Below are 257116 nucleotides of genomic sequence, written 5' to 3'. Positions count from 1 at the left end.
TTCAGGTAAATGGATTGACTCCTGACCTTTGATCATGATTTTAAAATATGGAGATAGAAAGCAACAAAGAATGGAATAGACTCTTAAATAAAACAATGAAGACATGTGTCCCTTGAATGTAGAATTTGGTTTTAATTTTGTAATTTTGCTATCAAACATGACCATTAAAATGTATTAATATATAGAGAGTATAACTTTTTAATTACATTTTTAAATTTTCCTATTCTAAGGTGAAATAATGCATTTAGTATAGTGATTTGAGGGTAGGGTGGGGAAATATCATTAATTGGAGTTGTCAGGTACGAGCCCTTCAGAAGTGAAAATGTTTTCTGTTTTAAAAGAGATATGATTTATAGCTCTTGAAAACCATTGTCACTTAAATTCCCAATGATGTTTAAAATTCTTTTCTTTTAAAATTAGAATTGCCAATGCCTTGACCTTCGAGAAGGGTTTCTTAGAAATAAGTCCTACATTTGAACTTTTTTCCTTAAAATGGTATTGGATGTTAGCTTTTACACAGTTCTGAGCACTGTCAACAATATCTGGAAAGTATTTTGAGAGATCAATGGAAAGTCAAACATCCTGATTTTAACATAAATACACTTCTTTTTGATTGCAGGAAAAAATCAGATTTTTCAAAGTACATTCGAATTTTTTCTTTGTTTTTCCTCTCGATAGTATTTCTCTTTGGTTTCATTTTCTTATTTTTATTCAAATCTTCATTTTTGCTAACACAGGACAGATTGACAACTTTATGCTAGTTGTTAAGCCAAGTTCAGTTCACTGTCAAATTATTTGACAAAAAAGAACTTACCTTTTGGTATGTTCTTTATTTCTGAAATGATTTTAAGTACATAAGAAAAAAATAGAATAAGAGCAAGTCATAGCTAAAGCTCTGTTAGAGACATTTTTCCCTCTAGGAGACTGTTTTGTCTCCTGGAAGATTTAAGGAGGCTTTGTCAGTGTTAGAAATGCTTGAGAGACCTATATGAACATGCCTCTTCTCAAGGACATTTTAGCTCACATCTGCAGACTTTTAGGCATGTTATTTTTAACAAAACAGCTAAAGACAGATGAAAATTTATTAAGCCAACTCTTTCTTACTTTTATACTAGCCTTTGAGGCGTAGATGCAGGTATTTTTGTTTCTCCTTCTCCATGAACTTGAATGCTAGAATCTCATGGCTCCCCTTCGCTGCCAGAATTCCCAGGACGTCCTCTGGTGTCTCATACGCAGTCTCTTCCTGGTCACCTAAATTGTCATGTGACCTCTCTCCCCTTCTAACAGAGGAAGAAAATCTCAGGCCCTGTATTAGGTATCTTTGTGGATACAATGAATGTCTTGGTGCTCTTCACAGTTTTTTTTCCACACACAAACTTTGACTGCAAACTTTGTACAATTGAGTGTGGTGATTACTGCTGATTTTAGAACGGAGGGTACCCAACTAAAAGTGAACCAGAAATTCAAGGATTGATTTTATCTCAATATTTAACATGCTGTCTAACCTTGGACTTGTCCAACGACCCACAGTACATGCGATATTTGTAGGATCACTTTTTTCCTCCAGTTAAAATTTCTTGAACTATCAGAAAATTGAAAATGCTACATCCAAGGTAAGTGGAGGTGGGAGAAGGACCTGGGAAAGTGTTAAGTACTTTCTAAAGGCCAAATTACGGGCTTTTTAACCCCACCATATTGCAGTAACTTTAGCTATAGAATAAAAGTTGAATTAGGATGTAAATAAGGCAGCTCTTAGCATCAGCAGGGAATTGGTTCCAGGACACTACCCACGTGTTGTCCCCCCAAGGGTACCAAAATCCAAGGCCACCAGAGCCCCTTATATAAAACAGCATGGTATTTATGTGTAACCTACGTACATCCTCCTGTGTTCTGTAAATCATTCCTAGATTTTGTCTGATAATATAATATGAAGGCTGTGTAAACAGTTGCTAGGGCATTCAGAAAACTCAAGTTTTGCTTGTTGGATTTTTCTGGATTTTTTTTCCCTGAATATTTTCAATCTGCAATTGATTGAATCCTCAGATGTGGAACCCGTTTTTTAGAGGGCCAAATGTAAGTTCCAGTGATTTTTTTTTTTTTTCACATTAAACTTAACATTTTAAAAGCATCCTTAAGCATCTTGCTTTTCGTTGGTTAAATAAGATACAAAGTTAAGGAAAAAGAAGGTATTATATTTTTGTTTAAGTCATCTTCACTGTAGCAATGACAAAAAAATAAATTTTATACCTACTGTATCTCAATTTTTGTTATGTGCAGATGTAAAATATCTTAACTGGGTAAAGTGAAAGTGTTAGTCACTCAGTCTGACTCTTGGTGACCCCATGGACTGTAGCCTGTGAGGCTCCTCTGTCTATGGAATTCTCAAGGCAAGAGTATAGGAGTGCCATTCAGAAATCTTCCTGACCCAGGGATCAAACCCTGGTCTGCATTGCAGGCAGGTTCTTTACCATCTGAGCCACTAGGGAAGCCCCATCTAACTGTAGGGGGAATCAAATCCTGTTTCTCTTCCCTTGGGCAGAACAGAGTTCCTGGCCTGTCTTTCTCATACCTACACTCAACTCCTCCTACCCAGTAGAGGAAAAGGGAAAGACTAGAAAGGACTCTGCAAATAATTTCCCTTGAAACAGACAAATTAGTATTTTAACAAGGCTTCCATGAACTAGAAAGGTTTGGGATGTGCAGAAACCAATCACAGGATAAGGTACAGTTTTCAAGGCTAAGGTAGACCCCTGAGAACACTGCTTTTTGCCATTAACATCAAGTTGAGCTTTTACCTGTTGAATGCTTTTTTTGTTTTATTTAAGATTAGTAAAAAGGAAACTAGTCAGCTGCTTTGTACTTCCTTGAACAGAGGTTTGAAACAGGGCCCCAACTCTCAAGAGTAAGAACTCCATGCATAAAAAAGTAATCACAAATATTCAAATATAAAGGTATTAATACCAACTAAAGGTTGACATTTTAATTTGATCTTTTTTGTTAAATGAGTACCTTGTACAGGGGTTGTTGGAATTTTTATTATAGGTCTATCCTGCACAAGAAAATTTCCTGTCTATGGGAAGTAAAATCAAAGGATTTCCTGAGTGAGAATTAGTTCTATTAACTTTTTATGTTTTCATATTTCATGCCATCTTAGTGTTTGAAGTGTAAGAAATTTGGGCCTTCATTTGTAGCTATGTGGATATCATATAATATCACTTATATGTAGAATATTTTTTTAAAAAGATACAAGTGAACTTATTTACAAAACAGAAACAGACTCACAGACTCTGAGGACAGCTTAGGGTTATAGGGGATGGGGGGAAGTGGGAGCAGGCAGGATAGATTGAGAATTTGAGATTGACATGTGCATACTGCTATGTTTAAAATAATCAATGAGAACCTACTGGATTGCACAGGGACGGCTGCTCAATATTCTGTATTAACCTAAATGGGAAAGGAATTTGAAATAGATAAGCTGTATATGTATAACTGAGTTGCTTTGCTGTATGTCTGAAACTAGTACAACATTGTTAATCAATTATACTCCAATATAAAATAAAAATTAAAAAAAATTTGGGCCTTAACTGAGGTTCAAATATTGAAAATAAGTTGATAATACACATTTGACCCCTTAATATGAAATCTTCGATATACCTCCAAGTGTGTGTGTGTTTGTATATGTTTTCTTAGATCTATCTACATGTGAAAGCATCTGGCATTAGTTAAATATAATAACTATTGACAAGGAATATAGGTTTAGAACCTAAAACTATTGTCTAGGTACAATTCAAAGGATCTTAACCAGTTAGGGAAGCCGTTTTGCTTGTTTCTACGTAGCAGCTTTAATGTTTAAGTGTCCTGTAGAAAATTAAGTAGCTAGGGTGTATTTACCTAAAATTTTTAAAAACTCAAATTATTTGCCCCTCGATATCTTTCTGAAGTCAGAATCACATGGAGTATTTAAAAGTGCAGATTTCTGGGCCCCACTCTGACATACTAAATTTGACTCTGGGGTTTGAGTATTTGCTTGTTTCCCAGCTGTACTGGTGGTTCTGAGCCCTGCCAAAGCTCTCGCTCCCCTGCTGTAGGATATTAACAGGATATTTAACTCCCCAGGGCCCACACCTGCATGCCCTTGTCCTGCTCTTCTGAAAAATTCTAGCGCTTTCCACAAACAGGTTCAGAAGTGAACAAGCCCTAGAAACCAACTGTCCTCCACCCCACTGCCCCAAACATATCCTCAATTTAGGTGGTGATAGTATGTTTCGCTCAAAATGCAAATATTTATGGGCCGGTTAAAGCGCATATACACATTTGTGAGAGTTAAAAGGGAGTCCGGTAACTCAAACAGATGCCTAATGAAGATTAGCAGCTCTTTGTGGTTTAAGTGGAGGGAAGGTCTGTAAGTTTGGCCTGAGTCCACTGGGGAAAACAGGCAGGCTCCTGAGAAGTGAAGAAGTCACGAGGGCAAGCTTGCTTTCCTAGGGCCCAGGTAGACAGATGTGACTTGGGTGCTGGAAGTGGTCAAATATCCAGTGCTTATTCCAAAATTACTGTTTTTAGAGATGTTTTCTCCTTAGCTTCTGACTTGCGTGGTTCCCAGCTCCCTGAACTCAAGTTAGTACAGCAGCTCGATGGATTGAAATGATTTGCAGTCGAGTCAAGGAGCCCACCTACCACAGACTTAGTTTTACTTTGAAGAAGAAATCTGTTTCAAGTTCCATGTAACTAACATACAAGGGAAGGTGGAGGCAATGTGGAGACCAGCTACACAGTCCATGGAATTCTCTAGGCCAGAATACTGGAGTGGGGAGCCTATCCCTTCTCCAGGGGATCTTCCCACCCCAGGAATCGAACCTGGGTCTCCTGTATTGCAGGCTGATTCTTCACCACCTGAGCTACCCGGGGAAGCCCTATATATAGTTGTTTCAGGTTTTGATTTTCTTTTTTTTCAAATATAAGCTCAGTTCGTTACATAATTAGGAAGTTTGTGAAATTTTAATATGTTAATTGACAGCTACTAGAAAGAGAAACAAAAACTTACTCTTGCATTTGCTCTTTTTGGTGAGAACAGTTTTAGCCAGAGATTTGAATGGAGAGGAGACAGGAGGCCGTGTAGCTATTCTCTATCAGAATTAAGTAACCAGCTACAGGTGAGTTACCATGTGCCAGAGAAACAGGTAACCAGCTGTAGGTGAGTAGGTGGTTAGTTTTCAACTCAGGAACCTTCTCTAAGGAGTTTGGTGGAGCCTCTGGGTGAGTAGGAAGTGACTTTTATCTTCTGAACCTAATTCTTATGTAGCCCATACTGGTAAGTTTTAGCCTTTTCTGTGGATGGAGAGTGTGTGGTTGATGCTGGATGCATTTTCTTGTTTGCCTGCGTATCTCATTCCTACTGTTTTCACCATGATAGTTTCTCTTAAATTTTCCATTTCACCCAAGAGCATACAGCAAATATCGTTCAACCTTTTAAGCACCATGTCTGATAGTACTGCAGCTGCTGCTAAGTCACGTCAGTCGTGTCCGATTCTTTGCAACCCCGTAGACGGCAGCCCACCAGGCTCCGCCGTCCCTGGTAATGACTGCTATCAGTACATTTTCTTGGGACGTAAAAACTGATTGCAAAATTACAAGGTTCCCCAAAGCAGAGTGCTTGCTGTTCACAATGTGGATTTGCTATTTGCCTTTTCTTGAACACAAGTGGAGGCGGTGCTTGGAAAACAGTCTTATGACTTTATGCTACTATTCTTTTAAAATGGTGTGACAATTTCATGGTTGTCTTTTTAAGTTTTGAATAAGTCTATTCTCAAAAAGTTGGCTGAAAATTATCTTTCTTTTCCATTTTATATATGTAGCATCCTTAGACCTTAAACATGTTTCTGTTCATCCCATTCAAAAGAAGCCAAGATTTGTGGTGTCAGCCAATGGAACTCTGCAAGGTCTTTTTAAAAAAATAAAGTCTTCCTTGAGCATTCTAAATGAAAGTTCTGTTTTGTTGCATTTGTGGGTCTTTTGAACAAATATATGACAGGAAAGATTTATGTAATGAAATTCCCATGTGTTTAGAGTCTAGAGAGGCTTAGATTTATGGCCCTCCCACCCCCATGTCGGCCGTCAAATCGTTGAGACTGGAAATTTTTTGAATACGGTCCCAATCACAAAAAAACCTTTGCTGTTCCCACATTCTGTGAAGTGACACCTTAAACTCTTAGAACTCAAGCTTTATTAACTGCCAAACGAAACTAAATGCTGCTTCACTAGCTGATTTTATTCAAAAGCTGGGGCATTTCCCCACTCAATTTTAGTACAGTAATTACTTCCAAGAATATATCCTGTTTTCTTCAGGCTCGCAGCTTGTCTGTCTGCTGGAACAATTAGTTGTGAAGCAGACAGGGAAAGAGTTACATCTGCAGAAGGTAGGACAGGGTTAGGAGACGAAGAGGAGATAAGCCCCTCGTTTTAACTCACAGCTGCCCACCCTGCAAGGAGAGGGCTGGCCAAGAACATCCATGATGATTTACAAGGAGAAATGAGGAAACCTGTTACCCAGATCTCCTGGATTTGTGACAGTGTCTGTGTAAAATGATTCCATTCAGACCAAGAGAGAATTCCAAGTCTCCGAGGTGTTCCCTTCCCCTCCTAGCCTTTCTGGCGACATTCAGGCTGGTGCTTCTCAAACTTTTGGGTGCCTGAGAACCTCCTGGGGAGCTAATGATGGTGCAGATACCTGGCCCTCCTTGCAGAAACTGAGGTCACCCTCTCAGAAGGGCACATTTGCACTTGGAAAAACATGAATCAGAAACCTTGGAAGTTTTGTCCAGAATTAAGCTACACCCTCAATGATAAAAATCTGGGCATTTTTTTCCCCCAAAGCTTTCATTTAATTGGGAGTTTTCTAACAATGAAGATAAGGGCTGTCCAGTCTAGAACTTCACCAACAGGGACTTTTGGATTCCTGATTAATTTCTGTCTTTCTCCCCCCTACTATATGCCTAGAGAAACTCGGCTTCCTTTATTATTACACCTTAATTTTACTTACAAAAGAAAGTGTTGCCAGTCTCATCTGTTTCAAGTGCCATTTGTTTGAAATCCCTTTTGGAAAAGGATCATGGTTTGAGGCCTTTCAGAGAACAAGAATACCTCTTTTAAATTTGGGGGCCACACTGTGCGGAATGCAGGATTTTAGTTCCCCTACCAGGGATTGGACCTCTGCCTCCTGCATTGGAAGCATGGAGTCTTAGCCACTCGACCACCAGGGAAGTCTCTAAGAATGTATCTTGCCTAAGTGTCGTTTGAACTTTTAAAGTTCTTTGGCTTTCTGTGAGCTGAGCCAACAGGGGTCTTCAGGCCCTGCATTCATTAATAGAGTCACACAGGAAGCATTAGCAACAAGGATGAAGTGGCGACACAAAACTGTAATGGTCATCACCCATCATCCTTTCCTGAGCGCACACTAGGAACCAGGTGCGGTCCCTCGGGTTCTTTCAGCATTCTCTTGTAATTTAAGTCAGATTTATTACCTTCACTTTGTAGATAGGAAAACAGATAACAGATAAAGTCACCGGAACAGGAGCTCAGAGCTAGGAAACTCAGAGGTAGAGGTGAACCCAAGCATCTATCTGACTGCACGACCTTGGCTTCACCACCACCCTGCAGCAGTTCCATGTGATGGTCATCAAGTCTGTCTGTCTCTCCAAGCCTTGATGACCCCACCCCTCAGAGACCTTGGGAAAAAGCACTTGTCTCTTGTGTGCCTTTATTTAACCCAGGCCGATGAGTAAAGTGCCCCAGCCCGGACGGAGTGGTTGACATCCCAAGTGCCATTTAAAAAGCGCTTTGATATGAAGTGCTCCGTAAGAACTTGTTCTTCTGTTTATAGCAAACCATTCCCATGAAGAAAATTAAGTGGCTACTGGGAGTGAACAAGTGAGTGAGTGGTCGGCTGGGCAAAGGCATTTAGATCCAGAGGGGCTTGTCACACACACTTTGAGGATTTATCAAGCTCAAACTTTTTTGTGGGGTGTGGGAAGGGGGGTAGTCTTTGCCTAGCAGGTGTTCATTCTGGCCCTGAATTTAGATCAGAACTTGACAAATTCATCCATGGAGTTTTCAAAATTTCCACTCCCAACAGGAAGGCAAGAAATGGAAAGAATGTCAGTCATTATGGTTAGCAGTGGCCCCTGGAATCCAAATGGCCCTTGAAAAGAACACTTGGGGAGGGGAAACATTCAAATCACTTAAATCTGCTGAGAACTTGCCCTGTGTGGAATGCTCGGGAGCGTGGCGAGTGCGTGAGCAAGCTCTCAGAGTGACTGTCATCCATGGGGGAACGACCATGGGAGGCCAGCCGTCTGTGGAGGCTAAACCATAGAAGAGATGTTGCCTTCTGGAGACCGTGACCCTGCTCCCATTCAGGGCTGCTGTGTTGCTCCCTGCATTCAAGGATGTCTCCCAGAGATCTCTGCAGGACTGTTTAAGATGGCCATTGCTGTTTTCATCCCCCTTTGGCCAGGAGCAGAGGGAGGAGTCTGGCTCTCCGTGGCTGCTGCAGGAGGGCGTGATTAGTGGTTCGCCTATCTCTAAAAGCCCTGGGGAGCCAGGGGTAGGAAGGAAGGAAGGAAGTTGTGTAGGATAAACAAAACAAAGCAAAACCAAAAAAAGCTGCAGGCAGAGTATTTCAGATGTGCAAGGATCTGTAGTTCACATACTCATGGGACAGTTGAGGGTTAGGACCTGGGTTAAATGTTTTCATATGAAATGGAAATACCAGGAAAAAAGCAATGGAGAGGGTGGAGGGCCTGGCTTGGTTTAAAGAGATCCTGGAAACAGATTCCTCTTATACTTCTGAATCTTTAGATGCATCAAGTACTAGACAAAAATTGTTTACAAGTGTATCTAGCAGGTTTTACCACAAGGCCATTTATATTGCCAGTCTGCCTTCAGTTTTCCATGACAGGATGAAATATACATTATTTGATTTAGTTGAAAATAACTGATCACTTAAAAAAAAAAACCTATGGTTTAAAATGAGTGAATATATGAATAAAAAGTATGAAATGATCTCTCAAGTGCTCATCAAAACCCATTCCAAATGAAGCAGTCTCCAGCAGAAACTTAGAGGAAGGGGACTGTTGCCTGGTGACCTTTACAGTTCAGTACTTTTCTAATCAAAGATTCTTCCGGATTGATGCTGTGGGCAACGCGTCAGAGATGGGTTTTTTTTTGACATCTTAACATCGAAAGATTTGGGTAGAACCAAATAAACACCTTTAAAAAGTAGGAGTGGTGGGCATTTTCATAGGCTACTAAATTATCTCAATATAAAGGGTGCCAAGGATTATTAAGCCAAATGGTATGTTGCAATTGCAAATATCAGCCTAGTGCAGCTGTTCTGGTGAGAGGCTTGAGGGCCAGCTCGCATGGGAGCCAAAGTTTTTGCAAGTTCTGTACTTGTATATGTGTTGAATTAATTTGAAGATCTGTCAAGTTGATAGTGAACCAAAACAAGAAAACAACCAAAATCAACTCCTGACAATGTTTGTTTCAGTTTGTGCAACGTATGCACATTTGAAAGTTCCGATGTACTGACTTTGTAGGAAACATCTTTCTTCCTCACTGGATAGCATTCTTTTACCCTGTGTTAGTTACAGTCATTTAATCGTAAAGTTTGCATGTAAGGTTAGGAGTCTCATTGTTGAAAACCCTCGAGCAGCATTTCCTACATCAAACAGTGGAGGACATAAAGAAACTTCCCAAGGCATTCAAGAGAACTTGAAAGGAACTACGTGTCTGCAGGTGTCATCCTTTCTTCCCTTTTTAAGTAGCCCTCAAAACAGGTCTGAAGAGCCAGTGACATTTAAATTCACTTGTATTTGCATGAAACTCGCTGAGTTTTGAATTGGAAGAAGTCAAGTGTTCTGCAAGGGCTCTAACCTGGGTGAGAGACAGCATAGGGTATTTCCCTAAGAGTATTTGGTGAAACCCAAGTCCCCACAGGATACCTTACGGGCCAGGTGTTATGTGTGGTCCAGCAAGTTAGGGCAGCACTGCCTGAGCCTCCTTTGCAGCATATTAGAGTCTCAGGGAAGTCTCACAGGAAGGAAATGGGGGCGGACTTTTATCTACCCAGTGCAAAGTGCCTCTCGTAATCATTGCCTCCTTCCTCTTACCTCCTCTCTCTGGCCCCCCATCAATTAATGCAATGCAAGGCGCAGTCTGGAAAACCCTGGTCATGGCCAGTAGCAGCAATAGTTTAGTCACTCAGTCGTCTCCTACTCTTTGTGAGCCCAAGGACTGTGGCCTGCCGGGCTCCTCTGTCCATGAAATTCTCCAGGCGAGAATACTGGAGTGGGTTGCCGTTTCCTTCTCCGGAGGCTCTTCCTGACCCAAGGATCAAACCTGTGTCTCGGGCATTGTGGGCAGATTCTTTACCGACTGAGCTACTGGGGAAGCAGCACAGACACAGTAGTTGTGGCCAAACCCCGCCTTTCTGGGCCCCTTCTTCTCATCTGGAAGCAACAGATTTCCAGGTGCTTGAAACAGTTATTATTTCCAGTCTCCTCAAAAAGTTCACTTTAAGATTTGAGGAGTTTCCAGATTTTATTGTTCATATTCAAAATAAGCCTTGGAAGGCCAGAACAAGAGAGAGAAGGCAGTGCGTGCAGAAGCAGGCACAGTAGACTCGTGCGCGTGAAGAAAACCTAGCAGCTGGGCACTTTCCCTGGGTTGACTGTTGCCTCTTTGGTGCTGTATCCGGGGATGTTGGTCATGATGCTTGTGGCCATCAAGCATCTTAGGAACTCTCTTCCCATATTTAGTGGCTTTTCTACATTGTAAGTGCTGCCTGCTTGAGACAGAGGTCACTAATGCCTCCCAGCCTTTCTTGCAGGGAGGGTCTGTCTTTCAGACACTCCTTAGTAAGCAGACCCCAGAGGAATAGTTTTTTGCCCAGGGGGTTGGATGCAGCACAGGACTGCACCAGAGCAACTCAAGGCACCTGGTATCTAGGGCCCAGGGTCATAGATGTGGGCAGCAGAGGCTGTGTTTGGAAGGGGAGGTGGCAGAGGTCCCCTTAGTAATTGAGTGAACTCCCAAGTATCCCTTAGTAATTTCTTTTCTGCTTAAACCATCCAGGGCAGGTTATGTTGTTTGCAGTTAAGACCCTAACTAATATACGTATATACAGGCGTGCTTAGTTGTTCAGTCATGTCTTACTCTTTATGACCCCAGGGACTGTAGCCCACCAGGCTTCTCTGTCCATGGAATTTTCCAAGCAAAGGATAGCGGAGTGGGTTGCCATTTCCTCCTCCAGGGAGTCTTCTGGACCCAGGGATTGAACCCACGTCTCCTGCATTGGCAGGTGGATTCCTTACCACTGAGCCACTTGAGAAGCCCGTAGTATAGGTACTCCCTGCCCCAGTGGCCAGGATGCAATTCTGTCTTATACTTTGCACTGAAGGACATGGAGGTATTTCCGAAACAGTTCAGTAGAATAGAATGTGTTTAGTTTTTCAAATGTCCTTTGCAAGAGCTCTGTATACCATGCAGAATAGAGGCTGGCTCAGAATTTGTCAAACTAAAGATGGCTTTCTTTTTCAAGTGAGAGCCTCCACTCAGTCCTCTTCCATCTGGTAGAGTGAGCATCCTACTTAAGATTCTCATAGGAACGGAAGGTCAGAAGGAGAGCAGAGAGTGTACTCAGCTACGTCCTGCTGAGTTTGTATTTTTCACCCTACTAATATGATGAGAGTAATAAAATCCCAAATAAATTTCCAGGAAATGTGGAGGAATTTATAAATGAATGTAAAGTAAGACAAGTTCATAGTAGGGTTTTCCCCCTTTCCTAGAAAATCTGTGAGTGGAGTAAGGAGGCAGATGGTGAAGGATCAGAATTTTATTTGTGTCTCCTCTGAAATTAAGCAGAAGTATTAGAAACTAAGAATGCCACACTGCAAAATATTTTCCTTGATGTCAGGGGACTGTAGAATTATTTAATCAAATAAAACCAAAGATTCAAAATTCGTTCTCTACTATATAGGCTTAGCTCTCTGCTGGCTACCATAAGAAATATTGTTGTTCAGTCACTAAGTTGAGTCTAACTCTTTGTGACCTCCATGGACTGTAGACACCAGGCTCCTCTGTCCTCTATCTCTGGGGAGTTTGCTAAAATTCATGTCCTTTGAGTGCTATCTAACCATCTCATCCTCTGCCGCTCCCTTCTCTTTTTGCCTTCAATCTTTCCCAGCATCAGGGTCTTTTCCAATGAGTCAGCTCTTCACATCAGGTGGCCAAAGTATTGGAGCTTCCACATCAGCCCTTCCTTGAATATTCAGGGTTGATTTCCTTTAGGATTGACTGGTTAGATCTTGCAATACAAGGAACCCTCAAGAGTCTTCTTTAGCACCACAACCAAAAGCACTGTGGCAATATTTACTTTTTTCTGAACGATTTGAGAGGCATCATGCCCTTTATCTCTTAATCTCTCAGTGTGTATTTCCTAAGAACAGGATATTCTCTTACAGAGCCACTGTACGGCAATCAAACTCAAGAAATCTAACACTGTTATAGTAATTTTTTTCTCTTCTACACTCCATATTTCAGTTTTGTCAACCCACCCAACAAACTTTCAGAGCATGTCCCCCACCCCAGCGCAGAATCAAATCCCGCACCACCCACAGCATTTAGATGTCTGTCTCTCGTTTCTTTACTCTGGAACCGTTCCTCAGCTTTGACATGGACACTGAAATGTCTGAAGAACAGAAGCCAGTGATTTTCTACAATGTTCCTCAATTCGGGTTCATCAGATGTTTCCTTGTGACTAGGTTCAAGTTGTGTAACCTTGGCCAAGTGACATAAGTCATTTTGGGTGATGCCCATCTGCTACGGCTCCTTTTGTTCACCTGATCAATGCGTGGGCAGGCTTCTCTATTGCAGAGTGACCATTTTTGCCTTTTAAGCAATAAGCAGTCTGTGGGGCGATATACTTTGTCTTCTAAGGGACTGGGACACGGCACTGATGGAGGAGGCTGCAGAGGGCAATTTTGAGAAGTGGCTTAAATTCTGACTGCCATTCACTAGCCGTGTGACCTTGGGCAAATCACCTAACCTTTCAGGTCCACCCTTCCTCATCTGTAGAATGGAGTAAAACTATTTCCCTTCCAGCGTCATTAAGATAAATATGTACAGTGCTTGGCGCTCAGGAGACCTTGCACAAACTTTAGTGTGCTTCTCATTTCCTACCTCCACCTTTTAAAGATTACTGTAGAGCAGGTGGTTTGTTGATCCCACTCTTGTTTCCAGTGCTATGAAGGGGCATCAAGGACCAGCAAGTCATACAGTGCGATGCCTATGAAGAGGCAGGAAACACCTTGCTATAGAGGCCCAATGGGAAATGTTGGCGATGTCTTTGGAAATGCCAGGAGCAGGGAGTGGAAGGGAAAGGAAAATGAAGTTGCTCAGTCATGTCTGACTCTTTGCAGCTCCATGGACTGTAGCCTACCAGGCTCCTCCGTCAATGGACTTTTCTAGGCAAGAGTACTGGCGTGGGTTGCCATTCCTTTCTCCAGGGGATCTTCCCAACCCAGGGATTGAACCCAGGTCTCTAGCACTGCAGGCAGATGCTTTACCCTCTGAGTCATCAGGGAAGCCTCTGAAGCTAATATTGGTTCCCAAGTGAAGTGAAAGTCACTCAGTCATGTCCGACTCTTTGTGACCCCATGGACTGTATAGTCTATGGAATTCTCCAGGCCAGAATACTGGAGTGAGTAGTCTTTCCCTTCTCCAGGGGATCTTCTCAACCCAGGGATCCACTGCAGGGGGTGGAGGCAGCAACGAAGCTGCTGTCTTGAGCTTGCGGTCACACTTGGCTGGAGGGGTGGCTGTCAGGGAAAGGGCCAATGGGTCTCAGGTTATGGGACTGACTTGGGCTCTAGGACTGCAACTCTGCAACCTCAAGGACCAAGGGTTCACTGCACACCCAGACCAGAATCTGTGCTGCCCCTACCCCAGCTCCATCCCCAGGAAAACCAACTGTCTCCTCTCAGCCTTCATCTCCTTATCTGTAGGATGAGGGGTTTGACCAGATCTGTTGCTCTCTGTCCAGGTTGGATATTAGAACCAGGAGGGAAATGTTAAGAAAATGCCAGTTCCTGGGCCTATTCCTAGACCAATGAAATCAGAACCCAGACACATTGGACTTTTTCAAAAGTTCCCAGGTGATTCCACTGTAAGCCAAATCTGAGAATCACAGGCCTCAATAATCTCACATGTTCTTCCTTGCCTTCAGCATCTAGGAGTCGTGAATAGAATATTCAGAGGAAATGAATTTTCTGGTGAACTTAAAATTCATCACCTAAAATTCATTTCTTGTTTCTATTCCTTCTTTTGCAAATATTTCTAAAGTGGATAAGTCTAAGTAATTGTGAAGATCCTTCTTACCTTGATGAGTCTATGGCTACATGAGAAGGATATTCTGAAAAACTGGAGTTTTCTGGTTAACTTAGAATTGCACCAAAAATTTCTATTCATTTTTTAAACCCTTTCGAAGTGTACAGTTTCCTGCCTAGGGAAGCAGGGACAATAACTTCCTGACATGGGGCTACTGCCTGCCCTTTCCCTAGCCAAGGCAGACATTACTAATTGATGATACCTCCAATGTGCCTTAAAGGTCCTTCTCAAACTTAGGCAGCCACAAACAATCAATTTGCTAACTTGAGATGACACTTGTCTGCCATTCTGGATATGGTGAATTTAGCTCAACATTTCTTTCATAATGGGGTATCTTTCAGGGCTGCAAAGGTCACTTTCCAAATAGTCCTTCTTCCATTCCAATTCTTCCAAGTACATACGACTATTGAACAGGTAATGTAGGGGGCTGTGCTGAGGGTATACTGTGCCCACTCAAAAAACTTTGGGTATAAACACATACAAATTTTTATAAAAGTATGCTTTGCTGCTATTTACTTCTCTTTTTCTCTTTTTAAATTGAAATGTAGTTGATTTATAATGTTGTATTACTTTCTGACATACAGCAAATTGAATAAGATATATTCTTTTTCAGATTCTTTTCCGTTATGGTTTATTACAGGATATTGAATATAGTTCTTTGTGCTATACAGTAGGACCTTGTTGTTTTTCTGTTTTATAAATTTGCATTTGCTTATTTCAAGCTTCTAATTTATCCCACCGACACCAATTTCCCCTTTGGTAAATATAAGTTAGATTTCTATGTCGGTGCATTTGTTTCTATTTTGTAAATAATTTCATTTGTATCATATTTTAGATTCTACATATAAGTGGTATCACGTGATATTTGTCTTTCTTGGTCTGACTTACTTTACTTAGCATGATAATCTATGGGTTCATCCATGTTGCTGCAAATGGCATGATTTCATTCTCTCTTATGGCTGAGTAATATTGCATTATATATCATCAATATATGGAATATATCGTATTCCATTATATATCATCTTCTTTATGTACTACATGTCTGGACATTTATGTTGCTTTCATGTCTTGGCTATTGTGAATAGTGCTGCAATGAACATTGTGGTGTTTCTTTTAGAATTACAGTTTTTGTCTTTTCTAGATATCCAAGAGTGGGGTTGCTGGATCATCTGGTAACTCAATTTTTAGTTTTTTAAGGAACCTCCATACTGTTCTTAATAGTGGCTACAACAATTTACATTCCTACCAACAGTGAAAGAGGATTCTCTTTTCTCCATACCTTCTCCAGCATTTATTATTTGTACACTTTTTAATGAAGGCTATTCTTGATTGGTGTGAGGTGATATCTCTCTATAGTTTTGATTTGCATTTGGTGGTGAAGTTGCTCAGTCATGCCCCACTCTTTGCGACCCCATGGACTGTAGCCTATCAGGCTCCTCCGTCCATGGGATTTTCCAGGCCAGAATACTGGAGTGGGTTGCCATTGCCTTCTCCAGGGCATCTTCCCAACCCAGGAATCGAACCCCGTCTCCCACATTGTAGGTAGATGCTTTTACCATCTGAGCCACCAGGGAAGATTTGCATTTATCTAATAAAAGACGCTTACTCCTTGGAAGGAAAGTTATGACCAACTTAGATAGCATATTAAAAAGCAGAGACATTACTTTGCCAACAAAGGTCTGTCTAGCTATGGTTTTTCCCGTAGTCATGTATGGGTGTGAGAGTTGGACTGTGAAGAAAGGTGAGCACTGAAGAATTGATGCTTTTGAATTGTGATGTTGGAGAAGACTCTTGAGAGTCCCTTGGACTGCAAGGAGATCCAACCAGTCCATTCTAAAGGAGATCAGTCCTGGGTGTTCTTTGGAAGGAATGATGCTAAAGCTGAAACTCCAGTACTTTGGCCACCTCATGCGAAGAGTTGACTCATTGGAAAAGACTCTGATGCTGGGAGGGATTGAGGGCAGGAGGAGAAGGGGACGACAGAGAATGAGATGGCTGGATGGCATCACTGACTCGACGGACGTGAGTTGTTGATGGACAGGGAGGCCTGGCGTGCTGCAGTTCATGGGGTCGCAAAGAGTCGGACATGACTGAGTGACTGAAATGAACTGAACTGAATTGAACTGAATAATTAACAATGTTGAGCACTTTTTCAAGTGGCTATTTGCCATCCATATGTCTTCTTTGGAGAAATGTCTATTTAGATCTGCTACCCTTTTTATAATTGGGTTGTTTGGTTTATTTTGTTATTGAGTTGTATGATCTATTTGTACATTTTGGGAATTAAGCCCTTGTTGGTTGCATTATTTGCAAATATTTTCCTTCAGTCTGTAGGTTGTCTTTTCATTCTGTTTATGGTTTCCTTTGCTGTGCAAAAAGCTTATACGTGTGATTAGGTCTCATGGTTGGGAAGATTCCCTGGAGAAGGAAGTGGCAACCCACTCCAGTACTCTTGCCTAGAAAATCCCATGGTCAGAGGGGCCTGGTAGGCTACATTGCATGAGGTTGCAAAGAGTCAGACATCACTGAGCAACTTCACTTTCTTTCTTTCTTGTTTATTTTTGCTCTTATTTCTATTGCTTTGGGCAACTGACCTAAGAAAACATTGGTATGATTTACGTTAATGTTTTTGCCTATGTCTCTTCTGGTAACTTTATGGTGTCGTGTCTTATATTTAAGTCTTCAAGACATTTTGAGTTTATTTTTGTGTATGGTGTTAGAGTGTGTTCTAACTTCACTGATTTACATGCAGCTGTCCAGCTTTCCCAAAAGCACTTGCCAAAGAGACTGTCTTTTCTCCACTGTGTATTCTTGCCTCCTTTTTTGAAGATGAATTGACCATAGGTATAAGTTTGCCATTTTACTTAAATTGAATACAGAGAACACAGTTCTGGGGAAATGGTATAACAAATAGAGTAAGAGCCAGGGTTCAAATTCTCATTCTGCCACTCGTTAGTCAGGTCACTTTGGCCCAGTTACCAAACCTCTCCTCTATAAGATGTGGCTAATAACAGGGTTCACCTCAATAGGGCTATTGTGAAGCTTGAATGAAGTAGCAAAACTAACACATCCAGGGTCTGACATACAGGGAACACTCAACAAATGTTACCCATTTACCTTTGTTAGTACCATTCATGGAGGGTTTCAATGAGTGAGTCATGATTAATAAAAATTGTATAGAAGTATTATAGGTAGTAAAGATATTAGCAGTGGAGATAATAGAAGTACCCATGTTACGCCCCCAACACTAGCTGGTGGGAAGGACGTGTGAATCTGTGTCCATGAAGTGGATGCTTGTCGGTGAGGTCTTGGGTGGCAGCGATCCACATCTGGGATGTGGTTTCATAAGCCTGGGATAATCAGCAGAAGCTGTGTTGCTCCAAAGGTGGCATTTTTGGAAACTGGTGGATGTAGTCTTTGGCTGACTGCCCATTGGCATCTGGGGATGAGGAGGAAGCTGGGTGTCCTGCAGTATTTGGGAGAGTCTCATACAAGAAGAATTGTTTCACGTCCTACGTGACTTTTGAATATTTTCCCATATTAAACACTGCAAAGGTAAATCAGCAATACATAGAACATGATAATTCTGAAAATAAGTTCTAAAAAGTTACTGAAAAGCCCAGTAATTTAGAAGACCATTCCACAGAGAGAAACTCAAATGGAAGCAAGACCTTGTCTGGCAATGATGGTGCAACTTACGCTGTACAGGTTGCTGACTCCATGCACTAAGCTTTTCTCTTTTTTTTTTTAGATTTTCAGTATTTTTTAAATTGGTTAATTTTTGGCTGTGTTGGGTCAGGGTCCCTTGGACTGCAAGGAGATCCAACCAGTCCATTCTGAAGGAGATAAACCCTGGGATTTCTTTGGAAGGAATGATGCTAAGGCTGAAGCTCCAGTACTTTGGCCACCTCATGCGAAGAGTTGACTCATTGGAGAAGACTCTGATGCTGGGAGGGATTAGGGGCAGGAGGAGAAGGGGACGACAGAGGGTGAGATGGCTGGATGGCATCAGGGACTCGATGGACGTGAGTCTGAGTGAACTCCGGGAGTTGGTGATGGACAGGGAGGCCTGGCGTGCTGCGATTCATGGGGTCGCAAAGAGTCGGACACGACTGAGCGACTGAACTGAACTGAATTGGGTCTTCATTGCTTTTCTCTAGTTGCGGTGGGTGGGGGCTACTCTTTGGCTGCGATGCACAGGCTTCTCACTGCGGTGCCTTCTTCTGTTGCTGGGCACAGGCTCTAGGGCACAAGGGCTCCAGCAGTGGTGGCCTGTGGGCCCAGTAGTTGCAGCTCCCGGACTCTAGAGTGTGGGCTTAATAGTTACAGTGCCCAGGCTTTGTTGCTCGATGGCATGTGGGGTTTTCCCTGACCAGGGCTTGACCCTGGGACTGCTGCATTTGCAGGCAAATTCTTTACCACTGAGCCACCAGGGAAGGTCTCTTTTTTCTTCTAATTTAATTTAAAAAATTTAAAAATAAGTTGGTATTTATTTGGCTGCCTTGTATCTTCATTGTATCATGTGAGGTCTTCTATTGTGGCATGCAAACTCTCTAGTTACGATGTGTGGGCTTAGTTGCTCTGTGGCATGAGATCTCGGTTTCCCAACTAGCGATCAAACCTACGTCCCTTGCATTGCAAGGCTAATTCTTAATCCTTGGACCACCAGGGAAGGCCCCGCATTAAGCGTTTTTAACTACAATTTTTCTGAAGAGGGTTTCAATGCAGTAAGGCAGTACTGTGCAGTGAAATGAACTGAAACATGTAACAGTGATTTGAGATTTCTTTGAAAAGACCTCGAACCAGATAGAAATTAGCAGACTCGTGAAATGAAGCTCATGAATTTCATTGTTGTTTTGAAAATATTGTTATAATATTGCCATATATATATACACGTATGTATACACACACACACATAGGTACACGATAAGAAATCTAGGTTGTAAGAATTTCACTTTCAAATTACTTTTCAGTTGGTCTATTCTTCGTCAACATCATTCTGATTCCTTCCCCAGAGGTCTTCCTATCACTTGGCCTTTTTTCAGTCCATCCTCTCATGGGATACAACCCCAAGTTCTTGTTAAATACTAGAGATTCCATCACTATAGTGATATCCCTAGTCATGAGGTAGGGAACCACTCTGATGCTGTACTGATAAAATAAGTCCCAGCTCATTTATGACTGAGTCTATAGCTGATCTTAGTATACTGTCTCCATTTTTAATTATAGTTATTTTATTCTTCCACTTATATACAGTTAAGTGTTCTCTATTATTACATAGCCTAACAATCATTTTCCTTCTAATGTCCATTGATACCACTACCATTACATTTTCCTATTTTTCTTACAGAAAGAACTTATGATCTTCTTCAGTTCAGCTCAGTTCAGTCGCTCAGTCGTGTCCGACTCTTTGCGACCCCATGAATCGCAACACGCCAGGCCTCCCTGTCCATCACCATCTCCCGGAGTTCACTCAGACTCACGTCCATCGAGTCAGTGATGCCATCCAGCCATCTCATCCTCTGTCGTCCCCTTCTCCTCCTGCCCCTAATCCCTCCCAGCATCAGACTCTTTTCCAATGAGTCAACTCTTACTTCTCTTAAATCCAAACCCCTTCACTATCACTAGGTACGAGAAAATGGCTGCTTTATTGTGTGCCCCAGTATAGCCATACTTGAGCATGTATATCTTGAAATATGTATTACTTGATTATACATTATCACCTGTTTATCTTTTATATCTTTTATATCTTGATGGAAGATGACTTTCCCCTCAGGGGACACTTGGCAATATCTGGAGAGTTTTTGGTTGTCATGATTGGGGGTAGAAGGCTGGGATGCTGCTGAACAGCTACAAGTGTGCATGATAGTACTTCAAGAGTTACATGACCCCGTGTCAGTAATTCTCACATTAAAAACTGTGTTAAAGTTAGGGTATTGCATTAATATTTTTTTAATGTGTATAGTTGGCTTATGGACTTTACTGGTGGCTCAGTGGTAAAGAACCTGCCTGCTAATGCAGAAGATGTGGGTTCGATCCCTGGGTTGGGAAGATACCCTGGAGAAAGGAATGGCCACCTGCTCCAGTATTCTTGCCTGGGAGACCCCACGGACAGAGGAACCTGGCAGGCTGCAGTCCATGGGGTTGCAAAAGAGTTGGATATGACTTAGAGACTAAAGAACAACAACAGTTGGCTTATATAATCCATGAATTTCATTTGGGATACTAAAAGGAATTTACAAAATATTTGTTAAACAAGCACTAAGCCACTGACCTAAATAAAAAAAGTAGTAATCTAGGTAGACTTTGGATTTCCCATGTCCACCATTGCCCTTGAATTAGTTATGTAAATAATAAATGACTTTGAAAAGTTTTCTGTCCCTTAATCACATGTGGAAGCCAGAGGTCAAATGTGAAACTCTAGTGTGTCTAAATGGCTGAGCACCCACCCCCTAGCTGTGTTCCTCAAGTGACTGTCACCAAGCACCTGGCCATTTCCTCATGTCAGGAAACGTTAGTTCAGTACTTGGTGGATCTCGTCTTCTCCCCTCCAATCTGACAACGAGTTTTGAGAGAACAATGAGGAGGGTCCAAGTCACACACAGGGTTTGGTAGAAATACTTCAGTCAGCATCCAGCTCCGGCTCACTATCAGAGTCCCTAACCCAGAGCAACACAGCTGCCAGGAGGCAATAACGGCTTCCGCCCTGTGCCACAAATATCCTGAGAAGAATGTTTCAGAATTACTTAAAGGCATGGCATTTCATGTGGCTAAGATGTGGGAGAAGCCAGTTTGTATATAGTACCATTAGCACATTCCTTCCCAAGATGCATTGAGACGTTTTTGCTACAAATGGCGTAAAACAAATGGCATGGAAAATTCCAGAGTCTGCAAAACAAAATAAGGGTGAGCAGACTTCAGTGGAGTAACTCAGCAGCACTTAGTCCCCGTGCCACTACTTACCGTGCTGTGTATCTTTGGACCCAGTCTATTCGTCTGCACCCTGATGGATGCCCTCCCTATGCAAGGGATGTGGAATACCTAGCAGATGTCTGGCACACAGACAGTTCAGGGCTGGACAGCACAGGAGGAAGATGGGGCCCCCAGTGTCAATACTGAATCTTGCTGTAAATGAGTTACATCCACAGCAGCTTGGATAGCCCTGGGCGGGGGGCTCCTAGGCAGTAAGCCAGCCCTGAATGCTAAGCCACCTAGAGGCTACTTTCTCATTTAGGACTAGCTTTGGACCCTCAAACCATCTTTTTTTTTTTTTTTTTTTTTTGGTGTAGACCATTTTTAAAATTTTTATTGAATTTGTTACAATATTGTATTATTGCTTCTGTTTAATGTTTTGGTTTTCTGGCTGTGAGGCATGTGGGATCTTAGCTCCCCAACCAGGGATGCAACCTACAACCCTTGCATTGGAAGGCAAAGTCTAAAGGACCACCAGGGAAGTCTCTCAAACCATTTTAAGAGATACCACTTGATCATTATAAGCACTTGCTGTGTGCTAGATTATACATCCATGCTGCTGCTGCTGCTAAGTCACTTCAGTCGTGTCTGACTCTGTGCGACCCCATAGATGGCAGCCTACCAGGCTCCCCCATCCCTGGGATTCTCCAGGCAAGAACTCATTTAATTCTCATGATAATCCAAAACATAGGTGTTATTGTCCCTTTTCACAGATGGGGAAACTGAGGCCCAAGCAGTAATAGAAATTGTCCTGGCTCACAGTGGTGGGGACCACAGGATGAGGCAGAGCTGAGTCCAGGCATGACTCTTACCTGCTGCCTTTGCACCTGGTCATGGCCTCATTCCTTCTTTCTGGGGAAATCACTGCCAAAAGCCAACTCTCACACCTCCTGGGAGGGGAATCTGTGGAGCTGGCCAGCCCTTCCCTGGGACTCCCAACTCACAGGGCCTCAGTCCATCACTCCAGCCTTGGCTCCCGGCGACCACATCTGCTTGGTGGAGAAACGGGTGGAGCCCAGAGAGCAGATTTATTGCGTCTCCTGCGCCTTGGGCTCCATCCCAGCCGCACAGAATTGGAGAGGTGACAAGGATAAATGTGTTTGGCTCCGGGCTCCGTCACTGAGGATTTATTTAGCACCTGCAGTAATAAAAAGTCACAACGCTGCAGCATGCAAGGCATTGCACAGGCCTGCAGGAGGACACTGAGGTGGGACACAGAGGAGCTTGCTTGCTTTCCAGCTGCTTGCAATCTAGTGACAGAACAGAGGTGGTTCCCGGAGAACCTCAGAGAGGGAGCGAGGTGGGGCGTCTCTGAGATGAGGAACACGAGAGGCTGCGTGCTCTGAGGTCACACAGTGACTGAGGAACGGGATGACAGCTGTAGAGTCTATAACACTTATTTGAGCTTTTTTCCCCTTTAAAACACACATGGAAAAATTTAAGAATACAGCTAACCTAAAAAGGAGGGAAAAACCACCCCAGAGCCCACTGCCCAGAGATAACTACCATCACCCTTGTGAAGAACAGACATCTCCCAGTCTCTTCTCTCTCTGTGTAGATAGATGTGAACTTGCCAGCAATGTGTCCGTATTTTATATACTATTCAGGAACCTGTTTGTCTCCTTTAAGAGGCTCACCAGCTATTCTAGTGCTTCCCTGCAAGGTGGCTACCTGCAGGGCATGGCAGAGGGGTGCTTCCAGGAGTCTCTCCCAGCTGGGCCTCAGGAGATAGGTGGGAGGCAGGTGGTGAAGGTGATGCTTGGAAGAGGGAAAGATGAGCCTGGTGAGACATGCGGAGAGCACAGAGATGCTGAAAGGAACTGGTTCAGGTCTAGGGGACCTTGAAGGAGGCAGAAAGAATGTAGGAAGCAGTGTGCTTTGGGGTTCCTCCAAGAGATGGAGAATGCTGGCGAGCCTGGCTTTGTGGCTCACCACAAAGAAAAGTCCCATCTCTGGGTAAGCAAAGCAACCGGCAGTCCTACAGCCTCTCACATACCTTCAGATGGCACTTTGGGAGGAAGAAATCATGAGACCACTGTTTTCCAAGTTGTGTTCCAGAGTACACAAATCCCACAAAAACAGTTCTCCAGAAAAGGGTTAAAAAAAGTTTGAGAAAAGAATCTAAAGTCACCCCACCTGGGAAAATCACAAGGCACAGATGCTTACCTAGGCCCTGGGAAGGAAAGAAACTGGCCGTGGCCAGGATTTCCCAAATGTATTTTCTCGAAACGGCGCTCACCATCTATGAGATTTCCCTCTTGCTCTGAGCCTAGTGATGGTGGAGAAGACACCCCACAGAGCCCTGGGCTGGGAATCTCTCTTCATCAAGGTGGCTTCCTTACCATCAGCGGAAAGTTCCAGGCCTCATGCAGGTCTTGGGTGTCCACGCTCCGGCCCCTGCAGGACTCTACAAGGGCAGAAACTGACCATCTCAGAAGATCTCCTCTGGCTCTGATATTCTGTTTCTGAAATTTATACCAATCGAACCTCACTTGGAGAGAATCCATAGGAGGTATGGTAGCCTAGGCCATCAAATTTGTTGGTTAACTTCACTCATTTAATCAACAAATACTTCTTGAGTTTTTGCTATGTGCCAGGAACTGTTCTAAGCATTGGAGATTCAGGAGGGAATCAGATAAGATCTTTTCCTTTATTGCTCTCATGAGGAAACAGTCTACAAATAAATAACAGCATCATATCTATATCTCTATCTATCTATATAATCTAAATGTTATGAAGATAAAGTAGTGTAAGCATTGAATGTGAGACGGGGAGATGGAGAGGGGCCACTGTGTTAGATAAAGTGACCTGGGAAAGCTATTCTAAAGCGTAAGTATAGAGCGGAGACCTACAGGAAGTCAAGGATGAAGCCAGGCATAGATCTCAAGGCAGAGCATTTCAGGCAGATGGAATAGCAAGTGCAAAGGTCCTGAGGCAGGAGCATGTTTGGGGAACAACAAGGAGGCCAGTGTGGCTTAAGGGAGTAAAAGAGGGGAAGGGTGGTAGGGGATGAGGTCAGAGAGACAGTGCGGGCAAGACCTTGTAGGACTGTGAAGGTCACAGTGAGAACTCTGATTTTCTTCAGAGTGAGAGGGGAAGCCATGGGAGGGATGGAGCAGGGGAGTCGTATGTGATACAAGGAAGAATTTCTATTCTCTCCTGGGAGTGAACAATTTTCTAAATGGTGAGAGCCTATTCTCTACTTCTGAAAATAGTAGAAGTTATGAAAAGGAAATGAATTTTCATCTGATGACTGAAGATCTAACAAGGATTGGTTATTCATGCATTGTACGTCTACTGTGTGCGAAGACATCTGCTGGGCCCCAGGGATACAAATGTAGTTGATATGACTTTTAGTTCCTGACTATTGATACAGAGCCATCATAATTACTTTGTCCTCCTTATTAAGTAGAACTCTGAGCTTCCACTGGCTATGGCAGCGAGGCGTTCACATTCAGTCCTAGTTCAGGAGGCAAATGTTCTCCGTTTCCTCCACGGTTCCGTATGAATCCAGTAGCTCACAGCTGCTCCGGAGGGGAAGGGCCTCTGGTCTCTACTCTGTTGTGGATGATGCCAAGATGCTCACGGTCCAAGCCCAGTGGTCTTTTCAAACGCAAGCAGCCTATCCCTCGGTGCCAACCAGGGCTTCCAAGAGCATTCCCTTGGTTCCAGGATTGCAGCTTGTAAAAACACAGTCTCCCTGGGATGCACTTCCTACTTTCAGCAATCAGGTCATGAATGGATGCTTGATGGGTGTGTAAGGCACAGTTCCTTTCCGCAAGCCTCTTATAACCTTTGGTACAATAGACAAGCAAAGCAGTTGTGGCCGGCTGTCGAGCAGTAGGATAGACTAGAGCTATTTTGCTTACAAAAAGAGTAAGACAAAGTAGACTATACAACCCATGTTCTTAAGTTATTGCTTTTTTCATTTAGTGTAATCTTCAGTTTTTAATGTGACTGATATACAAATGGGCTTCCCTGGTGGCTCAGATGGTAAAGAATCTGCCTGCAATGCGGGAGATCTGGGTTCGATTCCTGGGTCAGGAAGATCCCCTGGAGAAGGGATTGGCAACCCACTCCATTATTCTTGCTTGGAGAATCCCATGGACAGAGAAGCCTGGCAGGCTATAGTCCATGGGGTTGGAAAGAGTCAGACACGACTGAGCTACTAGCACTTCCACTTTCAATACAAAAATTACTCACTTATAGTTTTGTGCAGCAAAGGAAGGCGTACAACAGGCTGCTTCTGTTCCTGGAAAAGGTGCTGAGTTTCTTAAGACTGCAGAACAGAAACAGAAGTTTATCTTTTGGTTTTATATTCTTAATTTATTTATTTATAAATAAATAATATTTATTATTTAAAATAGAAGTAATTTTTAGTTTGTTTTTTATTTTTAAAAACGCTTATGCACTGGGTCTTCATTGCAGCATGCAGGATCTTTAGTTGGGGCAGGTGGCATCTAGTTCCCTGACCAGAGATTGAACCCGGGCATCCTGTGTTAGGAGCATGGAGTCTTAGCCACTGGACCACCAGGCAAGTCCCCCAGAAACAGAAGTTTATATTTTTACTTTTTCGTGGAGGAAGGACTTTCAGGGCTCATCTCAATCAGATGAGAAAACTGGGTTTGTCACTTGACTTTGTCAAATTACTTGACCTCTCTAAGCCTCAGTTTCCTCCTCTTTTGGTTTTATTCCAGAGAGTATTTACCACAAATCACAGTCAGTCTTTTACTAGAAATGATAATCAGCTGAATTTCCTCTGTGTCTTCATGTATGTTCTGCTTTTGCTTCTTTCCCTAATTATTTAGGGAACATTTCTCTCTCTAATTCTCCTTTGTCTTCATTCTTTGACCCTCCTTTTTTCTTTCTTTACCCTCTCTTAATTTGTTTACCAGTTTATCATGAAGGATACAGATGAACCACCACGGTGCAGTCTGAAAGGGTCCCAAAGGCAGGAGCTTCTGTGCCTGGGAACTGGGGTGGCCCACCCTCCCCGCGTGGAGATGTGTTCACCTACCTGGGAGCGCCAAGGCTGTTTCTAAGATCGCTTGAAACTCAGTGTTGGGAAGCAGGCTGGGGTAGGGTTGTACCGGGACCCCCAACCTCACGTGGGCCCTCCTCTCAGCCTGGGAGGTCCCTTTTGTTCACGAGGTAGAAATGCTGCAGTGACCTGTCGCAATGGAGTTTATCCTCTGTGGTGTAGGACTTTCAGAGAAGAGTGGATGGGGCAGCACTGCAGCGCTAATGAAGTTGAGGGAGTGCTGAGCTGCACAGGCCACGGACGGGGTAATTGAATTGGTGTCAGACACATAATGGCTTCAAGAGTCTTTTCTCTCTAATTGGTAAGAAGAGCCCTTCCACTCACATCCTCTGTAAAAGCTCAAGGAGAAAAGGATGTCCACCCAGCTATACATCAACCCTGTCTATTGAGTAGGAGTTTTAGGAAACCATATGGAGAAACACACTTTTAAAGCAGGCTTTGGAGACTGCTAACAGCAGTCTGGGCAGGGCACAGGAAGGGGCAAATGAGTGTTTTCCAGAAGATGCTGCCAGGTGATAAAATATTAAAACCAATACCAACACTTGCTCTTCAAGGAATGGTCTTAATGATTCTGTCAGATATCTGGGCCCTGTGGTCAAATGGACATTGAGCTTTGTGCTTGATCAAAAATAGCTTTAATGGGTGTTATGAATGGATGCCAAGAATGCTTAATGGGTGCCAGGCTCTGGGCTAAACAACTCTTAGGCATGATCTCATTTAATCCTCACAACAATCCAGTGAGGGAGGCACTACTGTTATCCCCATTTTACAGATGAGGAAACTGAGGTTTGCCTGAGATCACCAGCTATGATGACATGACGCTTGGCTTGAAATCTAGGATTGCAATCCAAAGCCAGTGTTTCCTTTCTTCTTTGACAAAAAACTATAAGGAAAACCAAATATATCTATACATGGTAAAAGCTGGGCTTCCCTGGTGGCTCAGATGATAAAGAATCTGCCTGCAATGTAGGAGACCTGGGTTTGATCCCTGAGCTGGGAAGATCCCCTAGAGAAGGGAATGGCAACCCACTCCAGTATTCTTCCTTGGAGAATCCCATGGACAGAGGAGCCTGGCGGGCTACAGTCCATGGGGTCGCAAAGAGTCGGACATGACTGAGTGACTAGCACTTTCGCTTTCACATGGTAAAAGATGGGATGAAAGAGTTTACAGTTAAAATTAATTCTGTCTCATCAGATCCCAGTCCACTGCAGCCACCACTGCTGATTGGTTGTGTTGCCTTCCAGCTGTATAGAATACACACAAAGACGTGTACATGCTTGTGTGTCTAAATGCGCGCGTGTACAATGGCTGTGTGCTTTCCTTACTGCATGCACTGGGCTTTCTTTCATTCAATGCAGTGTTGGACGGCTTTATCGCTAGTATGGAGACAGCTGCCTGGCCTTTAAATGGTTGCACAGTAGTTCATAACATGGATATATCAAAATTTAACCAGTCTGCTCTTTAGAGACATTTAGGGCTTTCTAGATTTTTCTTGGTCTTTCTCAGGTAAAAGCCCCTGCTTGTGTGTGAGAGCAACGTTCTGCTTTTGATCACAAGAGCAAGATAACATGCTGGCATAGTTGGGGTCATTTTCAGATCACTGATGCGGCAAGTGCACTTATCTCTAGGGTGTTGCGGATGGCACCCAGGGGACACACAGGCTTTTGGCTTTGGGACATCCCCTCTGTACTGCCCTCTCGGTTTGATAGTAACAGACTTCAGCACTGCCAGGTGCCCCAGGGACATTTCTGCATGAGAACAGGAATGCTGAGTGCAGGGGTTCCTCTCTCCAGCCAACATCTCATCCCATCACCCATAGGCAGCAGAGGCCATCTGTTCTGCTGCCACCCCAGGCTGGTGGGGGCCTGTCATACCTAACAGGGTGGAGGCTGAAGTATAGAGAGGTGGAGCAGCTTGCCCAAGAGGGCCAGAGCCGAGTCTTCAACTCCTCATCCACTGCCCCCTCCACCGCCTCCTCATGAATCAAGAAAGGCTGCTCAACAGAGTTTTGCCTCTTCTCTAGGCCGTAGTGAGGCTTGAAAAGCCCCTGAATCCCCTCTGGAGACCAGAGGAGGATGTGCAAGAGCCATTAGAAAGGAGAGGGGTCATCCTCTGGTCACCTTTTGCCTTCCTTTCACTTGAGTGAAGCTGACTTTTTGTCTCATTTGAAAATTTCTCATAGAAATTGCAGCTGTCTTTGTATCAGTCAGGACAGTCTTAGGTGGTTAAAAAAAAAAAATCCAAAATCATATTGGCCAAATACCAAGATTTATTTTTTCTTATTCATCCAGTTTCTGACTCAGCCTGTTCCCCATGTCAGCTGTTCATTTTGTAGTGACTCAGTGACCCAATCTGCTTTCCCCTCATGGTTCTTCACCTTAGTGGGTGGCTTCTATGATTGCCCTGAATGAGGGCTGTGCAGTGCTGTGGGTGTGTGGAGAGAACACAGGAAGGTCCCACTAACAGCTGACTCTTAAATGTCTCTCTAGGTCATTTCCACTCATTGCCCATTGGCCAGATATAGGCAGGTGGCCACACCTAAGTGCAAGGTGAGGCAGTGGGGGGAGGGTGTTACATGGGTCACCCTGACCAGTACATGTGTCTGTCAAGCCACAGCCTAGTGGGGCCAGGTGAATGTGGGTTGCATGAATAGGCTTGTGGTAACTATTGTTAATAACAGTACAGTTGGTTAAGAATCTGCCTGCGATGCAGGAGACCTTGGTTCAGTTTCTGGGTTGGGAAGATCCGCTGGAAAAGGGATAGGCTACCAACTCCAGTATTCTTGGGCTTCCCTTGTGGCCCAGCTGGTAAAGAACCTGCCTGCAATGCAGGAGACCTGGGTTCAATCCCTGGGTTGGGAAGATCCCCTGGAGAAGGGAAAGGCCACCCACTTCAGTATTCTGGCCTGGAGAATTCTATGGACTGTATAGTCCATGAGGTCTCAAAGAGTCGGACACAACTCAGCCACTTTCATTTCACTTGGGAACCAATATTAGCTTTTAGGGGCTACTCAATTGCTAGTTCTTCTGCAGCAGACTTTTTTTTTTTTTTCCTTAACTATCTTATTACCAAATAAAATACACATACAGAAAACCCCACACAACAAATGAACCTGAGAATATTATTATAAGGCAAATATTTTTTTCTATATAAATTGAAATTTAGTGTCAATTTTATGCCTTCAATATGGGTATTTCTTTTAAAAACGTTTTTTATCAGGGTATTTTTTTCGGCTGTACTGAGTCTTCATTGCTGCTCGGGGGCATTCTCTAGTTGCTCTGAGCAGCGGCTACTCTTGCAGCGTGCAGGCTTCTCACTGCAGTGGCTTCTCGTCGCAGAGCATCGGTTCTAGAGCCTGTTGGCTTCGGTAGCTGTGGCTCGCGGGTCTAGGGCACAGGCTCAGAAGTTGTGGTGCACAGACTTGGTTGCTCGGTGGCATGTGGGATCTTCTTGGATCAAGGATCAAACCTGTGTCCCTTGCATTGGCAGGCAGATTCTTAACCTTTGGACCACTGGGAAAATCCTCAGATTGTGTTTATTTTCAATTGTGGTACACTAGCACATTTTCAAGGCTTAATACAATGTCAGGCTGTGTTTTATATGTTAAGAGAAGCAAAGATAATATCATATTTTATGACACAAATACAATTTTAATCTTAAGTCTTAATTGAAGTTAATTAAATAATGTTGATTATAATGTACTAATTTCTGCTGTACAGCAAAGTGACTCAGTTATATACGTACATACATTCTTTTTTAAATATTCTTTTTCACTATGGTTTATCCCAGGAGACTGGATATAGTTCCCTATGCTATATGGTAGGACGTTTTTTATCCATTCTAAACGTAATAGTTTGCATCTGCTAACCCCAAATTCCTAGTTCATCCTCCTCTCCCCCTCTCCCTCTTAGTAACCACAAGTCTGATCTCTATGTCTGTGAGTCTGTTTCTGGTTTGTAGCTAAGTTCATTTATACCATATCTTAGATTTTACATATAAGTGATATGGTATTTGTCTTTTTTCTGACTTACTTCACTTAGTATGATAATCCCTAGTTGCATCCATGTTTCTGCAAGTGGCATTATTTTATTTTTATAGCTGAATAGTATTCCATTGTGGGCTTCCCAGGTGGCACTAGTGGTAAAGAACTTGTCGCCAGTGCAGGAGACATAAGAGATGTGGGTTTGATCCCTGGGTCAGGAAGACCCCCTGGAGGAGGACATGGCAACCCACTCCAGTATTCTTGCCTGGAGAATCCCACAGACAGAGGAGTCTCTGTCCATGGTGGTCTACAGTCCATGGGGTCTCAAAGAGTTGGACACGACTGAAGTGACTGGGCACAAACACTCACAGTGTTCCATTGTATCTATGTACCACATCTTTACCCATTCATCTGTTGATGGACATTTAGTTTGTTTCCATGTTTTGGCTACTGTGGGGATAGTGCTGCTATGAACATTGGGGTGCATGTATCTTTTTGAATTATAGCTTTGTCCAGGTATATGCTCAGGAGGGGGATTGCTGGGTCATAGGATACTTCTATTTTTAGTTTTCTGAGGAACCTCCATATTGTTTTCCATGATGGTTTCATGAGCTTACATTTCCACCAACAGTGTAGGTATACCCTTTTTTTCCACACCCTCTCTAGTATTTATTTGTAGACTTTTTAATGATGGCCATTCTGACTGGTGTGAAGTGGTACCTCACTGTAGTTTTTATTTGCATTTGTCTAAAAATAAGTGAGGTTGAACATCTTTTCATGTGCCTACTGGTCATCTGTATATCTCCTTTGGAGAAATGTCTATTATTGAGATTTTCTGATAAAGCAAATACGCTTGAAACTGCCTCTCAAGGTAAGAAATAAAAATGATAGAGTTAATTATTTTAACGTTTGGACTCAGCTCTCTGTTTTGTCCAACTTGAGTCTAACGCAGATTTGGAAAAGTGAAGTTCTGAATTTCTGAAGTATGAGGCTCCGAGGGCTGCCTAATCTTGGCAGTGAACTTGCAGTGTGCCTGTGACAGAGGCGGTGAAGAGGTCCTCCCCCCTCACAGTAAATGTGAGGGCAGGCCTGTGGGGTGCCTGGGCCTGCTGCTGCCAGACTCTCCCTCAGTGCCCTAACTGTGCCCTTGGTCCCAGGGTCAGCCTGCTTCTTGTGGCCCCAGTGGTCCCAGGCCGTGCATCTGTCCAGAGAGGCCACCCCAACCATCCACTGTTCAGCCCTTCCTCCTCTGGGCCAAATTGTAGCCTGAAGGTCAGTCTGACCCTGGGGACTCCCAGTTCTGGGCAGAAGCCCCATCACCCCTGCCAAAGTATGTGTCAGCCTCAGTGCAGCACACCATGGTTTGGTGACTTTGCAAAGGCCGAATCCTAGAAAGACTGCATCTTCCTGGTCGCCGGCTGCCCCGCCTTGGTGATGCTCGGCCGCCTCCCGGGAGCCCGAAGCACCTGCTGGGAGGCAGCAAGGGCAGGGCGCTCCCATCTCACACTGTCAACACGTACTTCGAGGCTCAAGCCAGACCAGGAAAGCCTGGCTTTCTCCTATCCCCACACCCCGGCCCCCTGCACCCATGGAGCAGCTGACCCAGTTTTTGATAGGAAGATGAGAATATTTGTAGTTGGAAGAGAGGGGCAGAAGCAAAGCCTCACTGCCCTAACCTAGCCCAGACACGGCCCTCCTTCTGAGGAAGGGGCGAGGAACCTCTTCTCCCTGTCTTTCCGGAGCATTTGGAACAAACTCCCGAAATACCATGGGGCTGAGTGCGAACCTTGTTTGCTATCATCAGGAGGAGAGATGAATCATGCAAAACATGCAGTTTCTCTCGTCCAAAATACAGCACACACACTTACATTCAGTGTCATTTTACATGTGCAGGGTGTTTTTTTTTAAAAAATTCTCCTCTCTCTCTCTCTTTTTTGCCTCAAACCAAAAACACCAGCTGTAAAACCCACTGCTTCCTTCCCTGCCAAGTCTGCAGTGGTAGGAGGTGGCGGCAGCAGACAGCCAGGCCCCCTGTGCTCTGAGTCAGGCCTCCCTCTCAGTGGCTCACTGCCTGCAAAACAAACTTAAAAGCTGATGAATGGCACTTAGGGGCCCGCAAGCATGCAGGGAGGCCTAAAATATTTGCAGAGGCGCACACTGTTCGTAGAATGAAAGCCCACTATGTAAATACCTGGGCCCCATCGAGTTGAGGCATCTTCAAAGTGGCTCCTGCTCCTTGCATCAAACCAGCAAAGAAGCAAAGACATTCATTCAAAAGCAGGATGCAGCAACCACACCACAACCTGGCCCCAGAGGGGAGAGTCAGAAAGGGACCGTAGCCGTGGGTCCCGTGTTTCTCCTCCACTGCACACTGCACAGGATGGTTTTGTGATGGCCTACAATGTCAGCTTTCAGGCTGAGCAGACATGATCAGTTTTCTCCCTTTTGGCAAGGAAAGGCTCTTTTGGAAGATGCTCAAAAGGCAACCACAGTTACTAATGGAGCATGGTGAACAAGAGACAGAGGTAGCTGTTACCCAGGCTTGACAAAAGAAGACAAGAACATAGAAGGGTTTTGCATCAAGCCACAAATATAACCCCCAAAGACACCCAGGTGAGTGCAGAAGCAGACCAGACACACCTGATACCCCACACAGCATCCCCTAAGATTCCCAGAAAGTCCCACACAAATATGAAACCTGGCAATGGCCCTATGACCGAAGAGGAGGCTGGGAGCCAAACTCCAGGCAGATTTTTCACTAACCACATCGTCCGCTGGGATGCATTTAGAACATTCTTGGATTTCATACCACTTGGGTTGCCCCCTCTGAGCCAGAATGGGACTGACAGCCCCCATGCAGGAAGGAAACAGTTCTGTTTTACTCAAATTGTTTGTTAGTGGTGATCTTTTACCTGGGTAGGCAGGAATTATCTTCAAGGTCAAAGCCTAGTTTCATCCTCCTTTACTGCCTCTCTCTAAATGGCAAGGCAGCAGCACAGTGAGAGAGAAGGATGGCTGAAGGCATGCGTCATCTTCAGAGGTTTAATCGCTAGAGGAAGTAACATCCACAGTGGTGAAACAAACACACAAAGCCAGGAAGGGTGCTAGGAATGGTTGCTCAAAGATCTGCAAGCTGCATTTGATTCTCCAGCCCAACCTGATCAGAGATCCTGAGAGCTGAGCAGAGGAATAGCCCTAGTGTGGCGCAGAGGCACCCCAGACAAGTCCCGCCAGCATGAGTGTTTGTCAAGCAGGCTTCGATTCCCGAGAGAAAACTGCCAGCACCCAAATGGGAGGCTGAGGACACTGCATTTACCTCGTCGGATGGCCAAGACTGAATCTGAATAAAGGGCTCTCTAAGGTGATAGAAAAATTCCAGCAAGGGACCAATGGAAAGACATAGAGCCTGGAGGAGAGAAAAACTGTCCTCAAGACCCGAAGGCAGCAGACCTTTGTGAACATGACTGTTTTTGACTTTTCTACAAGAAACAGATGCTGATCTTAGATAAGGGCTGCAGTGTGTCCTCTGAGAGATGCAGGAAGATATGGTCTCAATGGAAATGGCCGAAGAAGGAAGCAGAAGGAACAAAACAGTCTGAGATATAAGAAGAGATACAATGAGAGCTGGCAAAAATAAGAAGATAATACAGAGTCCCCCAAAGAACCAGAGTCAAAACTGCATTTGAAGAGGAAAAGGGCAGAATTAAGAAATAGCCTGTTAACCAAAGAGAGGAAGAGGCCACAACTTTTTGTTCTCAGGATCCCATTACAAAAATTATTGAAGACTTCAAAAAGCTTCAGCTTGACTAGGGTATAGTTATTGATATGATTACATTAGAAACTGAAATTGAGAAATTAAAAGTATTTATTAAAACTTTATTTTAGAAATAAACCCTTTGCATGTTGACATAAATAACATTTTTAAAGAAAAATGACTACTTTCCAAATTAAAATATTTTAGTGAGAAGAGAGTCACTGGCTTACATTTGCAAGTCTTTTTAACGTCTGTCTTAATGGATGAAACCTATATTCTCATAGTTTTTTAAAAAATTGAGCTATAATTGACATATAACATTGTACTAGTTTCAGATGTACAAGATGTGATTAAGTATTTGTATATATTGTGAAAGGATCAATACAATAAGTCCATCACCACAAGTAGTTAATTTTTTTTTCTTGTGATGATAACTGTTATAGTTTATTTTCTTAGCAACATTCAAATATACAGTATAGATTATTAACTAGAGTTACCATACTAAACATTATTCCCAGGACTTATTTCATTATTGGAAGTTTGTACCTTTTGACTCCCTTCACCCGTTGGGACCTCTACACACTCCCTCCCTCTAGAAACCACCAATATGTCCTGTGTATTTACGAGATCATTTTTTTTCTTCCTTTCAGAATCCACATAGAAGTGAAATTATATATGCTTATCTTTCTGTGACTTATTTCACTTAGCATAATGCCCTCAAGATACATCCATGTTGTCACAAATGGCAAGCTTTCTGGCTTTTAAATAATAGAGTGATATTCTAGTGTGTGTGTGTGTATGTGTGTGTGTGGTTGGCTACCGTAAATACTGTTCATAGAATGAACACTGGGGTGCATATATCTTTCTGAGTCAGTGTTTTTACTTCCCTTGGACAAACACCCAGAAGTGGAATTATATTGGATCTTATATTCTATTTTTAAGTTTTTGAGGAACCTCCATACTGTTTTCCATAGCAACTGCATCAATTTACATTTCCATGGTGCACAAGGGTTCCCTTTTCTCCACATCCCTTGCCAACACTTGTTATTTTTCATCTGATTCATACCCCATTCTGTGATAGCCATTCTAACCAGGGTGAGGTGATATCTCATTGTAGTTTTGATTTGCAATTCCCTGATGATTAATGTACTATTAATATAATAAGCTCTGTTTCATGCACCTGTTGGCCATCTGTATGTCTTCTTTGGAAATATGTCTATTTATTTCCTTTGTCCATTTTCAATAAATCAGATTGTTTGTGATTTTACTATTGATTTGCTTAAGTTCGTCATATATTTTGGATATTAACCCCTTATCAGATATATGATCTGTAAGTATTTCTCCCATTCCATAGGTTTCCTGTTCACTTTGTTGATGGTTTCCTTTGTTGTGCAAAAGCTTTTTAGCTTGAGGTAGTCCCACTTATTTTTGCTGCCTTTGCTTTTGGTGTCAAATCCAAAAAATTAGCACCAAGACCAGTGTCAAAGAACTTTTCACCCACATTTTCTTCTAGAAGTTTTTTGGTTTCATGTCTTACATTCAAGTTTTTAGTCTATTTTTACTTAATGTTTGTGTGTGGTATAATCTAGTGGTCCAGCTTTACTCTTATCCATCTGGTTATCCAGTTTTCCCACCACCATTTGTTAAAGGGACAATTCTTTCCCCATTTTACATTCTTGGCTCCTTTTCTGTAAATAGATTGACCATGTAAGTGTAGGATTATTTTGGGGTTCTCTATTATATTCCATTGATCCGTTTCTGACTTTATGCTGATGCCATGATGTTTTTATTACTATAACATTGTAATACAGTTTGAAATCAGAGAGCCTCCAGTTTTGTTCTTCTTTCTCAAAACTGCTTTAGCTATTCAGGGCCTTTTGTGGTTCTACACAAAATTTATGATTTCTTGTTCCATATCTATGAAAAAAAGCCATTGGAATTTTGATAGGGATTTATTGGGTCTTTAGATTGCTCTGGGTATTATGGACATTTTAACAATGTTAATTCTTCCAACCTGTGAGCACAGAATATCTTTCCGTTTATTTGCATCTTCTCCAATTTTTTTCCTCAATGTCTTACAGTTTCCAGTGTATAGGTCTTTTGCCGCCTCGGATAAATTTTATTCCTAGGCAGTTTATTCCTTGTAAGTAGGATTATTTTCTTAATTTGTCTTCCTGATAATTCATTATGAATGTCTAGAAATGCAGCCGTCATGTGTATACTGATTTTGTAGGGAATTTTTGCATCTATGTTTATCAGGCTTATTGTCCTGGAATTGTCTTGTGGTGTCCTTGTCTGGTTTCAGCATTAGAGCACTGCTGATCTTATAAAATGAGTTTGTGTTTCCTCCTCTTTTATTTATAATTTTATTTAGGTTGTGCTGGGTCTCTGTTGCTGTGCAAGCTTTCTCTAGTTGTGGTGAGTAGGGGCCACTCTCTAGCTGAGGGCTATGAGCTTCTCGTCACTCTGGTCCCTCTTGTGCAGAGCGCAAGTTCTAGGTGTGCGGATTCGGTCGTTGCGGTGCATGGGCTCAGTTGCTCCACTGCATGTAAGATACTCCTGGACCAGGGATGAAACCCAAGCCTCCTGCATTGCCCAGGCAGATTCTTTACCACAGAGCCAACAGGGAAGCCTTATTTTTTATTTTTTAGGGGAAGTATTAGAGAAGGATTAGCATTAATTTTTCTTTCTCCTCCTTCCTTCCTTGCTGTGTAGTACAGCTTGTGGGATCTTTGTTCCTTGAGCAGGGATTGAACCCAGGCCACAGCACTGAAAGCGCCAAGTCCTAATTACTGGGCCACTAATGAATTCCCAATTCCATCTTGATAGGTTGCATGCTTCTAGAAATTTAGATCTTTTTTTCTAGGTTATACAATGTGTTGGTGTATAATTATCCATAGTAGTTGCTTAAGACCCTTTGTGTTTCTGTGCTATTAGTTGTAAAGTCTCCTCTTTCATTTCTGATTTTACTTACTTCAGTCCACTCTTTCTCTTGATGAATGTACCTAAAGGTTTGGCAGCTTCATCATTTTAAAGAATTTTAAAGTTTTTAGCATTCTTAATCTTTTCTATTGCCTTTTAAGTCTTTGTTTTATTTATTTCCATTCTGATCTTTATTATGTCCTTCCTTCTGCCAACTTTGGGCCTCATTTGCTCTTCTTTTTGTAGTTTCTTGTTTTTATTTTTATTTATTTTATTTATGGCTTCACTGGGCCTTTGTTGCTGTGTGTGGGCTCTTTAGTTGCGATGGGCAGGGGCTACTCTGCTATGGTGCTCTGACTTCTCATTGCTGTGGCTTCTCTTGTTGCAGAGCACAGGCTCTAGGTGAACAGGCTTCAGTAGTTGCAGTGCTCAGGTTTAGTTGCCCCATGGCAGGTGGGATCTTCCTGGACCAGGGATTGAACCTGTGTCTCCTGCATTGGCAGGCGGATTCTTTACCACTGAGCCACCAGGGAAGCCCTTGTAGTTCCTTGAAGTATAAATTAAGGTTGTCTATTTCTTGTTTCTTGAGGTAGGCATTTATTGCCATAAACTTCCCTCTTAGAACGGCTCTTGCTGCACCCCATACATTTTGGTTGGAGAAGGAAATGGCAACCCACTCCAGTATTCTTGCCTGGAGAATTCCAGAGACAGGGGACCCTGGTGGGATTGCAAAGCCTGGTTGGACTGCAAAGTTGGACATGGCTGAGCACATGGTACTCATACATTTTGGTATGTTGTATTTCCATATTCACTTGTCTCGAGGTATTTTCTGATTTCTCGTTTGATTTCTTCTTTGGTCATTGGTTGTTTGGTAGTACAATCTCCACATATTTGTGAATTTTCCAGCTTTATTACTGCAATTCATTCTTAGTTCATACCCTTATGGTTGAAAAAAAATGTTTGCTATGATTTCAATCTTCTTAAATTTATTAAGACTTGTTTTATGACCTAACATGATCTATACTGGGGAAAAAAATCCACATGTGCTTCAGAAGAACATGTATCCTGTTACTTTCGGATGGCATGTTCTATATTTTTCTGTTATGTTCACATGATCTGACATGTTGATTAAGGCTGTTTTCTTGCTCATTTTCTGTCTGGATGATCTATTCATTGAAGAAAGTGGAATATTAAAGTCCCCTATTGTTATTGCGTTGCTGTCTCTTTCACACTTTAGGTCTTTTAATATTTGTTTTCTTTTTTTTAAATTTTTTTTTTAATATTTGTTTTCTATATTTAGGCGTTCCTCCCAGGTGGCACTAGTGGTAACAAACCCGCCTGCCAGTGCAGGAGACACAAGAGACGTGGATTCGATCCCTGGGTCGGGAAGATCCCCTGGAGGAGGGCGTGGCAACCCACGCCAGTATTCTTGCCTGGAGAATCCTATGGACAGAGGAGCCTGGCGGACTATAGTCCACAGGGTTGCAAAAATCTGGACACGAATGAAGCGATTTAGCATGCATGAACCCTGGTGGTTCAGCTGGTAAAGAACCCATCTGTCATTGCAGGAGACACAAGAGACATGGGTTTGATCCTTAGGTCAGGAAGATCACCTGGAGAAGGAAATGGCAACCCATTCCAGTATTCTTGCCTGGGAAATTCCATGTAAGAAGGAGCCTGGTGGGCTACCATCCAAGGGGTTGCAAAGGGTCAGACAGGACTGAGCATGCATGTGCGCACACACACACACACACACACACACACACATTTGATGCAAAAATATTTACAAATGTTATATCATCTTATAGGATCGATCCCTTTGTCATTATATAATGCTCTTCTTTGTTTATTGCTACAGTCTTTGTTTTATTTATTTATTGAGCTACATTGGGCCTTAGTTGCGGCACGCAGGATCTTTGCTGCATCATATTGTGGTGGCGGGCTCAGTAGTTGTATTTCATGGGCTCTCCAGTTGTGGCACATGGGCTCCAGAATGTGCAGGCTCAGGAGGTGCAGCTCATGGGCTTTGTTGCTTCATGGCGTGCGGGATCTCAGTTCCTTGATCAGGGATCGAAGGCGTGTCCCCTGCACTGCAAGGTGGATTCTTAACCACTGAGCCACCAGGGAAGTCCTCTACAGTCTTTGTTTTAAAGTCTATTTTATCTGATATAAGAATAGATTATCCTAGCCTTTGATTTCCATATCATGGAATATACCCTTTTCCATTATTTCACTTTCAGTCTCTGTGTGTCCTTCTATAGGAAGCGAATTTCTTATAGGCAGCACATAAGATGGGTCTACAGAGACACATTATAATTAAAATGTCAAAAGTTGAAGACAAGAAGAGAATCTTAAAAGCAGCAAGAGGAAAACAACTATTACACACAAGGAACTTCTTCACAACTATCAGCTGATTTTCAGCAGAAACTGTGTGGCCAAGAAGGTGGTGGCAATGATATATTCAAAGTGCTTAAAGAAAAAATTTCCAACGAAGAATACTCTATGCCCAGAAACGGTGTCCTTCAGATTTGACGGAGGGATAAAGATTTTCAGACAAGCAAAAGTTAAAGGAGTTCATTGTCATTAAACTAGCACTATCAGAAATGTTAAAGAATGTTAAAGAAAAACATATGAAACTATAAATCTCACTGGTAAAGATATCTATATAGTAAACTTTAGAATAATGGAATGCTGTAAAGATAGTGGATTAATCACTTATAAAGCTAGTATGAAGGTTAAAAGACAAAAGTAGTAAAAAAAATAACCACAATTATAATAATTAGTTAAGGGATATGCAAAATAAGGAGGAAAATATGACAGCAAAAACAGAAAACATAGTGTGGGGAGATTAAAAATGTGGACTTTCAGAATATGTTCAAACTTAAATTGTAATCACCTTAAGATAGACTGTTGTAAGTGGTTATATGTAAGTGTCATGGGAACCACAAAGCAAAAACCCATAGCAGACACACAAAAGATAAAGTAATCTAACCATACCATTAAAGATAATTATCAAGTCACAAAGGAAGAGAGCCAGAGATGAAAAAAGGGACAGAGAAACGACAAAACAGTCAGAAAACAACAAAATGGCCATAGACATATCAAACAATTACGAGATGGAAATGGACTAAATTCTCCAATCAGAAGGCACAGAATGACTTTTGAGCAGTGTAGGTAGATGCACAGCTGTATTCTTGTTCCTCTCCAAAGAGAGATATGTGTGCACATACTACACATCTGTGTACAAATTCACAGAAAAATCTAGAAGGATGCACAGAGCTTATATTGGGTGGGACAGAGGAGTGTTATGGGTTGAATTGTGTCTCTTCCAAATTCATATGGAGACCTGATCTCTTTCCTCAGAAACTGAGCTTATTTGGGGATAGGTCTTTACAGATACATAATAAAGTTAAAATTAGGCCACAGAGTGGACCTTGATCCATTAATAACTGATACTCTTGGACGCGCATGCGTGCTAAGTCACTTTAGTTGTATCTGACTCTTTGCTAACCTATGGACTGTAGCCCACCAGGCGCATCTGTCTATGGGATTCTCCAGGTAAGACTACTGGAGTGGATTGCCATGCCCTCTTCCAGGGGATCTTCCCATCCCAGGGATTGAACCTGCATCTCTTAAGTTTCCTGCATTGGCAGGTGTGTTCTTTACCACTAGCGCCACCTGGGAAGCCTCGATATCCTTATAAACAGGGGAAATTTGGACACAGATACACAGACAGAGAAGATGACGTGAACAGGCCCACAGGAGATGCTCATTTTTATACTTCTGTGGCCTATGACATTTTTATAACATACTTCTGTGGCCTATGACATTTTTATAACTATGTGTATTATTTACTTTTATAATAATCAGAGCCCTCCCCCAAAACTAGGGGGAATAAAAAGACACAGTGAGAAGAAAAGCATATGAAGTGTGACTGTCACATAACTGGCTTGATTCCTCTTTATAAATTTACAGAGCATGTTACCTATTCTCCACCCTCCAATCCCAGCTGAACCCTGGTTCCAACACTGCCAAGGGGTCAGCTTGCCTGGAAGGAACCGCTAACACTAGTGGCTTCTTTAGCTGAGGACATGGCAAGGCTCTGATTTGCAAGATCACCTTGTATCTGGTGGTGCAAGATGTCACCAGGGTCCTCTCCTTTCATTCCACCCATCTGGTTTGCGCCTGAAGAGGTGGCTCAGACAGTAAAGGATCGCCTGCGATGCAGGAGATCTGGGTTTGAACCCTGAGTTGGGGAGATGCCCTGGAGAAGGGAATGGCAACCCACTCCAGGACTATTGCCTGGAAAATCCCATGGACAAGAGGAGCCTGGTAGACTACAGTGTTCTTGCCTGGAGAATTTCATAGATAGAGGAGCCTGGTGGGCTGCAGTCCACGCGGTTGCAGAGTTGGGACACGACTGACTGACTAACACACACACACAGTGTGATATTTCTAACCAGCTAACCCCACAAATCAGAAAGCCCAGTGGGCCTGCAGTCAGAATGCCTGCAGGCAGTTGCATACTTCTATAAGCTCTGGCCACTCTTTCACAAGGATGCACTCGAAAGCTGTGCTCAAATAACAAAACACCTCTAGTCCCTGGGCATCAGAATTCTTCACAAACACTCTTCCCTGGGAAGGTCTGATTTTCTGGGAGGTGCCCACCATGAAAAGTGAGTGGTAACTAGCAATGGGAGAGCAGTAGGAGAAACAGAGGCCCAGAAGATGAGGCCACTGACTCACATCCCAAATGCCACAGAAGGGGCCGAGGGTTCAGGAGGCAGTCGCAAAGGCAAGTTGTGTGCTCTGGCTCCTGAGGAATCAGCCAGGTCAGCGCCCTTCTGCAGCCATCATGAGGGCTGTGAAGGGGTCTGGGAGGGCCAGCAAGGAATCGAAACCTAGTTTAGTATTGCAGAGAGACTGAGAAAAGGAAATCGCAGCACACATATTTTGTAGGTCTAAATACTCACAAAATTCCATAATGGCTTCAGCCTCCTGTGCTTCAAAAGACGGCGTCCTCTCCAGTTCTTGGGGTTTCCCAGAGTTCCAGAACAGAGGAGAAGCTGAGAAAGGAAGGTGTACCCTGTATGCTGCGCTGTAATGACAGGTGAACTGCAATCACTGAGTCTCACGACGTGCTTTCGGTGTGTATTATCTCACTTGCTACACCCATGGAGATCAAGGCTCGGAAGGGTGACATCACTTGCCCAAAGGCTAATGGCTGGTAACGGCAGAAAGACTGTCCAGGGACCGGGTTCACGTGGTTTCTCTATCCCTGCATTCTCACCTGTGAAGTAGAGACTGCTCCACAGAGGGTTGAAGCAGATGACGGATAAAGTGTGCCCAGCTCCTGGGTGAGCACGTAGGGCACCAGACTAATCCTGTACCAGCCTGATGGGCCCCAGGGAACAGGGAGGAGCAGGCAAGGCTCTTGCCTGGTGCCCACTTTCTAAGCCCACAAACGGGGAGGGGGTGAGCAGAGCCATCAGTGAGGCCTGGCAAGGACCTAGGCTCTGCAGTCAGTCAACCCAACCTGGTTGGGTCACTGCCTCTTATGACTAGAGGTGAAGTGAAGGGAAGTCGCTCAGTTGTGTCCGACTCTTTGTGACCCCATGGACTGCAGTCTACCAAGCTCCTCTTGTCTGTGGGATTTTCCAGGCAATAGTCCTGGAGTGGATTGCCATTTCCTTCTCCAGGGGATCTTCCCAACCCAGGGATCGAACCTGGGTCTCCCGCATTGTAAACCGACGCTTTACTGTCTGAGCCACCAGGGAAGTGACTACAGGTTACTTTAGTTCCTTACCCTTTTTTTCTTTTCTTTGTTAAAAGAAAGTAGCCATTTTATTTCTCAGCTTCACTGTGGGACATGTAGGATCTTAGTTCCCCAACCAGGGATCAAACCCATGCCCCCTGCTTTGGGAGCACAGAGTCTTAACCACTGGACCGCCAGGGAGGTCCCAGTTACTTACCCTTTCTAAACCTCCGTTCCTCAGCTCCAAACAGAGACACCGGGAGGGACATGCCTTGTGGGGTGGCATGAGGGCCAGGTGATCTTGAGCCCCCTGCAACCCTGGATGTGTCTTCCAAGTTCTCTTTTTATATCAGAGCAATGTATTCAGATGGTTATGGGTAAATGTATACATATTGTCTCAGCAGATATTATTTTTCTTCTTGTCCTTCAGAGCATTCCCACTATTCCTTTACCATCAAACTTCTTGGAAACATGTTTTACATTTGACGTCCATGTTTACATGCCCTTCACGTTGACTTTTCACCCCTTATAATCTGGTTTGTGTGCCTCCTAATTTATGTACGAACTCTCAGGAAGTTCTCTAATGATCTCTTAATTACCAATCTTCATGGCTTCTTTCTCTCCCCTCACTTTCTAATTTCCAGCATCTCCTGTTGCTTTTCATCTTTGCCAGCAGTTTGGAAATGTCACTCCTTTTGGGAAGAGTTGAGACTAGGATGAAGGGGCCCCTCTACACATCTCTTTTTAAGGCCCCTACTCGGCTTTCCAGAGAATAAGCTGAAACGTTCTTCTGTGACCCTTAAAAGACCCCACATTTCATTTTCTCCAAGGTATTGTCACTGCATGTAACGTTTGAGCATCCAAAGAGCCCATTTGGAACTGAAAGTGGGCCAAATATCACTAAAATCAAACCACTCTGAGGAGACTAAGGATCTTGTAGTTTTAACAATTGAGTTCTGTGAGAAACTGTGTTCCAAACTTCACACACATACACTCTAAAGGTTCAGCAGGAACCAGTTGAAAACAACTCAGAGGAAGTACAGCTGTTCCCTCTGAGGAGCACGCGTGGGGGAAGCCAGGCGAGGAGGAGGGGGTGTTCCCCGGGTGGTGACATACAGCATTCTTTTCACTTGAGGCATCCGAGCCCGAGGAGCTGCTGTCTCCCCTGGGGAATATGACATAACCAGAGGCGGGAAGGGCCTCACAAAAACAGACCGGTGTCCACACATCCTTCTCCAAAGGAAGCCCCTTCCCATCCTGTGTGCGAGAGCTCCCACGTCCGCAGAGACTCAAATGCCACCATGTCTCCAGCCAGAGAAACAGCCCAAAGCCAGCGATCTGATAGGATGTGTTTATATTTACATGGTACATTTTAAAGCAATGGCTACATTGGTCATACATATTAGAAACCATAAAAAAAAGTTAAGAACTAAAATGTACATCATACACTTGTATATATATTTTTTTACACAGAGGTAAAAAGGCTTATTATAAAAAAATCAATACAACGGGGTTTTTAGTATACAGGTAAAGAATGAATTATGCTTCAGGCACTTTAATTTGTTAATGTGAGCAAATAGCTTCGTAGTTGGGGTCAGGGGAAGCTTCCAAACAGAAAATCTTTTGGTTAATGTTTTGTTACCACAGATACAAAAATAAAATCTGAATAATTTCTCTCAGATGATTGACATTAAGTATGGCAAAGCTGACTGGGAAAATACTACACACTGTTTGGCTGCAGTGTGGCAACTCGAGAGACGTATTTACATAAAATGTCCCCACGGCTGTCCTTGTGCCCTTAACCGCTGCCTTCTTCACAAACCAAAAAGGATACCCGGCCTAAGATTCACCAGCATTAACTCTTCAAAGGGGTGGAAAAGGACGAGGGGTGAAGGAAGATAGAAACAGATGATGGCTAGACAGACATGGCAAACAAGAAGCGGCCGGAATAGGTGTGTTCTTATTGAAATAAATAGGGACACATGAACTGAGGTCTAACAGAACATACATTAGTGTTGTGCTTCATAGAGAGGAGACCTTGAGAAGACCCTGAGGAGATGCCTCAGGATGGGGGTTGGGGTGGGGAAGAAGATGGTCTCTCAACAGCATTTGGAGGCTGGCTGAAGGTTTTCTAGATGCTCTCCAGGTTGGGAAGTGGTTCTTGTCTTGCACCACCAGATTAATAGACCTCTGCTCCTTTCCCAGACCGGAAGACCCAAATCAGTCACTCCAACAAACAAAAACACCTACCAAACAAACTCATAAGCACACTGGGTATTTACAGGGATGATCTAAGGAAGAAATGCAAAGCACTCTCAGGTAAGCTGAGAACATTCCCATGAAGGTAAGCGTGGCCAGCACTTTCCCAGTATGACTGGCAGACTGGGAAAAAAGTCCCTTTCCTTGGAGACTGATGTCCTGTGTGCTGTAGAGGAGGGATGGTTGAGGGGGCGGGGAGTGGGGAGAGAGAAACGAGGCTGTGCACTCAGCTGGCAGCAGCCACAGGAAGGTCACAGCGGGAAGGACAGCCGGTGCAGACAAGCCTGTCCCCTGTGCTCTCCACGGTGTTCTGATTGTACAATGCGAGGTATAGGTAACCATTCTTCACTTTTTTTTTTTCCCTTTCTGCAGTAAGATTTGGCTATTCCTTGCAATATATTAGAAAAATACTCTTTTCCAGCTAATTAGAAGCCTCCTACGTGGCAAGGCGACAGGTGGACCCAGACTGCTGAACTAACCATCCGTGCACTCAAAGTGGCAAGTCTGGGTTTGGGGTTGCAGGAGAAAGACACTTAGGCATTGGAAGGGTTTTTTATATATGGCCTTGTTTTTTTCCAAGTATAAATGAAGAATTTAGTGATGTGAAATGTTTTTTTTGAGTCCAAAATGAAAACAAAATGACAAACCCATGAACAGAATGCAACCCACCACTCTTCAAATTGATGACATTTAAAATCTCCCCCAGTTAATAGAAAATAGCCACTGGGGGGAAAGAAAGCTCCTTTAAAGTTTTACTTACCACAACCTTAGTGTTTCTTAACCAGACAATGTTCGGGAGAACACTGGTTTGTTTGAAAGAGACTATTTGGTTTGCAAAACAATGAGCAAAATTTCTTACTTCATTAGCGTTTTCTTCTGGTATTGCTAAATTTTTACAAGTGGTGGTGACATAATTTTAAAAAGATCTACTTTAGGGTCAGTGGGGAGGCTCAGAGAAACCTGAAATCCCCTTTCTAGCCCTGGTCTGAGAGGATACAATGCAGTTTAAAGGATTTTCCTGATTCTCACAAGTTAATCTGAAGTTAAGGCTCAATTCTCAGTCATTTTAGGAGTGAATGTTTTGCATCAGTGAGTAACTGACAGATTTTGGGGGTGTTGGTCGAGAGAGACAAGATGATGGGCTCTAGACAGAAACCGCAGCTTACATGGGAAGTTTGGCTTTAGAGACGTTAAAGCGATCTGGTTTTGTGGTAGAATTTTGTTAACTAGATCACCTCCTATACATAGTAACTGACTGCAGGTTCAAAAATACATCTGGTAGGGTTTCACCATTCTGACAATCCATTACCACAGGAACCTGAGGAAGCAAGCTCGTTAGCAATAGGCAAGCTAGAACCAAGAGGAAGATGGCCTTTGGAGCTCTTGGAAAAAAAAAAACGACAAACCCCACCAAAAAAATCAGCAGTTCCTGCTGCAGGCGCCTTGAAACTGGACGAGGTGGGCAGGAAGGACATGAAATCAACACCTGTATGAGATAGTTAGCTTGATTACAGATTGTTAATAATACAGGAGCATCTAGGCAGAGGGTCCTTTCCTCAGAACACTGTGCGCGCGTGCCTGGGTGTGGCTGATGCAGAGTGGGCGGCGGGGGTGCAGAGTCCACCAGGCAGGCTCCCCAGGCTGGAAAGGCGCCTTGGGTACCCGCGAGCGGGGGGGAGAGATGAGAGGATGTAGAAGACGAGTCCCCTTGGGGCTGTGGACGGGAGGGGGTTGGGAGGGAAACCGAGTCACACGGCTGCTTTGTGCTTCCCTCCGCAGCACCTGCACATCACTCCGCAGTGGTAGCAGGCTCGCAGAGGCAGGTAACAGCACATACAGGGGGCCAGGAAAGACAAGGCAATAAGAGCCATCCACCGGAGGCAAAACTTCTCGTCGCTGGTATCGCACGAGCACGGGTCTGTATAGTCCCCCTCGGGGTCCGACATACAGTGATAGAGCATGCTGTCTGCACACCACATACAGCTCACCCGGCGGATGCAAGTTCTCACGGAGTCAGGGGCGTCCTGACAGTGGCCCCTCCGGTTCTCCTCGTGGTTGAACATGTCCCGGCAGTACTCGCACCGGGAGCGCTCCCCGTCCTCTTTCCGCCTCCGGGACTTGCCCCGGGAGGGCTGGGTCTTGATCACGCTGCCCCCACGCCCTTTGGGGTCCTCGCCGAGGCCAAAGTCTGACGAGTCCACGTAAGGGTAGTTGTAATCGTGCTTGGGCACCTCCCCCTTGGCGAAGCGCACGTAGGAGTCCGCGTCCTCCGTGTGGTCCAGGTATTTGCCCCTCACAGGGGCGTGCCGGTAATCCTCGTAGCCGGTCATCCAGATCTTCTCCCGGGGGTTGATGCGCACAATCTCCTCGTCGTCGTCCGGGAAGCTCACCTGGCGGAAGGGCCTTGGCATCGGCTGCCCCAGGAAAAAGGAGACGTTACTTTATCGCAGCAAGCTAAACAAACCAATCTTCAAATAATGCATCCTTCACCTTGGCAAAGGGCATTTCTTGAAGAAACAGACCCATCCTGTACCTAACAGCTTGCGGGTCAAAGATGTATTTCAAATTGTCTCAATCCCTTCCTGGGTCAGGAAATCATGTTAATGGGTCGAGACCGGCATTTCCCCCCTTTCTGTTGCAGTTTTGCTATAGATGTGGGTAGGTATACACACTGTGAGAATAAAGTTTGAAATTCCAGAAGCTGAACATGCCCAGATCAAAAGCAGACCTGAGATGTCCCTAGAATATCTTTATCTCCCTTCTGTGACCTCCCACCACTAAGGTGATGGTGACTGCTGCTGCTGCTAAGTCACGTCAGTTGTGTCCAACTCTGTGTGACCCCATGGACGGCAGCCCACCGGGCTCCCCCGTCCCTGGGATTCTCCAGGCAAGAACACTGGCAGCATGATTTCTAACAGCTTAGATTAGTTTCACCTGTTTTTGTAGGCCATCCTCTCGCAAGACTTTTGTTTTTTCCCAGAGAGGTGGAACTCTGCAGTGCATTGACCATTACAAGGTAAGCACATCTGTTATCTGTGTGTACTCAACAAGTGCATACTAGTCCATGATATAGAATGTGTGTCTCACTGTGGGTCATGTTCAAAAAAGCCAAAGTGGATACCAGGGACAATGAAGGCTCACAGGTACCTTGTAATCTGGTTGGGGAGATAAGATGCTCAGATACACAGAGTGTGAGACTACAAGTTCCAGAGGCCGATGGTGTTTGAATCCTGCCAGGATCTCACAGGTGGTGAGCAACAGAGTGGAATCTGCACCTGGGCTGGCTGGACCCAGAGCCACACTGTCTAGATTTCAAACCTAACCCGCATTCTCCCTTATGATGAAAGTGTTATCCCTGTGGTGGGCCTCCTACAGTTTGCATCAGTGCCTTGTCCACAGTGGCAGGTGCTGAATACAGTTATTGAGTGGATCCAGTAAGCCTGCCTTGCACAGGGCATCCCAGTTGTGGCAGACAATGACATTTCCCACCTTAGAAGCCCTTTGAGCATGAAGGCTTTTTAAAGAGTGAGAAGCATGGCTTCAGACTACAGAATTTACTAGCAAGTTGCTAAGCCTCGGACTTTGCTTCCCTGATGATCAAACTGCATAGGGCTATTGTGAGAACAAAGAGAAAGAATCTAAACCGTGTAAGCACAGGCTGTGTCACACAGGATGCACATGATGACTGTTGCCAATATTGTCATTATAATATTATCCTAGAATTTAGCACACACTAACTAAATTTACCCATCACTTCCCACCAGACTGTGAGCTCCTTGAGGGCAAGGGCCATGTCTCACAGGCTTTGTCCTAATTCCTGCCAGATTCTTGACGTCAGAGTGTCCCCAACTTTGGAAAAAATACAATCCTGCAGTATTTCAAAACAAAGTTTGGGAGCTGACACAGTCTTTGCTATTATTTCGAAAGAGAGTCAAAAAGTCAATTCCCATCTATTGCTACCATACTGTGATTTTAAAAAGAACATTTTCATGCCAAAATATTAGGAAGCACACACCCAATAAAACAATTTTGAAAAAAAGTCATATAGATCTAGCTTTATGTTACAAAACCTCAGTGCCTCGTGCTTTTTCTCTTTTCAAAGCAGGCTGGTGGCCACATCACCCACATGGGCGCCAGTCCACCCCCCACAGTTTGCGAACTTCCTCCAAAAAACAGCCGCTGGGTAAATATTTGTTGTATTACTGAATTCCAGCTACAGCTCCCCAAGGAAGCTGGGGCCTGCAGCCCACGATGCCAGGCCTTCGGCCCAAACATACAGTATTCTGTGGTACCAATCATGGTTCTGTGCTTTCACACCCTTTGGACAGAGGAATGCAGGAGGCAGGGTAGCATTCTGGGTGAGCAGAGTCTGCCATCTAATCTTGTTCCACCAGGGACCCTCTCCCTAAGCCTCAGCCTCCTCATCTATCAACTGGGGATGCAGAAGACCTACTTCTGGGTAATCTGTGAGGATTAAAGGAGATAAATCACATGAAGGGTTTAGCAAGGTGCCTGGCACACAGAAAACCCTTGAGTGAGGGTGAGTTGCCTGTACCACCTCCAGTATGGAATGGGGGAACAGAGTAGAACAGAAGAGGCCTAGGCTCGGGCATGCGGCTGAAGGGAGGGCAAGGCAGCTGTTTCAGATCAGGAGGTCACCCCTGTGACTGCCAAGGAACAGGATCCCAGCTCACCTGCTCGAGGTGATAGTGGTCCGTGGGGTATGGGTCGTGGAGGTGACCCAGGGTATAAACCTTCCGGTGCTCACAGGATGTGGGGGAGGAGATTGTGCGAGTAGGTTGTTCCCTCTTCTGAGACGAATTAGAAGAACTGTCTGTAGCTGTCTGTGTAGAAGGAGGTAACCACGAGTTAATTAAAAACAAAAACCAAGTCCGCCCCCAAACTAACACACCGTCTACCCCCACTTGTGGCGTCTTGCTGGACTTCCCGAAATCTTGAGTTTATCCTGGCCGTGGGAGGCAGGAGGACCCCTGAAGGGCCAGGTTGTCTTAATACGACGGGCAGAGAAACCCAGCCCCCAGCCCCTGGAAAGCTGGGTTTGTTTTCTCAACTGTGGGAGCAGCGACCGGCTCTGGGGCAGGGCTTGCCACACCAGGCCACTCGCGGGTGTGCTCCAGTTTGATCAAGAATGGCCACTGTTTGTGGCCCTGGTTGAGGTCCTTGGTCAAGCAGAGGAAATGCTAACAAGCAAAAAATCAAACCTATATGTTTCTTTGTGGGGTTAAGCCCAGCCTGGGAAAGTCTCAAAGATAAGGATACCTCAGGGGTATCATGGGTATTGGCTTTCCAGGAAAAAATTTTGTAATCTTTGGCTTGGAGGCAAGCCTGAGGGTCACTGTCTCTGGAGGGTGAGAACAGAGCTGTTTTCCCAGTAGAGGTGATGAGTTCAGATTGGAGCCTCCATGAAGGTCTTAGGAAGGTGATCAGGTATCAGAATAGACTGTGGCTGTGGGCAGAGCCCAGGCCCCATTGTGTCTCAGAACACCTCGGGTGCTTTACACCCCCAGGTGATCCCAGGTTTATGGTCGCTTTCCACAACCTTGGGGCCCAGCAGCCACACGCTCATAAAAGGCTTTGTCAAATGCAGCTGGGGCAATTGCCTTGAAAACCAGGGCCCATGCGAATCCTATCCTCATTCCACTCTACCTTCTTCCTTAGAGTAATGGACCCTTCTTCTTTTATTTTCTTTTTTTTCCCACAAATGAAAAGATTTTCCTTGATATTGAGGTGTCCTATTTCTGGTAGATATCTAGAAACTCCTTAGTTGTTGCTTGCTTCTCATTCTTATATCCCCCTTACCCCATATGCCTATTTATATCCTTTTATTTTACTGTTTTTTGTTAGTGTCATCAATCTTTTCCAGGGCAAGGCAAGGTTAAAACAAATAGACTTATGAGAGTTATTCTCCGCCCCTCCACTACGTTCACTTATAAAGTAATAAATGCTCAGGAAAATAGGAGTACAAGTATTCAGGAAAAAGAAAAAACACTCAGGGACTTCTCTGGTGGTTCAGTGGTTAAGACTCTGTGCTTCTGCTGCAGGGGGTGTGGGTTTGATCCCTGGTTGGGGAACTAAGATCCCACATGCTGTACAGTGTGGCCAAAAAAGAAAAGACACCCGTATTTCCTCTATGCAGCACAACTGACATTAATTTTTAAAGCTTGGTGGACATGTGCAGCATGCTTTTGGAAACCCAGCCCTCCTGGATTTTTAATTCTATTTGGTTTGTGTGATGCGGGGGTGATGCCTGTTTCCAATCCCACAATCTCGTGGCTAATTCAGATACGGACACACACTTCTCCCTGAGGCAATCCTGAGAGACTTCTGATGGACAGGTCAGAGAAGATGCTTGTCTCTTATCTAGTTAAGAGCTAAGGGTCCTGTAAGCCTGGAATCCTGGTGAAGGTGCAGGGAAAGAAAGAACCTGAGGATGGAGTGAAGCAAAAAACCAAGGGAAGAAGGATCCCACAGATACCACTTGAACTTCTGGATCCAGCCAAGCCTGAATCCTGATCCACCCTAGGATGTCCCATAGAGAGGGGCCAATTCCCTTTGGTGATTTAACCCAGAATGATGGGGCTCATCCGTTGGGTGCACTTTCTTTTTTGCCACTGCCGATTCCTTCTCTGTGGCAGCCTTCCACCTGCACCACATTCCTGGCCTCTCTCTCGTCCCTTTCAATCCTCTCCACAGCAGGTAGAGTGGAACAGGGTGTTCAGAGCCTGCTACTTCTCTCCTCTGCCTCTTGGGAGCCACCCAACTGGCAAATAGCATGTGCTGGCAACCTTTCTTGGGATTGTGTGGTCTACTTGGAAGGTTGAGGGCCCACCCACTGTGGGGAGGGTATGGAGACCCAGCGCACGTGCGCCTGGTAGGGCAGGTCTGTCTAATCTCAGGGTCCAGTCCTGGGATGTCCACTTCCTGCAGATGTAAGCTGGGACTCACATCATTAGTAATAAAGGGTCTCTTCACTTTTTTTTCTCAATTGGTTTAGAACCGTGATAGGAAAGAGTTGCTACTTACCCCTCAAATCCCAGAAACTGAAAGAGACCAAACTGAGACACACAGAATTTTTACTTCCGTTCAAATTCAGGTCCGTCCTCTAACTCTCACCCACCCTCTTTCCTTATGTCTTTGGAGGTACTGCCGCCCTCTTTAACACATGCGTGGTTGCAAATTGACAGTACAACAAAGCATACAATCCTTCACAGTCTCATACTATGTGAAGGCTTATGATGTGCCAGGCACTGTACACGTGAATCCACCAGTGCAGGCAAAATATCGTCTCCACGTCATACACAGGAACACAGACACCTGAAGAAATTCAGGATCCTGCCAACTATGGCAAGCCACCATTGGCAGAGCGGGACTGAAACGCACGCCCTGTCCGCCAAGCCCAGTGGGATCTCCTTGCAGCACACTGCGGCTTATCAAGCCCAGAAGAGCCACCTGCTCTGTGTTCATCTTGGTGAGATTAACACAAGTACAACTCTACCAAGTAAGACGATGTGCCCTGATTTATACAGACCCAGGTGGGAAGGGGTGGTGTCCAGAATACAAAGGTTTCTACAGATCTCAGTAAATACTTTCTGAATGAGTAGATAAGGGCCCTTCTGTATGATTCAAATCCAAGGGTTAAACTCTTATCCAGTACCCATGTGACAGTCACATCTTAGGTTAGAAGCTACTTCAGCATTAAACACTGTAATATGCACTTGGCATTTAGTTCTCAGAAACCCAGTTCACACATCACAGTCACCTCGGTGTTAGTCATCTGTTTACCCCAATCCACCCTGTTTTCTGTGACCTGTGTCCAGGTTAACAATGTATAGAAAGTCATTCTGAGAAATGAGGCACACCCGGTACTTCCTAGTCATCCTCAGCCAATCAGACGCCCCCTTCTGACGCTCCCAGCCTTCCTCCCCAGCCTGGACCAGCCTCTCCCCATTGCAGAGTCAAGTGCAAAGTTTCCTGGACCATTTTCTGACAATTCAGAGAACGTGAGACTGAGAAAGGCCTTTCGACATCTCCTAATCTGATGACAAACCTCTACAGAGGAGCAGGGAGGCCAGAAGGCTGAGGCGGGCTATCAGTGCACTGCCTCCCTTGCCCGACTGCTCTGGGCTAAAGCATGCAGAAGAGGCTCCGGCGGAAGCTGAGGCTTACTGCATATCTGTGATATCAGATAAATCTTGTCAAGAGGCAAGTGTCTACCAGCAAAAGGAATGTATTATTAGGGTATTTCCAAGAAGAGGCAAGAGGGAAAACCTTTCACCATACACACCTCTGGATGAATGCCCCCGTTCTCTGCTTGTGGAAAAAAGCAGTCACTGGACTGTACACATATGCACCTCAACAAACAAGATTCTAGAACATGCCTGCCACTTGTGCGCACAAGCTCATGACACCCACCCACCTACTAATCCGAGAGCTTCACCTTCAACCTGGAAATACTGGCTGCCGTTTTCAACTCGCCTTCTTGGTGGGGCGGGGGAAATCTCTGAAGTGCTGTAGGTGTGAGCTCAAGAAGAACAAAAGCAGAGGTCCTCTGTGCTTGGGGACCTCAGATTGCTTAGTGCGCTGGCTTCGGTGCAGGCTTCCTGAGTCAGAGAGAGCAGTCAGAGACAGCCTTTGATGTCACCCACTGTGAACAAGGCCAGACACTGCCATGGGGTGCCGCCTACTTGTGGGAGGTCCCGTGCGACATGAAAGTGTGAGCACAACCACTGTTACCTCCATGTATGCTGCCAGAAAACCTTGCCTCTGGGTCTGGGTGTGACTCCAGCTCACTGTCAATGCCTGCTATTAAAGAGATGTCCGATTAAGAGGCCTGTAACCTAATACGAAGCACCCAACAACAGAAATGCAAGGCAATGTCATAATGCTAAATATCACGGTCTCAATCCAGGCAGACTAGATTTGAATCAATTCTCTGCTAATTGTAAGTTGTCTGATTTTGGACAAGGTGACCTCTAACTCCAGTTTTCACATCTGTAAAATGGAGCTAAAACTGTCCTCAGGGTAACTATAAAAACAAAATGAGATTAATCATTTTCATTTCGAAACAGTTACTATTGATTTTATAAAAAAGTTACTGATCCTGTGATCCGGTCCCCTTGCTTAACTCCTTATAAAGTTCAAGTGTTTTATCCAGTGATTCTCTGGGTTTTTCTAGGCAAATTCCTATCACCCACAAAAGACAGTCTGGTTTTCTTTCCATTATTTGTAACTTCTTGTTTATTGTATCTTTGCCAAGGTTTCCAGCATGATGTGGAAAAACAGAATGGCTCTTGCTGTCTTGAACTTGACTTTGATGGGACAACTTCTAACAATTCTCTGTCGTATATAACCTTTCCAGATAACTGGAGTGGCTATAAAGTTCCAAAGTCTCTTTGTATTCTAGATTACAAAGTGTGTGTGCTCAGCTGTGTCCAACTCTTTGTGACCCCACGGACTGTAGCCCACCAGACCCCTCTGTCCATGGAATTCTCTTTTCAACCCAGGGACCGAACCTGTGTCTCCCTGCACTGGCAGGTGGATTCTTTATCGTTGAGCCACTGGGGAAGACCAGATTGCTATGGATTGTCACCGAAAAATACTGGAGGTAACCAGATGTTTCTTCTGTGTCTATTGAGATGATTACGGTCTTTCACCTTTGTTTCATTAATGTATGAATCAAACAGTTAAGCTTTTTAAATATTAACCATCTTTGCATGCCTGGGATATCTACTTTACTGGTCTTTCATTAAATTTGTTTTACAAATATTTGATGTGATTTGGTAACATTTTGCTTTACAACTTTACATCTACATTCATAAGTGAGTTTGACTCCGGTTTTTCTCTACTTGAATTCTTGCCCATTTTTACAGCAGGGTATGCTAGTCCTGCAAACTGAGCTAGGCAGTGTTCCACCGTTTTCTATACTTTGGGGAGTTGTTTCTTTTTTAAAAATAATTGAAGTATAGTTGAATTACAATATTGTGTTAGTTTTAGGTGTACAGCAAAGTGATTCAGACACATATATATTTTGTCAGATTATTTTCCATTATAGGTTATCAAAAAATACTGAATATGGTTCCTTGTGCTACAAAGTACATCCTTCTTGCTTATCTATTTTATGTATGGGAGTTATGTTTTTTAACCACCTAAATTTAGTCCTCCTTTCAAGGGGTATACCTTTGACTACATTTTCAAATTTTTCTATGGTTATAGAAAAACATGTATTTTGAGTAATATGCTTTGCGTGGCCTGGTTCTGAAGCCCTCTAACAAGGCAGTAAGACAAGACTTTAATAAGGAAACACAGGAGGCTGAGAAAAGAAAGGGAAGGGAGGTGGAAGCAAGAGTCAGAGGGTACAGACATGAAACACTGGGTGCCGGGAACCTCCAAATAATAAAGAGAGATGTGACCAGCCTGACCAAGTCCACACTGGTAGCAGAAACACTGGAAGGCTGGCAACGATTCATTTTCTTCTCCCTCTTGGGGATGGAGACGAATGGGAGGAATGCTACCCCCAGAGAGGCAAGCACACAAGTCCAGCCTCCTCATCCTCCCTGTGTCCTCAGGAGCATGTGAGCTGTTGCGAACACACAGCAGGCAGAGCCGAGCCTGCTCCGAGCAGCTGCTTCTGGAGGGTGACAGGCCTATGTGTTTTGAATAAGGCACAGAAAATAAAGTTGAAGACACTGCTTAAGGAGCCAATCTGCATCATCCAGGAATCAAACAGAAACGTTAAGCAAAAATAGCTCTTCTCGGAGAGAACTGGGAAACCTTGACTCCAGGCCAGGTGAGGACTATGTCTCGGGATAGTTGTTGAAGCTCTGGGGGCCTCTGTCCTCGGGTGTAAAGTAAGGAGTTGCCCTGGATGATCTCTAAGGTTTCTTTGAGCTCTGAAAATTGTATGTGTGATCCTTCTGCCTTCCTCTTCAGAACGTTACAGGAGAGTCTGGCTAAGACTGTTGCTTAGTTGATGAAGAGCCACAGGCTGTGTGTCAACTACACCTCAGTGAAAAAATAAGAAGTCATCGCCACAGGGGAAAGAAAAGCTGCAGGACTGATTCAGATTAATAAAAGTAGGACTCTGCCCTGTCTTATAGATGATTTATTTATTTATTTTTTTGGCCTCCTGGCTTGAGGGATCTTAGTTCCCTGACCAGGGACTGAACCTGGGCCCTCTGCAATGTAAGCGCAGAATCCTAACCACTGGATCGCCAGGGAATTCCAGATATTTTGAATTTTTAAAGATGGCTAACTTGTAGTTATGACCACAATTTGTGTTATTTTTATTGCAGCTTACCACCAAAATATAGTTCAGCCACTGATGCCACCAAAGCAATATTCAGTATTCTTCCTATTGCAAGGGTTTCCATTTTATTTATACACATAAGCATTTGAAAGTGAAAGTGTGAAAGTGTTAGTAGCTCAGTCGTGAACGAACCTTTGCAACCCCTCATAGACTCTAGCCTGCCAGGCTCTTCTGTCCCTGGAATTCTCCAGGTAAGAATATTGGAGTGGGTAGCCATTCCCTTCTCCAGAGGGTCTTCCCAACCCAGGGACTGAACCCTGATCTCCTGCATTGCTGGCAGATTCTTCACTGTCTCCACCTTGGACGGGGAGGCGGCACTGATCACATGGAACTCTGGGCAGTTATTGCCTCTCAGGAGACAGTGAAGTGGATGGGTGCGGGTGTCAGGAGGCTGCTAGCTCAGGTGATCTGGGGTTGAACAAAGCAAGCCTTTCCACTCAGTAGCTAGAATGGCAGGCCTATCTATGGTCAATCCTTTTCCCCTCTGGTAAACAGAACGTCCCCCATTCTGTCAACAGGTCTTTGGGAACAGGTAGCACTGGCTCACCTGTCCTCAGGGCTTACACTGGTCCCAGGTGTTCTCTTTCGAAGAGGCAAGTAGAGCAGGAAACCGGGCTAGCTAGCAGGCAGTGTGGGTCTGAGAGGGGCAGCTGGCTGGGGGAGAGGAGATGACCCTGTCCTAGACTCTAAGACGTTATCCCATCCAGGATCCAGAGGAAGAAGTGGGCATTTGTCAATTGTGAAACAAAAACAACAAAACCCAAACTCCCACACATTGAAAAAGAAGTTTTATGTTTCTAAATTTTGAAGTTAGGTAAAATATTGACATGAAAGGAAAGGACTCTCAAACCCACAGCTTAGTTTCACTGGCAGGGCTGTGAGCAGGAAGTGGGTTTTGGGTAACCTTGAGCATGTACTCTGCATCAATTAATAAAATGGAAATAGTAGTATATTACCATCCACAGCTTAAACAGATGAGATGGTACATGTGTAAACAAAGAAAGACACAAGCTGGTGGACTAGCAAAATGCCTCTGCCCTGCCTGAAATTGAGAGCATTTCAAAGCTTTTGAGCCTTAGACATTTAAATGCTTTAATTTAGCCACTTTAGGTATTACATGTTGAATAAAAGATCCTCATCTTACTATGCAATGTGAGCTTGATAATTATTGGCATTCAGAAGATAAAGCAGCTCTTATCTGTCTTCTGAGAATTTCCATGCCACCCTATGCAGGGCTGGGTCTCAGCCAGCAGCATTTATGGGACGCTGTTCCCTGCTGTCAGTCACAAAGCATAGCTGTTTTTCCCCCCAAAACATTTTTGCTTTTCTTAAGACACCACCATAGATTAGTTTTACTAGTTAAACTTTGTAGAATTAATTTACATTTGCAACCTATTTTCTCTTTTACTTATTCTCTCCCTACCCCACTCTATCCTAGCCCCTTAATCCCAAGGGTAGCAACAACACTTTTGATCAACTGATCTTCTAAAATGAGACTGGGGCTCCCAGGAGGGCATAGCAGAACCCTGAATCACACTGAACAGTCAGCTGAGGTTTGGCGCCAACGCACTAGTTGAAAAGTCCATCATTTAGATGGCTTTTTGGCAATGATGAGAATATGGTATATTTCATATATGTGAAATCTACTGAAACTTATTGAGTAAATATTTCCCTTTCTCAACATTCTCTGAAAGGTAGCAAGGAGATCTGGAGTTTGCATTCTAGGTGAACAAAAGATGGAGCTGGGTACAAGAAGTGAACAAGAAATTCACTTCTTCAAGTCTTGGTGACTTTATCTGCAGAAATGAAGTGCCAAAAATGTTTAGAACCCCAGCCTCTGAACTCTGCCTAAGCAGGAATCACATATACCCTTTCTGGACTTTCCTGGTGGTACGGTGGATAGGAATCTGCCTGCCAATGCAGGAGACACAGGTTCTATCCCTGGTCTGGGAAGATTCCACGTGCGGAGCAGCTAAGCCCATGCGCCGCAACTACTGAACCCTTGAGCTGCAACTACCGAAGCCTGTGCACCTAGAGCCCGTGCTCTGCAACAAGAGAAGCCACTGCAATGAGAAGCTGGAGCGCTACAAGGAAAAGGAGTCCCCTAGTTGCAACTAGAGAAAGCCCAAGTGCAGCAATGAAGACCCAGTGCAAAGAAAAAACTTAGAAGTTAAATAACTAACCCCCTCAAAATCCCCTTAGAAAAACAGAAAACAAACCCCATTTATTAAAAATTGGTAGATTTGCCTTTGGATTTCATGTGTGCTGGGGATGGATTAGGTGGAAAACAAACTTGAGAAAAGGAAAGTTCTGTGGCATTCTGCACTCTCCTGCTTCTGTTAAGTAAAAGCTTGACATTTACTAAATTCCACAAATTTATTTTTTCTACTTAATCAAGAATGAAAATAACCACAATTTGCAGACTCCAAAGCTCACCTAGGACAAACAAACAAACAAACAAACAAAAAACCCCCTGCCGCTTCACATTTTGGTTTCAACTACTTGTTCTAGTCATGCTTTAGAAACACCTGGGGTGGGCAGGAGGGGTTGGAGATGTCATTAGGAGCAAGTGCTCTGAATAGCCAGAAAGTAATCAGATGTAGCTGGTGATAAACAGGATGTGACCAGTTCAAGCATAGGGCACAAGGAAGAACTACATTTTCCAGTCTCGGCAAACACATGGCTAAAAGCTGATGATGCTGTAAAAGACATTTTTCCTACACGAAGGAGGACTGCCTACCTGAGAAATTAAAGGACAATGAGACACTACAAATATAACCAGCCTGTCTTAACTGGATTCTAGGAGAGAATTCCAACCCAAACTAGATGCTGTGAATGACTCTTCCCAATGATGCAAAGGACCGTACACAGTTAGTGCTATTCCAGCTGCAGAGAAGAGAAGGTAATTCATTACAGAGGACAGATGCTGTGAAGCGTGAGGAATCCCTGTGGAGAAGGGCTGCCCCAATCCAGCAGCTGTACTGAGGTGGGAGAATAAACCTAAACCTGTTTTAGGGTATGCCTTCCTATCGCTGTTCTGGGGACTTTGGGGCTGTAACACCAGCTCAGGCTTCAAGTCTGTCATCTGGATGTGCCACACGGGGCACCGGTCACATATTTATTCTCTCATCTCTTCTCCCCTTTCCAACTCAGGTCCAAGAGAACCCTAAAACTTAACTCTTGTATAAGGATGATGTATAAAGAAATAGGACAGCTGAAAAACCATGAATATAATTATTCAACAGAGGAAGAGAAAAATGGTAGTGATGAATGGGAACGCTGAGGAGCTGGTGCTCACTGCTCCTCTGCTGTGAACTACCTGCGGCATCTCAGGCAAGCCCTCCATCTGACACGGAGCGGCTTCCACGACTGTGTCTATAAAACGAGGCCAATCTTACTCTGTCTGCCAGAAGGAAGGAGGCTGACTTGTCTGATGTGAACTCAAGATCCCTTTCAATTCCAAGACCTAGAATTCTGAGGAGCTGGCATGTCTACAGCTGTTCTTGCCTCCCCGCAAGTCAAACGTTTCCAGCTAACTCGCATCAGTTCTCCTACTTTTCACATGTCATTAGGACACACTGCTTCCTAACACAAGGCAGAAAAAACAGTTGGGAGGAGCGGAACACTGAGAGCACAGAACTCAACCTCTGCTGTGTATCTTCAGTTCCTTTAGCCCCCAGAGGGGAAATCAGGGCTTCTGTAGCTAATCAGGATTACTGGATTCCCCCTTCTCCCTTGACTACATGCCCCCCCACCCCCTTTTCTGAGAAAACTCCCTCTCATTTTCCTTTTTAAAAAAGTCTCAGAATGGTCATCATCAAAAAACCTACAAACAATAAATGCTGGAGAGGGTGTGGAGAAAAGTGGACCTTTTTGTACCATCGATGGGAATGTGAATTGATACAGCTACTATGGCAATTCCTTAAAAAACTAATAATAAAACTACCATATGACCCAGGAATCCCACCTCTCAGCATACACCCTGAGAAAACAATAACTGAGAAAGACACATGTACCCCAGTGTTCACTGCAGCACTGTTTACAATAGCTAGGACACAGAAGCAACCTACATGTCCATCGACAGACGAATGGGTGAAGAGGCTGTAGTACGTATAGACGATGGAACATTACTCAGCCATAAACAGGAACACATTTGAGTCAGTTAAAGTGAGGTGGATGAACCTAGAGCCTGTTATATAGAGTGAAGTAAGTCAGAAAGAGAATAACAACTATTGTATATTAACGCATATATATGGAATCTAGATATATGGTACTGATGAACCTATTTAAAAAGCAGGAGAACATACAGAGACAGAGAACAGACTTGTGGGCACAGCGGGGAGAGGAGAGGGTGGGATGAATTCAGAGAGTAGCATTGAAACATACATCACCATATGTGAAACAGAGAGTGAGGGGGAAGTTGCTGTGTAACTAACACAGGGGCTCAAGCCAATGCCCAGTGACAGCCCAGAGGGGTGGGAGGGAGGTTCAGGAGGGAAGGGACATATGTATACTTTTGGCTGATTCATGATGTTATAAAGCAATTATCCTCCAATTAAAGATAAATTTTAAAAAATCAGTACATGTGTATCATTTAATATCTCAAATAGCAATTTTGCCCCTCTCCAAGTGAGGCAAGTGAGATAGCTTCTCACGCCCCAGAGAAATAAACCCAGTTCTTGTGGTTGGTTCTTCTTGCATTTCTCTCCATCTTTTCAATGCCATCTTATTCTCATTCTTGATTTGAAGATTTAGATATTATTTAAGACCTTCTTATTATGGAAGATGAGGACTTAGCTATTTCATACACCCCCAAGCATCTTTCTATAAAGCAAATATTTCCCTAATCCCCCAGCTTTAGAGCCAGAATCCAGCCACTCAGCACAATGACAGCTGAAGCACTGACAGCACTTAACCACAGATTCTCAGTGAGCCTGCTCTGGAAGTCCGTGTACCCTGCAGCTGCATTCTCCCAAGATCGTATTAAAATTCTCCTTGTCTAGCTATGAAGATGCTAATAACATTCAGAAGTGATTTTAGAGCTCTGTGGCAGTAAATAAACCACCAGGTTTCAATGGACCAAAGCCTACAAAATAGGAATTTAGAAAATTGTTTATTAAATGACCACAAAACCCAGAGCCTCTCTAGTTCTATACAGTCCATTTTTTTCTACTCATTCTCTCCCCATCTCTGTTGAGCCCCTTCCCCAAGGGCTCCAAACCCTCTGGCCCCAGAGGCTTCAACTGAAGGGATCTGGGTAATCAGCCCCAGGCGGGGAGCAAATCAGCGTGGCCCCTCCAAGGCACCATACTGCTCATCTCTCGAGATCATGGGGGCCTTCTCCACAAGATACTCTAGAGCACGTCTCCCTCACAAGACAAAAGCAATGAGAGGGAACAGAACTGAGGGTCTTTCCATGCTGTCCCTCTCAAGGATCCCTGGCTCTGAAGAGAGAAAGCCGTCTGCCAGGGGCATGGATAGGAGTATGCTGACTCTCGGCGATGCCTCCAAATGCCCACTGCAGACTGCTAGCCTTTGTTGCCACTGCTTTATATTCTTTGCATGACTCATAAATCTGCATCATGTGACTCAGGCATTGGAATCCATGCCCCACCCCCTCAATCCATTTAATGCCTGGCCAGCTAGGTATTTCTGTTCACCTGGATGGATCACAGTAACTGAGGTCTGTCAGGGAGGAGAGATGACGGGGCTGGATGGGAGGTGACAAGGAGCATTAACAGCCAAAGGGTGAGACTGGGTGATGATGCTCAAGAACCTCACCTCCTAGCTGTGGACACAACAGAAAACGCGGCAAGAAAAATATGACATAAAGCTACTGAGAATCCCTCAAAACCACCACTTGAAATGGCAACCCACTCCAGTATTGCCTGGGAAATGCTATGGACAGAGGAGCCTGGCAGGCTATAGTCCATGGGGTTGCAATGAGTTGGACACGACTGAAATGACTAACTATGCAGGATAACAAGCCAATGAACACTTTGGCCACCGGATGCAAAGAGCCAACTCATTGGAACACACAGATGCATGTTGTATGTTGGAGGATGATATGGAGGAGGGGGCAACCCCAAACCCCCCTGGTGGAGAAGTTGTTGGGCTTGGGTTCTCAAAAAGCACAGGCTGATGCTTTTTGAAAGCCGACTCTTTCCTTGATATTGGGAAAGACTGAAGGCAAGAGGAGAAGGGGTTGGCAGAGGATGAAATGGTTAGATAGTATTACTGACTCAATGGACATGAGTTTGAGCAAACTCTTGGAGACAGTGAAGTCAGAGAAGTCTGATGTGCTGCAGTCCATGTGGTTGCAAAGTGCTGGACATGACTTAGCGACTGAATAACAACAATGAATAAAATATGAAACCCTGTGATTGTATACAGTATATTGGGGTTCAGATCACCCATTTATCGAGCACCTATACAGCCAAGCTTTATAGGGTTGCAGGACTATAATGATGAATAACCTGCTTTGAGCGAAGTAAAGTCACTTGTTCAGCAGATAAAATGTGAAAGTCTAAAAAGAAGCAGGCTTTTAAGTAGCAAGAGAGGGATAAACAAGAATGCTATAGGATTTGAAAGAAGAGAAAACAATTGGTTGAGGGTGAAACAGTAAGACACATGGATGGATAAACAGTCCAAGACCCAGAAAACCAGAGCAGTCGCTAATCTGGAGTCTCTGGTGGTGGCTCCGTCGGCAAAGATGTGGACACACACCAGGCTGGTGGCAGGAGGGGCGTGGGAGGACTGTAAAGGCAACTAGCAACGCATGGGTAGTTACGTGTGGGTCTGCACGCATGTGCACACATGCTGAGCTGGATGCTAATTTCAAGTGGAGGACTTGCAACATGGTTCTACCATCCTGAGAAGACAGGCTGGTTTAGGGGCTGGGAGTCAGGAAACTGTGAGCAGAGACAGCCCATGCTTTTTGAGCATCCAAGCCCAACAACTTCTCCACCGGAGGGATTTGGGGTTACCCTCTCCTCCACGTCATCCTCCAACATATAACATGCATCCATGTGTTGTTCAGTGTCCTATTTTCCTTCTGGTCCCAAGGAATGCCTTGAAATAGAGGGAACCCTTGGCTCCAGCAGCACAAACAGATCTCCTCCTGGTTCCTAAGTTATGCCTCTGAAGGTTTTCTCCTATACACACTATTCCCTTAGAAATTCTCCTTCCGGCTCATCATAAGTTGTTAGAGGGTCTATCACCATTTATACTCTTTCTAAATGAGTTCAAAGTCCTAATCATCTGTCTTACCGATATCAGTTTTAGAATGCAACAAACCTTGGGAAGCCGTAGACTCTATAGGAGTTAACCTGGCTGCTCACTTCCACGGCTGCAGCTTTTAGAGACATCGCTGACTTCTTAGGACAAAAAGTCTCATGACAGGGAACTTGTGAACAAACAGGAAACCTGGTGCGTCAGCCCCTGACGACCCTCCCATCCTTTCATGGGATGTTGCTAATGGTCACTGGCCTCATGGCTGGGCTTGTCTTGGGGAAGTGAGGTACTGTTATTAAGAGGCCCCTGTGTATAAACAAGTGGAATGAAGGTAAGGACTGTGTACGGTAGGGCCCACAGGGAATACAATGAAGCCGTGCTTCTCCCGCTGTGAGTTTCCAAGTGCCTGGAAACAGCAGGGCAGTTCCTACACATCCTTCCAGGCGTTCAGCATTACCCAGAACAGCACATCGATTCCCTGTGGATTAAAGGACAAAGCCAGCAGGGATGCCGGCTTCTATGGCCCCAGTCCCTCTCGCCCGCTCCCGCTTCCATAAATCATGCTGGCAGGTAGCTGGGAAGCAGCTGTGGATGACAGCGTTGCTCTGGAGCACAGGAAGCCACCTTTTAACCCGCCTGCTGTTGTTTGTCTCTCAAACGTGACAAAGGAACAGATGTAAGCAACATGCCAACTGTTGAGAGGATCTGCTTGGAGCACTATAGGAAGCCTGCTCAGAGTGCATCACATCAGCCGCTCCACGGAGGCACAACTGAGTTCACTTCCTGACACTCACCCCCAAACTGCCACCGACAAGCACTCTCTGCTCATGTCAGGGGCTCAGGGGGGTGTGCAATGCTTAGGCAACTCACCACGTTGTCGCCTTCACCCTCTGCCCCGAAGCCCCTTTCCAAACCCTGTTCCAACACCGCCAAAGTCCAGCCTCAGCTCCCAGGGGTCTTCTCTGACCCCCAGGCCCCATCCTGGGCCAGAGGATTTAACAGTCTGTGCCAGTTTCTAAGCCTCTCACAGGGCCATATCCTCCCTGTCCAAACCATCCGGTTACCTCCATGAGGGATGGAGCCGGGTTCACCCACCTCTGTCTTCCCAGAGTTGCATTTTTCAAATCACTAGTTGCAGGATGAATGGGTCAGGAATCACATTTACAGGGTTGCAACTAATATTTAAAATACTAAATTAAAAAAAAAACAGCTTATAAAAGACAACTAAAGAATTATTGGGGAACTATTAGAGGATATTATGAAATTCCTGTTAGTTTTCTTAGGTCCAGTAATGATGTTGTGTAGGAGAATATCTTATTTTTTAAGAGATGTATGCTCAAGTATTTAGAGGCAACTTCCTTTCAATTGGATCAACAGAAAAAATACCTGTGTGCAAGCTGACACATGCAGAGATAAGGCAAACAGGGTAAAATGTTATCACTGCTGACTCTAGATACGGAGTATACAGGCTTTCGCTGTACTAGTCTTTAAATTTTCCTGTGTGCTTGAAAAGTTTAATAATGAAACAGAAGAAAATAAAAAAGAAGAGGGAAAAATCAGAATGCAGGGCATGAAATATGATCTGGTTTGGGGGTATCTACTGGATGTGTATCCTAGGTTACAATTTTAATGTATTTCCTCCTTTGTGTCAAGGCCCAGACTCTGAAATAAATGCTGCCCTGCAGTTCCTCACTGCACCAAGCACATGGCAGGTGCACTCTGAACTGTCTAACTTCTAGAAGCGTAGAATTTTAGGGAAGGGGCAAGCTGAGAAATCATTTAGTCTCCAGTTACATTCCATTAATGCCAGCTATGTCAAAATATCCAAGCCATTTCCTGCCTCAGTACATTTGGCCCTAACCTCAACTCAGCCTTCAGGACTCTTATCAGATGTTTAATCACTCATCAGGAAGGCTGCTCCCCTGCCCCCTCCATGCCAGGGAGGTGGTTAGTGGAAGACTCCAAGAGTAGGGTGCCAGTTGTCCCAGCGTGCCGGGGATTGAAGTATGTCTTTTGTGGGACTAAGAACTTTCAGCGCTAAAATTAGGACAGTCCCAGGCAAACCAGGATGGCTGTTCACCCTAAATGTGAAGGAAGACTGGGAGAGTGCCTTGGACAGCTCCAGGAGAGCGGATACCATATGTCTTGTAGCATCATGGGAACATGAGGGGCTAGAGCAAATCCAGGGCAGCGAAATTATGATAAGACAGAGATCTCCCTGACAACATCCCAACAGCAACAGCAAATGCCAAATTGCCAAGTGTCTCTCATGCCCTTAAACAGAACCTCTGATTATTCACCAATTCATGTGGAAAGCAAAAGACCATGGGAACTTACTGTAAAAACGTCATCATCACCAAGCTCAGCCTCATTGTGGATGGTGGAAGATGATGTTGTTGAGCCTAAAAAAGACACAAAAACCACAAAAAAAAGTTTCCAAAGAGGATAAGTCAAAGTCAATCATTTAAAGAAACCACATCCTACTCCTTTCATATGTGGATCACCAGCAGAAATGTTACTTGGGAATTAAATGCTTTAATTTTTAAATATAATTTATTTATTCATTTATGGCTGCACTGGGTCTTTTTTACATGTGGACTTTCTCTAGCTGCAGCGAGCAGGGGCTTTTTCTTTGTTGCGATGCACGGGCTTCTCACTGTGGTGGCTCTTCCTGCGCGGCAGACTCTAGGTGCGTGGGCTTCAGCAGTTGTGGTGCTTGGGCTCAGATGCTCCACGGCATGGGGATCTTCCTGGACCCGAGATCGAACCTGTGTCCCTTGCATTATCGGGCACATTCTCAACCACTGTATCACTAGGGAAGTCCTTTTAACTTGCTCTTCTTTCATTGATTCAAGCCAGCATGTTCCCTAAATGAACTTTGCTTACTGTTGTTCCCAAATCAATCCCTCAAACGTCCTCACTGATCAGTAGAGAACAAGCACGCAGAGAGGCGCCGAGGAGGTGGTGCTCAGAGAGCCTACCCGCGGCTCCCAAGGACCCCCCGGCCACTAGGCACTGGACGGAGGACCCCAGGTTAGACCTGCCACCATCGCACTGTGACAGTGGACTTAGAGCTCTGGGCTCTTCATTTACCCACAAAGGGATTCACGTGAACTAAAGAGCTAGTATGGTCGCCTCCTCTTCTGAAATTTAGACACTATAAACCCCAGACTGTGGGAGAAGCCACCTTCTAAACTGGTACCTGGGCATAAAGGCTTTTTTCTTGCAATACTGGCAGTGAGTTTTGCAGGTCAACATTTAGGATAATGTCAAAAAGAAAACAAACAAACAAACACACACACACACACAGTTTATTCTATCAGGGAATGAAATGGTTATTTACAGTTCAACTCATTTATTTGTTCATTTCTTTCTTCATCCCAGTAGGCAAATCATGTAACTTCTTCCTTTCCCTTCTAATAGCACCCCATTTATGTGGATTAAAGTCACTAACCCTGTTAATGGCCAAAAAGCGAAAACATACTTAAATTTGCATAAGTGACAGAGTCCCAAAAGAGAAATTCAGTCTGTATCATCTCCTTTTTCTTGGACTGTTGCCTACCATGCTCCTCCGTCTATGGGATTTTCCAGGCAAGAATACTGGAGTGGGTTGCCGTTGCCATTGCCTTCTCCAGGGGATCTTCCCAACCCAGGGATCAAACCCGGGTCTCCTGCTTTGTAGGCAGACGCTTTACGGTCTGAGCCACCACAGAAGTCCTTTTCTTGGTTAGGCCTTATGAAATGCACATTTAGAAAGTATTTTGCTATTACATAAAATTGAACTCAAAAGACTTGCTCAGAATGGGATGAGAAATATTTAAATTCCCAGTGAAGGCTCACAGGATGAAAAACAAGTCCCATAATACCACGTGTGCAGTTCCTATTGCTCTCTGAGACTCTTAGATCCCTACTGTTTGAGTCACTCTAGTCCGTCAATGTTTAAAGCAAGTTTGATAGAACAGAGCTGGTAGAATGTATGAGAAAAAATTAAGAGAACCAAATTTTGTGAGTGGCTTCAGTGATTAAGCACATGGACATAGTACAAACTTCTCTCAGTAATACAGGAGTGGGCTTCCCTGATGGCCCAGTGGCTAAGACTGAGTGCTCCCAGTGCAGGGGGGCCAGGTTCGATCCCTGGCAAGGGAACTAGATCCCACATGCTGCAACCAAAGATTTCACATGCTCCAACTAAGATACAACATAGCCAAATAAATACATTAATTGAAAGAAAATAATACAGGAGCTAGTTTCTCATCTAACATTTTTTTTCCATCTAAACATTTAAAAGCTATGTTTAATAATAAAATTTTAAATATTATCTAATCGTGTCAGACGTAGGGTGTAAACACTGGTTTCTACTCATTTTGTCCACCCCAGATAGAATTGTCTCCCTCATGATTTTAAGAGATTTTTTTTTTCTTTTGAGATCTGCTTTTCTCTTCTCCCCTAAATGAAGAAAATGACTTTAGAATCTAAACATTTCTCTCTTATACACATGAAATATATATTCTTTTGTGATTAATCTAACCAAATTCTGAATATGACTTTACTGTGCCTTGCTTGATATTTCTTTGTTCACAGGTTGTCTATGACACCTTGAAACCTCTGATTTGATAACTGAATGTGTCGAAATGGAGAATTTGTGTGTTTGCATCAGTGGACACTAGAAAAGCCCCTGAGAACTGACTGCCCAAGAGCCTTTCAGGCCATGATTAAATGCCACACAGTGTCCACCAGCTGCTCACTCACAGACTAAGGAGTCACAGATTCCTTCTCTTTTCCAGTGGCAGCCGTACCCCTGGGCCCTCATTATATAACAGTGGGAAGGCCTAGAGCCTCTTCTGGGCCCATTAGAATCCATTCTTCACCTCTGGACCAAGACAGGTTTGCGCCCAAGTTATTTTCTCAGGAAAAGGTGAAATACATCAAAAAGTCATTTACATGGATGTCAGAACTTGTCTTTCCAGAGCAGTCTAAAACACCAGTTGGAATCACCCATTATTCTGAAATCCATCTCCTTCTCCACTGCACTGTCACTTAGAATATTTTTCTCCTTGGATGTTCCTAAAGTTTTGGCCTCTACCAACCTGGCGCCCAACCCTCCTGCAAATAATCCACAAATATGTGATAGCAGACAATTGGGATTAAAAAGAGCCCCACAGCCCCACTGAGAATGCAGTGATAAATTCGATACCTTCTATTAGGTCTTCGATTGCTTTCCTCACTCCCCTGTCAAAGGCTCGAGCATCAGCAGGGCTTTGGAAAGTCAGTCCAAACCTCCTATTGTCGACCTTCCAGTGATGAAAGGTTGGGTTGGCTTTGGTGTAGACCAAGTCCTTTCTCACATAGCATTCCAATACCACCTGGAGGATTGAAATACACAGGTGGGTTACTTTTTAAATAGTCACGATGGTGTCTGGTTACAAAAATCTAACTAGGAATGACTGTTTTTGATGGCAACTGATGAACTGCCCCCTCGCCTCAGCCTTCATGCATCTGTGAAGCCTTCTTAGAGGAAGGCTTTGCCTGCCTCTGTTGAGCATCCACTCCTTGCTGCTCCCCACATCCCCACCTTGGTGGTCCTTGCTGTATTGCTCTGCTCCTTAACCATGCTCTACATTTTATTCATTTTCCTTCCTCCAGCCCCTAGCTGGGGGTGGAGGGGTGGAGTGGGGTAGAGAGGGGCTCTAAACTGAGGCCCAGTCTTGGGGCTTTGCCCTATTCTAGGTTGACTGCTTTTCCCTCAGGGCCTTTGTATTCACGACTCTCAATCCTCCTTCTCCCGTCCTAATGCTGTTTCTCAGTGACCTCAAATTCAACAAGCTGAGAAAATACCTAACTTGCTCTGAGATCGCTGCCCTTAGTTTCCTATGCCAGCTTCTTATCTAGCAAGGCCAACCTCTGTTAATTTTCTCTGGCTTGAATCTCCATGGTTTCCTTTTGCCTCTTCTGCTTGCTCTATGCCCTGTTTATGTTAAACACCAAGTACATTTCATTTTCCCTTCAGTATATATTGTATCAACACTGGTTCAATTGATACCACCCTGATCTACGGTCTCTAATAAACCTTTTATCTGGATTATTAGAACATTTTCCAAATTTCTAGCAATTTAGTCTCAGAACTGCCTTTTTACTAGGCTATGACTTGGAGGAGATTGTCTCAGACCTTTGATCTTTTTATCTCCAAAGCGGAAATAACACCAACATTATCACTGAGAACATATACACGAACACGCTCTGAAAACACTGAACAGTGAGAAACCTAAAGGGTTGTACATACTTACCAGGATATTGCATCATGTTTTTTTACTCTTTTACTTCAGTTTTTATCACCTTCACAACTTAGTACTTGATTTCATATTATTTTCTAAGAGTTTCATGTGCTTTAGCCTTGTTCCTTTAACTAGACTGTAAAAAGATCAAGATGTCTTATAAAATGACTCCCTCTATGTACAGAGTGCTACTGCCGGCAAAGATATCCGAGTTCAGTATTATAGAATAAAAGAGGCATTGAAATCATGTCAATGTAAACTCCATTCTTTATTCATAGATAGCTCCAAAATATCAACAATATTTATTTTTATAGTTTCATTAGTGTATATGTCAAATGATCTCGCTAAGTTTTACCAGCTTTGATCTTGTTCAGCAAAGTTCTACATTTAATGAAATGAGACACTATTAGTTATAGACTAAGTGAAAGAGTGAAATTAATAAAAATTAGAGAATATCTTTAAATGAATAAAATTTCAAGAATACATCTAAGCAAACAGAAATTAAGTATTACCTAATAAATGTTCTCTAACTTAATAGATGAGAATAATAGTCAAACTGGCCTATCCAAGCATTGCAAGCAGTTAACTTTATTCCATTGTGTTGAAGGAAGACAATGGTCCCCTCAACACAGTTCTATTTATGATTAAATTGCTTATTATGGCCATTTTCCCCTAAGAATAGCGCAATGATTAAATGTCAGCCCAGCCCCATTCCAAATTGGGGAAATCCAAATAACCAAGGCTTTAGCTAACAAATGTTATCTATTTTAGAATTTAATAGTCTCAATGCAAAATCTCAAAATAAACTTTTTTGTAAAAACAAACATTTCCAGTTTCTCCATATTTTTATGGCAAAAAAATTAGTCTTTCGTTGACATTTTCTGAGTTTAAGATTATTCCAAAGGTACATTTTCCTAGAGAAGTGTAATAAATTCTTAGAAAAGTAAAGTTTAGCCACCTAAACTATGTGGGAGGAGGGATGGGGAGGAGACCAGATACCATCTCTTTATCCTCTTAAATCTCTTTATCCTCTTCAACAAAATTATATCATTATATATCTATGTAATTTTAATGGAAAAAATGATAACATTCAAATGCTGTAATCTTCATAACAGGTATAACCCCTTAGTGAAGTTTTGGCATAATAGGTATTAATCCTCTAAAACGAAGTTTGGGAATTTGACTAAAACTTGAGAAAGGCTTTTAAAAATGGCTTTTTCAATGAGAGGCATGGGGAGAAAAATAAGTGATTATATATTCTTGTTGAAGGTATTTCACCCCTCATCTGAAGGTATTAACATTCTCAGACTGGTACATACTATTGTCTTCTGAACTGTATCTGTTGCATTTGACAATAAAAAATTACATTAATCTTCACCTGAGTTCATAGAGTTGGCTTTATTTTAGAGCACCTGCTTTCATTAAAGTCTAACCACATGCAATAAAACGCAAATACAGTTCCTAATAAGCACTCTTGGATGGGAGAGAGGTTTTTAACAGAATTTCTTTGTCTTGTCCTTTCCAGCAAATACTATTTTGCTGTTTCACAATCTGTGATGAAAGTAAATAACATTCTAGGTGATGAACCAAAGAATACATTTTATGAAACTTGTGGTCATTTAGTTGGATTAAAATGCAATAGTCACTGGTGTTCCTTTATTTTTTTCTTCCATTTTTTAAAACCTTACCAGCCTGTGAAGTGGAGAAGGAAATGGCAACCCACTCCAGTACTTTTGCCTAGACAATCCTGTGGACAGAGGAGCCTGGTGGGCTGCCGTCTAAGGGGTCACACAGAATCGGACACGACTGAAGCGACTTAGCATGCATGCACGCACTGGAGAAGGAAATAGCAACCAACTCTAGTGTTCTTGCCTGGAGAATCCCAGGGACAGGGGAGCCTGGTGGGCTACTGTCTGTGGGGGTCACACAGAGTCAGACACGACTGAAACGACTTAGCAGCAGCAGCCTGTGAAGGGGCCTTCCCAGGCTAGTGGTAAAGAACCTGCCTGCCAGTGCAGGCGACACAGGAATCACGGGTTCAGTCCCTGGGTCAGGAAGATCCCCTGGAGAAGGGCATAGCAACCCACTCCAGTATTCTTGCCTAGAGAATCCCCATGGACAGAGGAGCCTGGAGGGCTACACTCTATAGGGCCTCAAAAAGAAATCCGTACTGCAGAAGGTTCAATATACCGGAGTCCACGAAGGTTCCATTCTTGCTCAGCTCTCTGTCTGTCCCCTCGACACCTCTCTACCTCCAGAGCTGCCCACTGACAGTATGGGCACTACCTTAGTTCCCTTCCTGCAGCTTCCTTATGTACTCACATAAGTTTGTGTGTGTGAGTCTGTTTAAATGTAGCCACATCTATACACTGGTCTTCAGTTTGCCTTTTCCTCATGTCTCAGAAATACAGGAAGGTAAAAAAGGACTCTGTTTAGTGGCTGCGTAATATTCCTCAGAACGATATATGAGAATTATTCTGCCATTCTCCATACTAATGGGCATTCAAGGTTATTTCTAAGTGGTCACTTTTAAAGACAATGCTGAAATGAACATTCTTGAACATGTTCTCAAAGTTTGGTATTTGGGCTCTTGGGAGCCTTCCCTCTACAACCCCAGGTCCTTTCAGGGGGTTCAGGAGGGCAGAACTATTTTCATATATTAATGCATTTTTGCTTTTCCATTGTGCTGCCAGCCCTGCTAATGCTGCAAAAGTAACAGTGGGTAACATCGCTGTGCTGAGGCTCAATCAAGGTCCAGCAGTGGCACCAAACAGTACCAAAACCACTGGATTCACCACTGGCACACACAGTAGGAAAAAAGCCTGTTTTATGTAGGGTTGTCCTTGATGAAGCAGTTAAAAATGAATGAAATCGTGACCCATGAATACACACCTTTCATTTTGTGTGATGAAATGGATGTACATGTAACTGGATTCGCCTATCTGTGTCCACACTTGATCTGCTGTAATGTGTTGCTCTGGTTGAAGTAGAAGAAACTCGGGCTTTGCACAAATGCACAGTTGGAAAGGGAAGAGTATCTCTCAGAGCCTTTTTACTTCCGCTTCATATGGAAGAGTGATGACTGTCTTGAGGAAAACGTGCATAACTGCTGCCGTTGTGAGCTGAACTGACTGCTTTTCTCATGAATCATCGGGTTTACTTGAAAGAACAACCTACAGATGAACTATGGTTATTCAGACTCGGGTACTTTTTTTGAAGATGAACACAGTGAGCCTGTCACCTCAAGCAAAACAAGGAGATATTTTTTGACAATAATAAAATTTGAACTTTCAAGTGAAAAATTAGAATTTTGGACAGCTTGTCAATACTTAAAAAGACTTTTTAAATGATATTAGTGGTGATATTAAGAAATATGATTTTTTTTTTTGAGACTGTAGAGTTAAGCGTATCAACATTTGGAAGATCTGTGTAACTCAGTAAACCATTATTTTCCAAATGACCAAGGCATGATGTTACAAAATCAGGAATGAGTAAAAGATTGATGCGAAGAGAAAGGTGAATCAGTGGATTTTAATGTAATAAGAGTCTGAAAAGGTTTCAGAGTCCACATTTAAGAAACTACTAGGAACTGAGTTTTGGTTTAGATCGAAGTGTTAATATATCAATGATGATCTGAAAAGGCTATTAAAATAGTTCTACATTTTCCATCTGCATATCTGTGTGAGGCTGGAGTTTCTTCATATACTTCAGTCAAAACAACATATTACAACAGGCTGAAAGCAAGAGTAGATATTAGAATCCAGCTATCTTCTACTAGGTTAGATATTAAAGAGCTCTGTAGAAATGCAAAGCAATGCTATTTTTCTAATCATTTTTTTTCCTGGAAAATAGCTATATAGTTATTTGCCAGAAACAATGTCAATTATGCTAACCTTACTGTTTAAGATTTTTAACAATTTCAGTTTTAATTGCTAGTGTGGTAAATAGTAGTAGCTTATAGCCTATCAGACAAAAGCATTTTAGGGTCCTCAATAAATTTTTAGAGAGTAAAAGGATTCTGAGGCCAAAAATGTCTGAGAACTGCAGCTATCTATAAAGCTCGGTAAGTCTATTTCCATAGGATAGGGTTTAGATGCAGAACTGCCAAGTGAAAAGGAATACACATTTAAAATTAATATCCTGCCAAATTGCCTTTCAAATAGTTTTGCCAGCTGGAACTCCCACTAAATGTGTGTGGGAGTGCTCACAGAGCTGCACTGGAACGATCAACCTTTTAGATTCTGTGATTAATCTTCATAAGGTAGTTTCTCATAGGATTCATTTAAGAAGTAAAAGCATCTAATCCATCAAAATAAGATTCAACTCAGCAATTTTTAATTTGCATATAACTTCTCAGGAAAACTTGACTGTCTCCAACTTAGAAAAAGGAACAACTTTGTGAATGAATACTTGGAACACAGACTTCCCCCATAGAAACAATGGCATCAACACAAGTTCACAGGTGTCAACACAAAATTCAAGTAACAATAACAAAAACCAATGTGCTGAATTCAGGAACTGCACTACCTTGGAAAATCTACTGAAAACACGGTTTCTACCTGAGAAAGTACTTCATGTTCTGGTTGGAATACTGGGAACTCTGATACTATCCGTTCTCTGTATTCCAAAAATGATCTCCACCTTCTCGTTGCCTTTCTACTACCGAGGGCGGGGTGGGGGTGGGGGTGGGGGTGGGGGGGGGTGTCCTTCAACAACCTGTCCTGTTTGCACAGCTTCCTGGAGTATTCATACCCTCCAGTGGGCAGAAGTGCTGCACTATGGAAGCCTGGAGGCCAAAGGAGGAGTCATCATTTGACCCAAAGTGTGTGTGTGTGTGTTTTAGGAGTCCAGAATTTACCAGCACGTGAAACTGGGAAAGTGAGGGATGGGAAGATGAAGGAGCACACCTAGGTGTACAGGGCTCTGACTTACAGATCCCTTTATTATGGGTGATATAATTTATAAAAGTCCCAAAGCGCAGAGTCACAGCACGTAAAGGGGACAAGAGGAGGGAGGAAGTGATGGAGAGACACGACAGGAGGGGATGAAGCACACAATCCTTGTGCAACAGCCAACACGCAACAGAAGCTGGTCCACAGCCAGGACTGCCCTCTTCCCATGCCGAGCTGGAATGGAGGGACCAAGGTTTAGCTTCATAATGAAATGATCCAAGAGCTGTCTCTAACGATTACGTGCCTAAGACTGGGGAAGTGGATTCTTTCTTGGAGCACTGAGTTTCCCCACTACAAACTGGAAATAACTGTATCCTCCTCCTTTAGAACGTGGCAGGAATGTAACTGAGATTATTTACATAAAGGGCCTCAAACGAAATTGTAGAAATTTACAATTATTATGTTCAAGCCAGTGATAAGAAACAAGTTTATAAATGTATCTATAAAATGAAGGGGCTGAATTATTAATAGACAATCTAAAGGCTATTTCAGGTTGACATATTCTAATAACAAACCACAGAAATACCAGGAAAAACAGACCTAAAAATATATAACTGTTCAGGTAAGATAATCTGCTAACATAAAAGTAGTTAACAATAAAAATAAAAAGGAAAAAGTGAAAAAATTTTATCAAAATTTTTGTAGGAAAACAACACCAACTAAAATAAAAAAGGCAAGCAACAGATTATAAAAATATCTGCAGTAAAAATGGTAGATGAAGACGACTATCTTTGTTATACTTGGAGGGCATACATATCAAGGAGAATAGTCAGGCCCCAAAAAGTAAATATGCAAAGGACATTGACAGATAATTCACAGTGTTTAACAGAAAAACATTTGATCTTATTGCTGATCAAATATAAGATACCACAATTATCCTAATCAAATTGGTAAAGATTTAAAATATCTGAGCCTCAATGTGTTAAAGAAAATTCTCGTATATGGTGGTAGCAAATCTTTGTGTAAGTATCAAAAGCCATAAAAATTTGACCTCCCCCCAAATTATTCCAAGTAGACAGCAAGTGTGGAAAATGCAGATAGATAATACAGGGGTAAGGGGGAGAGAGACAATCTTAATATTTGACACTAAGGAGATCATCAAATAAACAACAGAACATCAACCTGATACCAGCAACATGGAAAATTTCTTATGAGATATATAAAACTGTTTATGAGCTCTGATTACAGCTAGGTAAAAGTAAAAATATGCACACAGGGGACTTTGGCTGTGTTTGGGTTCAGGGTATTAGTCACTCAGTCGTGTCCACATCTGTGAACCCATGGACTGTAGCCCGCCAGGCCCCTCTGTCCATGGAATTCTCCAGGCAAGAACACTGGAGTGGGTAGCCATTTCCTTCTCCAGAGGATCTTCCCAACTGAGGGATCAAACCTGGGGTCAGGGTGAGAGGGAATCAAATACCCATTTCAGGTCCCCTAATGGGACCTAGAACAAGCAGTCTTTCTGAATCTTAGTTTCTTCAGATGTAACTATACAGGCTGCTGTATACAATGATGTACCTTAACTGAAGGGCTAGCATTGTCCTTAGCCCCTAGGGAAATGCTGGATAAAGGGTATTTTACTTTTTTTTGGTTAGTGTATAATGCCTTTATTGTGAATATCTAATAAACGAGAATGTTTTAACTATTTGACTATTATGTAAGGAATTTCTTAATGGCCACATTTCTTAAAATATTCTCCCTTTAAATTTTTGTTTCATTTTCAGAAATGAATCAAGTGTGAAAACACCATTTCTATTAATCCATATATAATGTTTAGAAATTGTTCTGCCTTATCTATTTTGAAACCTTTATAAACCCTAAGAAGTGGTGGCAAAAGAAGATTAAATTTGTATACCTAGCACATAAAACTCAACAGATGCCACTGTTAAGAGTCTCAAATGTACCAGATATATTCCTGTGGTGTCTTTGTATTTTCTCTGTTGGGGTCCTGCACATTTTGAATCAATGGTTGGCTGTGGAGTATACATTCCAGGATCAAATACACAGAGGACCATGTTCTTCCAGGTCCAAGGCCACCAATTAAAAATAGACACTCAATTTCCCTTCATATCATAGATTCCTTCACAACAGAACTGGACATTCAATTCCTTCATGAAAATGTATGTTATAAACTATCAGTGCCCCCATCCTTGTGAAATCATGAGTACTCTCCAAAGTGCATATTTTTAAGCATACAGAATTATCACAGAAGTGTAATGCCACTGCTTTCCATTACTTTCTTTCCCCAAATGTTTTATTCATTAGCTGATGAAATAGAAGCTGCAGTATCTTTAAGATAAACATTAATTTAGAAGTAACAAAATTATCAGGACGACACTTCCTCTTTGCCTTCTACCTCTCACCAGCCCGACCTTGATGGCATGCTCCATGAATAAACCCAACCGTTTAAAAAAACTCTGACTTCACAGGTCACTACAATGTGATTCATAATAAAGAACATACTTCTGTTTCAAACATCTTGTTACAGTGAAAGACAGCTTAATTAATCAAAGACGCAAATAAGACTGCCTAATGCACCACTTCTAAGCATCTGAGTTATATGGTGTGTAGTAGAAAGTGACTACACTGGAAAGCCTGGGTTAGGTTTTCCAATTTGCTGCCAGCTCTGGGAGTTCTATCTTTGGAAGCTCTTGCAAGATTTCGAAGTCAGAGAAAGAAGGGGAAAAATACCTACAGGAAAAGGGCTATGATTTAACATCAAGAAATCAGTCGTTACTATTTAACCCACGCGTTGATGTCTGCCATTACCAGTTTGTCTTTCTGCCGTTCACCATGGATGAGAAAGCCGCTTCGTCCATTGCCTTCGGGGTGCATGACCTTACAGACCCCCACGCGACTGATCCCGCCTCCTTCCTGTGGGAACCATCCCCCGCTGGAGTCATCTCTGGTCATAACCACAGCCTTGACACGCACAATATAGCTGTCACTAAAACGACAACAACAAGAAGAATGGGGCATGACAATGGTCTGGAGCTGAAGGATGTGTTTCACAGAGCAAGGTGACCACAGCCAGCATTTCTGGGACTCATCAAAAGAAAATCTATGCCTGGCAGCAACCTTAAAAGGTAACCCATGTCAATGTTCAAGTTTGGAAAAACCCAAACTCTTAAACTCAGTATAATATTTAAGTTAAAAAAGAAAGATGCCCAGTTGTTAAAAAATATTTGTGAGTCTTTGAGAGTGTATGCAAGCGTAACATTCTCCAGTTTCCAGATGGAAGTATTAACAATAAAATGAAAGAACTGCTATCTACAGTTTAGTATCTCTAAGTTAGGAAAGACAAATCTATTAACATAAGAGGACATTATGGTTTCAAACCTTAAAACTTGGTTTATAATGAATGACCATGGTTTAATATTTTATAAAGCTAATAATCTGATTTAGCATAAGAGGAGAATAACCCACTCCCAAATCACAAATTCACCATGGGATCATTTATACAGGCGGGAAAGTATTTCAATTCCAATATCCTTTACACATGTGAAGCCTTCTGTTTATGACTTTATTTTTCACAGTCTAAACTTCAATTTCGCAATAAGTTCTCCTGCACATTGGCCAAAAATCCTCTTTCTCCTCTAGAGACCAACTCTAGCTTCTTTTCATTCTCTATCACTTTTGGGGACATTTACAAGGCCATTAAATTCTCTCCTGCTGTTTTCTTTCTTGTTATAACATTCCTTTTTTTAAAATCCTTCAGACATATATTCCCAACATCTATATGCGAGGTGGGTACCAGGTTCTAAGGAAATAAAAATGCAGAGTAACACAGAGCCCTCTCTGTCTACCCCCCAGACCCAGTGCTCAGAGCCTGACCAAGCGCCCTGCAATCTGCCGGAGACCAGTCAGACCACCCCTCCGCCCCACGTTCCTCACCTCACTCACCGCTACAGGCAAAGCCACCCAGGTTCCCCACCACCCCCTGCAGCTCATCCACTACTGTGACCCAACTCCCCTCCCATGGTGCCCCTGGGACTCCAGAGCGAACATCCCTTTTGCTTCCTCAGTCCTCCCTTTCACACTTGCTTTTATTGTGGTAAAACACATGTAACGGAATGTTTGCCATTTGGGCCATTTTAAGTGTATCACTTCGCGGCACTGAGCACATTCACACTGCTCTGTGGCCATCCACAGAACATCAACCATCCATTTCCGTAACTTTTTCATGGAGACTCAGACTGTGCCCATTCGACAGTACCTCCCCGTTCTCCTCTCTCTCAACCTCTGACAACCACCGTCCTACTCCCCATCTCTATGGATCTGACTACTCCAGGTGTCTCATATAAGTTCCTTTCACTTAAAAAAAATATACTTCTTTATTATAATTTGGCTACACTGGGTATTAGCTGCGGGATGCCGGATTTAGCTCCCTGTCCAGGGATCGAACCCGGGCCCCCTGCATTGGGAGCATGCAGGCTTAGCCACTGGACCACCAGGAAAGTCCCTCCTTTCACTCTCTTAACCTAAATGAAAATGTGCTCTGGCTGAGTCACGTGGCCCATTCACGTGGCTGCCTTCCTTCCCCGCTGAGCCTAGATGGTGGGTGGGGGTATTCACCTCTACTGCAGGCTACAGGGCTCTCTCCAGTTCCTCTGAAGCTTGCAAGTCTGACCATGGCCTGCCCCCCAGCCTGAATTTCTTCAGTCTTCCTCAGATCTCTGGTTATGTCCCCTGGTTCCTTGGAGATGTTAGCAAGTGGGCTGACTGTCCCTCCATCTCTTCACCATGACCTCTGGTATGACTCTTCATAATGGAGTTATTCACACCTAGGATCCTTCCAATGTGCTGACCTCTCAGTTTCTGGAACTCTTCTTCAATATCCTTGTCTTAGCCACTCATGCCTAGGTCACTCTCTTGACCTTGTCAGTCTTCAGCATCCTACACCCCAGCCACCATTTCTCAACAGTGCAGTTCACCCTCTAGATTCCAACCATTTGTCACCCCACTGGGGCCAATGATCTCTTGTGCCCTATTCTCTATATGCTCATGTTCTCACTTGATTCTTTATCCAACTTAAATTCCACGGTCTGTTGCGATGCTCTCATGCAAAACCTAAACGTGTTTGCCTTCTCTTTGCTCAGTGAAGTTGCCTGGTGAAGTCCTACCATCCACTTAACTCCATACCTGCCCTCAGGCTGCAGCACACAGAGGGAAACACCCCACTCTTCTCTGCTCATAGGTCTAGTTTTGACCGCTAAACCAGAGTGTCCACCCAGCATCCTGCTACATTTCCTTGATCCATCCCCAAGAAAACTGCTTCACATGCTCTCTTGCCCTTGCGCTCTCAGATGATGGAAGAGCTTGCTTTCATTTTATCAAGAAAATAGACCCGCTCTGAAGAGACCCCACACTGGTACCCAAGAGCATGCCTACTACTTGGTACCAGTATTTGCTGCCTCTCCCCCTTTAACTGTGGCTAAACCATCCCTGATCCAAGCTAGGGCTAACAACAACACTTGAATATTTTCCATGTGCTAACAGTGCCCTAGTTCACATCTCTATACCCAGACCTCTTCCCTAGGTTCCTGATGAGTAATGCCAACTGCCCATGAGATTTCTCTGCTTTTGCATCTAGCAGGCACCCCAATTAACACATTTTTAAGGTTGAACTCGTGATTCCTGACACCTCTGAATCTGCTGGTTCTTCCTTTGAAATATGTCCAGAACACTTCTCTGACAATTCCAACAGCCTTCTAACTGGTCTCTTTACTTCCACTCTTGCCCAGCTTTCTAAACAAGTTGAAAGGTACCTCGGATTAAGATAGTCTATTTAAACCCTCCCATAGCTTCTTATATTACCCTGAGTAAAAGTCAAAATCTAGGGCTTATCTGACTCCCCTCTTTGCTCAACCCCCAAGTCCTGCTGTCCTTGTTGGTGTTCCACATTACACACCCTACCCCAGGGTGTGTGCTTGCTGTTTCCTTCACCTCTAACCCATTTCCCACCCTTCTCTCCACACACCAACCAGGCTCATTTCCTTCTTTCATTCCCATCTCTGTCTAAGCTTATTTCATGAGAGAAGACTTCTCTGTCCGGTACCACCCTCCACCCCCGTTCAGTCGCTCAGTTGTGTCCGACACTCTGTGACCACATGGACTGCAGCACGCCAGGCTTCCCTGTCCTTCACCGTCTCCCGGAGCTTGCTCAAACTCATGTCCATTGAGTTGGTGATGCCATCCAACCATCTCGTCCTCTGTCGTCCCCTCCTCCCTTTTGTCTCTCTATGTACCACTAAATCAACATCTGCCTATTTGTCAGCCCATTCTGCCCAATTAGAATGTAAACCCTATGGAGGCAGGGACTTTGCCCTTCCTGTTTACTGCTGTTTCCTGAGACCATAGAGTGATGTCTGATATGTACTGGGTTGTGGAATGATGGAGTTAAATTGACAATATTTGTAAACAGGCTCAAAAAAAAAATGTTTGTAGCTAACAAAATCTCTGAGAAAATACAGTGTTCCAATACTCATTTGCTTATGAGCCACAACAGCTTAACTGGGATAGGCTAAAGATTTCCTTTTTATTAACAGGAACACTGAATTCAAAAAGTCACACGGCTTCTATCATTAATCCACTCACCTCAGGATTCAACATGCAGATTACTTTAGATCGGAGAGATTAAGAACATTTGTTTAGTTACATACAATTTGAAAATATGCTCCTCCTCCTTCCCCATTTATTCTAGAAAAATTAGGGGTTTCCAGGATGTGTCATTCTCCAGTATGAAACAGCTTTCTCAAATCTTCTATGAACATATTGCGGGTTCATCCCAACAGGAAATGGCCAAGGTGAGTAACAGAAACTCTGCACACCGTTTGCTAAAGGACGCTTTTACTTTTTTGGTTGTAGCTGTGTGCTTTTCTCCCTTCCTTTGAAGGGATTAAGTAAACGAAAAAGGGAAGCTTGCATTACTTATGTTAGTGCCATAAACTTATTTCCAAAAAGTATTAAAAAAAAATTACTCATCAAAAAAGCACCCCAACCTTGCCTTCCAGAGTAGAGCGGCGGTGCATTTTGGCCTTTGCTTGTGGTCTGCAGTATCTTATTTGCTGCCCTGACTTCTCTGATGCCCCTTCCCAACAGCAGACCTCTCTGTGATCTGCTGTGTATGCTGGAGGTGAGGTGGGGCGAAAGCCCCCATCTCCTCTGGCAACAGCCCTAACAGCCAGCATTAACTGAGGCAACTGGCTATTTAAAACAAGGCAGGGGGATAAAGTGCTGCACTAAAGGCTGTGAAGGATGTCTGGATAACCCAGCTGCATGGCCGCACGCCAACTGCTTCCTATCTGTGGTGTATTTACATTATCCAGGCCCTCACCCCACCCAGAACAGAGAGGACAATGAACTCTCCTACCAGAAAAGTATAAAGAAGGTACACTCCCTTCCCACCTTCCCTGCCGCCTTTTGGAAAGAATTAAACAACATGTTTAGACCAGATGTGGGGTTTATTTTTGGGGCGGGGGAAGCAGCAGGAAAGGCAAAAGCAGATTCATTTCTTCATCTGTACAAGAAAAAGCTGCTGGTATGCTTAAGAAATTTTCCCCAAAACGCTCTTGTCAAAAACCACCACCACCTTGTGCTTCTGAAAGTTTCAGCTATTCAACCAGGGTAACTGATGAGGAACTGCTGAAGTTCCAGGCACGGGTCCAAACACCAACTGAATGGAGCCCTAGTGTCTGAACTTGAGTTAAACTGACCGTAAGAATCAATGTCATTACACAGAGAAGGAGAAATATAGTATGACAATCCTTATATGTGGAATCTAAAAAGAAATGATACAAAGGAACTTACCAAACAGAAAGAGACTCACAGACTTTCTCACTCACAGAAAGAGAACGAACTTACAGCTGCCGGGGGTGGCAGCGGCGGGGGTGGGGATAGTTAGGGAGTTGTGGATGGACATGCACACACTGCTATATTTAAAATGGATAACCCGCAAGGATATACTGTGTAGCACATGGAACTCTGCTCAGTGTTATGTGGCAGCCTGCATGGAAGGGGAGTTTGGGGGAAAAAGGACACATGTACATGTACGGCTGAGTCCCTTTGATGTTTACCTGAAACTATCACAACATTGTTAATTGGCTGTACCCCCAAACAAACAAACAAAAAAGTCATTACAAATGGTGTTTGACCACCACCCAAACACTGCCATATTCTTTAGGTGCATTTTGAGTAATACTGGCTTTTCCAGATTGGGCTGAGGATCTGACCAAAGGTGGTTCCTTAAATGACCAATCTTTATGGTCCCCACAGGTGGCCTTATTTGTAAAAACAGGACTTGCTGTCTTGTGATCACTCAACATGGAGCAGACATAGGTGACATCCTTTGGTAGGATGCTGCTGCTGCTGCTATGTCGCTTCAGTCGTGTCCGACTCTGTGAGACCCCATAGACGGCAGCCCACCAGACTCCCCCATCTCCGGGATTCTCCAGGCAAGAACACTGGAGTGGGTTGCCATTGCCTTCTCCGTTGGTAGGATGGGGAGGGGCAGAAAGAACAAATGCAAAGCTAAATTATTTCGGGGTGCTGATTCCCAGGTGGTACGAGCAGTTTTGGATCTCAGGCCCTTATGTTCTAATAAATTCTCCTCAGAATAAAAGCAGGCCTTGTCTAGACCATACTACAGAAGTAAACAAAGGAACTGGAGGAAATGGTGATGAGGCATCATCTTGTCTGTAAACAATGTTTAGAGCCCGACAGGTCAGCACTGCTTTGGCTTCCTCAGTAGTTGAAGAAGCCTCTTTTTTGAGCTTCAGTTTCCTCATTTGCAAAAAACAATGAGAGGATACCTCACTGGGATGTCCTGAGGGTTACAGGCAGTAATAGAGGTCAGGAGCCTGATGTGAGAAGTTTGGTCGATTGTAGCCATCATAATTATTTTTGCTGAAAGGCTGACTTTAACTACAAATCAGGTCCTTTAATGGAGAAGGAAATGCAAATCCACTCCAGTATTCTTGCCTGGAGAAGGGACAGACGAGCCTGGCAGGCTACAGTCCGTGGGGTTGCACGCACGCGTGCGCGCGCACACACACACACACCCTTTAAAAAACATCCTCCTGGGAATTCCCTGGCAGTCCAGTGGTTAGGAGTCTGCACTTTCACTGCTGAGGGCCGGGATTCAGTCCCTGGTCGGGGAACTAATATCACCGTGTTGTGTGGCCAAAAAAACAACAAATAAAAACAGAATAAAAGTAAATTCTCTTAAAAAAAAAAAATCAGCCTTCTTAACCACCAAGGACTGGGTTTCCCGACTGCCTGCCTTTTTCAGCTGTCGGAGAACAGAGTGACAGGGAGGTTGTCAGACCTTGGACAACAGCAGGAAACCCCAAATGGACCTCCAGTAATTATTAATACAAGGCAGCTTTATAAAGAACAGGTTCGAGCCTTTATTTCAGGCACACCTGTAGAGGAGAATCATTCCATCTGCCATCTGGGAATTGGCCCTCTGCTCTGACCCCGCCCCGATCAGTTTCAGAGATGGAGCTTTTACATCCTCCATAAATACTCCTCGCCTCCTTCCTTAGCCCGCTCTTGTCTGATTACAGGGCTCCTTTATCTCTCCATTATGCTAAACATACATTCATTTCCTCCCGGCCCTCTTTCCTATCCTTCTCCACTTCACCAGACCTTGAGAGGGATTAGCAAGGATCGCGCCTCTCAGGCTCCCTCTTGGCCTCAGCATAACCCCTAGCTGCCCGCTGAGCCAAATATAACACTATGTCCTGGGCCAGGCGGGGGTGGGGGTGGGGGTGGGGGTGGTGGGGTGGTCGGTTGGGGTGGGGGGGGCGGGCACTCATCATTGCAATTAGCCGCCCCCACCATACCAACCTCGAGTCTTCCTTGTGCTTATAGATTTAGAAAAGCTCTCTGAGTTCACCGAATTGTGTGTGTATATACATATATATTTAAAGCATTAGGTATAGGTATAAAATATAGGTGCATAAAATATATATCTTGTCATCTTTTTAAAAAGAATCAACAGACTATGTCAGCAGGATCAAATGTGCTAAGAAGCCAAAGGTATGGGTCATATTCTATTTAAGTGGGTGGTGGTTTTTTGAGTTCTATTAATTATCAACTACTTAATTTTTTTAAAGTGCTGTATTGGTTTTAGAAATGTATATAACCCATACTTTACAGGCAAGGAAAGCTGTACATAATGGAGTTTTATGCATGGCGATAATGTGGTTTTTCAGCTCTATTCAAACCCCTGGAAGCAGAGAACACTTGCTCGCCTGCTTCAGTTCAGTTCAGTCGCTCAGTTATGTCTAACTCTTTGCGACCCCATGTATTGCAGCATGCTAGGCCTCCCTGTCCATCACCAACTCCTGGAGTTTACTCAAACTCATGTCCAATGAGTCGGTGATGCCATCCAACCATCTCATCCTCTGTCGTCCCCTTCTCTGCTCACCTTCAATCTTTCCAAGCATCAGGGTCTTTTCAAATGATTTAGTTCTTTGCATCAGGTGGCCAAAGTATTGGAGTTTCAGCTTCAATATCAGTCCTTCCAATGAACATTCAGGACTGATTCCCTTTAGTATGGACTATTTGGATCTCCTTGCAGTCCAAGGGACTCTCAAGAGTCTTCTCCAACACCTCAGTTCAAAAGTATCAACTCTTTGGTGCTCAGCTTTCTTTATAGTCCAACTCTCACATCCATACATGACCACTGGAAAAACCATAGCCTTGACTAGACGGACCTTTGTTGGCAAAGTAATGTCTCTGCTTTTGAATATGCTCTCTAGGTTGGTCATAACTTTTCTTCCAAGAAGCAAGCCTCTTTTCATTCCATGGCTGAAATCCCCATCTGCAGTGATTTTGGAGCCCCCCAAAATAAAGTCAGCCACTGTCTACACTGTTTCTCCATCTATTTGCCATGAAGTATTGGGACTGGGTGCTTGCTTTCTGTCTAAATTTGTATTGTTAGGCCATTACAGGCAACAGTGATAAGAAAAGCAGCTAGAGATGTAAGACCTGCAGGAGCCAATTCTGGTGAAGGCACCAGCTCTCCTCTCAAATACTAATGAGCAGCCTCTAAGAAGCAGAGAAGGACTTTTCTGAACATTAAGGAAGAGAACTGGTTTACGTGAAATCAGAGTTGGGGGAGCTAAAACATGAGCTAAGATCACCCAAGAAAAAGGCCTCCTCGGTTACTTAACACCCATGAAATCAGCCATGAGGTACACTTGATGGAGTTGTCTTGGAAACTGCCCTACCCCATTATCTACTAGCAAAAGAATCCATGTACCTCGAACAGGTACTAACACTGTAATTTTGGATGACGCCAGGGCCCTCTGCCAAGGCATCAGATTTACCCAGAGAAGAAAGCAGGCTCTCCATCCAATCTTCATTGTGTCCCTGCATTTCTGAGACGTTGTAGCTCATCTTGTCTAATCCCCAGAAGATTACAGCAGCACTTTCATATGTTTTATCTTTGTGATCCATTTATGTATTTTTAAAATGGTATGTAATGAGTTTTCAGAATGGAACCCCAATATATAACATGATACCTGGAAGGCGATGGTGGTGGGTGCTTGCCTTGTAACGACAAGGGGATATAACCTTCATCCAGGAACTAATTAGGCTGAAAGCAGGAGGTTCCTGCCTATACTATGGAATTGAATAGGTTTTCCTCCTTTACTAGTGCTGGGCTCAGAATCTGGGGAGTGAAGATAATTAAAAAATATTTTAGGGATTCCCACTTTATTTTTTTGGCAGGCGGCTTGCAGGATCTTAGTTCCCCTATGAGGGATTTGAACTCCAGGGCATGGCAGTGAAAGCAAGGAGACCTAACCACTGGAAAGTGAAAGTGGAAGAGTTGTGTCCAACTCTTTGTGACCCCATGGACTACACAGTCCATGGAATTCTCCAGGCCAAAATGCTGGAGTAGGGAGCCTTTTCCTTCTCCAGGGGATCTTCCCAACTCAGGGATCAAACCCCAGTCTCCCGTGTTGCAGGCGGATTCTTTACCAGCTGAAGCACCAGGGAAGCCCAAGAATACTGGGGTGGGTAGCCTATCCCTTCTCCAGTGGATCTTCCTGACCCAGGACTCGAACTGGGATCTCCTGCATTGCAGGAAGATTCTTTACCAGCTGAGCTACTAGGGAAGCCCCTCCTAACCACTGGAGTACCAGGGAATTCCCTAGGAATCCCTACATTAATCTTGCATCATACCCAGTGAGTTCTGCTGTTCTGCAAGGCCACTGGAGCCCTCCTGTCCATGTTCCACCCTGACACTGAAGGGGTATGCCCCTTCTCATCCTCACGTGCCCCATGTAAGTCCAGCATCTCTGTTGTTCTTGCTACCTAGCTACCCTGAAGCATATAAACAGACCTCCTCACCCACATACTGTTTTCTAGTGCACATATAAGGGGTCATTTTCTCTATTATTACAAGAGGCATTGCCACACAATTGACACTTGAAATAGGAATGATTCTTAAATTTAATAATTTCTAAATCATTCTTTAGAACCAATCTGAGCAAGGTGAACTATATTAGACATAGGCCTCTAGTATTTTATTTTCCTACTGAAATTTTAATACTAGTGTTTCAGTGATTCAAAATAAATGCCAATGCCTTTGCTTATAATATTATCCGCAATTTTCTCCTTTACGTTACCATGTGCTGTGAAGAGATGCGTTTTCCAGTCTCCAAGTGCTACCTGACACTTTCAGGCCATGAGAGCCAGAAAAATACATGCACCGAACACCCCTGACACATGAGGCTGAAACACACACCCAGAGGATGTCCACAGGCATGGACTCTGCCGGCTGCCCCAAGCAGAGGGTAGCTGCTGCTCACGTGATCCATAATGGCCAAGAAAAGAAAATGAAGCCAAGACACAAAGGAACAAAGATCAGGGCTAGAAGTTAAACATATGATCTTGACAGAGGCTTAAGAGGCCTGGGAGGAAATAGTTGAGGAAATTCCAGAGACAATTAGGGGTCCTCTGACATCCCTGAGGCCTGGAAATACCGACCGTGGAGCACTCTGGTGAGCTAGAAACACTTACAGCTGGCCAAAGCAAGTCAGAGCTTCTGGTGGCCCCCATTCCCTTGCCTCAGTAACACCCTCAATTTCAAGGGCAAACCTCTCCACACTGTGAACGGGAGGCGATGATGCACACAGCAGTGCCCAGGTGTGCTGGAGGTGACCTTATAAAACACTGGTTTTGGGGCTTCCTTCTCATTAAGATTTACAAAGTACTATCAGAATCACTCCACTGTACTGTCTTTAAAACACAATTTAAAATTTAACCTCTAAGCTTTTATCACCTGCAGTTTGAGGATGCATATAGCCTCCACAAAGAAAGGGTGATTCAGCTAGATTCTATTTCTGTGGCTCTTGACTTTTTTTTCTTTTGGAAAAATCTTCTTACCCAAACCTTTTGATTTTACTTATTTAACATATCCAGTGCCTTAAGGACGGAGCTATAGTTCTGTTTCTTTCCTTCAGCCAAAAAACCTTTCCTGCCTACATTTAAATTCAGAAACCTCAAGAATACTAACTCTATAATATCCATAATGACAGACCACTTCTAACTGGGGCACAAAAAAGATAAAGGCATTAGGGCTGTTATGCTATTAATGTACAACGTAAAACCATAACACTGGGCAGTTTCAAACCTGGGCAATGAAGTGTTGGCTGAAGTAAATCTTAGCACCCGAAAGGCAATTTTAGGAGTTGTGTCCAAGACAGATTTTTTAATGGCTCTTTGGCATCTCTCCCTGAGTCAATATAACTTTCCTGAGCGACTACCTCTTGAGGTGAGTAATGCTCCACACTAGGAGAAGACAGGCCTGGCTGAGGTCAAGTCTGGAGAAGATGGGGCAGGACGGGCGTGGTCGTTCATCATCAGAAATGAACAATCAGTGAAGAAAGTAATCATTTTTTCTTGAAATTTGAAAATGGTTTGCTCTAATCTCTACTAGTAGAAGAAATCCTAATTTCCCCACCCTTGCGGGTCCAGGCAACTGGAGACTCCTGGTACCCCATAGATCCTAGGTAGATTATTTGCTTGACCGACCACTGGGACTTTTGTATCCTTATTTGTCAAGGATCTATGCATGCATGCTAAGTCTCTTCAGTTGTGTCTGACTCTGTGACCCCATGGACTGTGGCCCGTCAGGCTCCTCGGTTCATGGATTCTCCAGGCAAGAATACTGGAGTGGGTTGTCATGCCCTCCTCCAAGGAATCTTCCCAACCCAGGGATCAAATCCTCTTACGTCTGCTGCACTGGGAGGCAGGTTCTTCACCACTAGTGCACAAGGGAAGCCCTTCAAGTATCTACACTGCAGGTAATACCTGCTGCTCTGGATGCATTTTATGTTTTCTAAGACTTTTTCTTTGTTAACGTGGACCATTCTTTTTTTTCCCCTAAGTCTTTATTGAATTTGTTACAATATTGCTTCTGTTTTTATGTTTTGGTTTTTTGGCTCTGGGGCATGTGGGATCTTAACACACTGACCAGGGATCGATCCCACATCCCCTGTCCTGAAAGATGAAGTGTTAACCACTAGACTGCCAGAGAAGTCCCTGGGATGGATTTTAAATTATTTTTGAGTTTAAAATACTGGCTCTAGGAAAGTAACTCATACTACCCTCCTCCACCAACAAAAATTCTTAGAATTGGAAGTAAATATAATACCACTAAAGCTTTTTATTTTTAATGTACAATTCCACTGAATTCAAAAAAGTTAAAAATTTTTTGGTAAAGACCTCTTTTTAAAAACCCAGTATCAAACAATTCTCTGGGATGTCACATTGCAAAATACAATTATACTAGCATGAGGGGGATAATTCTGATTTAAGCTCTTTCAAGGCAAGTCTCCTTCGCCAGGCAAGGCTGTCAGACCCACCTGAATGTGCCCCCAACCTGCCTAGACTTCTCATTCCTTTTCTCATTCCGGGTACATTCAGGAACCACATAGGCTGTAGACAGTTATTGAAATAACAAGATAAATATATCAATGTAGCTGTGTTTTACTTTTTTAATAGGTAGATCTAATGATTGTCTTATTTTTTCCCCCAAACTTCAAACTTTCTATTTTGTATTGGGATATAACTGATTCCTTGGTGGCTCAGACAGTAAAGAATCTGCCTGCAATGCAGGAGACTTGGGTTCAGTCCCTGGGTGGGGAAGAGCCCCTGAAGAAGGTAATGGGTACCCACTCAGGTATTCCTGCCTGGAGAATTCCATGGACAGAGGATCCTGGCAGGCTATAGTCTATAGGGTTGAAAAGAGTCAGACACGACTGAGCAACTAACTAGCTGATTAACAACAATGCTGTGGCAGTTTCACAGTGAAGGGAGTCAGCCATATATCTACATGTATCCATTCTCCCCCAAACCACCTCCCATCTAGGCTAACACATAACGTTGAGCAGAGTTCTCTGTGCTATCCAGGAGATCCTTATTGGTTATCCATTTTAAACATAGCAGTGTGACCTTCCTAAAGTCCTTATTTTAATGTTAATTCTATCATAGACTTATACACAGATTCTCTAACATGGCTAACATGGATATTTTAAGACCACCTAAAACATTTTAGGAAATTCTAGTGAAATTTTATCACAACAGTTCATTAACATTCAAGGCAATCAATGGTGATTTCTGAGTTATTCTAAAAAATCATTAAAACATAAACAATTCTGACATGAACACACCACTTTAAAAAATGAAATTTATTTTATTCAAACCAAAATAGAATGAATCTACTTACAGACTAAAATGGTTCTGTCCTAAAGGGTGAGTTTCAGGGTGATCATACAGTGTTAAGTGGGGAGAGAGTTCTGGCAGGCAAGAGGCCAAAGTCTGAGTCTAGGTTTAAGATTTTGCTTTTATTGTCTGCTGCTTCACTGAGCCTGGAGTTCAGTGGAGTTCATAATTAATCAAGATCAAAGGATTACCAACTTGAAACAAACAAAATGACCCGCTGCTGAAGAACCCTTTCTTCTCCTACTTTTTTCTCCGAAAGCAATAATTTTCTTTGACTTTCCCTCTGTTTTACACACCCTTCCAAAAATGGTATTTATGATCCACATTTAAACCCCCAAAGGCCAGCTAATGGAAATGTTAGGTTACTAAACAAAATTAACTCTCCCCACATTAAAGTACACATGTAATAGAAAAATTGGTGCTTCAAAACACAAATGGCAAAGGGAGTTGTTTCAAGTTAATAATCTCCAATTCAGGTCTTTAAATTGCAGCCCTTGAACTTCCGCGCCTGACTTTCTCAAAAATCTTCGCTTTCTTTCTCAACAAATTAGAGAAAACAAAAAGGAAGAGAGAGCTTAATGACCACATGCTGAAACGGTTAGGGAGAAAGCTCACAATATCGGCAACTTAGTTTGAAATGCATAGGAAAATAACACAGCATCTTGGATAGACCAAGGGAGGGAGGAAGGGATGGATGGATAGATGCATGGATGGATGGATAGATTATGTTGTGATAAAGAAGTAACAGTAAAATGCTGGTTGTAGGCTGTAGTATTGACTGTATACTTCTTTCAACTCTTCTGAACACTTGAAGACATAGGAGAGAGAGAAAATTTACAGTGTTCTATTCCATGGACAGAGGAGCCTGTCAGGCTATACAGTCCATGGGGTCGCAAAGAGTCGGACATGACTGAGCGACTAACACTTCATTCTAGATGGAGATCAACACTAAACCTAGAAGACGCTGATAATGGTAGTGAAAAATCTGGTTGCTTCTCCTTACGCTATCCAGGACACATTTCCTGTTTTTTCACCTGCCACCTACCACTCTCCACTCCAAAGCAAACCATGGCCAAACGGTTGTGCTCGGTTGTACCCTCTTTCGACCCTATAGACTGTAGCCCACCAGGCTCCTCTGTCCACGGGATTCTCCAGGCAAGAATATTGCAGTGGGTTGCCATGCCCTTCTCCGGGGGATATTCCAGACCCAGCGATCAAACCTTCGTCTCTTGTGTCTCCTGCATCGTGGCAGATTTTACCCACGGAGTCACCTGGGGGAAACTACTTTATCAACCTATGGTAGTACGAAATTCTAAACCTACAAAATCTCTTACAAATCTGTCCTTAATAAGATCTGTTTTCAAAAGGAGGTGATAATTTAACCCACAGGGAGGAAAATCAGCATGTTCTGTTAGTGACAAGCAGACTGGATTATGATCCATTGAACATGGACACCATTTCAAGAGGCAAGAATTACCAATTCATTTAATTCCTTTCCTCCTAGAATTCTGCCACCTCCCTCATCAGAGATGAAAAACCAAATAAACAAAAGCACATGTGAAGCATTTGTTCTCCCTAAAGACTTCTAGATCCCTTCCATTCCCAGATATGTAGAGGTGGGCTTGCAGGGGCAGTTCAGGTCTTCAATTATTACTAGTCAAGAGCCAAACGATTTAGTTACACACCTTTAAAGCCAGAAAGAATCATGGAAACCATCTGTTCCAGAGCCCTCACTTAGATGGAAAAATTAAAAGTCCAGACTGGAGAAGGGACTAGTTTAAGGTTACTGGCATTAGGGACAGATAAAGGACTAAGATCCAATCACTAAACAATCCCCACCCCAGACCTCCTACGCCTTCTACGCCTTGTTTTAAAGAGGCCCAGAATTATGGCAAAGGTCTCCTATCTCAGCTAGATTGTCTAGAGTATATAAGAGAGGCTTTTCTCATGGGTCTCTTAAAATACAGAACTGACTGTTAAAAACATCAAACAGAAAACAAGAGGTATCACTAATAGCATGGCCACGTGCAGAAAGGGCAGAGCTAGGGGGCAGGGCTGGGAAGTCCTCCTTGGTTTGGCAGTTTCACACCAACAGAGGCAATTCTTGTTTTGGGATCTACATGGCGTAACTAGTGCCCTAAACAAAAATGACCTCTTCTCCCTCCTGGCTGAGACAGTCCAGATTCTACCACTGAGTCCCAATTTCTCATGTATTATTTTAAAATGAGGGGGAAGGGCCCAATGACCTTTGAAGGTCCCTTGTCATCATCTTTGGCCTCTTTTTAACTATGCATTAAAAAAAAGCCACATAGCCAAGGACTTCCCTGGTAGTCCTGTAGTTAAGACCCTACGCTTCCACCGCGGGGGGCTCGGGTTCCTGATTGCTGGTCAGGAAATTAAGATCCCACATGTCAACGGGTGTGGCCACAAAATAAATAAATATATAAAACAAATAAAATGAAGTGTTTAAAAATAAAGTGTGTTTTTAAAAAACAAAACAAACAAATAAAAAATACATGGCTGTAAAGTCATGTCAGAGGCGTTAGGAAATATTCTACAAAAGCAAATCAGAAAACTTTCAGCAGTAAAATGCAACTGAAAACATCTTTCGAAGTGAAGAAAAAGTCTGAAACCACAAAGATCTGAAACCATGACAGATGAACAGATATGTTTCCTCACTGTAAGTATTATGCAATTATAAAGTTCCCAGGAACAAACCTGGTGTATCGAAGTACTACAAAAAAGCAAGAAAACGATGAAAACTGAGTTTTAATCAGTTTAATAAGATCTTTGGATTTCCCTGGTGGCTCAGATGGTAGAGAATCCACCTGTAGTTCAGGACACCTGGGTTTGATCCCTGGGTTGGGAAGATCCCCTGGAGGAGGGCATGGCAACCCACTCCAGTATTCTTGCCTGGAGAATCCCTATGGACAAAGGAGCCTGGCAGGATACAATCCATGTGGTTGAAAAGAGTCAGACACAACTGAGCAACTACGCACACACACAATAAGATCCTGGAACAAAACAGGTGCAGTCTAGCCATCTAGCTGGGTTTATACATCCACGGATGTGAGATTCCCCTTAGCCACATGGAGGAAAATCTCCAAAACATACGTATGGAGCAAATTCAGGCAAAGAAGAGAAAAGGGATCTGCCTCTCTTTTCCCAAATGGTTCTTCCTACAAGCTTTATCATTTGACCCAAGACAGTTGCTCCAATACCAATTTTTCTACTTTCAGAGAGAAAGGGGGACAATGTTAAGAAAAGGTAATGAAGCAACCGCATAACTTAAAGATGGAGAGAGACACTGACTTGTAGACCTCTGACAAACCAACACTGTGCACTTCACACTTCACACTGAGGCCAGGCTGCTTCAATGTCACAAGTGAGTTCTGGCCCAAAAGTTTTCTTGTAAATTAGCTGTTTGAAACTAGAAAACGTATTTTCCCCACAGAACAACATAAAATGGTGAGCAGCAGGATTGATTCCCAAGTCAGCGCACGAAAGCCTAATCAATTCCTAAAATACCTGACGCAGACTCATTCCCAAATGTTTTTTTTTTTACCACTCACTGACAGTCTCCTTAACAGACACCTCTCTTTCCCTCCTTGGGTGGAAACAGCCAGTTTTACTTGGCTCTGGCTGGGTTTTGCGGAGTTTCCCTACCTCGGTGTGGGGTAGGGGAGACAGGACAAGCAAGGAGAAACTCCTAAACTCCAGAGGTAGGCTTCATTTTGGGGCCTTGGAATTTGGCCCTACTTGAATATCTAGAATAGCTCAAAACAGAGCAGTTGACAGTCACCTGCTACTAAGGTTGAGGAATCTTTACACCAAGCTTCCCTGGTGGCTCAGAGGGTAAAGAATCCACCTGCAATGCGGGAGACCTGGGTTCAATCCCTGGGTTGGGAAGATAACCTGGGGGAGGGCATCGCAACCCACCCCAGTACTTTTTACCATCTGAGCCACCAGGAAAGCCCCCACTCCAGTATTCTTGCCTGGAGAATCTCCATGGACAGAGGAGCCTGTCGGGCTACAGTCCATGGGGTCGCAAAGATTCGGACATAGCTGAGCAGCTACGCAGCAGCAGCAAGCAAGCAGACAAACCAAACGGAAAGCACTTAAGTGATCTGGACTCCCAAGGACTGGTTTCAATGCAATGTAACAACCGTAAGAGTGCCAATGCTTTAGGAATGTGAACGAGTGTCACCGCTCTTTTCTTTTACCATGGCAAAACAGTAATTAATCACGTAGTAGCCACCCTTGGCTAGTCCTTGACTTACACACAGAGGGACAGGATTTGATCTATGAGGGCAATTTCCTTCTGAGATATTACAAAACAGAGCCCTGCTCTTGGTACATGTGCTTCCATGAAGTTTCTTTCCTGCCATATAAAGAACTGGGAGGTAAGGAGAATGTGTAGGCCAACTAACTACCAAGATTGTTTACAGTTTAACACCATCTCCTTAAAATACTATTTCATTTGTAGGAGAGTATTCTAGTTTGAATTCAGAAAGAACTTCCAAGAAACACTAGGGCTAGTGAGGAAGACTGATAGCCATTTGATTGTAAGACTTAGGATCTTCGCAGATAATGAGAGCTTTGGAGGCTAATAAGCTGCTGAATTTGGGCTTTCTTCTTGGCTATCACCAACACACTTACTCCAGGGAGCCCAACCTAGCTTTTGGTCATGCATTCAGCAATACCTAAAGACTACTGCCCAAGGCAAGTCAACCCAGCAGCCGGGGCCAACTTCTCCCAGCAGAGAGCTTTACAGGTAAGGTGGCAATCTGGGTGGCTCAACAGATGCAATCACAACACCATGAAGCCATGCTGCAGGCTGTCATCTAGTATCAGGAGAGGATGAAAGGGCTCCTGTCCTAACATCTCATTGAGAAGAACTACCCAGAGCTCATTCACCAGTGTGTTTCAGCCACCGCCCGGGACTAAGCTCATCCCTAGGGATGTCATGATCCCTGAAGGAAGCATAAATATCCCATCCGGGACTGAAAACTGCTCCATATCAAGCCATTTCCCACAGTGAGAAACTCAGTATATGGGAGCTCTTGAGCCAACTTGAAAAGGGTGATCGGACATGATGGCACCTTTTCTTGTGCTTGTACACAAGGAATTAGCCCTCACATTTATTGAAAGTCAAATCCTATTTCAAAGGGCAATTAATTTCACATCCATGTTCACTGAAGCATTATTCACAATAGCCAAGAGGTGGAAACTACCTCCATGTCTATCAGGGGATAATGGGTAAAGAAACACATTCAACAGAATATTTTTCAGCTTTAAAAAGGGAAGAAATCCCACCATATGTTACAACATGAAAGAACTCTGAGGATATTATGCTAAGTGAAATAAGTCAGTTACAAAGAGACAAATACTGCGTGACTCCACTTTTAAACTCTAGTATTTAAAGTAGCAAAACTCAGAGAAGCAGAAAACAGAATAGAGGCTGTGAAGAGCTGGGGTAGGGGGATATGGGAGTTGTTTAATGGTTACAGTTTCAAGATGAAAAGGCTTCAGAGATGTGTTGTACAATAATGTACATATAGTTAACACGAACACACTGGACACTTAAAAATGGTTAAGATGGTAAATTTTATGTTTTTTGCCCCCTCCACACACAGAAAGTCAATTAGCTTGAGAAATAAAAAGGGGGCTCTGGAAGTAGGTATACTCAAAAATGACCTGAAATTCATAAATTTGGGGTTTTGGCTAAAGGACATTTCTGTTGCCCTCACATTACCACTATTTAAAAAACCCCTACAAACTCTCCCCTAATTATGAAAGTAGTATATATCTGTTGTGCAAACTACACATATTATAAGCATGCTTTTAATCTAAGAAATATTCTTCTGTACCACGAGGAGAGATTAACAAAGTGTCAGATCTTCTCATGGTAACTATCAAAGGGAGACCTTGTGTTTCAAATACGACTTTAAGTGTTGCATACCCTTCTGTTCCTTGGGATACAAGGCGAATTGCATACATGAAAAACACAAACATTTCCTTTGTAATTGGCTTCCCTGAGTCAAAAAATAGCTTTTCTTCCAAAATCCTCTCAAAGAAGAACAGAAGTTAAGCATAACAGGCTTTCCCCTAGTTGGTAACTCTTAACGAATTCCCCTAATCCTTGGCCAATTACGTTCTAATAGAAAGCTTGTCATGTTTACAGAATGAGCGACAGAATCCCTAAAAACTATTTTTTACGATGAGTACCTTTTTATTTCTTCTATTCCAACCTCAGTTTTTCAAATTATTTAAAACATACATACATACGCACAGATGCATTTTTAATGATTCCATTTCTTTAACATGGGGGCTAGTGATGTTTTTTTAATATTTTTCAAAGCAGAAAGAGGGGCTGTTTTATTTTTCTTTGGAATGAGCTCCTGCCAGATTTTGCACACTGCAGTTCTTTGGCGATGTGATGAGAACACATGCCCACCCACAGACACTAATTTTGCTCCTTACCCTTCCCAAGCAGCCTCTATGACACATGCTGTCTGCGCTCCATTTGATGGAATTCAAGAGGCCCAGTCAAACAGCAGGCCCTGTGGGGCCAGAGCAATGGCAGGCACCCCATCTCTTCCACTGGATGGGCACAAGGAATGAGTGTTTAAAAGAAAGCCACAAAACAGCCAAATCCAACTTGGACATCTCCAATCTGAGTATCTTTACAATTCTATGAATGAACACTAAAAATGAACAGTCATCTTTGGGGCTGAAATCTGGAAAGAGATAGTATCTTGCTGTGGTTCTCTGCAAAGAGCTCTGTGAAGATAACGCAGAGAACTCCCCGGGCTTCGCTCAGAGTGTGCATAAGGAAGGCAGCCTGTCCTGTGGGCCAGGAGCTTTCTCTGAGGGCTGAAGTGCCACCCAGGTGCCAAGGCATGTGCTTGCTCTTTGGTGATCATTAGCCATGAAGAAATGCTGGAGGACTTCCCTGGCAGTTCAGTAGTTAAGACTCTGCAGTGCCAATGCAGGGGGCATGGGTTTGATCCCTGGTTGGGGAACAAAGACCCCCATCTGCTGCATGGTGTGGCCAAACAATACAAAAATTAAAAATAAATTTTAATTTAAAAAAATTCTGGTGATTTAGAATCCAATTATGAATGGGCATAGCTTCTGTAACTGTCCCTTCTCCATCCTAAGTCAATCTGGGCATAGACAACAAGGCAAACAGGCTGTCAGCAAACTTATACCTGGAAGAATGCTCAGGATTATTAAGAGTCCATGCTGGTCTGATAACAGAGTGGTCATCCACTCCATTCACATGTCCTTAAGAGCAGAGTTGATGCCATTAGCCTGTTCTGTATTTGTCGCTGGCTTTTCTGAGCCACACAGAAAAGTCGAAATTTCCAGATAAACGATAGAAGATTTATCTACAAGTGCTAGTAATGGCACCCCACTCCAGTACTCTTGCCTGGAAAATCCTATGGATGGAGGAGCCTGGTAAACTGCAGTCCATGGGGTCATAAAGAGCCGGACAAGACTGAGTGACTTCACTTTCACTTTCATGCACTGGAGAAGGAAATGGCAACCCACTCCAGTGTTCTTGCCTGGAGAATCCCAGGGACGAGTTAGCCTGGTGGGCTGCCGTCTATGGGGACACTGAAGCGACTTAGCACCAGCAGCAGCAGTTAGTAATCCCACCCACTGTGAGGGCAGAGTGGCCATAAACCCTGGATGTGGGGAGGACAGCGTAATAGCAGAACAGTGAGCAAAGGACACCAGGAAATGGACAACAGGCAGATCCAGCCTTCCCCCGGGGCTACAGTTATAACCCGACATCCATAAATCATCCACCAAGCACTGCAAGGAGACCATAGGCTCACCGAACAAGTCTTTCTAAATACAAGTAAATATTTTAATTTGATAGATAATCTATAGTATTTTTAAATGGTTACTGAACTCATTATAGCTTTGAGTCATTAGAATATAATTTTAATAGATGCTCAAAAGGGGAGGGGTCTTTAAAATTCAAAGATTGGGAAAGATTGCCCCTGGTGTTTACTAATCAGCGCCACTTGAACATCCATGATGTTATAAACTTGGAGAATTCACTCTCCTTGACTGCCACTCCCCTCAAGGAAGAAGGGGGAAAAAAATTCTTTGTCCAAGGCTACCGATCTACTTGGCTCAGAAAACACAGCCACCAAAACTATCAAATGAATTTTTGAGTAGGGCAGTTCTTTCTCTGATGTGAGAGCCATCCAAGAAAAGATAGATACATAAGAATCAGAAGGGAAGAGCTAAACGTTGCTTCTACACAGAGCAATTAGTGGCTCTAGAATCTGGACTCTAGTAAGCCCAGGAGGAAACTGTTGCCTGTAATGATGGATCTCCACCAAAGAGGGAATGAAAGCAAGGATGGGGCTAGGCCCAGACCACAGCCTTTTAAAATTTAACATTACCCAGCACAGAGCTCTGAACAAGGGCAGCATCTCATTCAATGTCTATTAATCGCTCCCACGTTGAAGGATGGGGACCCTAGGTACCACCTGTGCTCCGTATGCCCCTTCCCTCAAAAGGGAGAGTAGGCATCTGAAAACCAGGTGGCCACTTTGAACCAAGGCTCATGGGGCTTAACATCCCAGGGGCTCCCGAGAACTGCTAGAACCTGCAGGGATGACTATCACCGCGGATGGTAGAGCTCAGTATGCCATGAGGGTAAAAAGTAACTGACGTCAAAAGAAGTCTATGCTGCCCTGAAATAACATGGACAAGACCTGAGTTAGTCTCAACTGCACCAGTCACAGGAGAACAAGACCTTTTCACAGACATAGAAAAACACCAATAAATCAAGAACTGCAAATGTTTTCATATACTTGCCTAAAATACTTTCTGTAGGCCTCAAGAGGGGGAAAAAAAAGATATCAAAGTCTAAGATTTTAGCAAAATCAAGACAAACTAGCTAATCTCCCCTTAATTCACATTAAGTCACCTTATTTTTCTAAAGACTTTTAACAAAATGAGCCCTGGGCTGAGTGTAGCATCCCACCAAGGCTTGGAGAGACAACCCTGCTCGCTATAAAAATGGCAAAACTCAGGCTTCAGCTCAAGCTACATTTTTAAAGAAGAGTTTCTTCCATAACTTAAAAAAAAAAAGTTAATGAGAAGGAATGAAAAGGACTCTCACTCTGAATCTGAAGTATTTTTTAATATCACCAAGTGCTATTATTAAATATTCACTATATATGCCTGTGTAGACATACACATAAAAATAAGCAGTACAGATGTGGGCAGGAAAATTCTTAGCAAAACCCCCACATATTTCAAATACTGTTCCTCATTATTGTCCTCACCATAATTAGCATGTTACAGCCTAACAGGTGGCTTTCATTTATAGAAGACAAATTTAATGAAATTTGGAGATAGTCGTGTCTCCAGAAACAAATTGGCCATTCTAAAAAAAGTGTACCCCTTAATCTACAAAGGGCTTCCCTGGTGGCTCAGTGGTAAAGAATCCACCTACCAATGAAGGAGACACAGGTTCGATCCCTGGGTTGGGAAGATCCCCTGGAGAAGGGAATGTCAACCCACCCCAATATTCTTGCCTGGAAATTTCACAGACAGGAGCCTGGCAGGCTACAGTCCACGGGGTCGCAGAGTTGGACACAACAGAATGACTGAACAACAACTAACTTACAAAACAAACAGAAACACATGGAACAGACCCACTTCATGCTGGTTCACCATACCATCCCAACTCCTGAATGTATTAAGTAAATTTAACACATTTACTGACAGTTTAAATTACACATACCTCAAGGAAAACAAGTCATTATTACGAGCTTTACAAGAAAGGGGAAGAGAAAAAAAGACTGCCTTTTTTTCCAGCTTGGTAACCCCAGATCTGTTTAACACTCTCCAAGTGATAACAGAATTTACCACCACAGACAGGGCTGCTCTACAAATACTAAATCTTAGGCAAATTTGTGGGCAGTTGTGTTTCGGGTCCTGACCCAGTCATTCTGGACAGACAGACCAGAAAAGTATAAATAGTACTGCTATAAACTAACCATAGCATCTGTCCCTAACAAGTAGGATACAAAAAGTATTTTTATAAAATATGAGGAGACGCTGAATGGACTGTCAACACAGATAGGAATGTTTAATACACTCAAATAAACAAGATATGTGCCTTAACTAGCCAGGCATTGTTTAAATTTAGTGAGTGAAGAGAGGGTCAGACAGGCGACACAGCCTCCCAATTATGCAGAACAATCCTTCAGATCATGTGAAAGCTATAATTAAATGTTGGTACCAATCTCCTCCACCCTTTCTCCCACCTAGAAGTTAATGCATGAATTCAGTATGAGCAAATTTTGACTTGCAAAAAAATAATTCACTTAGTAGAGGAATAAAGCTTTCTGGCACTAAGTCATCCATCTTGGAGGAGAAGAAAAAGCACAGTATTAGAAACAAAAATCCAACACAATAAACACAATAGTTTTATCACTGGACTACCTCCTCAGTGCATCTTCTCTTTATTCTTTCGTGTGTTTGTTTTAAGCTACCCCACTCCCCATCTTAAAAGGTATATACCACCTCTGCTGTTTCCTAGGCAGTATCATTTAAGGCTTACTAAAAGGTTTGGGTTAACACCATTTCTATCTGAACATGTAAGGAGAAATTTGTTTCCAGAAAGGGAGATGAGTGGATAAGAGATCTGTGTCGATTAAAAGACCAGTGGTTACCTGTCTGTCCTTGCACGTGGGCACGCACACACACACACACACACACACACTTTAGTTACTTAAAATCAGAATAATCCCCCCCCTCCCTTAAGAAATGTTACAAGCAGACAACAGAAAGGTTAGGCAGAGGAGAAACCACAAGAAAATAAAGTTCATGTAAATAGTAAGCACATACCTGGCGGGTGATGCCATTTCCTCTACATTGTAGAGCCCAAGTGCTGGATATTAGCATTATTGCTACTACAGCGCTTCTGATAAAAATGCATCAGCTCTTGCGGACCTGAGAACCAGCTGGCTGCTTGAGAAGTGGTTCCCCCCATATATGATTCAGTCTCCTTGACAAATATACTGCATCGCACTGGATGAGTCATCCGAGGGTTAGTCCACATTTTATAGGCCTGTTGTGTCATTACTCACATTCAACATCCTGCTTCTCAAAAGTGGAAGCTGGAAGCCTGACAGCTGACAGATGCTTTTTCCAATTAAAATATTGTTAAAAAAAAATTCCTGTAAGTTACGATGATCAATCATGGATGATACTGTGAAATGACCAGGGGAGTAAATGGCACAGCTCAATACCCAAGACTACAGTCTAGAGAACCACAAGCACAAGTTGTTTACCTGCCCCATCCCCAAATAATTTTGTTTAGCATTGAAAGCAAAGACCCCTCCCCTCCTCTTTTAAGCTGTCAGTGAAATTAGCACAGGCATTTTGGTTCTTATGCTGTAAGGTTACCAAGTTTGTGGAAAAAAAAAAGATACACATCAAAATTTTGTCCCTGGCATAATGCTGTTAGGTGGGTAGCGGCACTTTGTTTACAAAATGTCTACTTTAAAGAAAAAGTATGCTTGGGATGAAATGCTATAATATATGAGATTTGTTATGAAATATTTTTGCCCCCCCCAAAAGGGAAGTTTAAAGAAATGTGACAAAATCTTGATTACTGTTGCATCTGTTTAGTGAGTATATGGGAATCAGCTCCATTATTCTCTCTTCTTTTGAGTATCTTTGACACTGCATAACAAAATGTTTTCAAAAATTAAAAAAGAAATTCAGTTCCTGTGGTCTAAGTGTACTGACACTTTTCTAGTTAGTATGAACTCACCATACATGTCAATGGGGGCATCATATGTGGCCCGGTGGGTGTGGGGGCTCCCAGCTGGACGGCATGATACACGTGTCCTGAGGCCACTGTGAGGGCTGCCCCCATTCCCTGAACCAGTGTCTGGTGTCTTCACCTCCCAAGCCTGTCTGGTGGCTGTTCCTCACGCTTTCTTTGAGGATGTAAGCCCCAGCTTCGTTGTGAGCTCAGTGTTGACATTACAAGGGAGAGGTGACCTGCCAGCTTCCTTATATGGTTTTGGAAAGTATCCAGTAAAGGTTATATAAATCTGATTTGAGTCCTCTCGCACCAACCAGGTGGCACAACGTTTTGAAGACTCACTTTATGCTCAAATTGGATTACTTAAACCACCGGAAGGAGGAAGAGAGCTTTGATTTTATGGCCAGAAAAAACCCATATATGGAAGCTCCAATGTATGTTACAGGAAATCACTCTTGAAACTAGATGTTTAAAAAGATGTCTGTGTTGCTAGGTCCGTTCTCGAAGTGCGACAAGTCATCACAGGACACTGGAAAGACAGAGGTCCTATGATAGGAAAGGAGGAAGGATCAGGCCGAGGCTCCCACCTCAGACAACAGCCAACCCAGTCCTCAAGGGACTGGGCCCAAGAGGGCTGCAAATTGGCTGCAAACGGTTATGATGGGCCCCATACCACATCACGCGACCCTCATAAATCCAAAATGTTCAGAACCGTGTGGCCTAGAACTGAAGCCTTTCCAGTTTTGAGATTCTTTCCTCAATTAGACAGTAAGCTACAGGCTTATCAAAAGGTCCCCTTGATTAAAAATAACCTTTCACACACTTGCAAAGTAAAACTGACCTTAGTGCCACAGGTAAAAATGGGAGGGGGTGGAATTAACTTCCAGCCTAATCTGAGTTTCCATGAGTAGTGAAGAAATAAACCCATAGTTCATTAAAGAACTGTAGAATTCATAGTCTATTAATTAAAAATACAAGAGTAATAACAATAATAATGCAACACAGAGACACAGAATGAGAATATGAGAAATATGGTAAAATGTTAACAAATGGAGATTTGGATATAAAGGAGTTCTTCATACTATCCATTTCACACTTAGAGAAAAGCTGCAAGCTTCAAAATAAAGTTAAACACAGAAACACAGGAAAACATATAACCCTTGTTACCAAAAGATGTTTATGGATTTAATAACCACCATAGTTTTGCTGCTGCTACCCTTGCCTATTAAAAAAAAAAAACCAACTTAGACCTAAATGTAAACATTAGGAAGGGTTTCCCTGGTGGCTCAGTGGTAAACAATCTGCCTGTCAAGGCAGGAGATGCGGGTTCAATCCCTGGGTCAGGAAGATCCAGAAGAAGGAAATGGCAACTCACTCCAGTATTCTTGCCTGGGAAATTCCATGGACAGAGGAGTGTGGCGGGCTACAGTCCAAGGGGCTGCAAAGAGTTGGACGCAACTTAGTGACTAAACAACAATGAACATTGGGAAAGCCTCTGGATTAGGACCCCTCATTGGGTCTTCCTTGCAGACAATTTAATAATAGGTTACAAAACCAAAATGAAAGCTAAACAACCCCCCCGGCCCCCAAGCACACCTTTTGGGAAGAAAACACACTATATCCTCAAGAATATTGTTTGCTTGTTTAGACTTGCACTTCACAAACTGATCTGACTGCAGGAACCCCTCACCCATTCCTATCCCTAAGAGTTGAAGAAAGCACTTTGGGAACTACTGCTGTAGAGCATGGGTTACAGAATGCTTCCCCCTCCCAATCTTTAAGTTTTCTTCAGAACTCACCTCACTTGTAACAACAAAATAGATGTCCAGACTTGGTTTCTGTGCTTTACAATGGAGATTTCTATTTGGCTGACTTCCTGGTGGCTCAGACGGTAAAGAATCTGCCTGCAATGTGGGAGATGCCAGTAGAGTCCCTGAGTCGGGAAGATCCCCTGGAAAAGGAAATGGCAACCCACTCTAGTACTCCTGCCTGGAGAGTCCCATGGACAGAGGAGCCTGGTGAGCTACAGTCCATGGGGTTGCAAAGAGTTGTACAGGCCTGAGGGACTAACACACACACACATATGCTGATGATTGCCGGAGGTTTCCCGACCACACGATAGTGCCCTTGCCACCGTCCGTGCCAGTTGAGGACCCTGCACCTGTGCAGGGCAGGCTGATGGCTCACACTGGGTGTTGGTATTTCTGTTAAGAGGGGGCAGTCCCTGGGCAAGAACATCTGAAGGAGCAGCGTGGGCCCAGCTCCACTTCACCTTACTCATTATCAGTACTGGGCCTTGGAATGGGAAAGCCAGCCTGGAAATCTTTGACTTCTTAATCCCCTAGTTCTTCACACATTCATCTCCCAGCACCGATTTTGGGGTGTTAAGAAGCAGAACTCACTGGGAAGAACATTTTAATTCTTGCAATATATTAAATTATATGAGTTTTAGCAATTATCTGTATGTATGTATGGGGAGGGTGGTAGCTAAAGTACAAATACTGGTTAATGTTAAGATTTAAAAGCATAACAGTAAATGTGAATGTCAACGATGTAGGTACCAAAGACTGTGTGTGCAGTGGTAAAGAGCTTGAAAGTGAAAGTCGCTCAGTTGTGTCCGACTCTTTGTGACCCCATGGGCTATACAGTCCATGAAATTCTCTAGGCCAGAATACTGGAGTAGGTAGCCTTTCCCTTCTCCAGGGGATCTTCCCAACCCGGGATCAAACCCAGGTCTCCCACATTGCAGGCAGATTCTTTACCAGCTGAGCCACAAGGGAAGCCCAAGAAAACTGGAGTGGGTAGCCTATCCCTACTCCAGGGGATCTTCCTGGCCCAGAAATTGAACCAAGGTCTCCTGCATTGCAGGTGGATTCTTTACCAGCTGAGATATCAGGAAGCTTGAGCCTGGAGTTAAATGATCTTGGTTCAAAATCCTGTATGGCCCTTACTTAAGTAACTTCTCTAAGCCTTTTCTTCTTTGTAAAATGGGCATAATACTATTAACAACTTCAGAGAAGCATTCTGAATGGGATAAATGTGATCATACACAACAAGTACTTAGCATATGGCCCGGCCACTTACAGAGCACTCGTTCTTTTATGCAAACAATGATGAGGATGTCTGCAAGTTTTATGAACCTAGACTGTCAGGGGCAGGCACATCGTGGCCAGTCACCACACTGGTCTAATCACCTATCATCTGTGGCCGCTTCGGAGGTATAAATGCAGAGCTGAGTGGTTGTGACAGAAACCATATGGTCCCCAGAGCTGAAAATGTTTACTATCCAGACCTTTACAGAAAAAGTTTTTCGACCCCCTTGTGACCACCATTTGGGTGGATAAAGAACCAGGTCTTTTCCCTATAGAAGTTTTGGTCATTGCTCCCTTATTCTGCTTAATATCTCAATTTAGAACCAGATGCATGAGTATTATTTATGATGATCTGGTCCACATGAGCTGTGTAGCTCATGCTCTCCTTACAATGTAGAACACTCACCATAGCACTCTGTCTCACGGCGGGTGGGGAAATCTACAGAGCCTGAGGTTGTCTGCTGGTCTTTTCTGCCTCCCCTCCTTCCTGACCTCCCCTATTTCAGAGTCCAGTGACCCCAGCTGATGTGAGTCCACAGCTGTAATTCTCCTCCCCCAAGTCACATCTGTGCATTATGTTGAAACCACATGTGTCCCCAGAGCCTCAGGCAAGAGGTGAAAGATGATCTGGAAGAGGCATTCAGGAAGCTGTGCCAACAGAAATGAAGGGTGCTTTCAAGAGGGCTGGATAGCCATGGGCGGGATTCATACTGCCTGAGGGGCCTTCAGAAATGGGGGGCTGCTCCAACATGGCTGCTGCCCACAGGAGTCCAGTAAGGAGACTGTGGACCAACCCAGAAAAAATGAAGAACACGTCTCAAAGGCTGGTCCCAAGATGTATCACTGCATCCATCGTGCTGCCTGTTTTCTTTGGCAGGAATGCTTGTTTATTTGGGGAAAATAAACCCACAGCATTAATGGATAACACAGGTGAAGGGACTCTTGGGACTGGTCTCTGGGAGAGGAAATCTGAACAAAAGAAACCATTCACACTGCTTTCAGTTAGTTATCTTATTTAAAAAAAAAAAAAAAGCAGTCGTAGCCAGCTGCTGGGACAGAGACTGTATCTGGGGTGCACTTAAGAGTCTTTCTGGAGGTCACTTGCCTTCCTGGCAAACATCAACATCCCTGTGAGGTCAGTCCAATAGAAAATGGCCTGCATTACATACTAAAGTGAAGGATGACGGCTGGGCTGGGGCTGGTCAAGGAAGAGAAGGGAGGCAGACGGTTTCTGTCGTTACATCTTGAGAGCAGCAGTTCAGAGATGGTACACAGAGCAACATATATCCCTTGAAGCCAAGTCAGTGTTCAGCTGTGTTCTTTAAAGTATAACTGTCTAGCACAGGGGTAAAGTAAGACTCTCTCCAAAGTTCATGGTTAATTTAGGGATTTCTTCGGTAAGAGCCGGAAGATCTGCAATGATTAAACACATATGAGCTATTAACCTAAGTAGATTTTTTTTAAAGAGACCACATGATGTGAAAACCTTTCAAAGCTGGGCTTATGGATTCAGAAGTGAAGTGAAGTCGCTCAGTTGTGTCCGACTCTTTGCAACCCCATGGACTGTAGCCCACCAGGCTCCTTGGTCCATGGGATTTTCCAGGCATGAATACTGGAGTGGGTTGCCATTTCCTTCTCCAGGGGATCTTCCCGACCCAGAGATCGAACCCAGGTCTCCTGCATTATAGGCAGACGCTTTACCGTCTGAGCTACCAGGGAAGCCCTGTGGATTCAGCCAGGTATCTTTAGGGAAAGGCAACAGCAACTCTCATTTACCCAGTGCCCATTTGAGGTGGGGTGCTATATGACTATATCAACACAGCCACAATTTTTGTTCCTGGCCTGCATGGAGAAGAGGGATGAGCGACTAGGTCGACTTAGGTTAGACAGTCTGAGTTTTTTCAGAACAGGATGTTCTACAAACAAGACTGATAAAAGAAGGACTCTGAAATACATCAGAAATATGGGAACGTCACCCTGGAAAATTACTGAAGGAGCCATGGACTTGATGAGCAAGGAATAGATAAAAGCATTCTGGGTCTGGGTCCATGGTAGGGCCACAGGCCAGGCGTCCATCAGACCATGTTACCTTCCAGACTGGACTAAGTTAACAGGGCAACAGGACTTGGCCTCAGAGATCTGGGCTGGAGACAGAAGCCAAGCTTCTAGGGGGTGGAAGTTTAAGTTCCGGGGATGAAGTCGCCTCAAGACATAGAAAGACACACATACACACATTCTCTCTCTCTCAACACACACAGGAGTGCCTAAGGGGTAACTATCTGGTGAGCCTGACATCCGCCAGGCTGAACAGTGAGGTAGGTCTATGCGTGAAATCTCTGCTTAGGCTTCCCTGGTGGCTCAGATGTAAAGAATCCACCTACAACGCAGGAGACCTGGGTTCAATCCCTGGGTCAGGAAGATCCCCTGGAGAAGAGAATGGCTACCCACTCCAGTATTCTGGCCTGAAAAATCCCATGGACAGAGAGGCCTGGCGGGCTACAAGTCCATGGGGTCGCAAAAAGTCAGATACGACTGAGCAACTAACATTTTTTCACTTCTTCACTTCGTGTTTGAAATCTGCTTAACACTTGAGGCTTATTCCTCAAGGTACACTTGTATCATGAGGATCACAGCACAGACTGAACATACTGGACCCAAATCTCCATCAGTTCAGCTCAGCCCACCCTGCTGTTTTCCTAACTTGCAGCCAGAATTAGATGCGAAGCCGCTCAAACACTGTATAGTTCCAGGGATAGTCTTCAGAAGAGGAATCTAACCACTCACCTTGATTGCTACTGGTCACCAAAAAGTTATCCAAGACAATGGTAGCCACCTATTTGTCAGATGGCTCCACAGATATTTGGCTGTGGAAACAGAAATCTTTTCTGAGAACAGTAACTTTTTAATCATCCGCCTATGTACATGGCACACATGACTTGGATTAGAAACCCTGCAAATTTATTCTATTGGGAAGCTGTAGCTTGGGCCACAAGTAGGTTCCCTTGTGGCTCAGCTGGTAAAGAATGCCTGTAATGTGAGAGACCTGGGTTCGATCCCTGGGTTGGGAAGATCCCCTGGAGAAGGGAACGGCTATCCACTCTAGTATTCTGGCCTGGAGAATTCCATGGACTGTATAGTAAATGGGATTGCAAAGAGTCGGACACAACTGAGCGACTTTCACTTCACTTCACACCTTGGGCCTGACTTTAGCATTAGTTTTATGACCTCAGGATGCAGAGACCCTTCCTTGTGTAGGAAACTCAGGGCTTAAACTAGTTTAGTCTCTCAAGCTCCCAAGTTGTACGGAGAATGGACTGAGAACCAGAAAGCTGCCTAGTGATGCAAGCAAACAGAGAAGGCAGAGGAGTGCACAGCTAGGCCATCCGGAGGGTCAGGACTGGGGAGCTGGGGGCACAGCTGTGGTCCTGGCCCTGGATCTCAGGCCCCGATTAAACTAACCCACTTGTTTAAAGGATGGGAACCTCATGCCAAAGCTAGAACTGACTTTTCCTTAGTCAGCAGTAGCCACGCTTGTGTTATAGGCAGGTGCTGAGCCTTACAATCTCACACAACTTTTAATCACAGACAGACTGGAGAGGGGGAACAGCCCAGCATACCTTCTTCTCATCTGCATGGCTATCACCACCGCAGTGACAGCATCTCTCTAGGTTCTGCAGGTCACCTTAGCCATTGGACTTGAGATGCTTGAGATCCCCCCCCCTTTTTTTTTTAACTTTTGTAGCTCAGCATATGGCAAATGGTAAAGCCTTGGCAGACTGAATTTCTTTCATTCATTCAACAGACACATTATCCTTTATTGCTTAATAGAGGGTGGAGATGAAGATTATAGAAGGGAAGAAACGACAGAAAGGTGGTGACAAACTCTTGAAATGTGTATTTTTTCTTGTTTACAGAAGTATTAGGTTTACAGCAGAGCATTTAGGGAATACGAAGAAAAACATTCACCTGAGATGACATCTAGGTGGTAGAACCTAAGAGCACTACCTGCGTCTAAAGTTATGTGATGCGTGTTTACTAATTTAATGAATTCTTTGCCACTACCTGAATCCTGTTAAAAAATAATTGGGAAATAATATTTCCCAATTTTTCTATTTATTCATTTCTGATTTAAAAATACACAAAAGATAATGTGTGCAGGGCTTAGCCAGATTTTTTCCCCCCATTTTAGTTCAGCATCCCCAAAGGGCAAGTACGTAATTTACCGGTTTAGCACCTTATAAGCCTTAGAGGTGTTCGTGGTAAAGGATCTGCCTGCCAATGCTGGAGACATAAGAGACGTGGGTTCAAACCCTGGGTCGGGAAGATCCCCTGGAGGAGGGCATAGCAGCCCACTCCAGTATTCTTGCCTGGAGAATCCTCATGGACAGAGAAGCCTAGCGGGCTACAGTCCATAAGATCACAGAGTTGGACGTGACTGAGTGACTTAGCATGCACACAAGCCTTAGATATTAACTAAAAACCAGAAAAGCAGTCTAGAATTCTAAAATGAGTCTCAGAGGTATCTACCTCTATATCAGCCACATTTGACAGCGGAGGCAACTAAGACCAGTAGCCACATTTCTTATTCAGATATAGCTGTACCAGCAGGAAAACAATGGGCCTGAGACCTGTGACACTCAGCTCATCACTCCCTACTGAGAATTACCTACCTGGCTGAACCCCAAATCATCCCTACTTTCTGTCACACTGTTAACTTCCGGTTTTTGAAAAGCAATCAGATGATTCCAAAACAAGAAAAGCAGATGACAGTGTCCAGAATACGTCCCTGCACTAGAATTCTCCGGTGGCAGGTTAAGTAAATCACCATCAGGTTAGCCAAAGTCACTCATTGTTCTGTAAAGTGCTTCTGATTATTTAAAAACCGGCCCGTGAACCTGAGTTGGGGCTTGCTGGTCAATGCACTGCAACTATCAGATAAAGATCACAGATCACTCATACAGGCACCTACTTCTTGAGGTCAATGTAGGGAAGGCACAGGCGTTGAGCATACAAATTGCTTCAGGTGTCTCCCTTTCCCAGGAACCCCAAGAGTGGTCACGATAAAACCTGCTGGCAGAGGGGAGGAAAGAATTCAAAGTACTTCACCAAACAAAGGACCCTGCTCTGGGTGAAGCTAGTTAAGGTGAAGGTGGCTTCTAGGGAAGTCTCACATATTCATGGTTAACCCTCCAAATTCAACAGCACCTGCTCAGCCAGGGAACAGAAGCAAGAGGCTGGGTATATTTAAAGACAGAAGAGGCTCTTCCTTTGGAGGAAACACAGCCCCCAGTGTCGGCAGAGATCTGGGGACCCTTCGTCCACGTGTGTCTCCTGGTCCACTGCTCCGCTTGATGTGGCTCTGGTATTTAAAGACGCAGTACAGGGACTTCCCTGGTGGTCCAGCAGTTAGGACTCTGCATTTCCACTGCAGGGGGTACCGGTTCCATTCCTTGTCAGGAAACTAAGATCCCACATGCCATGTGGCGTGGCCAAAAAAAATAAATAGAAATAAAAAATAAAGATGCAGTACATATTCATCTCTCAACATGGACTCTAAATGCTGGCTGACCACCTCATTTCCTGCTCCATCATAAAAACAGTGGTCCTGAAAAAAAAAAAAACCCACACAAAACAAAGCAGTGGTCCTTCTTCCTAAGACTGGAGGGAGGAGGTAAACTATTGCATGCTGGCCTCCTGCAGAGCTGTCAAGGGTAATTATGACCACGAGTGATTTTCATCATGTGTAAAGCTCAACTCAGAGGAGGACGAGACCTATGGGAGAGATAACATGCCCCTGATTGAACCTCAACCTGAGGGGCACCCATCCCTAGCACAGTACTCAGTATGGCACTCCCCGGAGGAAGAAGAGGGACAGAGGAGGACTTACTCTCTTCACTTGGTTGTCATTTAAAAGGACAGCCTTCAAGTCTTATTAAAACAAGTATCAGATGGCTAAGATGGAACAGTGAGGGAGACTGGACAATTAATGCGGGTCCCACCTACTTTATAAACAAAAAACCAGAAAGTAAGCCCCAAATGCACAAACTGGAATAAAATATAAAAGGTATGTTTGTGGCAGAGCCAAGAATAGGTCCTACGTGTCCTTGAATTTCGCCTTTCAGAGTGCTTTTGAACAAGGTTTGTTCCTATGTGTTCTTTGTTTGAAGTTGCCCCAAATATCCTCTCTGCTCCTCTTTCTCCACTCAACAAGGAGAAAACTGTTCCATGGACTTCATTTGTTTGTTTCCTTCGGGCCCTGAGGAATTGTCTCTGGTACAGAGAATGTGCCGGATATGAAGAGCAAGTCTTAACATTAGAACATTCCACATTATCAGGGTGGGACCAGTTCAGCTCAGAGGGATTCTGCTGCCACTGAATAGAAGCTGAAAATAAACACAAACATAGACAACATGGCGCACATGATGCCAACGTTTGCAAAAGATTACACCCAGAGAGACTAGAATGGGAAGGGAAGCCACGCCCACCCTCCCCAGCTCTACCCACAATGCCTCCTCCTTAGACGACAGCCGCTAACTGTGCAGGAGGACACAGGCAGCCTACTTTTCCTGTCCCCTACATTTCAACTTTGGATCTTGTCAGCTCAGTTTATATTTCAGGATGAGGAAGGGGGAATGCCCACGGGCTGCCGAATAGCACCAAATATTTATAATCTACTGCTGAGCAAGGCGTCATGGGAAGAACATGGCACACATTTCCTGGGCTGGCCAGAGCTTCACTGGCCGATTTCTCAACAGACCTGGCCTGTTTAAAGTAAGAGTAATCTGTAAAACAAATCAGCCAGGGCATAGTAAGTAATCAATTTATCTGCACAATGTTAAGTATAGATGTATCTATTCTTTTTGATTTAGTTAACTATTCTGCTTAGGTAGACTTCCCTGGTGGCTCAGATGTTAAAATGTCTGTCTACAATGCGGGAGACCCGGGTTCAATCCCTGGGTTGGGAAGATCCCCTGGAGAAGGAAATGGCAATCCACTCCAGTACTATTGCCTGGAAAATCCCACGGACAGAGGGGCCTGGCAGGCTACAGTCATGGGGTCGCAAAAAGTCGGACACGACTGAGCAACTTCACGTTCACTTTCTGCTTAGGTAACATATTCATGATTCATAAATCAAATTATAAAAAGGCATACTACCAGGACATCCCATCTGTCCTGTTCCTTCTTCCACTCAACAAACCTGTAGTAACCACCTTTTAAAAGTTGTGTATCCTTCCAGGGTTTATGCAAATCTATCTTTTCTCACCCTTTCTCACAAAAAAGGTAGCATGTCATTCACATGTTCTGGATTTTGCTTTTTGTTAATTAGCGATCTCTCCACATGGGAACAGAGACAACTGATTCATTCCCTTTTTACATTTGAACAATATCTACTATAAGAATGCACCATGGTTTACTTAAATGGTCCCTTAATAACGAACATTTAGGCTCTTCTGAACCTTTTGCCCTTGAAAACAATCTTGTGATGAACAACTTTATGTATCAGAGTTGCCTTTATACATTAAGATGCCTACTTACTGCTCTGTAACTATCTGACCATGGTACAGAGATAGAAAGAAGATCTTACAACTGCAAAACCATCTGAAATCAAGACAAAGCCCCTCTAAAGCAAAAACACACACAATTATGGAAGTATATAAAAGGACATTTTGATTTGGTATGATACATATAGACTCCATCGACATTTGTAGAAGGAGTGAGATGAAATTCAATTATTATTTAAAAGCTTGCTTGTTCTACATTCTTTTCCTTCTCCTGCTCACCAGCCCCCACCCAAAGCCTCACCATTCATCCATTCTAGGGGCCAACCATTCTAACAGCCTTCTATCTCACAGACACTGTGCCCGAGCAATGACTATGAGGTGTCTGGTGCTACCTGAGAGAGCAGAGAGCAACCCTATTTGTCCCTGGTCGTTATCTGAACCCAAACCTGAAGGTCCGGCTGGAGGTGCAGGCACAGAGCCATCTGCACCCCTGGGGATGGCTGTAGGCTGCTCCTTGCATCAGAGCCTACATCCCAGGTAACCCCCCCCAAAGTCAACAGCAAACGGGACCCTGAGCAGAGCCCAGAGAGAGCCCAAGGGGCAGTCTGAGCCCTTTCCAGACACCGCCTCCAGCACAGGAGCAGGAAATTCTAAGCTGTTCATGGAGCTGACTCATAATCCTCTTTTCACAAGCATCCTGAAGGTTCTATTCTAAGTTTACCAAAGGGAACATGCCTTCAGGCAGAAGCAGAGCAGCACACAAGTAGTTGCGGCTGGGGCCTCAATGAGCATTTCCTCCATGACAGGTCAAGGTCCCACCAGAAGGGCTAAGAAAAGTACCGAAGAGACCAAATGCCATTTACACCTTCTTGCAGAGGTCACACGCATCATTACCTGTGTTTGCACACAGTGATGGCTTAATTACCCCAGGGTTATGGTCAAACATTAAAAATGAATTATGCTTCTTTGGGCCCTAATTGGAACAAACCAAATGTATAAGGGCATTTTTAAAACAAATGGGGAAAAAAACTGAAGATGGATTTGCTATTACGTAAAATTACATAATTACTGTTAATTTTCTTGGGTGTGACCATAGTATTATGGTTATATTTTTAGGTCATTATTTCTTAGAGATACATATTGAAAGATTTATGGATGAAATGATGCATGAAATTTGCTTTAAAATACCCCACCCCACCCTATCGTCTGCCCCTCCCCCTAAAAGTGTGTGATAAATGACTGCTGAGTCATTAGTACATAGTGTCCATTACACTGCCTTCTTTATCTTTGAGATTATGTAAATCACTTTATAAGAAAATGGTTGTTATAATGGCTAAATTCCACTGAGACCTCACTACTGATGAGAACAGACAGCTCAACCCCTAGGGGTGATACCTCGGCCCCAGATGATAAGAGCTGGTGACCACACAAAAGCAAGTCAATTCAGTAAGTACCTGTAACAGAAGAGTCTTTTTCCTGTCAAGTAAGACATGGTTCTCAAACCTGGCTGCACGTTGGGAGTTCTGTGGGTTTTGTCTTTTTTTTGGTAATTGAGGGCATGGTATGGTTTGGATTTCTTGATTTTTTTTTTCAGTTACTTAGGCAATTCTAATGGACAAGCAAAGTTTGAGAATCTTTGCTCCAGAAACCTAACAGAGTGGCTAAGGAAAAGGTCAAAGGAAATGTGAGCGGATGGGACAGCTGGTTGCTCTCTGCTTGAGTCCACCTGTGACCCCACCCCCCCTTAGTCTACTCAGTTATCTCTCCAGGGCCCCCAAGTTTGGGGTCCGGGCCAAGCTTCCCTGAATTACTGGTGCAATTAAAGATGACACTAAAGCTATATAGTTAAAAACAAAACAAAACAGGGACTTGGCAAATAGATAAAACCCAGAAGCTGGGCCTACTTTAAATCGAGACAAGCAAGAACCTGTTATCTGGCTTGCAGTTCACAGGCAGTGTTCCACTGACTGTCTGCCCTCACCCATCCAGCATTAAGGGCCAACGTGCGTCCTGCTGATGCCAGACTGTGTTCGTTACAGAAAAGCTTCTGTGGCTGGTTGGTCTTAGGCAGCTTAATGGGTGTGAGCTGCTGGGCGATGGAGCCCTAACAGCTGGCCTTATTCAAAGCAGAGAGGAAGTGGCAATTCTCCTCTTGGGAGTGTGAGCCTCACCTCACAGAGGGACTGGGGAAATTTTCCTGCAACAGGTGGCATATTCTGCTCTACAACTGTGGGCCTGCACCCACATTCTTGTGGCAATGGGGTTCATTCTGGTGTCGTTCTCAGGGCCCTGGAAGAGGTGGGGGGCTTCCATCTGTGGATGCTCCTCATGGATGGAAACCCTCTGACCCTCCCTCACAACCACCCTGAAGTATCCCCTCTTTACACAGGACAGAAATGAGGCCCAGGCAACGCGATGACACCATCATCAGCCTGGCAATCGACAGCAGAGCAAATTCCAAAGCCTTTTTCCACAGCTACCTCCTCCAAGATAAACTGCTCATGGCCCCACTCACTCTCACCTGTAGGAAATAATCCAAAGGCTTTTGGTAGCCTGGCCTTCCTGGATGAACCTGTGAGTCACCATGAGCCTAAAGATACAAAATCCTTGAACTTTTCTTCTGTCACTTCACGGGAACATGCAGCTGTCCTCTGCCCTGGTGAACCTCAGCTGAGAGCCACTCACCAGCTACTCCATGGAACCCAGAAGGAGAGAGGAGTCTTTCTCACATGCCCAGCTTTAGAGTCCTGGTGAAGAACACCAAGCTGAGGACCCTCCCCTAGAGAAACACCCATGCACACACAGACACACACTCACACCTTCAGATTTGAATTCTGTGTATCACAAAGGGTAAACAGACCTGGAATACAAGTCAACCCAGGGCCAAAGCCAGACTTTGGCCTCTACTCCTTGGATGTGGGAAACCTCCTGCTTCCAGCCAGCTCCATCAGAAGCTACACAAGTGCCAAAGGCAAGGCCAACTCAGCTGGTAGTTAACACAGTAGGGGTGCATGTGTGTGTGCTAAGTATCTTCAGTTGTATTCGACTCTTGGCGACACTATGGACTATAAGCCCCCAGGCTCCTCTGTCCAAGGGATTCTCCAGGCAAGAATACTGGAGTGGGTTGCCATGTCCTCCTTCAGGGGATCTTCCTGACCCAGGGATTGAACTTGCCTCTCCTGTGTCTTCTGCATTGGCAGGTGGGTTCTCTACCACTAGTGCTACCTGGGAAGCCCACAGTAGGTGTAAGTAAGACTAATTTTTACTTCTAAAACACAGCCTTACAGGTCTTAGTCAATACTGCCTCCTCACCCTCAAACCCCTGCCTTTAAAATTTTGTCCTAGAAGACTATGCTATTGTTTGGCTTATGCTGTAAGCCAAAGCTGCCTGGAATCCTTCTTCTGAAACTACCTTCATGGCTAGTCTTACAATAAATGAGCCATTAAAAAAAAAAAAAAGAGCAATCCTTACTTTTTGGCTAAGCATCATTCCTTATTAGATCCATCCACTAAAGCTTATTCTTGACTTATTCACCAAACTTAGCTCTGATGAACTTAAGGCCATTTCCAAAATCTACCAACAGAAATATTTAATATCATCATCTTTTTTATTTTTTTCTTCTGAAGAGTTCCAAAAAGGTTTCTGAAAATGTTTCAAGAATTGGTTGGGAGATGGGAGATGGGCATGGAGACTCCTGATCACAGCTTTGAAAGATAAATGCCAAGTACCAAGGTACATACTCAGATACAAAAGTATATGCTCTGATACAGTTGCCTTAAAACAACCAAAAAAATCAAGCTACATGCTCACATCTTATGGTACATTTTTTATGTGATTAAAATCCATGAGGCAGCATCAAATGGCATTATCGTTGTTGTTCGGCCACTCAATCGTGTCCGACTCTTTGCAACCCCATGAACTGCAGCACGTCAGACTTACCTGTCCTTCAGTATGTTCCGAAGTTTGCAAATGGCATTAATAATAATCATAATGAAATGTTAGTTGACACTGACCTGACGTGCCAAGGACACTGTGCCTCCGTGTGTCCTCTTGAAACCCCACAGCAGTTATCTGAAGCAGGGCCTGTGAGGATCCGCCCTTTACTGGTGGGGAGACTGCCACCCAGAGAATGGAGAACCCAGCCTACGAAGCCACAGAGCAGCAGAACCAAGAGTGGTCTGACTCTGGAGCATACGGCTCTCAACCCCTGGGCACACTGCCAAACCTCACCCAGTCAGCAGCCACCAGCAGAGCTGCCCTTTATGCACTAACCCAACAGTGGCAGGGCACCCTGGAGAGGCAAAGAGAACATCCATCAGGGCGGCCCTGGGCCTTCCACCACGACACATGGGAAGGAGGTTGTGTAGCACATAGCATTTCAAAGGCCGGGTGAGCAGCTGTCCTCCCAGCAAAGATCAGAAGCACCCACATATTCAGTTCTCAGCCCGGCTAGTTCAGCAACACAGGACTGAACCCTGCCCTGGTGTCCTGCCCCAGCCTGCACCACTGATGGGTAGATAACCAACCAATGCTTGTGCGGAATGGAACAACGCATCCATGGGCTGGTCTGGGCAGTGCTGGGAGACACCCTATGGTTAAACACTCGGAGCTCGAGTCGCACAGTCCAAGCTGCTCTCCCTGCCCCATCAATTTCTAGCTGAGTTCTCAGACAACGTATTTCATCTTTCTAAACTGCATTTTCTCCATCTGTAAAATGGAGAGACAATGGCACCTACTCTGGGGTATCTTAAAGTCTGTGATGCCAATTAAGTGTACATGTAATAAAGAGCATCACACCAGAGTAAGCACTTAATAAACGCTAGTTCTCAGCAAAGGTTCAGTATACGACAGGCAGTGCAGACCGAAGATGTCAGAATCACAGAGTACCTCGGGGCCAGGTTCTCCTCCCCACTCCACTGGTTAGCACTGGTGCCCAAGCAGAGAAATTCGACTGTGTCATATCCTTTGGCAAATGATAACTATACAATCCATCAGGTTCTTCCTGGACCTCTGAAGTCAACCTGAAACTCCTCCCTGTAACAGGGAATTACTTGGGGTTTTCAAACACCAGTGGAATTTCCCCCTTTTCTCTTGAAAGGCCATCCTGACATTAGGAGGTTGGCTGTGGTTCTATACTTCTCAAAGCAGGGGTTTCCTAAGCTTCACATTTACTTTTCGTTTTCCCAAGATATGTTACACTTGAATAACCACTCGAAAGGTGGTAGGGAGTGGGGGAGTGTTACAGACCTGGGGACTGGTCTAAAATAGTGGCTTCCTGGGCCCATCTGGAGGGTTCCTGGGCTGGCAGCTACTGGAGCCTGAACTGGGGGCAGAGGAACAATCTAAACAAGAGAATGAAACAACAAAAAAAAGCCCCCTGGACCTCACCATGCCTTACAGGTCCCAAGACGACAGAGAGGAAGAGCTGTGAATTTTGGGGGGGGGGAAGGCTTCTTCCCAGAAGCCTAAGGAGAAAAAAGTCAGTGAGGAGGGGTGCTTTTGAAAGGATTTTAAAAAATTCCTGCTGCTGCTTATTAAGCTGTTAACACTCTACCTGGAAGGAGGGTGTCTCACCCACAGCCCTGAGTGGTCTTAGGTTAGGGCTGGTCACCCCTCAGCCAAGCCACCAGGGAGAGGAGCTTCTGGGACTCGTATTCACCTCAAAGCCCCAACTGGCAGCTGACCTCACAGCTCCATCCTATAGATTGTAACATGAGCCCCACACGTGACTGAAGTTTTTCTAGCAGTCACGCTAAAAAGGCAAGAAACCGTGGCAAAACTCATTATTAGAAAATAGAGATGACAGAGTCCAGTGTATCTAAAATATCTCCGTTTCGACATTCATCAGGACGAAAGAATTACCAATGAGGTATTTTACACCTTTTTTCCTTGCTACTAAGGCTTCAAAATCCAAGTGTATTTTACACTTACAGCCCAGGTTGGGTTCACACCAGCTTTGTTTCAAGTGCACAGCAGCTCAGGTGGCCATCAGCTAAGGTAGTGCGGATCTAGAGCAGTGGGCTGTTCCCAATCTGGTCACCGGAATTGCCAAGGGGGAGAGGGCGGCGCCTGGTGCAAAACATGACATCCCAACCCCACCTGGGAAGGGCTCAGCGAAAGGCCCTGGCTATCCTCCAAGTTCAGGCGCCACCCACAGAGCCTGGTCCCCACAGCCTCTTCCCTCTGAAAGAGCTATATAAGGCTTACACTGAAAATAGACCCACCAGTGGCTAGCTTGGTACTGGTAAGCACAAAAAACAGGAGACCAAAGACAGCCTCCCAGAGGCGGACTCACTAGGCCGAGGAGTAGGGTGCCCAGGCCTACTGAACCAAGCTGGTCTAATTTGTCTACTGGTCTGAGCTTGGCCCCAAGCTTCAACGTGACTCTTCTCTTTTTCTTTGAGTAGTCATGAACACTGTGTATACCTCATCTGTGAAAGGAAGAGGGAAGGTGGAAAATGATACAAGAACACATTATGGTCCTCTGAGGGGTACTTGGAACACTTCAAGGGGGCAGAGATATTTCTAGAGCTATTATTCTGCAGTGGATACACAGCAGGGCATTTAATATCTGTTTGTTTGTTTTTTAAAATTTATTTATTTGGCTGTGCTGGGTCTCAGTTGGGATATTAGTTGCGACATGTGGGATCTAGTTCCCTGACCAGGGATTGAACCTGGGCCCCTGGCATTGGGAGCATAGTGTCTTAGTGACTGGACCACCAGGGAAATTCCAGCAGGGCATTTAAATGTCCTCAGGGCTCTAGGCAGCTGTCATTCATCTCCTGAGGACCCTGGCCAGAAAGAGGCCACCTTTAACCTGGTGGAGGTGGGCTGACCATGCCCATCAACATATCCCCTGCAGGTCCCATCGTCACCTGGGCTTCCAGAGCACGGGGTTAAGCTTTTCTGCTTTAGCCTTACTCACCAGGAAGCCTAAATTGAGATCCTTCAAAGGAAAAGCCTGACACACCGGGTATGGAAAAGTTCTCTTATCATTTGGAGAAAATAATTTAGGGCTGGGTAGATAAACATGTACAGGAAATACTTCTATAGAGGTCTTGATCCTCTGAAGATTAATAACCCACAAAACTGGAGACCAGCCTCAAACTCGGAGGAAATAGGCAAGTTATAAAAACAGGAAGAACGGGAAGTTTATTTTTGGATGAATATTTGTTCTAGTGAAGCTCTCGATCCTGACAAAAACCTTGATCTGCAGGTCATTTGCTGTGGTGGAGCAGCTGCAGCGTGTGTTTCCACAAGCCATCCCACCAGAGATTTCCGGGTCTTTCTGGAAAGGGCCTCGCCCCACTCCTGCAAAACATCTGCTTCGCTGCCACCACTCAGGGCCTCTTTCCTCTCGCATTCCTGCTAGAAAGCCTGGCCATCGCCACCAGACCCCTCTGCCTCTGTCCCCAGGGCTCGAGGCTGGCCCATCTCCCCCAAAGTGTTCCTCCGGGCTTCTGCCACATCTGTTCCTGTGTGATACGATCAGCCTTCCTCCATGACTGCCAGCCCACCTGGCCCCACCAGCCTCTCCGTTTCTCAGTCTATAACCCCTGTCACCACACCTTCCATGGCTCCTGGCTGCTTTGAGAAGAAAAGCCAAATCTTTTCCAGTTTGATAGGACAGAGCTCTACACAGTTTGGTCCAGCCCATCTTTACAGCCCTAACTCTATGCAGGACTTGCTATGTGATTTGGGACCCTCGAAAATGGAAATTAATTTGTAGGGCCATTTGTTCAAAAATTACTAAGGATTTTAGAATGGCAAGAGCAGAGCATTAAATTGTGGTGGGGACCTTGTAAGCTGAAGTGCCATGTGGTGGCAATGGCTGCACATCCATGAGGCGGGTCCCCACCAACCTGCCTCCCTCAGACCCACCCCAGAAGGCAGTGGGCATGGCCACCACTAAGAACCCTTCTCACCCTCCTCACCCTCACTGACCAGCATCCCTCCCCTCCCTCCTCTCAGATGCCCCTTCCACTGGTTCACAGTATGGTTTAATTTACCTGTCTCTCCTTCACATCTGAGTTAGGCCAAGAGTCCCAGGGCTCCACGTTCATTGCTTAGCCATTTCTGTGCTCTTCCCTCCCACCTTTCCAGATCAAAATTTGGTACACATATTAGAAAAGAAAAGTGAAGTGGCTCAGTTGTGTCCGACTCTCTGTGACCCCATGGACTGTGTAGCCTGCCACACTCCTCCGCCCATGGGATTTTCCAGACAAGAATACTGGAGTGGGTTGCCATTTCCTTCTCCAGGGGATCTTCCCGACCCAGGCATCGAACCTGGGTCTCCTACACTGCAGGCAGACTCTTTACCATCTCAGCCACCAGAGAAGCTAGGTCTCTACAAATTTCTACTAAATAGCCACTAGGAATACTGCCCTCTGCCTCTAACAGCCAATTACAAAGCCTTCTATGACCTTGCCAAGTGACCTGTTAAAGGAATACTTTTTAAAAAATTCCCTCAAGGTTTGCTTTTCCATAAGAGATGCCTAGGTTCTCCAGAGAAATAATCACACGAGTTTTGAGGATGTCTGAACAGGAACTTCCATTAACCACCGTTATGAAACCTCCTGGCTGGACACCAAGGCTGCACACATTGACTTTGGCAGTGGCTTCACAAGTGGCCCAGCTGGCACAGAGGCAGAAATCTCACCACCCTGCTGGCTGTAGCCAGCTCTGGTGGGGCGGGCGGCGGGGAGGAATGGAAGAGGGACAGGAAACAGGAGAGCCAGCATACCCTCCCACCTCTCAAGGGGAGAGGGAGCCATGTTTAATTTAATGCCCTATGAACTATGAATGGGAAGTAGGTTCAAGACAAGAAACTTGGGTTCTCACCTAAAAGCTTGAAATGGTTTCTCGTTTCCATTAACATGATGAACTTCTCAGGGAAAATGCTTATGGGCCCTTAAGTTCCTTCTGAGTGAAGAAGCAGAATGAGATAAGGAGCAGAAGAGAGGGGCAATGATGACCACTACCCCTTAAAGGGTGACCCAATTTTTTATTCTTTAAAGAAGAAAAATATTGGAAATCCCAAACAGCTTTCTACATATTCAGGCGAGGTAGATTTTTCCAGCAATTGTCACCTGATCATTCTTGTGGGAGAGGATGAGGCTGAGGAAGGGAAGGATACTGTGTCAGAAACCACAAGTATTAACTATATGTGTCCTCTGGTATTTAAAGATCTTCAAGGAACCTCCTCTCCCAATAAGTCACTCAGTAAGAGTAACCATAGTAACAGCAGCAGCTATGATTGATGAGCAGGTTAATCACGGGGTGAGGGCTGGACCAGTTGTTCTCAGTCACATCTCTCCTGGCATTGAGATCATCTATACTTTCCTCATTTATTGGTTCCCCTGTTTATTGTGCCGCTCCCTCTTAAGAATGGAAGGTTACCTCTGATTACCCAAGACCCAGTACTGCGTTGCCAGCCTAGTAAGGTCTTAACATCATCATGGATTTATCAAGAGGATATCTCCATCCTTACAGTCTGGTTCCCAGTTTAGAGAGGAAGAGAAATCAAGGTTCATGGTGGGTGTCTAAGGAAGGACACTGCAGGTTTTGGCTCTTCGGATGTCACTCTGTGGGTATTGGGCACTTTGTTGTTTCAGAAGTTCCAGGCCTCCCATCTTTTACAACACCCCCTCAAGAGCCCTGCTTTCCCTGCCATGCAAACATTTCCCTTAAATGTACCTTTAAGAGGTACATTTTTTTTTAAACCTGAAGCTGATTTCAATATTAAAGGAAAATAGCTCGATTGTGAAGTATTCAGCAAATACTCTGAGTATCTAAAACCCCTATATGTGGAATCTAGAAAAATGATACAGATGAACTTATTTGCAAATAAGAAATAGAGACCCAGATATAGAGAACAAACTTAGGGATATTACAGGGGGAAGGTGGAGTGGGGTGAATGGGGAGACTGGGACCGACATATATACACTACTATAAATAAAACAGATAACTAACAAGAACCTCCCGTATAGCACACAGAACTACACTCAAGGCTCTGTGATGACCAAAATGGGAAGGAAATCTAAAAAAGAGGGGACATAGGTTTATGTATAGCTGATTCACTTTGCTGCACAGCAGAAACACAACATTGTAAAGCAACTATACTTCAATAAAAAAAAATTTTTTTAATAATACAATAAAATAAAGCCTCTAAGTGGGGTCTGGAGGGCCCTCCACTGTGATGGGGTAATTTTGTGGAGGAGTATCCTAAAAGGCTTCTGTAGGGTGGGTTACGTGGTCAGGACTCATTCATTGCTGGTTTCCCCAGCTGTCAGTACAGAATGCAGGAGATGGAAGTTACAAATGGCTACCAGAACAGTCTTCTCCTTAGTCTGTGCTCCAGCCTCTTGGCTGTACTTTCTGTGTAAGGAATATAGACACCGTTCTCCAGCTATGACCATGGAAAAAGCAGTGGGCTTTTGAGTTGAAACCCATCAGGGGCTTCTGAGTTTTTTATCTAATAATTTATTACCTTCGTCAATTATTTTTCACATAAAATGATGGCAAGCATACTTAGTTCTCAGTTTACTGAACAGACAGTATCAGCTAAATATACTCAATTCTAATATGAGTGAGTGAAAAATAATACAAAAATTGCAAATATACTGGGTAAGTGCTTCCAAATTATATTTGAAATAAACAGGACTTAGGGTGGAAAGGTTTGGTAATTCAGCACATGTAAACTCAAGAGTGAAGATACTATAGCGTTTAATTAATCAAAATTGGAAATATTAAAGTAATGAGCCCTAGGAAACACAGACTGCAGAGTTGTTTCCAATTCAGGATCTGTCTAGACTAAAACACTGGGCTGGAGGAAGCACAAGCTGGAATCAAGACTGTTGGGAGAAATATCAATAACCTCAGATATGCAGGTGACACCACCCTTATGGCAGAAAGTGAAGAAGAACTAAAGAGCCTCTTGATGAAAGTGAAAGAGGAGAGTGAAAAAGTTGGCTTAAAGCTCAACATTCAGAAAACTAAGTTCATGGCATCTGGTCCCATCACTTCATGGCAGATAGATGGGGAAACAGTGGCTAACTTTATTTTTCTGGGCTCCAAAATCACTGCAGATGGTGACTGCAGCCATGAAATTAAAAGACGCTTACTCCTTGGAACGAAAGTTATGAGCAACCTAGGCAGCATATTAAAAAGCAGAGACATTACTTTGTCAGCAAAGGTCCGGTCCATCTAGTCAAGGCTATGGTTTCTCCAGTGGTCATGTATGGATGTGACAGTTGGACTATAAAGAAAGCTGAGCACCGAAGAACTGATGCTTTTGAACTGTGGTGTTGAAGAAGACTCTTGAGAGTCTCTTGGACTGCAAGGAGATCCAACCAGTCCATCCTAAAGGAGATCAGTCCTGGGTGTTCATTGGAAGGACTGATATTGAAGCTAAAACTCCAATACTTTGGCCACCTGATGTGAAGAGCTGACTCATTTGAAAAGACCCTGATGCTGGGGATGATTGAGAGCAGGAGGAAAAGGGGATGACAGAGGATGAGATGGTTGGATGGCATCACTGACTCGATGGACATGGGTTTGGGTGGACTCCGGGAGTTGGTGATGGACAGGGAGGCCTGGTGTGCTGTGGTTCATGGGGTCGTGACTGAACTGATACTGATACTGATTAACTAAAAATGCAAATTTTAACCTAAACATATAACTTTAGGTAAAAAGCAAATCTATAAACACTGAAAAACTAGGGAGAGCAAACATCTAAAAGCCACCCTGAGTTAGTAATCAGGCTGGTGTCAAGGCCAAGGTTAGTGCGTTAGCCAGCCTTACCCAGAAGCTGTGTGCAGGCCCATACTTTAACACAGTGTTTGGAGGGGAGAGGTTTAACCTGAGTCAATCCAGAGCATACAAAACTGAATGTGAGCCCTTGAGGCAAGGATCGCGTGTCTCCCATTAGGGGTAGGGCCAGAGACATTATCAGTGCTGACAAAAGGTGGGTGAGGTAATGCCAGCCCAGGGCGCCTTGAGGGCGGGCCGCCCCATCCCCACCCCCGCCTCCCATCCGTTCTGGGAGGTGCTCAGATTAGCCAAGGTCCTGGCCACGGGCTTGTGACTCCATTTCTGGAGACTTCTCAAACAGTGAGGACCTTCACGAACAGCTCTGCAGTCTGCCTTGATGAGGGCGTCTGGGAGGGCCTGGTGTCCCTCACTGGGGAGTTTATCATGTGCTCTTAGGGGCTGTTATCAGTGGCACAGGAAGTCCCTCGGTGTCCTCTGCAGACTCCACCAGCACAGACAAGGGGTCAAAATCAGGGTGGAGGGAGAGGGTGGTGAGAAAGCAGTTTTCCCCCTTACATACACACAGTCTCTTCTGGTCTGTCCTTGGTTATTTCCTAGGTCCCCAAAACAAAACCCAAACTCTTGAGCACATGGTCCAATATTACAAATTTCTGTATTTTTATCATGTATTGAGAATATGTTATTATAAATTTAATCATATGATCTTCCCTCAGTCTAGCGCCCAGCCCATGCTCCCCCACCGTGTCCCTGGCTGAGAGGTAAACTGCTGTCCTGAGCAACCACACAAGCCATCAATTCAACCAGTGTCCATAGGCAGTGCAGGCCAATCGTCTAGGGAGCTGCCTCTGCTGGGGGAGGGGGACACGAGACCCCACATTTCTAACAGCTCCTCAGGGATGCTGGCCCTGTGAAAAGGCCCTTTGCCTCAGAGCTGTGCCCCAACGTCAGGAATTCATTTGGCAACTCTCCCTTCTTCTTGTCCCAGCAGATGCCTCATACCCCTTCCAGAGGCAGCAATACAAAGATAGATTAGTCTTATTTTTTTAAAGGGAACATCTTGCCTTGGGAAGCACAGTCTTTCCCTTGAAACTTAAAAGATTCTGAAGACACTCTACTTTTACAATTAAGAATAATTTTGCTACTTTATTTCCCTTTTACCTCCTAAAAAAGTAGGCAGGAGGGCGATTCCAGGTAGATTCTTTGAAAACATTAACACAGGGTTCAACTTCAAACTTTGTTTTAACCTAAAGATCTCAGTCTCCATAAGTATCTAAAACTTTGTCAAATGACAGATTTCTAAGATTCTAAAGCAAAACAAATCCCTCCCCCTCAACAAACACCTAAAAAGAAATGGAGATTTTGTGTTTCTGCCTCAGGGATGAGGAATACCTGTGCCCTCTCATTGTTCAATTAATGTGACAAAACAAACAATTATCAAGAAACTCTGGCAGGGTTCTCAGCAAGGTACAAGTTCAGACAATGGCTGAAGGCATTTCTGTTAGGTACAGAAATGGAGCTGCTCTAACTTGAATGAGAGTTAAGAAGCTATCAGCTATGCACAGATTTTAAAGGAGCTGGAAATTCTACAGGAGCAAAACTGCATACGTTTAACAAAAATGTAGTACATGTTTAATATCTGGAAAGTAAGGCAAGTTTGTTGAAGAAATATTTTAAGCAAGCAAAAAAGATATATACTACCTGTGATCCACCACCTAGAGAACACTACTGCTGACAAAGCAAACTGCGATCAAGAGTCTTAGTTGGACACAGCCGGGTATCCTGATACACTGGGTGACTCAGTGGATAAGAATCCAACTGCCAAAGCAGGAGATGTGGGCTTGATCTCTGGGTCAGGAAGCTCCCCTGGAGAAGAAAATGGCAACCCACTCTAGTATTCTTGCCTGGAGAATTCCATGGACAGAGGAGCCTGGCGGGCTACAGTCCGGGGGGTCGCAAAGAGTCGGATACGACTGAGTAAGTTGCACACACACGTCTGATGGTCTGGGGAGAGGAACCAAAATCACCTTCAGAGAGAATGACTGGTGAGCCAGACTTGACAAGAAAAAAAAAAGGAAAAGGAGAAGTGTTTCCTGAAATAACCAAAGCTGCACCTGGACCCAGCCCTTCACCGCAAGATCATGCGGCAAAACTGAAAGAACGCTGTCTCCAGAGGTCACTGACTCTGCTATGGAAATCCCCACCCCAGTCTCCGGATGGGGGGAAGGTGTTTCCTCTGCTGGAGGTCAGTTGCAGTCCTGGCCACGGCAGGGGCTGGACAGAAGCAGCACTCGGTCTAACATGGCCAATACGGTGGCCTGTGGAGGGCAGCAATGACGTAATTGTCAAGAGGGGCAGTAAAGGGAGTTCTACAACCCTGACTCCGAGTTCACATCCAGACTCTGTCAAAAACTGTGCGGACTGTGGGCAAATTTCTCCCTGTTTCTGTAAAAGAAGGCGGAGCACTGAAGAACTGATGCTTTTGAACAGTGGTGCCGAAGAAGACTCCTGACAGTCCCTTGGATTGCAAGGAGATCAAACCAGTCAGTCCTAAAGGAAATCAACCCTGAACATTCAATGGAAGGACTGAAGCTGAAACTCCAATACTTTGGCCACCTGATGTGAAGAGCTGACCCTTTGGAAAAGACCCTGATACTGGGAAAGACTGAAGGCAAAAGGAGAAGAAGGTGGCAGAGAATGAGATGGCTGGATGGCATCATTAACTCAACTGATATGAATTTGAGCAAACTCTGGGAGATGGTGAAGGACAGGGAAGCCTGGCGTGCTGCAGTCCACGGGGTCGCAAAGAGTCGGACACGATTTAGCGACTAAAGACTACAAATGCCTCTGTAAAGGGGGATGTGACAACAGAAATTATTTGAATCAAGAGGAACTTAGTGATATATATCACCAAGTTGCTTTCCAGAAAGGGCACTCTAAATTCTACTTCCAGCAGCAGTGTATGAAAAGCGCCCCCTCACTAAAGCCATGCCAGTACTAAAAATATTTTTCTATTTGATATTTAATAACACTTGAAAGGGCTATAGTTTCATTTGCATTACTTTATTAGTTGGGGAATAACTGCTATAAAACTGCTACTATGTTTCCACTGCATTACTTTAGTAATTTGTTGGGATGACTATTTCGTTCCATGTTTAACCAACTTTATTGTTCTCTTTTAGCCAGTTAGCTTAGCATTTTTTAAAATATTATCTATTTTTCTATTGGTTTTCTTAGCGTCTCTTTTCGTAATTTCCTGAACTCTTCAGAGTTTATATTAATTCTATATATCACAAGCAAGGCACTTTTTTTTTTTTTGCTTTTCATGTCTGTTAAATTGTCTTGTGATATCACACAATCCAAAGTTTGGAGATGTATCAGTGAGTTTCTGTGTAATTTCTTCCAATACTTCTATTTGTGGGCAATCATTCGTCCCTTAAAGATGAGTTAAACATCTACCTATGAGTTCTTCTAGTTTACTATTTTAAGGTTTTCACTATTTAAATATTTACTTTATAGTTTTGAGATAAAATGTGAGGTGAGGCTCTACGTTCTAAGGAAATCATAAAACCCGTGGTACAATGGAGTTATGCTGAAATGGGGAAATTGTTAAGAAATTACATCCACAGGATCCAAATGGGATTTACATGGGACCTACTCTCAGTAGTGAATTAGCTCACTAAAAAACTGTACTTGACAATAAATAGGATTAATCAGAACATGCCAGGGACACTCAGTCCTCCTCCTTCCCCAGCCCTGCGCTCCCTCAGTGTGGTCTGGCTTGCTGGGAGCTGAAGGAAAAGGCTGAGGGATAAAAGCAGAGGGCAGCACAATGAGATGGGTGGGTTGGGGATGATCCATCAGGCCCTTCTGGTCTCAGAACTCAAAGGATGAAAGATGCTACCTTCATTACATAGTAGAAAATAAGGAACCATGAGGAGCCTGTTAGGAGTTTAAAACCAATTTCTCCTTTGCCTCCTCAAAAGGCAAAAGATCATGGAACTAGCTGCTCCTGCTGCTAAGTCGCTTCAGTCGTGTCTGACTCTGTGCAACCCCATAGATGGCAGCCCACCAAGCTCCCCCATCCCTGGGATTCTCCAGGCAAGAACACTGGAGTGGGTTGCCATTTCCTTCTCCAATGCATGAAAGTGAAAAGTGAAAGGGAAGTCGCTCAGTCGTGTCTGACCCCATGGACTGCAGACTACCAGGCTCCTCAAACCATGGGATTTTCCAGGCAAGAGTACTGGAGTGGGGTGCCATTGCCTTCTCCTCGGAACTAGCTATTAACTAGCTATTTTTCTTATACAAAGTTATTGGTATAGAGATCAAAACAATGTAGCATCATGTTATCCAAAATAACACTGAGGACAGCATTCAGCCGCCTCTTAGCTGCTGCACAGAGACGCACTACTGTTGCGCGGAGCACACTACCTGGGGAATGGTCACCTCTCCCCAACCTGCCCCTCCACCCGGGCCTCCAACCCCAAATCCAGAGCTGGAGACTAGTTTTACTAAATACCTGTTTGTTGAATAATCATAGTTTTTGCCTTTGTGATACTCATCATAAAGGGATTTACCAGATATAAAAAAGAGATTTTGATGTCTCCTGGTCTGTGGCCCCCTTCTCCAAAAAACCACCTCAAATATCCTCTCATACTGGGGAGCATATGGACTATCTTTTTGAAGAAGTCATTCATTCATTCATTCAACAACTGTCATTGCAAACTGACAGGCTACTCCTGATAAAGGGAGAAGAAAGCCATGGTGCAATCAGAGAGATCTGGGTTCCAGACTTCAGCTCCCCCACTTACCATCTGGGGAATCTGCATAAACTACAAAATTTCTGAAGCTGGGCACCTCCTCTCTAAAATAGGCTCAAAACCACACAAGTAAAGGTTGCTGTGAGGACTACTAAGGAGGTGGGAGAAGTATCCAGGCAAGAAAACTGTAAAATGAAGATCAATAGTGACTGTTACCTGCGGCGGCGGCGGGGGTGGGGGGTTGAGGGGGAGGGCAGGGCGGGAAAAGCTTTCCGTCTGTCATATGCATCTGTGGACAAGACGTCTCCTCAGATGTAAATTTTTTAAAGTCCAGCAGATAATTTAAATTCTCATTTCCTCCCAGGTAGCTAAGCTGCTAGAAATAGACCAACCACAGCTCAACAGCTAAACAATTACACATCATTAGGTTCGGCAAGATGAGTCCGCAGATGAATCCCGGCTTTTAACATTCGCAGGCGTCTGGCAAAGTGCGCTGCTTTTAGAGGCGGGTCACGGTTGGGAGGCGGCTGCTGGCGCCTGCACAGGCTTCTCTGTCGGGAAGCCGCTGTGAATGGACACGAACAGGGCTTAATGGACCTTCTGTTTTAAAGCAGCCTCAATAAACCCCTGAACTGAGGACTACCTTCGAGCCAAATCTGACGGAGGAACACACACTATCTGAAGACTGGTTTCTTATCAGTATGTTTCATAGACACTCATCAAACCCTCACCTGACCCACTTGAACTTGCCGAGAGAAGCGCACTCCCGGGTGGAGGCCCGGGTGGAGTTTACTGAATGCCCGTGGGGGCGGGGCTCCTCCCTCTGTGTCTTCCGTCCATTTCTGATACTGGGCTTGCCAGGAGCCCTGAGCTGTCTTGCTTATTATCTCCTGGCACATCAAGCCCAGTTCTGACCACAGTGAGACTCAAAGAAGGTGGAAGGGATAGTCCTTTTATATGAATTAAAAAACAAGTTTTTTTAACCACTACATTTTCATATGATGCTACTTCCATGTCTTATTTTAGGTAACTTTATGCCAATCCAAGTGATGTTTGTTTATTTTCTAAACGAGGAAAATGAGACTGCTTCAGGTTGGCGCTGACTCTAGCCACAGGGGTCCAGAGATGTCTGGTGACCAGGGCTTGCCACATCTTTCAACTTCCCTCTATCACCAGATCCTCCCAGGGGTCTAGCCCACTGGCCGCTCATCCACGTGCCCCTGGCTCAACTTCCTTAATTTCATCCTAGGTTTTTGTCCAACCTGGGATCTAAGTGTCCAGTGTTGCCCCATTCCCCACTCCCACAAGCTCTTCTCTCACCAACTTTAACCCTCCACAGATTTCATCTATCACTCATCCCAGCCCAACCATCCCTCAAGGACACCCCCCAGTTTTCCTCCAACAACTGCATCCGTAAGACAGAAGTTGGAAACCTCTGCCACTGGACTCACCCCATCTTTAGCTGCCACCCTAAGTGTCCCATCTTTGCACTTCCTGTCCTCCCCAGCCGGTCCTTACCACCATCTCTCATAGGCTCCCACAGGGGTCTGGCTGATCTCTCTGCCTCTGACCTCAAGTCCATCTTGCACATCACTACCCAATTCCACTTGAAGCAAGTCACTTAGCCTCGCTAAACTTTGTTTCCCCACCAGTAGTAGGGGGCATGGATAACACCATCGTAAAGGGCGGTTATGAGGTTGCGAGACATTAGAGGTTGTGAGACATTAGAGGTTGGCAGGCATCTGGCATCAAACTCAAATGTCTCTGCCTTACAGTCCTGCAGCAATCCCTTCACACCTTGTGAAAAACCATCCATGGCTCCCTGTGGCTTGCAGAGGAGTGAGTTCCGCATTCAAGGTGTTTTCTTCCATCTGCCCCAAACCACTGTTTTTAAGTCTTACCTTTCAAAAGAGTCCTTTTCCTCTCACATGTCTTGGCCAATACCTGTTCTGTCTTAGAGGCCAAAGGTTTGAGATTTGGAATCAGACTGTCTTGGGTTCAAATTTCCATTCTAAACACTTATGAGCTTCCTTGGGCAAATTACTGAAGTGCTCCAAGTCTTATCTACTTATTTACTTGGATGTTCCAGGTCTTGGTGGCGTCACATTCAATCTTCAGTCTTCGTTGCAGTATACAGGACCTTCAGCAGTAGCATGAGGGGCCTTTAGTTGGTTCATGAGAACTCTTGGTTGTGGCACATGGGATCTAGTCCCCTGACCAGGGATAGAACCTGGGCCCCCTACACCAGGAGCATGGAGTCTTAGCCACTGGACCACCAGGGAAGTCCCTTGGCTTTAGTTTGTTCACAGGAAAGAAGCTGCTCTGAGGATTACCTGGGATAACCAAGGTGATGCCTCAGTCAAGCGCCTAGAGTGCAGGGAGCACTCAGTAAGCTCTGACTACTCTTCTTCTGAGCCCTGTCCATCCTTTTGCTCTGCAATCTGAATCTGTGTTAAAGAATCCGTGTTAGACCTACAACACCTCCCTCTCTGCACCGCTAAGCCTGTCCTGCAAGGCTCAACCCAGAGGTCACCTTCTCCATGAGGGGTTTACCTGAAACCCACCCACCTAATCTCCTTCCCCTTCTAAAAATTTACAGCAAGTGGCCTTACTCTTGGGCCCTTCACGGTGAAAGCTCCTGAGTGTCTGCCCCACTGTAAGATGCCCTGGACTTGGCTGACGACATTTATGGACAGGCCCCATGCCTGATTCATCTTTGTGTTCGCCACACAGTCCTGCACAGGGCAGAACGTTGGTAAATATTTGCTGAGCGAAAGAACAAATTTTTGGAGGAAAGGCAAGAGAGAGTTCCAAGCTTTGAAGACTAAGGACCCAGCACCATGGTGTAACTGAGCAACAGGACAGAGATGAATTTGTCCCGGGACACACCGGAGAAGTAAAGAAAGGTTTATTCCAAAGGAGCACTGAAGCCAAACTACACAAAGTAAAATGAAGTCAGCCTCCTCCTGTCTACGCCAAGTGAAGCCTGGCTGCCCCTACCAGAGCCAAGAGTGGCAGCCATTTTAAACAAATAAGTCACGCTGCCTCTGGGCACAAACAGCCCTCTAGGCTTCAGTCCTGAGGGGAGGGACTTATATATCCTGTGCTTGAAAAACTAGATCTTGGATCCCAAGAGGCTATTCTAAACTTCTACCAGGCATGTCTGCTTAGCAGTTCACTCCTTAAAATGCTGGTAACAAGTACAGCTGCATTCTTAATCACTTACACCCCACAACCAACTAAAGATAGCTTGAGGAGGTCTGCCATATGCCAAATTCTTCTTTTAAATAAGAACACAAGAACCGTTCATGCAAGAAAAATTCAGTCATGGCCGTAAGAAAAGGGAAAGACTTGGCTTTTCTTTGTTTTGAATGAAATACTGACAGAGAAAAATTTTGATATAGAAACAGATGCTCACTATATCCTGACCCTCTATTCGCCAGACTTATGTGATTTACACAGCCTGGCCTATGAGACCCTCATCCCAACATGGATGGAAACTCTGAAGATGACCCAGGCCAGCCAGAAGTCAGCCAACAGAGGCCACCCTCTTGAACAAATAAGATATATTAACTCTCCTTGGCAACTGGCATAGGTGGTTTAGGATATCTTTCTTTTCCTTTTTATCCAAACCCTACCAATCTATCAAGGCAAAATTGAATCCCCTTCTCTTCTGTGAAGCTTCTTTCAAGTGCCTAAAACCAAGGTAAAGCTCTGACATAGAGGGGTGGGATGGGATGGGAGCTGGGAAGGAGGTTCAAGAGGGAGGGGACATATGTATGCCTATGGCTGATTCGTGTTAACGTTTGGCAGAAACCAACACAACACTGTAAAGCAATTATCCTTCAGTTAAAAATAAATAAAATTTTAAAAAAGAGATGAATCTCCCCTTTCTCCCATCAAATTTCTACAATGTTTTTGGCACTTTTTTGACCCTTTGTTCACAATACAAGGTGACATAATTATATTTAATTCAGACTCTGCCCTTTCTAACCAGATTGCCAGCTTCTTGAAGATGGGAGTCTTAGCTAGACTTCTTCAGACATGTCACTTCCTCCAAAGCATGTGACAGGGTTATCTGCAGCCTCACAGAGGATATATAGGTGCAAACACTTTTCGAGTAAAACCACTAATGCACAACCCTTCTGTCATCAATTTTAGTGATTATCCACTGACTTTCTCAGGCTTAGCTCTCTTACATCACCTTCCACAATTTCACTCCTCACTCCTCCTTAAATAGTATATGACATTTTAATTAGATCAAGATTTGGTGGGACAGTGGTGTGCTTATTGGCTCCAATAGTGGCTCAGATGGTAAAGAATCTGCCTGCAAAGCAGGAGATCTGGGTTTGATCTGTGGGTCAGGAAGATCCCCTGAGAAGAAAATGGCAAACTCCAGTATTCTTGCCTGGAGAAATCCTTGGACAGAGGAGCCTGGGAGTCCCCAAGCCACGGGCATCACAGAGTCAGACATGACTGAGCGACTAACACTTTTACTTTAGTATGATTATATAAATATTTAAAGTGGACCTTGTAAAATGTGATGGTTATGTTTTCTTTCTTATAAGCTTTGTTTTATTTCTACATTTAAAACAGGCCTTCTTTTAAAATGGTTGCTTACTTTTCAGTGTATCGATTACTATTTTATCTACACCCTGGGCCAGAGCTGAAAAATGTGCTCTCAATAGGATCAAAAGCATTTCTGCTCAAAGTGCCACCCCTCCTGGGACCATCCATCCTGCACCACGCCCTCTGAACTGGCTGCATGGCTGAAGCTTCTTTCCTCTATTTCTGTTCTGTGCTGGATTTCTGGATTGTGTGGTGTTCTCTTTTTTCTCCCAAGCCCTGATGGAATGGTCTTTCACTCCCAGTTTTTGGTTCAGGACTGCATTGGAACCCTAGCCTTTTGAATTCTGTAGCAGAAACTGCCATCTATCCCACCCCCAACTTTGCACCACCCACCCAGCAGGCAGTCTGGTTTCAGCTGTCTCTGCTAAGCCAGCATTCACACACTGGCATTTCATCTTGCAAGATTTGGTTGCTATCTCTCTGGGAGGTTTCTGGGTTCATACTGTTTTCATTCCTCACTGTCATTTTATTAGGGTTTCGGGAAGAAGCAGATATATAAATACATATACTTGTTCAGTTTACTATGTTTAACCAGAAGTCAAGGACTGAATGTTTACAAACAGAATTACAAGGTCAGTCACCATGTATTATACCACTTTTTCTTTTCCCTTCTAGCATCAAGTACAAAGACTCATAAGTAGTGGGAGCTCAAGAAGTATTTGCCAGTAATGGTGGGTCAATAATTTAACTAAATCAATGCTGACATTTAGACCACTCACTGATTGTAAATGGTAAAGCAATCAGGATATTAAAACATAAATATCCATTCATTTTCTTAGGTAATTCTAAAGGTACATGTAGCAACTTGACCACTACTAGGAGTACCTCACCTTCCAACATGGTAAAAAGACTTCTTTACAATAAAACAAAGCAAAAAATCTTTAAAAATAACATGTTTATTTTGTTATTTGGGGGCTTTCCTGGTAGCCCAGCTGGTAAAGAATCCGCCTGCAATGCAGGAGACCCCAGTTCGATTCCTGGGTTGGGAAGATCCACTAGAGAAGGGATAGGCTACCCACTCCAGTATTCTTGGGCTTCCCTGGTGGTTCAGCTGGTAAAGAATCTGCCTGCAATGCGGGAAACCTGGGTTTGATCCCTGGGTTGGGAAGATACCCTGGAGAAGGGAATGGCTACCCACTCCAGTATTCAGGCCTGGAGAATTCCATGGATTATTCCATGGGGTCACAGAGTCCTACAGACTGAACGACTTTCCCTTTTGTTATTTTACTTTTTGCCCAGTCATAAATAAATACCAACTGTTGGCAGAAAGCTAAAGTTCTTTGCATTCAAGATAAAATCATTCATTAATTTAACAACTACTTAAGATTCTACTGTACTGAAATTCAGGTACTTTCTAGGTGACACTAGCATACACTAGAGAAAAGACAACGTGGTTCCTGCGCATGTACAGGCAGACTGACCATGAACATACAGATCAATAGACAGTGGTACCTCCTACCAGATTTAAAGTTGGACTGCTGAGTGAACGGTGTGCCATTTGTCAGTGACAGGGAGAACTGGCTGAGTGGGCTGCCAAGCCCTAGGAGACCAGAAGGTCTGTTTTGGACATTTAAATTTAGATGCACCTTAGACATCCATGTAGCGATACTGACACAAATCTGGAGCTCTGGGAATGGCCAGCCTGGAGGAGTCAACCTGAGTCATCTGTACACAGAATGGTACGTAAAGCCATAGACGAGATGGCACCCAGGCAGGCCTGGGGGTGGGGGCGCATTCCGGCACCTAAGGAGATGAAGCCTTAGTAATAAACACATAGTAATTCCCATCAGAGTTCACTACGCAATCACAGCATCTTAAGACAAAGTAGATGTTAAGTGTACACCTAACACTGGATTAGAGCAATGTTAATTCCACAAAGCGGCTGCATCTGAAATTATTAAGATCAATAGGCAAGGTATAGATATGCAAAAAAATCATAATTAAGGTTTTTACTTTGCAGGACAGCAGAAAGTTTGCACCAGTAGTAACCAAAAAAGGGTTAGATGCTGATGAGCACATTTGGTCAAACTCAGAAACAGAAATGAATCTACCATGTTTGGGGCATTTTATACCTCTGCGAAAGAATTTATTGGCACAATCCTTACTTTTAACCAACACTGAACCAACTAGCATTTGATTTACATCCAAAATCCCAAATACATCCCCAGAAGCCAAATATAAAGCATCAGACTTCACTCAAGGTCCACAGTGAATCCTGAAACGTCCAAGTTTCAAAAAGCAGCTATACTTGGCAGTACTGTTTGTCCTGTACAAACCAAACAATGGCCGTCCTAAGGAAACAACTATTTCCAGAAAGGATAAAGTATAGGAGGGGGCTTCCCTGGTAGCTTAAAGAATCTGCCTGCAATGCAGGAGACCCAGGTTCCATCCCTGGGTCAGGAAGATCCCCGGGAGAAGGGAATACTCACTCCAGTATTCTTGCCTAGAAATTTTCATGGATAGAGGAGCCTGGCTACTCAAAATTTGGTCCAAAGAGCAGCCTGCAGCAGCATCAAGAAAACTTAACACATCATTGACTGGAGACATTATATATGTCTTTTGCTACTAGAACATTATTGTGTATGTCTTTTGCTACAGGAACGTTATTGATTGGAGATGTACCAATATGATGTGAGAGAATGATACAATTAACATCACCGTGCAAAGCTATTAGAGCTTAAAACTGATCAAGGGTTTATTGTACAACTTATGATTGTTATCATTCACATTTTGCACCATTAGATTTTTGTTCCAACCTTGTGTATATTATAAATGCAAGTATAATACTGTAAAATTTTCAAAATTGACACACTACGAAATTTCCCATTTCTACAAGAGCCCGCCTTTGTCCTTTCCACAAGGACAAAGATCCACCTTGCCCACTATCAGGTAAAATAAAAGAACGTATTCTAAAGGAAGTAATACCCAGAGGACTTAAAAAGCTGCCAGAAAGCACAATCTGCTCTTCCGGGGGAAAGCACACAGCATACCTGTAATAGATACTCTGTTCCCTGCACAGAGGTGCCTGCTATACTGCCTATCACACTCTAACGAATTATTACAACGCTTTAGTAAGATATACACAATGTTTCAAATAAATACATTACATGCAAAAAAAGTTGTTGATATTCAAACAGGGGTGCTTCAATATTCACTTATAAAACAAATCACTGGCCCTAGGCATTAGTTTCTGCAAAATCCCCCAGTCAACATCAGAAATACAGGCTTGCAGCCTGCTGAATTGGAACTTGTATCTCAACAAGACCCCCCCACCAGATGACTCACACCTACTTTCAAGCCCTGGTCTAAAAGGCCTGGGCCTTAAGGCACTTGCTCGCACTATGCTGGTCAGAACAGTAATTAGGTGAATATTATATTTAAACACTTTATTCCAGAAGCAGCAGTATTATCAGTTTGAAAAAAAAAAAAAGGTACATTCATGCTAATTATATTCTCCATTAAGAGTTCTAAGGATTGTGTGTAGGCAGGCAACCATGTAAAATAAAGTTAAAAGCTGTAATCACATATACTCACAAAGTTAACCACATATATTAAATATATTAATGAATTACAGGGGAACTAAGTAAGCACAAGTATATACAACATATCTTTAACCAAACCAAGTTGTTTTAAAAAGTTTGTCTCTTATTGGACAGCTGAAGTCTCAGTAAACACAGTTTTCTTGGGGATTTTTCTCAAGGAGCACATATAATTTAACATTAGATGCTCATTCCTACTGGATCTCATTCATTCATTTGGCAGATCTTGCTTAACCAGGCACTAAATGAAGCAACAAACAAAATAGGCAAACTGCCCGCTGCCTTCCTGGAACTAAACCCTAGGGTACACAGATAGAGTGGACCTGGGGTCTCTGGAGTTGGAGAGTCAACAATCCCCTCCAACACACACACAAGTCTGGGACACAAGATCTAGGAGAAGCCACTGAGCAGCAAAGAGTACAAGTGTAGGTCTATGAAACTGCGCATTCAGTTCAGTCGCTCAGTCGTGTCCGACTCTTTGCGAACCCAAGAATCACTGCACGCCAGGCCTCCCTGTCCATCACCAACTCCCAGAGTTCACTCAAACTCATGTCCATCGAGTCAGTGATGCCATCCAGCCATCTCATCCTCTGTTGTCCCCTTCTCCTCCCGCCCCCAGTCCCTCCCAGCATCAGAGTTTTTTCCAATGAGTCAACTCTTCACATGAGGTGGCCAAAGTATTGGAGTTTCAGCTTCAGCATTGGTTTCTTGCAAATGCAGGCATGGTAGTCATCCCACGTACAGGTCCCCAACTTGGACATCAGCCTTTTCCTTCTGCCAAACAAATCTCTCCTTCCCTCCCCAACAACTGGCCTGGAAACCTTTCTTGGTTTCTTTCCCCACTTCCCTCCCATCTTTGGTGCAGTATTTACACAATCTTATAAATATGATTAGAAACGATGGGGATGACAATGGCAGCTTGCTGACGTTTACCACACATTTTCTTCCGTGCCAGGTGTTCTACTGATATTTAACTGTACCTCCATCAGCCCACTTTCCAGAAGAGAAAATTAAGGCTCAGAGTTTATGTAACTGCTCTAGGTCACCTGACTAACAAATGGCCGAATCAGGACTCAAACTGCCTTCTTATAGCACGTCTCAGTTCGGTGGAGGAAAGTACAGAATTGACATAAAAATATTGATAGAGAAAGCTGTTTCTCAGGGAGTTACTGAAATATCCTTCTCATCTTTCCTTTTATCACTAAAATAGCAGTTAACAAGGGCCAGTGCTGTAAATTCCCATTTTCCTTCTTGCTTAGTTCTTTTATTCTGACTCGAAAGTATTCCGAGCTAAAATGTTAAAAAATGATTCTTTTTTTTTTTTCTTCATCATGAATTTGTTACAAATGCAAAGTAACTGTGAATGATTGTCCAAAGGAGCAGGATGAAAACTCCCCCACCCAATTAAGTCCAATACACACACCTGAATTTAATGGGCCTTCAACACCCCCAGAAGATTAATCAGCACCCGTTGGGCTCTGCTGAACACAAAGGCGATTTTGTGGGAGGAATGCTGCGAGCAATCCTCTTTTCTGTGATTACACCTCGTTTTATAACAATGTTCAGACATTTGGTTTGAGCAAGTATAGTAATTACATTTCTCACTTTGAACTAATTTAAGCAGCTACATCTGAGCTCCTCCACAAGTCCTCACACTCATTGGCCCTCCTCCTCCTACCCGGATCCCTCCTGTCTGAGAAGACCTCTTTGCCCAGGGACCGTCCTCACTTTCCTGCAGGGGCTTTTTGTGGTTCAAAACTAATTCTGCAAGCTGACCCCTACAATGGGCAGCAACTCCCCAACTACACACACACCCTTTCTTCCTGGCAATCATTTGGATGATCCCCGTGGGGACAGAAAGCCACCAAGCCACCTAGACTTCCCTGCTATCCCACTGTGTCACCTGGGCTCCACTTCCTAGGAGCTTTAGTGTCCCCATCTGTTAAATGGTACTTCCGGCCTAGATGTTGTTGATCAACACTCTTTGGAGCTCCTGATGCTACCTGGAGGTTGGAAGAGCAACAGCCCAGGGGTGGACGCCAGCCCTTCAGAGCCCAGGCAAAACGCCCGGAGCCACAAACACCATCCCAGAGGCAGTAAATCCCTCAGCTTGCGCCCCACAGAGAAAACAAGAGAAAGTAGGCTTCCTAATCCTGCTCACCCAAAGCTCCACCCACACACTGCAGTCCTTCAACCTCCTTAGAATTTACTCTCCGTGGCGGTCAAGAATAATTAATAAAAATGTTCAAAATGCAGAAAGCAACACCAGTGTCCAATCCCTCCTCCTCCCCTAAATTGAAGAGCCTAGTTTTGCAAAGTGGAACCCACATTTTTATCTGTGCACCCATTCTTGTCTCAACGATGTCAAGGAGCTTTTAGAGAGGCAGTGACAACAGGACGGGCTAAGTGGCCGTGGAAACCAAGTCTACCACTACACCCTCTATGCACCACACCTGAAACGTCCTGACTTTTTAATCTCTGGGGAGGGTCTTTTCTACCGAGGTCAGGGGCAGGTGGCAACACAGACTTCAGGGTGTGTTTTTATTTCCCTTTCCTTCTGCTTGACAAACCAGCCCTCCAGGCTGCAGGTGTGACAGGTCAGAAATAGTTAACATCAAGTTCTCCTTTGCTGGGAGCAAACCTGTTCCACCAGAATGGCCAGATAAAGGGAGCCGCCACTTCCTTACAGATAAGATCCGCCATTCTGCACTCAGACCTGAGTGAGGCAGGGCCTGCCACCAGCCACTCGCCCGCCCACTGCTCAAGCGGGCTTCTGCTCCAAGTCATTGGACACTACCTGGGGCAGTGGAAAGTTGAATCTCTTTCTCAAATGGGGCATTCAGCAACTTAATTCATGGCTAACGGTCCCACAATGCAGTCTCTGACCTCACAGCTAATGTTAACAATGAAAAACTCCCAAATCATAATGACTTCTCAACAACAAATGGCTCCCCCCTTATGCAGTGAAAACCCATCAAATGACAATCTTTAGAGACATTTAAATTCTCCTTGTCAAGTAAAGATTCAGCGAGAGGGGGTTTGATTGACCCTGAAGCTGTGTGGCCACAGCTGCAGGAGAAAAGCTGGTAAAATCAAAGAGGTGGGTGCAGGGCACACAAAGCTTCTCTCTGATCCAGGTTGAGCAAAGGGATGCTGCTTACTTCAAGTAATTTTATGTTGAATCTTTTTTTTTAAAAAAGAAGATTTTTTGGCCATGAGGCGTGGCATGTGGGATCTTAGTTCTCTGACCAGGGATCGAACCCGTGCCTACTGCGTTGGAAGCACAGTCTTAAGCATGGGACCACCAGGGAAGTCTCCATGCTGAGTCCTGCTGTACACAAGACTGTCACACACACCTGAATGCACGTGCTCTGCAAATCTAGATGTTGGTGTCTGTTTTGCTTAAATCAAAAGATCACCTTGAATTTGGATCCTGCTGTCCTTCTACCTGTGAAGACACTGTATCGGCTCAAGCTTCACCTGGGGAGCACAGGTAACTTCCCAGAACTCCAGTTCCAGAACAAGTCTCCCTTTGGCTCTTGGCAGTGTCTTAAAATACTACTACTAACACAAAACGGTGTGACGCCCTGGTCGTAATTTTACTCTCCAGAACGAACAATAAAAATATCAAAAGCTGGGCGAGGAAGCAGAGGACTAAAAGGGCAGGAAAAAAAAAATGTTATCAGAACGTATGACATAGCCCACGTGTGGAGGGTAACTCCCCAGCATGCCATCACCCCCAGGCCAGGCCTCTGTTCCTCCCCTTTCCTACTTCTTTCTCAGTCAGAATCCCTTAGGGTAACTTGCACCATCACAAATCCTTGGCAAAGTCTAGAATCTTGGTAGTCAATAAACCAAATGGGTGAGGGGCACCAGATCCCCCATGCGCACTCACCTGGGGCCCTTCTCCTGTCTCGCTGGGGCTGTTTATCAGACGGGCACGATCTGTCCCTTCTGTTCACACCCTGCGTACATGCTCAGTGGCTTCAATGGTGTCTGACTCTTTGCGACCCTATGGACCGCAACCCTGCCACATTCCTCTGTCCACAGGATTCTCCAGACAAGAATACTGCAGTGGGTTGCCATGTCCTCCTCCAGGGGATTTTTCCTGACCCAGGGGTCGAACCCATATCTCTTATGTCTCCTGCATTGGCAGGCAGGTTCTTTACCACTAGTGCCACCGAAGAAGCCCATAAAAGTATGTGTGCACGTGTGCTGAGTCGCTTCAGTTATGTCCGACTCTTTGCGACCCTATGACTGAGCCAGCCAGACTCTTCTATGCAAAGGATTCTCCAGCCAAGAATATGGGAGTGGGTTGCCACGACCTCCTCCAGGGGATCTTCCCGACCCAGAGACTGAGCCTGAATCTCCACCATTGGCAGGCGGACTGTTTACCACTGAACCACCTAGGAAGCAAACTGGTGGCAAACTGCTCTGCCAGCCCCCGAGTCCCCTTCCAAGGCTTTTGTGTACAAAATCCCAGTCTCCAGTCCCAGGAGTCTGTCAGCTTTTCTGGAGTTTTTCTTCAGCCTATAAATATTGCCCCGATGCTGGCTTTCATCATAACCCTCCTCCTTTATTCCATACCCTACGCAACAGCAGGAGACTCAAGTTTAATCCCTGGGTCGGGAAGATCCCCTGGGGAAGGAAGTGGCAAGCCACTTCAGTATTCTTGCCTGGGAAATCCCATGGACAGAGGAGCCTGGCGGGCTACAGTCCATGGAGTCACGAGAATCACACACGACTGAGTGACTAAACCACCACCATGCAATTAACAGTGAAGATCTCAAAACCATAGATGCCAATTACAGAGCACCTGCTCGTGGACTCTCACTTTTAGGAACATACATCATCTGACTGAATACTTACAACAGCCTAGGAAAGCAGATATTATGGTTTCTCTTTTACTTGAGGTATTGAATGGTTCAGGTGATTTACCCCTGGTCACATGGCTAATAAGTAACAGAGAGGAGGTGACATCAGGCCTGCCTTAGTCTAGAAGGGTGCTGATACAAGGAGGCCCCTGGGGCTACTGAACACCTGAAATACAGCTGGTTCAAACGACATGCTCTCCAAGTGTAAAATATACACTGCCTTTCGACGGTGTTGTACCCAAAATGCAAAATATCTCAATAACACTTTTTATTATTGATTACATACACATTGAAACAACTATTTAGATAGGTTGAGTTAAATAAATAAAATATATTAAAATTAATCTCCCCTATTTATTTTTTAAAACACACTGCTCCCAGACCATTTAATGTCACTTAAGCAGTTCCTGTGGTATTTGCATTGGACAGCACTTGTCTAAATCCTCCAGTCTTTACTAAGAAGTCCTACTGCCTCCCTGCTTTCCTACAGTAATGCAACTCTTTAGTAATTTACACGTTGTACACTATTTTAAAAAGAACAGAGACTCTGTGGTGGTCCAGTGGCTAAGAGTCTGTGCTCCCGATGCAGAGGGCCTGAGTACAATCCCTGGTTAGGAAACTAGATCCCGCATGCTGCAACCAAGAGTTTGAATGCCACAACTAAAGGTTTCCACTTGCAACTGAGACCTGGCGCAATCAAATATATAAAAAAATATACTTTAAAAAATAAATCCACCTCAACAGTCTCACCTCTAGTAATAAAAACTTTGTTTCCTGATGAAGACTTCAAGAGTAATTTTTAATGCAAAGAAAAAAAAAGTATAAATTCACATACAGATGTCAAAGAATCTGCAAACAGCCTAGATAGGGCTGTCCCTCGTCCCTGCAGTGCCAGGATCTCCAACGTTGTCGTGGCATTTGGTCACACCTCCTTCTCAGGCAGTCTCCCTTTTAAAATTTAACTTAATTTTCAACTTTTTAACTTTGTATTGGGGTAGAGCCGATTAAACAAACAATGTTGGGATAGTTTCAGGTGAACAGCAAAGGGGCTCAGCCACACGTATACATACATCTATCTGTTCTCCCCCAACCTCCCTTCTCATCCAGTGCTCGGGCAGTCTCCCTTTTATCGTTATTTGCACTCACCATCTTGGTTCTTGACCTCAATAGATGAAAATGGTTCTCAAATCATATCAAAAGGGGACCTAGCTTTTTGCTCCTGAGGATGAGAATTTCATAGATGAGAAGGTAGGGAAAAGATGTCAGGCACTGGATCTACAGTAAAAATCAGAAGGCGCTGTGGCCCATACCTTTCCCTGGGGGAGTGGGTCTCAGGGGAGTGCACCTGGCTGGCTGGCATCTGGATGGGGTCCAGAGGCTGCCTACTCTGGCCGCCTTCACCGTGGAACGCCTATCCGCTGAAGTTCCTGACCTACTGCACCTGCTAACCTCTAGTGTTCGTTCTCTCAAGGTTTTCCATTTTTATGTTATAACCATCAACATCAGCTGTAGCAGATAGCCTTTTTTTTTCAACTGCTTGCGCTCTATGTACCAGGCACTGTGCTGAGCACGCAACCCAGGTTATCTCACTTGATCCTCCAGCAAGTCTCTGAGGAATGACTCAGCTCTGGGCCCAGGCAAGACTCACCCAACAGTAGGCTCTACAAGCCAGCCACACGGAGGGAGACTGAGTCTCCCCGCCCCCCTTCCCCAGCATTTCTAGGGTAACCCCATGGCACGCAAGCCACCCAACAGCAGGCTCTACAAGCCACACGAGGGAGACTGGGTCTCCCTGCCCTCCTTCCCCAGCATTTCTAGGGTACCCCAGCGGCATGCAAGCCACCCAACAGCAGGCTCTACAAGCCACACAGAGGGAGACTGAGTCTCCCTGCCCCCCTTCCCCAGCATTTCTAGGGTAATCCCATGGCACGCAAGCCACCCAACAGCAGGCTCTACAAGCCACACGAGGGAGACTGGGTCTCCCTGCCCTCCTTCCCCAGCATTTCTAGGGTACCCCAGTGGCATGCAAGCCACCCAACAGCAGGCTCTACAAGCCACACAGAGGGAGACTGGGTCTCCCTGCCCTCCTTCCCCAGCATTCCTAGGGTACCCCAGCAGCGTGCAAGCAGGTAGGCTGATTTGGTCAGTTGCCAAAGTGCTGACACAACATCATTTAATCGTTACTTTAATTACGTGCTTTCAAACAGCACTTTCACATGACGACCTGTCAAACGGCACTTTACCTGTGCACTGGACCGGGCCACACAGGCATAAGCTAAGCAAAGTTAACTGGCCTGAAGGAACTTGTAAAACTAAATTACAACAGGGGACAAAAGTTAGGGATGGAGTGTCAGCCTAAACAGCTCACTTCCTTGTCTTAATTGGCTTCCATCTTGGTGTTAATTGACTTTGGAGTTAAGAGCCTTTCATACAGATCGAGGGAAGCTGACCTTTGGAGCACTGGTGACTTGTTGAGTAAATATGTCTTTATGGACTTCATAAAATGCAGATTGTATAAACACACACTCAGGAACTATTAAAAGCGCTGGGTGGCTGGAGTAAGGCACAAAGGTGGCCTTTTAAGATTCCTGAGTACTCTGTAGTTGGACGTTTCAGAAAACGAACATCCAGGATGTAATTACGATTGAGGGAATAGATCTCAAACTCTGGCTTGCAGGCAGAGGATTCACTTGGGGAGCTTTTTAAAAATACAGATTCTCCGGGCCACATGCCGAGAGAGGCTGATCCAGGAGGTCTGGGTGGCCTGCTGACATCTGTATTCTAACAAGCTCTCCAGACTACCGACTCTGAGTAGATGGCCCAGGACCAGCTTTGAAAAGCTATGATTTCAGTGCTATAAGCAGTTCACTCACCTTCTTACCTGTTCTTCCTCAATCCCACTAAAGAATACCAGCTGGGGAACACAGAAGACCAGAGTCCTTCATTCAGCAGTGGAGGGATCTTCTGAAGCAGGAGGGAACTCCCTTTCTCCCCCTGCCCATTATCCAAGAGCAATAATTGACCCCAGCAAGTTCTCGGGCTGGCACCAGGAGAGCCTTCTTTATGCTTCTGAATGGGGCAGAGATCAGCTCCCCCAGAGCAGCTGAAACCCACCCACAAAGTCAAGGGTGCACGTTCAGCACAGGCAGCCACATTTTCCACATACAGCCCAATCTGTCTACACTGACCATAGGCCCCATGTCAGGGCGACATCAACACCCACAGCATTCACGAGCCTGAGGCAGCTGGAGAAACACCTCCAGTTCTGGACCCCTGTTTTATAAGACACACGGCTGGACGTGAACAGTGATAAGGACACTGGGACGGTGTCTCGGCAGCAGAAGCTCTCCTCATGCATCAGCAGGTAGATCAGAACAGCAGAGAGCCGGCTGTTGTGGCCACAGAGGACAGTAGTTGCATAGACGGGCTCGCTGACGATCAGGGCCACATACCCAAGTCACCTGGCACGAGGGCCCCTTATCTTGGAAGTATCTGGGCAGAGGGAGAAGGGCCATCTGGGGCAGCAGAACAGCACCTACTTACCAGCCCTGCACTTACTAGATCTTCACAGACCCTGCATTCCCATCCCCAGGGTGGGGTGGGGGTTGAGGGTGGAGTGCTCTCACATGAGCAAATATGCCCTCAATCACAAGTAATCCTTTCCTCAAAGCTTATCAAAGTAGTTCATGACAGCATTTGCTTTTTTCCTACTCAACATGGAGAGTGCCAAATTAAGTGTCAAACGTGGTGACTTGAGTATTCCCAAGGCCAGAAAGTGTCAAATCTACAAACAGTTCACAAAGGACTATAGATTTCCAACAACCAAAGTGAGGAACTGCAGGTAAAATAGATTTGGTATTTTTATTGCAAAATTCACCAAAGTTATAGAAGTTGCTAATATTCCCACTCAAGGCGTATGCCATTTCAGAACCTCTAAGGACCCAGTTTCCACCAATGGGCTACTAGCAAAACGACTTAAAGAGGAAAACAGCAAGTCTTACATAAACAAGAGCCTAACATGTTCAAAGGGCGAGTTGTTTTTCTCATCGGCATGGCCTCAGCACACATTCGTTCTCCTGCGTTTAAATTAAACGATTATGAATTTCACCTGCCAGGTTTTGACTCCTCTCGTTTCCAAACAGAGGAAAGGCAGAAGGGCCGACACGCCTCTTTGGTTCTTTCCACTTCTTTTGTGCTGTCGTCCCATATGGTTGTCACCACTGAGGCTTTCTTTGGACGTGAAGTGCTCACCCACGGATGCTTCCTGGTCAATACTGTGCCAGCCTCCCCTTGATCCTGTTCTCCTGCCTGGGAAGGGCTCATCACCCACTCGCACCCAAGGCCAACTCTGCTGTGAGCTCTCCTGCACGGCTGTCTGGACCTTGAAAGCTTTCTGGGAGGTTCCAACCCTTTCTCAAGACTCAGTTTAGGAAGAAATACACTCACTGCAAGAACCTTTAGGTGATACACAAACTTTTGCACCATTGGCCTCATCTCAAAGTCTATCTTGCCTCCAACTTCTTGAGTGGAGCTTTTATTTTACGGTGGGGGGAGGCAGAAAAGGGGAGCCTAGGGAACTAGGCACAGATTGATAGGAGCTGGAAACCTACAGGTAAGGATGTGAAATTGATTTGATGTCTGAGGCCCTCCAGCCCACGCAGTTGTGCTCAGACGGCCATTTTTTCCAGAAAGAAGTCTCTGACATTTCTAATGAAGTCATTAGTTGACTTGGTCCCATTAAAAATATAATAATAATAACCTGTTTCAGTGGTAGCAAAATATGCACAACATAAAATTTACCACTGGACCCATTTTTAAGTGTATGGTTCAGTGACATTAAGTACATGTGTTCACACTGTTGTGCAAGACTATCCCATTTCTAAGAGTGCCCTTCACATTTTCTCCTAAGATATTAAAATACTTTTTCAGCCTCTCCCACATTTGCATCCAGTGCCACAGTTCCAGATGACAAGCTACAATCTTACTACCTGGCATCAGTTTTGTTAGCGACATCTGTTTTAAGTCAATGTATTTTTCAGTTCTAGGTAAAGCATATGATTCTCTATCTGTTTTCCTTTAAATTTAAACAGATGCCGGTCTCATAAAAACAAAAGGTTTGTCAAAAATCAAATTCAAGAACTATTCTTGTTTCCTGTAAAATAACTGGCCCCATTCTACCCACCTACCCCCCCACCAAAAGACAAAATAAAAAAACACTCCTGTATTTACTACTTAATTAAAATAGCTAAATTCATATCCTAAAGGCATCTGTATTACATCACTAAGGAAAACTTCTGAAAAGAATTATTAGGGCTCTTAAAGTTTCAGTCAAACTTTTTAAAAAGTTAATAAAAAACAGTCGTAATTTTGGACAGCTGTAGGTGATTTTTTGGTGTGCTTTAGAGGGTTCGTTAAAAAAAAAGGCCTCGTGAATCAACAATTAGAATTTATTTTGCATTGTCTCTTATGGTTTCACTTTACATGTAATATCAGTTTGGTATCTTCCTCCCTAAGAGATGATTTACTAACATGAATGAGATGGAATCATGAAGAAAGCGGGAAGGAAAACAGCAATGGTCTCCTCCCCTGATAAGGATGTGTGTGACTTGAATTCCCTTCTGTATGACAGATGACTCAGTAAATGACTCAGGGGCAGTGATACGGGAACTTTTTTTTAGCTACAACTGACATTTAACATTATATTAGTTTCAGGTGTACATGATTTGCTATTCGTATATACCTAAAAAATGATCATCACAATAAAGTCTGGTTAACACCCATCATCCAGGGGGATCTTCCAAAAGAGGAAGGCTTGGGTGGTGCCATCTTGGTTGGTCATAGCCCTCTAGGTTTGGTGGGTGTTCCCCTCTTCCAAATCTTGATCAGTCTAAGACACAGTATAATCTAGATTTTTTGGAATACTGACACAGGATGTGAGGGTGAAATTCTAATTCAGTTGGTCTAGGGAGGAGCAAGGTGAAAGTGGAAAGACAGACAGATGTTGTGTCCTAGAAAGCGTGCCAAACCAAGCTGGATATGTTCCTCCTGCGGCCTCTTGTTAAAACTGATAAACTGCCCTTGCTAGGACAGTCTGGGGAAGAGTTCTGGTTCAGGCTGCAGGCGTGGGTAGATTGAGCCACAGTGGTCTATCTCCTGGTCACTGTTGCACTGCTCCATGTGGAACAAGAGGATTGTGGAAGGAGGGATCTGTGGGCAAATTATTTATAAGCAAACCACCCTGATGGTCTGGATGATCCAAAAGCACTGGGACGTGGAACCTGAAACCCCACAATGCCATCTTTGGTCTCACAAGGGATCCTTTACTCTATGAATAAGAAGGACGCCCAGCTGATGGAGACTAAAGGGGGAGGGTGCAGAATACCAAGAGAAGGAATTTTTTTTTTTAAGTACACGTTATCCATCTGACACAAGCAGTATGAATCTTGTTATCCAAGAGGAGCCCTGACTGAGAACTATAGTTCCAAAGCAGGACTGGGAAATGGATCGTCTCATCATGGCAAGGTGGCACATGCTTCCCAGCATGTGTGCTTGATTGTGGGCTCTTGGGGAGAGTATGTCTTGGTTTGGAGATTTTTATTCTTCCTCAAGCCTAGGTTTCTACACGGTCATAACACTTAGTAGCTATCTTATTCGGTAAAGAGGATAATCCCAATTTTATCAGAGTTAACCTGTAGGGCAGCAGCCTTACAAAAATTAAAATCAACATGCTACCATTAAAAATACACATTATATGACTAGCTCGTCAACTCTTCCCTCCCTCTCTTTGCTGTAACAGGCACCTGTTGGTTTAGAAATGTTCAGAGTTCTCACCCTAGTGAGCCAAAACTGGCACCCTTCCCATGCTGGTATCCACCAACCCCCCACCCCCACCCGAGACCTGCATATCATATATTACTTCCTGCTGTCTATGACCACATCGCCTTGGCAGTTAACCTCAAAGCAAACACATGGGGAGGAGAGAAGTCCCTGGAGGTGGGGAGGAAGGACAAGCGTCAGCCAAGTTTCAGACATTTTTGCTAGTGCCCAGGTGCAAAAACCTTGGTCACATGTATTTCAACGTCTCATCAAAGGCCTCATCTTTTCTTCCCCAGGATGGAGAGCTGAATGAAACACTCCTGTGCCTCCACTCCCTACCCTCCTGTTCTTGAAACACACATATGGGACCCCCTATCACCCGAAGGTGAACCACACAGGAGCAGTGTCTGGCAGCTCACCTTATTCTCCACGTGTTCAGGGGCTGACCAAGGCTGGCACTCTGTTCAATGTTGATGGTTCCTCGGCAACACGGGCTACGTTTATTTAAACTGAACAAGTTTCCATCACCTTTTTCTGGTGTCCAGAGAGGTCAATGTTTCAGGGTAACAAGTGTCATGAATGAATGACACAACACCCAAAACAGGCCGGGAGCCAAGGGCAGATGACAGCTGCTTGCCTACATATCCCAGGGAGCCAACCAGCTGTGTGGCCCTGGGTGCATCCCTCGACCTCTCTGGACTGCAAGGGAGCTCGCATTGTCCTAAGCTGCTTTCCAGCTCTACAATTTTATGGTCAAGTTGCCACCATTTTACTTTACTGAGAAAGGGCAACTCCACTTCACAAGGGCAATTTCAACTGAGCAGTGCCGTGTTCCTGCAGGAGGAACAATACTTAAAAAAAAAAAAGTTTAAACTATAAAATAAAATAGTGAAAAATCTATAGTAAATAGTAAAAGAAAAAATAGTAAAAAAAAAAAAAAAAAAGAAAGAAATTCCAGTGGGGTAACAGCTCTTAGAGGCCTCTCTGACTCCAGCCTAGCCCATAGCCTCCAACTAACTGGAATTTACCGACAGTAAACCACTTTATCATTTCTTTGATTCAGACCTTTAAACAGCACCATTCCACCTAAAGAACGAAAGCTCAAAGATGGATTTTGATAGCCTGGCATGCAATAAACCTAAAATTTAGCCTCATCTACCTGGACCAGCTCTTTCTCCGAGTTCCCCCAGCATATACCCAGGGGTGGGATTTCTGTGGAAGAAGCCTTTGGACGCCAGATGCCTCCTCTCCAACCTGCCTGACCTGCCCCACCTGCCCCCTCCCCCACTATCACCACCACCATCCTTACCTGAGTCCGCTAAAACTCAAGACTCACCTGGATGAAAGTGAACTCCCCCCTTGGCTAGCGTAGCAAGAAGTACTTTAACTTCTTTGCATTTATCTCTATTTTTAAAAAGAATATTGTACTTATAAAAGGTTTCTTAAAACAGGAACTCTGGGGCTTCTCTGGTGGCTCAGTGGTAAAGAATCCACTGAATGTGTCACAATGACTGAGTCTGTGCTCGAGAGCCCAGGAGCTGCTACTACTGAGCCCCTGCGCCCTGGAGCCTATGTTCCACCACAAGAGAAGCCACCACAAGAACCCCACGCACCACAGAGAGAAAAGCAGCAACGAAGACCCAGCACAGCCAAAAATAAACAAATAATTTTTTAAAAAAAGAACTGGAACTACGAGAGTTCTTCAGTATTATTACTATACTCTTCAATCCTTTTATTTTAGAGACGAGAAAGCCAAGTCCGGAGAGACCCCCCTGACATCTTGGGCACATTGGTGGCAAGGAAGTGAAGGGGACCGAAGTTTCCCAACTCCCAGAACTTGCTGCACAAGGCAAACTGCTCCCCATCTGCTCTGCTACTTGGTATCCGTTCAAAAGCTTCTCCTGTTGGGTGTATCATTTTTTCCCACAATAGAGAGTTGTGTGCTGTACAATGCAGGTGTTCGATAAATGCAAGAGGAGAAAGAGAGGAAAGCTGGAAGACAGAAGACAAGCTCCCCTAGGCCCTCCTCCTTATGAGAAGACCCAACTTTGTACCAAGTCTCTGTCGGGGAAGGTCCTGACTCATTTTCAACTCCCCTCACCCACCTCCAGCTAACGCCCTCTGCTTTCCTTCAGACCTTCCACCCAAGCCTCAATCCGCCCGGAGTATAAACACACCCTCTGCATATGCATCCCACGTGAATGTCCATGGAATTCTCCAGGCAAGAATACTGGAGTGGGTAGTCTTTTTCTTCTCCAGGGGATCTTCCCAACCCAGGGATTGAACCCAGGTCTCCTGCTTGGCAGGCAGATTCTTTACCACTGAACCACTGAGCCACCTGGGAAGCCCCGTGAATGACCACACTCATGTCCTTACATACAGAATGAGGGTCACAGCAATGATTCCCAATTAAGTGTAAGTATGCAAAGGCAGAAAAACTCAGGGACCAGCGCTCTTCCCCCAGAGATTATAGCTGTATTTTTAATAACTGTGAGTTGAGAAAAATATGACAAACATCCACCATGAATTCAGTAGTATTTTATTGAGGTTATATTTTATTATTTTATAAATGCAACAGCATACATTGAAAGAGTAATACACGTATGTGGGTGATGTTATATACATATTTGCTTCACAAACAACACTTGAAGTGCTTATGGGTCCCCAGCCACTTGGGCAACTGCTGGGTAGAGGCATTGGTTCAAGACTTCAGAAGTGGATACCTAAATGCTGGGTGTGCATATTAGTCACTCAGTCATGTCCAACTCTTTGCGATCCCATGCGCTGTAGCCCACCAGGCTCCTCTGTCCATGGGACTCTCCAGGCAAGAACACTGGAGTGGGTTGCCACTCCCTTCTCCAGGGGATCTTCCTGACCCGGGGATCGAACCCAGATCTCCTGCACAGCAGGCAGATTATTTACCATCTGAGCCACCAGGGAAGCCCCTAAGTGCTGGGGAAGGACCTTAAGTCTCTTATCACCTTCCTCTGAAATATACCAATGGGCCAATGAAGATACCACCAGAGAGGGTCCACCGTCAGCTCACTTCAGATTTCTCATTCCATCTACCTTCTTGTTGTACTGACTACTATCACAGGCGGTGGTATTTCCAGCACTTCTTTTCTGGGGGAGAAGGGTCTTACACTAGTCCTCCGGTCTATTCTTGGCTTTCCTGGCAATGCTGCCTCAGGTAGAAAGCCACTTTCAGTTTCTCCCCAGGAATTATCTCTAAAGAGTAAGCGCTGACAAGTGATGGATAATTTGCATTTTAACCCTATTCAAATTTGGGTAAATGGTTTAATATGCATGCTAATATTCTATCATTATTCCAATTAAGGAAACTATTATGTTAAAGTGTTTAATCAGGAGAATTAGGGAGAACTCCAGACACCTAAAATTAACCTCTAACAGTCTTGACATTCATTTTATTTAAGTGCAATTTGCTAAGCTATAAGCAACTTGCTGCCTAAGACTTCTGTTCAGGCACGTGGGGATTCCTGATAAGACCTAACAGCAATTCATTTCCTAACTAGATTGCTGTCTAAAAGAATAAACTAAAAGGGCTGCAATTTAAATACAATCAAGTCCCCAAGCAGTCACATTCCAGAAGACTTAAACATCATCATCTTGATCCCCAGGACAACAATGCTATTCGCATCAGAAACAACACAACCACTTCCTCTTTCTCTGACCTTCTTGGTTTAATTACTTCCTGTGATTTCTTCTAGGGCTGAGTGTGCTTGCTCCCGGGGCGGCTGGTTTTCCATAGGAGACTGATTCGTCTGGAAGGTGCAGAATGCCAGCTGACAGACATTACATACAAAGTGCTGGGACTTCCTATTTCTCTTTCAGTGATGGATTTCCTGGGCTGTCTGGCATTCACCAAGAACTTTTTAAGTCATAAAAAAAGAAAAAATTCTTCCAGCACCATACCATCTAAAGATCAAGCTACACCTCAAAGCTGAAAGTCCTGCCAACAATGGGTAAAGGCAGGCCCTTGATAATATCTCTCTGCGTGGAAACACCACCTTCTTGACCAATGAGCTTCTTCAGCAAGTTTCAAATGCCAAGTATGTGAGGTTGCCTCTGAAGACACAAACCTGGCAGCTGGGAGCTCACCGTTATCACAAAGACAGGCTCTTGCTACTCAAACAGGGGTCCTTGGAACTGCACCAGCAGCATCGGGAAGTTGGTTAAAAATGCAGCATCTCAGGCCTTCCTGAACCAGAATCCTCATTTTATAAGATTCCCTTGCACATTCAGGTTTAATCCTCTTCTCAAAATAGCTAGGCTAAAACCAGGTTTTAATGAACAGCAAGCTTCGTTAACTATCTTGCTCACACACACTCCATCAAGGGCAAGGTGGCTGGTTGTCTTTCCAAAAGCGGTCTCTGTAGAACTGCTCTTTGTATCAGTACAGAAAATGCCATCTCTGTGGGCACTGGTTCTCTGCTCCACAGAGCTGAACAGGCGAGGAAGAAATGTCACCTCACTGTCCTGAGGCATTTACGGGATTCTGTGCATGCATGCTAAGTCACTTCAGCTGTGACCAACTCTATGCAACCCTGTGGACTGTAGCCCATCAGGCTCCTCTGTCCAGGGAGCTTTCCAGGCAAGAATACTAGAGTGAGTCGCCATTTCCTACTTCAGGGGATCTTCTGGACCCTTAGATCGAACCTGGGTCTCCTGTACTACAGGTGGATTCTTTACCGTTTGAGCCACTAAGGAAGCCCTTTACAGAGTTCTAATTTCATTTGCTCAATGGTAATATAAGTCAAACTGTACACGCAACAGATTCTTTGCAAAAACTGAGGCTCTAGGCAGTTGTTCATAAATAGTTGTTCTACAGACACGAGATGTGAAGTCACAGGACCTGGGTAAAATTAACAAATCCTGCTCTGTGACCTCAGACAAGATACTTAACCTGGCTGAATCTTTTCTTCGCCTGCAGCTGTGGACACTGTTGATTCATGGACATAATCCATCCACATCTGAGTGCATGAGTGTATGTGTATGAACACACAACACACACTCACCCTAAAAATGACTCAAGAATTTGTTAGGGGATCTGGGAAGGGTGTGGAGCTCCTCTAAAGCTTTGGACAAGGAGTTCCCTGTACCCTAAACCTGGGAATCCCAACGCCTGCAGCTTGAGGGGTAACTCTGCAAAGGATGAAGAGGGGAAACACCTCTGGCCAGTCCGTCATCAGCCCATCATCCAGATAACTCTGGCGTCACACCCTTTAGGCACAAGGAAGTGCCTAGCACCCTAGACTGTAAGCTCCCCGAGGGCAGAGGCTCCCTCTGAGCCACAGCTGGGGTCCTGTCTGGTAGGAAGGTGGCTGGAACACTGTGAAGTAAGTGAAGGGCACTCTGCTGCTAGTCACTCCCTCTCCTCCAGTCTCACCCTAACTACTATTTATTTTATCCAATAAATAATTTATACATGGCTTTTTAATTGGTGGCCAGGTATTTTCTAAAGTGAAGTTCCTTAGATTCAGAGAATACCACATTTCCAATGGACACCTGTCATCTGATATCCACTACTTTTCCTTAGTATAAAAAGACATGTAAGAACAGAACTGGTTCACAAAGAGCAAACTCCTAATCTGAAATCTGTGCATGCGTACTCGGTCATGTATGACTCTATTGCGACCCCATGGCTCCTCTGTTCATGGAATTTTCCAGGCAAGAATGGTGAAGCGGGTTGCCTTTCCTCCTCCAGAGGATCTTCCCAACCCAGGGATCAAACCTGAGTCTCCTGTGTATCCAGCATTGGCAGGCAGACCCTTTACCACTGCGCCACCTGGGAAGCCTGAAACTTGTTGACCCACAGTCTAACGCGAAGACAAGTATTAGCCTTCAGGGACAGAAGAAGCATTAGGCCAGGGCACACCGTCCAGGCACAGCAGACCTGTTTCAGAATTTTGAGCCTGAGAAAAATCCCAGATTTTGATTTAACCTATTAAACAAAGGAGAGACATTTAATTACTCTGTTTAAGACTGTATTTACACTTATTCAGCTTTAAAAGTTCTACAAAAATGAGTAAACTTATTGGGATATAGATGATTAAATCTCTGGCCAAGCCTCCACTTTATTCCCTGGATGGAAATATAAACACAAACACCAATATGGCACACAAATAGACAAAACAAGCCATAAGCCAGCTTACTCCTAAGAGAACTCTCAGCCTCATCCATTCCCCCCACAAGCCTACTGACTCTTTGTTTTAGAAAGAATTTGAACGCTGTTGATAATATGAGTTCTAGACCAGACAGGGGTAGCAAGAGAGCAAAGGATGCTACTACATAGGTAAGCAAACTGACAGTAAGCATCAGAAGAGGAAGGAAGTAGAGAATGACCCCAAAGCCCACATTTCCGCCACCACCATAATGGCACCCTACCCCTCTTGGTAGTGTTTAAAAACAAACAACTTCAAGTCTTTCTGGATGTACATACAATATGAATAATCATTTAATTTTTTATATAGGGTAAAACTCTTTTTCAATTAATGAACATTTAATCAATCAATGAATGTTTGCAGAAAGCCTACTATGGGCTTAGCACTCTGCCTGAAGATGGGTGTACAGGTCAATAAGCTATTATTCCCACACCTGGAAGAGCAGATGGGCCAAGCTTCTGGGTGCATTCTCAGGGTGGGATGCAAATACAAAATAAACAGTGTTTATCTGAAAAATCAATACTGGAGGCCAGAGCCAAAGCAATGAGAAAAAGAAGTAAGAGGACTAAACAGTGAAAATGAAAGACAAGGATGAACCAGGAAAGACAATTTTAACAACTCAGCCTGATAATTAAGTTTTAAGCACCTATGAATGGACCACAGGAAATAAATCTAAGAATGGAACCGCAATTTGAAAAATCGTTATTTCTACAAAGAGGAGGAGCCAAACCCATACATTTTGAAGGTGCTCATATCTTTTTTTATCTCTTCAATCACAACTGCTAAATGCCAGGGTGAAGTAAAAATTCGTTTTTTCACCTGTATGCTCTTGTGTTTGCTTAGCTGCTCAGTCGTGTCCAACTCTGTGACCCTGTGGATTATAGCCTGCTAGACTTTTCCGTTCATGGGATTCTCTGGGCAAGAATACTGGAGTGGAGAGTAGCCATTCCTTTCTCCAAGGAATCTTCCCAACCCAGGGATCAAACGCAGGTTTCCTGCATTGCAGGTTGATTCTTTATTGTCTGTATGCTCTTGGGGCAATCAACATAGAAATTCTGTTTTAAAATAAATATTCAGCTGCCCTTTGAAAGTAGCATAAATAACATAAGCAGGATTTGCTATCATGTGTGCAACATACCCCAAGTGAACATATTGTTGACAAAGATTACCTGAGAAATGAGTAATTACTAAACAGTTGGTCCTTAATTTAGCCAAGTCCTATGCCAGTTAATATCAAGCGTTTTACTAAGATCCTGGCCTGATTTCCTTCCCCTGACAGGGACCACATCAAGCTGTGGTAACCATCTTTCATGCCTACCACGGCAGGCACACAGAAAACACAAGTTTGCTTCACAGAGCATGCTGCCCACCAGTGCAAAATATTCCTTCTACTCCAGTGACTAAAAGCCTTAGACAATGCCTTAAAAAATACTCATCAAAAAGAAACATTTGCAATAGTTAACGAGCTTAGCAATATGGCTGGGTCTTAAAAAAAAAAAAAAGGCAGCCCAATTTACTTAAGAGAAAACAAGCCAAAACAAACAGCCAAACGCAAAAACTTCCTGCTCTGCCTCTATTATCATCTTGTTCAAGTTTCTGAGGATTCTGCTGTTAGATTGTGTATTTGTGTTCCACCCCATAACACAGGAACTCTGCCAACAGTGGCGCTCATCGGCACAGCTGTCTCCAACTTCAAGTGTTAAGACTCCATGAGAACCCTGTAGTTATTGCAAATTGTTAATATCTTGATCTCGGCAGACACTATCCTGAAGAGGCACAAAACACAGGCCCTGGCTTATTGAGTTTAGACTCTTCCATTTCCCAGTTCCCACAACAGTGATTGGAATCAAAACGGTTTTGACTTTTTCATCACAGATCACTAACACCAGATAGTTCTGCGACCAGTTACCACAAGACACGTCAAGGGCTACAGGCAAAACATGGGAGTTTCTCAGAAGTAGGCTTACACACACCCTAAGTTAACCAAATACAACAATTATAATTATTGCATTTGTCAGCAGGGACAAAACAACATTTTAAAATAATCAGATTCATTTTTTTAACTTAATAGATCTTTATTAAAAGCAACCACAATGTGCCCGATGGTATTAGGCCAACAAGTAGAAAACTAAGCAAGAGAGGTAACCCTGAATCCCAAAAGCTCCTATTTTGGGACAGATGTAGCTGTGTATAACAAACCCAACTCTAAATGGTGAGAACTGTCATACAGTGTGGAGGGAAAGTGCTATCAAGAGTCCACCATTTTTTCTTAGGGAGTGAGGGAGGGGGAAGTCCAGGAGGACCTCAGAAGACGAATGACTCAGGGCTAGTAGTAAGGGAATGAGCAGAATTTCACATGTTGGAGAAGGAAAGAAGAACATTCCGGAATAAACAGCATGAATGGGTGGACCATTGAGAAGAACAGTTTTCATATTGATACTGATCCACTTTTTATATGTTATTGGTTAAAGGGACCAGAAAGCAGAGGGAATCAGGTACAGCTGGAAAGGAAGCAGCATCTGTTAAGATCCCTGTGGAAACAAACTCAGCAGATGGAGGTTAGTGAACGCCCACCAGCTACCAAGACTTGCAGAGAAGGAAATGGCAACCCACTCCAGTGTTCCTGCCTGGAGAATCCCAGGGACGGGGGAGCCTGGTGGGCTGCCGTCTATGGGGTCGCACAGAGTCGGACACAACTGAAGTGACTTAGCAGTAGTAGTAGTAGTAGTAGAGGCCTTAACTTTATACAATGACAATGTCTTTTTACACAATAACAATGTCCTGGCTTATAAGCTTGTTAAAGGTCTTTCCAAGTTTTTTGTTCTGTTTCGCTTTTAAGATTTTCTAAGGAAGAGACCAAGATTCCAATTCCTAGTCGACTCCAGCATTCTATTCTGGTAGAGTAGAAACACACCTACTTTTTTAAGGCTAAGGCAAAAGGTAGGGATCAATACTTGTTGCATTGTGTCTAATTTCCACAACTCTTAATTCAATAACTATAGAGCTAACATTCCAGTAATAATCAACTCTGAATTCACATTCTTTCCATTATCTTAAGGTGTAACAACTTCAAGTTTACTTAAATTCACTTTAATTCAGTATGTGCCTCACAGCATTTTCAGGGAAGATAAGGGAAAGTTATGGCAATGACAGGATGTCACTAATTCAGAAGAATTAGGGACAGTATGACTGGCAGAAATGGTCTGAGCTTTGAAGTCAGAATGACTAAAGCTAGCCACCCTCTGCCCTCCTGAGATAGCACCTTGTGGTGCTTGAAAATACAGTTCTTCCTGAGACAGCCTACTAGGCTTATTTAACCTCTCTGTGTCTTGATTTCACCCCACCCTATAAATAGAGGTAATAAAACCATATGTGCTTCCCTGGAGGCTCAGTGGTAAAGAAGCTGTCTGCCAATGCAGGAGACACGAGTTCGATCCCCAGGTTGAGAAGATCCCCTGGAGAAGGAAATGGCAACTCACTCCAGTATTCTTGCCTGGAGAATCCTGTGGACAGAGAAGTTAGGCGAGCTATAGTCCATGGGGTGGCTAAAGAGTCAGACATGACTGAGCGACTACACAGCAAACAAAACCATATACAGCATAGATTGTTGAAAAGACTAAAGGAGTAAAGTCCTATAAAAATATTTGCTGTCTTCGGTAAGTAATGTAAGCTTCCTCATCGGTTAAATGTGGTAACACCTCCCTCACATGGTTATTTGAAAGTGAGACTGTAAAAAACCTCTCTCGATGTTCAGCGATGAGCCGACACCAGAAACCTGTGTTATTCCTAGTGTGTGCTGTAAGCTTTACACAGGCTAGCTCATTTAATGGAGAAGGAAATGGCAACCCACTCCAGTGTTCTTGCCTGGAGAATCCCAGGGATCGGGGAGCCTGGTGGGCTGCCATCTATGGGGTCGCACAGAGTCAGACCCGACTGAAGCGACTTAGCAGCAGCAGCAGCAGCAGCAGCTCATTTAATTCCCACAGCAACTCCACGAAATCAGCAGTTTTTATTCCCATTTTATTCACTCAGATAAAAGCAAAGTGAGATACATCAGTAACTTGCCTTGGATCAGAAGGTGACATCAGTAACTTGCCTTGGATCAGAAGGTGACCAAATGGCTAAGCCTTGAGCCATACGTTACAATGCATTTAAAGCAGGATCTTTGGCCTTTGGCTGAAATAACCAATCAGACATTTTTCAGTCAGTTGAGACTGAGAGTAAAGACCTCAGGGAATTATTCTTAATTCTGTGAAGTGTAATCATTGTCTTGTGGTTTCACATAAGAGTATGCTCATCTTTTGGAAAGCAAGCTCAAGTAATTGAATATAAGAGTTCTAATGTCTATCTTTGAAATAGTTCAGCAAAAAATATTTAAGCTTTTTAAGTTTTTTTCCAAATGGGAAACCTTTCAACATTAGGGAAAGTATGAATGAGGGAGGAGTTATAAATCCATCCTCAGCAAGATGTGTGTTGCCGAGAAGAGATCAGCAACAAAATAGAAAGCTGAACAGAAGCTGAGTGGCTCTTGAGTTACTGCTCCTTGAGAAGAGTTTCTTCATTTTGTCTGTAGCCATGATCCAGTGATTTAAAGATACAGATGAAACACACATGATTTAAAAAAATTTTTCCATTTCCTTTGTACAAAAGGTCACTTTCAATAATTTATTAAATTATCTTAATTATCTTTAATTTTTAAATTTAATTATCTTTAATTTTCACTTACTGAAAAAAAATCTGTAGTTATAAATCTTAACATGCATTTCTGTCTGGAGAGGGACAGAAGGGTCAGGGTACTTTTTATACTGAAGCTATTGTTTAGGACCATCAGCAAAAAGAGCTTTACTAAATTTATGTGCGTATATTCATTAGAGAGTAATTTTAAAATGACAGGAAAAAGAACATTAGAAGACAAAACATTTTTTAAAATTAAGCACGCTTTTATCACTTGCAAGGTTCTGATTTATTGCTAAATATATTTAAATACCTGTACTGTTTAATAAAAACCTTAAATATATGTGGGCTATCAGGAAGACCTATTTTACCTAAGACACAAATATATCTCCCTTGAGTTTTCAGTTTGATGTCACTTCCTTATAACACACCTTACCTACTTCCAAAAGGTATCTAAGGAAGCTCAAACATAAAAACCATTAGAAGAGAAAACAGAAAATAGATTGAAATGCATAGAGAGGAGTGGTAAATAAATCTAGCAAAAACCTAAGCTAATATGGCTACCATAACCAAGCAAAAATTTTAGCTCTGAGCTTGAGACAGTGGTAGTAAATAATAAAACAAAACAGAAAACCAATCACAGCATTGCCCTGTAAGTCTGAAAGAAACGTTCTTCCGGCACCAGCATTTAAAAGGAATTTTTCAGATGGGCCATTACATAAGAACGATGAACAATATAATGGACAGTGTCCACAAATGGCAGTTTATACAGCCCATGCAGCCCATTTTCTTACCAGGCATTTCTTGTCTCATGACAAGGTCATTGCATTAAAAGTAATTCAGAGAAGGCCATTTTTGCAGCAGGCTAAGGTGCCACAGCTTTCTGATTCTCTAACTGAAACCAAAACCTATCCTCAAATATCCATTGTCTCAACTGGGCTTCTGACAGCAGTAGGGACAGCCAGTTCCATGCCAAACTGCTCTGAAAGCCTGGAAGAAAAATATTTATTTCTTGTTGGTGATTCCACCTGAAATCCCTTCGCTGTGGATATCAGATGGGATAGAATACAAAGTTGACCTGCCCTAGAAAGGAAGCGGCCAGGCCAGCATCCTTGAGGAATGGAGGCAAGGAACCCCAATCTAGGGTGATGAACCAATCAATCTTCAACAAGCGCTGAGCATGGCAACCTTCCCTTCCTGCTACTACTGCTATTGTGTGTGCAGGGACAAACAAGGACCCATAAAAATACCTGTTTATTATTAATAGTCATGTCCCAAAGGGGGCAAGGCCCAGCATATTCCTTACCCCACCCATATTTCAGCCCTAGAAGGGCAACATTTTTCATTTTACCATTTCAAGATACAGTCTATTAAAGCCAAGCAAAGGTCTAACATAGAAAGACCAACAGATGTGGTGGGACATGGGACATGGGACATGCACACCACCTAAGATCTTCTCAGGCTACTTATGGGACAGGTGTTCTAAGACGGGTGTCTGGCAGACTAGGGGTTACAGCAGCCAAAGCTCCCTGGGGACCCAGAGAAAGGAAATTCCCTTTCCCAAACACCAACTCTCCCGACACCCCCTCCCGCCCAGCCCAGCGACAGCAGACACCAAAGGACAACGGGGCACTAAAAAAAAAAAAATAGTGAGTAGATGCTTACAGCACAGCATTCTATCACCTGCTGCAAGACAAGCCCTCCCCGCTGGCCAGCCCTGAGTCACTTCCCCTCTCTGCATCGGGTCTCAATGCTCGCGGGGGCAAAAGACCTCTGGCGCTGCATATCCGCAGCCCCCAAGTCGGCGCAGACACACGCTGGGCCTCCCTCTAGGCAAGTTCCCGTGGCTGCCGACCCGCTCTCTGCGCCCCAGCCGGCGCCGCCGCTACCTTGGCTAATGGCAGCTCTGAATGAAAGGAGCCGAGACAGGCTCCGGATTTATGAATGTGCAGGGGAGGAGGGGAGAGATATCATGTGACAATAAAGGAGAGAGTCTTATTCACAAAAAAAAAAAAGTGGCTGTGGCGGGCACAGCCACTGAGCAGCAGCGGCCGCCGCGATGCGGTGACCGCTCGAACCCGAGGCCGACGATCTCAGGCACCCGGCCCTGCAGCCCAACCTCTAGTCGCACCCGCGATCGGAAACGCCTCGGGCGCTGGCAGAAGAAAGGCAAAGCCTCCTCGTTGGCCGCAGGGCCACAATAAGCTGCACCTCGGCCAGGGGCTGAAGGAAGACACGGGTCCCGCGAGGGGAGGTGGGTGCGCCGGAGAGCCCCTCCAGCGAAGAGCCCCGAGCTTTGTTCGCCTCGGGCCCGCGGGCCGGGCACGCACTCCTGTGTACGCGCGCACACACAGATATACACAAAGATACACACAGAGACAGAGATATACACACAAGGGCCCCGCAGCTCGCTGCCCCGCAGGCTCCCGCCCTCCCCCGCCACACACCCTCGGATCCGCCCCCCGAACAGCCCAGACCCCGCGGGGCGCCTGTCCCTGGCCGGCCAACGCGTGCACACACACGCACACGCGCCGCGGGGCCCCAGGGCTGCTCCAACACGCCGGCCTGCGCGGGGACCCGGGTGCACGCAGACCCTAGCGCAACCCGTGCCCAGTCCTCCCTTAGCTCCGCAGTGTTTTTTATGAATGAAAATGTGGTATGCAAATGAGAGCGATTCAAGAAAACGACATGGCGGAGCCTGGGCCCCAGTGGGCTTCCGAAGGGACCGCGGGGCTAGCAGAGGGGGCGGGAGAGTTACAAAAGTCACCGGGTCAAAACCCACCGACCCCTGGAAGCCGGAGCGGGGGTGTCAGGTGTTCCGCTCCCGCCGCGGAGGATCTCGAGAGGAGGGGTGATTTGAGTCTCCAGAGAGGGATCGGGGACCGCCCGGAGGTCACCCGCGCGCCCTTGGCCCCCGCAGCGGCCACCAGCCCGCCGACCCAACGCGCGCCCCCTCCAGCCTGCAGCAGTTTTCGCCCCCTCCTCACTTCATCAACAAGGGGGGAAATCTCGTGTCCCACACCCCATAGACCAGCAAGTCGCTGCACCCCAAGCCAAGTTCACCCAAACAGCGTCCCCGCCCGCGTCCTCAGCCCCGGCCCCCACGCTGCCCTCGCGGGGCACCCTCGTCCCACCCCGTGGCCAAACTTACTCGTCCGGGTGTGTTTCTTCGGTCATTTTCCTGTTCACCTAGACGCCTGTCCCGCGGCGGGCAGCTTTGCTCCCTTCATCTTCCTGTCCGCTCATCCTCCCTCCCCCCCGCCCCCTTCTTCACATCTCCGGAGATCGCCTGATTTGGTTGGGGGGAGCTGCTAGAGATGAAGGGGGCGCCGCAGAAGGCAGAAAGGGAAGCAGGGCGACCGGAGCGTGGGGTGAGGTCTGGAGAAGGGGTGCACAGGCAAGCTTCGCGGGGAGTGAGCGCCGCAGGGCCGAGGGGCAAAAGCGGGCGGGGGCTCCGAGGGCTCGGGAGCGGGCGGAGCGGAGAGATTTGGGCAGGGGACAGAGGTAGGGGAGAGGAGGAGAAAAACAAGCGCGCGGTGGAGCGGCGGGGACTGCCGAGAGCAGGGGAAGAGGGCCGGCCGCGGGCGGGGGCTCGGCCCGGGGTTGCCCCCGGGGGGCCGGGCCAATCACGGTTCCGGGGAGCGCTCGGCGGCCAGGGGAGGTGCGCCCGGAAGGCGGTGCAGGGCGCCCAGTCCGAGCCCCATCTCTCGACTCTACCGATTTACTCCATATTGGATTCTCACCACCGCCAACAGGAGGAGGAAGTGGGGCGGAAGCGATGACGTCTTCCCAGCGGCCAGAGGTGGTGGAGTGCAAAAAGCTTCCTACTTGCGACCGAAAAAAAAAAAGAGGAGGAAAAAAAAAAAAAACTTTGTCCGGCCTACTGAGCATGCCCGACTTCCTTCCCTCCCTCCCCCGCCCCCCCAAGTCCCTCCCGGCTTCCACTCCCTGAGGAGCCCCGGAGCGGAGTTGTTTGCGCCGCGTTTAACTCCGGATCCTCCCGCCTTAGCGCTCCGGGTTTTAAGATGCCCGAGAGGAGGGAGGAGGTGGCAGCGGGGGACTCGCACACATCTGGCCTCGGGTTGGTTCCCTCCCTCTTCCCAAACCCCTGGATTAAAAATCGGAGGGAAGAGGAGGAGGGGGAAGACAGGGAGCTCTGGGGGAGGCTGGAGGGTTGCTGGCCCTCGGAAGAACAACTAACCCCGCCTTGGGTCGGGAGGGTGGGAGCGGAACAGGTGCATTTGCCAAGATTCTGAACGGCAGAGGCTTTTCAGTTTCACCTGAATCTCAGGATCTCTTTTCTTGGTAGGGGCTTGGGCGTTTTTAAGGAATCATTATTTGTACATTGAAAAAAAAAAAAAATCCAACAAGCCAGGAGCGTTTGCATTCCAGTAGAAACGAAGGACTTTCCCAGGTTAAAATGCAAACCCAAATATGTTTCTAAATTACTAGGTAAATCTCGGGTTGGTGGAGGATGGTCCTTGTCCTAGGCCCTTGAATGCCAGTTTCTGGCCCAGAGGTTGCCAGCCCCATGGGCTTTGGCACAGTGAGGTGGGGACCCCTGCTCCCGCTCTATCTCCCCTTTGTTTTTAAATTATTTTCCTAACCTGGCCTGGGACCGTGCGCCAGGATAGGCCCGTACTTTTTAACACAGCACTGTCTAGGCAAAGGGCAAGCAACCTGTGCCAGGATCTTTGCTTGGCTTGATGCTCTGCTGTTGCAGTTTTGAAATTCTTTATGGTGTTTAAACTAGGGGCTTCACATTGCTACTTTGCAGGGGTCCCAGAAATTCCATAGCCAGTGAATATTTCCTTCTGGGGTCTTGCTAGGGAGCAAGAGATATAGTCTCTGTTCCTTCCTGCTCTCCAAGCACTTTTATATTCTCCTGAATGTCCCAAGACACTACACAAAAAATTTTAACTTAATGGCAATCACTGAACCAATTTAGAGAAGACTAAATATATGCCTCAAATATTGCATAGGTAAAGGGTATATGTATGCATTTGGAGAGTCACAGTACTCTGAAGAAAGTTAAGAGTTTTCACCTTGAGTCAAGGGAAAACTAGTGGTTTACCCTAGGCTTTGTGTTTAATCTTAACCATGATCTTTGTGGACACAGATTGGGGTTAAACCCAAGCAACCACTCCATGCTAAGTGCTGGTATGTGGTGGTAAAAAGGGCACTAGACAGGGGAGGAACACCTAGGTTCTGGTTTCTTCCTAGCAGCCCCGAGACCCTGAGTGAGGCTTTTAGCAATTCTTCAGTTTCTTTATAAAATAAGGATACCAAGGCCACACTTGTCTTTCTCAGTCTTTGAGACCACTGAGGGTCTATGAGAAAGCACTGAACAAAGCAAGACCTCAGTGGCATCTAAATCCCCATGAGGTGAAGGCATCTACTCAGTTCTCAACCTTTGCCCATTTGTTGCTTTTCTCAGCAATGTTTGAAAGAAGTCCTATTCAGTCATTCCTGAACTTCCAGGAATGTGGACATTTGTCTTGTCAGAAATATCCACCCAATGGGCGTCACCCTCTAGTTCAGAGTACTCAAATGGCAAGGTTACAGGTGAGATGATTATTTTCTGCAGGTAGGCAAGCTAAATCTGTGTCATTACAGCTCATTCATCCATCTCCCTTCTAATAACAGTGAATGACTGGCCCAACCCAGGAGCAAAAGAAAACATTCCAAGGTCCAAGAGTCACCAAGTCCCAACTTGGATGTTCTGCTGCCAAACTCCAGCAGGTCCTTAAGTTCTCTGAGCCTCACACTATCCTGTAGTAACGAGGTAATATCCACAACATAGAGTTGTTGGAGGATTAAATGGCTATAAAATGAAGGCACTGTGTTAAGCACACTGCAAATACGAGATTAACGGCAACACTTTCTTCCCTTTAGCCAGTGGATTATCAAATGCTCTCCCTTTCACTCCTGGTCCTTTATGTTCCTCTAAAGAAAACCTTCCAATTTTTGCCTTGTTCATTACGCAAAAGGAATCTTTTTGATGAAAATGTCCCAAGCAGGTCACCCCTCCCGCATCAATCGCTAACTATGACTGGCAGCTCCGAGAATAAATGGCGGTATTGAGTGAATAACTCAGATGTTTATTGATCAGAATACCAGGGTGTTATCAAAGCCTTCTGGATAGTTACCAGAATTGGGGATATCACGGATTCAGGGTTTTAATGACATTGCTGAAAAGAGCTAAATACCCCCATCCGTGTCTCGCCCCAACAAACAGCAAAACAAGGGGCAGGCAAGCCAAGGGTGTCTCGTACAGTGTGTCAAAAGTAATGTCGATCTGCTCACAACTTCAGGGTAACCCAGCGGAGTCTCCCGTAGGACCCCCACCTACTCGCCTCCGAACCCGAGTCCGGGGCAAGGGGGCACCCCCTCCCGAATCCTCCCGGCTGGCCGCCGGTAAAGCCCGGAACCCAAGCGACCCTCGGCGGGCTCGGGACGGGCATGCTCAGTAGACCCGCAGTGCTAGTTTCAATCGGAAGGCGTCCTCGGCTCCCGCCCCGCACGGGCGCGGGGGAAGCGGACATTTTCTCCTCCACAATCCGCTCTCTCTTGTCCTTCGCCCCCTTTCTGCGTCCTCCCACTTTTCGCCCGTCGGGGTCCGACTGGGCGCTGGTGTAAATCTCTCGGGAGTGGGCTGGTGATAGTGACTCTCCTCGCCCTCCCCCAGGGTTAGGGGGGTTGCAGGGTAGGGGGTGGTTGGGGGAGGACTCCACTGTGCCCTAAGGTGGTTTGCGCCACGCGACCGCGGCCCTCAGGAGCCCCCCCACTGCCGCAGCGCCCCCCCGCTCCCCGCCCCGCGAGGCGTGTGCAGCTGCGCCCCGCCTGTCCTCATCTCACCCTCATCCTGCCCCTTCGGTATTTCTCAATGACCGGCGCTCGGAGGGCACTTCCGACCCGGGAGGGAGCGGGTATCATTAGCGCCAGCTTTATCAGTTCCTTCCGGTCTGCCAGGAGCCCAGCCTTGCGCGCAGCTTGGCCGCGCCCAGGGCTCTCGGGTGCCTTAATTTTTTTGTTTAAACAAGCAGTCGTGTGTGCCGGGGTGTGCCAAACGAATGTGCAGCCCGGCTGCTCCGCCCTCCCCCGCACCAGACCCGCCGGCCGGAATGGAAACCCAAGCTCTCTCGAAAAGAAGGGGATGATGCAAACTTAGAAACTGACCCGGCGTCCGGGAACGATGCCCCTGCGGGGCGCGGCGTCCCAGTCCCGGCATGAATGGCTGGAGCCCGATTGCATAATCGGCGCGGTATAAATAGCCGACGGGCGGGCCGCTGACGAGCTCGCTGGTCCCGTTATCGTGACTACTTCATCCCCGATGCATTCACTCCCGGGTCATTTTCCCTTTCAGCTGCAAGGCTGGGATTTTAAATAGCAGAGATGAAAGGCTCTCATTCCTGCTTCCCTGCTCCCTTGAGTTCATGTATTATGAATGAAACCTCGCTGCTTCCTGATGGCTCACTTCAGGTAGGGGAGAGACTAAGTCAAGGCAGCGGTCCACCGAACCTCGTGTGTGTGTGTGTGTGTGTGTGTGTGTGTGTGTGTGTGTGTGTAGGAGAGAGACTCAGAGTCAAGGCAGCGGTCCACCGAGCCTCGTGTGTGTGTGTGTGTGTGTGTGTGTGTGTGTGTGTGTGTGTGTGTGTGTAGGAGAGAGACTCAGAGTCAAGGCAGCGGTCCACCGAGCCTCGGGTGTATGTGTGTTCTGTCCCGGAGGGAGAGAAAGCAAGAAGAAATGATTGACAGGGCTGGGCCACCGTCTCATCGAGAAAACGTAACCGCTGATGGTTTGCCTCTGGAGTTTCAGTTTACAACTCTCCAGCCTCATTGTAAGGTAGATTATGCAAAGGGTCTTTTCGGCCGTGGCTGCTCACTCGCCTTCGGCCTCAGAGAAGTGCTGCTTCAGTCAGAGGAGCTGGTTCCCTTTCTCGGAGGCAGCAGACATCCCTGACTGTAAAAGCCCTGGGGACCCCTGAGGTCTGGAAGAATAGCAGTGCCACGGGTCAGTTTAGTCACTCTCTTGTTTCTTAGAAGCTTCTGCTATGTCCAAAGATGAAGTACAAAAACTTATTCCTCCCAACTGTATTTCACAAATACATGGTTGTTTTAAAAATGATAGTGTGCAGAGGGTTTTTGTTTTTTTTCTTTTTAATCTTTTCTCTTCAACACCAAGTTTCGACTTATTTTCTCAAAATAAATGACTGGTTCTTCACCAATGCGTTTCTGGTAAGTGAAAGGCAGTGGCCTGGTCATTATTTTTCAAACCAGAGGCTCATTGCTCCAACCTGGGTTTAAAATGCCAGGTCCTTTGTGACGCTTTGGGATTACAGGGGACCATGAACCCAGGGTCCTGCCTTCCAGGGTTTTCTGTCGGGTGAGGCAACAGTCTATACAGAAAACATTAGGGCAATGGCTAATGCCTCTAAAACATGAGGTAAGCAGGAGAGAAAGCAGAGGTCAGGGAAAGGAAGGCTCCCCAGGAGAAGGGGTGTCTTAGCCACATCCTGAAGGAAGGTGAGCTGGTGTAGATAACTGACAACCCAGTGAACCTAGAAGCCCCAAGGTGTGACAGGGTGGGGAGCCAGGGCAACAGGCTGAGAAGGGTGGGTCTGGGAGGCAACAGAGGTCATGCTAAAGGAGGCTAGACGATCATGAAGTCTTGGAATCTTTTGTAGCAGGTTCACAGCTGAGCTTTGTCCAGTCCCAGCTCTTTGCAGTGGGCCCTTGGTTGCACAAACATAGAGTCATTGGGCATCCATTGTCTGGGGGTTTGGAAACTGATAGCCCCACGATCAGATAAGGCTCCAGATAAATTCTGTTTATGCATACCTTAAAAAAAAAAACAGAGTCTAACAGTTTAAAATCAGACCATTTCACATAAAAATCAAGATTTTTGGCTCCTCTTAAAAAATACTCCAAAGATGCAGGAACTGTGAGTGCCAAATTCTTGTTTGGTAACAGTTGACTCTTGGTGAATGGTGGCTGGCCTGTCTGTCAGGCTTCTGGCTCCCCTAGGCATTTGAGTTTTTTACTCTGACATAAAAGAATCCTTTATGACTGCATCAAGGCCCCACTCTGAGACCCAAAGTAGGCCGAGCTTGGCAATAAGTACACAGCGATTTACATGAGGATCTCCTGGCCTCTCGGAAGGGAAGATACCAATCTTCAATCTCCTACTCCAAGACTATTATAAATTAGGCCAAATAATAAAATGGATTAGAGTGAGCTCAGTCAGAGCCCAGTGGCAGGGAGGCAATGAGGCCTCTAAAACAACAACACTTATCCCCAGCCCAGGCTCTGTTTCTGGGGAACTCAACCCAAGATCTCTGCCAACAGGGCAGCTGAGGTTCAAGTGATATACTGGAAAACTCCCCAAATGGAATAATGTTTGTACCCCAAACTTATGGAGCAGCATATATAAGTTACATAAGACATTTTAAGCAGGGAATGCTAGACTCAGATTAACACTTTTAATAGATTACTCCAAGCATGGAGAATGGTTTGCAGGAAGCAAAGGATGGTTAGGGAGAAATTTTCTTCTTCCATGACAGAAATAATAATTCATGACAAAACACAGTGGCATTGGCCACGGAGATGGAAAATAATTCCAAAGACACAAGTGGGGTGGAAATGAGTTGGCTTTCTGACCTATTAGATATGGAGACTAATGGAAAGGTCTGGGATAACTTCCAAGTTATTGACTTGGGAAATTGGATGTATCTTAGTGTCTTTAACATGATTGGGATAAAAGGAGAAGGGCTTGGTCACCAACAGACAGCTGTTACCATTCAACTCTGAGATCAACTAAGTATGTCGGGGATTGAGGGATATAAAGGGAAGCTAGAAAATAGGAAAGCAGAACCTCGACATAAAAATAGAGGGACAGTTCCCCGAGGACATCATTTGAGCAACTGGAGTCAACCTTGCCTCAAACTTGAGGATGATCTGGACTTTTTAGATCAAGCTGGGCTTCTGTCACTTCCAGCCAAAATAATTCTAACTACCAAAATAGAAAGCCATATTTAGGAGAGTGAAAACGATTGAGAGGAACTAAGGAATGGAACATAAGGGAATTTTAGAATGTATGTTTGCAATTTAACATAGGGACATCTGGGGTCAGTGCCAGGGAGTTTCACAGAGATTCTGATTTAATAGAACATACTTCTCTCAGGAAGTTAGTCAACATTTTATGACTTGTACCAGCCTCTCTTTTTGGCCTCAGCTTCCCATTGTCACCACCCTATTTCCCATCTCCAGTTCCCTTCTCATTTTTAAACTTATGCCTCATTTTTCTGCCTTTATTCCTCAGTCCCTTTCTTCTGTAAAGCTCAAAACTGAGAAAGGATGTTTCATAATATAAAAGAACATAATCTTGTAGAATTGGAAGAAAATGAAAGATCATATGTTTGTAGCAACTGTGGCTCCAATAAACCAAACATTCTACCCAAGCTTTTTGGAATGGGTAAAAGGAAAAGAAGAAAACAAAATTCAGTAAGATATGGTCCCCTTATCAGTTAGCGTTTGCTGTGTAACAAACCACCACAAGGGACTTCCCCCACTGTTCACTGGTTAAGTCTCTCTGCTTCCTGGCACTACAGGGGGTGCCAACTTGATCCTTGGTGGTGGAACTAAGATCCCACATGCAGGGCAGCGTGGCCAAAAATCAAATAAACATTTTATTATCTCATGAGTCTCCAGTTTTTCAACAGGGTGACTGACTGCTCTAACCTCAGCCAGCTTAGCTAGGGCTGGATGAGCCAGGAAGGGCTCTCCTATATCTGGTGATTTGCAGGCTGACTGGTCGGGCTGGAGGAACTCATCTCTGCTCCACTTGATCTGTTATCCTCTAGAAGGCCTGCCCAGACTAGATTACATGGTGGGGGTGGCAGGGTTCCCAGATCAGCAAGAGGGCAAACCCCAAAGTGCATGCATTTTTCAAGCCTCTACTTGCATCACATTTGTTAATATTGTCTCATTAGCCAGAAAAGTCACACAGCCAACCCAGAGTCAAAAGTCAAGACCCAGGGAAATAGACTCTCCTTCCTGAAGAAAAGAGGAGCAGAGTCACATGGCAAGGGATGTGCATACAAGGATGGGAGGAATCTGTAACCTTTTTATAGTCTACTTCAATCTCTAACACAAATTTCACAATTAGAGAAGGATATTTATAATAATAATAATATACATTGATCACACGTATGATTTATAATGATTTATACAAGTATATGATAAATATATTAGAAAATATACAACTAAATAAATATCTTTAATATAAGTATTATATGTCTACATATAGGTATCCTATTTATGTATAGGAGTACCATTGATAGAATTAACCTCTGCCTTTAGAATCATTGATTTATGGCTAAGTGACTAAGAGTGCTTAATATTTAATAGATTTGTGCATGCTATAAAACTCTTCTCAATAATTAAGCAAATAAAGAGAGACCTTATGAACTTATGCTTTTCCCTTCTTCCTCAGCAGGAAAAGCCTGTCTCTCATATGCCTTTCTTCTTAAAATAGGTATATCCCTAAAGAGATCTAGATAATTGAAATGTTTGTTAAAAAAAGCAAAACCATGAAAACACATAAAAAACACTAGGGAAATTTTATTTAAGGTTACTATCGTTGGAATAATTTGGCAAAGCCAAAAATCATCCCTTAATTTGTTCATTATATTAACTCAGATTTTATGCATCATTTTGGAATTAAAGCAAAGCTCACTTGTATACTTTTCTGATGCTGGAAGAGGTGGTGCTCTTGATGGGGAAGTGATGATGGAAAGTTGAGAGGTAGTGGTGCAGGTATTGTGATGGTGGTGGAATTGATGGTAGTGGAGGTGATTATGATGATTATAGAAATCATGGTGGTGGAAGGATCTGAAATAAAAACCTTCAATTTGCTGTAAGTTTCCCTGTGGACCTCTCGCCAGATCCCAGATGTACAGACAGCTAAGCAAAGAAAAAAAACAGTTAAGTCACAGAAGAGAAGCAGATAAAGGATAGGATAAGATGCCCTGTAGGCCAGGCAATTTCCCATGATGCCAGGAGAGGAAACCAAATACTCTTCGCCTCAGTCGAGTATCACTTGCTCCAGGGAAGCGTCTGTGCCCCTCCTCTTAGCTGGGCGAGATGCTCCTCCATTGTGTGCTCTCATCATCTTCTGTCCTAGAGCTCTTTACAGCTTTTGTAATTTGGTATCTGCTTGTCTCCCAAGCTCACGGAGAGCAGAGAACACATCTTTTTCTCTCCTATCCAGTAGTCACTCTGGCTACAATTGTTGTTTAGTCGCTCAGTCATGTCCGACTCTTTGTGACCCCTTGGACTGCAGCATGCCAGGCTACCCTTTTCTTCACCATCTCCCGGAGCTTGCTCAAACTCATGTCCATTGAGTCAGTTATACCATCTAACCATCTCCTCTGTTGTCCCCTTCTCCTCCTGCCCTCAATCTCTCCCAGCATCAGGGTGTTATCTAATGAGTGGGTACCCTGTAATACTTACTGAGTAAGTGAATGATAAGTCATCATGTCTTGCCTTCTTTCTTTTCCTCTAAAAGTGCATTTTGCTCCATGACATCAGAGAAAGTGCCCTTCTGAGTGAATCCTTGTGTGTTGCTGGCCTAGCTTTCTGGTTTCAGATAGAGGCTGAGAAGGTCCACAGTTGAACAGTAGTATATTAATAAAATCATGGAGTACTCAAGTTGAAAGAACATTAAAGAACCACCTGGTTTCAGATGAGGAAACAGGAAATCAGATAAGCCAAGGGACTCCCTTAAAACCACACAGATAGTCAGGGTCAAATCCAGAATCATACTTCAGGAACTCAAAGTCCAATTCCATAACTAAGGTGCCTTTGTTGGAATAATACAGGATGTACCCTTGGCACTTAGTTCTAGTTATGGTGATGGGAGGTATTTGCTTATTGATGTGGAAGCTCATTCCTAAAAGGGAAAATGAAAAGTTGCTTTTGGCTTTCCAAAAACTACTCAGGGAGCTGTACATTTTTATCTTGCATTTTTACTCACGTTAAATTCTACTGAGCACTGCTAGTCTTGGGCAGTGATGATAATCCCTTTCTCTAGTTCTTGGTTTCGGAGTGGCTATGGTTTCTTCTTTTAACTAGATGGTGTGTTTTTTTTTTTCCTGTTCTTCCTTACACTGAACTGTCACAGGGTGACCAGTAAAATGAAAGGTGTCTGCTAGGGAAATTCAGGAAAGATCTGAATCTATGAACAAAAGAGAGATATATGGTTAGAGGGAGTGCTCCCCTCTACCAGTGATGTTAAGTGCTCCCAGGAGGTGAAAACCAAAATAGTCAAAGAAGAGCTGACCAAGAATCCTGAAGTTGTTGAGCTCTTGAGTTAACCAGACTTGGAACTTACCTATCTCTGGACTCTATGTTATGTGTAATAGTACATCCTTGTTATTTAAGCTACTTTTTACCAGTACACATGAGATGGTTGGATGGCATCACTGGCTCAATGGACATGAGTTTGAGTAAACTCTGGGAGTTGGTGATGGACAAGGAGGCCTGGTGTGCTGCAGTCCATGGGGTCACGAAGAGTTGGACACAACTGAGCCACTGAACTAAACTGATAGGTTGTGTGCTCTTAACATGTGATGATTTGTTCCCTTGTTATTTGTGATTATAAAAGTAAGCCCTGTTCACTGTACAAATATTTGAAGTATAAAAAAATATTGCAAGGGAAATAACATTTCAATAATCCTATCTCCTTGGTATGCTGCTGCTGCTGCTGCTAAGTCACTTCAGTCGTGTCCAACTCTGTGCACGGGGCTCCCCCGTCCCTGGGATTCTCCAGGCAAGAACACTGGAGTGGGTTGCCATTTCCTTCTCCAATGCATGAAAGTGAAAAGTGAAAGTGAAATCTCTCAGTCGTGTCCGACCCTCAGCAACCCCATGGACCACAGCCTTCCAGGCTCTTCCGTCCATGGGATTTTCCAGGCAAGAGTACTTGAGTGGGGTGCCATTGCCTTCTCTGATCTTTATAGACTTTGTTCCTTTATATAGTATATATTTGAATAAAATACAATATGCATTTTAACAAAAATAAGATCACAACATACTCTTTTGTAGATTCTTAACAAAAACCTCAGTGATAATATGCGTATGTTCAGAACCCTAAATGTCTCATACATGTTTTCTAGAAAGCAGCTATGAGTTGACATCATTCTCTTTAGTCTTAATGCACATATGTATAGATGTAAGAATAGTTGGCAAATAATTGACAGCTGGAATAATAGTTTTGTATAAATTATTTTATTCTTGAGTCCCTACTGTAACCCTCCTAAACTAGTACCTTAGCATTTATAACAAATATTGAATCCATTTGAACTGGCCTTTTTCACCAACTAAATCCTAAGTTCCTGGAGGGAATAGGAAAAGCTGTGACCAAATTAGCTAAGTTCTATACACACCTATTGTCGGAATGTGTAGGGCATGCACGGTACTCAGAAAATATTTATAGGATGAACAAATGAAAAACAGCCTGTATCATTTTTGTTTCACAATTAACAATAAATAATCTGTAAGCAAATTTACATCATCATTTGCATTGGAATTCTCATTTCACACCAGTTAACACAATGATAAACATCACAATAAGAACAAACATTATCATCAGCAACATCATCATAAATCTTTTAATAGCCTGGACTTGAAGGTTCTGCCTAAAGTCTGTCTTCTAGTTCTAGACTCAAATTTTAACCATTAACATTTTACCCAACATCAAACATCTTAGCGGATTCCCCAGTGGCTCAGATGGTAAAGGATGAGCAGAAAAACCATCAGATACTCCAACATAGCAAACCTGATATTTTTGGTTAGCAGATCTTTTAAAATGCTGGTAGCAGATTAAATGTGTTCATTTTTATCTCAGTGCTTGCTCTCCCGTAGCTGTATAATCTGTACTTTCCTATCTATTCTTCCTCATTTCCATTCCCTCCTACACCTACCATAGTCTAGCTTTTGTTCTCACCACTTCACACAAGCTGCTCTGAGGTTTATTGTTGTTGGTGCCCGGGGGCTCAGTGGTAAAGAATCTACCTGTAGTGTAGGAGCTGCAGGAGAGGCAAGTTTAATCTCTGCATTGGGAAGATCCCCTGGAGAAGGAAATGGAGAGCAGCCTGGCGGGCTATAGTCCACCAGGTCGAGAAAGAAGCGGACATGATTTAGCAACTTAACAACAAAACTTCACCCAAGCTGCTCTGGGGTTAGATCTCTTTATCTGATTGCTAAATCTGGCAATCTTTCTTCAGTATTGATTGGTAACCTAACCTAGCCGACCACTTCCACCTTCTTAAAACTCTTCCTCCAGCAGCTTCCACGCTGTCAACTTCTGATTCCTCTTTACTTCTCTGTTACTGAGCAGCTAAGCATTATTGTAAGAGTATGCAGTAATGTTAATAATGCTGGCATCTACTGAGAGCTTCCCAAGTGCCAGGCAATGATTTTAAATTTTAAACTACATATATGAACTCAATTTCACCAAAGCAGGAGCTAAAAAACTTTTTCTTAGCAATAAATATTTTCTTAAAAGTAAATAGTTTTGGCTCTGCCAGCCCTGTGATCTATGTCGCAACCATTGATCTCAGCCAGTATAGCACAGAAAGTGACCACAGACAGTACATAAATGAATGGGTATGGCTGTGTTCCAAGAAAACTTTTTCTACAAAACAGGTGACTCAGTTTGGTGCAGGGACTGTAGTTTGCCAAACTCTGCTCTAAAATCTAAGTTATGCCATAGCAGAAGTTTTTTTCTGTTTTGATGTATGATAGATAGTTAGGAAATATTTGCTGAATGAATACTTTCCTTCTAAGAAAGGAACTATATATTTTAATCTCCATTTTACAAATAAGGATGCGGAAGCACTGAAGTTAAATAACTTGCCCAAAGTCACCAACTGGTATGTGACAAATCCAGGAACTAAACCCACACAAGTCTGACGTCAGAGCTTGTGCTTTTAATCACCTACTCTAGAGCGGTGGCATGGAGAAGATGGGCAGCTATTCTCATGGGAGTCCAGAGGAGTTCTTTTAGTTGGATCTTGAAGAATGAAGAAGAATTCACCAGGAGGAAGGAGAGTGGGAAGGGGGAGGCTTTTCATGCTAAAGATGTAAAAACTGTAAACATACAAAAACAGATAAGTTAAGTGTTAGTTGCTTAATTGTGTCAGACTCTTTTCAACCCTATGGACTGTAACTCTCCAGGCTCCTCTGTTCATGGAATTCTCCAGGCAAGAATACTGGAGTGGGTAGTTATTCCCTTCTCCAGAGGATCTTCTCAACCCAGGGATCAAACCCTGGTCTCCTGCATTGCGGGCAGATTCTTTACCATCTAAGCCACCAGGGAACATACAAAAAATGGATGCCTGATATAAAAAGAACTGGCAGCCAAGGAAGAAAGTTGCTTAGGGAATGCATTCACTTTTCAGTAATTCACATGTCTAGACACAGGGTTTAAGGTGGAAAGTGGTACAGATGAGGCTAAAGAAGCATGCTGAAGGGCCTGATATGACGTGTGAATGGACTTGGATTTGGATTTGGAGGCAGATGGGGAGCCTGAGAAAGAATGACCATATTTGCATTTTAGGTCAATTTTTAAAATTACATTTTATTTTAAAATTAGATGATACATGACTATTGTACCACATTCAAAAGCTGAAAAGGTCTTCCCTTTGCCTGCCTCCAACCATGCAGTTCGCTGTCCCAGAGTCACTCACGGTTTCCAGTTAGGTAACTTTCACTGTAGTGGGAAGAATCGATTGGGTTGGGATGAACTGGGTATTTTATTAATTTAGTTAATTAGTAAAGTTACCAGTAAATTGATTTAGTTTTTCTCCTTAGGGTGGATGATAATGATAAAACGTTGAGGAAGACTGCCCTACACTTTTATAAATCGTTTTATAAATTGCTCCTCTGTTAAATCTTCTTCAAACAACTCAAGTTGTGTGCATCTGTGTCTGCCCATGCACTAAACTGCTAATGGAGAGTGGGCTAGAATGGTGGATAGTTATCCACATGGTGCATAATCATGATGAAGGGACTTCCCTGACAGTCCAGTCGCTAAGATGCCACACTGCCAATGTAGGGGGCCCGAGTTGGATCTCTAGTCAGGTAATGAGATTCTGCATGCCACAATTAAAGATACTACTTGCCACAACTAGGACCTGGCACAACCAAATAAATAAATATTAAAAAAAAAAAAAAGGCAATGTAACTTCTTGGTAGTAAGTGCGAACTGGTGGGATTAGAATCCTGGCCCTGCTGAGTGACCTTTAACCTCTCTGTGCCCTTGCAAAATGGGCATAATAATGGTACATACCTGCTAGAGGTTGGGAAAATCTGACCCAGGGTGTGTTAGCTATTATTTGAGGAAGGGGTTTTTGGAGAGGGTGGAAGAAAAAAGCTTTCGAAGTAGGAATGAGGAATATGGGGAGTGCCAACACCACTTCCCATGCCCACAGGCGTGGGATGATGAATAGTATCGGTTCTAGAATTCAACAGAGGAAGGAAGTTCCTTAGGGAATACAGTCGCTATGCTGTTAAGGACAGAACTAGAGGGTTAAAAGGTGAAAGGAAGTTTATTTATAATTGAATGGAGGTTCTGGGGCACAGAGGAAAAGGCCTGAGAAAGGAGAGGGCAGAAGGTGGAAAGAAAACCCAGAGCAGGGTGGCAGGTTAGAGATTAGGATAGGGGAGAAGAGACCTGGCTGGAGGCAGGGCCACTGCCTATGACAGCTCTGGGCTGAGCAGAGCAGGGAGTGGACCACTACGGTCATTTCTAACCAGGTGCCTATTTTTGTAGAGCCCACCAGCTGAGAATGGTTTCTACATTTGTAAAATTACAATTAAGAATAGTATTTCATGATGCAGGAAAATTATATGAAATTTAATGTCAGTATTTATAAACAAAGTTTTACTGGATCACAGCCATGCTGATTCATTTACATATGGTCTATGGCTGCCTTCACACTCCAGGAGTAGAACTGAGTAGTTTACACAAAGACCAAATGGCCCACGTAGCTAAAAGTATTTACTATCTGGCGCTTTATGGATAGTTTGTCAGCCCTTGCTCTGGTGGGTCATTCATAGTCCCTAATATGAATGACAACCCCTGGAATTGTACAACACAGGGCCTTGGCCCTAGGAGCACTCATTTTGGATGGTGGTAAAGGATAACAGTGAGGAAAGGCTTGGATGAAATTATAAGGCCTCAAGGCTCTTTTTGAAATGTGGGTGCAAGTTTGTTTTGTCAGAACAAAGCAAGACTGTCGGCCTGGATTCAAGCCACCAGCTCTTGCATGGTGAGGAGCCAGGTGTGGTAGATACAACTGATGGCCCACACAATCTCCATTTCTCCTATTGTTCCTTGCAAACAGAAGCGTGATTTTATCAAGATGGAATTGTGCCCTATTAAAAATAATCATCTCAAATAAGGAAAGTGCTCAAAGAAGGATGGGTACATGTCAAAAGGACACAGAATTCAGCTTAAAGGGGCCCGTAACGGCAAACCTGCAACAATTTGAGCATCAAAATATGTAAAGATAGTTGTTGACTTTAACTCACTGAATAGACTAGGAATCCATGAGTTGAGACTGAAACAAACAAATAAATGGAGGAGGAAGAAAAGTTGGTCTATATAATCTATAGTAAAAAGAAAAGTAGTGAATTACAGAATGAATGACAGAATTAGAAAATCACTGTTTTGCAGTCACCTTAATATTATTTCAGGCAACGTCAATGAATGCTAAAATCAGCAGATGAAAATTTGCTGAGAAACATGACATTTACAGGCTTCCCAGGTGGTGCAGTGGTAAAGAATTCACCTGCCAGTGCAGGAGATGCAAGAGATGCAGGTTCAATCCCTGGGTTGGGAGGATCCCCTGAAGAAGGAAACGGGAACCCACTTCAGTATACTCATCTGAAAAATTCCATGGACATAGGAGCCTTGCAGGTTACAGTCCATGGGGTTGCAAAAAGTCAGACACTACTGAGCACACACACACAGCAGCACAACATTTATTGGAGTTGCCAAGCATCTTCCCCACATTCTTATTACTTTAATATCAAAGGGGAAACAGTAACTTTGTAGAAGGGAAATCTGACCAATATCATCTTACTCCCTTAACCAAGTGATCAAAGTTAATATCAAAATTATGCACCTCCTAAAATGATGCCCTGAGGAGGACATCATATCATTTCTGTAGGATTCTAGTCAAAAATATGTAAGCAGAATCACAAGAAAACATAAAACCGAAATACAGTTTTACAAGTAATTGCCCTATGATTTTCAAAAATGTCAGTGATATGAAAGATGACAGTTTGAGGACCTTTCTAGATTAAAGCAGACTAAAGCCGCATGACAACAAAATGCAATGTTTGATTCTGGGTTGGTTTCCTGGACTGGAAAATATATTTTTCTTTGTGATAAAGCCCGGGAGTGAGACAACTGGCAAAAGTTATAGTTTAAATAATAACATTGGATCAATGTTAATATTTTGATTTTGATGATTGTACTATGGTTATGTAAGAGAAGATCCTTATTTTAAGGAAGTACATACTAAAGTGGGGCTTCCCTGGTGGCTTAGAGAGTAAAGAATCTTCCTGCAGTGCAGGAGACCCGGGTTCGATCCTTGGGTTGAGAAGATCCCTGGAGAAGAGAATAGCTACCCACTCCAGTGTTCTGGCCTGGATAACAGAGGAGGTAAGTAAACTTCCTGTATTTGTTGGACTTCCCTGGTGGTCTCATGGCTAAGACTCTACGCTCCCAATGCAGGGGGCCAAGGTTCAATCCCCGGTCAGGGAACTAGACACACATGCTGCAACTAAGACCTGGCATAGCCAAATAAGTATTTTTCTTCCTGGAGTCGGGTTGCTTGGGAATGCAGCCCAAAGTGGGTGGTAAACTCCATCTAAGGCTAAATACCGGCATGAGACCGATAATCAACAAGTACCGTAAGGGAAAGTTGAATTTTTTTTTTTTTTTTTTGTGGGCTTCCCTGGGGGCTCAGAGGTTAAAGCATCTGCCTCGAATGCGGGAGACCAGGGTTTGATCCCTGGGTTGGGAAGATCCCCTGGAGAAGGAAATGGCAACCCATGCCAGTACTCTTGCCTGGAGAATCCCATGGACGGAGGAGCCTGATAGGCTACAGCCCATGCTCAATTCAATTCAATTTCATACTAAAGTATGTAATAATAAATATGCATGAGAGATAAAGTAAATGTGGTGAATTTTTTTTAAATGATTACTTTTTTTATTGGAAGATAATTGCTTTACAATATTGTGCTGGTTTCTGCCCTATATCAACATGAATCAGCCACAGGCATAAACAGGTAATTTCTCCTAAATTGCAGATCATATATCCAGCTACCTACTGTAAACCTATGTCTGTGGTCCACAATCACTTCAACAGTTACAAAGATGAACACACTCACATACACACACAAAGGATTCTCTTTCTCTCTCCCCCTCTCTCTTTTCTTCTAACCACCATCCAAATACTTTCCCAAGTCAGAAACTCAGGAGTCATCCTCTCCTCTTCCTATTTTCTTACCCCTGATATGTGATTAGTCATCCAGGTCTTGATGACTGTATTTCCTAAATAGTTTCTGAATCCATTTCCTCCTCTTCATTCTCATTAACCGGATAGATGCCTCATCATCTCTCACGGTATTTTTTTTCATTAACCTTCTCAACAATCTCCCCGCCTCTGTCCTTTGCTCCCCTAACATACTGTTGTCCATTATCTTTCTAAAATGTAAATATGATCACTAAGCCTTCTTATTTTAAAAGTTCCTGTCAATTAACTATTTATGGTAATAGCTGCCCCTTGGTCCCTAATTCCTAGTGTGGTATGACAGTGCTCACAGATTAACATTTGTCTCTCGGCTGCCTTCAGCGCCACATCTCAGAAGGATGGTTGACTGCCCTGGCTGGTGTTATATTCTTAGGAGAAGACTTTTCCTAGGTTTCAATAAACCAGTGGTCTTCCCTTGCTCTAGTGCTCTATTACTCACAGCAAGTTGTAACTCACTTTATTCCATGTCAGATGACCTGATGACCTACTTTTTTATTTATAGCAAAAATAAATTTTATATATCAATTGAAATGAGATGTTGGAGCCACATGTGTGATGGTGAGAGTTGAGCATTGCCTGAATCCAACGAATGTCATTCATATAGGTGATGTTTTAATCTATGTATGCTGGCCCACGTAGGTGAGCCCTATAACACACCCTGGCTCTGCACTGTGGGTCTCCTGTTGTGTTGACTATTTTTGAGTTAAGCAAGCCTAGAGTCCTGGGACTGACTCCTCCATTTCCTGAAGCCAGCTTCTGGGACTTGAGTAGGATGGAGAGTCAGTAACAGAGCTGGAAATGAAGTTATTCAACTTTGGAGATGCCAGTGATGAGCTTTATCCTTTAATAACCTTTACTGCTCTGTTCCTAGATAAATACTTTTTTTTTTCCCCCAAACCCAAATGAAATGGACCCATTAAAACCTTCCCTCACCCAGGCAGATTTAGACATTCCTCCTAGGAGAGCCCTTGGTACTGACTACCCTATAATGCAATTAAGTATCTGCATGTCCATTTCTCTGCTTCTTGTTTCCCACATCTGAACATGAATCTTACTCCTTTTAGTATGTCCTCCATGAGCATATAGTCCCGAAGTAAAGCTTGATATGTAAGGAATAATCAAAAAGTGTGTAACTAAATGAATGGGTGTTTCTTCTAGGTTCCAAGTAGACTGTGATGGAGAGGATTGGGACCTGGTTACCACTGCCAGTTAGTTCTTCCACTAACTAACTTTGTGATGACCATCTTCCAATAGCTCCTTCCCCACATTGATGAAGTGGAGACAATAATACCCACCTGGCAAGAGTTGTTTTGAAAATTAAAAGTTACTAATTATTTATTCATTCACTTGTAGGGATAAATTCTATTCTTGAATAGAATTCAAGAATTCACTATGTTAGGTACCAGGGGTATAGCATTCTCTTTTCCTCATAAAGCTTTTCAATTTAGCTAGAAAGGCAAATTCAGTGTTAATCGCTCAGTCGTGTCGTTGTGACCCCATGGACTGTAGACCACCAGGCTCCTCTGTCCATGGAATTCTTCAGGCAAGAATACTGGAGTGGGTTGCCATTCCCTTCTCCAGGGGATCTTCCTGACCCAGGAATTGAAGCTGGGTCTTCCACATTGCAGGCAGATTCTCTACCATCTGAGCCACCTGGGAAGCTCAGATAATTAAACAAATACCTACAACAAACTATAGTGAGAATTATGACAGGGGAAGACTAAGACACTATGGGAAAATAGAACAGGGAGTGTGATCTAGTCCAGGAGTTAGGAGAGACCTCTCCAAATAGTGTAAAACATTGGTCAAGTATGATACTCATGTCAGATAAGATATTGGTATAGATGAGACTGCCTTTGACATAGGAGGCAGGCATCACATTGCGAAGTAAGGCTTCCTGGAGAAGGTGGAAACTTTTGTTGAGCTGAATCCAACTTCCTCTGAGGTTGCTGACTCATCTTTATCAGAAAGCATGCTCTTTGAATTGAGTTTCCAGGATCAAAGATGGATTTGCCTTCAACTGTCTACTCCAATTCCTTTGTGGCTCTAAAAACCAAACCCTTCAGTTAATGAAGAATGTAAACCACAGAGACAGGGATGCTGAAGGGACTTTGGAGGGGCTGGTGATGTTTGTAGGCCACGCAGCAGTGTGACACTTGACTTCGGTCTGCAACTGCATCCAGAGTTTGACTGCCTCAGACCACTTCTCCTGTAACCCCCTGGTCCAGGCCACCATTACCCATCACTGGGATACCTGTAAAACTTCTAAAATGGTCTTCCTGTTTTTATCTGTGCCCTCCTACCATCTGCCTCCACACGTCTGCCAACGCTAAAGTTTTTTGTTCCTTCCTTTAGGCACATTAACTTGAAGAAGACCAGCTGTTTGTAAGGAAAGGATGGCTTGGATGAAAGAATATGGAAGGAATTATGCTTACCTGCAGGATGAGGAAATGCAGGTAAGTGGTGCCTGCCTACTTCACAGTGGGAACCTGTGGTAGGTAAATAAACAATACTGAATAAGCCTTCCGCTGCTATGTTTGTATGAAAGTGGTTTTAGATAAGGCTCTGCTCCTTCATCCTTTTCCAGACTCCCCTCCTCCACATTTCCCACACATTCCCTGAGCTGTTTCCTGGCTGCAAACATCCCATCTCTCTGCCCCCTCATCTCCTCCTTTTCCTGACTCACCCTTCACAGTCTCCCAGCAATGCCCAATATACTCTTGTCTTGTCAAAGCCAGCCCCAGACAGTCATCATGATGACCCAGATTCAAGGAAGGAGCCAGCGCCCTATGGTCAGCTTTCAAGGGCACAGAACTAAAATGCTAGACATTCAGTGTGGGTTTGCAGTGAGGACAGTTGACCTGACCCAGGGCTTCAGACAGGAACACATCTTCCAAGGATGATCTGTTTCAGATCCTGGCATTGTTCAAATGCCAGCAAGGTAAGGAATGGAGATGTCTTCTGTTCCAACACCTTTATTTTTTGCCCCTCATTTTTTTTCTGAATTTTAAAAAACACAATAAAGTTGAACGGAAAAGCAATGAAATCCATGGATTCTTCACCTAGATTAACAGTTGTTAACATTTGCTTTCCTTTTCTATCCTTCTCTTTTCTTCTTTCATACTTGAGATTGTCTATTCTCTATCTGTTTATCTATCTATCTAATGTTGGGGAGGAAAATTTTTTCCTCTACTCTTCTTGATTCTTTGGTTGGTCTACTAATCAAATTAATGTAAGACAGATTAACAGGAGCAAAATGAATTTAATTACATACACATGGGACCCCCATAAGAATCTGACACCTGAGGGCAAGAGTGGTTGTAAGCTTAGACGCCACCCTGAGATAAGTAATGGGATAGGGGCCTGGGACTTCAAAAGGGAGGGGGGTAAGTTTCAGGACAGCAAGAAGAGCAGATGTTTGGCAATTAGGTGGTTGCCCTGCCAAACAAATGGGTTTCCCAGGTGGTGCTAGTGGTACAGAACCCGCCTGGCAGTGCTGGATACATAAGAGATGCAGGTTCGATCCCTGGGTCGGAAAGATCCCCTGGAGGTGGGCATGGCAACCCACTCCAGTATTCTTCCCTGAGAATCTCACAGACAGAGGAGCCTGGGGGGCTACAGTCCATAGGGTTGCAAAGAGTCAGACACAACTGAAGCGACTTTAGCACGCACACATGCTGGACAGATAGGTCATTTAGATGAAAGTTATCTCTGGTAATAGCTGTCTCTGAGCCAGGCCTTCTATCCACATTCTTTTAGGCAGTTAAGGGGAGGTAAAAAGTTCTTCCTTTGTCTTTTGGGTATCCATTATCTTCAGCTCAAAATAATTTGCATGGTGAAATGGTGCATTTCGAGGAGGCTGGTTCTGAACCCCTTCACTATCCACATCCACATACATGGTAAACCTTTTGAAAGTAAACTGCAGACAACTTGATACTTCACTGCAAACACTTCATCATGCTTTTCCAAAAGGTTAAAAGCATTTTCTTATAAAACACAATCGCATTATCACAGCCAGAAAATCTAAAATTAGTGAAATATTATTATCTGAAAGTCCCAAGTTTTCCAGTTGTTCCAGAAATATCTTTAAAAGTCTTTCCCATTCCATGCCCCTCACCCTCAACCCAATCAAGGATCAACTGTTCCATTGTTTTGCACTTGTTTGCCATAGCTCTTTGGTTTCCTTCCATTTAGAACAGTCTCCTCATCTGTTGTTCTTGTTTGTCTTTCGCAACATTGACATTTTTAAAGATTCCAGACCAGTTGTCCTTTTGAATGGCTTAAACCTGGACTTGCCAGATTGTTTCCTTGTGATCAGGCACTCTGGATAAATACTTTTTGGCAAGAACATAACATGGACATTTTGGGGATTTCCCATTGCAAGTCCTCAGGAGGTGTATGTCAATTTGCCCTGTTATTGGTGATGCTAATTTTGACTGCTTGGTTTTGGTGGTGCCCATCAGATATTTCTGTTGTAAAGGTACTTTTTACCCTTTGTCAGTAATGAAGGATAAAAGAGAAGTAGTATTCTGAGACCAAGAAATATCCTGTTCTCCCCAAACATTTTACCCAGTGGCTTAGCAACTATTGATAATCTTTGCTCAAAGCATTCATTATTTCATCAGTGGTTGCAAAATGGTAATATTCTGATTATTTCATTCCTTCTACACTTATTATCTATCATTTATTTGTTGAAAAAGCATCCCATCCCACCTTTTAAAAATGTTTAACTTTGAATTCTAGATTCCTTTTCCTTATTGTTTTGTTCAGTGTTATAATCCTTTATTGTCACTGTTTTTAATGTTCAAATTGGTCCATAGAGCCATTATCGTTAATATTTGATTATTCATTTTGACTTCTAAGATTATTATTCCAGGGCAAACAGTTTTCTGTTGCTTTGTCTTTTGTTTTTGTTTCTTGGAGTAGGGTTTGGGATTAGATTCTGGACCAGAAATTTGAAGCTCTAGTTAGGATTCCATGTTCTGAGATGTGTAGCCATTTCAAGAATTTCTAGTTGGCTTAAACCACATGTGCTCATGAAATATGAATCGGAAAAAAAGAAACTAATTTATTTAGTCAGAAAAGATGAAGTCATAGAGGTGTCACCAGAAACCACCATTTTCATTACACCATCTAACATTAGAGAACATTTTCTTTTAGTCTAAAACCCTCCAGGGCAATGTCAGACTTATGAGAGACAATAAGGTTCATCCAAAGAGGACTTTGTAGCTATCCATAGCTGGTTCAAATCCCAGGTCTTTCTCAGCTGTGTGACTTGACCTTTCTCATCTCTTTCCTGAAGCAGATAATGAGAATACATGTATCCCCTACTTTTGGAAAGTTTGCTTTTATGCCCCTTCAATTTTACAAAAGACCTACATTAGTACTGTTTTCTATAACTGCAAGAAATCTGAAGAGGATTTTCATTTTTCAGACAAAAAGGTAAAAAGTGAAAAAGGCATTCAACATTGGTTTTGCTGGAGCCAGCGGAGAGGCAAGGCACCTCAAACAGCAGCAGTGAAACCACCAAGCTCCTTTCCTGGGAACCACTCTCAGCATCTCAGCATCTCAGCATCCAGCCCCACTGCTTTTAGTTGTGTCTCTGAGCATCTGTGCTTTATCTCCATTTACTCTATATCTGTTAGCAAGATGCATTCTAAGGTAATTGCTTCTTTGCTTTACACCATTTCGACTTACGAAAGGTTTCACAAACACTCTCCTTTTGGAGAGTGGGGGAAATCTGTACTGTTAACCTCACTCTAAAGATTTTGTCACGATTAAAAGCGATGTAGCTTTAGTGCTTGTCAAATAGTAGGAACTCAGGGCAAGTCATTCCTTTCAAAAGAGAAGTAGAGAAGGGAACTAAGTTGGGTTGCCTGAATGGCTAAAAGCCTGTGGTGTAATAGCTAAACAAATGCAAATGAGTTGGCTGCGCCAAGGTAGAGACGCTCTGAAACCATTTCCTCTGCTCATGGACGCCTGTAGGAAATGCATCTCACATACACGCTCCGTGGAATACAGGCTCGATGGAGCAGGGATTTCCATCTGTTTTATTCACTGTTTTGTTCCCAGTGTGTAAAACATAGTAGGTGGCTTATTCAGTTCAGTTCAGTCACTCAGTCGTGTCCGACTGTTTGCGACCCCATGGACTGCAGCACGCCAGGCCTCCCTGTCCATCACCATCTCCCGGCGTTTACTCGAACTCATGTCCATTGAGTTGGTGATGCCATCCAGCCGTCTCATCCTCTGTCATCCCCTTCTCCTCCGTCCTTCAATAGAAAGGTGGCTTATTATATATCTTTTGAATGACTGAATAAGTGAATGAGTGAATCAGCATAGCTTACCAGATAAAATAGTTACCTACTGCTTATGTAAAGAAAGCAGAGTGCCAAAGAAATGATGCCTTAGAACTGTGGTGCTGGAGAAGACTTCTGAAACTTCCCTGGACAGCAAGGAGATCAGCAAGAAGATGAAACCAGTCAATCTTAAGGGAAATCAACCCTGAATACTCTTTGGAAGGACTGATGCTGAAGCTGAAGCTCCAGTATTTTGGTCATCTGATGTTAACAGCCGACTAACTGGAAAAGTCCCTGATGCTGGGAAAGATTGAGGGCAGAAGGAGAAGAGGGTACCAGAAGATGAGATGGCTGGATGGCATCACCAATGCTATGGACATGAACTTGGGCAAACTTTGGGAGATGGTGAGGGACAGGGAGGCCTGGCATGCTGCAGTCGATGGGGTCACAAAGAGTTGGATACAGCTGGGCGACTGAACGACAACAATAGCTGTTTGTGTAACTTCAAAGCGTCAGCCTCTATCCTTCTCCCCCTTTTCTAGAGTTGGGTTCCTATGACATAAAGTGGTGTATCAGTTTGCTACCACCACAGTTATGCTGTCTAACTAATTATCCTGAAGCTCGAACAATAGTCCTTTATTTGCATGCTCATAGGTCTATGGGTTGGCTTGGCTTAACTGAGCTAGGCTGGCTGTTCACTCTGGGATCCAAGCACCAGGTTGGATTCAGCTATGTTTCATGTGTCTCTCATCCTCCTTGGACCAGTGACTACCTGGGGCATGTGGCCTGTTCTCTGTCTCTCCTTCTGGGGTCCAAGGGGCAGGGAATGGGTGTTTGTGTGGGGAATGGGCATAGTCTCACTAAGCTGACATTTAGCTTTTCCCATCATTCTCCTGACAATTTCAGTGGGTGATTTTATTTTTTTTTAATTAGTGGAAAATAGCTTTACTTACAATTTTGTGTTGGTTTCTGCTGTACAACAATGTGAATCAGTCATAATTACATATATAAGCTTCCCTGGTGGCTCAGAGGTTAAAGCGTCTGCCTCCAATGTGGGAGACCCGGGTTCAATCCCTGGGTCAGGAAGATCCCCTGGAGAAGGAAATGGTAACCCACTCTAGTATTCTTGCCTGGAGAATCCCATGGACAGAGGAGCCTGGTGGGCTACAGTCCATGGGGTCACAAAGAGTCGGACACGACTGAGCCACTTCACTTCACTTCATCCCTTCCCTCTTAAGTCTCCCTCCCTCCCCCCATCCCACCCTCTATGTCATCACAGGGCGCCAGGCTGGGCTCGCTGTGCTATTTAGCAACTTCCCAAGTTGGACACAACTTAGTGACTAAACCACCAACACCGCTATCTATTTTGCGCACAATAGTGTATATATGTCAGCGCCACTTTCTCCGTTTGTCCTACCCTCACCTTCCCCTGCTGTGTCCACAAGTCTGTTCCCTACTAGGATCATCAGTACCATTTTTCTAGATTCCTTATATATGCAATAATATATGTTTGTTTTCTTTTTCTGACTTACTTCACTCTGTATAAGAGACTCTAGGTTCATCTACCTCACTACTACTGACTTATATTCATTCCTTTTTATGGCTGAGTAATATTCCATTGTATAAATGTAGGTGGGTGATTTTGGATCTCCTAGATACAGACATATACACACACTTCACATTCCCCTCTTATAGACAAGCATGAATTCTCAGAGGTAATACAAGATCCTAGGGTTAAGAAAGGAGCCAGGTACCTCTGAATGGACACTTTCTTACCTCCTGAACTTCCTGGAAGGGACTTGACTAAATTCTGAGCCAAGAGCTCTTGTTCTCAGTTTTGGGGCAGGTCAGAACCGAGACCAGTTTATTCCCCAAGTTATGCATGTATAACAAATCATGGCAGGGTAAAGAAAAAACAGCGTGATTACAGCAGAACTTTACAGAGCTCCTCCAGCCCCCATTCCATCCCCAGCTTCCCCATGCTGCCCACACCTGCGTCTCACAGCAGCTGACTATAGGGAAAGCTGGAAAGCTGCAAAGCTGTGGCCTTGAGGAGGCAGCAGACAACACTCCTTTTGTAGGAGATCCTGCAACCTACTCCTGTATCCCTAACCTACCCTCTTTCCCACATCCCCACTCACCTTGGCTTTCTTTTCTACAGCTTAATCCCCCTTCCTGTAAAGTTTAAATCTTTTTGAGTATTTTTCTTTTGCTCTTGGAATGGACCTTGGGGTGCACTAAACTCATCTTCTACACTTTATAGATGAGAAAACCAAGGTCCAGAGAAGGTGGGTGTCACACTAAACCGGGAATTCCAGCCTCTGGTTTCCCTTTGGCACTCTTTCCTTTGTGTGGGATTGCTTCTCCTCTGCTCAAAGCAAATAAAAAGAAATAGAGAGCTCCGCTCTATACAAAATGTGGTACAAATGCTAGGCATCGATGTTGGGATGAGCTGCAGGAAATGGCTTTTATCAATACTTCCTTTTCACATTCATCTTGACTAAAAGCTAAGGGCATCTGTAGGTCATATAATCACCCCCTCCCTTTTTTCTGGTGGCATAATCCAAGTGAAACGCATTTCTCTTGGCACATATTTACCCTAGTTAAAAGCCTGGGGGCTTTCTCCTTCAGTTTGGAGCTCTGCTCCTGGTAGCTGCAAGCAAAACAGATTGTCTTCCTTTCCTTTCAGATTGAAATTCCCTGGTGAACAGGCGCTTGGCTTGGCATGCGGTAGAAAGCGCCCCCCCACCCCCGCCCCGCCCCAGGAACCTCTTCCTCGTCTAAGCTGTGCTTGAAATGCTAACAACAGGGATAGTCACTAATATTTATTGAGTATTTACTATGTGCCAGGTACTGTTCTAAGGATGTCATGTGTATTAATTCATTTAGCCTACCAACCATCCCATGAGAGACGGTACTATTAATATTAAACCCTTTTTAGGAACAAGGAAAACTAGGTAGAGAAAGGTTAAGTAACTTGCATAAAGTCTTTCACTGGTAATTAGAGGTAGAAGTAGGATCTGAACCCAGTTCTCTGTTTTGTGGCTTAACAGTTTAATTGTTAAAGATGAGCAGCTTTGGCTTTTTTCAGAGGCTTACAGCAGCAGCTATGGCAGACTCAAGCTCTTGAGGTTTCAAGCTATGAATATGTGAACCGAAGTCACAGTCAATTTGCATTTTTGGATTTAGGAACAGCTAGTGGCTCAGCGGTAAAGAGTCTACCTGCCAATGCAGGAGACGCGGGAGACCTGGATGCAATCCCAGGGTCAGGAAGGTCCCCTGGAGAAGAAAATGGCAACCCACTCCAGTATTCTTGCTGAATATTGGAAATCCCATGGACAGAGAAGCCTGGCGGGCTACAGTCCAGGGAGTCTCAAAAGAGTCAGACATGACTGAGGGACTGAGGATGCATGCGTACATTATTTATGAACTAACTGACCAACTAACAGTCAGGCCCCCCTGGAAGCAGGATGAGAGCTGAACCGGGATTTGCATGTAGTTACCATGAGGCCTAACTCTTTTTTCAGACAATCTCTCTGGAAGGGAGGCCTCAAACTATGGATCCCTATCGTGGCCTTGAAAAGGCAGCAGACAACCCTCCTTTTGTAGGCACCTCCCAAAATAACTCTCAACAGGATATGGCTCGTTATATTAGTTCTGTAGTTTTATTTTCCAAATGATGCTTGTCTTTGAAGCTTGGCTGGGGAAGCTGTAGCTAAGATTAAATGAAGTTCAATGTTTTATGACAATACTTCTTTAGATTTGCATATGACTTAAAATATATATATTTCATATTATATTTATTTATATAATATATATTTTAATCTCTTAAAGCCCATGACATAAAATATTGGACTGTTTCCATCCTATCATTCATCTTCCACTTTTGATATCAGCACTGAGCGCCTCTTTTTGTCAAGCACTTCACTGGAGCTTGGGAAAACATACTGAGCAGAAACCAACCAGCCTCTAATCTCAAGGATCTCACAGGTAAGTGTGCAAGGCAGCCATGAGATGGGCTAAGGAGGCCAGGGCCTGGTGCTAGGAGCATGTGCACTGAAGCAATTTGGTATGATGCTGACAGGTCAGGGAACGAAAACTTAAGCCAAGATGGAGGAGCAGCAGGTGCAAAAGCCTTGGACTACGTCCAGGGTTGAGGACTTGGCCAGGGAGGCTGAGCAGAGCCAGGGAGGAGAGGGCAGTGGCAGGGGCAATCAGAGAGGCAACAAGCACCAGATCACATGGCTTCTCAGTTATTTCTTTTTAATTCGGCTGCCCCGGGTCTTAGCTGTGGCATGTGGGATCTAGTTCCCTGACCAGGGACTGAGCTAGGGCTCCCTGCATTGGTAGCTTGGAGTCTTAGGCACTGAACCACCAGGGAAGTACCCCCACCTTTTTTTTCACGTGGCTTTTACAAATTGTAGTATCCAGGCACTACCCATAAAGGTTCTGATTCAGTCGGAGGAGGGACTAGGTAGGTATACTGGTTGTCTTCTTTTTTTAGGGTCCCCCAGCTAAAGCAGCCAGAGTTGACAATCCTTAGTCCAGGGTAATTTCATCCTTAATTTAAGGGCCATGCTCAGATGCTCAATTGTGTCTGACTCTTTGTGACCCCATGGACTGTAGCCTGCCAGGCTCCTCTGTTCATGAAATTCTCCCAGCAAGAATACTGAAGTGGGGTGCCATTTCCTATTCCAAGGGATCTTCCTGACCCAGGGATCAAACGTACCTCTCTTGTGTCTCCTGCATTGGCAGGCGGATTCTTTACCACTTACACCACCTGGGAAGCTACTTAATTGTTGACAGCAGGGGATAACATGATTCAGATATATATCTTTATATACCTAGAATGCCTGCACATACATATACCCAGTGAAGAAAAAAGGAAGCCTTAGAAAATGTACTTAAATAGCTTTCAACTTTACAAAAAACACATTTTTTAAGATGAAAAAATAGAAGACACATTAGACGTGCTTTTTTCTCCCTAATTCCACTTAGGTATTTGTTAGAATCTCTGGCTTTAGAAATTTGAATTCAAATAGAGTGGTGCAAATTTTCAAGTCTTCAAAAAATTTCCCCTTGTCCTCAGAAAACTCTCATCTTAAAGCATGAAACTCCTTCCTTTAAAGTGAAAACTTTTACTCACCTAGGCTCTATATAGGCTTCCATAGTGGCTTAGTGGTAAAGAATCTGCCAGCCATACAGGAGGCTTGGGTTCGATCCCTGGGTCAGGAAGACCCCCTGGAGAAGGAAATGGCACCCCACTCCAGTATTCTTGCCTGGGAAATCCCATGTACAGAAGAACCTGGCAAGCTCCAGTCCATGGGGTCACAAGAGCATTGGACACAACTTAGTAACTAAAGAACAAGAAGGCTTCTCTATATTTTTAAAAACATTCCCATAAAAGAACCACAGTTCTTGATAATTACTCTGATTTGAATACTTTTGCTGCAGTAGGGAATTTGTGATACTTGAATTCATGTGATATCTTTCCAAATAAATTGCCTTCCAGATAAATCAGTTTGTTGATATTGAAAGTGTTTCCACAATAATATTTCATCTGATTCTTACGTGGAAATTGAGGAGCAAAGACATTAATGACCCTTTCAACGTCAAACGGAAGTGAATAGCCCAGCCAGAACGAAGTCTCAGTTCTCCTGCTTTCTATCTTCCTGGCACTTTTTTTCTCTCTGGGAAAAAAAAAAACAAAACTGGGAAATATGATCTCATAAATCAGGACTTTTCAGAAGATTTGGGTCATGTGATTATAATAATTGTAACATACTGTTCCCTTTTGTAGTCTGCAGACATTAACTCGATTAAGCCTTATAACTCTACTTCAGGGTGCAAATTACTTCCATTTCACCTTTGTTCACTGGGCTCACTGTTTTCCCCATTAGATAGTCGGCTCCATGAGGGCAGGTGCAATGTGTATCTTGTTGCTGTTCAGTCACCCGGTTATGTCCGCTCTTTGTGACACCATGAGCTGAAGCACGCCAGGCCTCTCTGTCCCTCCCCATCTTCTGAAGCTTACCCAAGTTCATGGCTGTTGCATCAGTGATGCCATCCAGCTATCTCATCCTCTGATGCCCTTGTCTCCTGTCCTCAATCTTTCCCAGCATCAGAAATGTGTTATCTTATGTACCAGTATACCATCCCCACCCCCTGCCAATACCCAGCAGATAAGTAGGCAGTCAATAAAAATGTGTTACTCATCTTGGAAATGTTTTGAGGACAAAAACTACAACTGTTCTCTTGAATTTGTCTAATATCCCCATATGTGGCCTCTGGGACTTAGTATAAATTTTTAACTAACTAGTTAGCCTCCTGAATTAATCCAAACTTTAAAAAGATAGGACGTCGGCATCTCTTCTATTTTTAGGGTAACGTACCATCCTCGTTTGCTCAGAAGCATCCCACTTTCATCACTGAAAAGTCCTGAATTCAAGGAAAACTTTCAGTCCCAAGAAGACCAGGATACCTGGTCACCCTAACTGGACACAACATAAGATTTTTCACCTGTAAAAATATACCTTTTGACCTAGTGGTTCTCCAAATGTGATTCCCTGGATGGACAGTGCTAGCATCTCTTTCAAATCTGTAGGAAACAGGCAATTTTTGAGGTCCCTCTGACCTTCTGAATCCAAAATTACTAAGGTAGGCCCAGCAATCTGAATTTTAATAGGCTCCCCAGGTAACTCTGAAGGTCTTTCTTGTAGCTCAAACAGTAAAGAATCTTCCTGAAATGCAGGAAACCTGGGTTTGATCCCTGGGTCAGGAAGATCCCCTGAAGATGGGAATGGCAACCGACTCCAGTACTCTTGTCTGGAAAATTCCGTGGACCGAGGAGCCTGGTGAGCTACAGTCCGTGGGATTGCAATGAGTCGGACATGACTGAGCGACTAACACTGCTACACTGCCAGATAAAGTCCGAATCATCGTTAAGCGACGTATTGTTTGATCAGGCAGGAGTGTAAAGAGGTCTGAAAGCAGACCACTAAGACAATCCCACTCTGTTTCTCTTTGGCTTTAACTTTCTTTGGTTGCTTCAAATCCTCTAATTCTGGCTAAGCTTGCTTTCCATTGAAGTGGTAAAAAGGCGTGGGTGGGTGCCTGTTGACACACCCTGTGGCTTCAAAACTTGGAAGACTTGGCTTATAATAAGGTTGTTTCCAAGCCACACTGGTTTCAGCAGCAGCCTCACGTTTCTCTTACTGGGCACAGTGGGTAGAGCAAAGGACAGAAATTATTTCCATTTAGGAGTGAGCAAGAATGTGCCATGTATAGGTTCAGGAACCAGAGGATAGTGTCTTCAGAATAGTGTCTTTTGGAAAGGATAGGTTCACGATTTTCTCCCTTGTTTATATCACTAGATGAGTATCACACAAGACTGGGCCAGACCCAACATGTACTCCCACATCCTCCAGTTATTCAAATTCCTGAAACATCAATGAATCCAGCCAGGCATTTTGTTGGGTCAATCAGCCAGGCATTTTGTTGGTTTCTGTAACACTGGACACTTTAGATAGGATTCCTAGGTACACAGATACCTTAGACTCCCTAGGGAGATAAGGAGGAACAAAAGGCACCTGAATGGTTTATCCTTTTCCCAGATAGGGAAACTAAGTGGCTAAGTGACTTGCCTGGATGACTTCAGAAGGGACATCAGAGCCAGGAAGAGAAGTCAGGGCCTTGAGGCTTCTACACGCAGCTGGGGCCATTCTTGCTGATAGGCATTCATCTTTGAAGACCTGAGGATGGGGAGCTTTTCTGAATGACTTATCAGACAGATGGCTCCCAGCTGTGGAACTCACTCTGGATGGCTGTCAAGGACTGACTTTCTATTTGCAGGGCTCCCCCATGAAGTGTGTTTTGTTGTTATTGTTGTTTTATTAAACTTTCTTCTTAACATGGCTCCTTTCTTGTTTGGTTTGTCTAGAGAATGGCGTTCATCCACTTTTCTCTGGGGTGTTAGACCACAAAGGGGTACAGGTGTGGGCACCATGCCAGAACATAAACCTGTGGACAGAGCCCGCCAAAATCAGTTTCTGACTCACCAAGAAAGGATGTGCTGGGATTCCATAAGATACCAGGACTTTTTTCTAGAGCAATGTCTTGACTGAATGACCTTGCAAAACTACCTCCTTGCCGTCTCCATTTTCTCACCCTGCTGTCGTTCCTTTAACTAGGGCTGAGTAAAATATCCTCTCAAGTTGATCTCCAAATTGATACAAACTAAAGATAGTGATGGCTAACACAAATAGTGTTTATTAAGTGTCAAGATCTCTCTCTGGTGGCTCAGATGGTAAAGAATCTGCTTGCAATGCAGGAGACATGGGTTTAATCCCTGGGTTGGGAAGATCCCCTGGAGGAGAGCATGGCAACCCACTCCAGTATTCTTGCCTGGAGAATCCCATGGACAGAGGAGCCTGGTGGGCTACAGTCCATAGGATCACAAAGAGTCAGTCACGACCAATCAACCAAGCACACAGCACAAGATCTCTCCAAGGTGCCTTATATATATTATTTACTAACTCGAACAGTTGCCCTCTCAGGTAGGTTCTATTATTATCCCCATTTTGTAGATGAGGAAAACTGAAGCACAGAGAGGTTAGATGCCTTGCTCAGGATCACACAGCTAATGAACAGATAATTTGATTCCAGACTTTGTGCTCTCAATTGCTTCGCCCAGCATTCTGCTTTATAAAGGGTAAATTAAGCTGATCTTCCAATCTTCTCCACTGCAAATGTATCTACAACATGCTATCAGTCTGATTGCAGCAAACATTTCACTTGGATTCCATAGGCCAGATACAGGTGAGTTTATATACTAATAACTAGAACATGAGCTGTTTGAGGACTTTCAAGTCCTCCTTGTAGACCTAACACCTCACTCATAGCAAAAGCTCACTAAGTGTTGTCCCTGGAATGTTACACAAAGGCATTTGGAAAACTATAAGATCTTTTTAAGATTGTTCCACAAATTCTCATAGGTACCCATATCTCGATACCAATCCAGACAACCTCAAGAGCGTCTCTACTGCTTCCTTCTTTCTCTCTTTTTATATATCATGCATGCTTTGTACAGATACTCTTCAGCCCACAGAGCTTTGCCAATTATTCCTCAGTCAGTCCTTTAGGCAGCCCAAGCTGGATATACCCAGCCGCAGTGCCTGACAATTCCCGGCTTGCTCACCGGCTCACTCTCTTCAGCCATTTCCCCTCCCTTTTTTCACCAAGTATTAATAGAACACATTTCCACACTACCAGCTTGGCCTAGTCAGTGCTTAAAAAAATAATCAAAAACTTTTAAATACTTTTCAGTGGTTACAGAACAATAAAGTCAGTTAAAAGGAACACCAATGGGGACTTCCCTGGTGGTCCACTGGTTAAGAACCTGCCTTCCAACATAGGGGACGAGGATCCCATTCTTGGTTGGGGAACTAAGATCCCACATTCTGGGGGTAACTAAACCCATGTGCCACAACTAGAGAAGCCTGTGCACTATAATAAAACCCAGCTCAATCAAAATTTAAAACAATATATAAATTTTTTCAAATAAAGGAGTACCAGTGGTGTTAGCTCACTGAAAGTGAAAGTCACTCAGTGGTGTCTGACTCTTTGTGACCCCATGGACTGTATAGTCTGTATAGTCCATGGAATTCTCCAGGCCAGTATACTGGAGTGGGTAGCCTTTCCCTTCTCCAGGGGATCTTTCCAACCCAGGTCTCCTGCGTTGCAGGCAGATTCTTTACCGGCTGAGCCACAGGGGAAGCCCAAGAATACTGGAGTGGGCAGCCTATCCCTTCCCCAGTGAAACTTCCCGACCCAGCGATTGAACCAGGGTCTCCTGCATTGCAGGTGGATTCTTCACTAACTGAGCTATCAAGGAAGCCCATTAGTTGGCAATGATTTGAAGTATGATGAACGCACAACTTTCATAGCATTAAGAAAGTGATTCTTCTATTAACATGATTTCTCCAGGAGATGCTTGGGAAGTGAGCCTCAACCAGTAACCTGGGAGAGACAGCACATGACAGACAGGTAAGCCTGGGATCTTCAGGACTTAAAAGTGTCAGCCAGTGGAGATCAGTCTTCTTGTTCAGCTTTTGTTTTCTTTCGTTTTTGTTTGTTTGTTTCTATGAGATCAGTTTTAAAAAATATCTATCTATTTATTTATTTGGCCACATGACATGTGGGATCATAGTTCGCCAACTGGGATTCAAACCCACGCACTCTGCAGTGGAAGGTCAAAGTCCTTAGGAATTCCCTATTTTTTATTAAGTTAGTTTTATTAAGTTTTTATTAAGTTAGTTTTATTAAGTTAGTTAAGTTATGCTAATTAAGTTAGTTTAATTTAGTTTCTACATAGTATACTATGTAGTGACTGGATATTTGCATACATTATTAAATGAGATGATACCTTATGAAATGATTATGAAATATACATTATGAAATGATCACCAAGAAGTCTAGCAACTGTCTGTCTTCATACAAAGTTACTACATTATTATTGACCATATTTCTTATGCTGTAGATTACATCCCCATGACTTTTTTATAATTGGAGATTTGTCCCTCCTAATCCCCTTCACCTATTTTGTACCCTTTCCCACCTGAGACCTGAGTCTTAGCTAGAAGGCTGAAGCTGTCCCAGGTGGCTTGGAGCCTTCCTAGGTATGATCTTAAGGCCTCATGCAGCTGAGTCTGTCTCATCCAGACTTGCCTCCAGTTTCCTTCTGCCTAACAACCACATGTGGCTTGTGCCGCCCTCTGCCTTCCTGGCTTCTGTCTGCCTGTTTGGTGGTAGCCCTGAGGCTTCCGCTAGAGATCTCCAGGGGCTTCCCAAGGGGTGCTAGTGGTAAAGAACCCACCTGCCAGTGCAGGAGATTTAAGGGACATGAATGAATTCGATCCCTGGGTTGGGAAGATCCCCTGAAGGAGGGCAGGTCAACACACCCCAGTATTCTTGCCTGGAGAATCCCACGGACAGAGGAGCCTGGTGGGCTACAGTCCATGGGGTAGCAAAGAGTTGAACACGACTGAGTGACTAAGCACAGCAAAATGAGATCTCCAGTCCTCTGACTGGATCTCTGATTGGAGGCTTTGGTTCCAATGTATATATCACCGCAGTCTTAGATTTACATATGCTAATTTGTGACAGCCAACAGTTGTATAGCTACTTGTCTCAGGCAGTTTTGTAAGCACAAAGTTATGTTTCCTCAGACCAGTGCAGCAGTCCTAGATAGTTTATAAAACACAGGTTGCAGAGCCCCAACTTCAGTTTCTGATTCAATCTGTCCCGGGTAGAGCCCAATAATCTGCATTTCTAACAGGTTCAGATGCTGATCCAGGTGCCACGCTTAGAGAACCTCTCTGTAGAGCATCAGATAACCTGCAGGTGGGCTTGTTAGAAATGCTCTCGTGCAACATGGGAAGGACGTTAGATAATGTTCTCTTCTCCTTTTTTTGATTGAGGTGTAGTTGACTTACTGGCTTCCGAGGTGGCGCTAGTGGTAAAGAATCTGCCTGCCAATGCAGGAGACACAAGTGACTCGGAGTGGGAAGATCCCCTGGAGTAGGAAATGGTGACCCACTCCAGTCTTCTTGCCTGGAGAATTCCATGGATAGAAGAGCCTGGTGGGCTACAGTCCATGGGGTCGCCAAAAATTGAATACAACTGAGTGACACCACACAGCACAGCTGATTTGCAACGTTGCCTTAGAGGATAATTTTTTCTTAATAGAAGAAAGGCTGAAAGGCACTCTTCATCCTAGTTCTCTACAAGGTTTGACAGATGATACCATTTGAGAGTTGGAAAATCAGATGGTTCTTGCAGGCCTTAGTAGTGGACTTCAAAATAGAGGAGGGGGCAAGGAGAAAGCACCAGCTTTGATGACTGCCTGCTGTGTGCCAGGCACTGTACTGAGCACTTTACCTCCATGATAATCTCATGGGCTCAACCACCCAGTGTGGTTGGTGTTATGCTTCCATTTTGCAGATGAGGAAACCATGGGCTGGAGGGCAGAGGCTCTACAGCAGAGCTTCCCAATTGATCTGCTGGAATGAGTTGTGGATGCTGAGCTATTGATCTCTGACCCAGTGGTGCCAGGATGGAGGCTGAGGGGCCTGGAACACCATGCCAGTCACCAGCTGGGAGAACACAGCCCCCTCCCCATGCTCTACCAGTTCACTGCAGGGAGCCCCGGCCGCAGAGCTGACCCTTGGGGAGCCCAGATTCAGAGGCAGGCCGTGCTCCTGTGACCTCCAACCCTCACAGCACCGGAGGGCAGGGCAAGACTTATGGGGGGATCTCGGGAGCCTGCTCATGGCCAAAGGCAAAGAGAGTTCTGAGATAGAGCCTTTTCAGGATTAAGGCTGAGGCATTAAACTGGTAAAAACTTCTCAGGTAACTCTGAGAAAAATGAACACCTTTCTTGTAAGAAAAAGAAAGTTCTCTGATATTTGTGCACCACAGTCTTAGGGTACAACTAAGAGAAAGAGGAGGGAAAGCAGTCCTGGGCCATCCCAGCTCCCCAAAGCTGCCATCAGCAAGGTCAGAAGATGGCCAGATCGTGTCCTTGGTGAGCGGTGGAAGAATCAGAGATTTATGACCCATATTTTCTTGGTCTCTTGATTGGATGGTTGGAGCTTCCTATGTTTTGTCTGCTGGCTGAAGAGTTTGGTGTCTGCACAAGGCCCAAATGCCATAGGCAGACTCCAGCAGAACCAAGGGCTACATATGTTGAAGAAAAGTTTGAGTAACTCTAATGACTTCTGGCTGCTGAGAGCATTGATTTTTTTTCTTTTTTAACTGTACTTATAAGACCCCAAACAGCCTTGGATTATAGAGCACAGGGTGTACTATTAGTTCTTTAAGCAACTCTGGACATATTCTGCCTTCAGAGGGGGCTAGTTCCTACATTAGTTAATATATTAGGAGCTTCTAGTTCAAGCCAAAGGTTTCCATTGGTAGGACTTCAGGACAACTGCTGCTTCTATTTGTTCCCATGGGAAAGGCAACTTTTAGGGAGAAAGTCTCATGTCTTCATGAAGGTTTGGGGAGACAGTTCGGGGAGTTCTGCAGCCTCTTTTTTTTTGTTCTGAACATGATCTGTGATCTGTTGGTACCTTCTCTCTTTCCCTAGGAAGTTTCTTTCTTAAAGCCTCGCTCCAGCTCATGCTGTGGGGATGGAGGGCATTTTCCAGGGAGACTAATCATTCCTTGTATTTGTGGAGGGCGATCCAGACTTTAGTACTACACAGAACACTAAAAATTATTATTATTATTTTTTTGGAGGCTGCTCCTGCTTTTATAAATGAAGAATTGAGGCCTAGGGAATTTAAATAGTTATCTAAAATGTCACAGCCAGCAAGAGGCAGGGTCAATGATGATAAATCCAGGGTCTCTGTCAGGACACTAGACTAATCTATTTATGGGTAGGGGATTCAGGCTCCATGAAGTCCATGGAGGGAAGCTCTTATTAAGTTCATTTGGTGTGTTACTTCTCTGCTGTCTTCATATAGAGGATCGGAGTGGGGAGACAAGAACACACTCTAATGACAGTGTTGGGAGAACAGTCGTAACTCCTATGTCCTCTCATGAGGATGAAGTCTAGAAGGCTGTGGAAAGGTTCCCCTTCCCCATCTTTCTCCTAATTCAGAAACTAGATCAAGAAACCAAAGCTAATGGAATCAACATAAAATACTCTCTTTCACTAGTCTAAATTAGTCCAGCTAAAGAAATATTTGAGAAAGATAATACCAGGGAGACTAAGATACATATGTAATTAAAATTAAAAAATACATAGGGGCTTCCCTGGCGGTCCAGTGGCTAAGACTCTGCCCTCCCAATACAGGGGTCCCAGGTTTGATCCCTTGTCAGGGAACTGGATCCCACCTGCTGCCACTAAGACCCAGTGCAGCCCAATAAATAAATAAATAGAAACAAATATTTAAAAATACAGAAAGAATATAAAGATTGTGCCTGAATGACCTGATTTTTTCTGAGGTTACGCTTAGCTGAAAGGCAGCTATATATACCAGATCTGGAAAAAGAAGGCTGCAAGACCTGTAAAGCTCTTGTTTTGACCCATATATACAGGCCATAGGACTGGCACTGGTTACACAGATATATCCTAGGGAAGAGTGGAGAGAATTTTATAGCCTCCCATTAATTCATTCTGAAAGGATTTACAGGACACGTTCCATGTGTCAGAGTTAGTATACCCACCACTGAAGCCTGTATGGCCCCGTCTCTGTGAGTTCTTGATCCAGCAGAGAGATGAGACTATAGGCTGCAGGGGACGGGGGCGCAGACACTGACAGTTCAGTCTGGGTTGAGGGTGACTAGGGTCACCGCCCGAGCAAGGCCACTGTGCTCTCAGTCTCCCTGTGGCCACCAAGGCTCAGTGCTGATAATAAATGGAATATTGACTGCAGTCTAGCAGCTATCAGATTGCCACCACTCCCTAAGTGAGCCCTGAGAAAACTTTGGATGTGAAAATAGAGGATATTGGCTCCAGATAGCTGGCTGAGGTGCATATCAAAGGAATGATTTCAGTGAGCCCAGACTCTGGCATCTTCCCATACATAGAATGATGCTAAAGTCCTTAGCTTGAGATATCTGGTTTTCTTTGATTAACAATAATTTTTGACATTCAGACTATTTGCCCTTTGTTTCAAAACTATATATCCTGGCTTACCTACCCCCGCCCCCCCACCTCCTCAGAGCAGTTCTCTTAGGGTTACTTGAGATGCTACCTCTTGGGCTCGAAGCCCTAAAAATTCCCACCAAATAGAACATAATTCAACATTTAGGTTGTGAATTTATTTTTAAGTCAAAACTGACAAGGTCTCGGAGGGATCACCCCATTTTAGGCAGCTGGTCCTTTTGTGGATTTGTTTTTCCCTGTAAATGGATTTCAGATTCCTAAAGAAGTTCAGCTGGGTGACAGAAGTCAGTAGACTTTACAGCGACACCCGCTGCCACACTCATAATTCCAGACATTGCTTCAGGGATCACATTTTCATAGTCAAATGTCAGTAGATCTGGTCTGATATCTGAAGATGAATTTGAAATCAATAGCAGTCTATTATCCACTCTCAGAAGTGTGGTTTTAGGCACTGTTGACTAAAAGGAATTGCTTAAAGCAATCTCCATCCAAAATCTCTTTAATAAAAACATTTGACATTTATCGATCACTTACTTTGTGATACACTCTGTGTGTGTGTGTGTTTTAGCACATTGAATCCTCCCCACAACCCATGGATGGGTCCTATTATTATCTTCAATTTATGGGTGAATAAATGAAGCTGAGAGTAAATGATTAGCCCAAGATCACACAAGGGGACGGTGGTTTAGTAGGGATTTGTAACTCCTATACTCATGCTTTGAATACAAGCAGCTTAATCACTGCATTAAACTGAATCTTTACCTGAAATAATGCAATACCCAAGGCAATTTTCTATTTCAGGCCTTTTGAAGATGTGGGAGGGGCTCCTTAATCGTAGAGAAGTGGGTAGTTTGAGGAAATTATGTGTAGGGTAATATTGATAATTCTCACATATCCTTTTGTTTAAAAGATGACTTTATCTACAAAGACTCTTAATGAGGGGAAGGTATTCATCCTTAATACCCAAGGAGAGAGGGCCACAGGCTAAACGCCTGTGCCTCTGAGTGGTTGCAGCAGCAGTGACTTGGAGAACGGTTTCCCCATCTGTGCAGGGGGAGGGGTAGTTGTATTTTCCCATTAGGATTCTGGTGAGGCTCAGATGAGATGATGTCTGTCAAGTTTCTAGCACTGTGCTCAGCAACTAACACTGTTACTCAAGGTTTTAGAGGGAGAGAGAAGTAGTTTGACTAAATAATCCAATATTTTAAAAAATTAATCAATTTATTTTTTGGTTGCACTGTGCAGCATGCTGGATCTTAGATCCCCATTCAGGGATCAAACTGTGCCCCCTGCATTGGGAACACAGGGTCTTAACCCTGGATCACCAGGGACATCCTCTCAAGCATTTTTTTTATTAAGAGAAGTGGGCATGGTAGGACTAGAATGAAAACATTGCATATATTTTAAAAGAGATAGATCCAACATCAAAGATGTGTGATGCCGGTTATGAGGCCGCTTCAGGATCTGCCTCAAACATATCTGTTGGGACTGTTTCAAAGATAGTGGCTGTGTTGCTAGGCCCTCAAAAGTCATTTCCTCTTTGTTGCCTCCAGCACCCAGAAAAGGGGTGCCCATATGACTTCCCTTGAGATGTAAATGACGCCTCTGAGATCCGGGGAAGAGGGTCTAAGGGGCCCATTTCAAGTTTATTGTTTCCCCCCCCAATCTCCCTTGTGTCTACTGAACCCAGGAAGGCTGTGGGGAGGGTTGGTCTTCTAGGTACTATCTAGAGGGGGAATGCAGTGGGGCCAAGGGATGCTTTCTATGAAGCATGGCAAGCCCGAGGAATCTTGATAACTTCCCTTCTGTGTTGCCTAACCCCTTTCTGCCTCCCTTAGAGATTAGCAGTAAAACCCATCCACCACCCTTGTGAAGGAAACTGACCTAATACCATTATTTCCTGTTTTCATCTCTGAGGCCAGGAGAGGTTGTACTATTCCTCACAATCACACAAAAAGTTCGGAGGTGACCTAGAGGTTCAAGCACATGTCTTCCTGATCTTGGGTGGCCTTGGCCTGCAGTGGCTTGAAGCAGGATTTCCTAACCATCAGACCAGTAGCCAATGACAAGGCCCTGGCCTTTACGGCTTTGCAGAAAAATGAATTTCCACAAAGAAATGGGACATAGTGAAACAAGTAAAGTGTTTATTACAGGGAAAGGAGTACATGTGGATGGACACACGGGCAGGCTTAGAGAGAGTCATGATCTTGTGGTAGTTTGAATCACTTATATGGGGCATTTCGTTGGGGTTTCCTTTGGCCAATCATCTTGCTTCGTCTGGTTCTGAGTCTGTATTTAGTTTATCTGAAGGCCCTTCCATGTGTGTGCATGTATCTCTTAGCCAAGATGGATTCTAGCAAAGAGGCCTATCGGTAGGTTGACATCACTCTCCTTTTCACCTCCAAAGAGCTTTCCTGCACGTGCAGAGTTTGGGAGGCCTCCTTGACTTTGAGAATGAGATATATGTGGTCTCTTATTGGGGCAGGGCTCAGCTCCTCCTCTGTCTTGCAGTATCTGTCCACATGGGACAAACACCTGCAGCTCAGCCCAGGACCTATCTATCTCCTGCGTCATCCCAGTGTTTATTCTTGTATACTTGCCACCCATGGACCACTTGCATCTCAACAAGGGTCCTTCTGGAGGTCATGGTTGGGAGACCTGGATGCAGAGCTAAGGGATGGGTGCTCCAATCCCACTCCACTGGTGAAGCTAAAGGGGCCATGGAACATTTCAAGTCCCTGTTAAAACTTTAGTCCCACCCTTGTAAATGGAGGGATTAAATGAGATGATCTCTGCAAAGGCTGAGCACAGGGCCTGGCGATGCAAAAACCCTCAAAAGATGTTGGCTCTTCGCATTCCTTCTTCTAAGCAATTCAAAGGAATACATTTAGAAATTTAAGGGCAGAAACCTGCCAGTTTTTTGCATTCATATCCAGATAATGATAGCCTTCTTACCTCATTCAGAAGTTGCATAGAGGGACTTCCCTGGTGACGTTATGGTTAGAAATCTACCCGCCGATGAAGGGGACACAGGTTCATTTCCTGGTCTGGGAGGATTCTACACGCCATGGAGCAACTGAGCCCATGCCATGACTACTAAGCCCATGCACCTAGAACCTGTGCTCCACAACAAAAGAAGCCACAGTGAGAAGCCCCTGCACCGCAGCTGGAGGGTAGTCCACACTCGCCGCAACTAGAAAGAGCCTGTGCAAGGCAACAAAGACCCAGTGCGGCCGCAGATAGGAAATCAACTAGGTCCAGGTTTTTAAAAGTTGAATGGAACTGTCTGGGTCTCCCAACCATGAAAAGGGAAATTGGGTATATAGTAGCCGTGAGCCCTCTTAAGTGAGATTCCCATGTTGAAGAATTACTGGAGTCAGTTGTGGTGTGGAGTTCCGCACACAGGTCATCTCACTGAAGAAGAACTAGTTTATAGGGAAGTAGTTCATTTACCTGGTGGATCCACAGGAGCAGAAAATTCTCCTTGCCTACCATTCCTGGGAAGGATGTCTGCCCCAGGGATCCAGGAGGAGACTGGTAAAGGAAAAAAAAAAACCCTCAGTGATGCTTAAAGTTGGTGAGGCAGACTTTCTTCAGTTCTACCATGACAGTTATAGGGACCACTGCAATGGGGTTTTCTAGTTGGGGAGAGAGATTGGGCTCAACTCAGAATACAGCATGGGCAAATGGGAATTTACAGCCAGGGAGCAGAATGGAGGTCAGCGGATGAAAATTTACTAATGGGAAACATCAAGGGTGATGGGGATTCTGGCTAAATGACCTCATAGGGTTCTTGCTGAAGACAGACCAGGGTGACCAGGCGTCACCTGGGGATGGTAGAGGATGAGGGGCCCCATAAGATGTTGAGGGTGGGGAGGGTTCTGGTTAAACTTGACCTAGCAGGGTTCCTGCCCAAACTGGATGTTACAAGGAAGTGCACAGTTTGGGATCGTGACTAAGGTGCAGACAAGCACAGAATCTTTGTCCAGGTTGTAGCTTTCACACTCCCCAGTGCCCGCCAGCTATTGGGCTTCCTGGATGTCTCTAACTTTTGTTGGTAAAGGAAGTCGTTGTTCTGGAGAGAATATCGGGCAGGTTTACAAACACCCAGATATGTGTGGGGGAGGAGAAGCCTCCTGCACAGTAAGGCGTCCTTGTCTCACTGAGAGAGTTTACACTCCAGGAGTAAATGAAACCCAGTGAAGAGAAAAATCCGTGATTGGCTAATGGGGCAGCTTGCATCTGACCCAAGTAGCCTGGAACATCACTTGGATTTCCTCGAGGAGGCTGAAAACAGTTGCTGTCCATTATTTCTTTTGTCATGAAACCCTTTAGAGAAAGAGAGGGTTGGATTTTCATTAACCCTCAAACCCCTTACCAGGAGGAGATTCTATACCTGGAGATGCCAGGTGCCCAGGCTCAGGTGTGCTGAGTATACGGGCTCAGGGAGGCTGTCTTGCATCCCCAGCCTGCCTAGGCTTTCCTTTTACTGGCAGGACAAATGGATAGAATACCACCTGGTTTCTCCTATTAATAATTTCATTTATTACCCAAGAGATGAGTGATGATCTCTAGTTATGAGGCTGATTTGGGAGAAAACCTGGGATGGAGGATCCCAGTTTAACTCTTTTCTGACCAGCACACACTTAACAGGATGCCAAGATCCTACCCTGTCTTCCCCCCTCCCCATTTCCGGCCCAGGCTAGTTGGAGGAAGAAGTCTACAAAGCCGGATTATTTTTAGCCTTTGAGGCGAGGCTGATCCACCCCTCCCCTCCCCCTTTCCTTTGAAATGTAGTCCTTTTCTTGTTTTCAACCCAGCTAGGGAGAGTTCTCTCCCAAACCTGTCCTTGAGCAAAGAGAGCTCAAAGCTGCGCCATCAGCAGGAAGTCCAGGACCCTGGGAATTCTGAGGTACAGCTGACCCGCCAGTAGGAAGCGTTTAAAGGAACTGAAGTAACCGTGCTTCTGGCGGTTAGGATTTAAGTCATAAGTCAGTTTGAACATCAAAGCTGTTTAGGTAGCACCCCATAGAATATTTGGAGGGGAAAGAGAGACAGAAAGAGACAGAGAGAAGGAGAAAGAGAGAGAGAGAGACAGAGAGACAAAAGAATAGGCATGAAAGGATTGATTACTCAGGTAAACACAGAAATATCATTTCTATGATAAAAAAAGAATGCCCCACACCACAGTTTCAGTTACTTAAAAAAGAAGGAAGTATGTCTTTAAAAAATTATTAAGAAATATTTCAAACATATGAAAAGTGCAGAGTATATTGTAACTCATGAATATGAACTCCTAACATCCTGACATCATTTAGGACCATTGACATTTAAAAAAAATTTTAAGCAATAAAAAAATTTATAAATAGCAATTGCCCTCTTATGCTCACCCGTTACTTCCCCACCCCATCTGAGGGGCTGTGTATCTCTCTAGTCCACGAGGGTTCCAAAGCAGTTCCAAAGCAGTAAAAGAAAAGGAAACTTGTATATTAGCCATTGCTTTTAGAAAACATGGGCTTCCCTGGTGGCTTGGATGGTAAAGAATCTGCCTGCAATGCAGGAGACCTGGATTCCATCCCTAGGTTGGGAAGATCCCCTGGGGAAGGAAATGGTAACCTTAAAACATTACTCTTCTGTAGGGCAGCAACACCACCCTCGTCTAGGTTCTGGGATGGGTATGGAATGGGCCTCAAAAATGACGGCAGAGAAACCCAGGACCCCAAGGAGTGAGGTGTCTGTAGCTGCCCCCTGTGTACACACAGGGGCAGAGTTGGGAAGGAATGATGTGACTCTCTCTGGCACCCCAGCCCCAACCCCTCCAAACAGGGGACCCTAGCATAGATGGGCTGCTGCCTGCACGCTTGTTGCATGACTACCTCTGTGAATGGATGAGTGCACACTCAAACCCTGCCCACAGTGCAGTCCAGGACCTGAACTCCATCCTACTCGATCTTAATCAATAAAAACTTTAGAGGGGATTCATCTTATTAAGGGCTTCCCTTGTGGCTCACATGGTAAAGAATCTGCCTGCAGTGTGGGAGGCCTGGGTTGGATCCCTGGGTTGGGAAGATCCCATGGAGGAGGGCATGGCAACCCTCTCCAGTATTCTTGCCTGGAGAATCCCCATGGACAGAGGAGCCTGACAGGCTACAGTCCATGGGGTCGCAAAGAGTAACTAAGCAACTAAACACAGCACATCTTGTTACTTAATGTAGTGAATGCAGTGATCTATAGAACTTCCTCACTAAGGAAAATCTTTTTAAAATTTTTTAGCCACGCTGTGTGGCATGTGGGATTTTAGTTCCCCAACTAGGGGTTGAACCTGTGACCCTGCAGTGGAAGTGTAGAGTCTTCAGCACTGGACTGCTAGGAAAATCTACTAAAGTTCTTTAAAAGAGTTTAATTGGGCAGTAGGGTTTTTATTAATACACAATAGAAAGTTTTAGCTAGGAGGATCTCTTTCTCTTTCTGTCTCTTTCTCACACACACACAGCAAAGAAAGAAAAGTATTAGAACCTGAAGTCAAACAATGCTTGTGTGCTTTAGTCGTGTCTGATTCTTTGTGACCCTATGGGCTATAGCCTGCCAGGTTCCTCTGCCTGTGGAATTCTCTAGGCAAGAATACTGGAGTGGGTTGCCATTCCCAAACCCAGGGGCAAGAGCCCACGCATCTTCCACCTGCCACGGCTTTTATGAGCTCACTGGCTCTGCAGAGGAACACAGCTAGTGGCTGCAGGAGAGAGGTTTTAAAACCCCCAGAGACGCCAGCTTTTTGGTTGGGATTCAAAGCCAGGTTTTAGTAACACCAAATTCGAACCCTTGCTTCCCAGTGTTCTAAGGGACGGCATCAATTTTCCCCCAGCAGTCCAGGCTGGACAGAGGGTAAGTGGTGGGAGGCCTGGGCTGGTGAAGAGCTATCTGGACCCAGCAGAAAGGGGCTTTATGCAGTGACTCTTAGCTGAATGGTCATCACGAGATAGGATGCTGAGTGGGTGTCAGGCTGTGTGTTTACTCACTGAGTCCTTGTAACAAACCTGTGAAGTAGGAGCTGTTGAACCCTCATGTACCGATGAGGAAACTGAGACCCAGAAAGCTTAAGTAACTTGTCCAAGGTCACACAAAAGAAAGTGGTGGACCTGAGGTTCTTTCCCAGGCTGGGGACCCCACACCTCATGTCTTTTTTTTTTTTTAAAGTTGGGGTCGCAAAAGAGTCAGATGTGACTTAGTGGCTAAACAACAATAATTTACATACAGTAAAATTTACCCTTTTAAGTGGTGTACAATTCTATGAGCAGTTTTACAACTGTATGCAGCAAATGCATACAGTTGTAAAACTACCACCACAACCAACATTTAGAGTGGCTAAATCACCCTCAAACATTCCCTGGCCCCCCTTGTAGTCAGGCCCCTCCTTCCATTTACCAGTAGCTCTGGGCATCCAATAATCTGTTTTCTGTCCATTTTGCTTTTTCCAGAATAAATGGAACCATATAGCCCTTTGAAATTGGCTTGTTTGACTTAGCAAAGTGCATGTGAGATTATTTCTTCTATTGCTGCATACACCTGCTATTGGTTCCTTTTTTTTTTTTATTACTACATAGTACAATTATTATCAGTACATTGTATGGATGTACCATGTTGGTTTCCATTCACTAGTTGAAGAATATTTGGGGTACCCAGTTTGGTGGTTTAGGAATAAAGATGCATAAACATATGTGTACGGGTTTTCTTGTGAGTGGAAATTTTCATTTCTCTTGAGTAAACACTTAGGAGTGGGATTTGCGCAGATCATGATTCTAGACAGACTCCAAGATGCTCTAGGACTTGATATCCAGGCTCCTGGAGATGCAATAGCCCGTGTTGCAGGGGAGAAGGTAGAGAGCAAAAATTTTCTTTTGATCATACCTTCCAAAAACCTCTAAAATATTTTTTTTGTTTTAGTCTTTATACTTTTTTATATGGAAAAATGATAATGTTATAATCACAACAAAGTCTTAAGATTAAAATGTGACTTTTAGATCTGTGATGAGTATGGAAAACTAAATGCTACTCTTTTTTCCTTCACTATTTGTAATCTTATTTCTCATATCCCAGACAAAACTCAACCTCCCTCCCTGCCCATGACATACATATTTCTAGATGTTTCCTATGTCGTTTCAAAAGGCATTATGGTCAGATTCAGGTATCAGATGGAAGATATAGATGAGGTTTTCCTCCCCTCCTTGCTTGAGAATTCTGCTCTTTCCTTTCAGGTTTATTTTAACTCTATTCTCATTCTCCCCACTTCTCTACCCTCCTCCCTAGTTCTCACGCATCATCTGCCTCAGAAGAGAAGCTAGATTCTTAATCGAAGCCTCTTTGCTATATTTGGTTAAAAATCTCTGTATCAAGTTGAGGACACTTAGATGTCAGGCAAACCACGTCACCCCACGTTGTGTCCTGATGTGTGTACGTAAGAAGTGTGTGAAACATCCCACTTCTAATGAAACCACTCTTCCCATTTTTACATGGTGAGTCAGTGGCCCTCCCACAAGATGGGTTCTAGTGAACTGACAAAATGAAAGTTGGTGAGAAGAATTCACTTGCCATGCTTTCTTGGTGTGGGTAGATGGATCATTTTCTCCTCCTTCTTCGGGCTGGGTGTGCCAAGAACCTGTCTCAGAGTTAATGCCTGCTTGGTTATGATAGAAAGGTTCACATCTGAGAAAAACGTCAGCAAGGATGGAGGAAACCCACTCCGCTGTGCCCTAGGGAGCCATTTTCAGAAGTCCAGTGATATCTTGGAAGGTTCCTGAGCACCTTAGCCTAGGTTCTTCCAAAAGCAGAAGTGAAGTGAAAGTCGCTCAGTCACGTCCGACTCTTTGTGACCCCATGGACTACACAGTGTGTGGAATTCTCCAGGCCAGAATATTGGAGTGGGTAGCCTTTCCCTTCTCCAGGGGATCTTCCCAACCCAGGGATCAAACCCAGGTCTCCCAGATTGCAGGTAGATTCTTTACTAGCTGAGCCACCAGGGAAGGTCAAGAATACTAGGGTGGGTAGCCTATCCCTTCTCCAGTGGATCTTCCCGACCCAGGAATTGAACTGGGGTCTCCTGCATTGCAGGCGGATTCTTTACCAACTGAACTACCAGGGAAGTCTTTCCAAAAGCAGAGCCTGATGGGAATGCTTATGTGTGAGTTCTTTGTTAGAGAGTGAAACAGAAGGTGGGAGAGGCAGCTAAGGAATGAGTTACTGAATTGGCTATCTTCTGAGAGGCTTTGTGAAATACAAGACAGGAACACTGTGGGTGGGGGAAGAGAGGATGAAGAAACAGGTATCTTCTGCTCCCATGTGCTGGCAGGCAACCCATGAACCTCCATACCGCCACCCTCCCGTGGTCTGTGGCAGCATGTGGGGAAAGCCATCCCTGCATAGGCCTGTAGGCTGCACAATGTCACTTCAGCCACTGCCGGAGTTGGTTGAGCTTCAGGCTCTTGCTGAGTAAACAGCAAAGCTCTTTGGAACTTCCTGCGATCTGGATCCAGCCTTTGTCTTCCTGGCACCCTGGCTGTAAACCTCTAGTTGCCCTCACGAGTTGGCAGGAAGGGTGGCCATGGAATTTCTGTCTGGGAGAGGCCTGGGGGCAGCCCTCTGTTAGGTCTTGAAACCGTGTTTCCAGAGCACATGTTGCTTTTACCTAGACTGTATGTTTATTGGGGGTGGTTGTAGGATAGCTGGGAAGGGGGGTCTGAGCTCTGGACACCGCTGCCAGGGTGAGGTCTTTCTGAGTGAGTTCTGCCTGTGTTCTTAGAGCCTGCAAGGCTTTTCATGCCCAACCTCTTCACAGAACCGTGCAGAGTACTTGCTTGGCTGAGCTTTTCCCTTTCTCATCTAGTGTGCCCATCTGCCCTGCCCACTCCCTCACTGGGGAGAAGGTGAGGGCGAGCAAAGGACAAATCCTCCCCCAGTACAGTTGGGAGCTGCAGATGAGGTGCTGATTGCCAAGCCTTCAGGGAAATATCTTCAACCCCCAGAGTTCGTGACTCCCAGGTTCCAGGCAGTGTGGTCCAAGTACAACAGTGAGAGCTGGGAGTGAGGCAGTGTCCTCTGGTGCCAAGCATTTGCCGCAGGGAGCTGTGGCGGGCACATGCGTCATCATTCTCAGTCACCCTTCAGACCTGAAGGAAAGGCGACCTCTGTGTATGTGATCTGTGATCCTCTATGCGTGTCTCGACTTGAAAAGCAGTTGTGAACTACCATGTGTCTAACGTCCTCAGGGATTGTCTCTGTAACCTCAGTTTTGCTTCTGGCAAACATCTTGCTTTCATTCCTAATTTGTTTTAGCTTTCTTTCTTTCTTTCTTTTTTTTTTTTTGAGAACCCTAGGTTTTTTTGCTTTGCTTTAATTATTTTATTTTATATTTTGTCTGCACTGCACAGCATGCAGGATCTTCCCAGGGATTGAACTCACACCCCCTGCAGTGGAAGCTGACCTTTTAACCACTAGACTGCCAGGGACGTCCCCCCAGTTAGCTTTGACTCGAGGAAGGGTCCGGGCAGAATGCTGAAAATAATCGCCTAGATTTCTTTGTTCAGTGGTTTTGCTCGCCTGTCTGTCCCCATCATTCTCCCTCCCTGTCCCAGCTCCTGCCATCAATTTGTCTCCATTCTTCAAGCCCCAAATCCTCCAGCTGTCTGTGGTCCATCTGCCCTGGCTCCCAGAGGTCAGTTTCTCTTCCGAAAGCCTGGCCCTTTGCTGATCACCTCTCTTGGTAATGCTTCACTTCTGCCTAATGATACCTCTGGTCTTATACTTTATCTTTTCAGGTATTTTTGCCTTATCTTTATCGACACCTCCCCGAACTCTCCCTTCTCTCTGGTAGATGGTATACTCCTTGAATTTGTATCCTCCACAGGGCCTGCTCTAGTGTCTTAGACACCATAGGATCAATAAATGTTTCTTGAATCAACAACAACAAAAAATAGATAAAAGACTTGAGGAAATTGTGGATGCTCTATGGTTTTATCCTCACTGGATCTTAAACATGTTGGGGAAATTGACTGCTCTTCAGCCCTATCTTCAGGATCCAAATAGTGACCATTTTGTGCCAGTGTTTTCCAAGGTTGCTTGTTAGCATCTTCCTTCCTTCCCTAAATATGAACTAAATACCATTCCTGACAGCAGTCATCAACAGTACAGGCTTCAGAAAGAGACCTCCTTGTTCAGATGCTGGCTCTGCTTCTCTGCTGTGTGACCTTGGACAGAGTGACTTAAACTCTCTGAGCTTCTCTTCCCTCATTTATAAAGTAGAAATAATAAGGGCTGTTTGGCAGATGCGATGAGGTAATGCATATATAGCATTTGGCAAGGACCACATGGCAGGTACTCAGAGGACTATGATTTGGGGCCTGTCCTTAGGGAAATCACTGTTCAACAGGGAAATGCACACTAACACCATGGGGTGTCTTAAGCTGGGCACCTTGAAGCTGGGCTGGGATCCTGGGTTTGAGTGCAAGTAGTTTATTTGGGAGGTGATTCCAGAAAGCACTGGGAAGGAAGTAGGGAAGTGAGAGAATACAGGATACTTTATTTATTTTTAATATTAATTAATTTATTTCACTGCACTGTGTCTTAGTTGCAGCATGAGGGCTCTTTAGTTACGGCATGCAAGATCCAGTTTCCTAATAGGATTGAACCCAGGCCCCCTGTATGGCGAGCATAGAACCTTAGCCACAGGACCACCAGGGAAAGTCCACAGTACAGGATACTTTAATAAACAGGTTACCACTGAGGGCATCAGGAGCTCAGTCCTGCTGGGCAAGGGCAGAAAGCACAGCTCAGAGTTGTCCCTGCCTCTCTTCAAGGGCAAAAAGCTGAGGTGTTCTTCACCATCTCCTGTTATTCATTGCTTGGGGGTTGCTCCCAATGGCTACCCTCCCTGCTGCTTTCAGACTGCTCTCCACCAGCAGTCAAAGAGAGCTTTCAGGCTAGGAGGCCTGCAGAAGAGAGCCTGGGCTCAGGGGTCCTCGCCCCCGTGGGACCATGTGCTGGGGGGCTATGATGAAAGCAGCTGTGATGAGTTTACTCCTGTTAGTCACAAGAGCTGGTGGAGAAAGCTAATAAACCTCGTTGGAGTGGTCCAAGGGGAAGGTTTAGGTCTGATGCCCATGCCTCTGATGAGAACCTTGCTGCCTCTGCAAAGAATTGGTTGTGCTGAGGTGAAGATCAAATCTCAGCCTCTGCAGGCTCTTCTGGCACTGAAGGTCAGCTCTGGGAACTCTAGAGAAGCGCTGAGTTCTCATGGTTTCCGCAAGAGCTGGCGGCCCTGCAGTGTCACAGCCTGGGAAGCAATGAGTGAGCTGGGAAGGAAAAGAGTGAGCTGATTGGTTCCAAGAGGAGACTGCTGCTTCCAGCCCCTCCCTTAGCTTTTACGACCTGAGATAGCAGAGGGAAAGGGAAAAGATCTGTAAAAACACAGCACTTTAGAGGGAAAGGTAGTGCAATTTTGCCTTTATACGTTCCTCATTTAGGTCCGTCTTTCCCCCCGATATTCTCCAGAACCTATTGTTCAAAGGAAAGGGGCTGTGAGCAGAGCTGGAGAGAATTCAAGAAGTGTTCCTTAATCCACTGGAGGGCTTCAGTGGGCCCAGTGGGAGCTCACAGCAAGTAGAATTTATAGGCATAGCCAGACTAGGACGTGTGAGACAGAGTGACTTAAAGGTGCCTCGTGGGCACCCTCAGGTTCATAGATCCTTGCATCCTGTGCCCACTCCCACATCTGATCCTTCCTGGTCCATTTAAAGCTGTAGTAGCAGTTTGGTGCCTGTGGTGATGACTTTTCTGTATTCATCATTGCTTCTATCAGAATGTGTCCTGAGGTGAATGTGTTCCCCCAAAGTCCATATCTACCCAGAACTTCAGCATGTAATCCTCCTAAAAACATTTTTCAAAAATTTATTTATTATTTTATTCTTGGCTGCACTGGGTCTTCATTACTGCACCCTGGCTTTCTCCATTTGCAGTGCGTAGGCAAGATGAGACCATACTAAATAAGAGTGGGCTTAGTCCTATACCACTCTGTCCAGTAAGGAGAGGGAGGTTTGAACAAAGAGACACAGATCCACAGGGAAGAGGCTGTGAGAAAGCAGAGACAGAGACTGCAGGGGTGAAGTTCCCAGCCAAGGAATGCCACGGGCTGCTGGCAACCATTAGACATGGGGAAGAGGGAGCTGTCAGAGGGAGAAGACACCTTGCTTTTTGACTTGTAGCCTCCAGAACTGTAAGACAATAAATTTCTGTTGTTCTGAGACACCCAGTGGGTGCCACTTGGTTATGGCAGCCGTAGGAAACTACTACAGAGGCCTGGCTCTCTGCAGTCTGTGGGGTCACAAAGAGTCGGACACGACTGAGCGACTGAACTGAACCGAGCAAACTATACCACAGAGTATAAGCTGCTTGGGGGCAGTGGTAATGTCTTACCCACCTGTGCCCCTGACAGTGTTTAGTTCAAAGCGTGTTGGTTGACCCAACATGTTAAAGGAACTTCTTGAAAAATATACATTACTGGAAGGTATGGCTTTTTAGAGCCTGACTACTGTTGCAGCTGCAGAAATGAGGGTGTCAGATGCTGAGATGGGGCAGTGAGGCAGTGGGCAGGTGCCTCTTGGAAAGACTGGACAATACTAGGGAGGGCAGTTAGGGGGAACTAAGACTTCCTTTATCTGCTTCCCAGTATTGGTGAGACCTGGCCTGATTTCAGGGCCCTCGTGTCTAATTATGTGGGTTCAAAAAGGCTCAGATACCCCTCTGGGAGGAGGCCAAATCCTCAGGAATCCAAGGTCTTGAATGTGGCTTCCTACACCTGAACTCCAAAGGACCGGGTATCATGGGGATGGGGTAGAGGGAGGGGAAGATGGTTTGGGTTTGAAGTCAATTCAGCAGCCTGTCATTCTTTTTCACTCTCTGTGAGAGAGGATCAGACGGTCACTGTACGGCTCTAAGTTCCTGGCAGCACTGTTTAGGAGAGCAAGATTTTGGAAATGACCCAAATGTCCAACAATTGATAATGGGTTCCATAAAGTATGGTTTAGCCAGACACTGGAATTCTATTCTGCCATTAACAATGTCATGGATGATTGTCTATTGACATGATAAAAGGGTATAATATATGGAAAACACATACATACACAGGTAATATGTTACATATCTGAGACATGTATGACACATGCATGCAGGTATAGGAAAAGATCATGAGAAAATAAGACCATGGTTATAACAGGGATTTTGTCTGGCTGGTGAGATTATGGATGAGTTCTCTGCAACGGGCAATACTGTTTGCAATATGAAACTGAAGTTGTTCTTGGGGCTTTCCTGGTGGCTCAGCAGTAGAGAGTCTGCCTGCCAGTGCAGGAGACGTGGGTTCGATCCCTGATTCAGGAAGATCCCACGTGCCTCGGAGCAGCTAAGACCATGAACCACAACTACCGAGCCTGTGCTCTAGAGCCTGGGAGCCAGCCACAGCTACTGAAGCGTGCGTGCCCTAGAGCCCATGCTCCACAACAAGAGACGCTGCAGCAGTGAGAAGCCTGCACACTGCAACAAGAGAGTAGCCCCCACTGGCGCAACTAGATGAAAGCCCTCATAGCAATGAAGGCCCAACACAGCCAAAACCAAATAAATAAAATTATAAAAAAAAAACAAAACCCTAAAATTCTGAGTTTTAAAAAAATGCTCCTGCAGTATTCCGCAGGATGAGTCATGAGCATCTTCCCTCCTCCCCTATCAGAATTTACTTTTCTGCATTTCTTTGCCCAGGTTTGGGCTCTCTTTCTCTCTCTCTCTCTCAGTGAGTCAACTGACAGCTGTGACAGCAGCACAGAGGTGAGCTCATTGCTGGGGGAGGCGGGAGGTCTGGCCCGCAGGTCCTGGCAGCCCCTTGGGAGTCCCTTCCTAGGTGCTGCAGGACCTGAGGTTACCTGCGATGGTCCTGCCACATCATGCAGGCAGTGGCGGCTTCCCTGACCTCAACTTCCCTATATCATCCAACTTCATGTCTGCCTTTCATTTTCTCTATTAAATATAGTCTTCCTTGAAATTCCAAGTCCCACAGCTTGTGTCTAAATATTGACTTTATTTTATTAATTTAAAAACTTTTTTTATTTGGCTGAGTTCGGTCTTAGTTTTGGCACTCCGGATCTTTAGTTGTAGAATGTGAGTTTTAGTTGAGGCATATGGGATTTAGTTCCCTGACCAGGGATCAAACCCAGGCCTCTGCATTGGGAGGGTGAAGTCTTACCCAATGGTAAGACCATTGGTGCTAGTCGCTCAGTCGTGTCTGACTCTGCGACCCCATGGGCTGTAGCCTTCCAGGCTACTCTGTCCACGGAATTCTGCAGAAAAGAATACTGGAGTGGGTGGCCGTTCCCTTCTCCAGGGAATCTTCCTGACCCAGGGATCGCAAGGAAGTCCCTAAATATTGATTTAAAAAATTTACAATATTCTACTCAGCCAAGTATTTATTCAACTCAGTCAGTATTTATTTTACTGCTTACTTTGTGCCAGGCTTGGAGTTAAGCTGCTGGGGAGCAAGGATCACTGAGATAAGGGTCTACCCTCAAGGAGGGACTGTGGCCGATGGAACACTGAGGTGCCAGGCGTGTTGCTGAGGACTTCACAAGCAGTCTCACTTTTAAGTTAATCTAGACAAACAACCTTCAGGGGAGCACTAATATTTTTATGGTACAGATGAAAATTAAGGTATGTATTTAATAGCAAGATGGGAATTTAAATCCAGTTCTGTTTGACTCTACTACAGCTACTACCCTACTCTAACTACCTTGTGGTCTCCAGAGTTTTCCACTGTACAGGGCTCAGTTAGCAGTAAGCCATAGTTTACTCAGCTAGAGTCAGCCCTTCATACCTGTAAGTTCTGCATACATGGATTCAACCAACTATATGGGTCAAAAAAATATGTATATGTGTATATATATATATATTTTAATTGCAGAATGTTCCAAAAAGTAAAACTTGAATTTGCCACACATCAGTAATGGTTCACATAGATTTACACTGCACTTGGCTGCTTAGCTGTGTCTGACTCTGCGACCCCATGGACTGTATGTAGCATGCCAGGCTCCTCTGTCCATGGACTTTTCCAGGCAAGAATATTGGAGTGGGTTGCTATTTCCTTCTCCAGGGTATCTTCACCACCCAGGGATCAAAGAGGAGTCTCTTGAGTCTCCTGCATTGGCAGGCAGATTCTTTACCACCTGGGAAGCTCACATTTTATTTACAACTCTTTATATAGTATTTACATTATAGTAGGTAGTACAGATAATCCAGGAATGATTTAAAGTATACAGGAGGATATGTATAGGTTATAGGGAAATATCATACAGTTTTACAAAGGGCACTTGAGCATCCATGGATTTTAGTGTCTTGGTAGGGGAGTTGGGGGTTGGGGGGTAGGGGGGAGAGTCCTGGAACCAATACCCTGTGGATACTGAGGGACAACTCTTGGTAGGGGAGTTGATGGTCGGGGGGTTGGGGGGAGAGTCTTGGGACCAATACCCTGTGGATACTGAGGGACAACTGTATTCCTTATTTGAACAACTGTATACTTTTAAGTATTTCCATCATTATAAGGAGCCACTGATATAATCATTTTCATGTAGCTTGTGCTGACCTTTAAAAGATTCGCACACATACATTATGTGTGCCTGAGAAGAAAGACTGGAAGTAAATACATTAAACATTTAATAACAGTTACACATAGGGAGTGTGTTTGGGGGCATACCCACTTTAAAAAATACTTTATTTTTTAGAGCAGTTTAAAATGAATAGCAGGAAGACAGGAGGAGGACGGGATGACAGAAGATGAGATGGTTGGATGGCATCACCGACTCGATGAACATGAGTTTGAGCAAGCTCTGAGAGTTGGTGATGGACAGGGAAGCCTGGTGTGCTGCAGTCTATGGGGTCACGAAGAGCCAGACATGACTAAATGAGTGAACTGAACTGAACTGAACTGAACTGAACTAAATGAATAGCAAAACTGAGGGGAAGATGCAGATACTGCTTATCCATTCCCTCCCCCATATCTCTAGCCTCTCTCGCCATCAACATCTCCCACCAGAGAGGTACATTTGTTACAATTAATGACCTACACTGACTCATTATTGCCAACCAGAGCTCATAGTTGACATTAGAGTTTACTCTTGGTATTGTACATTCTAAGGGTTTTGACAAGTGTACACTGATGTGTATCCAGCATTACAGTATCATGCAGAGTATATTCAGTGCCCTGAAAATCCTCAGGGCTCTCTATCCATCCTTCCCTCTCCACAACCCCTGATAACCACTGATCTTTTTACTACCTCCATAGCTTTACCTTTTTTCAGAATGTCATATAGTTGGAATCACACAGTATGTAGCCTTTCCTGATTGGCTTCTTTCACTTAGTAAAATGCATTAAAAGTTCATCTGTGTCTTTTCATGGCTTGATAGCTAACTTCTTTTCAGTACTAATTAATATTCCATTGTCTGGATGTACTACAGTTTATTTATCTGTTCACCTGTTGAAGGGCATCTTGGTTGCTTCCAAGTGTTGGCAATTATGAATAAAGCTGCTATAAACATCAGTGTACAGGGTTTTATGTGGACATAAGTTTCTAACTCATTTGGATAAATATCAAGGGATGAAAGTGCAGGGTCATATGGTGAGAATATAACTTTGTAAGAAACTGCCAAGCTGTCTTCTGAAGTGGCTATTCCATTTTGCATTCCTACCAGCAATGAATGAGAGTTCATGTTGCTCCAGATCCCTGGGCGCTGTTAGCAACTTGAATGTGTGCTCTGGTGGGGCTTCTCTGGCGGCTCAGATGGTAAAGGATTTGCCTGCAATGGGGGAGATGTGGGTTCAATCCTTGGGTCAGGAAGATCCCCTGGAGAAGGGAATGACTTCTCCAAGTATTCTTGTCCTGAGAATCCCGAAGACAGAGGAGCCTGGCAGGCTACAGTCCACGTGGCCACAAAGACTCTGACTTGACTGAGCAACTAAGCGCGTATACATGCATGTTTGGATAGGTACGCAGTGGTATCTCATTGCTGCTTTAATCTGCAATCCCTATTGACATGTGATGTTGAGCATCTTTTAGTATGCTTATTTTCCATCTATAAATCTTTGGTGAGGTGTCTGTTCAGGTCTTTGGCCCATTGTTTAATCAGGTCGTTCATTTTCTTACTGTTGAATTGTAAGAGTTCTTTGTATATTTTGGATATCAGTCCTCTATTAGATGCATCTTTTGAAAATATTTTCTCTCAGGTTGTGGCTTATGTTCTTATTCTCTTGATAATTTTCACTTTACACATTTCAGTATTGTTTGAGTTTTTTCTCAAAGGGCAATTTTTTTTTTTGATAAAAGCTTTTTTTTTAAACATTGCCTTTAAATGCATCACAAATAAAGTAGGATTTATCAGTAATATAACTGCTTTTAGGAGGATTCCTCGACAAAACAAAGATTTCCCATAACCAATGAGCTTACTTTCTCTGGCCTTGTGAAGTAGTAAGCATGGTGATATCTCCCACTGGAGGTAATGAACTTTTTAATAGCTTGTGTGTGGTTATGACTGTGCCATAAATTTCAGAGTTTAATGACTATATTATACATTTATATGCCTGATAGAAGCTTGGATAAATAGGAGAGTCTCTGCCTCCCTGAAAAGAAATCCTAATGAATTGGATTCCCTTTGGCTAAAGGGGAGAAAAACAAAACAAAACTGGAGCCAGCTGTCTCAGCTAGAGAGAACAAAGAGGAAGCTTAAAAGAGAGCACAGCAGAAGCCAGAAGAAGACACTTGACAGAAGGTATATTTCTTCAGCTGATGGACTATCGTGGTCTGTAGAAGATGAGGCTCTATGTTTATGGTCAAGGTCCTAGGGTCCAGACAAGCTCCACGGTAAAGTGACTGTATGACTTGAATAAGATGCTAATTTTTTACTTGTTTTGATCCCTCCTTTCCTTATTTTGGAAAATGCAGGTGCTCATAGTAGTAACGACCTCACAAGGTTGTTATGAGAATTAAAAGTTGCTTCAGTTTCAAAGTGATTTGGAAAGAAAGAAGTGCTTGTTCTGATATGCTATCCAAGCATTCCTTGGCTATTTAGATAAATCGTGTTTGAATGCCTACTGTGTGCAAACACTGGGCATAACAAGAACAATAATGCTTGGCATTTAACCTCAAGAACCTGTTCAGTTCAGTCAGTTCAGTTCAGTCGCTCAGTCGTGTCTGACTCTTTGCGACCCCATGAATCGCAGCACACCAGGCCTCCCTGTCCATCACCAACTCCTGGAGTTCACTCAGACTCATGTCCATTGAGTCAGTGATGCCTTCCAGCCATCTCATCCTCTGTCAGCCCCTTCTCCTCCTGCCCCCAAACCCTCCCAGCATCAGAGTCTTTTCCAATGAGTCAACTCTTCGCATGAGGTGGCCAAAGTATTGGAGTTTCAGCTTTAGCATCAGTCCTTCCAATGAACACCCAGGACTGATTTCCTTTACAATGGACTGGTTGGATCTCCCTGCAGTCCAAGGGACTTTCAAGAGTCTTCTCCAACACCACAGTTCAAAAGCATCGATTCTTTGGTGCTCAGCTTTCTCCAACAAAGGTCTGTCTAGACGAGAACCTGTGAGGCGATGTGAAAAGTGAGATATGTGAAAGGGTCACCAGACTACTGTTGCACTGGAACTTACACCAGGTAATCTGCTCTTTGAACATGGGGTCATCTGTGTTGTCCATGATTATAAGAAGGCTCTTCGTGTCTTACAAAGCAGATTTCAGGCTCCTTGAGGCAAGGGCCATGGCTTCTTTTTCCTCCTACAGAAACATATATAGGGTTGAGTGAGTCATATCTATTACCATGTGGAGGGCTCTCTCTGGACTAGGCTCTTGTTGAGATCTTTTAGATATATTTTATTTTTATTTTAAAAATTTTAAAAGCCCACTGAATTGCACATTTTTTATTTTTTAAACTTAATGAATTATTTATTTTTGCCTGCATCAGGTCTTAGTTGTGGCCCGATGGTATGTGGTACGCTCCTCTGTCCATGGAATTCAGGGAAGAATACTGGAGTGGGTTGCCATTTCCTACTCCAGGGGATCTTCCCAACCCAGGGATTGAACCCGGGTCCCCTGCATTGGAGGCAGATTCTTTACCAGAGGATAAGACTTCTTTCCCCTCCTACAGCAACATGTATAGTGTCAAGTAAGCCTTATCTATAAGCTTGCCTGAAGGCTCTTTCTAGACTAGGTTCTGTGTTGAGATCTTTTAGTTGTATTTTTAGATAGATTGTATGTAATCTTTCTGAAGAAGGTAATAGCAACCCGCTCCAGTATTCTTGCCTGGAGAATTTCATGGACAAAGAAGCCTGGTAGTCTGTGGGGTCCCAAAGAGTTGGACACGACTGAGCAACTATCACTATGTGATCTTTAAAACAACTCTATGAGACAAGTAATAGGGTTATTTCAATCTTCCAGTGAGAAAACGGAGGCACAGAACAGTTAAAGAGCTGGCAAGCGGCCTCTCAGCTGGTGAGCGGTGGAGTCAGAATTTGAACCTCAAATAATCTACCTTCACAGCCCATATTCTTAGCTGCTGTGCTTAAGCTCTGGAAACATGTTAACTGGTTGCTAAATTCATCTAGGGTCTAAAGTAGAGAACTTGGTGTTGCATTTAAGAGAAGGCATGAGGTGAGGTACTGGAGAGCCCATGGTAGTGAGAGGGAGCCTTTGGGCTCTTATCATGATCCTGGGGCTGGCGGGGTGGGGAGGGGGTGTTCCTGTCGATTGGCATTTCCCTGGTCCTGCACTATGAGAACCAGGAATACTTTCTTTTGTTTGGAAACAACCAATTAAAGATCCCTGGACTTCCCTGGTGGTACAGTGGAGAAGAATCCGCCTGCCAGTGCAGGGAACATGGGTTTGATCCCTGGTCCGGGAATGTTCCATATGCCACAGAGCCTGTCCTACACCACAAACACTGAACCACAAACACTGAGATGACCAAGGGGAATAAACACCCCAACTCCTCTCTCTTGCACACACTCATTTCGGGCCACTCACTTAAGTTTCACCGAACCAGATGCCAGAGAGCAGGGGAGCCAGCTCATGTATTTATAGCAGTCAGCAATCTGAACACAGAGTAGAGAAAGGGGCTGGGCAGTCAAATGGAGAACACCCAGTGCCTGTGTGCACAGAAGTGAGTAGGAGCTGCTCTAAAAATAACCAAGAGGCTCTCAGTGGGGAAGTATCTAAATGAACGGCAACACATCCATTCTAGGGAACATGGTACAGCAGTCACAAGGATGGAAGAGATCAGTAAATATCGGTGTGGATGGATCACTAAGATGTATCCTTGAATGGTGAAGCAGATTGCAGAAAGATGCCTGGAGTGGATGGTGTGTTTATCTCTCTCTCTCTCTCACACACACACACACTCACACACTATGATAAATCTATTAAATGCTCTAAGTCTACTGTTTATTATGGTGTATGGTGTATATGCATACACACAAGCCTAAGGTCTGGAATGGACTTCCCTGGTGGCTCAGATGGTAAAACATCTGCCTACAGGGAAGATCTCCTGGAGAAGGAAATGGCAACCCACTCCCGTATTCTTGCCTGGAAAAACCCATGGACTGAGGAACCTGATAGGCTACAGTCCAAATGATAATAGTAGACTGCACCAGGGTGGTAGGAAGAGGTTGGGGGGTCAAAGCGGACTTTAGTTGTGGTAGACACTGGCCATTTCCTACCCTCTCCCATTCTTTCATGCTAACAATTCAAGTATTAAAGGGCAGCATCGTACTCAGGGAAGGCAGGTCCAGGCATGGCTGATCTAAGTCAAGTACACTTAGACCATTTCTCTTTCCCTGTGATTTATTTAGCGGTAGGCATGGAGAAAGAAATGGCAACCCACTCCAGTACACTTGCCTGGAAAATCCCATGGACAGAGGAGCCTAAGTAGGCTACAGTCCATGAGGTCGCAAAGAGTTGGACAGGACTGAGTGACTTCACTTCACTTCATGCTACCTAGTCTACTGGTGACTTCTACAAGTACTTTTTTCTCTCATAACAAAGAGAAAATATAGTGGACAAAGAGTCTGCTTCTGCACTTCCTTTCTGTCTTAGAGTGGTGTTGCTTGAAAATGTGACGCTTGGAGCTATGGCAACCCTCTTATGACCATGAGGCAGAGACTTGGGAAATAGTGGAGTTCATTCTGGCATACTGACACCTTGGTGTTTCAAAGCAGATATTTTTCTTCTTCAAACTTCTTGTGGCCTGAGATATTTAAATGCCTTTATTGCTTAACTCACTGTTAGGCAGGCTGCTGCTGCTAAGTCACTTCAGTAGTGTCAGCATTCTGACACAATTAAATACATCCTATCTAAGGCAGAGCTGACGTCTATGGGGTTGCACAGAGTCGGACACGACTGAAGAGACTTAGCAGCACCAGCAGCAGCAACTGAGGCAGTGGGCTTCCCAGGTGGCTCAGTGGTAACAAATCCATCTGCCAATGCAGGAGGTGCAAAAGACGCAGGCTCAGTCCCTGGGTCAGGAAAATCCCCTGAAGTAGGAGCTGGCAACCCACTCTAGCATTCTTACCTGGAAAATCCCATGGACAGAGGAGCCTGGCAGGCTACAGTCCATGGGTTGCAAAGAGTTGAACATGACTGACTGGCTGAGCATGCAGCCAACCAATGCAGTAGCTTAACCTGAACTAGTTTAAGTATTTTCTTAGGAGAATTTACTCCTAGGCTGCTGATATAATTGAGCATTTGTTTGTGAAGCTCCCTCAGGGGTTGCGCTTCATCTCCTGAATGGATCTGGCTCTCCTCCTGGCTTCCCGGGGCTCTCTCCACCCTTCGGGTCCTTGTTTGTCTCTTCCTCTGGACTGCTTTGATTGGTGATATATGTGGACAACAGTTTAGGAATAAACCCTCTGTTCCCTCCTGAAGCCGCTCCATCCCCTGCAGCCTCTCAGATTTGGGGAGACTTCCCACATAACTCTCTGCAGGGCAGGGGGCTGCCGTTCAGTAACTAAAGAGATCTGGGGAGATTGGAAAGGTGCAGGGTGGGAAAGGCCATTAGGACCAGGCCTAAAGCCGAGAACCCCGTGTCTGGGCAGGATTCCTTTGTTCTGCACCTAGGCCAGCTTATGTATGTTATAAACATGCATACATTCATTCTAGGTTTATCCAGGGACTTCTCTGGCTCCTGTGATTTATGAGGGTGCTTTTAAATCTCTAGCACTCACTGTCTGCTGGAGGTCCTAGATGCTGAATTTTAAGCCCACAGAAATGAGGTATGTGAAAACAGCTTAAAGAGGAGCATGAGTGGCTTGGGTAGGTCTGCCTTTGTGAAGGGTCACTCTGGGGGCCAAAGACCACTGGGGGGCCTTTCTGGTAGGTTGAGGGAGGGAAGCTGACATTTCAGTTGGGGTCCAGGGGAGAGAGTACGGGGGAGGGAATCGGCGCAAACTCCCGGCTTCCTTTCACCGTGGGTGATGCTCTACCCATGGTGGCAAGGCATGGTTTCTGTCTTCTTCAAAGCAAGGGCAGAGGTCTTTTGGAGGCTATTTTCAGGGATGTTTCAGAGAACTTTCTCTAAAGGTCTTCCTTTGTGGCATTTGGCGGTCAGTCCCTCATTAATCATTTCCTTTGAGGCAGGAGGGCTCGGCAGGGGGGTGGAAGACTGGGGTTTGAGTTGTTCTTTTGTCGCCCTGCGCTCTGCACCCCCACTGTGAGTGGCTGTACCTCCTTCCTCCCTGCCTCTCCACCTATCCTCTTCCACTTCGCTGCCCTCAGGGTCACAGGAAAGAGCTAGGTGGGAGGCTGGGAGGGAGGGAGAAGAAAGAGCAAACTTTAGCCTCAGATGCCCAGCTGCTTTATTATGCATGCCTTCCTCTTTCTCACTGTTTTTTGGAAAGGCTGAAAATAAACACTTTTGTAATACTGACTTGTAATTCACACTTTCCTGACAAGTTACTCACACTGCAGCCCCAGCCGCTCAGAGGGGTTTGACGCAAGCCTTTTTCAGCAGGCACTTTCAAATTCAGAATGTTCCAGCACAGCTGATCTCGCTACTTCTAAACTAGTCGAGGGGCTGAGGAAGGAATCTGGGAGCCTTGGGCCAGAACACCACCAGGGTCTCCACTACAAATTCAGGCTCTGGTCCTCGAGGGTGCTGTTCAACTCACTTTTCAAGGCATGCTGTGGAATCTCTGAAAACCTCTTATTAACTCAAGACCTGTATTCTATAGACCAGAGAAGTGACTCTCCCACTAAAATGACCAGACCGCTTAATGAGGAACTGGAATAAAACCCCAAGTTCTGGACTCCCAGACCATGTGCCTCCTAGTACGCCATGCTTTATTCCTTTCTTGGACTTTCTTTCTCTTAAGTTTTTACTGAGTTGGCCAAAGAGTTCGTTCAGATTTTTCAAAAACCTGCATGAACTCTTTGGTCAACTCAATATTATGGAAAGTTTCAAACATACACAAAAGTAGAGAAGCAAGTTTAATGAATGCACAGGTACCCATTACTTAGTTGCAGTAACCATTAGTGGTCTGATATTTTTGTTTGATCTGATCCACAACATCCTCCTTTGAAATCAGACATTATGTCATTTGATCTGTTAATACAGCCGTGTGTATCTGTAACAGAAAGCTTTTAAAAATAACACAACCACAGTACCATTATCACACCCACAAAAAGAACATCTCTTAGTGCCATAATGCTTGTGTGTGTGTGTGTGTGTGTGCGCGCGCGTGCTCAGTCACATCTGACTCTTTGCGACCCCATGGACTGTAGCCCACCAGGTTCTTCTGCCCATGGAATTTTCCAGGCAAGAATATTGGAGTGTGTTGCCATTTCCTACTCCAAGCGATGGAACCTGTATCTCTTAACTCTCCTGCGTTGGCAGGCGGATATTATCTAGCTCATATTCAATATTCTCCATTTATGTCATAAATGTCTTTTTACAGCTTGTTTAAATCAGGATCCAAACAAGATCCACACATTGTCTTTGTTGATTTTTTAAAAAGGTTTTTTAAACTGTAATTGTCTGCCCTCCCATACTTTCCCCAGACCTAATGTTTGTGAAAAAACTGGGTCATGTGTATTTTTCAAATTTTCCAAATTCTACCTTCAGATTGTATCCTGCTGGTTGGTGTCCCTTAACATATTTCTCCATCCCATTTCCTGGAAGTTGGTACTTAGATGTAGAGCCATGGTTCTCACCTGGAAGAGATTGCCACCTCCTTCCTTCCCTCCATTTGGCAAAGTGTAGAGACACATTGATTGTCACAACCAGGTGATGGTGCTATTTGCATCTAGTGGGTAGAGGCCAGAGAAGCTGCTAAACATCCTGTACACACAAGAAATTATGTGTCCCCAGGTGTGAATTTTGAGAAACCCTGACTGAGGGACTTGATTAGATTCAAGTTCTTTTTCTTTTTTGTGAGGGAGGCAAGGATATTTCATAGGCAGTGCTGAGAACTTCCTGTCGCATCAGGAGGCGGATACTCTGACTCACGTTAAAGTGATGCTAAAAACCAGTCCATTCTGAAGGAGATCAGCCCTGGGTGTTCTTTGGAAGGAATGATGGTAACGCTGAAACTCCAGTACTTTGGCCACCTCATGTGAAGAGTCGACTCATTGGAAAAGACTCTGATGCTGGGAGGGTTTGGGGGCAGAAGGAAAAGGGGACGACAGAGGATGAGATGGCTGGATGGCATCACCGACCTGATGGACGTGAGTTTGAGTGAACTCTGGGAGATGGTGATGGACAGGGAGGCCTGGCGTGCTGTGATTCATGGGGTCGCAAAGAGTTGGACACAACTGAGCGACTGAACTGAACTGAACTGAATGTCGATCAGTGGATTTAGGAGGTGTCAGCCTGAGATGCCCATTATCAAGTTAGTGACATAGGTATCTGGAGAGTAAGAGAGAGCCTTCTTAAGAGCTGAAAATTGGATGTGTCTTTGGCAAATAGGGATATATGGCCATCTCCTATCTATTGACTTTCCAAGAGCTTTATTCAGCTTTAACTAAATCTCTTCAAGAAAATTAGAGATACCAAGGGAACATTTCATGCAAAGATGAGCACAATAAAGGACAGAAATGGTATGGACCTAATAGAAGCAGAAGATATTAAGAAGAGGTGGCGAGAATACACAGAAGAACTATACAAAAAAAGATCTTCATGACCCAGATAGAGACCCACTCCCCGATGGGATGGAGAAATATGTTAAGGGACACCAACCAGCAGGATACAATCTGAAAGTAGAATTTGGGAAATTCAAAAAGTACAGATGACCCAGTTCTTTCAACAAACATTAGGTCTGGGGGAAGTATGGGAGGGCAGACAATTGGTTTAAAAAACCTTTAAAAAAACCAACAAATACAATGTGTGGATCTTGTTTGGATCCTGATTTAAACAAGCTGTAAAAAGACATTTATGACATAAATGGAGAATATTGAATATGAGCTAGATAATGACCCATGATGGTGTGATGACTCACCTAGAGCCAGACATCCTGGAATGCAAAGTCAAGTGGGCCTTATGAAACATCACTACAAACAAAGCTAGTGGAGGTGATGGAATTCAAATCCTAAAAGATGATGCTGTGAAAGTGCTGCACTCAATCTGCCAGCAAATTTTGAAAACTCAGCAGTGGCCACAGGACTGGAAAAGGTCAGTTTTCATCCCAATCCCAAAGAAAGGCAATGCCAAAGAATGCTCAAACTACTGCACAATTACACTCATCTCACACTCCAGCAAAGTAATGCTGAAAATTCTCCAAGCCAGGCTTCAACAGTACATGAACCATGAACTTCTAGATGTTCAAGCTGGACTTAGAAAAGGCAGAGGAACCAGAGATCAAATTGCTAACATCCTTTGGATCATTGAAAAAGCAAGAGAGTTCCAGATAAACAGTTCTATTTCTGCTGTATTGACTATGCCAAAGCCTTTGACTGTGTGGATCACAACCAACTGTGGAAAATTCTTCAAGAGATGGGACTACCAGACCACCTGACCTGCCTCCTGAGAAATCTGTATGCAGGTCAAGAAGCAACACTTAGAACTGGACATGGGACAACAGACTGGTTCCAAATTAGGAAAGGAGTACATCAAGGCTGTATATTGTCCCCCTGCTTATTTAACTTCTATGCAGAGTACATCATGTGAAATGCTGGACTGGATGAAGCACAAGCTGAAATTAAGATTGCTGGGAGAAATATCAATGACCTCAGATATGTAGATGACACCACCCTCATGGCAGAAAGTGAAGAAGAACTAAAGAGCCTCTTGATGAAAGTGAAAGAGGAGAGTGAAAAAGTTGGCTTAATACTCAACATTCAAAAAACGAAGATCATGACATCTGTTCCTATCACTTCATGGAAACTAGATGGGGAAACAATGGAAACAGTGACAGACTTATATTTTTTGTGCTCCAAAATAACTACAAATGGTGACTGCAACCATGAAAGTAAAAGACGCTTGCTCCTTGGAAGAAAAACTATGACCAACCTAGACAGCATATTGAAAAGCAGAGACATTACTTTGCCAGCAAACATCCATCTAATCAAAGCTATGGTTTTTCCAGTGGTCATGTATGGATGTGAGAGTTGGACTATAAAGAAAGCTGGGCGCCGAAGAATTGATGGTTTTGAACTGTGGTGTTGGAGTAGACTCTTGAGAGTCCCTTGGACTGCAAGGAGATCCAACCAGTCAGTTCTAAAGGAAATCAGTCCTGAATATTCACTGGAAAGACTGATGCTGAAGCTGAATCTCCAATACTTTGGCCATCTGATAAGAACTGACTCATTGGAAAAGACCATGATGCTGGGAAAGATTGAAGGAGGGAAGAGAAGGGGACGACAGAGGATGAGATGGTTCGATGGCATCATGTGATGGACATGTGTTTGAGTAGGCTCCAGTAGTTGGTGATGGACAGAGAAGCCTAGTGTGCTGTAGTCTATGGGGTTGCAAAGAGTAGGACATGACTGAGCAACTGAACTGAAATTTCTTTCTCTCCTCTGTTTGTTTTTTTTTTTTTCTTTAATAGATATTTATTGGAGTATAGCTTATTCAAAATGTTAGTTTCTGGGCTTCCCTGGTGGCTCAGTGGTAAAGGATCTGCCTTCCAATGTAGGAAACATGGGTTCGATCCCTGATGGGGAAGATCCCACATGCTTTGGATCAACTAAACCCGTGCGTCACAACTATTGAGGCTGTGCTCTTAAGCCTGGAAGCTGCAACTACTGAAGCTCTCATGCCCTGGAGCCTGTGCTCAGCAACAAGAAAAGAGTTCGCATTGCCGCTAGAGAGCAGTCCCCACTCTCAACAACTAGAGGAAGTCAAAGCAGCAACAAAGACCTAGCACAGCCAAAAATAAACTTTTTTTAAAAAAATGTTAATTTCTGCTGTACAGCAAAGTGAATCAGTTACACATGTACATATATCCACTCTTTTTAAGATTTTTTTTCCCATATAGGTCATTACAGAGTATTGAGAAGAGTTCCCCGTGCCACACAGTTGTCTGTTTTATTAATTATCAATTTTATGTATAGTAGTATGTAATGTCAATCCCAATCTCCCATTTATCCCCCCCTTACTCCCATAGTAACCATGTTTATTTTCTACATTTATAATTTTATTTCTATCTTTTAAATAAGTTCATTTGTACCCATATTTTTGGATTCTACATGTAAGTGATATAATATGACATTTGTCTTTTCTCTGTTTGACTTTCCGCCAGTTTTTATAAAAGTTACAGATGTACATAGAGACACTCCTAATTCTCCTAGACTTGTTGCTGAAGCAATTTCCTCGTCCGTCTCTGTTTTCCCTTCCCAGGAGGTAACCAATTTCAATTTTTTCAGCCAATTCTTTTAATATTTAGCTTTGCATGACCTAATAATGGGCTTAAATTGCTACTTCTTGGGCAATTTAAATTTTGGGCAATTTCTAATGACTGCTCCCTAACGAACACAATCGCTTCTCTATCTTTCCAATAATGCTCCCCAGCCCCCCATTCAAGTAGTTTTTCTATCCCTTTTGTGTTTTCAGAATAGTTAAATTCTAATAGTTAATAGCCATGAGTTGACTGATCATGTAAAAGAGTAGTATATTTTAAAGCCAATTAGAGACGGCTTCCCCAAGATGCTGGACCTGATTCATATGATCATTTACGTTTTCTTGACTTCTTAGACCTTTGCATATAAGTCAAATGCTTTTCTGTCATAGGCCTGATCCTATGCTAGTTTCAAAATCAATCCAGTTGTTGGGTTTGTGGCCAGTAACCTGTGTCTAGTTCTGGGTTACCTTGGTAAATTTCTCTATTACCAGACTCTAACTGGTTGGCCCTGAGAAAATTTACTTAAAAAATTAAATCATACTAAAGATAAAAAAAAAAAAAAAAAGCCAATTAGAAGCTCTGATCTTGTGAGTGGGGCTTGTTGATTGTGGACTTCATCATAGGGTTATCTGACTGTTTCTTTAGGAAATCGCCAGTGTCACGATGTTTAAGTCTTTCTTCTTGGGCCAATAGGATTGCTCAGAGAAGACTTCCAGTCTTCTGCCTAGAGGAGATAGGCCTGGCTGCCAGGGTTCCAGGAGCCAAGTGGGGCTAGAGGGCTGAGTCTCAGTATTCAGTACATAGACTTTCATGTTTTGTCATAATTCCCTTGCCATCAGTTGTACCTGCTGTGTCCTGGGCCTTCTGTTACCTTCCTCTAGAAAATAGCCTGAGTCTAACAGCAAGATTATGGAAGAGCAGTTGCCCAGTTGCACAGAGTTGGGGAGGGAACCTAAAGATCAAACTATTATATGTATTTTTAAACAGCTTTGTTGAGGTATAATAGACATGCCATAAATAGCATTTGTTTACAATGTACAATTTGATAAGTAGGTATATACCTTATGAATGTACACACTTGTGAAACCATCACCACAGTCAAGATAACAAGCATATTGGGACTTCTGTGGGGGTCCGGTGGCTAAGACATCACACTCCCAATGCAGTGGGCCCAGGTTCGATCCCTGGTCAGGGAAATAGATCCCCCACGTTGCAACTAAAGATCCTGCATGCCACCGCTAAGATCCAGCACAGTCAAATATAGAAGTAAACACATAAATATTTTTTAAAAATAGATTGAGCATGTTAACCACCCCTACACTTTTCTGTCTACCCCCAGGCAACTATTGATTTTCTGAATGTTGCTATAGACCAGTTTACATTTCTAAAATTTTACATAAATATCATCATACATTTTGTGCTGTTTGGGGGAGGGATTCTGGCTTTTTCCCCCCACTTGGTGTATATATATTTTAGAGTTTGTTTATTTGTTTTTGGCTGCACTGGGTCTTTGTTGCTGTGGGCGGCTTTCTCCAGTTGTGGTGAGCAGGGCTGCTCTCTCGTTGCAGAGCACAGGCTTCTCACTGCAGAGGCCTCTCTTCTTGCAGAGCAAGGACTCTAGGGCTTTCAGGCTCGGTAGTTGTGACACACAGGCTCTAGAGTGCAAGCTCAGGTGTTGTGGTGCACGGGGCTAGTTGCGCCATGGCGTGTGGGATCTTCTCAGACCAGGAATCAAACCTGTGTCCCCAGCATTGGCTGCTGCTGCTAAGTCACTTCAGTTGTGACCGACTCTGTGCGACCCCATAGACGGCAGCCCACCAGGCTCCCCCATCCCTGGGATTCTCCAAGCAAGAATACTGGAGTGGGTTGCCATTTCCTTCTCCAATGCATGAAAGTGAAAAGTGAAAGTGAAGTCGCTCAGTCGACCCTCAACGACTCCATGGACTGCAGCCTTCCAGGCTCCTCCATTCATGGGATTTTCCAGACAAGAGTACTGGAGTGGGGTGCCATTGCCTTCTCTGGACTGGACCATAGGAGGTGTCTATTTAACTTTTAATGAATCATCTCACTGTTTTCCTACATGACTGTATCTGTAACATTCCCATCAACGATGGATGAGAAAATTCTAGTTGCTCCACATCCTTGTCAGCACATTGATTTGGTCACGTGGTCTTTTAAATTGAGACATTCTACTAACTGTGCAGTGGTATCTCACTGTGGTTTAAGTTTGCATTTCTGAATGGCTAATGATGCTGAGGACCTTTGCATGTGCTTATTTGCCATGTGTATATCCTCTTTGGACAAGGGGAATTGCCCATATCTCTTGCCCAGTAAAAAAATATGATTGTTTTCTTTCTTAAATTGATTTTTAAGATTTCTTTCCATCGTCTGGATGCAAATCCTTTCAGTTCAGTTCAGTCGCTCAGTCGTGTCTGACTCTGTGCGACCCCATGAATTGTAGCACGCCAGGCCTCTCTGTCCATTACCAACTCCTGGAGTTCACCCAAACTCATGTGCATCGAGTTGGTGATGCCATCCAGCCATCTCATCCTCTGTCGTCCCCTTTTCCTCCTGCCCCCAATCCCTCCCAGCATCAGGGTCTTTTCCAATCAGTCAGCTCTTCGCATGAGGTGGCCAAAGTATTGGAGTTTCAGTCCTTCCAATGAACACCCAGGACTGGTCTCCTTTAGGATGGATTGGTTGGATCTCCTTGCAGTCCAAGGGACTCTCAAGAGTCTTCTCCAACACCACACATCAAAAGCATCAATTCTTTGGTGCTCAGCTTTCTTCACAGTCCAATTCTCACATCCATACGTGACCACTGGAAAAACCATAGCTTTGACTAGACGGACCTTTGTTGGCAAAGTAGTGTCTCTGCTTTTGAATATGCTATCTAGGTTGGTCATAACTTTCCTTCCAAGGAGTAAGCGTCTTTTAATTTCATGGCTGCAATCACCATCTGCAGTGATTTTGGAGCCGAAAGAATAAAGTCTGTCACTGTTTCCACTGTTTCCCTATTTGCCATGAAGTGATGGGACCAGATGCCATGATCCTAGTTTTCTGAATGTTGGGCTTTAAGCCAACTTTTTCACTCTCCTGAGTATCTGAGGTTACTGATATTTCTCCCGGCAATCTTGATTCCAGCTTGTGCTTCTTCCAGCCCAGCATTTCTCATGATGTACTCTGCATATAAGTTAAATAAGCAGGATATATATAGCCAGTCTGTGGCTTGTCCTTTCAGTCTCTTAACAATGTTTTTCAGAAAGCAAATGTTCTTAATTTTGATGAAATCCAATTTATTGATCTTTTTCTTTTATTCATTGATCTTTTGGTGCTGTACCTAAGAAATCTTTGCTTACTCTAAGGTCACAAAGACGTTCTCCTCTTTTCTTCTAGAAGTTTTATACTGCTAGGCTTTGGATTTGGGTCTGTGATCCATTTTGAATGAATTTTTAAAATATGGTGTGAGGTATGGATCAAACTTCTGGTTTTTGTATATGGATATCCAGTTGTTCTGGCATCATTTGTCAAAAAGACTCTGCTTTCCCAATAAATTGCCTTTGCACTTTTTCAAGGATTTGTTTCTGTATTCTCCATTCTGACCCATTGTTCTACTTTTTTCTCTTGAATTCAATACCATACTGTCTTGATTACTGCAGCTTTATACTGAATCTTGAATTGGGTAGTGTAAGTCTTCTACTTTAGTCTTTTTTTTCCAAGTTGAATTAGCTATTTTAGATACTTCTCATTTACAAACAGATTCTAGAATCAGCTTCTTAGTGTTAAAATTAACAATGTAATGTAATACTCATTGGGATTTTGGCTGAAATTATAGTGCATCTCTAGATCAAATTGGTTGAGTTTATGTCTTAGCATCATTGAGCATTCCAACCCAATAAAACAGTATATCTCCCTATTTATTTAAATATTCTTTATTTTTCTTCATGTTGTTTTTTAGTTCTCATTGTGTAGGACTTACACAGCTTTTGTCAGATTTATCCCTAAGTATTTCATATTTTTAAATGATATTGAAAATGGTATTATATTTTAAATTCTATGTCCTATAAGTTGTTGCTAGTATTTAGTAATGTAATTTGAGTTTTGGGGACGAGGATGAGGGGCACACCACCTGGCTTGCTGGATCTTAATTCCCAGACCAGGGATCTAACCTGTGCCCCCTGCAGTGGAAGTTTGGAGTCTTAACCACTGGACTGCCAGGGAGTTCCCATAATTTTATTTTTTTAACATTACTCTTATATACTGAAACTTTACTAAACTCATTTATTAATTCTAGTAGCTATTTTTGTAGGTTGTGTAGGACTTTCTACATAGATAATCACATCATCTGTGAATAAAGACAATATTACTTTTTCTTTCCCAACCTGGATACCTTTGTTTCTTTGTCATGCTTATTTGCAGTGGCTAGAGCCTGTTCAGTTTAGGATCTACCTGCTGAGAGCAAACATCCTTTCTTCTTTCTGATGTTATTGGGAAAGCAATCAGTATTTCACCACTAAGTATTGATATGGTGTTGGCTGTAGGTTTTCCTAGATACTCTTTATCAGGTTTCAGAAGTTCCTGGTATGTACTTTGTTGAAACTTTTTATCAGGAAAGTTAGATTTTCTTTTTTGTATCTATTGAGATGGTCACAGGGTTTTTCTTTTTAAAGTTGTTGACATAGTGAATTAAATGTATTGATTTTCAAACGTGAAATTAACCTTGTAATGCTAGGATGGCCCTCTTGGTTATGTGATTCTTTTTATATATTGACTTGCTAAAATTTTAAGAAGTTTGCACCTACAAATTTCTAATCACTGTGTTGTACACCTGAAGCTAATATAATATTGTGTATCAATTGTTAGAATTTTGAAAACAGAAATTTGCATCTATGTTCATGAGGAGTATTGATGTGTCATTTTCGTGTCATGCAATCAATGCCTTTGGTTTGATGTCATTGAATACTGGCCTCATAGGACTCCTCACCTCCTCTTTAATTTTCTATAAGAGTTGGTATAGAATTAGCATTATTTCCTTAAGTTTTAGGTATTGTCATTATTATTTTTTAAATCTACTTTGGGTTTCATTTGCTCTTCTTTTTCTAGTTTCTTAAGTTGGAAGAAAGCGGAGTTGTTGATTTGAGACTTTCTTCTTTTTTTTCCCCTAACAAGTGTTTAGTGCTATAGATTTCCCTCTTTTAGTCTTGCTTTAGTTGTACCCACAAATTTTGATGTATTTGATAAAATGTTTTCACTTTCAGTTCAGATACTTGCTAATTTCTCTTTTTATTTCTTCTTGGACTCATGGGTTAAGAATCGTTAACTAATGTTTTAGTTTTCAAACATTTGGGATTTTTGAGATAAATTTTTAATATTGACTTCTGTTGTAATTTCCTTTTGGTCACAGAATGTAGTTTATATGACTTGAGTCCTTTTAAATTTATGAAGATTTGTTTTATAGGCCCAGAGTAGGGACTATTTTGATAAGTGATCTGTGTACACTGAAGAGTCATCTGTGTTCTGGCCAATTTGGGGTGGAAATAAAAACTATCTCAGAACAGTAAGCTGGGGCAGTCATAGAGCTCATCTTTTTTTTCTGTTTCTCAGGGATGGCTGTACTTTGTTGCCTTGTATCCAATGCCTTGAGAACAACTGGTTCATATATTTTATCTTTGTTATCAATTGTGTCTGCTAAGGGAGTAAAACTGATTGCTGCTGCTCCATCTTGGCCTAACGGGAAATCTCCAACTGCTTTTAATCAATATTCCTGTTGGTCCTGCCTTGAAAGTAAAAGCGTTAGTTGCTCAGTCATGTCCAACTCTTTGTGACCCCATGGACTGTAGCCCGCCAGGCTCCTCTCTCCTTGGAATCCTCCAGGCAAGAATACTGGGGTAGTCATTCCCTTCTCCAGGGGATCTTCCTGACCCAGGGATCGATCCCGGGTCACCTGCATTGCAGGCAGGTTCTTTACTGTCTGAACCACCAGGGGAGTCCTACCTTAACCTTCTACTTTTAGAACTACCTGGTTCTGACAATTCCTGAGCCTTTGAGAGGGGAGAGAGTTCTAAGATGTCAGTTGTGTTGTTCTTGGCTTTCCTCACTACTGGCTCTGAAATCTAATAAAAATTCTAGGACCATTACTAAACAGAGCTGGGAATACATAGGACACACTGAAATTAGATGATTATGCTGCCATTTTCTCACGTGTCTACATTGCCTTGGGCAGGACCTCAAACTAAAATACCCACAAGGACCCCTACTCGGGGGAGAAATGATACAGAGCACTGGTGCAAAGTAACAGGGAGGGGTGGGTGCTGACATAGCTCATCTTGTTTAGACAACCCTGCTCTAATCTCTGTGGCCTCATATCATCAGATCATCCATGAATTCAGGGATGCTGGAAATTTAAAATTTCATGCAAAATTTCTTCTTTTAAAAATCTTGACAAGTAATCCAAATATTTAAAAATGTTGTGGTTTAATTGAAAATTCAGCTAAGACTTTATCTGCCTTGTTGGACTGCCCAATTGGCACCGTTGGACTTTCCTCCTTTGCATATTCTTGCTCCATCATGCAGGCAACTTTCCCTGCTTCCTTGTGTCCCTGCTCCCCAAACATAGGCTCACTCAGGACTCTGGTTTGCCATGGCACTCACTCTACCCCTAGTCTACGTATTCTACCCCTATTCTACCCCTATTCTACACTCTACCCTATTCTACACTCTTTTAATTCAAGTGCCCAGCACTGTGTAACTGACTCAACATCACAGTGTTTCAATTTTAGATTCCCAGAAGGGAGAATGTGATTGTCTAGCTGTGGTCTTATCAACTGTGGGTGGAGAGAGTCGGTTGGGGTCATTTTACTATCCTCTGGGAACTTGGGTTGTGGCAAGTTTCAATGGATAGTGAGGAAATGATTGGCTTTCTATTGAAACCGGCTAAATCATATGATGGAAGAGCTGGAAATGATCTTAGAAAATTATCTGGTCAGACATCATTGTATTACATAGGAAGGGCCTGGGGCTTAGAAAAGTGAAGTGGCTTCTCCAGGTTGAAAGACTTCATTAGTTAATAGCAGGGCTGGGTCTGGGATGTAATTGCCTAGCCAATTTTTCTTTCTTCTGTGTTCCATGAGAGCATTAAATACATCAGTATCCTTAATGCAATGCTTGAGGCAGAGTAGATAATCAATGAATATTTGTTGAATAAAGTGACGTACTGAGCTGTTTTCTATGATGTTAGCTTACTTTATAAGTTAGGGTAAGGTTTAGCTACATATAACAGAAAATCCTCAAAGCAACAATTCCTATACAATGAAGATTTATTAAATTCTCATGTGAAAGAAATCTAGAGTTGTGATGGACATATAGGATGTCAACAATAACTCTTTAAATAAAAAAAAAATTTTTTTTTGGCTGAACTGTGCAGCACATGGGATCTTAACTTTCCTGGCCAGGGATCAAACCCATGCTCCCTGCATTGAAAGCACAGAGAAGGAAATGGCACCCCACTCCAGTACTCTTGCCTGGAAAATCCCATGAACGGAGGAGCCTGGTGGGCTAGTCTGTGGGGTCACAAAGAGTTGGACACGATTGAACGACTTTCTAACCACTGGACCATGAGGGAAGTCCCTAGCATCTCGGTTTCCTGATTTCTGTTTGTCTTCCTTAGTGCACAGCATCCATCCTGAAATTGGTCTTACAGCCCTGGATACACTTGAATTTCAAGATGGAAGAATATTGAATGGGTCCATGGCAAAAAAGTTTCCTGGAAGTTCCACTCAACTTTTGCTTAAATCTCACAGTTTGAAACCTAGACAAATGGTCCACTTGGTTCCAAGGGAGGCAAGGAAAAGAAAGTTGGGTATATTGTCTTCTTGATAAATCTGGGTTTTGTTGAAGAAGTAGGGTGCTATGGGTATTTGGTTGGCAAGAATTGAAAAGCGTGTCTGCCAGAATTGAAAAGAATTAATAATTGATTAAAATGTTTCCTGTACTTTTGATATGCACAATAACCAGAACAAGAATGTGCAGGTCTTTAAAGATAATTATCAGAAGAGGTGCAAACAGAAAAAAATGCTGGTTTGGCTTAGATAATATTCTAAAGTTCTCGGTTCAATTGTTTTAGAAAACATTGGTTCAATGATTGTTTATATGCATTTAATAGGATTTTATTGATTTTCATAGAAATCTTTTTGGGTGAGTCCACAATTTAGAAAAAATAGTGTTTGATTTCAGTTCAGTACTGGGTTTCACAAATTAGTGTGATCTCTTCCAATTTTTGGTTCATAACTTGGGCCACCTCCAGTTCCTAGTTATGATGTATCCACAGTAGGAATTTTGCAATTACAGTTTAGAATAGTAGACATAGGCCAGAGAACTGATTTCTGCACAGGCAGGAGTTTATTAATCCTGATTTTCCTATGTAGGAACTAATAATCCTAATGCCTTTGAATAATTCTAAATTTATCTCTGTGATTTGGTATGGCTGAAGGTTCCACTTGTGAAAGATGTACCAAAATTAACATGTTAGCCTGTTTCATTCTTGCCCTGTAATTTAAAACTTCTCCATTCTAACTCATAAGTTTTGCATTCCATGGTTTGAGAGTTTTTTTTACCATGTTAGTTCTAGAACACTATACTGGATTTTGCTTCGTATGGTTCCTCAGAAGATGCACTTAAAAGTAGAAATTGGGGACTTCCCTGCAAAGAGTCAAACACGTCTGAGCAACTAAGCACAATAAAGCAATAACAACTGGTGGTCCAGTGGTTAAGAATCTGCCTGCTAGTGCAGGGGATATGAGTTTGATCCTGGTCCTAGAAGGCCCCACAAGCCGTGGAGCACATAGCCCATGACTTCTGAGCCTGGGAGCCCCAGCTGCTGAAGCCCAAGCACCCTGGGACCCATGCTCTGCAGCAAAATAAGCCACCAAAATGAGACATGCAAGCAACTCAATGAAGAGTATCCCCTGCTCTGTGCAATTAAAGTCCATGTGCAACAGCTGCTGTTGCAAGACACAGTGCAGCCAAAAATAAATAGGTAACTAGCTAACTAAATAAAAAATGACCAAATAAAAGTAGAGATTGTAAAAAGAAAAAAAAGTAGAGATTGATGGTTCAATTTTTAAAATGGGGACTAGAGAGGTACTGTAAATTTCAGAAGCAGAACATGTGTTGGGAGTGATGGAACTTGTTATAGGAAATCCAGGGCCCTTAAGGAAATGTGTTTCAGCATTGCCACAGAGCATACCATTTTAATGAAAAATTAGAGATCTGAATTCATATGAAATATCTCAACTTTTACATATGAGCCACTAATTAAAAAAATTAAAATCAATAAATGGATCGCTACTTTGCAGCCCAAACAATATATGCTGTCACGACTGCTTCTTGGGCTTCTGGTTTTCAGGGTCTGATATAAATGCTCTAATTTTCCCACGTGCTTCTTGTTCTCTTCTGCACTTTCCTTGATGGTTTTGTATTCACTGTTTTGAATAATAATGTTGGTAAGTTATTTAAAAGTGGCTGCTTTCTTTCATTGGTGTTATCATATTGCCTAAGATTCAAACTTGTCTAGGGAAGAATAACTCAATGAAAAGATGTTAATGAAACCAGGAATTCGGTTCTCTGGGTATAACCACATGCTTTTCATAGCCATTGGCCACCTTTATGAAATTCATCTGGTCATTTTGCAGATATGGCCAGAGGTCATAAAGTAGACAAGTCTAGAGGATGTAAATGGTGCCTTACAACCCATCCCATAAAATCAATCAAGTAGCAGATTTGCATGTTTATATCCTTCTCATTTATTTTCCAAAATGCATTCCGTGAGTGCCAACTGTGTGCTATGCCTGGGAAAGAGCGGCAAGTGTAGTGTAGAAGGGCAATGCTTTTCTCTGGACTTCCCTTATGTGATTTTAAGGGAATTAAGGAGAATTAAAGGGAAGGAGGCATTTGCTCTCTAGTGGTAAACTGTGATGATGTGAGCCTTGAAGCAATCAGGAGACATAATTTATTCATCAGGGGAAAACTAGTCTAAGAGGATAAAGCCAGTATGTTCAGAGAAGCATCATCTCTCACCTGGATACGGACCAGCTTCCTGACTTGTCTTCCTTGGGCTCCACGCTTGCTCTCTGGCAGTCTACTCACAATACCAAATCTGCTTTGGGTCCCCACCTCACACAACGTAAAAACTGAAGTCTTCATCATGGCGTATATGGCTCCCACATGAGCTGACCCTGTTTGGCCTCCCTGCCCGCATCTCCCACGGTAATCACCTTCCTTCACTCTAATCCAACTGTTCTTCCTAAATGCTAGGTGGGATTCAGTGCAAAAGGTTCATCCTTCCTGGGAAACTTTTCCTGTAGATACTTCAAGACTAATGCTTGAAAGTGAAAGTGAAGTTGCTCAGTTGTGTCCGACTCTGCGACCCCATGGACTGTATCCTACCAGGCTTCTCCATCCATGGGATTTTCCAGGCAAGAATACTGGAGTGGGTTACCATTTCCTTCTCCAGGGGATCTTCCCGACCCAGGGATCAAACCTGGGTCTCCCTCATTGGAGGGAGGCACTTTAACCTCTGAGCCACCAGGGAAGCCCCAAGACTAATGCTTGCTACTCCCCCAAACCATGCTCAAATCTCACCTTCCTGTGGAGGCTTAGTTAGTCAAATATGCTTGCCTAAACTTGACTTGCAGTCTTTTTTTCTTTTTTTAGTTGCAGCATGTAAGATCCCTAGCTGTAGCATGTGATCTCTTAGTTGAGACATGTGGGATCTAGTTCCCAGACCAGGGCTCAAACCTGGGTCCTCTGCATTGGGACAGTGGAGTCTTAGCCACTGGGCCACCAAGAAAGTCCCTTGGCCCAGAATTCTCAATCTAATCTATATATAGATAAAATCTTATCTATATAGACCTATATAGACATCATCAGGGTCTTGACAAAATTCTTTTTTTTTAAGGTATATCCTAAATAATTCTTTAACATGACCCCACCCAATCAGTCTAGTCAGTCTAGCAAAAAAGACAATAAGGCTAACTGGGCCTTAGGTTGGGTTGGATGAAATTTAAGACTGCTTCCTTTGTGAGGACTAACCAGAACAATTCTTGATTTGACTCAAGCTCATTGGCTATGTTCCCCCAAATGCTAAAAATCTATGATATAAAAATAATCATAATAGTAACAGTTGCCATTATTATATAATTAATATACATGATTATTATTATTATTTTAAGATAGCTGACACCAATACAATATTTTTAACGTGCCAGGGTGTCAGGTACTGTTACAAGTGCTTTATGTATATTCACTCATATACAGTCCTCACAGTAGCCTTGCTGTCCTTTTTATTAGTAAGAAAATTGAGACACAGATATTAAATAAACTACCCAAGTTCCCAGAGCTAATGAGTCACAGGGTCACAACTTAAATCAGTCATATGATTCAGAGTCCATGGTATTTTCCTTTTTATATGACAGAGATGCCACCTCACACTGGTTTGAGCTAAGAGTGGAACGTATTCCCTCCTGTAACTAACCAGTCCCTGGGTAAGGCCTTCATTCTGGCTCGATTCTGTCCAAGTACTGAGGCCATCAGGATCTGGTGCTCTGTCTTCGTCTTGCCTTGGCTTCATTCTCAGGCAGCCTCTCTCCCCATGGTGACCCCAGAACTGTTAGGCCCACATTATCAACTTCAAGTTTAGAGGAGAGAAAATCTGTTTCCAGTGGTTCCTACATGAGTCTCAGGACAGAGTCTCAGTGAGTAAAGGAGTCATAACTGAGCGGTGGTATGCTGACGGGTCAGATCTTGCTGGTGTGCCAACCCGTTCAATGCAGGTGGGTTGCAGCACCACATAGGCCTAGAGCAGTGAGGAGATGTCCCTTGAAAGATGAATAGACACGTTACAAGCAGGGAGATGGATAGCAGGCAAGGAAAAATACTGGATGGCTGCCATACGAAGTTCACTTGATTGTTTTTCGTTTGCTTGCTCATTTTTTACCGTGGCTTTTGTTTTCACACACGAGGAATCTGAGGTTCATAAACACTAAGTAACTCTCCCAAGACCATGGACCTAGAGAGTGTCTGACCAGGATTTGAATTCCAAAGCTGTGCCAGGCAGCCATTAAGATACACTAGATGTGGTTAGAACGGCAGGTGGCAGGGTGCTATATGTCTGGCCCCGTGTCCAGTCACACCATCACTTCTTCTTGCCTTTGAGCTCAGCTCTGAGTGGCTCTAGCTTCGTGACCACTAGAACTGGTCTTGTAGAAGCAAGGCCATGGAAGGTGACTGCAGTGGGTGGGGGATTGGCGCTTCCTTGAAATGCCAAACTCAGTGACCTACAGGAACCTTGCTTCTATGGGCTAATTTGACTAATTTTAGGCTGCTAATTAGCCTCTGGGAATTATTTTTCACTCCAGAAATTTTCCAGTTTTATTTACACAGGGTGACTTAGCCTTTTCCCAGACCACATCATTTCCTTATTTTTGGATCTGTTTTAGAAAACCACCAGTCCCTAGAGCCTCCCAAAAAGCTGTGCTGGAAGCTGAGGCATAGCTCAGAGCTGAGTGTCTATACCTTCAGAGACAAGGAGGGTCTGGAGGCTAGAAGCCTTCATCCATTCTTCTTTCCTTCTGCCCTCCTTCCTTCTTCTCTCTCTCCCTCCCTTCCTTCCTCCTTAAAAACCCTCCATTCTTAATTTACTTGGCTCATACTCATTTATCAATGCTACTAAACATCTATTAGAAGTCAAACATTTTATGAAGAGTTTAAAAGAAGACAGGATATGTTTTTGGAAAGATGTTTATAATTTATTTTCAAAAAGTTCATCATAGATAGAGAAACTCGAGTTTGTGCTATTTGGTTTAAGCTCCATCTCTAAGGGCAGCATCTCTAGCCAAGAACACACGGTCCAGCACCATATTCATTCCATTCAGGATGTATGGACAGCTCCTACAAGCACTAACCCTATTCATAGCTTGGCCAATACCTTATGCTTTGTAGTAAGCACAGCGAATGTCAGAAAGGGGTTTTATTGTTGAAAATAGTGGTGCTTGCACAGTGAAATGGGTTCCTGGTTTAATGAAATTGAATATATTCTAAATGTGGGAATGGGCTGAAATATTTCAAAGGCACTTGGATAAACAGGGTAGAAGGATCTAGCAAAGTCTGTAGCCTGAACTCTTCGGGTAGGCAACAGCCTGTGCTGTCCTGTGCTTAGTCATTCAGTTGTGTCCAACTCTTTGCCACCCCATGGACTGTAGCCCGCCAGGCTCCTCTGTCCATGGGGATTTTCCAGGCAAGAATACTGGTGTGGGTTGCCATGCCCTCCCCCGGGGGATCTTCCCAACCCAGGGATCAACTCCCGGTCTCCCGAATTGCAGGCGGATTCTTTACTGCCTGAGCCACCAGGGAAGCCCAAGAATACTGGAATGAGTAGCCTATCCCTTCTCCAGGGGATCTTCTCGACTGGGGTCTCCTGCATTGCAGGCAGATTCTTTACCAGCTGAGCCACAAGGGAAGCCCAGGCAACAGGCAATGGATTCCTAAATGGTCCCATATCCATCCAGTGGTTTAGGAGAATTGTCACCTGTGTGTGCAACAGAATCTTGTTTCTGGAATGTTGCCTGTCAGTCTCAGATATTTATTTATTTGCTTGCCTGGGTCTTAAGTGGCAGCCCTGGAGCGCTACAGTCCATGGGATCAAAGTCCCAGTCCAAGGAGTGGGACAGGACTGAAAGACTGAGCACACAAGTGAGGAATCAGCCTGGCTGAGTGGCTGGCATGGGGTGGGGGTGGGCACGTAGAAGAGGCAGTGGGCTCTGGAGTAGTAGTGGCTCCCTTATGAGGTTAGTTCTTTAGCTGGGTTCTGAGCATTGCTCTCACAGAAGGCAATGGCACCCCATTCCAGTATTCTTGCCTGGAATATATCATGGACGGAGCAGCCTGGTAGGCTGCAGTCCATGGGGTCGCTAAGAGTTGGATATGACTGAGTGACTTCACTTTCACTTTTCACGTTCATGCACTGGGGAAGGAAATGGCAACCCACTCCAGTGTTCTTGCCTGGAGAATCCCAGGGATGGTGGAGCCTGGTGGGCTGCTGTCTATGGGGTCGCACAGAGTTGGACACGACTGAAGTGATTTACCAGCAGCAGAGAGTTGCTCTAGGAAGTTCAGCCTGAAGCCTGCTTCTCTACTCTCACAGTGAGTTCAGCTGGAGTGGTTTTCAACATACTTAACAAGTGATAGAGCAGGACACTGACTCACCTGCGAGAATGCTGTGACCAGTCAGAAGGGAAGTGGCTGCAAGCAGCCAGTCGGACCACAGGTCAGGTGCACGCCAGCTGAACGTCAGCCTGAAGACAACCGATGTCCTTTTGGAAGTCCCTATCTCCTTAAGCCATTTGTTGCCTAAAACTGAGAACCCTGACTTAAATAAAACTAGTCTTTGATGAGAGAGAAGAATAAAGTCAGTTTATAGCAAGCAGGGAAAAGGAGTAGATTTCATCTCGAGGAGGGCCAGGTGCTGGTTTCTATCACCCCCAGGACCCAACCGTATCTCTGTTCTTGCATAGCCTGGTTGTTCTGTGAGATTGCCCTGTATCCTTCCCATAGCTCCCTCTTTGGCTTAAGTTGACCATTGTTTCTGACTTTGGCTAAATTAAACAGCTGAGAGCTTTGATGAGCTCTTGGTAGCTGCCTCTTTGTAGAGGCAGACAACAGAAGTGTGGTTAGATCCCGTGAGTTCCAAACAGGAATGAAAAACACTGATTGTACATGGTCTTTGTGAAAAGTGGTGTGCTCCTGTATCATTCTAAAATGGCATTTTTGAATTTATTTTCTCTATCAACAGAGCAACAGAAAATAGGTATAATTGAGAATACGATGGCTTAGAGAAACAAGGCTATATAATTAGTTCCCTTGAGAGCTTCGAAACCCTCACTTTGCATAGGAGACATTCCTGTCTTTCTTTTAAAGAGATTGAAAATTAATGAATAAGAAAAAAAAAGCCTCTGTAGGTACTGTTAAATGATGATTGATTTAATAATAGAGCACACATTGGGCAGATTCTATGAAACAGCTTAAAGTGAGACCCTAAAGGAAGGATTTGAATGCAAGTAAATTATCTAGGAGATGATTCTAGGAAACAACTATAGGAAAGTGGAGAAGTGACATAGGAAGGGAAGGAAGCTGAGAGAGGGCACTTTATTCAGTAAGTTAGTAGAATGTGTAAATGGAGCTACACTGCATCCAAGAGCTTTGGAGGCCAGTGTACAAAACTCACCTCCTACCTATGCTATTCAAGAGGAGAGGGGGCTGGTATATTTACACACCAACTCCTGTTAGTAGTTGGTTGAGGGTCATTGCAGGTGGCAGCTGTTAAGGAATTGGTAGAACAGTTTCCAATAGAGATAAGCCTTTAAGCTGAAAGATGTAGGTTGGAAACTGGAAATTGGGCAGCTGCCTTGGAATAAAGGGAGAGGGGAGTTGCATGTGACATTGAGAGCTTCTGCTACAGCATACTCATGACCCCTTCCCCTGTCTGCCTGCCTGTGTGAGGTACCATCTCCATAATAAAGCATCGCATGCCAGTGACATGTTCATATGAAGGTAGATTCAAATTGATTTGAGGTTTAAGATCAATGGGAGAAAAAGTGAATTCTTTGTTTAATTATTGCTTAAAGCCCATCTCTTCTGTTTGACGGCAAATTTTATGAGGACAGAGGCCGTGTCTTTATTTAATTACTTTCTTAAAACAAATGTATTATTAATTGTATTATTGATGATTGATTTATTGATTGATTGGACTATACTGGGTCTTAGTTGAAGCTTGTGGGATCTAGTTCCCTAACCAGGGATCAAACCCAAGCCCCCTGCATGGAGAGTACAGAGTCTTAGCCACTGGACCACCAGGGAAGCCTCTATTTAATGACTGTTTTATTCTCAGACTCTAGCATGGTGCCTGGCACATAGCAGAAACTCAATAATACATTTTTAAAAATTGAAGTATAGGCTTTACATTGATTTTTACTGACTGAATATTGCATAACCAGAAACAATATGAAGTACTGCTAGACATGTAAAATTTGGGAAAATCTGAATGTGTACAACATAGGAAAAAAGTGTATCTCTACAGCTCCCAACATGTCATTATTAATTTAAGAATATATTACTCTACGACAAACAAGTTGATTTGCTTATAGAATTGTAAATATTTAGAGGTCTGAAGACCTTGTAAAGCACTAAAGTTTTTTTTTTTTCTTCTTTTTTAACTCAAAAAAGTCTAAGGAGGGAGAAAGAAAAAAGTTGATTTTTCAGCTGTTTGTTTTCTTTTCCCTCCCAACACTCTGAGGCTTCTACGTGCTATTAAAACAGGGCCAAGAATCGCTGGCTTGAATTTCGTCTTTCCTTGGAGGCAGAAGTTCCCTTCTTAGGCCTCCAGGGTCTTTCCAGTCTTCAGCTTCTTCAAACAGGGCCTGACCAACTCAGAAATGATCTTTTTTTGTTGACCAACTTCAGGCACATGTGTTACTTCATGGAAGGATATTTTTTAAAAGAAAGTCTACACCATATCCATTTGCAAGAGAGGAGCATATTTTCAGAGGCTACTATGAGAAGGAGGGTAACCTTTGTACTCCCATGGAGAGCTTTCAGTCTGGGTTTTTATGGGGAACCTCATTTAATTCCTCTCTCCCAGCTCTCCTTCTCTCCCTCCTTCCCTCCTTCCCCCTCTCTCTCCCTCCCTTCCTTTCTTCTTGCTGGAGCTAGTTTTCTCTGTTCTTTGGTTAAACGTTTTTGTTGGATGGATTTTTACACTGGGGAAGGACAAGTATTTTTTTGTTGGAAGAACATCTCAGGCTACCAGAATCCACTTGGACCCAGGGAATGAAGTTGGGAAACTGAATTTTCTCAGACTGCATGGACACTTTACTACCCGTTTCATGTACTTCGAAAGGCGGCCAATTCATGTATGAAGCTGCAGAGAGAGTTGAGCTAATTATTAAGTGAGGTGTTCCAGGCAAGAACAAGGAGCTGGAGCTTATATTAAAGCAACCACCATAAATGCCCCCTCTTCTCCAACAAAAGTCAACAATGTGCTAATTAAATCCCTCTCTTCTATCTGGATGCTGTTTAAAAAAATCTTCTTGTCCATTGGAAACAATGGTTAGAATGTTTATGTAGCCAAGGGAGGTGGGGAGAAGTGTTTGAAAAAAAAAAAATGTTTCATGTGGTGTTTCAGAAGCTGAACAATAAAATATTGCAACATTTATACCGACCAACCCTATGGTTATGGGTGCAACCATACATAATTAAATCTCATTTTCATTTCTTTTATTTTTCAAGAGCTCAGAGATTTTCCTTTTAGCTAAACACAGGACAGGACATTTCATTGATAATAGATGGAGAATGGAGGGAGGTATGCCAGTGGAATGACCTTGTTAGTGGGCCATCAGTATACAGGCTTTGGTCTATGACAGTTGAGCATAAAACTGACCCTCAAAACTATCTAAAGATTTTGTCTAAGAAAACACAATGCTATGTACTCCCTAGTTATTTATTTTCCTGTTGTTCAGTCACTAAGTTGTGTCCAACTTATTAAGTCATGTCTCACATTTATAGAGAAATATAATTAAGTTCTATAAACCTGAACATGTAAATAAAAGTTAAAATCCAGAAAAAAGAGAGAATAAGCATTCTCTCCTTAGTCTATCCATTTGGTTCTTCCCAATGGTAACTTGTAATGCTCAAAATTCTCCAAGCTAGGCTTCAAAAATACATGAACCGTGAACTTCCAGATGTTCAAGCTGGTTTTAGAAAAGGCAGAGGAACCAGAGTTCAAATTGCCAACATCTGCTGAATCATCGAAAAAGCAAGAGAGTTCCAGAAAAACATCTATTTCTGCTTTATTGACTATGCCAAAACCTTTGACTGTGTGGATCACAACAAACTGTAGAAAATTCTTCAAGAGATGGGAATACCAGACCACCTGACTGCCTCTTGAGAAACCTATATGCAGGTCAGGAAGCAACAGTTAGAACTGGACATGGAACAACAGACTGGCTCCAAATAGGAAAAGGAGTACGTCAAGGCTGTATATTGTCACCCTGCTTATTTAATTTATATGCAGAGTACATCATGAGAAACACTGGTCTGGAAGAAGCAGAAGCTGGAATCAAGATTGCCGGGAGAAATTTCAATAACCTCAGATATGCAGATGACACCACCCTTATGGCAGAAAGTGAGGAAGAACTAAAGAGCCTCTTGATGAAAGTGAATGAGGAGAGTGAAAAAGTTGGCTTAAAGCTCAAGATTCAGAAAACTAAGAACATGGCATCCAGTCCCATCACTTCATGGGAAATAGATGGGGAAACAGTGGAAACAGTGTCAGACTTTATTTTTTTGGGCTTCACAATCACTGCAGATGGTGACTGCAGCCATGAAATTAAAAGACGCTTACTCCTTGGAAGGAAAGTTATGACCAACCTAGATAGCATATTCAAAAGCAGAGACATTACTTTGCCAACAAAGTTCTGTCTAGTCAAGGTTATGGTTTTTCCAGTGGTCATGTATGGATGTGAGAGTTGGACTGTGAAGAAAGCTGAACACTGAAGAATTCATGCTCTTGAACTGTGGTGTTGGAGAAGACTCTTGAGAGTCCCTTGGACTGCAAGGAGATCCAACTAGCCCATCCTAAAGGAGATCAGTCCTGAATATTCATTGGAAGGACTGATGCTGAAGCCGAAACTCCAATACTTTGGCCACCTGATGCAAAGAACTGACTCACTGGAAAAGACCCTGATGCTGGGAAAGAATGGAGGTGGGAGGAGAGGGGATGACAGAGGATAAGAGGGTTGGATGGCATCACCAATTTGTGGGCATGAGTTTGAATAAGCTCCGGGAACTGGTGATGGAGAGGGAAGTCTGGCATGCTGCAGTCCATGGAGTCGCAAAGAGCCAGACACTACTGAGTGACTGAACTGAATTGATAGCTGATTAACAATGTTGTGATAGTTTCAGGTGGACAGTAAATGGACTCAGTCATACATATACACGTATCCATTCTCCTCAAATTCCCCTCTCATCCAGCCTGTCCCATAACATTGGGCAGAGTTCCCTGTGCTATATAGTAGGAACTTGCTGGTCATCCACTTAAAATATAGCACGTGGACATGTTGATCCCAGTTCCATAGCTATCTCTTCCGCCTATCCTTCCCCCTACTTGCCCCAACCATAAGTTTGTTCTCTAAATCTGTGAGTCTTTTTCTGTTTTGTAAATAAATTCATTTGTATTATTTCTTTTTAGAGTCCACTTATGAGGGATATTATATGATATTTCTCTTTCTCTGACTTACTTCACTTAGGATGATAATCTCTAGGTCTGTCTATGTTGCTGCAAATGGCATTATTTCATTCTTTTTAATGTGAGACATTAAACTTTCGATTCATCACATCAGCTTTGCTCTGATGTCTGCTCACCAAGCCATCTTCTCCTGCAATGAAAGTGGATCTTCTACAATGAAAGTGCTGACCATAGAGATTTTGTTCATTTCTGGTCTTTGTGACTTGGATGGCTCATGGAAAATTTAAAAAGGAGCTGCAGGTTAGGATGTGTGTGGGTTTGCATGCTAAGGCACTTCAGCCATGTCTGACTCTTCACTGCCTACAGAGTGAAGCCCATCAGGCTCCTCTGTTCATGGGATCCTCCAGGCAAGAGTACTGGAATGGGTTGCCATGCACTCTTCCAGCAGTTTAGGATACAGCTTTTCAAATAGCTGGCATGGAGATTGAATAATACAGACCATGCTGACATGGGAGATCTGGGCCCAGGTGGAGTTACTATATATTTGCATTCTGGTGTCTACTTCAGGCTTGGGTGCATTTCAGTAGAATGAAGCCATCTTTCAGCCCTGCTGACCCCTCAGTGAGTCTCTTTAATAGATGAAAAATCCTCTTGGTGGTCCTATCCTTATCTACTATGAAGCTCTCAGGCCAATGGCCAGTAACTTTTTTTTTTTTTTGAACTATAGTTGTTTTACAATATTGTGTTAGTTTCAGGGACAGTGAATTGATGGCCAGCAACTTTTTACTTCTAATAAGTGAAACATTGGATGGTCAAATTTACCCCATGCAAGTTCCCTGAGTTGTTTCCAGCTCTAGTACCCTGGTCCTAACCCTGTGCCACCTTCTTGCACTCAGGGCAGCATATTAGGATGTATCCATACAGAGGAAATCCTGAATCTTCTCTTCAGTTTGTAATGAGAAGAATCAATCTTTGCAAAGCATGTTTTCCTTCTGCTATGCTTTGTCCTGATGGACTCACAACCAGAGTGTGGAGGCTGTAGTTACAAACTCTGAAGGACCTAATTCTACACTGGTCTGATCTTTCTCTGCTGAGGACCAGGGATTCTTCCAGATTTGAAAAATAATAACATTCTGGCTCTTCCTGAGAGTTTCTTGTCTATGTGAATGCCCTTTACACTGAGATAAAAATTGTATCATTTGCCCTTTGCTTTTTACCATAATTTGTAATTTTAATATTACTTGTGATCAATTTTTTTAAAGTTTTCATTTTCTAGTCTAAAATATATATGGTCAGTTTTATTTTGGAGAATAGAAAGCTATGTATTTTCAGCTGGAAATGATGAGCTGGGAGTTCGGTTTAATGGAAAGAGCAGTATTAATTTCAGAGTGAAGTTTTTAGCTGCAATTCTCAATAAAGTACTTCATTTTACTGAGACTTAATTTCATCATCTGTTAAAAGGGTATTTTTGTGGGATTGTTGGGAAGGTTAAATGTCATTTGTAAAGTACCAGCCAGCACCTGGGAGAGAAGACATCAGCAGAGAATGCCCCCCCCCTTTACCTCTCTGTCTGGTGGAGGTGCCCAGAGCTATGCAAGGTTCACCTACTCAGCTGGGGCAGTTTTCAATCCCCAGGGAGCACCCTTTGGAGGGGACTCTCTAGACTGGGCTATGGGAATTGCTGGTGCCAGGAATGGGGCTGGGGAAGCAAAGTGTGCTTGTGTGCGTGGGTATGTGCCTGCCAACATTTAGGGATTTTGAGGGAAGAAGCAGAGTTTATTTCTGTTTTTTGGCTTGTCCTTGTAAACCATCCTTGTGACATCTGAGACTTGGGTTCTGTGATGGATAAATCAGTACAGTCCTTAGTGCTTTTAAGAGAGAGTAGGATTCGTTGGTAAGCCATAGTTGGCTGGGGGAAGGAGGGGATTGATCTCTTGGGCCAACAGTGAGAGAAGCTCTGGGAAGATCCCCATGTCCCTAAATGTCCCGATGTGCTTCTTCTCTTATATACTACTTTGAAATACCACAGGACAGTTTTTCCTTCTGTGGGGACCCATCCTTCCCTCCCTCCATCCCTTCCTGTTGTTTTCCTTTCCTTTAACTACACATCCAGGTAGTTCGCCCCAGCCATCATACTCGTGTCCTTGTTTGAGTCACTGTATCCCTCTAGGCCTCTTAAAATTTGAAAGTGAAAGTCAGGCAGTTGAGTCCGACTCTGCAACCCCAGGGACTATACAGTCCTTGGAATTCTCCAGGCCAGAATACTGGAGTGGATAGCCTTTCCCTTCTCCAGGGGATCCTCCCAACCCAGGGATTGAACCCAGGTCTCTGGCATTGCAGGTGGATTCTTTACCAGCTAAGCCACAAGGGAAGCCCAATTAAAATTAGCTACCTATCTAATTCATCTCCTCCAGCACCAGCCAGCCCCACTATTCTGAATACAGAACATTGTTACCAACCTGGATGTTCACTTCTTTCAGGAAAGTTTTCGACAGTTTGAGAAAGTGTCCTGTTAATTTTAAACTCAAGCTGATGAACATTGTCCCTGGGACTGGTCTGATAGTCGTGCCAAACTGTAGGACCTGAGGGGATGAGAGGAGCAAGGAATAAAGATGATGTTTATGTTCCTGCTGGTTTTAGACAGTGTGGGAATTAGCGTGAAGAGTTCTGGTTATAAGGCCCAGGCAGACACTGATTACCTGGGTGAACTTGACATCTCTGTGTTTTACTTTCTTCCTGTGTTAAGTGGGGTGGATTGTACTTGTCTTGCTATAGTTGAGGAGAGCCTGTGTTCACTCACTGATTCACTAAATTATCTTTTGAGTGTTGGTTGTTGTTCCAGGCATCATTCTCAGAAGCGATGCTATGATGGTGAGCAAAATAGACAAGGCTCTCACATCCTGATAATCCAGGGGGGAAGACAGACAGAAAACAAACTGAAAAAAATGAGCTACTTTTTTTGGATTGTAGTAGAGTCTTTGAAGACACTGTAGGCATAACAGTAGGTGAAAGCAGCTTGCAACAAGTATTTATGGCCCTCCCACCCATAGCTACTTCTGTTCTCTGTCTTTGCTTTGGGAATATCCTCTTTACTTGTGTACTGATTCACTGGAGCTGCATATGGGAGGCCACGGAGATGGCATTTCTTCTTTTGGGGTTAATTCATTTCTTGTGGTCCCATCATTGAACTTCCTCATGTGTATCTTGTTCCCCATCAAGTAAGCGTATCTCTCCTGGCTTAGGGATGCACAACCCATATTCTGGTATCTTATTAGGGGTGATGGGTTGTTGTCATAGCATCTGCCTTCAAGACTCAACAGTCAGTTCCTGTAAGAGCTTAGCCCTGACTTTTCAGGCTGTAGTTAATTCTTCTTTCTCCTCCAATACCAAAGCTGATCTAATACCCCCACTTCTAATCTTCAAGAGGGAGAAATTCTTGACTTTCAAGGAAGTCTGGCTCCCAGAGGTTTCAAGTCTTTATAAAAGAATAAAAGCAAGAGCAAACAGAAAGGGGCCTCCTTGTCAGGATGATGGAGGATGCTGCTCAGGGCCTGTGTGAGAAGCCCTCCTGTATGCTTGCCCCTTTCCAGACCTCCTGGGGAATTGTGCAGGGGGCTCCAGTGGTGAGCTCTACATCTGCGTTTGGGAGTGTTAGTTTTTAAGTTTTGTGGCTCTTTGGATCCTGATCTAGACTCAAAGGCTGGATTTATAAGGTCAGGGGAGTCAAAGACGGCCAGTGACTCACACACTTTCAAGTGTCTCAGCCCTTGCCCGCTGGCAGTTTCTGGGCCCACTTGTAACCACTGTCCTGGAGCCAGTGCAGGTAAAGGAAAGGACCTTAGCAAACATGGAAGGGGTGGGGGGCGGCCTGCCTGAGCCTGAGCCAAAGCCCAGGGCCTGTGATGTGGTCAGGCCACTGTGCACCCAACTCGGCAGGCTCTGCCAACCCCTGGCAGACAGGCCAGGGCACACACCGCCGGCGCCTGCAAGAGCTCCTGGGTCTCCTGTAGGGTGGGGCTGGCTGGGTCTCTGCTCCCCATGCTGCCTTGGGGATGTGAGGTGGAAAACAGCCAGGGAGGGGGAAAACAGCAGTATGTTGGTAAAAACCCTATAAATGCCTGCTTGACTCTGTGACTTCATGTGCACCTTTTCTGTTCTAAAGATATTTGGGAGACAATATATTACTTCTCTAATCTTCAAACTGTAGGTCATGACCCATAAGTAGAACATGAAATCAATCTGCCTGCATGCTACGTTGCTTCAGTTGTGTCTGACTCTTTGCAACCCTATGGACTATATAGCCTGCCAGGCTCCTCTGTCCATGGAATTCTCCAGACAAGAATATCAGAGTGGACTGCTATTCCCTTCTCCAGGGGATCTGCTGAACCCCATGTCTCCTGTGGCTCCTACACTGCAGGCAGATTCTTTGCCACTGACCCACCAGGGAAATCAATCTAGTGGGTGAACAAACGACAGAAGAAGAAGGAGAAAAGAAATGATTGAGTTATGTTGAGTCTTTACGTGTAGTATGAAATGTGGTTGTATAAGCCATGTTTTTAGTCTTAGGAGACACATGCTAAACTATTTATGTTGAGTGTCATGACGTCTGTAATTTACTTTCAAATAGTTCAACCAAAAAATAGGTTTGTGTATGCAGGAGTGTGTATTGAGAGAAAGATGATGTAATACGACCAAGTGTTAACTGCTGGCAGGTTTGGGTCACTGATTCTCAATGGGAGTGAGTTTTACTCCCCAGGGGACACTTGGCAATGACTAGAGACATTTCTGGTTGTTACAGCTGGGCATGTGGTGGGGGGAAGGGGTGGGGGAGGTAGGGTGCAGGGGATTAGAGACTAGTGTTGCTGCTAAACATACCACAATGTACAGAACAGCTTCCTTCAAAGAGTTATGACCCCAAATGTCATTTTTGCTGAGGTCAAGAAATCCTGTTTTCCATGAACAATGTTTTGTATCACTTTTTCAACTTTCTGTAGGTTTGGAAACTTTCAAAAATAAATAAATGAAATGAAATAGACTCATGAAGAACTGAAAGTCTCACAGTACATGTCATGTTGCACAGAATAAAGGTAACTGTTGTTTGGTTAAAATTGGTTTTATTTCAGTCTTAACTATGTCACTTCATGTGTTGTGGATCACAATAGAAAGTGTTTCTTATAAGGATTGTTTCAAATATTAGAAAAACACTGCCTTATTCATATCCTTCTGGTGCACTTGCTGTCGGGGAGATGGAGAAGCTTGTCAAACTCTGCCCACTTTCACCTCATCTGAAATGATTCGGTAATCTTTTGTAATTTTAATTTTTAACATTAAAATTACAAAACCATTTTGTATTGGGGTATAATTGATTAACAATGTACAGTAATTTAATTATACTTTTTGTGTGTGTGTGTGTATACTGTGCTGCTGCTAAGTCATGTCAGTTGTGTCTGACTCTGTGAGACCCCATAGACGGCAGCCCAACAGGCTCCCCTGTCCCTGGGATTCTCCAGGCAAGAACACTGGAGTGGGTTGCCATTTCCTTCTCCAATGCATGAAAGTGAAACGTGAAAGTGAAGTTGCTCAGTTGTGTCTGACTCTTAGCAACCCCTGGACTGCAGCCTACCAGGCTCCTCCGTCCATGGGATTTTTCAGGCAAGAGTACTGGAGTAGGGTGCCGTCGCCTTCTCCGGTATGCTGTACTAAGCAGTTTATATGTGTGCCCTTATTTAATCTTCACAAGAACTCTTGTGCAGTGGGTGTTATTCCTATCTTCATTTTACAGACAAACTAAGGCTTGGAGATTAAATTGAAGATGCAAGGGCACACAGAAGTTAAATGGCAGAACAGAGACTTAGGTCTCTTAGACTCCAAAATCCAACTCTGCCCTTCTGTTTCTAACCCTCTCGCGCTTTCTAAACTCACCATTGCTTGGTTTGGGAGTGAGAGGAGCCTTCTTCTCCTGGAGGATGGGTGAGGGGTGTCAGCTACCCTCTGCTCCTTTGCAGTTCTTCTTCTGAAGTCAGCGCAGTGAGTCTGAGCTCTCCTTTTGGACCTGAAGAAAGACAATGTTCATTTTTTTTTTTTACTTTATTTTGCTTTACAATACTGTATTGGTTTTGCCATACATTGACATGAATCAGCCACGGGTACCCATGAGTTCCCAATCCTGAAGCCCCCTCCCACCTCCCACCCCATATCATCTCTCTTGATCATCCCCGTGCACCAGCCCCAAGCATCCTGTATTCTGTATCGAACATAGACTGGCGATTCATTTCTTACATGATAGTATACATGTTTTAATGCCATTCTCCCAAATCATCCCACCCTCTCCCTCTCCCACAGAGTCCAAAAGTCCGTTCCAAACATCTGTGTCTCTTTTGCTGTCTCGCATACAGGGTTATCATTACCATCTTTCTAAATTCTCTCTATATATAAATTCTATATATATATATGTGTTGGTATACTATATTGGTATTTTTCTTTCTGGTTTACTTCACTCTGTATAATCGGCTCCAGTTTCATCCACCTCATTAGAACTGATTCAAATGTATTCTTTTTAATGGCTGAGTAATACTCCATTGTGTATATGTACCACCACAGCTTTCTTATCCATTCATCTGCTGATGGACATCTAGGTTGCTTCCATGTCCTGGCTATTATAAACAGTGCTGCGATGAACATTGGGGTACACGTGTCTCTTTCAATTCTGGTTTCCTCAGTGTGTATGCCTAGCAGTGGGATTGCTGGGTCATAAGGCAGTTCTATTTGCAATTTTTTAAGGAATCTCCACACTGTCCTCCATAGTGGCTGTACTAGTTTGCATTCCCACCAACAGTGTAAGAGGGTCCCCTTTTCTCCACACCCTCTCCAGCATTTATTGCTTGTAGACTTTTGGATCACAGCCATTCTGACTGGTGTGAAATGTACCTCATTGTGGTCTTGATTTGCATTTCTCTGATAATGAGTGATGTTGGGCATCTTTTCATGTGTTTGTTAGCCATCCGTATGTCTTCTTTGGAGAAACGTCTATTTAG

At 44.0% G+C, this 257116-nt stretch overlaps 1 protein-coding gene and 2 long non-coding RNA genes across 4 annotated transcripts; 1 reads left to right on the top strand and 2 right to left on the bottom strand.

Annotated features, from left to right (window-relative positions):
* Window positions 1–38945: 38945 nt before the first annotated feature.
* On the bottom strand, window positions 38946–42815 carry LOC138436815 (uncharacterized). Its single transcript, XR_011255632.1, has 2 exons — window positions 42091–42815; window positions 38946–39207 (listed from the first exon to the last, which is right to left on the bottom strand). It is a non-coding gene; the product is annotated as an uncharacterized lncRNA (long non-coding RNA).
* A 1394-nt stretch (window positions 42816–44209) lies between these two features.
* Window positions 44210–164320, bottom strand: SPRED2 (sprouty related EVH1 domain containing 2). Of its 2 annotated transcripts, XM_069583008.1 has the most exons (6): window positions 163460–164320; window positions 77684–77861; window positions 68885–69053; window positions 66028–66092; window positions 49826–49975; window positions 44210–47545 (listed from the first exon to the last, which is right to left on the bottom strand). In XM_069583008.1, exons 1-6 carry the CDS (start codon window positions 163483–163485, stop codon window positions 46880–46882), a joined length of 1254 nt encoding a protein of 417 aa, XP_069439109.1. In that variant the 5' UTR covers window positions 163486–164320; the 3' UTR covers window positions 44210–46879. The 2 variants fall into 2 exon arrangements, with proteins under 2 accessions (XP_069439109.1, XP_069439110.1); XM_069583009.1 differs by lacking the exon at window positions 49826–49975 and having other exon boundaries at window positions 163460–164253.
* Window positions 164321–179954: 15634 nt separating this feature from the next.
* On the top strand, window positions 179955–186578 carry LOC138436814 (uncharacterized). The gene is made up of 3 exons (XR_011255631.1): window positions 179955–180043; window positions 183273–183373; window positions 186352–186578. It is a non-coding gene; the product is annotated as an uncharacterized lncRNA (long non-coding RNA).
* The last annotated feature ends 70538 nt before the right edge of the window (window positions 186579–257116 follow it).

Source organism: Ovis canadensis, chromosome 3, assembly GCF_042477335.2.
Source record: "Ovis canadensis isolate MfBH-ARS-UI-01 breed Bighorn chromosome 3, ARS-UI_OviCan_v2, whole genome shotgun sequence".
Classification (NCBI taxonomy): Eukaryota; Metazoa; Chordata; class Mammalia; order Artiodactyla; family Bovidae; genus Ovis; species Ovis canadensis.
The sequence above is the reverse complement of the archived record's forward strand: the minus strand, read 5'-3'. Positions and strand labels throughout refer to the sequence as shown.

Bases quoted from the DNA above. Each gene is read 5' to 3' on its own strand.
- SPRED2 (XM_069583008.1), bottom strand. From the start codon at position 163,485: ATGACCGAAGAAACACACCCGGACGA. The intron at 49,976-66,027 runs GTAAGTTCCCAT...CCTTCTACACAG, and splicing joins GTGATGATGACGTTTTTACA to ACAGCTACAGACAGTTCTTC. The intron at 47,546-49,825 runs GTGAGCTGGGAT...TTCCTGGGGCAG, and splicing joins ACCACTATCACCTCGAGCAG to CCGATGCCAAGGCCCTTCCG.